The sequence below is a fragment of the Microtus pennsylvanicus genome, chromosome 7 (assembly GCF_037038515.1).
Source record: "Microtus pennsylvanicus isolate mMicPen1 chromosome 7, mMicPen1.hap1, whole genome shotgun sequence".
NCBI lineage: Eukaryota > Metazoa > Chordata > Mammalia > Rodentia > Cricetidae > Microtus > Microtus pennsylvanicus.
In genome coordinates, this window is record NC_134585.1 from 18,976,924 (window position 1) to 19,265,281 (window position 288,358).

At 36.7% G+C, this 288,358-nt stretch overlaps 1 long non-coding RNA gene across 2 annotated transcripts; it reads left to right on the forward strand.

Moving 5' to 3' along the window:
• Positions 1-20,652: 20,652 nt before the first annotated feature.
• LOC142853661 (uncharacterized) lies at positions 20,653-187,160 on the forward strand. 2 transcript variants are annotated; one of them, XR_012911233.1, is made up of 5 exons: positions 20,653-20,720; positions 72,751-72,819; positions 112,724-112,811; positions 146,862-147,037; positions 184,593-187,160. It is a non-coding gene; the product is annotated as an uncharacterized LOC142853661 (long non-coding RNA). The 2 variants fall into 2 exon arrangements; XR_012911232.1 differs by lacking the exon at positions 112,724-112,811.
• The last annotated feature ends 101,198 nt before the right edge of the window (positions 187,161-288,358 follow it).

Genomic DNA, 288,358 nt, shown 5'->3' on the forward strand with positions numbered 1-288,358 from the left:
AGAGGGCATTGTTGTATGATGAAATTTAAAGTCATGGAATGGGAGGAATTTTCTTGGAGTTGGGAGAGTTTTAATTTTGGCAGTTCTTTCATCTGTTTTTCTATTGATCTGCTTCATACACATATACACACAATTTCTACCATTTATTTCAGAATTTAAGTTACCTTTTTGCCTTGTTTTTGGACTGAATTTTGTTTGATGAAAATTGTGTTTCTCTTATAAAAAATAGTGACCTCAATCATTCAAGAAATACATGAGAAATAAAAGTGTATGATGATGAATTAATGAGAACCCCAAAATAATAAAGTTGTTATATTTAAGCATGTTTAGCAATAAAACCCAAGACTTAAGTGGGACCTCAGAAGATAAGGATGTTTAATGTCAGCATGGTCTTAGGACATCTTTGTTCGCAGTTTGCCATCCAACAGATACAAAAAGAAGAGGGAAGAAACAGATATTGACAACAGCCAATGTGTGGAGGGATTCGAATGAGTTGTGTCAGTTCAGGAAACAGTGATTGTTACGCAGAAATAATAGAAAGCAGTAGAACTATAGGATCCTTTGCGAAATTTCTAGTATGGAAGTTTAGTTTTTAAAGAATACATGGAAAATTAAAATTCTGAAAGCATCCTGCTGCGTGTTTAAGAGAAAAATGCTGACATTTTGTGATTTGTCACATTTGACAGATTTAGATTGAGAAATGTATGGTAAGATGACATCTAGTCACGATCTATAAGTTCACTGGGCTAAATATTCAATCATGACTCTGGAGTCATCTAAATTAAGGAACAGATCTAGAGACAACCCAAAGAGTTATGTAATGCCATTCACCTGAAATATGTCACAGGGGACTGAGATTCTAAAATAATTTTTAAATGTACTTGCTAATATTTTTGAAGAAATGACTTTGATATGACAAATTAAACCATGAATTTCATCCTTCACTCTCGTTTTGACGGAAAGAACCTAATATTTTTACCACCAAGTATTCACTGTACCTATTCTACCTATGTGCAATCTGTAGATTTCGTGTCTCATAACCAATGCCAGGGGGAGATTGAAAACTCCAGATATTTAAGTAAATCTTATCTGGGTAGCTTTTGCATTTTATGGACATGTTTCTACTATATTGTAACACTTCCCACCCACAAACCCTCACTGTTTTGATATTACTCACTTTTTTATTTATCTTCAAAATCTAATTCTCTTCTATACCGCCATTCATTTATACTGTTGTTATAGTAGCTACCATTCAGTAAGTTTGTTTCCTCTAACTTCTATATGTAAATACAAGAGTAAAACAAACATGGATTTCATGAAAGGTCTAGACCATGTTAATTATGCACCTTGTTATTTCATTTCTGAAGCATAATTTATAATTGATGATACTAATTTTCATTGTGAATGAAGTAGTTTCTACAATCCCTTTCTAATTTATTGGTGCACCTTAAGAAAATAGAAAAAAAGCTGTAGAGACAATCCAATTGCTAAAATCTTGTATCATAAATATGAGGCCTGGATTTAATCCCAAGAATTAATTTGAATAAATCAGTCATAGTGTTAATCTGTACTACCATATTGGTAGGAGGATTGACGGGAAACATGGTGACCCTGGGGCTCACTGAACAGCCATTCTAATCTTGACAAACTCTAGGCGACTGAGACTTCCATGATACTTTCTGGCAGACACACACACACACACACACAAGGGAAGGTACATATACACTTACATTCACAAATCCAAAATAAATTAGAAAAGCTTTAGGTGAATCAAAGGAAAAGCAAAACTTGCGATGATGAACAGATGTCAGAATAATAGGAAAAAAACAAACATTAGCGATAAAAGAATAAACACATTAAAGTGTTAAGAAAAAAAATAGACATAGTACAGTCAAAGAGTGGAATCTAGAAATAGACCCACCGCACAAACATAGTCACTTATTTGTCAAAAACAGATAAATGAATCAAGAATATTATTTTGCTCATTTGAGAAGTGTCTTTCTGCAGTAAATGGCAATTAGCACAGAGACACACAATTGATAAGGATGCAAAGAACAAGAGACTGTGGTGAACGCAACAGGTCAGTTGCACCTATGAGCTCATGGTGATTGAAAGACCATGCACCAACAGGTTAATTGTACCTGTGAACTCATATGGTTAAAATATTATGCACCAACAAGCTAAATGAACATGCGAAGTCATGGTGGTTGAAAAACTTTGCACAAGACCTGTGCAGGCTTAAGTTTGACAAATCCCAACATGCAGAGGGAAGACAGGTACAAACTCCCATCCTGAACTGAGGAGCAATTGGCGATTGTTCGTTACTGAGAAAGAGACAGTTCTTTTAAATGATCTGATCCTCAGGTTTGGTATGATACAGCCAGTGGCCACACATCTAAGAATATGTGGGCAGGACACACTGGACTTAAGAACACAAAATCGAGTAAGTAGGAAAGTGGGTAGACATGTGGGGAGTTGAAGGATGGGGGAATATGATCAAAATATGTTGTAGGAAATTTTCAAAGAATTAATAAAAGCAAGAATTATCTTATGCACTGTGTTGGAACAGATATATATTTAAAAATGACTTGACTAGGATGAAGATCACTTATCTCACAACTGTTGAATAAGAAGACTGAACTAATGGGGAAAATTAATTATATCTTATTACTTGGCCAGAGAATCAAAAATACATAAAACTCTTCCAAAACCCAATATGCAGCAAGAAGTCAAGAACTCAATTGAAACCTTCACAAAAATACCTCAACAGATGAAATATGCAGATGGTAAATAATAAACATGAAAAAATATACTGGGCCTTAACTGTCACAAAAAATTACAACTTAAGCCAGCAATAATATGCCATTATAGATGAACAGGATAATGTGTCAGTGTTCCAGCACTCCACCTGAGAACCAGTCTTAACTCCTTTTGTCCAAATCCACTTTCAGTTTAGCAAGCTATTCTTCATAACACAACATCCACGAGATGAACAGGGTATATTTCTTTCCGTAGACTCCTTTCCCTTTGTCTTATTCCCCTCATCAATATTTCATATGGAGATAGTAATGAAAGTGCAACTAATTAGTTATCATCATAGAGAATTTGTTTCTCCATGTGAGGTATATGAGCTATTTTAAATGCAAGCAGTAGCAAAATGGTATTCTATTTAAATGTTCTAATCAGAGAGTTGTTGCTGCTGACTGCTACAGAAGAAAATACTTCATAAACAGAGAGAGAAAAAAAATCTATTAATTAGAGGTGCTACATTGACCAAAGCGTGAAGACAGAACTGGATTTTTATTTTTAAAACTGGGCTATGAGAAAAAGCATCACTTTTAATTATGCCAGGAAAATGACTATTTTGCCATGTACTCCATGTCATTCCAATAAACCAGTACAGACCCCATAAAGAGAATAATCCTTGTACTAGCAAGTTCAAGCTCATCCTCAGCTACATAGTGACTTGAGGTAAGCCTGGGCCATATGAAACTGTCTCTAATAACCAAATCAAACAGAAAAAATTAAATAAACCTTACTTATAATATTAGAGTGATTATTCTGAAATTATTTTACACAATAACTTTCATAATAAAATAGAACAGGTTGAAACCAGTTTATTATTAAATTTATTCAAACTGGGGTTCTGGGTGTAGCTCAATTGGTAGAACATTTGATTGGCATGCACAAGTCCCCTGACTCAATCTCAAGGCTACAGAATAAAGAACAATAACAAAAACTGTATAAAATAAATTTAGGCAAATAATGATTAAATATTGAGACAAGGATTGTCTTCATCTCAACTATATAGAGTAAAAGCTAATATTTGATGCCAATAGTATAGTAGGTACTTTCACTGCATCATCTTGTTTAGTTCTCAAAGTACTTTTTCAAGACAATGAGTGTTGTTTTCTTGCTTAAACAAGGAAATTACTAGGGCCTAGAGGTAAAACACAGGTACATTCAAGACCAATCAAATGTTAGTTGCTAATGAAGCTACTTTCTCAGTGAGAACTCTGACAGTCTATTCTCGGCAACCCAACATTCCAACAGTTTGCCAGGCACGTGTGTACTGCTATTTCACAAACCACAGTCTCCCTGTGTATATGCAATTAGTTTTCTCTGGCTTACACAGTCTACCTCAATGATTTTTTTTTTAAATTTAGAAGGGATATGTTCTAGTTCTGTGGTGAAGCCCTATGAGAAATAGCAACTTGTGGGAGAAAGGAGTTTGTTTCAGCTCACAGTTACAGGTTACAGTTTAACACTCCAGAAGAGTGACTGTAGCAGGAACATAAGGCAATGAGTCATAGCTAGAGTCAACAGTAGAGAGGAACGAATAAATGTGTGCATGCTTATGGCTCAGCTTCCTTTCTCAATCCAGTACCCAAAACCTGGTAATGGTTCCCACCACTCTTAGATCTAGTCTTTCCCTATCAGTTAAGGCAACCAAGACAACTCCCTCAAGCCTGTCCAAGAAAACAGATCTACACAATCCCTCTTGAAGATTCTTTCCAGGTGATTTTAGATTTGGTCAAGTTAAAAGTATACCATAGTATAATATAATATATTTATCCAGAAATAGATATTGCTAATTGTTGCATGTAATGTAAAATGCATGGACTCACTGCTAACTGTAACATAAGCATAGTTTAGAGTACCGAGCCACTAAAGAAGTGGCAAGAAGCATTTCAAAATGCCTAGTAAGTTCTCAGAAGTTACTCTGCTTTAGTCTAGCATTTCCTTTATTCCTATCACTCAATAAGACATCAGCTATTTTCCATTCAGGGGATTAGAATTGCTGTTTGGGCTCCAGAAAGAATTCTTGGCTCTGGATGATGTTTAAATATAACTGCTGGGGCTATCCTGGTAAAGGCAAGGGACATCAGCAGAGCTTGTGGGTGTTGCCTAGACAATTCCCGCAGCACTAATGTGAAAAGGTCAGAAAGTCTGGATCATATGCTAATTTATCCACCTTCATGCATATCTTCCAGAAAAGATCTGAGTGTTAGAATGCTTTGAATTGAATATTTATAATGTTCTTATACTGGGAGTAGCATAGGGTCTTATTAATCTATGTCCATAAAGTGGTGAGGTTCAATTGTCATTTTCAATTTGTGCTCAATTTTTCTCATGATGTGATCCAAGAAACCTTTTCAGTTGGTGAGTCATAAAGCAGAATTTAATTCCTTTGAAAGTTTATACAGATGAATACCAACCTACTGCTTGACACAAATGACATGTTCAGAAATAAGATGCATGACTTGGAAACGTGACTGCATGGGATTCAGTCCTGTTGTCCCTGAATGGGCCAGGGGGGTGGGGAGAGTCAGATGCTTCAGGGAGAAGTCAGCTCTTACATGTAAGAGAGGGAAGGTAGAGACAGGGTTGTGGAATCAAGAGAGATGCCAGCAAGGGAAATAATTCTTCTGTGATGCTGGGTCTCACAAGCTATTTCTTCGAGCCTAGGCTTCTTGTCTGTAAATCTGGGAAAGCAAACAGCAATGACTACAGGAGACAATATGGATGGATTCTTACTATAGAACAAAATAACAGATGGGTCTGGCAAGATGGCTGATTACCTGTATTCAATTCCTGTGTCCCACAATGTCCTAATGGAAGGAAAGAATCGACTTCTGAAAGTTGTCCTCTGACATCCATGAGCACACCATAGCACCCATGCCACTCCCAAAAATCTAGGCTCAGTCATTCAGCCAGATACCCATCAGAAGGATAAGTATCCTGAAAAACAGAAATGGCATTCAATTTGTTCCTATCAGAAGAGAACCAGAGAGGCTGAGTGTGCCTTAAGTCACTTTTAGGACTGGTGACCCGAAGTATAGATTGAACAGGTGAGTACAGTCCTAGTTTAGTAGTATGGTAAATGTATAGTCTTGTGTATCATTGACCCATCATTTTCTCAACTCCTGTTTGTCTTACAAGATAATCTGAAAAGTCCTCTGCAAACTGAAACCTCCTTTTGGAGACAAGACCCTGCCTTTTCCTTCTAACAACTTGAAGTGTTTTGAAGAAATTCCAGGAGAATTTCCTTTTGGAAAACTGCTTCATAGCCTGTTAGACAAAAGTAAAGATACAGAGGTCTCTACAATGTCTTCATATCTGCCAGGGTGTGTGTATCTTTAAAATAGCTTCTCACTGCAATTTTAAGCCACCCCAATTGAAGTTTTTCCTTGATAAAAGCTTTCATGGTCATGCTATCTCTTGACAGCACTAGAAACCCTAACACAGACAACAGTGCATTTGTGATTCTTCTCTTTGCTTTGACCAAATACCTGAGAATAAAAAATTTAAAGGAAGATTGTAGTAATAAGAGCGGCGGGGCTGCGTCCCCAACACCCCAGCCACCTGGCTCGGCTAGCTTATGCCCCAAAATAATTACACAGACACTGTATTCATTTAAACACTGCTTGGCTCATTTCTACCTAGCCTCTTCTAGGCTAACTCTCGCACCTGGACTAGCCCATTTCTTATCATCTGTATAGCACCGGTCTTACCGGGAAGATTCTAGCCTAAGTCAATCCTGGGTCGGAGCTTCATAGCGTGTGTCTGCCCGGGAGCGGGGCATGACGTCTCTCTCTGAAGCGTCTGCTCCCCAGCGGAGAGCTGACCTCACTTCCTCTTCCTCCCAGCGTTTTGTTCTGTTTACTCCTCCCACCTATCTCCTAACCAATGAGAGCCAAGCAGCTTCTTTTAATTTAACCAATGACCTTCCTCCATCAGAAGATCATTTTATTTTGTCTAGTGTTTGAGGAGGAAGTCTACCATGGTAAAAAAAAAAGCCAAGGTGGAGGGAGTGACTGTCACTTTTCAAGGCAGGGGCATGAAGTCGCAGAATCACATCTCAGTATATAAGGCATTAGAGAGAGAATATATACACTCTGAATTTCTCCTTTACCTTTTTTTCAATAACAGAGATTTTGTCATTTTTCATTCAAAGTAAGTTTCTCTTTACCTATTACACTGTAAATCATTGTATTTGATAGAGAGAGGGACATTAGCATTAAATTGCACACTAATGTAAAAAGTAAGATTTATGAATGCAATAATACAATTTTATATTCCATGCTCATAATTATCACAGTCTTCACTATATATGGAGAAGAAAATGCCATTGAGTTATTATAATTATTCTTTAGACGACTGTTTCAGAAAATGGATATTTATCATTATTAGATTTCTGTTATTACTTTAAAATACAAATGCAGAATATATGTGCATATTCTACTCATATGTCTACATCAATTATTGCGTTCTGTTTATGCTACTCTGTGTCTAGGCTGCATGCAGAACAGTATATAGATAGCGTCTAGTTTGGAACTGGAATGTCTCCTTATTCGGATATACTATGGTTTTCTGTCTGCACATCAATGAGGGACCTTGAGACGCTTCCTTGTCTTTGCCTGTATTGAAAATAGTGTAATGAATAGCTTTGGCTAGCATCATTTTGCATTTTTGCTAATGTACCTTAAGGGAAATGTCAGCTTTTATGCATCTTTACTTTTCCTTTGTTGTTGTTCATTTGGAGGTTTTATTTTTTATTTTTTGCTATAAATTTAGTAATGTTCATACCTTATTAATTTTCAGGCTTGAAGTCATGTGAAATGTTTTCTTTGTTTAAAAATAATTTATTCACATTTTACCGTACTACTTTTCTTTAACTTTAGACTTCTTATTCTGTTTAAAACTTACCTGTTCTGCAACATAAAGAATGAATCTAACTATACATGTTTCCATATGGCTGCTCAGTTGTCCCTAGGACACTTGTTACAACTCCAACTTCTCCTTTCTTAATTTAGTTCTCAAGGCAACTGGGTGTTCCCAAACAATGACAGATGTTTTTCTCCATATCTATAGAGAAAGGTTGCTTACAGAAATAATTTGGATGCTCTTCCCACCATTACAACTTGCACCACCAACTGGCTCAAAGATTGCTATGTTTATACTTATGTCTTACTGAGCTTGTGTGGTACACCAGAGAAAATCTAGAGATGTAAGTGCAAAGAGAAGGAGAATTGATGCCAGTGGTGAACAGACGTCAACAGGGACTGCCTCTAAGACACTCTTTTGTTCTCTCATAAAAACTATTCTCAAACTCAACATATCATTTGGTCCCCTTAGACTCCACCATGATACTGAGCTACAGAGCCAATCTCATGCTCTAGAGAAATTTACATACTCCTACAGACTGGCTTAACCTTCTTTTCTACCTCTCCACTTTTCATTATCTTTTAAGGCTTTAAGTTGACATTCCCAAATAAATCTTAAGCTATAATATTTACATATGATTCTATTCAATTAGACTGAGAAATCATTGTCCAGTTATTAGCAATTAGCAATCATTTTAACTATAATTATAGTGCAAATTTAAAACTGTCACTGGGACTTTGGGCTTGACTCCATGGTTCTATGATCCCATGATCTTCATTAAAGGATTCAAACAAGGATTGGAGATACAGATCAGTAGATTGCTTGTCTGGCATGCATAAAGTTCTACGTTTAGGTGCCAGCAACACTTCTAGACATGATGGTCCATGGCTGTAGTCCAGGGCTCAGTGAGTAGAGACAGTAAAATCAGAAATTTAAGGTTATTCTCACCAATAAAGCAGTCAAATTCCAGCTGGGCTACAGTTGAGATGAGACACAAGGAAATCTGTGAATTGTAGCAAATAGGCCGGATTTATTACAAAGCAAGGTAGAACTAGCATTCAAGAAGTGAAACTAGAGAGCACCCAGAGACCACTGACCAGAGCCATATTTTCAGCAAGTCTTACACAGTTGTCTAAGGCACTGCTGGATTAGGGAGCTTGCCCAGAGGGACTTTGTCTTCTGCAGGTGATTGGCAGGCCTATATAGATTTTCCCTTATTGGAGAGATGAATGGTACATCTTGTTTTTCAGAAAGACTCCTGGTGTACTATATTATCTTATAAAGACTAGGGATTCTGAAGCTGAGTATGGATATTTACTCATTAAAGACTGTCTTGTCAGTTCCAAATGTTGCATCTCTTTCCAGTACTAGAATTATGACCCAAGATCTGTTATTCTTAACAGGAATTAAAGGCATATTGATTCTGTTTTCTTATTTTGTCAGCTATTGCTTGTGACAGAGGGGTCCAACCTCAATGTCCTGCAAGTGCAGTAACATCAAATTAGTTACTTATGAAATAACTTATAAAAGTAATGTTTTTCTTAAGAAAGGCTGTCCCTGAAGACCTTAATGATCTTTTTGATGAAGTCTTGGGATTTTTATTAATTTGTTTGTTATGATCTTATTAATTTCTTCTACCTTCTATTATTTTCCCAGGGAATTACATTTTTGTCCCCAGACAAAACCATTCTTAAGCCACATAAGAAGAGGAGACTGGGGTTGGAGGAGATCTCTTATACTCATCAAACTACTGGTCTCCGGCCAGTTGCTGCCTTGCTCCTCTGGAGTGAGGGGGCTTTTTCTTGATTCTTTTTCCTGATCTCTCTTTCTTTAGACCATTTGCTTTAGAAAATTTGTAATTAAAATTGTGCTTCTTCCCCTTTGAGATTTATTTTTGTAAAGCTTTTTGAAAGCTTTTGTTTTGCAAGTCAGGTTTTGCTCATGTTCCTGGGAGCCAATTCCTTGAAATGTAATGATTTTACAATGTGGAACTAGCAACTATAGAAGGAAATTCCTACCATCCCACAGAGGATAGGAATGATGTTTCACATAGTAAAATCCTATCTCCCGATAGGAAGATAGAATGAAGTTTAATTTTTCTTTGGGTAAAGGCAATCAGTGAAACCCTGGTAGATTATGGTCCCTTGCAGTTCAGCTTTTAGAACTCTAGGTCCTTTGTTTTATTGGCGCTGAGCACAGACTAAGTTCTGGCCTTGCTTCTCTACTGCAAAACTCCTATAGAATTTTCTCTTGTCCATTTAACTTTTTCTGAAGAGATTTATCTTTGGCAACAAATTAAGAGAAAGAACTCTAACGTGTGTAGTATAATATAATCTGCAAATAGTGAAAGTTTAACTTCTTCCCTTCCAGTGTAACCTTTTAATCTCCTTTTGCTTTCATTGCTCTAGCTAGAACTTTGAATACTATATTGAATAGCTATAAAAAGAGTAGATAGCCTTGTCCTGTTCTTGAGTTTAGTGGGATTGCTTTGAGTTTCTCTCCGTTTAGTTTGATGTTGACTATTGGCTTGATATATATTGCCTTAATTATGTTTAGGCATGTTCCTTGTAGTCCTGATTTCTCCAAGACCTTTATCATGAAGGGCTGTTGGATGTTGTTGGAGGCTTTTTTCAGCATGTAGTGAGATGATCATGTGGTTATTTCTTTTTCAGTTTGTTTATATTACATGATTACATTGACAGATTTTCACATGTTGAACCATCCCTGCATCTCTGGAATAAAGTCTACTTGATCGTGGTTGATAATTTTTCCGATATATTCTTGGTTTTGGTTTGCTAGTATTTTATTGAGTATTTTTGCATCAGTGTTCATGAGGGAGATTTGTCTGTAATTCTCTTTCTTAGTGGTGTCTTTGTGTGGTTTGGTTATTAGAATAACTGCAGCCTCATAAAAAGAGTTTAGTAATATTCCTTTGGTTTTTATTGTGCAGAACAATATGAGGAGTATTAGTATTAGCTATTCTTTAAAATTCTGATAGAGTTCTGTGCTGAAACCATATGGCCCTATGCTTTTTTATTATTTTATTTATTTATTTGGGGTTGAGGAGGCTTTTGATTTATTTCTATTTCCTTAGGTGTTATCAGTCTATTTAATTTGTTTGTCTGGTCTTGATTTAATTTTGGCATATAGTACTTATCTAAGAAATTATCCATTTTCTTTAAAATTTCCAATTTAGTGTTTAGTGGAGTACAGACTTTTGAAGTGTGCCCTGATTATTCTCTGGATTTCTTCAGTGTTTGTTGTCCCCCTTTTCATTTCTGATTTTGTTAATTTGGATATTTTGTTTGAATTTGTAGAGACTGTAGGACATTTACAATTATTTATTATTTTAATGTGAGATGTTTAGTGATAAATAAGAAAGGAAATGCTTAATAGTGATATATTTGTGGGTCAAACTGAAAAGTTGTCAGTTGTACTGACTGGTTTTATGTGTCCACTTGACACAAACTGGAATCATCAGAGAGGAAGGGTCCTCAGCTGGGGAAATGCCTCCATGAGATCCAGCTGTAAGGCATTTTCTCAACTAGTGATAAATTGGGAGGGCCCAGCCCATGGTGGGTGGTACCATCCCTGGGTTGGTGGTCTTAGGCTCTGTAAGAAAACAGAATGAGCAAGTCAGTAAGCAGCACCCCTCCAAGGATTTTACATTAACTCTTGCCTCCAGGGTCCTGTCCTGTTTGATTTCCTGTTCTGATTTCCTCCAGTGATGGACTGTGATCTGGAAGTGTAAACTAAAGAAACCTTTTCCTCCCCAACTTCCTTTTTGGTCATGCTCTTTGGTTACAGCAATAGAAACCCTAAGACAATGACTGTACTTAATGCTACATTTAATTATGCCATTGTATTAAGGAGGAAAATGGAAAATTCAATTGTGAATGATTAGAATCATGACTTTATATGCTTTAAGTAAAGTGGCATGCTATTAGAGAATGTATATAAATCATTTGATGAAAGCTCTGACCCCAGGTGTGCTATGAAACACCAAGAAGGGCTTATGTGCCCATGTCCTGTTTCATCTCAATGTGTCTCTCTATTCATTTTCTTTAGTAGATCCTAAGCTTCATTATTTTATCAGGGTATATGGAGTAAAATAACTAATAGAAAATACATATATTAAAGAAAGAAATTTACCAAAGTGGCTTATGTAATAGGGATATGTAAGTTCAACAATGGCCTTCTATACACCAGAGAAGATGAGAACCCAATAGCTGCTCAGTCTGTGGAACAGGTGACTCAACAGTTCTGATTTGGAACTGAAGGCCTAGAACATTTCTGTAGAGTCCTTGTTTTACAATACATGCTGAAAGCCAAAGAAACTGCATTTTAAGATCAGAAAAAGATGACAGCGAAAACAGTAACGATAGAGATGCTGTGGTGGTTAGGATGCAAATGGCCCTAATAGGCTCATGTGTTCATATTTGGCCTTCAGTTTGTGGAATCATTTGGGAGGGATTAGGAGGTGTGGCTTGCTGGGGGAACAATGTCACTAGGGCTGGGCTCTGAGGTTTCAATACTCACAACTTTCCTTGTTAGATCCTTTCCTGTATCTCATGCTTGTGGATCAGGACGTAAGCTCCTGGCTATTGTTCTTCCTTTCCTGTGTCTCATGCTTGTGGATCAGGACGTAAGCTCCTGGCTATTGTTCTTCCTTTCCTGTGTCTCATGCTTGTGGATCAGGACGTAAGCTCCTGGCTATTGTTCTAATACCATGCTCATCAGTCTGCTGTCAGGCTCCCTGCCATGATGGTCATGGACTCTAACTAATTCTCTGAAATTATAAATTCTAATAAACTCTTCTTTCTATATGTTGCTTTGGTCATGGTGTCTGCATAGTAGTTGGAAGTAACTAAGACAGCAAGAAGTGAAGACAGGCCAACAGTCAACAGTGCTTTTTCTTTTTTGATTTCATTCTTCCTGTCCACCCATCAAAAAGTGTTCTCCATATTGGGGGAAAGTTGTCTTTCTTCATTTAGTTCTTTCTGAAAATGCTCTCACAGATCCATCCACTCATACTCATGTCTTTTAGTTTATTCTAGGTCATGTCAAGTTGACAGTCAGGATTAACCAAAATGAATCTTGGAGCGTTCCTTCCATGGAAGAAGTAAGATCTATGACTCATTGAATCATAGAAATTATTATTATATTCTCTTAAACTAAAGTGAACAGGGACATATATTTTACTTTGCTCTAATATCCAAAGAGGATATTTCCATACTTCCTGGCATCTCGATACATCTGCTTACATAATTTTTCATCTAGAATAAGTCATGATGTAAAAGAAATCATGACAATCTAACTGACTCTGGTCAAAGCTACTTTTTCAGTGCCTGAGCTAAGAAATAAAATTTTGTCTAACTGCAGCAATCATGCTAAGATTCATTGTAGAGGTAAATTAGCACATTTTTCAAAAATTACTAAGGTGCAGTAAGTAAGAAAAAGAAAGAAAACACATACAGTTTACAATGCTTATTTTTACTATCCCAAATATCAAGTCATGTACACGAGACAAGTGACCATTACAAGCATGCCTAATACCCAATGGGATGCACAAGGGTTGAGAGCCCAATAGCTATTCAGAATCTTTCACAGGCCGTGGCTTTATCTGGTAATATATCTTAATAGACCTTATCAAATGGACATAGCAAAGTAAAAACTAGATTATTTCCATGATGAATCAAATCTTGACATTTGTCTTATATATTCATACCAATTATGCCACAAGGTCTGTCAATACTACTATACAAATACAATTTAACCAAGATTTAAATACACTGGACTACTTCCAATTGTTTGCCAGGGGGAATCAAAAAATATATTTATTCAGTTCCCACACAAAAAACTCATAAACTTGCGGAAGTAATAAATTTTCAGATAGCTGATGATGCTAAAAAATATAGCTTCTAACTCCAAAATTGTGCCTGAAATAACTAATGGAACAGAACAGACATAAATGAAATGCTAACACTGCAAAAAGAAAAAAAAAAGACCAAAGGCAGATATTGGCATTCTGTAGATGGTCACTAACTTTCTTTTGTTTCTTTACAGTGGAATCTCCACACCATCAGTCTTGGCATTTACCCACTATGAATCTAAGGAAATGATAGCCACAACCCTAATAGAAGGACATACAAAAGAAGTGAAGCTTACTCTAGTCACACCCTGCTCTCTCTCCCATCTCAGCTCAGGAACAGTCTTTATCATCATATTCATCTCTCCCATTAACCTGATTCATAAAACATAATAGGAAAAGATATATATGGGAATATCTCACTGAGAATATGTATATTCAGACCCATCTCCTCACTATTGTTTACTTTGTCTAGTCTCTGAATTCTGTGTAGCAGAGTTTATCAGATTTGTGGCTCTCTGAGACCTCCCTACTTCTCAACCATGGTAATAAAATGGCTTAAGTTTGGATAGTCCTTATTGTTGTCTGTTGCTGTTTCTTAATGATATGTGTGAATCTAGAAATGTCTCTGGTGGTGATGATGAGAGAAATAAGAGTTGCATGTTCTAGTAATAGCCATCACCAAAGTACAAACAAACAAACAAAACAGACAACACACATTGACTATGCAAAGCTGGATCAAAGACCTTAATGTAAGTCCAGTTATACTGAACCTGATAGAAAAGAAAGGGGAGAGTAGTCTTGAATGCATTGGCACAATGCATTCCTAAATATAACATGAGTAGCACAGATAATGAGAGCAAGAATCAATAAATGGGACCTCCTGAAATTGAAAAGCTTTTGTAAAGGCAAAGGACAAGGTAAATAAAACAAAGCAGCAGCCAAAAGAATGGGAAAAGTTCATCACCATCCCCACATCTGACAAAGGACTGATCTCCAAAATATGTAAATAACTCAAGAAACTAGACATCAAAATACAAAATCATCCAATTACAGAACTAAACAGAGAATTCTCAACAGAGGAATCTCAAATGACTGAAAGACATTTAAGGAATTGTTAAACAGCCTTAGTTACCAGGGTAATTGAAATCAAAATGACTCTTACACCATCTTACACCTGTCAGAATGGATAAAATCAGAAACACCAATGATAGCTTACTGGAGAGGATGTGGAGTAAGGAGAACACTCCTCCATTGCTTGTGGGAGTGCAAACTTGTACAGCCACTTTGGAAATCAATATGGCAGTTTTTCATAAAATTGGCAATCTACCAAGACCCAGAATTACCACTCTTGGTCATACAGCCAAAGGATGCTCAATCATACCACAAGAACATTTGCACAACAATGCATTACCCATTATAGTCAAAACCTGGTAAAAGCTGAGATGTCTCACAACCATAGAATGGATAAAGAAAATGTGATACATTTACACAATGCAGTATTAATCAGCAGTAAAAACCAATGACATCATGAAATTTGCTAGAAAATTGTTGGAACTAGAAAAAAAATATCCTGAATGAGATAACCCAGACCCAGAAGGATAAACATAGTATGAACTCACTCATAGGTGAATATTAGAAAAAAATTAAAGACTACAATCTACAGTCCCAGATAAAATAGGTAACAACAAAAACCCTAAGAGGGACACATGAATATCCCTGGGAAGGAAAAATCGAAGAGATCTCCTGGGTAAACTGCAAGCGAGGGGGCAGTAGATGGGAAGTTATGAGAACATGAGAAAACAGGATAGTTGAGTTGGGGAAGGGAAGAATGGGAGAGCAATGAAGGAGATATCTTGTTAGAGGGAACCATTATGAGTTTAGGGAGAAACCTGGTGCTGTGGAAATTTCCAGAAATGCACATGGATGACCCCAGCTGAGATGCCTAGCAACAAAGGAGAGGGTGGCTGAACTGGCCTTTTCCTGTAACCATAAATGTTATCACATAACCTTCATCCAGTAACTGATGAAAGCAGATGCAGAGATCCATAGCCAAGCACCAAGATAAGATCGGGGAGTCCAGTTGAAGAGAGAGAAAGGGATTATGTGAGCAAGACGGGTTAAGATCATGACAGGGAAATCCACAGAGACATCTGACCTGAGCTTGTGGGAGCTCATGTGCTTTAGACTGACAGTGCTTTGCTGCAGATCTCTGCATCTGCTTCCATCAGTTGTTGGTTCAAGGCTCTATGATGACAATCAATGTGATTATAGGGAAGGCCAGTTTAGGTGTCCTCTCCACTGTTGCTTAGAGTCTTAGCTGGGGTCATCCTTGTGGATTCCTGGGAATTACCCTAGTGTTATATTTCTCCCTAGTCCTTTAATGGCTTCCTCAAAAATCAAGATACCGCTCCCCCCACCACTCTGCTCCACCCTTCTTGAGGATCCCATTTCCTCATGTTCTGCTCCTCCCTCCTTTTTCCTTCCCTCTCCCCTTCCATAATCCTTTCTCCTCGCTCCTCCAAATTTTCTCAGGAGGCCTTGTCTGTTTTCCCTTCCCAGAGTGATTTATGTATGTCTCTCTTAAGGTTCTCCTTATTACCTGTCTTCTCTGGAATCATGGACTCTAGGCTGGTTTTCCTTTGTTTTATGTCTAATACCCACATATGATTAAGTACATACTGTCCTTTTCTATCTGGGTCTGGATTACCTTGTTTTCCCAGTTCTATCCATTTGCATGCAATTTCAAAATGCCATTGTTTTTTATACTCCTCTGTGTTAGTGTACCACATTTTCTTTATCCATTCTTCAGTTGAGGGGCATCTAGTTTCCAGGTTCTGGCTGTTACCAATAATGCTGCTATGAACACAGATGAGTAAATGTCCTTGCGGTATGAGTGTGCATCCTTTGGGTATATGCCCAAGAGTGACATCTCTGGGTCCTGAGGAAGATTGATTGCCAATTTTCTGAGAAACTGCCACACCGAGTTCCAAAGTGGCTGAACAAGTTTGCATTTTCCCCAGCAATGGAGAAGGGTTCACCTTACTCCGCATCCTCTCCAGCATAAGTTACCATTGGTGTTTTTGATCTTACCAATTTTGACAGGTGTAAGATAGTATCTCAGAGTTGTTTTGATTTGCATTTCCCCATGGCTAAGGTTGTTGATCAATTCCTTAAGTGTCTTTCAGTCATTTGCAATTTGTGAGGCTTGGGCAGTCTGTGGGGACATTGGCAGTGGGACCAGGATTTTATCCCTAGTGCTTGAGCTAGCACCAAGGAGCTCATTCTGTTTGGAGGGATACCTTGCTCAGCCCAGATATAGGGGTGAGAGCCTTGGTCTAGCCTTGAAGTGAGCTGTCAGACTTTGTTGACACCCCGTTGGAAGTCTTACCCTTTCTGAGGAGTGGATGGGGGTGTGGGTTGGAGGGAAGGGTGAAATGGGAGGAAGAGAGGGAGTAGGGATGGGAATACATATATAAAATGAGAAAAATGCTATTAAAAATTCTCAATTAAAAAAGAAAAAATTCCCTTAGGAGAAAAAGAAAGGGCGTTGAGCTGAGTGAGTTGGAGGAGGGATGGTACCTGGGAGGAGTCAAGGGAGGAGAAATTGTGACCAGGTATACTGTATGAAAATTGTTTTCAATAAAAAAATAACTTGCCCTCAGTACTTTCTGCACAGTGCAGAATATTTATTCAGCATTCCCCGCTAGTTACTAGTTGTGGTACTGAAGCCACTGTTCTTGAATATGAGTCACTGAAATAAGAGTCTTCGTAATCACACGGAATCAGTCTTTGTTTTGAGGCTGGTGATAATTAACCTTTACTTTCAAAGCTGCAGCTAAAGAACCTAAGATGCATGGCAGTGTCGAAAGAAAACTGAATATAGCCACACACCCATTTCCTGTGGGCCTATTTCTATGAAGATAGTCTGAAAAGATCAGACTCAAAGGTATTGAAGATGGATTCCTCACTTTTAATCAGATTCGGGCCATGCCTCTTGTGTCCCTGTTAGCACACTAGTTAAGAAGGAAGGAAGTATATTGTAACTGGCTCTCTTTTGAATTTGATATATTATGCAGAAAATGTCTGAAAAACTCATGTGTGAAAACCCACAACTGCCCTTCTCCAAACTTTGAAATGTCACACAGAAGATCACAAGGGCTCAGACAAAAAGGAGAAAGAGGAAGGAGTGGCAAAGGAAGGCGGGACTGACAGGGCCACCTTTATATTCTGTCCTATAGACACATTTATAGTCCATTTTGTAAAAATGAATTCTCACAACTGTCTTAATAATAAACACATGCGTGCACACACACACACACACACACACACACACACACACACACACACACTTAGTGATTTGTTAGTGGTTTGTTCTGAACAAACTCCATCCCATCCTTGATACTTTGGAAGGACCAGAAGGTTGATACTGTGAGATTGTCTGGACTCAGTGTCTGAGGAAGTTCTGATTCTGAATATCCAGCTAATAACGAATAAGGAAGAGGTGCAGATATCCCAAGTCTCAGAAACATGGCTGACCACCTCGTCAGAGGGTTTGGACTAATAATATAAGGAAGAGGTGCAGATATCCCAAGTCTCAGAAACATGGCTGACCACCTCGTCAGAGGGTTTGGACTAAGCTCCAGAGTGACTGACTATCTTTGTGTCCCCCAATCCCCTCCCCATGCTTATCTGCAATATATCAGTTTATGTTAAAGTCTTTTGTTTTTGGCAGGGCTGGGGTGGGGGATAAACAGCTATTATCTTAATTTGATTCTGGTGTACCTGGTACCTTATGCATCTGTGGCTATAAACGCGTAGAACTGTGTGTCTAGAACCTATCTAAATATTATATAAAACATTCATAGTTAAAGCATGCAAATTAGGTACATGAAAAATGGACAGAAAATTCTCTCTTTTATTTGGTGCACTCTGCTATGATTGTGGATGTTCAGTATATGAAATTGTTCCTGAAATTGTTTAGCTATTTCTGCTACTTATAATCACTACTATTCACATATAAAACTAGCCATTTGCCCAATCCTCCTATTTGAAATCTACTCTGCATATATTTACATCAGTAAATAAGTAATAAGTCTTTTCTGTTGTTGTAATCGTGAGATATGCCTGTATGCAAGTCTATGTATGATCATCAGCTCTACTCCTTAAATTTGTAAGAGTTTTAAGCTTTGACACTTTGGAATAGTGTAGATTTCTTTTCCCACAAGAGCTGTGTTTCAACTCAGGTAAGCAAGCTTGCACCCAGTTTCAGGAAATTCTTCTTCTTCTTCTTCTTCTTCTTCTTCTTCTTCTTCTTCTTCTTCTTCTTCTTCTTCTTCTTCTTCTTCTTCTTCTTCTTCTTCTTCTTTTTAAATATATATTTATTATATATACAGTGTTCTGCCTGCATGTATCCCTTCAGGCCTGAAGAGGGTGCCAGATCTCATTACAGATGGGTGTGAGCTACCATATGGTTGCTGGGAATTGAACTCAGACCTCTGGAAGAGTAGCCAGTGCTCTTAACCTGTGAGCCGTCTCTCCAGCCCCAGGAAACTCTTCTTTTAGCTCATGTCAGCATCATTATTTCACCTGTGGGATCACAAGGCTATTGATGAACCCTTCTGTTTAGAGCATGATATAAACCAAGTGTTTTATCCTTTCAGTTGACCCTTACATCTTTAAAAAAAAAATATTGCCTTGTCTTGTAGGATGGAATGTTTCTTAGGACTTTTATTTTTGACAGTTTTTCTTAGTTGGCTGATCTTTTATTTAGTTTTTATTCTCCTCAAATACATTACAACCTGACCCTACCATTTCCCCACCCTATACTCCTTCCAGTCTCTTTCTCTACCTTCCTTGTTCCCCAGATCAACTCCTCTGTTTCTCTTAGAGACAGGGAGAGAGAGAGAGAAACAGAGAGAGAGAGACAGAGACAGGGAGACAGACAGAGATGCAGAAAGACAGAGAGAAGAGGGCCTGTTAGGGCTATCTAGTGAACATTACTGTGGTCTAACAAGACACAATAATACTGGGCACAAACCCTCATATTATGTCTGGACATGGCAACACAGTAGGAGGAAAAGGATCCCAGGCACAGACAAAAGAATCAGAGACATCACCAAATCTCATTGGTGGGATCCCCACAGGAATAGGACCCTATGTAACTTAAGATGTAGTCAGAAGACCTGGATCATTCCAAACTGTCTGGAATATGCCTCTGACCACTAAGCTCCACTTTTATTCTTTCTTTTTTTACACTTCCCACCCCATCCTAGAATCAGATCTATTCATAACAATTCATCAATTTTTGTATACTGAATATTCCCCATGCTCATCTTCAGTGATAAATTCTACTCCAATGCAGTTTCTGGAAGAATTTTTTAAACTCACTTGAAGTCCCATTAGAACACAAGGTTTCTCCCATCAGTTGCATTTTATACTAATCTTCTCATTAGCTGAAAAAAAAAAACCACCTAAGCTCTTTCCTTTTCCTTCATCTCACATCTAGTTTCCATGCCTTTCTCTCTGCACTCACTGCTCCTGCTCCTAAATCCCCTGAGTCAAAGCTGAATATTTATGCCAACTACCACCACCACAGTGAATCTTGGATGTAAAATTATAATCACACCTTAACTTTTCCCCTTTGCATAGTTTCATTGCTTTCTCTGCCTTATCATGTAAAAATAATTATGATCATTATTTCACCATATTAAAATCTTCAATCACATATTAACTATAATTTGCATGAAAACCTCACCAGCATTTATTTATGCATTAGAGAGAGGGCCTAGTTTCTATCTGCTAAATCTAAATTGGAAACTCCTAGTCTGTACACACACACACACACACACACACACACACACACACACACACACACCACACACACACACACACACTATTAGAGAATGATTGGTTGTTGCTAGTCTCTCAAATTTTACAAACCAAATTGTCGAGGAATATTATTTTAAGGTGTGTTGCTTTTGTTTATGCTGCACGATGGGGGAGAGTCTTCTGTTTTGTGTTAATTTTATTGGTTAAATAAAGAGACTGCCTTGGCCCTTTAATGGGACAGAAGATTAGGAAGGCGGAGTAGACAGAACAGAATGCTGGGAGGAAGAAAGCTGAGTCAGGCAGTCGCCATGATTCTCCCACTCCAGACCGATGCAAGTTAAGATCTTTCCTGGTAAGCCAGCTGGTGGTGCTACACAGAATATTAAAAATGTGTTAGATCAGTATGTAAGAGCTAGCCAATAAGAGGCTGGCCAGGCAGTGTTTAAAAGAATACAGTTTCCGTGTAATTATTTCGGGTAAAGCTAGCCATGCGGAGCTGGGCAGGAACACAGTCCGCGGCTCCTATTACAACAGAGTGGTGCCCAATGTGGGGCTAAATCCACTTAAAAACCTGAGAGGGCTTTTTAAAAAAAAAAAGGGAGAGAGAGTTTAACACAGCTTTTGGCTGTTTATGAGTGGCTTGCTGCAAAGAAAATTTCCTGACTCAGAAGCAGGAAAAAACTGGCTGTTTTAAAATGCTGGCTTTCTGGGCTGGGCCGCCATTGGGATATCTGTCTGGCTCCTGCGGGAGACAGAGATTTTGAATGGACCATTTGGAGTAAAGTGCTATGGCTTGCTTGATGGCAATGTGGACTTGCTGTGTGCCTGGAATTGTGTGTGGCGCAGGGGCACCAAATGGCTCTGAGGCAGGAGCGGCTCTGCTCCACCAAGCTGAACTGTGCTGGTCTCAGGCAGGAACTACCTTAATTACTGTAATTACCACAATAACAGCGCAGTTAAGGTTTCGACTGGGCAGGACACAAGCGATACCATATTACCTGTACATGGTGCAACTTAAGTTTTTAAGAAGTGCTTAACATTTTAAGAAATGCTCCTGGATATCAATATGTAAGAGCAGCCAATAAGAGGCTGGAACTAATGGGCCAGGCAGTGTTTAAAAGAATACAGTTTCCGTGTAATTATTTTGGGTAAAGCTAGCCATGCGGAGCTGGGTGGGAACACAGCCCGCCGCTCCTATTACAACAGCTGCATTTGTTTAACTCTGTGAAGCTGGGATTCTTCGCCTGTCTAAAACACCTGATGGTCTAATGAAGATCTGAATGATCAAGCAAGGCAGGAGCAAGGATAGGCAAGGTTGGCAGGCAGAGTATAAATAAGAGAAAAAAAGAAAGACGGGAGGAACAAAAGAACAAGGAGAGGAGGACAACAGGGGCCAGTCATCCAGCTACACAGCAAGCCATGCAGAAGAAAGTAAAGAAAGGTATATAGAAATAGAGAAAGATAACAGCCCAGAGGCAAAAGGTAATGTAGGTTAATTTAAGAAAAATTGGCAAGAAACAAGCCAAGCTAAGGCTGGGAATTCATAACTAAGATTTATGTGTGATTTATTTTGGAGCTGGGAGGTAGGCCCCTCAAAAATCCAAAAGAGTAAAGGGTTAAACATCACACAATACTAAATTACACAGAAGCCCCACAAACACATAAACATATCTATCACCTATTTATCATCTGTCTATCATCTATCTATCTATCTATCTATCTATCTATCTATCTATCTATCTATCTATCTATCATCTATCCAGCTCATTAGCTAATGAGCTACCCCTACATAATATAAATATGTCCATATTTTGATCCTATTTAAATTTTATTTATGTTTATGTGTGACCATATGACATGTCTGTGCCCATGGTTCCAGAAGAGAGCATTGGCACTCTGGAGCTGAGTTACAGGGATTTGAACTTGGGTCCTCTGGAAGGACAGAATGTGCCCTATACCACTGAGTCATCTAGTCCCCTATTTTGTTTATGTTATCCTTATTTCATCCTGTTATCAACCATATAGTCATCATTAATTTTAGGGGCACATTCTGTATTACTGATAACTTCTAAAGTAGGTTTTTTAGTACAGTATTTTTAAAATTTATGCTGATATTATTTGGTTCATCTTAGGTCTCTGGGCTGTCCTGCTTCTGGTTTTGGTACTCCAGGCCATGTCTAGGGTAGATTCCCTCTCATGGCATGGTAAAGCAGTCATTTGCTGCACACCTTTACTGTAGCACGTCTTGCAGGCAGGAACAATTGTGGCTCTAAGGTTTTGTAGTGTGCACATCCATCCCTCCACAAGAAGTCTTGCTTGGTCATGGCTGATGGCTAGTTCAGGTTCTTTATTCTCCATTGCTCCATTATCCCTTATAGCTAAGACAAGAGTCACTCTTGTAGATTCTTGGGATTTTCCCTTGCACTAGGTTTCTAACTTGACCCCATGATATGCCCCAAACCTTTATAATAATAACATGAATGACATGATAAATTAAGTCCATCTAAAAGAAGAAAAAAATATCTTCCTTTAAAAAACAAACAAAGTAGGGAAGATAACTTAGTCATTAAGTTTGTTGTCAAGCATGAAGATCCTAATTCAATTGAGTTCTCAGCATCCACATTAATAAAATATAGGCACAACAGTATACATTTGTTTTTTCATTATATATATTATAATTATATCATTTTTCACTTCTCTGTCTTCCCTCCCATGCCTCCAATGTTCCTTATTCTCAATCTCTATTTAAATCTTCCTCACTTTCTCAAAAGAAGGCCAAACTATACAATTGTCATATATATGCAGGGGACCCAGGTCAGTTCTATGCAGGCTCCCTGGTTGTCAACTCAGTCTCTGTGAGCCCAGGTTAGTGGATTTTGTAAGTTATGTCCATGTGTTTGTGATGTCCTTGACCCCTCTGGCTCCTACTATACTTCCCCTCCTTTTCAGTAAGATTTCCTGAATTCAGACTAAGGTTTACCTGTGGGTCTCTGCACCTGTTTCCATCAGTTGCTGAATGAAGCCCCTCTGATAACAACTGGACTAGATAGCAATCTATAAGTATAGCAGAATATTGTTAGGCATCATTACATTGACAATTTTCTTTTCCAACCATGTTTGGTCCTATCCTAAGTTTCTGGGTCATCCAGCCTCTGGGTCCTGGAGCTCCAGGCAGTGTTGGGGATGGGTTTACTTTTGTGGCATGGGTCTCAGGCTGGCTCAGTCATTGGTTGGTCATTTTCACAATCTCTGCACTACCCTTACCCCCAATACAAGCCATAGTCAGAGCAGACTGTAGGTTGAAGGTTGTGTGGTTGCAATGGATACCTCCACTGGAAGTCTTGCATGGTCAGAGGAGAAGGCCAGTTCAAGCTAACCATCTAATGTTGCTAGGAGTCTTAGCTGGGGTCATCCTTGCAGATTCTAGGGACATTCTCTTATCCTATGGTCTTTCTTAGGAGTCTTGTAAAAGGTGTAACCACATACTCATGTTCCATAGATTTATTTACTTCATTTTTAACTGGGTGTCTGTATGCATTTGTGCACATGCCTTCTAGTGCCCGTGTAGGTCAGAGAGGGAGAGGATTGGATTCTCCTGGAGCTGCCTTCACAGGTGATTGTGGGTACTTAGAATAGAACACCTGTCCTTAGCAAGATCAAGTATGCACTCTTACCCATGCTCAACCACCCCTGCTCCTTCCCTGTTTATTTTGATTAACAGAGGGTCCACTGAGACACTGTCCCCATCACTCCGAAGGCTTCTACTTCCCTGTTTTCTCTTTATCTCAGGCAGAAACCATTGCTTTTGTGTTATATACTGCCTCAACAATACCTCTTTCTTGCTTTAGCTCTTATTTTGCATATTCATCTCAACACTTTCTGGGAATCTAGCTCTGCTAGACGAACCACAACATGTATAACTCGGAATGACACCCGTGCTTAAGAACAAAGCACTAACTCCACAAGTCACCAGTTCCTTATGTTGGTAAGGCTGCAAGGAGAAAAGTGAGTGACTGATGACTCTACCTGTGCTTTATTCTTGTGACAAAGTAAGCCCAAGGCGATCGATTACAGAATCCAAATTAGAAATTAACACAAGACACCGCTGGGTGATGGAATTGGGACCACTGGGTTTCTTAGCTCAGAGGCAGACTCAAATGAAGCAGAAAGTCAGATGACTGAAGAAACACAAAGCGATTTCACTATGTGAAGCAGAGCAATATTTATCTTTTGTTTTTATGTCTCTTATTAAATACTCATTTCTTTCACTTTTGCACAAGCTTTTGGGAAATGGCTCTTACAGTTGGTGATTTTCTTTTTCTATGGGGATTAGAAGCATGGCAAATCTCAGACTTCACAGCCTTGACAACTGTACCTGTCAAAGAATGTACTTCTGGAATTTCCGAGCTTTGATTTTGCACATATTCAAATTGGCATCCTAAGATTTTTCAGACAAAAATTCTGTTACTACTGCTCTAGACATTACTCACACTGATGGAAAGATCTATGAGGATCCTGGAGGCATGCAGTGTCTGTGTAAACTGGACCGCCTGTGGCCTGCTCTCTGCCACTTAACCAGTCATGCTAGAGATGACTCCGTGGGTGTATGCCGCACAAGTGAGTCTGAGTACAGATCCCTAAAACACATGCAAAATCCCAGGCATGCTAGCATGTATCTAGAATCCCAGCCCACCTCAGTGAGGGCTTTGGAGGCGGAAAGGGGGAGAATCCAGAATGTCTTTCAGGCAAACTGGGCTGGTTTTAAAGTGGAAATACAGATACACTGTCCCAAGCATGGCAGAAGGCAAGGACCAACAACAGTGAAGTTGTCTTCCGGCATATACCCAGTGTAACTCACATTCTCTCTCTCTCTCTCTCTCTCTCTCTCTCTCTCTCTCTCTCTCTCTCTCTCTCTCTCTCTCTCTGTGTGTGTGTGTGTGTGTGTGTGTGTGTATGTATGTGTGTGTGATCTATATGAGTGTAGGAACACACACACCATGGCTGGCTTATGGAAGCTTCTCTCTTTCTGCCTTGGTATCTGCGGATTCAATTCAGATTGTCAGGACTGAGCAACAAGCTCTTTTTCTCTCTTGACCTCATATTTCAGCCATGTGGCACTGTCCATATGGTTTTTTTTCAATTTGTCAATTAAGAAAGTTTAAAGAAGAAAAAAAATGTCATTTATAATTTTACATTTGAAGCATAACTATTCTGCACATTATATACCTCATTATGTGATTTTACATTAGTAGATGATATTTAATTATTATTATATCATAAAATCGATATTATGTGCTCTGTATTTCATAAGATATATAATGATCATTACAATTTTTACTTCAGGAAGATTCACATTAGTTATTAAATTTGCAGAGATGGCTAGCCACCATCTGTAACTCTAGTTCCAGAGGATCTGGTGACCTCTTGTGACCTCCCCAGGCATCAGCCATGGATATGATGCACATACGTATGTGCAGGCAAATCATTGATATACATAAAATAAATATAAATATATAAATTACTTTTAAATTTTGCAAGCTTAAATAGTTCAAATGTCAAAACCTTTAATTATAATTTTTGTAAATATCATTAAGAATGCCTAAAACATAATTAGTATGGTGGAAATGATGTGAGTCACTTCATTAATCACTTGCGAAAAAGTCTGTCATTTATCAAGCAATTACCACGGAACACTCTTGAGTGTGCCACCAATGTGTTCTACTTAGAACTGTATAGTTTTATCTTAGGTTGGAAATTTGAAAATTATTGTTTCACCTCATCCTGGCCAATGTTGTAATTTTTAACTAATGTAAATTCTCTCTTAATATGTTTATTTTTTGCTATTCATTATGATTTCATACTTAAAATATATTGCATTTCTTGATATATGAATTTTCTCCTCACGCTGTTGGTCTTCATTTGCTTCTCATGTTGGATAGCTATTTCAGTGTTTTTCTTCAGAATGAGGCCAGCTTTTTGTCATATTGAAGGGCATCCTATGACAACAACAAAGTTGCTTCTGAGAAATGTGTTGTAAGATAGCTAGTAATTTTGAATGGCAAGGTTGCTTCTGTCAATTAGAAATGTAATACATAGTATGGGGTGGAATTATTGGTTAGATGATCGAGCGACAGTTTTCAAGACTAAGGACTGGTTATCGAGATCACAGCTCTTGAGCCAGGTTGATAGCTCAGAAGAAAATGCATTTGCTATTGAGCTTGGTGATCTTAGCTTGATCCCTAAGGACAACTGGATAGGAGAAGAGTGCTTACTCCCATAGGTTGTCCTCATATATCTACAGGGCACTGTGACTTGAATAAATACACACATATCCAAGTATGCATGTACACACAAGCAAATGATTACACATGTAATTTAAGCATGTTAAATATGTTACCCTTTCTTTAATTACCCTGGATATAATTAATATTTTTAAACACTTTGTGTCTAATACCTATGTGTACATATATGTGTGCAAACATTTTGAGAATAAATAAAATGACAAGTCCCACATATGTTGAATAATGGAAAGCGCATGACTGAACAAAGCATTCAGTTGCCCCTGGGTTATTTTTCTTCCTTCAAGAAGTTCAGAGAAACTTCTGGGGAAATACACTGTCAGAGACAAATTAGTCTTTGCAGCTGTTAGTTTGCATAGAAAATGTTGGCATAAATGTGGGGGAATATGTAATCTTGGAAAGGAAATTATTGATACAAACAAGTAAAGGAAATAATTAAACATGCCCTGTTCTCAAGGAAATATTGAAAGGAAAATTATTATGATCACTACATTTATTCAAGTTAAACTTAATAATTTTAAATCATACTAACGGGAATTAAAAATCGAGCTTTTGTTCTTTAAGGTTTCAAGCAAAAAGGAAGGAAAATGACAATTTTCTTAATCAAATAAAAGAAGAGAAAATAATTTACCCTAGAATAAATGGTTTATAAACAAAGAACTAAACAGTTATTTAAATAAATGAATTAATACAAATAATAACTTTTATAAAGCTCATTTATCAACTATCTATATTGTGTGTGTGTGTGTGTGTGTGTGCACGTGTGTGTGTGTGCACGCACACACGCTCGTCAGAATATGGGCATGGAAATGCGAGCAGAAACCAGAAGAAGGCATTAGATCTCCTGAAGCCAGAGCTGGTGCTGGTTGAAGGCCACCATGTGGGTGCTGGCAAGTGATAACAGGTCCTCTACAAGAGCAGTAGTTTCTCCCTGCACCATTTCTCACGTGCCCCTTTAAATATATTTAAGATAAACTTAGAATTTGGCTTATGATCATCCATCGATGAAGTTCTATTCAGTAAATTCCCAAGTAAATTTATGTGGTGGAGAGCATTAGCCGTTCATAAGATGTGATAAAGAACACACACACCTTGACATAGAGCCAGTCATTTTCAGGAATTATAAGAATATTAGTGAGAGATTGTTTTATGATCACACCACGAGCTCTTTTAGGCTCTTGTGGAGTCTTATGTTCTTTATGCAGTGACTTAGTAATATGCCACTCTCTTCCACTGTACTATGAATTCCTTGAGGGCAGAATCTAACTCTTGACCTAATTCTCCTGAATTCTACCCAGATGCATTCCAGGAATATAGGTAAACAGCAGGAAGTCAGCTATGCAAGGAGACTAACTATAGATTATAAATGGAAGTAATCAGACATGTGCAAAACAGAATTCTCTATTTATATGCTGTGTTGTTTATACTTGTAAGCCACTTTCTGAGTATGGCCTTTTCTTATTCTCCCTCTGTGGTTTCATGGTACCAATGGTATTTGTAAGTTTTACTCATTAGAAATTTCCAGCAAAGGTTATCTGATTTGCTGCAGGCAACTCTTAATGGTTTTTCTTTTGCCTTTGATTCCTAACAGATATAATCCCCAGCAGTCATTTCTGAAAGTAAATCAGATTAACTCATTCCTCTTGTGCCTTTTCACCACCTCATTCTGCTCGACCCCAGATTCATGGCTATTCATTTAACAGCCTGAGCGTTCTATTTGCTTGTTGTTTCCGTCTTGAACTCCCCTCCATGTATCTAAACACAATTTTCTTCATTTGTGTTTGTGGCTTTATTCAAAGTACTTTATTCAAACCCAAATTAAAAGTTTTCTCATCGCTAGGTGATGAATGACCATTTGAATCAATTATTCTACCAAACCATTGATAGAGAGTAAAAATGAGTCAATATCTCTTTCTGTCTTTAGTTTTTTGCTGATTTGGCCATAGACACTTACTTAGCTCCGCAGATCTAATGAATTTGCATGCCAAGATTTGAGAACATATTTGTAAGTTTCTTTTCTTTTAGTGGCATTGTGATAGTATGCCTATTCTGATTTCCCTTTTTGATTACAGTAACATGAGTTATATAACTCATGATGAAATTCACTTGAATTTAATTATGCAAAAGTCCAAGTTATAATGCTTATAAAATCTACAAATTAAAAAATTTGAGTGAATTTTGAAGGTATGAAAGAGTTTAGGGATGTGGGTTTTACTCTGCAACTTGATTATACACAGTGAGTAAAATTGTAGACCAAATATCAAACATAAGCTTGAAGCCAAAAGTTAAAAGCCATAGACTCATCTGAAAGATCACATGTAATTGAATTAATTGACAGAGCATAAACAGATTATCTAGTGATAGGACGTTGCATCAACAGGTCCCTAAATGGCAAGGAAAGTCCATTTAGTCTCTAACATGAGTTTTTGAAGCTTTAAATGCGCTTTTGAGGCACAAACAAACTGGTTTTGGAGGTCTGAACTAGAAACTGAGAAGTGAAAGAAGCCGAGTTGAACTCCTTCTGGGAGAAATGATAATCACCAGTCCCATCTGTGGCAACAGACAGGTTCCTCAGTGTATCTAATCAATATACTCACAACTTCTGTGCCCACGTTTAAGGACCGCTGACTACTTGCAAAGGTTACCTTGTCAAGGTGACATTTTGGTGGCTTGGAGTTTCAGTGACAGGTCATCCGCTAAGTTTTCTGAGAGCCTTCCTTTTTTTTTTTTTTGTCTTTTTATTCTTCTCTCATTCATTACACACTGATTTCATCTTCCCCTCCCTCCACGCCTCCCAGTTTCCTCACCTGCCTCCATCCTTTCCTAGATCTCCTGCTTCTCTGTTTCCCTTCAGAAAAGGGCAAGCCTCTCAGGGATATCAAGCAAACACAATGTAACAAGATGCATTAAGACTAGGCATAAACACTCATATCAAGGCTGGACTAGGCAAATCAGCAGAAGGAAAAGGGTCCTAATATTAGGAATCTAACAGAAACCCCAAGCTGAATAATCAGTATATTTGCCGAAGACCTAGCGCTGACCCATACAGGCTCCATGACTGGAGATTCAGTGCTTTGCTGATTCTGTGGACTGATTTCATTGTCTCCTGATTTCCTTGTCTCCTGAACCCCTCTAGCTCCTACAATCTTTTCTCCCCGTCTTTTGCATGGTTCCTTGAGACCTGCCTAATGTTTGGCTGTGGGTCTCTATATCTGCTCCCATCAGCTGCCAGAGGAAGTCTCTCTGATGAAGATTGGGCTAGGCACCAATCTATGAGTATAGCAGAGTATAGCAGAATATCATTAGAAATCACCGAATACTTTTTTTTTTGTCAGTTGGTTTTGGTTCTATCAAGCCTCTGGGCTATCTTGCTTCTAATTCCTGGCTATCCAGGCATAGGCTCCATTGCCTGGGCTTCTAGTCCTTGATTGGCCAAGCCCACAAACTCTGAGCCTCAATTGCCCCAGCATATCTTGCTGGCAGTACATGTTATAGGTTGAAGGTTTTATGGCTGGGGTATATATAAACATAAATGTAAAACTTAAAACACTTAGGGCATAAAGTGAGTTATAGACCTTTTCATCCACGAGATGTTCACATGCATAATTTGCTTTCTTAAAAGGCACTGAAGGTTTAATGCCACATCATCTTCAGCATATAATCCAGAGTATAAAATGAAAAAAAAATTCCAAAGGACCATGAATCAAACATACAACTTTGAATCAGCTGCACAAATTGATAAGCTGATATAGGAATCTTGGCTATTGTCATTTCTAGAGTAGAACATGTCACCATGAGGAGCAGGTTTTCATGAAGTCTGACAGAGAAAGGAAAATCTTGGCTCACTCGCTCTTTTAGACTTTGGTGGCAGGTGGTGATGGGAACAGGTGGGATCAGGCAGAGGACTGAGGGACAGGGGAGAGTGTACTGGAGAAATGACTGGAATAACGGGGTGGCATTTGAGGAATGATGTGGAAATCCAACGCAGTGAAAACTTCCTCGAACCTGGGAGGGTGACCCTAGTGAGGACTCCTAGTGTTGCAGAATTCAGAGCCTGAATCAGCCATCTTCTTTAATCAGCCAAGGCTTCCAGTGTTGGGACATATATTAAGAATACCTGAATGTAGATAATGTCATTATGAAACAATTATTTCTAGTTCATAATTCTTGACCTACCCTCAATTAAAGATTGGTAAGTCCTGTGTATTTAATTAAAAAACAGACTTGATAGTGCAGGCTAAACATGAATTGCTGTTGATGTATCTACAAAAGCTAGTTTTAGTCTCTAGGAATAATTATAAGAATATATTCCAGACTCTAAATCTTGACCTTATTGGATTCAAGCAATTTTGTGCTCACCATAGGATTGTGCACTTCATAGATAGAAACAGAGAGAATTGATGATCTATGTAGGGGGTCTACAGCAATCCAGTAAATTTTCAACATTGGGATAAAGATACACAGCATTCCTGAGAAGCCAGACTGCAAAGAATATATAGACACACACACACACATGATTCTGTGTAGCAGTGACAGGTATTACTTTTGAAACTTCCCAAATAATATTCAAGACTCATAATTTCTGAGTTCTGATGCAACTTTTGTGTCGATACATAATTTTCCTGATTTATTTTCATTCTGTTTCAAGAAGAAAGAGGTATTATTCCTCTTGGATATTATACATAGATTATCTATATGTGTGTGTGTGTGTACATTTACATATAAATATATATAAACTTACACACATATATAAATACGTGTACATAGGACAAATACCTGAATTAACATGATTTCATATTACATTTATGTATATGTGATTTTAAATTTTTGCTTGCAAATACCTACAAGTAAATTAATGAGTTCTAAGATACACTGAATCATATACAGTTATAATTAATTCATTCTTAGAAAGAACATTGGATTTAATTTTATGAGGTCTAATTATAATAAAAAGATTTTGAAGCATCTCTTTATGATACTGTATATAAACTGGGACAATTTGCCTAAAATAATAATATTTATAATATTTTATACTCAGCATTCTAAATCCTGATAAGCTTTCTATTCTCCAAACTATTATTGTGCTTTTATGAATGTTGGTCATTTTCTATCCTTTGTGCATAAAATTTGATCTATTTCAAAATACGTATTTTCTTTAGCTTGTTTTATTATAGAGATTGATATCAACTCTCAGCTAATTAGTAACAAAAGCATTTGTGTTGTTTCTTTTCTTCAAGCACAGTTGTAAAAATCCATACTGTGACTACAGAAATCAGAGTCTCATGTGCTGATGGTGATACAAGAGGTCTATCTCAGTCTTCACAGCTTTTATCCTCCCTCTTGACATATTGGGCTTGTTTGCTCGTTCTTTCATGAAGAAAATGTTTTTGCTTAGCTTCTAATAACCTAGCAGCTTCAAAGAAAAATTTCAATTAATTGAAGCCAAGCCACAATGTTCTACTGATCCAAGGAATTGTTAGTTGTCAAAACATGGATGCTTTTATGAGCACACAGTTAAAATACTCATATTGAACACACAAACCATCTTTTAAGATGCAGACGGCAAACCTTTTCAGCATGGACTTCCATAATTGTATTGAAAGTATTTCAGCTTGATAAATACTCTTTTTTAAGTCAAAGCAAATGATTATACAATTCCATTCAACTTCTTCACAAATGAACTTTTAAAATCATATGTGCAATTTGTTCTCAGTCTTTGAAAATCTTTAAACAAAACTTTCATAAGCAGAGAAATCAAAAATTAAAAATAAAATCAAATCTTCAGCTATTGAATCTTTTGTCAAATTGAAATTATTCATTATTAAATAAAATTCTTGCAAACAGAAGAAATTTGTCTGCATCACAAAAGTGAAACTATGCTGCAGATGAAATCATGTGATTCCAAATGTTGCACACCTTACAATTTGGAATGATTTTATCTGTTTTTGAAGCATTGCTACTGGTATAAGGATTTTTAGAGGGAGCTCTGATTTTAAACACATTTTTATATTATACCAGAGTGAAAATAAAATTCAGAGGTATATACTGTCATATCATCTAAATTCTATTATTCTTAATAATGTGAAATTGATGAACACATGTATTCTGTCAAGATTTCATTCTTATAAAAATTTTGCATACTAAAATATGTTTTAAAAAGTCATACTAAACAAACTAACAAAAATATATTAGTGCTGTAACGCCATTTCAATTTCAAGCTTAAATATTTAATGATCCTGATAAAATTATAAATTGTAAAATACATTCAACAGAAGTTTTTCTAAATTTGACAGATATCTCAGCAATTGGGAATATTTTTTAGCTTTAAAGTACTATAATAATTGAAAATGCCAATAATTTCCATCTTATTAGTATAAAAGTATTAAAGATTGAAGACATTCTAATAAAGAAAAATAGAATATATATCCCCATGGGGAAAACACATACTTCTTAAAAATGTAAAGCTAATTATATTATATCTTCATACGTATACTGAGAAAACATTTTATGATTTGCATATGGAAGTCATTATTAGTTTTTAAATATTTAGAATCAGCATAAATTGTTTTACTCAAATTCCAAAGATAACTATTATGTCAAATTTTAGAAAACATAGTTCTGAAAACAAAATGAAACAAAATGTAAATAGATCTATAAATATGGTAATGTGTGAGCCAACAATTGTGAAATATTGAGTTTTAGTTAATTTTTGCTTTCCTTGTCCTCCCAGGGATTTCTCAGTTGCTAATGATATATTTATACTATTTATTGCAGAGCACATTAGAAAACAAATGCATTTCTATTTCACACAAAATCCTATCCTTTTCAATAAGACCCTTTTTAATGAAGTGGAAAATTATTATGTAACAGATTCAGTATCTCCCCACCAGCAAAGAAAGGAAAGATAAAACCTCTTCAGATCCAAAAATTTTGTTTATTTGAGGTTTGGCTTTGCTTTGGTTTTAGTTATGCTGCTTGGAATTAAAGCCAATTTCCATTCAATTTTAGAAAACAAGAATAATTCTCTTTCTACAAAAATGGACTTGCAGGACTGATAGCTTCTAAAATGAAATTTGAGAACCCTTTCATCATTTCAGCCACAACTGGGTTATCTGTCCTTACTAACAATTTTTGGCACTATAAAAGCAGGAATACATACACACATTGACATATATAATACACTTATTACACATATACTGCCTAGTTGGGTAGTTTGTAAGAATAAGCCTTGAGTTCCTAATTTTAGACAATCTATTTACCTTGCATTCTTTCTTGAAATCTGTAAGTGAATGTAGAAAGCAACTCTTATTCTGTCTCTGTCTATTTCTTCTCAAAGGTACCCACTTCTATCTTCTCTCCCAATACGCAGAAAACCTACTTTTTCAGGTTCGACACATACACATAAAGAGATGCACAGACATCTGCATTCACAAATAATTCAACAGGTATGTTAATAACACAATCTTTACACCTAACTTTCAGGAAAAGCTTGGAAGAAAAGATGGAGAAATTATAATAACCTGAAATCAGGACACTTGTAGCAAGATAGTGTTTTCTAGACATGGCAAGAATACTGTGCTCCTGACATAGCACCACACTGGTTGCCCAAACAACCTGTGTAAGGACAACACCACTTGAAATGCTAACACAGACTAGGGAAAATTTTACACAGTCCCACCATTAGTGAAGGGCTACAAACAATTAACAGCCATTGAGATAAAGGAGAATCAGTTTTCTCCACACATGAGCTCTGTGATAGATTATTGAATCCCAAATGGTCAGTCCTAAACACATGCATACAAAGGGAACACTAAATAGACCTGACTACTTTGTGTGTGTGTGTGTGTGATTTTTATAAGCATAATAATGATACACAAGAGGCTGTGTGTTGGAGAGGATGTGGGTAGTTGGGGCACTGAAGAGTTGGAGTGGGGAGGGAGTGGTAGAAATTAAAAAATATAGTACTAATGTATGAATAACATGAAATATGAGTGAAATAAACATAGCATCACATAATCTATGCTTGAATTCTATCTTGTACATGTGTCAGCTTTGATGAAATAGTATCCTATTTCTTGATTTCTATAATCGAGAAAACAATTCTAGATATACTGTGGTTAGTGAAGTCCATGAGAAATCAGAAGTGTCTTTCTATGTATTTCTATCTATCATGAATTGATTTTTTTCAATATAATATATCTTCAGTATAATCAGTTATGGCAAAATATGATTATAGTTTATTACTTGACCTTATTTTCAGCATTGTTTCATAATTAAAACAAAATATGGTAAGATTTTGAATTATGCTGATGTATCAAACAGTAAAGTGCTAGAGTTTTCACTGTGTGGCACTCTAACGCCTCAGTGGTGACTTAACCCAAATGCAAAGGATAAGAGTTTTTGTTGACAAGATACAATAAACATATGCAAACACCTTTAGCAATCTGTTCCTTAAGATTTAGGCTAGAATTCTTAGAAAAAAACCAAAGAGTAACATGCCTGCACTTCTCCATGGTTCTCAGAAAATTATTAGAACTAGGAGCTACCTTGTAAAATTTATGTGTTCCTTACATGTATTACACATTTAAAACTACAGGGTCATAGATGTCTACTCACATTGAATCTCCCAGATCTATATTACCACACTGAGTGAAAGGGGAAACCCTTCCCTCTGTATTGTTTTTAAGTAGCCTGTTTCTGACTTTCTTACTCACTTCTGTTTCTTTTCATGTTTCCTTAATAAAAGCAGTTCTACCTCTTTCAGCTTTTTTCTCAACAATGTATAGAGTTACTGTTAGTTTTCAGTCTCATTCCAAGTATTACAGTTGGTGCATCCCTTCCTGTTGAAGTGTCTGCGTTTCTGGAATTCATTGGCAATACTTTAATAACACCAATCCATAGAAATGCTAAGAAAGTCTTACAGGAGCTGAGGAACTGTGTATTATTCTCAGACAGCAGAGGGAATTGGCAGTAGATGCTGTTCTCCATGGGACAAATGAGTTCTCTGTGATTAGCCTCCTAGAATGAATTATTATTATTTTAATGACAGGTGGCAATCACTATTAACCATGAGCCTTTTGCTGCTTGCTACCCTGGGCATATATTCTGGGCCTCTAATGATGACACCTATTAACTGTAGACTTTCCTTAAAAACATAAAGCCAGGTCTGTCTTGATGATCTAATCTGAGATGACATGGAGGGTTGTATGCATTTTTTCTAAAGTCATTATTTGATAGTAGTCTCCTTTTGTACCTCCTTTTCTAAAGTCCAATTTTTTCATCATACAAGTAAGGCATATTAGATATTTCTATTTAATCAATCAAATCAGTAGATTTTAATTTCTGATTACCTTTGTCTATTTTGCTTCATATAAAGGAAAACTTATGCACTGTAATTTTATTGCTGCCATATTTCATTAAATTTCTATCATTATATATATAAAATTTAAAGATTTATTTTTAATTATGTACATGTATACGTGTGAATGTCTGTGGTCTGTGTGTTGTGACCATAGAGGCTAAAAGAAGGCAACAGATCTTTCAGAGTAGGAGCAACAGTTATGAACAGTCCCATTTAGCATCAGAAATGGAACTCATCCACAAGAACAATACTTGTTCTTAAATACTGAGTCACCTCTCTAACACCTGATTTATGATTTAAAAATAAAGTAGGCAGAGTCAGTGAGATTCCATATAGCTGCCAGAAGAGAAAGACACAAGCCTCCAGCTGGAAGCTTGCCAGTAAACCACAAGTCTCACTGTAAAATATAGAATAATAGAAATGGGTTAATTTAAGATGTAAGAGCTAGCTAGAAATATGCCTAAGCTATTGGTCAAACAGTATTGCAAATAATAAAGTTTCTGAGTAATTATTTTCAGGTCTGGGCAGCCAGGAACAAATGAACAGCCCCTGCCAACACTGGATTACCTTTCATTCTACATTATTGAGATTATTTTTTAACATCACAATTTTCAATTAGTTTGGGTTTTTTTTTTGGTTACTGATTGAAGCTTCTTTCAGGATGAAAAACATAGCAGTTCTAGTTGTTGCATGAGTAAAAATTATGTGATAGTGTTTTCTGAAACATGAATATCATATTTCTAGAGGACCCTGTGCTGCCCTTGATCTGATGTAGGCTTCAGGGGTGGAGGTTTACATATTCAGTTACTAGATGTATTTCTTCAGCATTTATGCTCAGCAGAAAGGATTAGCTCAAAAATCAATAGATTGAACATCAGGAAAGATTCCAAGATAGTTTTTTTTTTCCTAAAATGAGTTTTTTAGTCACCAGATTCTTGTTGAAAATATTCTGATAACTCCAAAAGAAAAATCATCAGTCACATATGTCTATGGTGCTTTGGATATTTTTCTTTGCTTTTTTTTTTCATTTTGTGTGTTTTGAAACAAAGTTCCACCCTTTTGCCCCATGTGGATCCGAACTCACTATGTAGCTCAGATACACTTCAAACTCATGGCTATCCTCTTACCTTAGACTCCCAAGTGCTGGGAGTAGAGGCATGAGCTGCCACCTCTAGACAACTGTTTTCTAGGGTATTTTTCAATTTTCATTAACTTATGCACAGGTAACCTAAGGTCACATGTCCTTCTTTAGAGCAGAACGCTCCTGTGGCCTTATTAGGCAACATGCCCTGTTTTCCCCTGTGTGACCCGGAGCTGGGCTTTTTCCTCTCTGCTCTGTCATAACATGGGGTATTACCGAAATGCTACGGTGCAGTTTCTCCTTTCCTCTGCCTCAAGATGCTATTTTTTTCTCCTGGCTTTTACTAATAGAGCCTTATTAAGCAACTCAGACATGACAGAGTCTAATGAGGGCAGAGATAGTGTTACTGTCCTTATTAATGTTCGGAACCTGACTCAGACTGATTCACAATCTACACATCCTAAATTAATGGCTTCAATTTAGTAAGAATTGACCAGGGTCTGAGGTCAGTCAATAAGGTAGTCAGTGATTCATTAAAATGATGCTCATTATTAGGGCAGCTGAACCTGTAGGCGGCGAAAGGGAAGACAAGGATGGTTGACGGCTTTCTGCCAGGTGGCAAGGCCCACTTCAATAATTATTTATATGTTAGAAAAGAAGTGTAAATGCAGTGCAAGCAGTTGAAATGAATTGTATGTGTAACTTCTGAAAAGATATTTCATCCTGAGTTGACAAATTATCATTTAAGAAAATGAAACTTCTATTTATATGAATTTATTTAGAGCATGATTTGGGGCTATATTACGGTGAAGGTCTTTAGGTTTTCATTCTTCATGGCAGAAAGAAAGAAAAAGAGAAGAGAAAAAGAGGTAAGAGTTAGGGAAAATCCCGAAGATAAATGAGAGGGAGTGTGTGCAAGCTAGTGATCAGCTTGTTTGTAACTTCATGCCACCCAAATAGTAATTTATGCACCCGTATTCACCAATAAATGACTCTGAATGTACTCCAGCCTCTGCCATACACAAGTCTGCAGTGACTGTCAAGATGAGGTCCCACAGGCACTGACATACACAAGCTGTCACCTCTTAGTGTTTTATTTCTGCCAGTCATTCCACCTCTGACAAGTAGATCTCATGAAAATGTCAGCATGAGGGTACCTACCTATTTGCCCATGCTCAGAAGACTCCAGTGAGTCCTACTGTAAAGTACAGGGGACAGTCATGTTGCACAGAATCAAGTCGCACACGTGTGATCATTGACATTCCAACTCCACTCATTCTAAAGGGTGTATCCAGATTCTTCCTCACTGTAAAGAAGTCTCAGCAAAGACCTTGCCTTCAACAGCATGAAGCAGTTTGTGCACATTGAATTTCTTTGATGACCATGAGATAGTAGCAGTAAAAACCAAGCAGACTATTTCATTTTTTTGTTTGTTTCAATACATACATGATTATTGTTTCTACAAATCGAGTCTGAAAGCTTTTCCAAATAATTTATCTTTTGGTTTATAAAGAGAAATTATTTTCATACACAACCCAAAATACATAAACAGGAAAATAAATAAGCTGTTCTGAATGTGGTCAGTATATTTAGGAGCTTAAATATTTAATAAGCTGAAGGCATCCAGGCAGAAAAACATGAAGAGCCAGGTAGAGATGCCAGGTATTTGTGACTCCATTTCCTTGGTCTATGACTTAGTTCTGAGATGCCAGATTTCTTGGTGTTTCGATCAGGGGATTCTCTTAATGGTTGTTAACTGGTTTAGGTCAAGTTTGAAACAAGTCCTGCTTTTGACACCACTATTTCTCACTGACAAGGATTGATTTGCAAAAGCTGAAAAGAACTCAGATAACCATCTTAAAATAAATTATGACCTCATAGATATCAACAAAATAAAACATATGCCTACAGACATGAGAGTGAGCATCACTGAGTCATTTAAAGCTCACTCAAAATATGGATTTAAAATATTAAATTATGTTAAAGTCTCCTTTCAGGTATATTTAAATATTTAACCAATCCCTGGTGACTCTTACTCTTGATGCTGACCCAGCTTAGCCCTTTCCCAGATAACTCTCAGCTTTCTCATGTAGCCTATTCCGTGTGTGTGTGTGTGTGTGTGTGTGTGTGTGTGTGTGTGTGCGCGCGCGCGCGCGTGTGAGTGACAGAGAGAGAGAGAGAGCTGCCACCCCACATAAAGACTCTATGAGTAGGGGGAGCACTCAACAGCCACACTGGCCTCCCTTCTGATCTCTGTTCAGAATTATTCTTAGTTCAGTAACATCCTGACTGCAGGAGTCCTTCCTCCCACTTTACCACCAGACCCTTGTCTCTCTTGCTTTTTCTTGATGTCCCTCAAGCCTTGGCTACTAGGTCATCTCCACTCTTTTTTATCACTTGCAGACCCACAAAAGTGTTCTTTACCAGGGACTCCACAGCTACTAACATTTCTCAACCCCTCATGGGACTTTCCCCAAATTTACCATGTACTCAGTTATAAAGTAAATCCCAACAGACACAAAAACTAAAACTTACAAACTTCCTGCATCCTGTTTGACCACTATGGATTAAAACTGAATATCAACAGAAACAGAAACAAAAGAAAACTTACAACCTAATGGAAACTGACCAGCCTTCTACTGAATGAAAAATAGGATAAAACAGAAAACTAAAAAAGAAATTAAAGTCTTTCTAGAATTGAATAAAAATGAATATATAGCATACCCAAAGTTATGGGACACAATGAAGGTGGTTCTAAGAGGCAAATCCACAGCACTAGACACCTACATTAGAGAAAGAGAGAGATGAGAGACAGAGAGACAGATCTCATACTAGTAATTTAACAAAACACTTGAAAGTTCTACAACAAAAAGTAAAAATTAAACACAAAGGTATAGACAGCACAAAATTATCAAACTCAGTGCTAAAATCATTAATTATAAACAAACAAACAATACTTCCAAGAATCAATGAAACAAAGAGTTCTTTGATAAAAATCAATAGAATTGACAAACCCTTATTAGAATTAATGTTAAGGTGGAGAGAGAATATCCAAATTAACAAAATTAGAAATGGAAAGGGGACATAAGAAAAGACAGGAAGTCAGGTGTTGTTCAACATCACTTTCTGCTTTATCACCTGGAAGAGTAAATCTCAACTAACGTGGAAGTTCACTATCAGCTGAAGTGGTTGGGGACAAAGTCAGGGAACCAGGTCTCCAGTCTTCAGTGCTGTGGTTATAGGCACATACAGAATGCCTGTCTTTCTCTATCGGTTCTGGAATTTCTGATTCAGTCCCTCCTATGGAACCATTCTATAGGGCCTGGAAATTCAAATAGTAGACTTCAATTTCATAGTTTTATGTTACTACCCAAAGAAAAGGTTGATGGCAATTTGATCAGAAGGGTCAACTCTCTTCAAAATATGTGTCCTACTTTAAAGAAAAAAATACTAAGGATATAAATGAAAAGGCCATGCATAAAATCACGTTCATCTGGGTTGGGGAAAGGGGATCACTGGTTAAGAACATTGGCTGTTCTTCTACTGGGACACAGGTTCAATTCCAATACACATGGCAACCCCCAACCATCTGTAATTCCAGTTGCAGGAGATATAATGCCTTCTTGTCTTACTAAGTATCAGACATTCATGTATACAGACATAGATACAGGCAAAAAAACATACAACTAAATAAAACCACCACCACGACCACCACCACCAATAACAACAAAAACAACCCAAACATGCTCATCAAGTAGGATTAGAGCATACCAAGGCTGGAAGCACATTGTATGAGTGGTTAGTGACATTATGTTTTTCCCTGTGGATGGTAATACCAATGGCTATGATTATCCTTATTGAGTGTTTATCGTGTGTTTGGTACCAGATAAACTTCTTTAAATCTCATGGTTCACTCTGCATCCACTCTTGATCATCAGAATAACTACATCATTATTTTACAGAGAAGAAAATTAAAACTTGCCAGGATTAATTAACCTCCTTAATGTTACATTGAAAGTGGGAGGAAGAGGTAAATTTCTGAATCCAGGCTGAGGTTATTGAGTGCCTCACTACATCCCTATTAAAACTAGTGAAGTACTTATGTAATTATTAATAATGAGCAGTAGGCACAGCACTCTATAGCCTGCAGCAAAGGCAAATTTGGGAATAATTTTGTATGTAGTTTTATAGACAGTATATTAGTTATGTATTACATTTTCTAATTGCATGAATTTGATTTTATACAAATGTGTTCTTTCTGAACCAGGTAATGTAGCATATTATTGTGCATTAATATTTTATCCATGCATAATATATGGGTAAATAATGTATGAAACAGTACCTTAGGTGTTTTGACTGATGATAAAATTAGTCAAACTCCATGTTTTCCATGTGGATTTATAAGATTTACCGAAAGCTGGAAGGGTCCGTTCTCATTTTTTCCAGTGTTCTCTGTAGTCAGTGGAGAACATACCATCAAGGTAGAAAGTGTGGTAAAGCCAGATGCCAGAGCATCAAAGAATCGGAAACTGAATTCCCAAATCCTCTGGAGCTGAAACATGTCTCCTTCAATTTCTCCCAGTTCAAGATATTCATGACCAGAATCTTGATTTAAGTGCACAGGGATATATATATTCACTTACCAGAGACAGACTCTGAATAAGAAAGATACCAATTCACAGGAATAAGCATAAACTTTAAATTTAGGATAAAAAAATCTAAGGAATAATAATGCATATGTATATGTATGTGGTAATTATGCATGTGCATACCTTCATATATGTTGATATCATATATGCATTTAACTAGGCACTACCTATATTCACTTTCTCGTTTAGTATCATGTGTGCACACACATGTGTGCTCACGTCTCTTGTTTCTACCATGGTATCCATGTGTTTGACTCACTTATACAGAAAACTTCTTAGTGAATTGCAGAGAAAGAAGCTAATTTGTTTGTGTGATGGAGGATGCTGGCACAGGTCCAGAGATTTCAGTTACCATGTGAATTTCAACATTAGCATTGGAAGAGTTGGCTCCCAGTGCTGATAAATATAAGGAAAGATAGCAAGTTAGAAGGAGTGCTGAAGCCCTACAGATATGAACTTTTCACAAATTACTGACTGCCCACAGTTTACCCATGGGAAACTGATAGGTTAGAGCACAGTCAAAGGCAACGATCAGAACCACTGTGCTCAGAGGTTGCAGAAGGTCACTTTTTCAGAGGAGGGCACAGCACAGAGCTCAATGGAGGCCTGCAAGAGTCCAAGTGCAAGAATCTCAAAGGTTTTTGAATGGATTTGTTTATTGCCCTGACATTGTCCTTAGGGCACAGTAAAAAATAAAAAAAGTCTGAGTTTCATCTGCCACTTAAAGCAGTAGTTCTTAAGCTCTGGGCCTTTGGGTTGCAACCCCTTTGTGGATGACTGACCCTTTTCCTGAGGTCACCTGAGACCATGGGAAGATCCAGTTATAAAAACCAGTGCCTTTTTACTGATTAATGTACTTACAAGGCAGCCAGGATCAGATGATGCTTCCTATAGAAGCAGATGGATGGATATAGCGACTACACTTGGTTCAGAATAGAATTATAACCAAACATTTTAACTGTGGAAAATAATAAACCCAAGATGAGGGACACTCTTAAAGGACCAAAGAGATGGCTCTATGGATAAAGTTCTTGCTGCGCAAGCATAAGGACTCAAGTTTAGATCCCGAGCACAAACATATGAGCCGGTCATGGTGGTTTATATCTGTAATCCCAGAGGAAGACAGATTCCCAGTGCTCACTGGCTTAACAGAAACGTTAAGCTCCAGGTTCACTGAGATGTCTTATTTCAAAAATTAAGGTGGAGAAGCAACTGAGGAAGACATCCTAATGTCAATTTCTGGCCACCACATACGCCTACATAAACAAGTGAATGCATACACATTCAGATACACAACACACACACACACACACACACACACACACACACATGAGAGAGAGAGAGAGAGAGAGAGAGAGAGAGAGAAAGAGAGAGAGAGAGAGAGAGATCCCATTATACGGGTTATTGGATTTAAAAGTGTAATGATGTAGTCATTGCAAACTTGGTAGAATGAGGTAGAATGATAGATGTTATTTAATTCTAATTACAGATAGATCATTACTTACCAAATGCATGGGGGTTATTTTCATTTTTAGGTTAAGTTTTTAGGTCCAATTTCATCTATGTGTCAATTGTATAAATTAATTATGATGGAAATTTTATATCAAAATTCCATTGCATAGTGGTAGTTATATAATATGATTTCAAAACCACAGTGAGAAATCTTTTCTCTGTGATGGCAGAGAGGAAAGGAATGTATTTTCTGATCTTCTTGGCAATGAGAAAAGAAAAAGATCAGGCAGGTAATGGAAGTGGATCAGATAGCAAATTACACAATTGTTTGGTCTGACATTTTATTTACTAAATGACAGATGATAAATAGATATAGATGACAGATAACAAACGAACAAAACAAACAAACATAAAACCTAAAATCAAGGTCAAAATATAAAAATTCCATAGGTTGTTAAGGCAGGAAGAATCCTGAGAGAAAGAAACTGCAAAGAAAAATTATAGACAGAGAAATATATATGAGCATTAGTTGAACCCAAAGAAGCAGGTTGAAAGTGTAAAGTCACACAAATCCTCTTTCCTTTGTTCTAAGAATCCTGCATTGCCTACAGGCATCCAGCAGTCCCTAGGAAGCTCTCTTTCCTGAAGCTACAAGTCAGTGTGCACAAAACACTAGAGGTGTCTCATATTGTATTAATAGCACACCCATTGGTATTTCTATCCTCTCTGTGAAATGCAAAGGAAGGTTAATGATTTGTACTTAAAAATAAATTATGATGAAAAGAATTTGTTCTTTAATGCACTTTCAAGTCACGCAGGGGATACACCAGCTAATCTGTGTGATTTATGAATGGCAAAGACTTCTCAATTTTAGCCCTAAGTGTCTCAAAGGCCCTGGGCCAGGGGAACAATGATAATTTGCAAACCTCCTCTAATGTGATAAAATATATATCATCATGTTTTTTAAAAAGTACTTACTTTTTATTGAGCTATAAATACCAGTGTGATGTGATTTCAGTAACAAAGAAAATAATTTTTATTTACTTTCCATGCCCTGATGGTTTCTAAAAGGTCATCTATCTTAGCTATGCATTTTCAGGGTTTTAAAGTTTTTATTTTATTTTTTTATTATCTGGTAGTAGAAGTTTAGCTGAACTTCAAATTTGTAGGAAATAGATGTCTTTTAACATCCCACTTTTCTTAACATAATAGTCATTATAAATTTCTCTAAGCACCCTCAAAAGTCAGTGTGATATTTAGTGCCCAAATACAGGATATGACAGCAGTGTAATCACACATTCATTATCCTCTATTTTGTAGGGAACATCTGATCAATGCTGTAACTAACGGGGTTTCTTTGGTCTGTCTTTGGTTCCCTTTCTGGAGTTAGATCTTTGCCCTTGACTCCTCTTCTAAAACAGTGAGTCCGCATGTAAAAAAAAAAAAAAAAGATAATGAAGAATGTAAGACAAAGGTTGGGGAAATCCACAGATGATCAAAGAAAAGGAAACTGAAATCTTATTTTTCTATATGGTGGAATTTGAGAATCAGAAGATAAGAACAGCTCAGATAGAATGGTTTTTGTGTGGTTGGTTAAGGATCAGTATCGAAAGATATAGCTGCATAAAAGAAAATTTTAGATCTTTAGAGCTATAAGGAATATGTTTAAAGCATTACAGTTCAACAATGCTGTATTTTCTCGGTCAATTATCAATGTTCTCACTGGTGGATATTATATAAAACTAAAAAGATTATTAAAGTAAAAAGCATAATTCCATGAATGTTATAGGTCATAAAATCTGGTAAGCAAATCTGTGAAGAATACATAAGCAGGCTTCCAGAAATTTGTAGAAAGTAACAATGATTTTTGTGGAAAGAAAATAGTAACTTGATTATTTTTATTTTATTCCTACTTATTTCTCTCTCTCTCTCTCTCTCTCTCTCTCTCTCTCTCTCTCTCTCTCTCTCTCTCTCTCTCTCGTGTTTGTGTGTGTCCATTCACATATATACCTTGATGGTGAGCAGATGAAATTTTGAGTTTTTTCCTTCTACCATGTGTGTACCACAATTTGAACATAGATCATCAAGTTTGATTACAAGAGATTTTATTCTTTACTCTCTGTTTAGCCTTTGAGACATCTTGATGATCAGGCTGTGATTGTTTACCACTAAAATAATTTGTCTGAAATCTAGGCACACATCATGATGGTGATGAAAATTATGTCAATTATATGTCATGATGCTCAGAATTTTATGACATGATTGTTGCAGATGTTATATTCACTGAAACACATCTAAGCTCAGAGGTCAATAAATTCAAGTAAAGTCTTTAAAACCTAAGAAGAACATAGTTATATTTATGTATATTTATATAAGGGAAACAGAGACATAATTTAGAATTAAATAATTCATTATATAGAATTAAATAATATATAAAAATATTGCAAAGATTCTTGTTGAAGAAGTGAGTTGTCTAAAAGGCAGATGAAAACTGAAATATACATATAGAAGACATAGGTGGTTGGTGATCCCCTGGGAAAAAAAAAAAGAAAATTGGAACGCTAAAATGCTTGCAGCTAATTATGTTCAAGGAAGAAGACACGCTGAACTGAATATTTTACTAGCACCAGGCAAATACATTGTTATTATAGAGATAAACTTTGCAGACATTCCTTGGCTGGTGGCATTAAACATTAAAATTAAAATTAATCCTTTTATTTTAGATGTTGGCTCACTAAGCAACCTGCCTATTAAATTTTTATCCTCCATCTATCTTGTCTAAGAGAGAGGGTGCATTCTTAGAGAACTCCAGAATCTATCTCCTTCTCTGAAATTTCATTCTCAATGTAAATTGATATATTGGTATTCCAGCACTGATGCATTAGTGTCTGTACATAAGTTACTAAGTCTGCCCTTCAGCAAAGTTAGATCTACTTGGATGGTGTGACATGAAATTTTGCAGCCTGAAAATTTTGGGGAAGAAGTTGACCTCTGCTATGACTAACAACTGCTACCCTGATATATTGAGAGAAGCATCACCAAAGTTGATCTACATCTTTTAAAATTAACCATGTCTTGGTTTTCTATGAAAATTGTAAGTTCTTGAAGCTTGGTGAAATATGCTAATTTTATGTACATACTAATGTGTAGATTGGCTCAAGCTGATGGTGTTTGTAGCCATAATGATTTCAATGGTACTGTTCACCCTATTTAGTATTGTTGGCAACATAGGATGGTTGACAAATACTGGCAATCTAGTTACCATCACAAGTCAGCTAGCCAAATATTTCTGTGAAGAAGTGCAGAAAACAGAAATCATAGCATGTGGTCAGGTAGAGCAGAAACAGCACATACTAATCAGACATATGAAAGTCATGATCATGGCACAAGTTTGTTGATTATATTATTGTTAATATTTTGATCCTGTATGGAAATTAATTTCATCATTGTTTATATTTTTGAGACTATCTGGAAATTATTTTTAAAAAATAATTTAACAAATTTTACAAAATATAAATTTGCAAATTTAATATACTACAAAATAATTTTCTTCCCAAAAATAAATTTAGAAATACTTAAAGATCTTGGGGAGGAGAGAGCCCTGCTGAATAAAAAAGGTTAAAAGACATATTATATAGAAGCATAAATAAGTCAGGGATGTTGGACTGAGAAAAGTTTTTATCAAGAGAATAAGCTCATTGGAGGCCAAAGAGAGTAACAATATAGAAAGTATGCATTGAACTTTTAGAAGGTTATATGTCACTGCTTGTGTTAGTGATGATGATGTTGCCATAGATATATTTTCCAGAAACTAGACAGAACTAACAAGCCTTGAAAAGGGAGTGAGCTTTATTCCCAAGGACTCATTCATCAAATATAAGCAGTCACTGTGTAGAACAATTGGTTGAGGAGGTATGTTGTTCCCAAATGAATAGAGCCTTGAGAATACAGAGAATCTTATGTCCATTTTATTTATAGACAATTGGATATGACAAACATGTTGAAAATAATACAATATATTTGGAAAACTTTGCTTTACATAGATAAAAAAAATTTCTCCCCCTGTGGGATGATAAACATATCTGGCCAAGATTCCTTATTTTGATGGGAATAAGGGTAGAGCAGCCAAGAATTTACCAATCATCTATAATGTTGAAATCTAGAGAAATGCTTCATGGTTTATTTGGAGATATCTTTTAACTTATGATTATAAGGTGAGTTATTTGGAGATGTTTCCAAAGCATCATGAAACTTAGAAATTGTTTCACGAATGAGAGCAGCCTACTTATTTGGGCGATGGATTTCAGAATATACAATACAGTTTGATCATATTTATTCCCTTAGTGTCACCTCTAAGTCTTCTTGGATCCCTCTAACAGGCCTTACCTAATTTCTTGTGTTCTTTGGTTATTCTTTTATTTTTTAATTTTTTTCTGTGTTTCTTCTGGAAATTAATATAATGAATTACTTTCCCTCCCTTTTCCTTCCTCTAAACCCTCCCATATATCCTTCATTGCTCTCTTTCAAATTTTTTCATTAAACTGTTATTATATACATGCATATATGTTCACATTTATAGTTAAATATAATCTGCTCATTGTGTATAATGTTGCTTGTATGCATGTTTTTAGGCTGAACATTTACTATTGAATATATAAATAGTGTGTGCTTTACTTTCTTTCCTAGGAAAGACTACTTTTCCTGCTTTCAACATTCCTTAGTTGTCTGTAGTTCTTTGTGGAGAGGGTGAGGTCTTGTGGACTACTACCATCTTTTTTGTTCAGTTCAAGCTTAGGCAGTGATGTAAGTGAGATTTTATGGGTTTGACTTCTGAAGTTATTAGGAGGCATGGTCTCACATAAAACACCCTGATTTTCTTAGTGCTACCCCTATGTGTAGTCAACATCTAGAGTATAGTCAGCCTACCAGAAGTCACATTTTCAAAGAAAATTAATTACCCTCTAACAGCCGTCAACTGCCTGCAGCTCCTCAGCTAAGGGTGGGGACATATGTGCCTCTTTGCCCATCCAGAGTGGAATGTTGACTGGCTTGATCTTGGACAGGAAACCATAGATGGTGTGAGTTCAAGGATACAATAGTCTTGTCCTCAAGTTGTTGACCATGGTGTCCCAGAAATTCAACTCAAACAATGCAGGCTTGGTTAGCCGTCAGAACTTGATGGTAAGACTGCATTGCTGAAGGCACCACACACTTTGTTCATACAACTTGAGGAAATCAAGCTGGTATTAACTTATAAGGTGCATTCATGCCAGTTGCTTTCATAGTGCTGAAATGTGCAATGCCAGTTGCTAGAAGAGAAATGTTACTGGCCGTCTTAGCTATCTATGATGTCTGTAGACTACAATAATGACCATCTTTGCAAAACATGGCCATTAATACAATAGTAGCATCAATGTTATACAGTGGACCTGAAATTTCTTGATTGAATTCATGGAAATTACCACAGGTGAAAGCTTGGCGAGTTCTGTATATCTTACCAGGAAGCCTTGACTAAGGAGCTCATAAGCTGTAGGGGAGAACCAACTATTATTATTTTGTTCAATAGGCATAATAATGAAACTCTGATCTATACATATTTTCATACAGATAATTTAGTGAAGTTCTTAGAGCAGTATCTTTGTATAGCAGATGGCAATTAGTATAGTGAATTACAAAGGATAAGTGTCAATGGAGTGTTTATAAATAAATGGTACATCTCTATCATATACCCTACACCCAAGGCTCAGGAGATATTAGAAAAGATACCAGAGAAAGATTGAAAAGGCCAGAAGCTAGGAAAAACTGAGGTGGAATGTTGTAAGGAGGCTGCTTATTCATTTCCTGGCTCCCAGATTCCCGAAATAACCACACAGAAACTATATTAATTAAATCACTGCTTGGGCAATTACTTAAACATATTGCTACCTAGCTCTTACATCTAGATTAACCCATCTCCATTATTTTATATTTTACCATAAGGCTTGTGGCCTACTGAAAAGGTTTCAGCATGTCTGTCTCTGGTGGCAACTCCATGACTTCTCCCTTGACTCTACCTTCCTTCTCCCAGCATTCAGTTTAGTTTTTCCCACCTAGCTCTGTTTAACCCTATCAGGCCAAACCAGCTTCTTCATTAAACAATGGTATTCACAGCATACAGAAGAGAATTCCACATCAGTAGAACACATTTGAACACATTCAAAATCACATTTTAAAGACAAAAAACAAACAAAAAATGTCTTTGTGTATGATTCTTTCACAACTACTTTAAAGTTCATATATGGGGGAAAAGTTTAGTGGTACTTATAGCCTAGAATTTAGTAACTGTCTAAGCACATTTTGTATTTCTTACTATATTTACATAATTTTATTTTTGTTTCATTACTTATTCTGAAGCCTAACTTAATTAGCAGCATCTGATAATGAATCAAGCAAATTACAGTTTTTATATCTCTGTGTGGTTCTCTGAATATTACACAGATTTGACTAAACATATCCAGCTTATCTTTACTTTTCTCCTGATTTAATATGCATATTTTTATGTTAATTTTTAGAATATGAGATATTAGAGGTTGCCTGGATACTGTAGACTACACATGACCCAGTTGCCTAACTTGAAAATTATACATGAATGTGTTACTTAACTCTACTTACTTCGATCTGACAGGTTTAACATGAATATTACCACTAATATTATTAGGTAATTAGTGAAAAACTAGGGGACTTGAAGGTCAGTGGGAATGAATTTTTCCATTATAATCAGCCTTAGACCCTACCTAGTGTGTCTATAGTGATGTACTAATTTCAAAGAAAGGAAGGAGGGAAACTTCATAAAAGCCTCTACTTGGTATTTGAATGAAAAAAAAAGAGAAAGGTTGAGTAGTCAATAAGGCTCCTTGAGGGATACTGTTAAGACATTTCCCTCCTGGTAAAGCATTTATACTTTTTATAGACTTCTGTTTCCTTTTATAATTTTTTTTTCATTTACTTTGCTCAAAGAATTTTAGTCAAAACATATTTGAGTTGTAATTCCAGTCTTAGTTGGACACTTGACATTCCAAACAGTCCAGAAAACCATATTATTACTATTGGTATCCAGAAGGGGCTGTCTAATTAAGAATAAAGACACACATTATCATCACCTCACTTGAGTTAATTCAGAGGGGCCTGTCAATCATCTGGTCAGGAAATAGTGTTTAAGATACTATGTTTTTTTTAAACAATTAGTGTCTTAGATTCCTATTGCTATTAAGAGATAACATCACTACAGCAACACAAATAAATATTTAATTAGGGTGATTCACTTACAGTCTCTGTGAGAATATTTTTCTTAGTTTCATTAGTAGGTTTTTCTAATTGTTATACCTTATTAGTCAATTTTTCTTTGGAGCCAACATCAAACCACTTTTTAAAGGATATAGCATGAATTACCAGACTGATGATAGTTATATTTGACATTATGTCAATCTCAGCTAAGGTGTTTATCCCTTCATTTAATTTTTCCATTTTCAAACTATTCATTGTTGAATCATATAGAGACCAAACTCCGTGCATTGTAATATTATTCCTCATTATTTTTTGTTTTGTTTTTCAAGACAAGGTTTCTCTGTAGCTTTAGAGCCTGTCCTGAAACTAGCTCTTGTAGATCAGGCTGGGCTCGAACCCACACAGGTCCGCCTGCCTCTGTCTCCCGAGTGCTAGGGTTAAAGACGTGTATCACCACCACCTGGCTTGTTCCCCATTCTTAACATGGGGGAAAACTTAAAAAAAAACGAATTCCCTCCTTAAGAGTTCCCTGGTGTCTCACCAGATCTGCTGATGGCAGCAAAGGCAAAGTTGTACGAGGGTTGCCAGCTGCAGTGACAGAGCTTGGCTGGGGTGAGAGGATGGCATTGTTCCCAGCCAGACTAGAACGGTGGGTGTTGTGGTCACAGCTGGCTTCCATTGTACCGCACAGGCCTGACTGAAGGCATCCACAGCTTCTGGAGTGTAACATAGGACCGAGGGTGTGTGGCTGCAGTAAAAGACCAAGCCGGTACAAGCCAGTGTCAAAGCAGTCAGGCTGGCAGTGAGGTGACCTCGGGAGAGAGTCAAGAGAAAGCCTGCAACACGTGGTGGCAGAGACAAGTTCCTTAACACATGGGGGGGGGCATAAAGGTGGGAAGGAAGGGCACAGGGTCCACCGGGATGACAGAGCTGGCCAGAAGCAGTGACTACTGTGGCGGCAAAGCCGGCAGCCAGTAGCTACTTCGTGATCTTATGCCCTGTGTTGGGTTCCAGATGAAGTGGTTACTTATATCGTTGTATTATTAGATAAAACTTCAGAGTCAGATAAAGGTAAAATCCTGATTGATCAGAGAAGCAGCCAAGAAGTGACAAGTGACCTCCTCTCCCTCTCCCTTTCTTTGTTCCTAAAGGGCTCATGAAATCTTTCTAAGCCTGCTCCACTACTTCCTGTCTCTATATGTGCTGGCTACTCCAAAACATTGATGGCAAATTCTGGTTGCTAGCATGTAGCTCTGCTCTCTGATTCAAGGCAAACTTGATTACCAACCAGTCTTGGTAGTATCAGAGTGTGATCAAAATATCCCTTAACAACCAGCTATGGAGTCATATAAGGACGAGATTTATATCAAGTGGATAAAATTCTTCTGTCAATGTTGATGGCTTAGCATTTCTAAGTGTAAAGCAACATTTTCTTGCTTTAGTGAAAAGTTAAGTAGGTAAGTAGAAAGCTATATTCTTGAAGAATTTACAATATACTGTAATAATTAAGGAAGCAATGCAGAAATAAACATGACAAAAGAACATTGGAATATGAGATATTCCATTAAGATGTGTTTTCTTTTTTAACAATATGAATGTGTATGTATCTGTGTTAGAGGTAAACATGAGGGCAGGTACCCACTGAGGCCAGAAAAGGGTATTGAATCCTTTGCAGAGAGATGTACAGGTGGTTTTGAATTGTTCCACATAGAACATAGGAACTAAATTTAAGTCTTTTAAAAGATCAATAAGTGTGTGTGTGTGTGTGTGTGTGTGTGTTGGGGGGGGGGTGTTCAATATAGAGTTTCTCTGTGTAACAACTCCTAGAACTCTTTCTTTAGATCAGGCTTCCCCTTATAACTCACTGAGATTCACCTGCCTTTGCCTCCCAAATGCTGTGATTAAAGGCGTGCACCATCACCACCTGGCTCAGGAAGTGTTTTTAATGGCCAGGTCATCTCCTCAGTCTCAATAAGCAGTATTTTTTTTAATGTCAGTGTGGTTAGACAGAAGTGGAGTCACACATGGTTTTGCACAGTTACTGAGTCAGACAAAGTTCCATGAAAAGTGTCTTTTGAAGTCAGTGTTGACCACTGAACAGTAATTTACCAATAATGATGGCAGAAGGGCCTTCAGACTGGCAGGACAGGAAAAGCTGGGAGTGCAGTGTACACATAGTATTCAGTGGGATACAGTTTTGGTCGTTTACTTGAGGAGTCAAGTCTGAAATGGCGGAATGCACATAGGAGGAGAAACACTGACTTGGGCATTACAGAAGAAGATACTTTCTAACTCCAAAGAACAATACAGGAGGTGCAGCACATTTTGCTCAATCACTGTTTAGCAGAAGGAGGCTGTGAATCCTATTTCTGTAGTATGTAGTTACGGCCTTTACTTCTATGACCTTGCTAGAGACAGTTTTCTTGATGTTTGACAGGAGGAGACATTTTAACCCTGGTATTTCTAGTACTGTAGACTGCCTGTGATCAGAACTCAACCGCACTCTCTTCTGTTTGTACTTCAATCCTGCCGTTTACTTCTGGGGTTTAAAGCTTTTGTATAACTAAGTTTTCAAAGCCTAACTTGGCAGGTTATTCTTTATTCATCCCCAGACTTGCATCCTGGACACATACTCATTTCTCTTTGTTCATTTATGAACAACTGTCTTGCAGCTCTACACCCCATGGTACCTCTTCTCTTAGAGGTAGTTTAGTTTGATTCCAGCCCTCTTTACCACCCTACCGCTTCCTTTTGCCTCACACTCCTCTCATCAGTCCCAAGTGTAAGATTTGGAAATGTAGTTTGTAACACAATTCATGCTTTTTAAACATCCACTCCGTTGCTCACTGCAGTTATGCTAAGTGTAAACTTGGAGTGTGTTCCTTCAGATAATCCCTGACGTGATCTCGGGTTTCACTGAAATTTACACATTAAATATTCCCCACTGGAAATATTGTGGTCACACAATGAAGTAAAAGAAAATGGGGAAGGCTAGAAAGTGCATTTGAAGGAGAGGTAGTAGATACAAGGGAGGAAAGCTTAAGGCGATGGCTAAGTGTATCGTGTTTTTCAAAATGATTTTTTACTTTTGTTTTACATGTATGTATATATGTATACTGTGTGGATGCAGAACCCATGAAGGCCAGAAAAGCATGTTGTATCCCCTGGACCTGGAGTGACAGACAAATGTGAGCCACCATGTAGGCACTGGGAATGTAGCAATATCCTCTGGAAGAGTAAACCTGTATCATTACAATCATTATAGTTTTATGACAATTCATAAGAATGCACATGTGTAAAGCTCATTAGATGGTGTAGTTAGTGTTGACTTTACTGTATGTCAGCTGTACCTTAAAAGCTTGGTAATAAAATATCATTATAAGACACAACAGAAATTGAAAAGGATAAAGAGCGAGGGAGCAAATATCTATCTAAAATTACAAATTGCCATAGATAAACCTTTCAGGAACATCTCTATCAGAGGATAAAAACACTTTCATAAATATTTAAAATTGTTCCTAGGGTATCAGGGTTCTGCATTATGAGTAAATGGGAGGAGAAGAAACCTTTATCTTTAGTGTTGGGTGAACTCCATGTAAGGAAGTCAAGGCACCCCAAGCAGGCAGCAGTAAAGGCTTCTTACACTTTCTTTTTGGAAAAATCCACCCACCAAATGTAGCCACATAAGGGATCCAAAACCAAATAGCACTTGAAATGTCCATGTCATCTGAGCAATTTCAAAAGAAAGAAGGAAGAAAAGATAAAGCGTTCTTCTAAGTGGTGAAGGTTCTGTGCAATGTGTGCACAGGAATGGAGACCTGAACTCTGATAAACCAGGACCCAGTGCTGCCACACCCGAGGGACAGTCCAGGATAGAGACAGGTGAAAGGCCAGCAAGAAAGCTGAGACACTGTAAACAGAACCAGGAAGATAAAGAGAAATTGGTCACTACAAATATAAAATAAATGTAAGGATGTGCTGTGTTTGCTTTGGGAGATATCAGTCATGTGTTTATCATCAACTATTCCATAGTTTTCTCATGTAAATTGTGTATTTCATGGCATGACAAAATAGACATGAACTAAGACATCCAGTCATATTTCAGAATTTTTAAAGCAATAAACTAGTTGTGAGTCTGAGGCAAAATTATGAAAATTTTTTTTAATTCTCACTCATAAAACTGTGGTTTTTCAAGTGTCACAGTGAATAAAATAATTTATAATACTATTTCTAACTTAGTCAAAATTCATCACTTTTTTGAGTAAAACGAAACTGTTTTGGCTGTGCCTCTGATTGTTTCTGTATTATTTTTGTTTTTAAATACAGAATTTGAAAGCATCAGATAAAAGTCTCTTAGATAATGTATGTAAAATTTTATAACAAAGCAAATATTCAAGATTGTTTATTCTTTTTGGGTTGTGCAATAGTCAAAATATTTACAATTATATTTCACATTTTCTGTAGTGAAAATCCTCTTTTTTTGTCTTTTATGCAAGTGTTTACTCCTGTCGTTTTACAATGCTGTGAAGCTCTCCTGATAAAAGGGCTTGTATTCTATTCATCATTGAAATTTTATTTGATTGCCTTTTATATTTTGTGTGTTTTTCACATTTCAGCAAACATGAATCATGAATCTAATACTAGAATAAAGATGAAGACAGAATAACAAAAGGCTCACAGGCTGGATTTAAGATATAATTATTCTGTCAATCATTGTTGTAATATTTTTATCATAGCTATTTGGATACACATTCTTATCTAAATATACTCATTCTAAGACTGATGTGAAAAGCATAGTACTTAAAAACTATAATAAGTTATGAAATCACTTAATATTTTTGTGTGAAACATTTGATAGTTTCCATGATATTGACCAAAGTATTTTTCCTGATAGTGCCATTTCTCATTGGTTTGCCGGCTTCAAGGAACGCTAAGCAAATCCTTCACTGAACTGGTGAACAGAGAGACATATTTCAAATAGGTGAAAATAAAGACTAGCAAATATATCTTTAGCAATAGCAGAAAATATAACATGTCTTTTAATCAAAAGTTACTGGAGTAAATTTTCATGAAGAAATGATACAAATAATAATTGCTTAGAACACAAAATAGAGTATCCAATAAATATGAGGAATTTATATGACCCACTGACTTAATGACGGAATGATGGGTAAAATACAGAGACTTTTATGATTATGATATTTTTTTCATAAAACATTTTTTGTAATATTAGTTCTAAATTACACCTTTAAATATGCATATAAAAACCGCAACCAGTTTGAGTAATCTTTTCGGGAAGAGGCCTGGCTCACAACAAAGCTTTCTTGCAACTCAGAATTAATATCTAGTAATGAACAAAATAATTCATTCCTGTATTTAGATTCACTGTAGTAGTGTTTGCATAGCCAATGTCTGTCAACAGTTCATTGCTGTCTGCTAATTTGAATAGAGGGCTGTCAAGGGTTCATTGGTGCCCTATACATGCAGGTTTCATGGCTTACAAGGGAAAGGCTGAAGCAGGTGAACTGTGGCACGTTGGAGCCCAATGTCAATCAAACAGTGAGTTGCAGTTAGTTTGTTCGATCTAAAAGGTCGTAGGCCAGCCTAAGTGGTTTGTCAAACAATAGCAACAAACAGGCAAACAAATGGATTTAACATCATGTAGATCCAGAGAAATTGGGGAGGGCTTTTGAAAGTTAGACCAAAGAATAAATTTGTTTTTTTTTTCTTCACTTTGTGTGCTCATTGGTTATATCCAATTGCATATATTCAGGTGTAAGTAGAAAGAAAATAGGTGAGGTGAACCTCTCAAAGCAACCACCTTCTACTGCTGCTACATATTTCCCCTAGAGTTCCTTTGTAGCTTTATTCCTGTTTAGGACCAACTTCACCATAGAAGATGAGAAATGTGCTCTACGATAATCAATATACTCTAATTTTATTGTTTTTATTTTAGAAAACCATAATTTAGTGGAATATTAGATAGTTACAACATCAAATAAATTATGTCTACTTATCTATTTCTAATAGATAATTGCTCATTTTTGGGGATAAGTTGTTTTTCATATATAATTTCAAATATGTAAGATGATAACATAAATTATATTCCTTTCTTGTTTTATTTTTCTTCATAACATTTCTCTGAGTGTACCCTTCTTAAGCTAATTTTCTCTGGTCCTGTACATAGATGCTGGTCTATAATCTGGGTTTCCCATCCTTGTAAAAATCCCTGGAGAACTTTGTCTGTGGAGATCCCCTGTTTTCCTGTCCACATGATTTCACTCTTGGTCTTTTATTCTATATAGGCAGCTTATGTCCTTGTGTATATATGTTCCCTGTGTGTGTGTGGGGCGGGGGGAATATGGATACACATGCATCTGGAGAGCAGAGGTTGAATCACGTCTTCCTTACGGAGTTGTGACGACTAACTGGCCAGCAAGATAGTGCGATCATATTGATTCCGCCTCCCCAGCATTGGGAATACAAATATTTGACATCTCCTCCTTGGTGACAGTATTTGAGGTTCACCTTGCCAATGACACTAAAATGTGTAATGTTTGTTATTAGCTAAATTTGCCAGACTGTTCAGCAGAGTTGTTTCTAACCACCTGACACTAACGGTTGAATGATATCTTTATCTCTATCTTCTAGAGTTTTAATCTGGGTTGTCATCAATCAAGAACATCATTAGTGACAATAAGAATACTACATATCTTACTCATCTGTAAAAAACAGAAACCAAGCCTTATCGCATGGGTTATGCAGAGAGATTCTCCTTATTGATATATTAACTTGTAGTTTAAGAATCTAGGCAGAATTAAAACCTGGACACATTTAGCACCAGTGAAGTCTAGCAGAGCATTTTTAACTCATACCAGACAATTCTACCTGGAACTCTTCCTGCTTCGCTTACTTCACTTCTAATATTATAAAGAATAAAACTGAGGGTAAAATGTCCTCTCAATTGTTTCACAAACAGGGTTTTGATGTTGTCTTTGCTTTTTGGTAAAAGTGACATTCTGCTTCATTTCTCTATGGGATCATAATTTGCCATAATATTAAGGAGTAGTGTACAATTTTTTCCTAGGACACTGACTGCTTAAGCAGTTTGCAAATGGGTCTTTCCTTTCCCATGTTGCCTTGTTTCCCTTCCGATAGAGGAAAGACCTCAGACATATGTACTACTGTGTTCTTCCACTAAAATCCCAGGTGCTAGACCTACATGAACAGAAGAAAAGGTGTATGAGCATCAGAACAGAAAAATGTGTGAGAAAACGCAGTTCAACTTTGATGGAAAATTAGGTAGATAAATTTGATGTTGTTTCCTAAATCAGAATGAAGAAATTTACTTTATCTAAGCAGGAAAGAAAGCACCTTTGAAATCAATATTTGTTGAGTTGAATTGCATTTACAGTTACTGAAGATTCATAAACTACTTATTGAAATAAAATTCACTTCTGTGTATAGGAAATCTCATTGCCATTCTTACTTGTAGTTAGCATCTTGTAAGAAATGAACCGTGGAACCAACAGAAGCATTTGTGGTGTGTAATTGAAAGCTTATTGTTTGCAATATAATTCCATTTTCTGATCAGCTTATATAGTTGGGTTTTAATTAATTAATCTGTTGAGTATTTCAGTTGCAGGGAAAAGCAAAAACACAATTGAATCTGTTCACTGAATCATTATCAAAATGCTAAAGAAATTGTGATATTAACAAGACACACCTTAAAATAACCTAGTATAATTCCAATAACTGAAAACCAAGTATCTATTTCATGAAATGGCCATTCTTTACTGATGTTATTTCTCTTTGTATAGGTATGATTGTCAACACATTCTCTTTTCTTATAAATAAAAGTCATAAATTTTGAAGAGACATTAAGACTTTTGGGAAGCAATTTCCCACAAGATGATATGGAAATAATCTATCTGGTCCAAGAGAGGGTACGAAACTCTTGCATTTAGAGAAGTTCTCCCCACTTTATTACCTTGGTGATAAAAATAATGTAAAATCCTCCAAAGGAAGGTAAGACTCTTAGGCTCATGACTGTGTGTGTGTGTGTGTGTGTGTGTGTGTGTGTGTTGAGGCTAAATTTTGCTCTGCAACACAGGTTGCCTTGGAGCTAACTATGCAGTCCAGGCTGATGTGAACTCATGGAAATGCACCTAGCCTCCACACACTGAGAGCACAGAGATTACAATACTGACCCACCATATCCAGCGCTTGGATACGTTTGTTTCCTGAAGAATCCTAACCCAAAGGGCAATATATTGTGATCCCATCCATGTGTCAATAGAAAGTATACTTACAGGGAGAGAAAACAGATCTGTGGTTGCCAGGGTTTGGGAGAGACGGTATATATTGATATACAGGAGACATCAGGGGGACTTAAATGAGATACAACTCTTCCTCACAGTTTTAGCTGTTTTCTTAGTGTTTGTTTCCATGGAGATTGTCACAGTTGTAAGCCCTTGAAAAGTGTTAACTTCACATAGTTTTAAGGCTTAAAATCCCAATATCTAAACAGGAGCAGACCCAGTGTCTGGAAAGGACACCCTTCCATCTGCAGATAGACACTTTCCTACTATGTCCTCACTTGGTAAAGGCCAGCAAGGAAAAATAAACCCTCTTGTCCATTGTACGGATACTTCCTGTTATTGTAGTCTCTGCGGTCATTACGTTAGAGGCTTTCATACCTAAACTGGGAGGTGGGGAACACAACACTCAGTTCATGACATGTCTTACTGGTGAAAATGCAGCACAATGTTTGCGAATCCAAAACAATGAGTAAATATTCTATTAGTCTAGAAAAAATTGGATCTTAGAGCTTAGGTGATATCCTAGCCAGGAAAATGTTTGCCCTGCAGACTTCAGACCTAAGCATGGAAAGAAGAAGGACAGAGAGTATATGCTCCACTGTTGGGAAGTTGATTGGTGCTTTTTGACTAACCATACGGGCAGCTTAGCAGTTTGGTAGTCCAAAGCCAGTGCAAGACCTGTCTCAAATAAATAAATGCATAAATATATAAATACATAGATAGATAAAGGAATATGCCTAAGGAGGAACACTGGAAGCTTTTCTTTGACATTCATATGGATGTGCACAAATATTTACATGAATCAGTACACACATAGGCTAAATGCCTATGCGCACCCACACAAGACAAAAATTACATAAAGGAAAGACATGAGACTACCATTCTTTCCAAAAATGCAATTGCAGGTCAATTTTGAAAACCACATTTGTACAGAAAGAGATGGATCTATTCATTAGATTATTTGAAAATGAGCAATTAGAGAATTCTGTTCCTCATTGGCCAAAGCACAAAGCTCATATTAACTGAATGAAAAGGAAATCAGCCGGGGATTTTATTCTTTCTATACAAAATAAGTCCTGGTAATGGAGGAATAATTTCAAATATTTAATTAACCTTTACTGAACAGAATGTTTAGAGTATTTTCATTAAGCCTTTATCCTAATTTCTACCTTATGTAAAATGCAATCTGCCAATTTTCAATAGAGTGTAAGTATAAATCACAAAATGATAGGATCCTATGAAACGACCTTGACTAGACATAGCATTATAATGGCATTTGAGATTATGAGGACTTAAATTTTCCTTGCAGACTAGGAAGGATGAGCATGAAGAGACAATATTACACAGGTCAGTTTTGTTGGCTCAGTTATTTTGCCTTTAAAATGGATGGGCTGGGCCAAACTTGTAAGCCCTTTTTCAGGTATAAAATGCAGAGATTCTGTATTCTCCTGGTGATAATTACCTAAATTTTCCTGAGTGAGCACTGAAAAGTTCTAATTAAAAGGGAGATAATTAAGACCAAATTAGGTATTTCTCTCTATAAATCCTCCCGGGTCTTACTCCACATAACAATAGTAAAACTGTCTCAAGGATATTGTCTGACTACGAACATTGGCATCTTGACAGCAGAGTTTTCAACGTGTAGAACAGTCATCCTCACTTTCACTTTCTCTGAAGAAAAGGGATGTGGCCTCCTCTGGTGCTCTGATTGTGTGTGTGTGTGTGTGTGTGTGTGTGTGTGTGTGTGTGTGTGTGTGTTTGCATATATGTTTGTATTTTTTGTACTGTAGAGGTGACAGATAAAGCCAGGGAAAGACAGACTTCTGCTTGGATATAATGTCAGAGACATGATCTTGTGTCCTGTTTCTGAGACAGAATTTTATGCCCAGAACTGAAACCTCACAGAAGGGTAAATTTAGCAACAGGCAGTAGTAATCTCCCTGGGCTGATATTCCTCACCAAGATTTACACCAGGAGAGGGCAGAGAGGAGCATGGCTGCAGCCTTTCTCATGAATATGTGGAGGGGCTGCAGCAGCTGGAGACAGGTGCTGTCTTATATTTAGTGCTCTAATTGCCTTTTTCGATCATTTACGTAAGAAAATTCAGACTGTGTGTTCTCTTTAGATATAAGGTGTGTGTGTGTGTGCTTGCATATCTGTCTGTCTATACATTTATACACATACACACACTTTAAAATTCTTTGTACACATCTAGGCAACTTTTCCCATTCCCTTTCTTTCCTCCACTCCCCCCTAAGTCTCCTCCCTCCAAGCCCGTTCATACCCTCCAGCATTTCAGCTTATTTTTCTTTGATTATTATTGCTACATACATACATACATAATACATTAAACCTGCTATGTGTTTGTGTAGATAAAATTTCAAGGCTGACCAACTTATTTTGAACAACCGGAAAGGTCTCATTCCTGTGACAGGCTAATTTTCCCCTTCCCCAGTCCTTAATTGCTTGGGATTCTTTGTCTAGAGAAGGGCGCCTGAGAATTTTCTCTGTCTTCTTCAGGAGCATGTATACTGTTGGTATTGACATCGTTCACATCTTGTTTATGCACCATTTCTAGGAGAAGCCGTTTTGCAGCAGACTTTTCTGGTACTATGACTTTAACAATCTTTGCTCCTCCCTTTCTGTGAAGTTTGTTGAGCCATAGACACAGGAGCTGTGGTGTAGAAGTATCTATCCTCTAGGGTTGTGATCCCCATGATTCAGCAATCATTGCACTGTGTGATTACACACTTCCCCCACCCCCAGCTCTTACAGGGATTTCCTCTGGGAATGTCTCCCAGAGATCTAGGGGTCATCTTTTTTTATTAATTATTAAAAACAAAAAGCACCCAAAACAAACAAACAAAAACCTAGCTTGCAGTCTCTGTAAGCAAAAGGAAGCCCACTGTCCAAGAGTGCCATTCTGCAAAGAGCTGCTTATTCAGCAGGATTAACCTAACCCTGGGGGCCTCAGTGTCCTAACTTCTCTGTGTCATCACAACAAACAGCCCTGCTATTTGTTTCCTGGAAAGGCATCAAGCTCCCTAACACAAGAGTTTGAAACAAACTCTTTCTTGCTTTTTAAAGCTAAACTAGAATGATTTGTGTTTGTGATATTCTCAAAAAGAAAAGAGTGTCAGGCATCTTAGATTTGCATAGTTCATAGAAAGATATAATAGAAAGATATTTATGTTCTCCAAGATTATGGTACAGGTAGGAATACCAGTCTTCACAGTAATTTCATTAGTATGCTCTCTGTTATTGAGGATTGGGGCAGAGCAGGGCTATAGCTTCAACTTTATCAGAGAAATTTCTGTAAAAATAAAGAAAATAGTTAAAAGAGTTTGGAGGGAAAATAATAAAAACTTAAAGCAACAAATTTGAGGAAGAGTTTTATTTGTTCTTATGAAGACATCTTGAAGGAATAATGCATGTGACTGATATTGCATGTACCTTTGACCTTGACAGTTTTATGAAAGGTTTAATTAAGGCCCTTTAAACTGGTACATTAAAAAGTATACTGCTGTAAGTGTGTTTGCAAGTCCAAGTCTACTTTGAATTGTTTATCTTACATTTTGTCTTCTCCACTTCATACCAGAGCCTGAGAGTGTTGACAAGCTGACATGCATTTCAGATAGTTGCTCAAAGTTGAATTGGAATAGCAACTTTTAAAGAAACACAAGTATTTTATAAAGATTTTTCAAGCTTAAGCCTACAGTAATTGACCACAATTTAAAAAATTGCACTTAAGAAAATGATTTATATGTCAAAACATTTTGGGGCCTGGAAAGATGGGTCTGCACTTAACAATACTGTATGCTCTTCAAACAGACCTGGGTTCAATTCTCAGCACCCACATAGGGGCTCACATTGTCTGTAACTCCAGTTTTGGCGAATCCAGTGCTCTCTTTGACCTCTCTTTGTACCAGGCATTTAAGTAGTATACATACATAATGCAAGCAGTACATTCATCCTCAAAAGACTTAAATAAAAAGTTAAAATGTTAAAATATACTTCTTCTTCATCTTCTTCCTCCTCCTCTTCTTCTTTGTATTATTATTATTATCATATGTGTGTGTCTTTAGCATGTGTCCAATAGTGAGAAAATGGAATTCATAGAACAACTTTTAGGAGTTGGCTGTTTCTTTCTGCTATGTGTTCCATGTATTAAGCTCAGGATTTCAGACGTGCGTAGTAAACACTTTTATCTTCTAAGTCATCTCACCAGCCAGGCCTAGCTTAAATCTGTACAAACACTCCGCTCCCAGTTGCCACAACTGAAAAAATATTGCAGTTTCCATGTTTTTTTTTTTCTCAAGGTCATGAAAGGATTTGGGAAACATGATATTTTTATGCTACTGTAACAGAATGCCTCAGTGTAAATAACTGATCAATCTATTAATTGAGATTAATAGATGTCATGCTAGACTCTGGGAAGTCTTAGACTAAGACACTGGTATTGGTCTTGTGAGGGCTGATCTTTGCCTTTGAAATAATGCAGAGGGTCAGAGTGTCGGTGTCCTCAAACTTTAGATGATAGAAAGACAAAGGATTGAACCCTGAACCCTCAGGACATTTAATGATGGGGTCTATGCATTCATGAAGCAATCACTATTGTAACTTAGTCACTCCCTGCAAAGAACATCTCAACGCTGCTGGGCAACGAATTTTTCACATGAAGTTTGAAGAGACCATCATTCAAATCACAGCACATAGAAAAACTCTGTATCTACCCCAGAATAAATAGTCCCTTCTTAAATATTTTATATCATTTTCAACAAACCTCCTAAGGACTGGGTCATGTAGAGGTCACATTTGTTTCCAAGAAGTGACTTGTGGTCTAGCGTCTATTGTTGTTCAGGGGAGGAAGACTAGACTAATTTTTAACTACGTGGGAACTGGATACACCGTGAATTACCCATTGGCAAATCTATGAGCTCGGTTTCCAGGTTTCCTGTGAAGAATTGCACTTAGGGACTCGTAATTATCCAGTAAATCATCACAAAGATATGAAATGGCGAGGGAAGGGCTTTCTTTCCAATTAAGGCTGCCATTTATTCTGTGAGTGATATTATTTATTGTCAAATAGAAGACATTCACAGTACCATGCACCTCTGAAAACTCAGTGCAGAAACCAGAGACTCACATCTGCGAAGAACTTGGACTAGGTACTACTCATTATTGTTCAGGTACATGAAAGTTCTACTAGGGAGAGGGAGAAGGGAAGAAATGTCAAAGTTAGTGAACAGAATCCACACAGGGGGACATGGTATAGGAAACTGAACTGAGGATTGTGGAACCAGTTTAGTGCATCCTAACCTTGAGACAGGAACGTTTTCTCAGAAAGAGAGGAAGGTACATTGCATGCAAAATGCAGAGAGTGAGGGTGGATTGCAAAGGATTATGGGGGTGATGGAGTAAAGCTGGACCTGTGAGGTTAGTGAGGCTTTTAGTATACAGCTCAATATCTCAGCCTGCCACTTAGTATGGATTATCTCACTTACCAATATGGTATTTCATACCACCCTTCCTTGGGAATGATTAATTATTTTAATTCTGTATTCCCATAGTCTCTTTTCTCACTACCACCTAAAAATAAGAAATGTGTTCTGGCAAAAGCATAATGTGTGATTTATAATAAAGGTTAAATAATATATGTTAAGGGATCTGAGGATATTGTACCATTTCTCAGTTTTGAAATTTGAATACTAATATTAACTTTTTTGTGTGCAAGCTATACATATTCTGTAGCCGAAGAAGTGATCAATGAGTGGAGCAGCTGCGGCCTTTTCCAGGTTTCTCGACAGGGATAAGTGCACTTAAGGCTGCTAATAGTCTACAGCAAACTATAGATTTATGCAAATTCACCTCTAGCAGAAAGTCTAGGGAGTGCTGCACACCCTGGTTCTGAAACTCGGGCACAGCAGTTTATTTTGTTTTGCTAACGATCCACACTCTGCTTAGGACATCTCAGTTCCTTAAAGGAAGGGGATACTTTCTATCTCTCTATGTATCTAGGTATCTATTTATGTACCTATTTATAATCTATCTATCTATCTATCTATCTATCTATCTATCTATCTATCTATCATCTATCTATCCATCTACATAGTCACTGAACTTACTTAAGAGAAAGCTCTAGATTTTGAAAATTAAAAAAAAAATTATTGTGTATTGTGTGTGTGTGTGTGCTCACATGTCCACACATGCGCATGTGCATGCCATTGCCCATGAGTGGACATTAAAGGAAACTTCTAAAGTCACTTCTCTTTCATCTCATGGATACTGAGGATAGAGCTCAGAAAGATAACTGGCCTCAAACCCCTTTCCCAATGAAAAATCTTACTAGTCACATGCATAAATTGTGATCCTTCAGAATTGTTGATTCTGGCTTTCTTGTGTTCTGCCACTTAGAGGTTTTCAGCAATGATGCTTAGAAAAAACAAAACAAAAACCTGGGGCTGGTAGAAGTCTCAGGTTCATCATTATCTTTGAGTAAAATAAATTTCACCCCTTTCTTTTTAGTGAGACAAAATATACAAAATATGCGCACTTGACGCTAAGCTGTCCCTACTAAGTCTTCCCAAATCTGTGTTCTCTGATTAGATTTTGAAGATTTGCAGATCTTGTGATAGAATGAAAAGTAAGTGTATGTTTGTTCCAATGTTTGTAGAAAACCTTTGCATTTCTTGTAGAAACACCAGTGAAATCCTACTGAATCTTGTATTCTTTCCTCATGATGGAGATGGTCACATAGATGGGAAAACTAAAGCATCTAATATGATAGAAAACTCAGCTCCTTCAATGAGTTATGACAGCTAGCTTTCTGTAGTCTTTTAATAAGAACCATCCTAGGGTTTTCAAAACTGTCATCTATAACTAAATCTGTCCTTCTAGATGATTTTGATTTTACTCTGTTTGGGATGCTGTGACTAAATGTTGTAAGCTGAACAGCTTATATAAAGGAAAAATTCTAGTCTCACAGTCCTGGAGGTCAGAAGGTCCAAAATCATGATTTCAGCATGTTTAGGTTCTAGGGAAGTTCTCCTCCCTTCACACTATTAGATTCCAGTTGGATCTCTAGAATCTCTTCTAGGAAAAGTTTAATTCCATATGGAGATACTAATTACTTCCCTACAGGCCTCACTTTTGATGCTCTCACACTGGGTATCGGGTTTCAACCAAGGAAATTTGAAAGCATAGACTTTAGACAATAGTTTTTCATTTCTGGTTATGAATCTCCCAACATAGAAACATGCAATTTAGATAATTCTGATTCCAAATATCAGGATTTTTCTTTGTTATGATTAGGTTATAAAGATTAATTTTAGATTGGAATTTACTAATCTAAACAATTCAGCTTCAACACTGCCAGGTGCTTCTTTTATATTCATGGCCAGTTTTAGGGAATTGTTAACTACATCAGATTCATTGGAAATTAGTAGCGAAAAATTATTTCAATTCTCTTGACATGCTTCCCTCCATACAGCATCCTCCAAATTCATCTCTATGTGAGTTATTAAAGAGTAAAACTAACTCAGGCAAATTCAAGTAATACATATGCAAAACTGAGAAATGGACTTTTATATATGATTGATTGTCTATATTTCTTTCAAATCACCAGCTTCAAATGATTTGTTATTTCTAATTAATTGTGATCATCTATCCATCTATGTATCTGTGTATCTGCACTGACTAGTTTCATGTTAACTTGACACAAGCTAGAGTCATCTGAAAGGAGGGAATGTTAATTGAGAAAACACCACCATAAGACCAAGCTGTAGGGCATTTTCTTAATTAGTAATGAACTGGGGAGGGTTAAGCTAGTTGTGACTGGTTTCATCCCTGGGCTGGTGGTCTTAGGTTCTAGAAGAAAGCAGCGTAAGCAAACTGTGATAAGCAACACAGTAAGCAATATTCCTCCATTGCATCTGCATCAGCTCCTGCTTCCAGATTCCTGTTTTGTATAAATCCCTGTCCTGACTTGCTTCTTTGATGAACAGTGATATGGAAGTGTAAGCCAGATAAACCCTTCCTTTTCAGGTTGCTTTGGTCATCGTGTTTCATCACAGCAAATGAAACCTTTACCTAGACAGTATGTATTTATGTATATGCATCTATCATGCATAGATCTATCTTTCCATCTATATATATCTATAAATCATCCATCTACAAAGAGATTGATTATGAATAGTTCAGGGAAACTTGCCTGTTACAATATGGCAAAAACTTTTCCATCAAACTTTCATAAATGTTACTAATCTTGTATATAACTCTATTGCCATTATGACTGAAGGAATATAATTACAGATTTGTAAATGTGGAATATTTGACCCATAAGCAGAAAGAAGATATTTTGTTGAATATGCAGCATTGACTTTATTGAGGTAGTAAAAAAAATCATGGGATTATCTTGTTTAAATACTGAGAAGTAAACCAAAGAATGCAAAATCTAAAAATAAAAAGTCGAGGAAATCATAGGAGAGAAATAATGATTTATTTATCAAAATGAAGTGTTCAAGACAATGGTAAATACTCCAAGTATGAAGTTAAACAAAGGCCTAAAATTATGGACATCTTAAAATGATGATGGATGATGGGACAAACAATAAAGATGGGGAAATCAACACAAAAGCTCAAGATCTCATTCAATTAGATGATTTTTGTTGAAACTTGGTTGAGGTTTAATTCTAAGTTCACCTTCACTTCCATATATAACATCTCTAAGACAGTCCTGCAGCTGATTTCTGTCTACTAAGTGTATTACTAATGCCCTCTGCCAAGGTCAGAATTAGCACAATGTTGATAGATTCGTTATAAAACTATGTCTTTGAACTTCCTGTTTCTGAGCTATCATTCATCATAGTTTGAGATTTATCATTCGACCCTCTGAGCACATGTCCTTGAGACTAATATAAACACCTGTGATTTTTGTAGATATGAATTGTGTTCATTTTAAAAGACCTTTCCCTAGATATACATGAACCTTTTATTTATTTCTGTTTTGGTTTTTATAATCATTGGAGATGTAACGTAAGAAATGCAGAGAAGCTCGACCATGGTGATTTGATGTCGCAGAAAGGCAAGAGATCCAGTAGGAAACAGAAGAGAAAATGAAACGGAACCTGTGGCATTGGAAGGAAAAAGATCTATAGTCAGGATAAGAAGTGCAGATTCACCGTCGAGGTCATGTGTTGGATTTGAGTGTGATCTGGAATGGCATTTCAATTTCTCTGTGGTGTGACTGTAGAATCGTGGATGGAATTGCCTCTCTACTTTCACATGGCACTGAATACCATTTTCAAACACATCAATTGATTATGCTTTTGGAACCTTAAAATTTCTGAGGAGATGAGATGAAGATCCTGTATCTTGTATTTCTGATATATACACCTATATGGATCTTACACATACATATCTATTTATATATGTGTGTTTGTGTGTGATTGTGTATACCCTCTAGATGCCTAATGTTACCTGACACTGAACAGTACTCATGTTAAAGGTTAGGTCCTACATGAACTTTACCAAGATGAGTAACCTGGAGCACAAAAAAAAAATCATTAAAGGCTAAGCAAAACAAAATACAACATGTGCTATCTAATTATTCACTCATACTCTCTACCTGTTTCATTAAATTAAGTCTTTCTTTGCCCTTCGGTTACCAAGGTCCTCACAATCACTGAATGATTAGATAATGTCCATTCTTACATTTTGAATACACAAGGAATCTTTAATACTAAGAGAAAGAAAGAAGAATGGTAAATCGTTCCTGATTACTCTCCTTCAGATGTGTTTCCTTCTCCCTGGATATAATTATACTTCCTTTGTAGGCTGAAGAGCCATCACAGCTTGTGTAGAACTCTCCTGGGTCTAAAACAAAAGACCCTGCTCATGATAAAATATCTTCTTGTATCACTTTTGAAATGCAGAGTTGAACAAGGTTGGATGAAATTGCACTAAGCTGAAAGTCTCCCTTGTTGATAAGGCATTTTCCTTTCCTGGCCTAGCAGACAAAGCTCACCTCTAATGTTTCCCATTTATCCAGAAATGATTCAAACAATGCAGGAGCTCTTCCATTTATTTATTTATGTGTGTATGTATGTATTTATTTATGATTTAAAACTTATTTTATGTGCATTGTTTTGCTTCTATGTATGTCCATGCGCAATGTACATTCCTGATGCCCATGATAACCAGAAGGGGGTGTTGAATTTCCCGAATTTGGAGTTATAGATGGTTGTGAACTACCATGTGGGTGTTGAGAATCAGATCTGGGTTCTTTGGAAGAACAGTTAGGGCTTATAAGAGTCGAGCCAGCTCTCCAGCCCATCTCCCATTTATTTTTAACTATTAATGTTTTCTGCTGACTTTTTCCTTCACTATTTTCCTCCAGCATGGTGTATGAATAGCTTTGTGTTATTCATTCATAAGCTACATAAGGCTTATTCCCTATACTTACTTCGCATTTGAGTTCTCCCATTTAACTATATTGTGTTTGTGAGTTTCTCTTGCCACAAAGCTTGAGAGCATTAGTTCATTTACAGAATCCCATATGATAGAAGGAAAAAATCACATTCCCATAAGTTGTTCCCTGACCTCCATGTGTTCTTCCCCCCAGTAAACAATTTGACAAGCAAATAACAACAAAAGCCAAACCCCAAAGTAAATTGGACTAAATATTAAGCAAGAAAGCTGTGACTCATTTCATCTTCCATAGGCCCTCACTTCTATACTCCTGCATTAGACCATGTCTAATATTAAATATCCAATTTCATTAATACACTTCTTGTATGTTGTAATTATCCATATGATTTATTCACCAAATTGATATATTTTGAAATCAGCAAGAAAAGGGCACTAATCAAAGCAAACATTGCAACAAGTTTTTCTGATAATGTTTATAATATTCTGTTACCCAGAGAAAATGAACCAAAAGAATGTGTGTGCATGTTCACACATGAACGTGTGTATCTTCTCGCCACAAATTCATGCAGGTACAAGTGCACATGTATGTGCACCACAAACACATGGGGGGAGATAGAGAAAAAGAGAGAGAGATTGAGATTGTAAGAACTGTAGGGGTCTGGCATGTACAAAGTCTATAGAGCAGATGTTAAGGCTGAAGACCCAAGAGGAACCAGTGCTCAAGACCCAAGTCTGTGGCATCCTAGAGACCAAATGTCTTCTCTGGGGGAGGTCCTTAAGCCTTTTTTCATTAGACCTCCACCTAATTGAAGAAGGCTTATCTGTATTTTGAATGCAATCCAGTTTATGCAGTTTACTGATGTATGTAATAATTATCTATCAAAATACATAACTTTCTCAGTAAGCTTTCTATTAAAATTTTACTAAATATTTGGGAAGATAGCTTACCAAGGGGATACATATAATTGGTCAACACAGTCCTGCTAACACTGCTTTTAGCTTCAGTGTATTTCCTTTTCCTTGTAAGGTAATAGTTCCAGAGTCATTCTTTATAATATACCTATGTTCCCTATACAGAATTATATCTTATTCGGAGATGTTTTGGCTATCATCTTTTAAAGATTGATTATCCTACTTGTAAGATCTTGTGGCCTAGGAAGAAAATCATTAATGTATAAATATAATCCTATTTTGTATGTCATTATAAACTCTGCATTGCTGCAGTACAGGAACCTACAAACTTTTTTAGTCATAGGATATATCATGACTGGCACTTGATAGTGATAAACAAAATGCTGTGTGTCCTTACTATTACGAAGCTTTGTGCTATTTACTTGTCATCAAATAGAATTTTTTTGCTTCAGAGAACACCGAGAATACTTTGAGATCTGCATATAGGGATACATGAATTGATTGATTTCTATGACGGGAGTTTGCAGTGTTCACTGAATATCATAAAATAGCACATGAAAGAAAAGACTCGGTGTTCCCACTGACACAGTAAAAGATGGCATCCTGTTTTTTGGTGTGCTTTGCTTTATTCCCTGGTAGATAAAAACATCTTATTTATTAGGCGTCCATATGTTGGGGGAAAGATGCAAAATTGTTCTACGATTCAGTGCCTCCGTCTGAGGGTAGATATAATGACAGTGTGTAATGAAACTAGTGCGATGAGTAGGGAAAAAGAATAAATGTTTATTGTTATATAAATAATAAGAATCTTCATGACAGTTTCTGGTAGAATAAATGACATCCAATCATGTTCAAGAAAGAAAAACATTCAGAAATTAGAGATGATTTTCTGAATCGCAAAGACATTCGGGAACTTTATAGGCAACTTCTTGGTATTCATCTAACCTCCTGGTAGGAGAAGAGATGCCTCTCTGGTTATCAGAATACTGAAACAGTAGACTCCAGTGAGGAAGAATTTGCCCTGGAATTTCATGAAAGGGAGGGGAAAAGTTTGTAAATCTTTCTGCCATGCAGATTGAAACTTGTCTCTCAGAAAGTTGCCTTATCAGACCACCATGCGGGATAAATGGGTTTGAAACAAAGGTGAGCCAATGATGGGAACAATCACATGCTAACCAGGGGCTGCATAGTTGCATTCCTATGCTGTTCCTGGTTTAAACCTGAACCTCATGTTAGCACGTGGAAAATGGACTCTGGGTGGTAACTGAACCTCACTCATTAATTCCTCCTTTCCCAATTGTTTTAATAAAACAATTGCTTCTCTTTCTAACTGGGTAAAAGAGCTTAGCTTGTGAGTGCTGCCAGAACTCGGGCTCAAAGAAATCAGGCAATTACAGGGAGTTGACTTTTCCCTTTCTGGAGCTATGAGTTTTCCACTTCTCACAAGTGATCTGCCATTCACTAAACTTGACCTACACTCTCAGCTAAGAAACGTCAGCTGATTTCTATATTAATGTTTCTTTTTTAAAAAATATTATGAAAAACAAAATAAAACAAAGCAGCTTGTCGAGTCATGAATTTTTAGCAAGAGAATAAGCTCTATCAGTCAAAAGCAAGTTCTGTAGATTCTACTTGATTTCAAATTTTTCTTTCATTCCAAAGAAAGCAGAGATAATTGGTCTTTTAATTTTGGGATTTTTCAGAATGTGAAGAAAAAAATAATAAAAATGCATTTTGTTGTCTCAGTTTTAAATCACATATGATCATCAGAAATTATGTTGGAGAAATCCCTAAAATACTATCCATGCCATATTATGATAATTCATAAAGCACTAGGAAGTATTTTAGAGCTTGGATTGAGATTGAGACAGGGTCTATTATGTAGGGTGGATTTGCCAAGACTCATTTTGTAGAGCAGAGATTAGCCCTGAATTTATGGTGATCCTCTTAACTCCATCTACTTTGTGTTAGGATTATAGGTATGTTCCATCATATTATGATCAGAAATATATATATATTTATAAAAATATTATAATTTCTGATCATATAAACATAGTCTTAGCCTCTATCATTTATTAAAAACAAAGCCTCAGCTTTTTATTTTCCCTTGTTTCAAGGTTGTTTTTATTCATTAAAACAGTAACAAAAATAGCCAACCAGTTTCTTTACTGGAGGAAAAATAACAAATGATACACAGATTATTGGTTATTTTTAGAACATTTACAGCAGCTTTACAGATGGCAGTCTGGAGGAAAAATGGATGATGATATAGTTGGAAATACAATAGATGCATTTGAATTCCAAAGAGATCACATTCTGTTTCATTAAAAGCATTTAAAATTGATGGTGCAAGTGCAATAAAAACTCAATTAACTGATACCTGACTTGCCTAGAATTTTAATTTGTTATAATCCTCTCATATTTGATTTGTAGGCGATAATGATAAATGAGAAACCATCTCATACCTCCATCGACTGAATGCTTTCGTCATGCCATTTCCCCCTTTAAACACCTTTTATCAGTCCTCTTGACTTTTAGTCTCTTAGTCCCAATAACTTTATGGTGCTAATTACAAACTATCCTGCTAAACACCAATCTCCTCTATGTTCACTGTAGGTTAAACATCGAAGACGAAATTGTTTTGCAAGATGGGAGACAGGCTTCCTTGACCCCACCTCGATTCTTGTAAGTGTGCACCTTACCCTCAACAATCAACCTTATACTACATTTCTCTCTACTTTCTTCTCAAACCGCAGCGGTCATGTCATCCTGGCTTTGCATTGTTTTAAAATTACTTTTATTTTAAATTGTGGGCGTGTGTGTGTGTGTGTGTGTGTGTGTGTGTGTGTTTGGTATGTGGATGTGTAGGTAGGGGCCAGAGGGCAGTGCTGCTTCTTCTGGAGCTGTGGTTACAGGTGTTGTGAGCTGCCAGACATGGAGTGCTGGGAACCAAAACCTAGTGCTTTGCAAGAGCAGATGGCACTCTTCCTCACTGAGTCCCTTGTCATCGGCATTGTGTGTGTGTTATTTGAAAATTTCTCTTCCCCTCTTTGCTTAGTCACTGTATAGTCACTCTCCTTTCAGGGTGGGAGGAATAAATTGGGTTCACAGATACATTTTACTGATACAGTATATCTTTAGTGATCCCTTCACTGATGTATACACACTCAATATAAGCCAATACTACCCACTCTCCTAACATTTATTTCTCCTTTACAATCCTCTTGCAGTTGCAATTTAGCCAACATTTGGTAATTAACTGATTAATGCAATTCTTGTTTGTAAACTTTAAGAAGGATCCGAATGTATTTTCTTGCAACGGCGTCCTGAGTCTTTACCATGGCAGTTTGTACGCAGGAATGAATTGAATGGAAAAAAAAACATGGGTTTCTTATGTTGAGAATAAATATCTTCAAAAATAAATTAATACTCTTCTTATGAGGTACTTCAAATTTTAGAGATTTTAATGAAATTTGAGCATGTCCTACTTGTAGAGCCAGCATCCATGTGTCAATAAAAAATCATCAGACACTTGACCCACTGACAAGTTAGACACAGTGAGGTAGGCAAGAAATGCAAGGAAAAGTCTATCGTTATAAAATTTATAAGGAGAAAGAGAAATGGATTGCTTTTATGAGGATCGTTGTAGGAAATTGAAGTGAATTGAGTTGTGGGGTAAGTTAGGAAAAATGGCAGTGAGAGAGTGTATGAATGAAGAAAGGACGGGATGACCTGATCCCGAGCTTCTCTACCAGCAGGTGATGGCTCTACATCATAGTTACTCAGGGCTTCTCGAAAGTTTTAAAGGCATGTCTTTACTGCTTCCTTGTGTAGCTCAGTGAACCGCATTGAGTCCACCTTGGGGCTGACTAGGATAAGTAAGGCAAAGTTTCAGTCTACGTCAAAAAATGTTCCCCATGGTTATCAGTAATCACTGGGCAAAGTGAACATAAAGGATGAAGGAATGGTGTGGAGCAAGCTCTTACAGAGAGGAAAGGTGAGCTCTCAAACAGCAGAAATGATGTTTAATCATTAGATTGCCCTCCTGCTTCTACACATCGAAAATGAGGCTCCCATGTAGACTATACATAATAGAAGACAACTAGCTAGCTGCCTAGCTAATGATAGATGGATGGATCAAGGTAGGTATACACATATGTGTATTTCTGCAATTTTGCATATAAATATGCAAATTCGCATGTTTACACACACATATATTTACATTTTTATGCACATGTTACATATTTAAAAGCTGATGTATAAATTTCTGATTGCATATGCATACTGAGAAATAAAATAATACTATCTTGATAACACAAACTTATGTTTCAAAAGGCTTTATGATTTAACCATATATCTAATAATGCAATTTATAATAGAACCACTAGCATAGGTGGATTCAGTCTCTGTTCTTTAGCATTTTGTTTTTGTACTACAAAGGCATAAGGGCTAAGAAAAAAATGACTTTCATATTGCTTTCAATTTCCACATCTTTGTGATTTTTGTAAACTATGTGTTCTCATTCTGAACAATGATAAATATGAAGAAGGATGATCAACAGAATCTTAATTTACTTGTTTAGGAGATTAGTCAGTTCTAGTCAGATAATAAAAATGTACATTAAGAACTTTTAAGAACTATGAAACACCTTTAAAGCCATTCATTTATTAATGAATTAATTATTCATGAATTTATTAATGAATTAACAAATGTGTTCATCTACTCACTCAAGGTGTATTTATGAATTTTAAATATGAGAGCCTATTATAAATTATAATACAAATTTTGTATTTGTTGCTTATGTTTATATTGATTAAAATGCTCTAAATTGCTAGCTGGAATATACTAAATACTTTTTAGTGTTAAGTTCAAAGCAATGATTATCTGTATTCCATAGATGACAACAAAAGATTGTTGAGTAGCTGATTCACCAGCCCTTGAAAAGTGGACATGATTTTAAAAGGGACTACCAGTGAATGTTTTTGAAGTGGCAGTAGAATCTGTTCTAGTACCATTGGTCAGGGGCAGGAAACAAAAGGAAAACCATTAAGGACAAAATATATGGCTTAAATCACATATGAAAGCCACATTTCCCATATCTCATATGCTAAAGTAATGTCCAGTATTATGTGAATGTTTGTGGTGCCAATTGTGGTAAAAGTCCCAATATTTGCATAATATAGATTTCCATATACCTGAGCTACTACATGTACTTACAATCAATGGGGAGTTAACTAATTAGTCTATCTCCATGAAGTTTCTGTTCAATTCACATCGATTAGCATGACAAATCCCACCATGGACAATTTCAAACTATTATTTGAACATTTCATTAACGTTTGTCCTCTGTCCCCTTTATTTATTTTTACAAAATGTAATCGAGTAAAGATTGAGGCTAGCTGAAACTAATGATAGTACTTTCACAAGCTGTCTTGGGATAATTAAGAATAATGAAAGAAGTGATTTGATAGCTGTAATTAGACAACAATGTAAAAACTTGTTATATGTTCAATTAAAGAAACTAAAATGTCAGAAATCAATATAAAGAGGATTATCTCACAGTAAGTTCAAATGATGGAGAGATGGAAAAGTCTTTTACATTTTTTACATGGGTGTCAGAGCAAATCCAGTATTCAAATTTAAAAAGAGGCATCCAGGCATAGGAAGTGATTGCCCAAGCTAGATTTATATGAATTTCTCTGCATAAGAGAAAGCATTTTTCTATTCATTTAACTATTCTCTCAAATATAAGTAATAGGTATCAAATAATTTCTGAAAAATTTTTAAAATATTACTTTTGTCTTTAACTGAAACAATAAGAACATTTGACTCCAAACACTAACATACATTTTATTTTTCAAATAAATGACATTAGGAAAGGTGAAAAGTTTGAGCCAAACATTTATAAAAACTATGTATTTTAATAACTAACAAGGGGCAGAGACATGGTTGTTCACAACTATGCTTCAATCATGCTTACAGTTATATAGGAACTCCTTGCTCACTTTTAATAATTTAAAACGTTAAACATCTGTTGAGGAATTTTTATGTGTGAAGACAGAAAATGGCTTCTTCTTCTTCTTCTTCTTCTTCTTCTTCTTCTTCTTCTTCTTCTTCTTCTTCTTCTTCTTCTTCTTCTTCTTCTCCTTCGTCTTCTTCTATCGTGCAGTTTTCATCCCCTATAAGCTCATGACACATGATATGTCAGAGATGAAGAAGGAGAACAGTATCCCAGTGGAGTCATTGAATTTGGCTCACAGATGATAACTCCATTAAGACAAATTAAATGATTTTTGTATTCTAAGGAAAGAATTTATTTTGGATTTATAGATCCATATCTTTAGTCAGATGCACAGCTGCCCTTTACAGACTACTTACTGAAGGCTAAGAATTTGCATTGCATGGTTCCAGTATCAGTGAAACTGACCAAGCCTTACAGACTATGGTCATGATATTTAGGGTTTTTTCTTATTAACTCTAAGATACAGTAACACCTGCTGAAGAGAAACAGTTGAAAAAGGGATCCCTTCATTATTATTTTTTTGCTGTTGATAGAACCAAGAACACATGTCCATGCAATAACAATAATTTCTTACTTGGACTTGGGAATGTTTGGTGTTAGAGCCTCTGATGGTCTCCATTTATTTATATTTCAACAAAAATAAAAAAATAACTCAATATAACTTTAGAGAATTGATATTAGACCCATGTGAATTATTACTTGGAATTATTTTGAGGAATCTAAAGTGCCATATAGATACTTTAAACCTTTGAAAGTAAAACATTATAACCCTACTCAGTGTGTAAGATATCACTCCTAGACAGTTGCTTTCCTATTAAGAGGTTTGAAGATATCCAGAGAAAATTTCAAGATTGAAAAGCAAGACAAAAGTTCTTCTAATGTGGTTACAAATGAAAAAAGATGGCCGAAGGAGGGTAGAGCAGTTTATGACAATTCACTGTAGACACAGAAATAGAATTAAATATTCAGTATTTAAAGGAATCAGGACATTTATTCCAATACTTATCAAAAATTTTGATGAATAACTTTCATAGGTGATGTGTTGACTGACATATTTAGACACTATGCACCAGGGTTTCAGTAGACAGAACAGGAGAGAGAACTGAAACCCCATATGGTTTGGCTGCTTTATCCCTTGCCACTGTAATTTCAAAAGGTCTGCAATACCTCGACCTGGTGTTTTGTGTGTGTGTCTTTGTGTGTGTGTCTTTGTGTATGTGTCTTTGTGTATTTAATGCTTACAGGAAGTTATTGGCCAAATTAAATTTATGTAGACTTATTTATATAGACAAAATCTAAGTTTATTGAATACTATTATATCAGTGACTATTTTAAGCCTCATAAATATTGAATAAATATATGTATATATTCAATGTGTAATATATATTCAATACTAATGAGGCTAAGACAGGAAGATTGCTCCATGTTCAACGCCATCCTAGATTAAAGATAAAGCCCTTGTCTCAAAACAAATAAACAGAAGGTACTATGAAAGTCTTTTATTATCGTTATATTGTTGGCAGTTTAAGCTTTATTAATATGTAAGGAAATTTAGCACAGTATAGCATCTTAAAACAATTTATTGCTAGTCTTGGTAGCACATCTATATTCCCAGTCAGGAATCAGAAGTGTCAGGAATTCATGGTATCTAGTACATGTAGTAGAGTGGATATCAGACAGGGAAAAAAAAGTGCACACAATAATAATAATTTCTTCTTAAAATTTCATGGTTGGCTGGCACAGTGCCAGGATGCATTTAAGACTGTGTCACTGAAAGTGTTGTAGATAAATAAGTAAACATAACGAGATTTTTCACAAAAGACAGTGGTGATCTACATGGGACACAACTGAGGGTGTCTGTATGAAGGCAGTTTGTGCCACTTCATAACACATCGTGAATTTCAGAGTTCTGTAACACATAATTATAGTGGTATTTTGTTCACGTTTTAAGAAATAAAGGTTGCCTAAAGAGCAGAATGGTAAAGCTACTACGGCACTAGTGGTCAGACAGTGGTGGTGCACACCTTTAATCCAGGATTTGGGAGACAGAGAAAGATGGATCTCTTTGAGTTCAAGGCCACCCTGGGCTACACAAAACCTATGCAGAAACAAATCCAGGTGGCGGTGTCTCAGTACTAGGGAGTCACACATCTTTAATCCCAGCACTAGAGGGAATATAAAATGAGATGAGAGAGAAAGGCTTAGTCTGCTTAGTTTGTGGTTGCCCAGTTTTGGTAGAGGTAGGACTTCTCTACTCTATTGGCTACTTTGCTTTTCTGGTTTTTGGTTGAAACCCAATTTCTCTCTCTGGGCTTTTATTATTTGTCCTACACATGTTTTTTTAACATATTCAAGAGATCAAGAACATCAGCCAGAAGTGATTCAAAGCAAGAAGAACAATCAAAAGTATTTCAAATATGTATTTTAGAGTAGCAATTTATGGCTATGTAGGCTTCAGTCAAATATATAGTATAAGTGAAAGGTACTTAGTTTTGTTTAACAAACAACAAATACTCGTTTGATGATAAATGCGGGACTAGTTAGAGGATAACATGTCACGTCTGATATGAAAACTTTCTCCTGAAATAATTAGGATTCAATTTGGAAAGCAAATTAGCAGCAAAATATAATAAAACAATATAAAATAAATTTGTTAAAAGTACTACGAAGGCTGTTGTTGAAGAGGTCAGGAAGATGAGATCAGAATCATTCTTTACTTTGAAAGATGAGGGTACTTTTTGAAGCAGTAAGAAAGAGACAGCATTGGAAAGAACTGACATTTCTGTGTGACTATTTGGGACCAGTTATTGTGCTAAGTGTCACTTATCAATGATCTGCTTGCTAAAGAAATTCTTGTGAAGCAAATTTATCCATTTTGTAGAAAGAAGAAACTGAAGCAGAATAATTTACTGAAAATCAAGCATCACGAAACTCTTATTTCAACAGGAAAAGGATACAGGCAGCCTGTGGCATGATTTAGTAGTAGAGACATGCAAAATATTACCAATCATACCTCTAAAAAATTGGTGAAACAAAAAAAAACACATATTGGATTTGTTCTTACATTGTCAGGTGCATTGGCATTGTGGGACTTGTTATTTTTGTTAAAAAAAAGCAAAACAAAACAAACAAAAAATACGTTTTGCCTTTCATAGAAAGAAAGTGGAATTATATTTTCCAAATATTAGCCTTTTGCATAAGGAAAACATGCAGAGTTATTTGTAAAGCACACATGAGCTTAATCAATCACAAGTTCACAACTCTAACCTCAGCTAGGAACATTCAATCATAACCAATTTTCCTCTCCCTCTCTCCTTCCTCCTTCTTTCCACCCGCCTCTCTGCATGTATATTTGTGTGCATGTATATGTATGTGGAAGCAAGCGTGTCCATGGAACCATATGCGAAGAAGAGGAAGTTGATGCTGAGAATCCTTCTCAACTAGTTTCTACTTTATTCATTGTGATAAGGTTTCTCAATTGAACTTGGATCTCATTGCTATGACTAGTCTAGGTAGCCATGTTCTTCCAATGATTCTCTGCTTTCTGAGTGGGGGGACCACAGGCAGATGCTTCAGTAAATGTTTGTCTTCCTTCTGTGGTCATCTTACAAGCAATTCTTCTTTACCCATTCCCTGTTGTATACTAAGCCCCTTGAGTCTAGCCAAACTGATGGGTCACTGAATGGTCAAGTAAAGTCTTAAAACTTGCATTGAAATTGCCCTAAGCTTTCCTTTTGGATTTTAAATCTCATTGGAAAGATCTGACAAATAAAAGGAGGAGTTTAGAGAACTCTCCTCTCAAGAATCACATAGATGACAAGTAGTTAGGCTATTCCCTATTCCACAGTTCTTCACATCATGTAGGACAGTGACTTTCAGACTAGATTCGAATTTATAAAATCCCATTTGCTTTGATTTTGACTTCAAACTCTGTATCAGACTTACTCTGCAGTATTTTAATGTACATGGGCAATGCCCACCTGTCCATCACAAATCATGAGGGAATGGGATAGTTGAGGGGGAAGGGAAGGTATGGAAGAGAAATGAAAGAGATATCTTGATAGAGAGAGCCACTATGGGGAGAGGGAGAAACCTTGTGCTAGGGAAATTCCTGATGACCCTAAGACCCCTAGCAGTAGTGGAGAGGGGGCCTGAACTGGCCTTCTCCTGTAATCAGATTGGTGAATACCCCAACTAGCATCATAGAGCCTTCATCGAATAACTGATAGACTCAGATGCAGAGATCCACAACTAATCACCAGGTTGAGCTCCAGGAATCCAAGAGAAGAGAGGGGAGGGGAAATATATGAGCAAGGGAGGTCAGGATCAACATGGAGAAATCTACAGAGACAGCTGAACTAAGCTTGTGGAAAATAATGAACTCAAAACTGATAGCTGTGCAGCCTCCCTGGGACTGAACTAGGCACTCTGTATATGGAGACAGTGGTGAAGCATGAACTATCTGAGGGGCCCCTGGCAGTAGGACCAGGATCTATCCTGGGTGCCTGAGCTAGCTTTTTGGAGCCTATTCTCTATCGTAGAGTGACATGTTCAGCCTTAAGGCAGGGGGAGGGGCTTGACCCTGCCCAACTTAATGTACCAGACTCCCCATCTGGGCCCTTACCTGTTGGGAGGAGTGGATGGGAGGTTGGTTCAGGGGGAGGCAAAGGGGGGTGGCGGGAGGCGAGGAAGGGAAACTGTGGTTGGAATATAAAATGAAATTTAAAAATATAATAAACAAATGACTTTAAAAATATATCACCATCGATGAACTTATAAACTTAAATTAAGAATACATGATCATATAGGCATATCGGTTTCATGTCATTATAAGTAGCTTATCAACCGCACTCCATGTATTCATCTTTGAGGCTGTAACAGAAATAGCACCCCAAACAGAGATATACAGGCACTGTGGCCTGTCACCTGGACCTTACTCAGGAGTCTTATCCAGGAAAACTGTCACAGTAAAAGACTTGGGCCTCTTCCCCTGGGCTCCAGTTCAAGAGCAGTCCACCCCAGCCTCTGTCCATGACACACAGCCCACTTCAAACTGACACTGGAAACCACCTGTCTCTAGGATCTGATTTTGATAAGTCTGTGTATGGGGTTCATAAAGTTTCTTATCTGGTCACCCACAGACTTAGGTATTCCCTTAGAGCTCAGTTCTCTCTTCAGTGAAGCACCTTTGAACACTACAAGTATTTAACCCTTTAGCCATTCTCTAACCACTGGCATTATATACACTGAAAATTCCATACTGTTCAAGACAGAAATAAGAGAAATTGTTGTTGTGAGTTAACCGTAGCCTGTAGATGAAATCCAACAATATTAAAAGGATTTGTGTGTGTTCACCTTTAGGTATTCTAATTTTGTGGAAAGACACAAATGTGCCTGTCTTTCTGACATAGCATGGTCATAGCAATGACCTGAATGTGTTGTGTTGCCCTAATAGAAACTCTTATCCTCCTGTAAAGGCAGGGCTGAGATTACATCATCATCATCATAATAATAATAGTCAGATGCTATACCAATGGATGGTAATTTGTAATGCAACTTTATTCCTGGTATAGTGAGGACATTGGATGGGGGAGAAACAACTTTTGAAAACTGTAATACTGTACAGAGATATTCTGATGAGCTGCAGATATGAAATGAATTCCCTAAATCCTGATGAATCACCTACTGAGAGACACCAGCTTTTGCCTCAGCTAATGGGATTAAGTGAATGAACTAAGGAAATGATAGTAGCTTCCCAGAGGTGACTGTGATGTGATAAAAAAGCTTTGAGAGTCACCTCCACATTGCATGTTTTATTCTAGATTTATAACTATATGCAAGTCCTAGCACTGCTACCTAAAGCTATACATGTGGCAGAAGATGGGATAGAGATATGGCTCTATTGGCAAAGTGTTTGTCATGCAAGTGTGAGGGTGTGAGTGCAGAACTCCATGAGTTCAAATTCCCAAAACCCGCATAAAACTAGAGATGGAATTTCACCCTATGCTTTTATGGGGAGATGGAGATGGGAGACAATGACAAGAGAATTCCTGAAAGCTCCCACTGGCCAGCTAACTTGTGATACACAAAGAAGGATGACAAGAGAAGCAGTCACAAAACAGATGGCGAAGACAGAAATCTGACACTGTCTTCTCACCTCCGCATCACCATGACATGCATGCATCTGTGTGCATATGCACACACATATACATACACAAATAAAAATTATGTAAGGGTGAATTGAGAGTATTGTGAACAATATGAAGTAGATTCTAGTCACAAAGGAATTGACATGTGTTTTCCATTGTATGCATAGTCAGAGCTGGAGGACATCTGGGGAAAAACTATTGGGAACATGGGACAGTTGTAGAAGGAGAATGAAGCTGAGACAGAATGAATTCACACTTGATCCCTTAAGAAGACTATACACTAAGAGCTGCAGTCGGGGTGCCAGAATCTGCCGTTGGATTATCTGGTTAGCTGACTAAGACATATACTAACAGATGACCCAAAGTAAATGAGTTAAAAACACCAGATTTACATTGGTTTTCTGTAGAAAAGCTCATGAACTTTGGGGAAAAGGAATTGCTGAAGTAGATATGTCATAGGAGATTTTTTTCGCCCAATTTGGAGAGGCCCAAGATGCTTTCATCCAGGCTATAAGAAATAATTTTGCTCCAACATTCTTGAACAGATGTGTGATTTAATTTGTCTCCAGGTCAGAATGTACAGTTTAAATGACAGACTCTGAATTAGCAAATATAATGTAATTAGATCTCAGTTTGACAGAAGTTAATTGGCAGCACTCAACCTCCAAAAGCCAAGTGAGCCATGGCACTGAACTGTACAGGTATCAAAGTAGACATTAGGAAAGCCTGATTCAAGAGAATTTGTGGATTTGCAGGATTAATTATTATTTATCTAGTAAAGAAGTATGATGGATGGTTGATGGACTCCTGAGTGTTATTATGGTTTTTGAGGGTTTTTTTTTTATTAGTTTGGGTGCTTTTTTCTTTTTTAAGAACACAAAATTGGGAGGTGGGGAAGTAGGGATGATCTGAGAGGACTTGGGGAAGGCAAAGAATATGATCTAAATATATTGTATGAAAAAATTTTAAAAATAATAGTAAAAAAATTCTAACACACAAAAAAAGAAGTATGATGGATATTCTAGACTACATCTGGAATTAACTAAAACCCAAATGAATGGGCCCATCTGTGAGGGATTTTTTTATTAATTAAATCTGGATCTTTAACTTCAGAAGGTAAACCTTTAATTCAAATCTTTTGAGATGGGAAACCCAGCTCTAATCTGGATCACACCTTCTGGTGGCAGCCTGTAAAAAAAAAAAAAAAGGACACAAAAAAAGGAAGCCTCTATCTTTGCCTGCTTCCTTTGCCTTCTGTAGCATGTCCATTCCTTCACCATTGTTAGGGCCTAATTCTTCAGCATGTACTGGAGACCAAAGGAGACATCCAGTTTCATGGGGTAAGCAACTATGGGATTCTTGGACTTTCTGTTTATAGGCAGTCATTGTTGGATTATCTGGACCACAGCCTGTAAATCATTCTAATAAATCTAATATCTATATATCTAAATATTTATATCTGTGTCTATCTATTTATATATGAATATTCTTGATTACATCTGGAATTAACTAAATGTATATATTTAGAGACAGACAGAGAGAGGGGGTCATTCTATAATTTCTGTTTCTCTAGAGAACCCAGACAAGTAGATACGAAGAATGTCTATAAGCACAAAAGTCTTATGTAATGCTAACCCAAACCATCAAAACAAAACAAAGATAACAATAACAAGAAGAATGAGAGCTACAGCCTTCACCTGTTTTCATACCTGCACATAATGGAGCCAGTTTAGAGACATAGAACTACTTGAATGAAAAGTAAGACAGGCTCAACAGGAGGACAGTTTCAGAACCTCACAAAATATAATATTGTTTCTCTGCCTTCTGCAAAGGAACCTATGGACTTTTAAAAGAGAAAATGTACACAGGGAAAAAGGAAATAATAAAGGTATTTTTGAGAACTTCTCAACAGTGACTCTGAGCTGCTGTTATTAACTACAGGAGACTCACTGTTTCACTATGGCTGGCCAGCCTAAGTAAGGACTAAGCATAGTCAGGTGGTCAGTAGATAGTGAGGTCATTGCATCTGGTGCCACAGCAGGTCCTTAGACACATTCTATGATTACTCCTCCAAGTAATAATTGTTTAATTACAGCGGATCAACTCAAAGCTAGCAGAATTTCATCTAGTTCCATGATATGTGGGAGGAGTGGCTTCGTAGTAGGAAAAGGATGAATGGAAGCCTTAGGCAGTACCATTTCCAGGAAAACAGTAAGTCAAAAATGATTCCACATACCTTGAGTATACTCAGAGATTATTCATGTTATTATAAGAGCCACAAAAGTCCCTGATGTGGTGATTACCATTGTATCCCCATTCAGCATGCTCTATGCAGAGAACAGATTTACAGTTGATGGTATAAACCTAAACGTAAGCAGACAATGACGGTAATGGAGCTGCAATTCCATATTGGGTTGCAATATTTGAGCACATTATCATAATCCCTGTGATGAGGTTTAGGTATTGAACAGCACACACTTTTCTCACGGCGTGTCTGCAAGTCTTTGTTTTTCTACTGGCATAGGCTTAGACATACCTTCACTCACCTGCTCCGGAGATATCATTTTCTAACCTGAAGTCAAAAGTTCTTCTTTTGCATGAACATGATTACCTTTCCTTTCTGTGAGAGATTCTTTGCCTCCCTGTTGATGATATTATACTATATTATATGTCAGATGTTGTAAGCGAGGAGTATGAAAATTCTGGGCAAGTTAAAGGGTGATGAATCTTACTAGAATTCAGGACCCTCTAATGCAGAAAATTATTGGACTTGTCAAGATGTACCAGAGTGGGAGGGAGGGGGCTTAAGTTTTGCAGCAGGTCTCTTCTACAGAGGAAAACAGGAGCCATGGTATGTGTTGGGCTCATTTAGAACTGGGAAGGAAAATATTCTTCATTAGGTGTGTTACTCCAGCTTACTTCTTGAGTGACTTCAAAAGCCACTGATTTTGAATGGCATGAGGAGGATCCTCTCTGCAACAGCTCTAGACAGCTACACAAGGACTCGGCCACTCACCTACACAATCCTACTGACATGACGCGTGTCTTTAAAGGCAGGAAAGTCGGTTGGAGCCTTGGCCAGGTCTTCTGCTGGGTAGCAGTGCAGGCTCTCAGGTTTCCATGGTTTATTAGTTATTGCTGCTGTGGCTATGAGCAATATCCAACAAGGAGAATCCTATGAGAGGAAGTGCTTGCTTGGCCCCTGCTTGAGGGTACAGTTTATCATGGTGGGAAAGGTGAGCACACAGGAATTCCAGCAAGCTGGTCACATTGTACTTGAAGCCAGAAGCAGAGTGCTTTGGATGCCAGTGCTCACCATGCTTCCCTGCACCGTTCCCTCTTTTATACAGTCTGGGCAGCCAGTCCGTGTTTAGGGTCAGTATTCCTTCCTCAGTGAAATTTCTCTGGGCATGACAAAATATGAGTTTCTTTGATAACGTTAAATCTACTTAAGTTGTCAGAAATGATCAATCATCATAACAGCTGTGCCCTGCGCCCTCCGCAGGTAACTACTCTCCTTTTATGAAGCATCTTTTGACTGGATATTGAGTCTTCATAGATTGAATGCTTAGATACAGCTCATGATGTGACCATGTACTCTGACCTGTCCGTTAATAGCTCAGTATGACCCATTATGGTTCCTGTTTACATAGGAGCCATCCTGGCTTCATTTCATTTCTCCTCAGAGTATTTTCTGGAAACAAAAACGCAGCCATCTTAGGAAGTACACTTTTGCTTTCCTAGTCTAAGCATTTTCTGCTAACTCCTTCAATCAGTTCTCATGGGTAAAGGCTTACCAGTCTACCCTGCAGACTTCAGAATGGTCAAGTTCCCTTGATTGTTAGAGTTTCTTAAGCTCCTCTCTCTCGCGCTCTCTCTCTGTCTCTCTCATATTTCTCTCTGTATGTCTTTCTCAATTTACACACATTTTTGTATATATACATGAAATACAAACATATAACTCTATGCAGATATCATTTATCCAAGTCTTTGGACATACATGTGTGTGTATATACACTAATGCTGATATATAAACATATATCTTATTGGTTCTGTTTCTCTAAATGATCCTAATCCAGTAATATATGGAGTTTTATTCTAATTTAGCAACTGAACAGGAAATATACAGGGGAGTTACTGGAGGAAGTTCCAGGACAGGACTTTGACTGTACACTGGGTTGTAATTCTTGCCCAGCCTATGATAAAGTTACTCATAATATTGGAGCCCCACTCACCAATTCCAAAGAATACATCTTTCAATCTGAAGTGCAAGAAATTCTCAAAGGTGATTTTTTTTTCACAAACTGTAAATAAATATGGAAGCTTAAAAGCTGATATGACTCACTGGAATTTTATCCTGATGGATTGCTCCAGGAAGTACAGGGTGAGAGAACTTGATTGCCCATTACTGAAGAGAAGGTGTCAGTGTATTCAGGTGCTTCTTGCCAAATGTTAGCCTAATTAGGCCTAAGAAGGCCCATTTCTCTGCATGCCTAGATTCCCTCTGTATGGAAAGGTAGAGCTATTGCACCACGAGACTTTGTTATTGCGCTGGCAAGAGTCCTTTATAGGAGTAGTGGGGAGACACCTGCCTAAGAGAAAACCAAAGTTGTATGCCTTCAGCGGCACTACCACCTGAATATTAGAGAGTATAATTTGGTTTCTGGAGGAGGAATCTATGTGCTTGCCAAGAGCCTGAGCCTTTGATAAAAAAGCCAAGACCAATATCCCTATCGGAGCTTAGAGTTTTGTGCAGAACGATTCTGTACTGGATGTGGTAGAGAGAGACTGATCATTCAAAAAGGTATCAGCGGTGAGTAGATGTTTTCCATTCAAGCAAACTTTCTGGTACTAATCCCCATATACTTTAAAAATCTATCAATCCAAACAACAATGACTATTAGAAAGCAGGAGCACATGAGATGTGAATCCACCTTGGAAAATACCCTAGTCAGAAACCTCTTTCTCCTCTACTGCTGTTCTCAAATTACATTTGGACCAGTTTGAGCTGGAGACTTCTTTTCTTTTTATTTGGTTTTTCAAAACAGGATTTCTCTGTAGCTTTTGGAGACTGTCCTGGAACTCATTTTGTAGACCAGGCTGGCCTCGCACTCATGGAGATCTGCCTATCTCTGCCTCCCAAGTGCTGGGATTAAAGGCATGCACCACCATGGCCCGGCCTCAAACGGAAGACTTTTAAAGAGCATTTCCTGTCTCTTTTAGTAAAACACCGTGGTGCTTCTGAGCAACCTCCAGTTCAGAGATCATCATCAATGGGGATCCTAGAGTATGTGTTTGCTTGCAAAGCTATACCACAAGGATTATCTGTGTCAGTCTCTTCTTAGTGTTTTTAAACAATGTTAACCATTTTACAAAGTAAAATATTAAACACCTACATTTTATTATGTGTATATTCCTATCACCCGAGATGTAACCCTCTTTATATTACATATTATTGGTTATCTTATTGGAATAACATAAATAAACTTTCAAATTTCCTCAAGGCAAACCAAGGAAGAAAACTTCTCAACTCATCCTCTGTTTCATAAGTCTTTTTCTCTATAATTTGTAGCGTGTCCCTTTATATTTTTAAAGCAAAAACAGTTCTGTTAAATCATCTTTTATAGATTACATGTGTATTTGCCATTGTATACAGCCTGTAATAGAGAAAAAGAAATGGTACTTGAATTTTTCCGTAACAACTATCTTTTATCTACATTTACTATATTCACTTCAACCCTAATATGTTTCCTGTTTCATCATATCCAGGGAGCATTGATTTACTTACTTCTCAGTGCCATATAACTTTTAAAGTAATATCAGAAGATGAGGCTTTTGTTATTCCATTCATAATATAAAAACCATTTCTGCTTCAGCCACGATTTTTAAGATGTAGGAAGTTGCAGCGTGCTTTTAAACAAGCTCAGCTAGTAAAGGTGCTCACAACTACCGGTGACCAAAGTTCAGTCTCAGAACTGATGTGGTAGAAGGAAAGAACCGTTTTCTGAAAGTTGTCCTTTGGTCCACATATGCAATATGACTTGAGATTGCCAATATACATACACACGTATATAATTCAATCAATGAATGTAAAAATATAATTTTAACTCATACTTTTACACACGTTATACATATACACATGTTTACAAATATATACAAATCAATCAATAATCTAAAATATAACTAATTCATGCATATATATACATATGTATGTATATATACCATATATGATATATATTGAGTTTTATTTGCTATTGCCGTACCTGGAGTTTGAAATCAAATCACATAACAAAGGTCATCACTTTTCATAATAAATATTGCTTTACCCCCAAACCCTTCTCCATCTCTCTAGTTCCTTCTGAATTGACCTGATGGTATTTTATCTCACCCTTTTAGTATGGTTTCATGGCCATTTATCACTGTTTTCTTTGTGCTCAATGTCAGTGAAAAATCTTCAGATGTTGTGGCAAATAATGAATCATGAGCAAGAGTTCAGCATTTATTTCAAAACCATGACAGCATACTGCCTGGAGACAGTGTTATTTCCGGCTGTACTTCCAGACACTGAGCTGAATAAAATGCTACTGGCTATGAAGTATGGCCAGGAGATTCAACTGTGGGCAGAGAGTATTCTAATCAGAGTGTGAATTACTACTTCAGGATCAGAAAACCAAGGTGCCCCAGGTCTCTCTGGTGGAAGCCTGATTCTGCTATAGTCTAAGCTTGTTTCCTGCACACTGTCTTATGGTTTTCTCTGAACCTCCAAGACTTGCTTTGGCTGTTTATTTCTCATCTGCTACATAAATCTTTAGATTTTTCCCTCCTTACCTGAACTTGCTTGCTAAGAAGTTAGGTGTCAGCTTTATCCCTTCAGTCATTCTTAAAAGTAAGCACAGCCCATTTCATCTTATAATTGTGTGATATCTTATGAACTATTAACAGAAGTTAGAGTTAAATCTAAAAGTGTGAAAAGTCTTTGCAACTGAAAATACACTTGCCCAAATGTTCATATAGCTCCAATTGACTCTGTATACCCTCAGTACCCATGGCAAATCTTAATGCAGTGGTTCTCACCCTTCCCAATGCTGTGACCCTTTAATATAGTTCCTTATGTTGTGCTTACCCCTGTCCCAACCACAAAACTATTGTTGCTACTTCATGACTATAATTGTACTACTGTTATGAATGGTATTGTAACTATTTTTGGAGATAGAGGTTTGCCAGAGGGCTTATTAGCTATAGACTGAGAACCATTGTCTAAAAGTGTCTATGGATGTAGTATTCATGATGTGGGTTTAATCTCCCATCTCTGAGTCATATCATCCATAGGTCCTCTTGTAATATCCTTAGAAAGAAAGAAAAATGGTATCTGAGATATTTTCTGTATTCTAGGACACTTTACTTCATTCTAGGACCTCCTGCTTGCTATTATATCTGACTAATCTCTGTTTATTCTTTTGTTTCTAGTACTTCTTACTACCAAGAGACTGTGCCAATGTGAGGAGTTCCTCTCTCTGTTCCTGTCTCTGTCTCTGTCTCTCTCTTTCTCTCTCTCTGACATTCCATGTTTTTTGCTGACCCTGATCCATAACATGCAGCTTCCTTCTGGTATACTCTTGATAGTTCCAGAATCATAAGGCTGAAAATGGAGAAGACTTGCAGCATATTCCAATAGAGAGTTTGTCTCTTTGGAATAAGAATTATTTTAAGCCGAAAAATACTGACACAAAGCAAAAAATGTTCTAAGGCTATCTCTCTGGCATTCTACTAGTCTAAATAGAACATGCCCTCTGTATATACATTCTTATTATAAAGGGAATATTTTAGTCATGTCCTATTACTGTAACTAAATACCCAAAATAATATGAAGAGAAAAGATGTATTTTGCCTCGTGGTTCTCATGGTACACTATCTGTAATGCAGTGGCTCCAGTGTTATTGGACAGATGCAGGACAGTCCTGTGAGTTCACTGCCCACCCGAATGAATTGAAATGGTGAGCTTCAGATTCAGTGTGAGACTTTGTCTTAAAGAAATAAGATAAGGGACAACAAAGAAAGATATCCAATGTACTATGGTCTCGGCTCTTACATATGTATGCATACACATGCCACACACACAAATATTAAATAAATGAATAGATAAATACTCACTGTGGTGGCACGCACCTACAATCCAAGGACTTATGAGTCTGAGGCTGGAGGATCACCAGTAGGAGGACATCACAGTTTCTAAGTAAATCATGGCAACATAATGAGAGTTGTCTCAAAAAGCTGATATCATCATCACCACCATCATCATCTTCTTCCTTACCTTCTTTTAGGAATGCGATATCATTTTGTTACTTTTCTCCATGATGGGGAAGCTCAGCCAATCACATCTGGCTTGGGTGTGCATCTACAGCTGATATTCATTGCATTGTATATGGACAGAATTCATAGGAAAGTGCTTGGGATTTGTTACATGGATTCTCCTCCTCTGACCAAGTACTTTTGCTATTAGTACTGTATGAGAACAATTTTTTTCTATGTTTCTTTCTATAACTATGCAAACACATATGATTATAGTCCTGTCTGCTCATTTAATTTCCTTCTTTATCAGGTTGGATCTTGGTCTCAGCAAACTCACCCTAATTTTCCCAGTGTTTGTCTTTGTCTTCTAACATATAGTAGAAAATACATAAGTTAAAAGGAAAAAAATAAGTGAATTAATTTCTATTCTGATTCAGATTAACATATAAATTGGCATAGTTCTAGGCTTCTTTTTTTATAAATCAACCATTGGTTATTATCATATTTTAGTAAACCTGTACTTCTTTAAAAAGCTAAACTTTTTAGAAAAAATGTGTTGGAGAAGCTAGCAAAGAAATCTTTGGAAAGATAAATATACTCAATAAAGTGTGATAATTTTGCCAAGCAAAATATTTATTCGCCAGTGTAAGCATTTCTATTTAATGTGGTTAGAACTGGTTTAGGCATGCTTTAAGAAGTTTCTGCCCTAGGGACTGATGTGACTTCTAGATCTCATGACCTTTCCAGATCTGGTAAAGGTCAAATTAGAGTTCCCCTGCAGTGGAGTCTTGGCTCAACTCTTCCCAAAACCTCATCTCTGATTTTAGATATAGGTAGAATGCTCTGGTTGTTTCTTTTTTTTCTTTTTTCGTTTTGGCCTTTTATTCTTTTTCTCTTGTAACTCATTTATTACCTCTATTAGATGTTCTCAGAAAGCTCCCAGTATTTTTAATTAATCCCTAAGTAAATGTTACATGGGTTTGCCTGCTTCATACAAAGAGGTTTAAATTCATTTCTTGATGCAACACTCACCTTCAGATTTACTCTGAACACAATTGACTACAGGAAGAAAATGTCTTGGTTCAGGAAGTTGCTGCATCCATTCATCATTCATGTTTCCTAGTGTGTATATTGGCCGACCATTGGAAATGTTCTTAAAAACCAATAAATCTCTGTATACCATGCTTTCATGCAGAATAATATTCCAGAGAACTGGAAGGGCATATTAAGTTGTAAATGCTTATAATATGTAGTATGTCAGGACCGGCACAGCATGGGGTTGAAAAATTGCCTTGAGTAGGGAGGGAGGGAAATAGCAGAAAGCAGAGGGCAGGTGGGTTGTGCTCATTTTGACGGAGTATCCCAATCAACCCCAAGAACCTAGAATCCCCATGCATTTGTTGGGTACAACACAGAGGGAGACATTAGCTGCTTTTTGGTAGGAAGTGTCTGCATTCAAGAAGTCTCAGGCAGTAACCTAGAGGTGGAGAGCTCAAGTTGCTAGTTGTACACACTGGTCAATTGCTCATAAACTCATACTTGGACCGGAAAAAGGCTTTGCCTCTTGGAACCTGACTCAGGGGAAAGGCTTTGCCAATTTCCCATGGGCTGGATGCCTTGGTTCCTGACATGGTTGGGCCATATCAAACAATGCACTCAGGGCTTCGTTGACTCCCAACAGCATTCTAGATAAACCCAAATCATGATCTTATATTGTATTTGTCTCCTTTTGATGTTTCCAAGACACCATTTCGAAATCAGTTTTTAGCCAAAATCAATATCGTCTATATGTATGTTGGCATGAAAAAGGCATGTGCTATTTAGAACAAATTACTGTGACTTCTAGTGCCTATTTTTCTTTTGACAGAGTAAATATTTGTTAAAGAATACAATATAAAAATGTAAAATACTGACTTATGTAATATGAGCAAGTATAGATAAAGCCAGTGCAACCTCTATATACTGTAATATATAGTCACATTGCTCTGATCAAATAACAATGTGCAAAGAGTGTTACATGAAGGTTGTTTTCCATGAGTTGAGATATAGCACTACATATAATATATACTCTTGTCCTAAAAACAACACTCATTAATCATTTAATTAATTCACTCTACTATGGAGACAAAGGTATAGAATGCCGAACATCGAACAATTTCCCAAAGACACACAGTTGAACCAAAAATCTTTCTTAGTTTGGCTCAGAAAAATGGTAGGAGAGGAACAAGATGGCCAGACAGCATTATGTCTGTCCAGGCTCTATAGGTAGCTGACTTCTTACTCAATCATATCAGGTTGTATATTTAAAAATTTAGTTCACTGATTCTCCATGACTTGGGTTCCTCTTAAATAATATAGGTGCAGTGTTCAATTTTTCTTTGTCAACAATGGTAAAATTAGGAGTTAAATAAGATGTAGCTCACAGATCCTGTTCCCACTATGCTAGCTGTGATTACGATTATCACTGTTATCATTCTTATAGTTTTCCTTTAAGTTTGCCATTGGCTCATTGATACTAATTGCTCCTCAGATACCAGGTATTTTGCTAAGAAGTCTTAGTGTTGGGTACCATGTAACAGGCATGCCCCAGCTTGTCTTTACTCCGAAGATATATGAAACTACATGGGTACTTTGAAAAATAAGCCAACACAACTGAATTTTGAAGAAAAGATGAAGTATGAGAAGCACTTGCTGTAGGCTTTTTAAAAATTAATTCATTTATTTTACATTCCAGCCACCGTTCCCCCCTGCTCTCCCCCTAGTCTCCTGTGTTCCCCAGCCACACCTCCTCCCCCACATCTATTCAGAAAAGGGCAGGTCTCCATGGATTATCAACACAACTTGCATATACAGCTGCAGTAAGACCAAGAACTTCCCCCTGCATTAAGGCTGGGCAAGGTGACTCAGTTTGAGGAATAGGGTCCCAAAGCCTAGTTAATGAATCAAAGACAGCCCTTGCTCCTTCTGTTAGGAATCCCACAGGAAGACCAAGCTACACAACCATCACATATATGTGAAGTGCCTGGGTTAGTTCCTTGTAGGCTCCCTGATTGTCAGTTCAGTCTCTGTGAGCCCCTGTGAGCACAGGTTCATTGATCTGTTAAGTTTTCTTGTGGTGCCCTTAACACTGGATGCTTCTTAATGGTCAAGGTTTGGAGTCCTCAGTCCGTGATGCTATTCAGCTGTGGTAGGAACTTAAGAGCTGCCACCCCACTGGAGGATTGTACCTTTTAGGAGATTTCTGGTACTGCTCTCCCCAACTGCCCCCTACACTTTTAGATCGCCATCTTTCTCTTGTCATAACCTGCCTCAGCTCATTATAGACCCACAAGCAATGGAGTCTAAATAGATCTTTCTTCTTTATGAATTGTTGTATCTCATCTGCCTGTTACAATAACAGAGAGGCAACCGCCACAGAGCATACAGAGAGGGTAGATATTATTTTTCTTCTTTCAGCTTTTTCCAAAAACGTGTGCCTAGTTATGTATATAAGCAATAATGGTGGCATTGGGGTCCAAGACCTTTGAGAAACCTTTAACTTCTGGACAGACACCAGGCAACAGGGCCTTTTCTGGACAGAGTGGATATGTAATTAATTTCCTTAGGCAAAGAGCCTAATCCGTTACACCTGTACCTTTCTGTTCCCTTTTCATCATACTTAAATAAAAGGCAAAAAAAAAAAAGGGCACAAGTCACAGAGTTCACTCTAATAATGGCAGAACTGACTACATCTTTAAAGCAAACCTCTTCTTTGAGGCTGAGGAATCTGGAAGAAAAGTGACTGCTAGAATATAAAGAGTGGGGTCAGGGTAAAGGGTGGAGTTGAGCAGGAAAGAAGCAAGTACCCCTCATGCAAACAATCACAAGTCTTGCTGTCAAGCATTCGTGAGGAAGACTCAAAGCTTCATACCAGAGAGCTACGAGAGCTGAAGTGAGATTTTCAGGCATCTGAGAGGATGTGCGCGTCACTTTGTGTTAGCCCAAAGCAACACTGCCTGACAAGGGTTTAAATAGCTAAGTAGGATGGGAATTACTGTTCCCAAAATGGTGGGGGTAAAGCTCTGCTAACATGTTCTAATGGATCTTAGTACAGTACCTGGTGGAAGCTGAGCATTTCTCACAGGATCCTAAACAGCACAATTATCAAAGACACCAGGGGAAACTGAATAGTACTCCTTGTGGAAGGAGGAAAAATTATGATTAATTCTCTAGAAGAAAGGCATTGGTGTCACACATCTTTGATCCCAGCACTGAGAAGATGGAGGCAGGCCAGTCTCTGTAAGTTCAAGGCCAGGCTAGTCCACAGAGGAAGTGACAGTTTGGTCAGGACTGTTGTATAGAGAAATTCTGTCTTCAAAAAAAAAAAAAAAGACCAACCAAAATATAAAACAAGGAAAAGAAAGCTGATCAATGGATAAGAATTCTACATGACAGACATTTTGGGAGTTCAGACAAAGGAACCACAGATGCTTGCACTGCTGTGTTTGATGGGAACAAACCCAGAGCCAAACAAAAACTGCTTACAGCAAGTAAGCACTGGGAAGCCGGAACTGGGAAAGCTAAAGCATCATAGTAGAAAAACCTGCTGTTGGGTCTATGTACTAGAATAGAGAGAGCAGAGAAAAGAACAACAGGCTCTGGAAGGGCTTACCAACATCATTCATCCAAAAGAAAATGGAAAAGGGGAATAGAAAAAAATATAATTATGTTATTTGATATACAAAGAGGATAAGAAAGAGATTATCTTAGAATACTAGGGAAAGTGTCTGAAAATGCCACAGTATGTTGGGAGAGGGTACATTTATAGATTCAGCATCAGCAAGCCTGAGTCAGATAGTTTTTACATCCCAATCAAAGTTTTCCCTGCCTTCCTTCATCCCAGTTCCTTCCCCACTGCCACTTCCCCACTCCCTGCCCCACTCCTGGCCCCTCCTGCCCCATCTACTCCTTTTTGACAGTTCCTCTTAGATACAAACAGTCCTCCCATGGATATCGGCCAGCCATGGTATATCAAGTTGCAGAGAGACTAGGCACTTCCTCTTCTATTATGGCTGAATGAGGCCATCCGGTAGGAGAAAAGGGTCCCAAAAGCAGGCAACACAGTCAGAAATAGTCCCTGTTCTCACTGTTAGGAGACTTGCACGTTTTAATCCATCCACTCAAAACATAGTTTGCATTTTTTTAGTTTAGTCACCTTTATTAGCATTTATTAATTGAATAAATGAATGGATGGGTTTTGTTATGGCATTTATATGCATTATATTCTGATCATCTTCAGTCCTCTATTATCATATACTGTTCCCCACTCCTACTGTTCACCTTCCTCTACAGTTAACTTGAAATCTGCTAGAGAGAACAGTCATGCCTTTTGAATCTGTGAATAAATATTGCATGGTTAATGCTACAAGGACTAGAAGGCTCTGGGTCCACCATGTTATAATATGTAGACTAAAAGAGAACAAATCAACAAACAAGAACCTTCATCCAGAATTCCGTTACTGAAAAATGTCCATTGAGAATTAAGGTTGGGTAAAGGCATTGTCAAGTGATGGAAAACTAAGGGTGTGATTTATCACCGACTTTTCTTCAGGGGAAATGCTTGTTGCAGAATTTCAGACTGAAAAGAGATATTCTGGAGGGATACCCAAACCTTGAACAATAAAGGACTATCAACAAAAAAACTCAGTCCTGGTTGGGCATAAATTGATTTACTTATCTTCTTAATTAAAGTAAGTAGAGTGACCATATCAGTTGGTGAACTTTATCTGCAAATTATGTGACAATAAATATGCTTTGGATTGTGGAACAAGTGGTCTCAGCTGCACATGCTTAGTTTTGCCATCACAAGGTTTATGCAGCTCCGAAGAATGTGTAATGAAAAGAGTGTCCATGGGTTGTCCAGAGGTTGCTGATTTAGAAACACTGATGGTAGCTTGACAATCCTGGGTCTAACTATAGCATCTAAAAGACAGACATTATATTCAGTATCATTTGAATACTAAATTATATTCTGTATAAAAAGCACAATCAATAAAAAGATGGTTATTTATAAATAATAATCAACAGAGAAGGCATGACTCATTAACATCAGGGAAAGTAGACTTCAAACAAGAAATACTTTTAAAGATAAATACATCAGAATAGCAAAAATATCAAGTTATTAAATAAATATGAGATGCTTTGTGGACTTCAAAAGAAAATTTCAAATGCAAGAAGCAGCAAATACAAGAATTTGCTGAAAGAAAATAGATACATTTACAGCCATTATTGAAGACCAAAATTTTCTTCTCAGTACTAAGTAAACAGAAGATCATTTGTGCTAAAGAAAGCCAAACACATCCTCAAAAACTTGATCTGTAATTGATGTATTATCCTACGAACAATATAAGGACATACACAAATTATTTTACCAAAATGAAAACTAAAAGGAATAATTATCATATTAGATACAGAAAAAAATGAAAGGGCAGATTTATTTCTTTAAATATATCTGTAAAATCATTCAGCTAGACTAGCCATTAAAATAGCTAAAAAATAGAATTATGAATACAGCAATATAGTGAGAGGGTTTAAGACTAAAGGATGCATTTGATCTCTAATATGAGCTGAACTACAGTCTTGAATGGCCTCGAACTTAATGGCTCACTATCTGGAGAAAAGTACACGATTGGAAGGGGAGATGAGAAGGGAATGGAGGGGGATAATGTGAGGGAACAGGATTTTGAGGAAGCAGAAAGGACAGTGAGGGAGAGAAAGGAAAGAACTGTTGGGAGAAGTGAACCCCAAGATCCTGGAATTTCTTGTAAACAACTTGTTTTCCCCTGATCTAAGTGCCTACAGCTGCTCTGAGCACGAGACCCTCAGGAGTTCCTGATGGCAGGAGAGTGATTTCTAGTGGGTTTGGCTGGGGCATGGCTATCCCTATATAAGCTGCCCCCGAACACAATAAAGGTGCATTTTGGGGCCATTCCTGCATCAAGGATGACCTGTGTCTCTGTCTCTGTGTCTTCGTGTGTTTCAATCTCCAGCCTCTTGCCCGGTTCACGAACTGTATGGTGGCGCACAGAGCATAGACGAGTGTAGTGCACCACAGTGAAATACATGACATAAGGGAAATTCTCAGAAATCCACAAAGATGAACCCAGCTAAGACTCTAAGCAACAGTGGAGAGGACGCCTAAGCTGACCTTGCTCTGTAATCAGATTGATGATTAGATTGTCATCATAGAACCTTCAACAAGCAACTGATGGAAGCAGATACAGAGCTCTCTAGGAACACATTCTCTTTGGAGGGATACCTAGATAGAGCCTAGATATAGCAGGGAGGACCTTGGTCTTGCCTCAAAGTGAAGTGTAAGACGTTGTTTTATCCCCATGGAAAGCCTTAGCCTTTCTGAGAAGTGGATAGGGGGGTGTAATGGGGATAAGAGTGGTGTGAAAGGAAGGGAGAAAGGGGAAGCAGGGATAGCTATGTAGAATGAGAAAAGATTGTATTAAAAATTATTAATAAAAAAGGAAATAAAAGAAAAAGAAAAAATGAAATTGTGCCAGGCCATGGTAGTGCAGGCTTTAATCCCATCACTTGGGATGCAGAGGCAGGGAGATCTCTGTGTGTTCGAGGCCAGCCTGTTCTACAAAGCAGGTTCCAGAACAGGCAGGACTGTTACAACAGAGAAACCCTGTCTGGAAATGACTCCCCCCACCCCCCCAAAAAACGGAAGAAATTGTACTATTTTCCCATTATTGAAATAAAACAAATTATAGTAATTCAAGGTAAATGATATTAAAAACAAAAATTATTCCACATGCTGTGGAATAATCGTTTTGTACACTGTGAAGATTTGTCACCATGATTGGTTTAATAAAGAAGTTGATTTGGCCAACAGCTGAGCAGGAACTTCCCCCAATAAATAGTAATTTTTGAATGTTGAAAAAAGTGTTATTAAAAACATGTTTCTGTTGCTACTGTATTAGGAATTATCCTAGTTTTCTAATGCTATGATAAAATACCATGGTCAAGGAAACTGATAAAAGAGAATGTTCAGTTTGCCTTATGGTTTCACTGGTGAGTCTATGATAGCTTAGCTAACGTACAGCAGAGGGCTCCCATCCTTATCCACAGCTGCCAGGCAGAAATAAGAAACACTGAGAATCACAGGAGTATTTGGAAACCTCAAAGACAAGCCCCAGTGACACAACAGCTCCAATAAGGCCACACCTCCTAATTCTTTTCAATGAGTTCTATCAACTCAAGACCAAGTAATCAAATATAGGAACCTATGAGAACCATTTTCATTTACACCACTACATTCTGTTCTTTGGCCCCCATAGGCTTGTGGCCATGTTATGATGCAAAATGTATTTAGTCCAACTTCAAAAGCCCCCATAGTCTTTCAGTCTCATCATTCTTTAAAATCCCAAAGTTCATAATCTCTTCTGAGATTCAAGGCAGTATCTTAACAGTCACTTTTCCTCTCTGTTGGGTTGGTTCCATTCATTGTATTTATCCTGGGCATATATCCCATAACTCTGGCACCTACCCCATCTTGGAGTCACCAAAGCAACCCAGACTTCACTTTCATAGCTCCCTTCTTCTATGTCCTTTTATGTAAATGGATGTTAGAAGGTACAAGCAAGATTGATGATGTATCTACCTACTTCAAATGATTAAAATAAGAATAACCCCTCACAGTTCTGCCCAGCTTTTTAAATTTTAGTCAATTCTAGATATCATGAAGTTGTCATTCAATATTAGCCACTGTAGGATTTTCATAAGTATAATCTATCAAATGTTGATTCAATAAATGAAGTTGGGTCTGGAAATTATCAATCACGGTTCTTTTTAATAGAATGACTAAGTATGGATAAATGAAACCACTGTGACCTTTGTACATTTGAGAAAAGGTACCTCTGATGGACAAATGAATTTGATCATGGTGCATGGATTGGCAAGCAGGGGTTGTTGACATTTTCTTTCTGCTGTATGTTCTCTTGGTCAAGCACTTTCATGCAGGGCAAAAACTACATAACTATATCTGACAGCTCTAATCAAGATAAAAGTGGGGTGTTACCTTGTCTCTAATATTAACTGTTTTTAATTCCTTCAGCAATTTCAAAGGTGTAAAGAGTAAAACCAAGGTAGCATTTCTCTGTGACATTAATCGATAATGACCATTTCCTACTCATAGAGGGGGTATGACAAAGGTCAAGTCCTTCTGTCAATCAATTCCCTAAAGGAAGCCAAAGGCAAGTAGGGCTGGGGCATAAATCATTTGCAATAATTAGAAAAGAAATGTGGAATGTTAGTTCAGAAGAGTGTCATGGAAATAATTTAATCTTTTTTCTTGCTACCCAGAAGAAAGATATTACATTTAAATATGTTTAAAAGCTTTGCTAAAACCAATGCTAAAAAGACTTTGGAAAGATTGACATAAAATTCAGTGTATTCTGAGGAATGCACAGAAATTTATTATAGTAAAGAATTAAGTGTATTGGGGTCTTAATTTCTCTTTTGTGGCAGCTTCATTTTGCTTTGTTTGGTTTCCAACAAAGAGATAATAGCAATATCATTTTATTTTCTGATTTATTCATTCAATAAATTTTTACCAAGAGCTCACAAGTCCATGCTCTTTGCTTTAGTAGTGTGTACTTCACCCTAAGCTAGAAGTGACATCACCAAGAAACAGGACAAATTCATCATAAAGACTATGGCCAGTTTATGATACTTTGATTTACTACATTTTAGCTCGGTAGGAGTGTGAAAATAATGCATATTATATAGAAAGTGTATTCCTGAATATGAATTCTGATCTTTCCCATGGTTATGTATTTATTATATGACATGTTTCATGATGCCCAGCACTATCAGACGGCCCCTAAGCCTCAGTCAGCTACAGAGCTATGATGGTAAACCACCAATATCCTGCTACTTAATTTCTTATCCTCTATGTAAATCAGTATATTCGGTTAAGATATTTTCAAATCATGAGTTTGTTTTTGAAGAATCTGTATTATAAATATAAACAAATCAATACAATGTAAATCTTTTTCTTTAAAAATCATTGTAGTTTTAGTGTGTGTGTGTGTGTGTGTGTGTGTGTGTGTGTGTGTGTGTGTGTGTGTGTGTGTGGAGAGAGAGAGAGTGAGAGAGAGATGGAAAGGGTGAGCTTGTAAATTCAGAGCCCACAGATTCCAGAAAAGGAAATCAGATACCCTGGAGCTGGCACAGACAGCAGTGAGCTGCCCAACAAGGATACTAAGAACTGAATTCCCAGTCTCTGGAAGATCTCCAGATATTCTTAACCACTGAGCCATCACTCCAGCCCCTACAATGTGAATCTTGTACTAAACACAGTAACTTTTATGTGCATGCCTACAAGTTCACTATTGATTACAATGCAGTGTATTGACACGTGTCCTGTTTATCCACATGTCCTCACCTAATCTAATAGGATTTATTTTATAAAATATATACAGATACATCAGAATAGCAACTCACAGGCAAATAAACCAATAGCACTGTCCAAAAAACATGAGCCGCTTTGAGCTAAGTGGTTACTGTTATGTTGTGGTAAATGCAAGAGTATGCACTATATATATAATGACTATATGATAAATTATAACAAAATATTTTTATATGTTGTGAATATATGATATATGATGTTTATAAATATATGTGTATTTATTATGCAAATACAATTTAAACATTTTAAACTTTAGCCTTTATGTGTTTAGAGATACTTGTTCATCTGGGAGTGATAGAGTGTCAATCTTTGTGTGAGCATGTGCCTGTGTGCATCAAATTAAGAGATCTAGAACAGAAGCACATTGAGGCTCACATGTCAGCTTTAGAAATCCAGCTGTTGTACTCTGATTAGTTCCTTAACTTAATGCTACAAGCTATATTCACACCAATTTCCCCATATAACCACTCACTTTGATAAATTCATTGTTCAGAACACATAGCACTGTAATAGAAGATCCTGTCTCTGTTCTAGGTGATGTGGTGGGGATTATAGGACAGATGACCACTGCTATTGGCATAATGCTGAACACTTTGTGGGCATTCTGGAAATTGGTGCTTGCAGGTGTTATTTGGTTTTGCAAACTCCTGCTAGGTTTTTCAACCATTGCTCACCATGCTAAATATTACATCATCACCTCTGCATCCTTGGCTCACTCCATTCCTCTAGAGTAAAAGAATCTTCCTGAGATCCTCTTCCTTTGGTCCATTTACTCCTACTCTATATCGTCAACAACACAGAACTCTACAGAACTGACATGTGAGTCCAAAGCAGAGGCAACAGAATGGAATTCAGCACAGCACCGTCCTCTCCAGTGCATGGCAAACTGAATCGAAGGCTTTCAGGTTGTTCCAAGCACATTAAAAACATCTAAAAATGACCACTGTAGAAAATGCAAACTAATTCTATCAGTCAATAATGCTTCGCACATTCAGCTCATTAATAAAATCTTCATAAGCATTATTAGGATAATAATAATAAGGGTAAGACTCTTAGATCCTCAGTGAGCTTGCTGCTCAATACAGTGCAAAGATTACATTGCAGAGACAATAGGCACAATATTCATTCCAAATCTTGTAAGTCTCCAGCTGACACAGACAAAGTAAGCTGTTAAACTTGGATGGCAGCATTGTTTTTGAATCTGTAACCTGGAACACAATCACTTAACAGTCCATGACATCTGCAAAGGATTTTAGTATCTATTTCTCATTTAATAGTCTCATCTTACACTCTTCTGTATGTGTTATGCATGTGCTTGGGGCGTTTGTGGTATGTGACCCAAGCTTACGTGTACATGAGTGTGCAAGAGCTCACTTCTTATTAAGTGGCACATGAGGGCCATAGGTGGACATTGGGGTATCTACCAATATCTATATATCTACCATTCTCCATCTTGTCTTCTGAAATAGGGTCTCTCAGTGAACCTAAAGCTTGCTATTTCATCTAGGTTGGCTGACCAATAAGTCTATGCGCCCAGTGCTGGGATTATATGCACAATGATGCCATACCTGGCTTTTAATGTAGGCCCTGGGGATTTGAACCCAGGTCCCCATGCTTGTATAACTAGTGTCTTATCCACTGAGCAATTTCCTCAGATCTGTCACTTAGTAGTTCTTAAAGTGAGCTATAAAGACTCACTTCTTACCTAAGTTCTGTAATATTAGACTGATGAAGCTGTTTCAGAACTTGGGATTTATGATTTTCAGCCCAGTGCTACCTAATCACCATAGATCAGTTCTCTTTCTTCACCTCCATTTCACCTAGTCAATCATTCTCTATACTCAGCACAGAACAGCTACTTGAAAGCTGTCTGATGCCTGCCTGCTGCAGCAACCTGGACCCATGCTTTGCCCAGTATCCTGCTTGTGATATGTCATGGAATTCTTATACTAAGTGACCATTACCAACTGGTAAGGTTTGCACAGTTTTGTCCTTCAACAGAAAAAAAATCAGAAAAACTGAGGTTTCCCCCCACCACAAAAACTGCGTTCAGTAGCTACAAATGAGAAAGGTTTCTCTCATATTTTTAAGGGTGCAGATAGATTTAAACTTAAATTGGAGTTCAGAGACTAACATATTTATATTTGCATAATTTCTTATCTAGTACAAAACATGAAGATAAATTTAGCTATATACAAAGCAAAGATTTAATGATTAGACTCTAGAAAGAACACCTTAAACATTCCTAGCACATGTCTGTGTAATTAGTTAATAAAACAGTAAATGTCATAATAGCAATTCCTTATTCATCAAGGACAAAATTGAGCAGGATAATTTGTATGCACCTGTTTCTGATTTGCAAAATAAACTCACGAAATAATTTGAAATTATGAAAACTCTTTTATTAATTATTAATTATATTTCATGGAATTATTTGTTTAATATTTTTCCTTAAAATTCTTTGTGGCATCCTTTGAGAAATCTTTTAAACTATTAAGAAAAAAACGTATTTCCTTTCACGTAGCTTCTAATGTCAGAGAGCATGTAGGGCCCGCAAAGCATAGTTGACTAGCAGATGGTTTTCCGAATAAACACAAGAGTCTCAAATTCAGCACTGTAATGAGAGGCCTCTAGAGGTAGGCTAGACAGAGTTCACTGATGGCCTACTTGACCCACAGGTATGAAAATAAAACCAGATGGAAAGTATATAGAAAAAAATCCTAGTGAATGGATGATCATCTCCTTATGACTTTCAATAAGACAGAACAATGTCTTAGTGACAGAAATCAATTACAAAGGTATGTTTAGGATTTACATTGACTATGCATTTTCCCCTACCTTATTTCTTTACCTTATATTAAGAGAATTATATGTCATTTATGTATAGTCATATGCCACCCTTCAGTATGTAAAATCAAAGGGCTTTGTCTTCTATGTTAATTACATTCACAATCATTTACAATTTACAAATGTCACAGGATTTGGGGCTGCTGTAAAGGAGTCACAATTTTGCTGTGAAAGGGATTACTCAGTGTGCTAAATACACTGCTCTCTTGGAGTCTAGGAAGATTTGTAAACTCAGTTGCATTTGAAAAGAAGAATAACCTATGGCTCACCTGTGTATTCAAGTATTATTTGTTATAACAATAACTGTGAGATCTAGGAGGAGGATTGGGAAGACGGCAGACATATCATGGTATCTCTGATCTCAATTCAAAAGAAAATGAGTGCGAATCGAGTTTTTACATCATCATCCACTGCCTGCTCAGCTTCTGACTCTGAAGCCCACCTCTTGGCAAATGAGTGTTTGGTGTTTGGATTGTTTATCAGTGTGTGAAATCGTTTCCCTCAAAACATTCTGTACAGGAAGTAATCAAACATCTCATAGATGATGGACATGGAAACATGGCATCATATCCTGAAGGTCCAATGTGAATAACTGATGTTTTATAGGAGAAAGATAGAACCTGTAAAGGAATTACACATAAAAGTAAATGATAATATTTATAAGGTTTCCAAAATGTAATGAAAACTATTGAGGAAGTCTCAATTGATATCTATTGTAAGTGACTGATCACTTTGAGGATGAATGAAATTTTTTATTGAGCTCTCCATTTGAATGAAATTGTTTTGACCCAGTTGCTCTGTTGTGACATTTGTTTACCTACCTGAGAAGCACACTGGGGTTCATTTGTAGAAATGCATCGTGTCAGCTCCTTTCCACTAAATCTAATGAGTTTGGAGGTACATTTAAGGTTACAGAGAACAAACTTCCAGGCCCAACACCCAAACTCACTTAGAAGACCTAGCCATCCAGGAAATCACATAATTCACATTTTCTTCATGGGTGCGCACTTACCCTATGCCCATTTGCTTTCAGACTCCTTGTAGTTTCCAGAAATCCTGCAAAAGAAAGTAGATAAGTTTGATATGACCACAAAATGCCCCAAGGAAGAACATAACTAAAACCCACATACCTTCCTGTTGGTGAGCGAATCCATTGAGAAGAAAATCAGTAGGGTTCCTCACCAGGACCATATACACAAGAATGTGGGGACACATAAGAAGATGGTTGGTTTCAGTAGTATATTATATTAAAGTTGAACAATGCTGTTGATCTATCTGATGGGCATTGGGCTCTTAGAAAATGTGAATTCTTCTGAGAAGTGAAGATTTGAAAACTTGGAAAAACTGCTGAGTTGTGAATGAAATTTCTGTTTGTTAACACCACACACCCTGTGTTATTGCCTTCTGCAGATCTCCCTCCTCGAAACCCTAAAATACTAACAGCTCTACATGGAATTCTTCTTGGAAGCAAATCAATAGATTTACTTATTGTACAGATGTACTTCAGGGCACCACCCGTTTATCTACCACAAAACCTGATTTATGAGTAAGAGAAGCTATATTTCCAAATGGATGGAAGACACTGTATTTCTTCCAGGCAATCTGTGTCCTTCTTGTGATTTTTATATTTAAAATGATACAAAAGGATCATTTTTCCTTTACCCATGCATTTAAAAATTTTAGGAGGTGAAGTGAGGACTGTAAAAAAAAAAACATCCTTTTTTTTTTTTTTTAGATTTAATAAAATATTGCTGCTGGGACTAAACTGTGATAGCAGGGATTTTAACATCTTTTTCCTTGTCTCCCAGGTTTTAAGTAGTTTGCTCTAATTTAAGCATAAACATCCTCAGGTCCTCCTAGTGATGCTGAACAGAGATACTTGCCTTGTCATATTGATTCATATTTAGTATGTTATTGTCCTAACAAACTGCTAAACTACCTCCAGTCCAAAAAGGTTCTCTTCAAAATTCAGCTTAGGAGCTACAGAGGTGGCTCAACAATAAGGAACACCTGCTTCTCTTCCAAGAGAGCTGGATTTGGTTCCCAGCACCCAAGCCAGGTGTCTCACAAACTCCTGTAACTCCAGCTCTAAGGGAGTTAAAACTCTCTATTCCAAGGGCATCTGTACTCAAATGCACATACTCACACACATGCAGAGTGTGGGGTAGGGCTGGGGCAAGAAGAAGGAGGGCAAGACGGAGAGAGGAAGAGAATTAAAAAATAAAACAAATCACAATAAAATTCAGCTCAGTTATCTGAAGGCAGCACTTGCCTAATGAGTTAAGAATTCTCATTGAGGACACTTTATCAATGTCTTTGTCTTGGCTATTATTGCCAGTAGTTGCTGTTTCTTTGTCAGTCTCTAGTTTTGCTCCTGCTACTACAGTTTTCTCATTTTATTGTGCACATGGCTGGCAGAACATTCAGAGAGCATTTCCTATGGATTAGAAAAAGGATATGTGTGCGTGTGTGCATGCAGGGGGGGGGGAGAGAGAGAGACAGAGAGAGAGACAGACAGAGAGACAGACAGAGAGACAGACAGAGACAGAGAGACAGAGGACATAGCAAAAGTCACCCCTAGCAAACATTTACACATGGTTAAGCACTGCACATTGGGATAGATGATTGCACACGAAAATTGGTGCTTGCCTACCCTAGAGGCTGCATGAGAACATAATTACCGATTTGGCTCTCAAGGCTGTTTTCTCACAACCATGACATTAGTATTTGTGGATTTTCCACTTCGTGAACTTATTTAAGGGTCCTGTTCTTGCACCTGCCATGGGAAACAATTCCTATTTGTGTAAATTTTTATATAACTTTTCCCTTTAAGATTAAAATTAAAGTAGGTTATTTCAAAAGTTTGTTTTGCATAAAATTTTATTAAAAACTTACAAAGAAATTTTGTGTTTTATTCAGAATCCTTGTACTAAAACTTAAGGGTAAAGATGCTGTGGGAACTCCTTCAGCCAATGGCCTTTAAGGGACCATATGGTGTATGTTGGTAATTAATAATGCACTTTTCTTTTTCACATTAAAATTAATATTTCATGGGCTCTAGAGGAGAACCAATCATCTTTTCATATCACTCAAAATCTGAGCAGAAATGACATGATCTATCTGTATGCATAAAAAAACTATGTGGACCATTTTGTTATGATTACTATGCATATTATTTATACTTTGAAATATGACACAGTAAGAAAGGAAGGAGATATATGACGCATTACAGGTTGGTGTTGTGGAAAAATCTTTGCTACGGCACCTTCCGATTTGTTTAATAAAGAGTTGAATGGCCAATAGCTTGGCAGAAAGAGATTAGGCAGGACTTCAGGGCAGAGAGAGAGAGAGGGAGAGGAGATGAATCAAGAAGACGAAAGACACCGAAGGACAGAGAGAGGAATCAGGAGTATCATATGGAAGAGAGGTAAAAGTCAGGAGCCTATACATAGATGAACACAAATGGGTTGATTTAAGTTATAAGAGCTATTGAGATAAGTTGAAGCTATAGGCCCAACTTTGATCATTAATAATGATTCTCTGTGTCAATTTTGTGAACTTGGGCTCAAAGAAAAATCTATCTATAGGCTGGAGTTCCCAGATCACCCTTAAGCCACCACTATGCGGAATGTTTCTATGTTTGGAAATAAGTATCCAAATAGTTTTTTTGTTTTGTTTTGTTTTGTTTTCCCGTTTATTTATTTATTAAAGATTTCTGTCTCTTCCCTGCCACCGCCTCCCATTTCCCTCCCCCAATCAAGTCCTCCTCCCTCATCAGCCTGAAGAGCAATCAGGGCTCCCTGACCTGTGGGAAGTCCAAGGACCACCCACCTCCATCCAGGTCTAGTAAGGTGAGCATCCAAACTGCCTAGGCTCCCACAAAGCTAGAATGTGCAGTAGAATCAAAAACCCATTGCCATTGTTCTTGAGTTCTCAGTAGTCCTCATTGTCTGCTATGTTCAGCGAGTCCGGTTTTATCCTAGGCTTTTCAAACAGGTGATTGTGAACTGAACAACCTGTGAGTGCTGGGAACTGTATTTCGGTCCTCTGCAAGATAAGCCCTTCTCTAAACTGCTGAGCCATCCTGCTAGCCCTACGTATCTCCTTAAAATTCATATTCTGCATTTGTTTTAGAATTCAGTAACATGATAAATTTCTTACTGAGCTCATAACAGAAGAATGGGAGCTCACCTTCCACTATCCTTTTCAATTTTTTTTATTGTTGTTAAAAGAATGTCTGAGAGAGTAATGAAAGAGAAGAGGTGAGGAAAAGGAAGACAGGGCAGTAATTTTGATGTTTCTACAGAGTTAATCACCTTTCTCACAGAACAGTTGAAGCATTACCTATCTCTACATTTTGAACTCATACTTCCTTTTCACTTTGTTGTGCTTTATTCTCTTGCATTCAAGCAATGCAAATAAACCAATTCAGTTTGACTATATTTTGGATCTTATTTAAGGGAAGTTTGCCAATTACTTTAAAAATCAGTTAATAGTGAAGACAAGCTTATAATTTCCTTTTTAGTTAGAGTCATTGATACGTAACAGATATCTGGAAAGGCATGAACAGTAACAATCACAAGCACTGCATACATGACCTATGTAGCTGTCCTTTACCTATCTGTAGTCCCTCCAAGTGTTTTAAGTCCCCCCACCATACCGGGGACATTTTATGATTCTAGTTGTATATCTACAAATGAGGTAGAACTCCCCTTAACTGTAAGGTGAAGATCTTTGTTTTACTAAAGGATGTAGAAAAAGTACGAAATGTGTAGTACTCTAATGGCATAAAAGCTAACTTTGCTCTCTAGCTAGGTAAACATGAATGCACTAAGGCTCAGCAAGGAGTCACGCCAAGTAGGTGACTCTGATCTTTGTTTATGCTTAGCACCAGAATAATAATTGAGGGCAACTGAGGATAGAGAGAATATAGCTAGGAACTCTAGCTAGGACTTCTAAAGCTTTTAAGGAAAAGGACAGATTTTATTGGTTTCCAAGGTCACGGTCATAATCTATTGTCATCAGTACAGCAGGTACTCGGGTTCTAAAGTCGCATCCAGGTGCATGGCAGCAGCAGACAGAGACACATTTCTCATTTAGACACCACAGCTTCCCTTCCCTATCCACCTTTTGTCTCTAGTCAGGCTTGCTAATCACGCAGTGTCAGGATTGTAAATTCAAAATCATTTGAGAGAAATGGCAGCTATCTATCAAATCCAACGTATCAAGTAAAAATAGACACCACAGCTTTTAGATTATGAAGCAAAATTTGCTACTAAGAAGATAAATGCTTTCTGGCTTTTGGAGTTAAAATTTATGGAGGGGCCCATTTTTTTAATACAACCCATAGTTTTATAATTTAGGTATTGTCATTCTCACAGAAAGGCAAACAATGTAAATATTCAAAGTGTTCAAGGCATCCCTCTAGGAAGAGTGAGTGCTTGCCTGCAACTAGCATAATTGTGATTGTTGTACATAATGTACTTAAGTATAATTGAATACAATATAAGCATTCCCTAGAGATTCCCTAAGAATACAAAAAGTTACCATTAGGTTTAATCTGTTATTTATGTATATAGGTATACATATATTACAGCCATATAAGTATGTGTTTGAAAAGTGAAATGTTATTTGAGAACACTATTTGAGGCTATTCTATCTATAATTTTTCTTATACTTAAACATAGAATTATTTCCTTTGCTTAAGTATAGCCAAGTGTTATTTAAGATTTAACAGAACATGTAGAATCATCACAAACCAGGCAAAATTCTACTTGAAAAAATTCTCATCTTAGATATATATTATTAAATCAGTTTCAAATACATTCTTTTGGGTATGAGCTCATGTATTAAGAAAATCAGCCTAAAGCTACCCTTATGGATTTTCTTCAGAGTGGCACAGGATATGATTTGAATAATGGATGCCCAGTTGCAGTGGGGTGTGGTATGCAGAGTGAGGCCTGTATGCTGAAGTAATGGCTACCCTTTTGGAGTTTCAAAGATCGCCCTAGGTTCCACCGAGTTCAAGGATACAAATCAATCCATTGGAAGGCTATAATACTATGCTAGCTGAAAGACAGAATTTTTTCTTAAGTGGTAATATCTTTGAACTTTAGAGCAATAAAAAGAGATGAATGTTAATTGCAGGTCAGGCCTCAAAGTCATGACCCTAGAGATGAGGGGGCTAATGCATGAGCCTTGGTGGGTAATTCCAGACTCAAATTGTGGAAGCTGATTAACTATGTCATTGTGTATCTTACCACAGCATACTCCGGCACACGCATCATACAAGTTCAGCTGAGTATCACTGACTAAAAGTGAAAAGTAAGCTGGTCTCTGACATGCATGTCACTCAAGTATGTTAAAAATAGAAATTCATATAGCAGTTATGCTGGATACATAAAAGCTAACGATAGACTTTGATTTGTTTAGAGCCGACAGCATGAGTGTTTACCGAGAAAATGGCTCCAGTAAACTGAGCAACTGGACCTTTGTGGGATGAGTGTCATGGGTTGAAATTGAGCAGCAAAAAGACTTGAGGACATAACTTGGCAAAGGGTTTTTCTTTTAAGGACCTCAGATGAAAATGATAAAAATTCTCATACTTGGAAGATAGGGAACTAATACAGTGACTTAAAAATCAAATAACTGAGAGATAGGAGTATGGAAGAGTCCTTCATCATAGTGGATGAATTGGCATTCTAGCTGTGTCCCCACCACACTGGGATACGCCCACCACACTGGGATACGCCCACCACACTGGGATACACCCACTGGGCCCCATCAACTCAACCTTTATGTCTCACTATCATTTCGATCTTAAATGATACCTAGCAGACGGCATTCTATAAAGCGCATTTCCGCAGAATCAGATAATGTAGTGTAGCTACGTTATCTCTAAGGATTCGGTCGTATGAATAAATATTCAAATAAATTACAGGGATTCTTATTTCAAAAGGAAGTAGAATTTATTAGTTTTTCTCCAACTCCCACCAAGGCTAGAAAAGGTTTGATAAAGGCTATAAATAGAATGGCATAAAGTTTGGAAATATGTCTTCCCCGCAAAGCACAGTAAAGCACCCCAATACTTTCATATGCCCCTGCTAGTCCTGATGACCATTTTAAAAATATTGATATATCTTTAATGTTTATTAGATTTTTTACATATGTGAGTGTTTTCCTGTGTACCACATGTGAGCTTTTTGCCTGCGGAAGTCAGAAGAGAGTATCTGATCTCAGGGACCCATAGTTACAGGAAGTTGTGAGCTAACTCATGCGTTCTCAGAACTTAACCAAGATCCTCTACAAGAGAAACAAGTGCTCTTAACAGCTGAACCATCTCTTCAGCTCCAAGACCATTTATTCCTAGAATAGGTGGTCAGGACAACTGACACTTCTGGCCCCTTGTTCTGATTGACCAGAAGTGCCAAGATGGGCTTTGCTTCGCAGTCTTGCTCTACTTTGCCTTCCCCCCTGAAGAGAAGCTGGGAAGCATCCTCACAGCTTTCTCATTTCAAGAGTTTTCTCACACAGCCCTCCTGTTCCATCACACTCAGTAGCTGACATCCTTGTAGCTGGGGCAAAGGGAAGGATTAAATCCCGTTCAGTTAATTTCATTTCCACGTCAAGTTGCCTCAGGATGGTAAGTAGTCAAGTAATGCAGTTTGCACAGAACGCATTAAGAGCCAATCTGTGTATTGTCTTAATACCATCCAACTAGCTGGAGATTTTTTTTTCTCTCAACAGTCATTTAGGACTTTATAACATTAGGAAATTTACTCTGTAATTAAAACCATAAAAAGCATGCATTTATGGCTTTAGCAGGTCGTTAAAATATACATAAGTACCTCTCTTAGAAAATGCTGAGTCTTTGAGAGATTTTTCTGGGAGTCATGGATTTTTCTAAACCATATTTAACATTTCGTACTTGGCCTGCCAATCTGCCTCATTCTCCACTGCGCAGACAGAGGCGTTCTTTCTACTGTCAAACGTCTCCGATGAAAAGTTCCTTGATTTATTCTTTGCATGGCAGTGGCTTCTCTAAGACATTATCTTCTCTGTTTATTTCTCCCCTGCAAGGATGCAAACACCATGGGGCAGAGATGTGTCTTGTTCCCCAAATCCATTACTATTTTGAATGAAGGCCTGAATGAAAGAAGACACGTATACAGAAAAGGAGACCTGGCCGTGGCATTTCATAGTAGATTGACTGGAAACTGCTACCCGATTGTGGATTAATCTTTTAAGCAAAATTCCTCTGGTTGTTGTTTAGGTGACTGCTGACTTCACATTCACCATTCATTTCTGCTCTGTTTCCCTTTTTCTTTCAGTCCTCCGAGTCTTATCACCGTGGATAGATTTAGACCTGGATGCTGGTCTCTCTCTCTCTCTTTTTTTAATTTGGCAAGTGTCAGTTTCCCAGCAAACACACTTTAATTATAAAATCATATCTGTTAAAACATTTGGATGGGAAGTAAGTAAGTTTTTGCCCTTTTAGTGTCCCCGGTTCTTGTGTTATAAAGAATTTGACAACTTACGAGGAATTATTCTGGGGTCACTGCTTTTTGGTTTGGATAAAGAGAGATGTCTCAAAGTGAATGTAAAATTAGGCCTTTAAAAGAAGTTGTTTTGTTTTTTTAAAATAGTTTTGCTTGGAAGCCAAATCAAAATGGCAATTATTTTTTTTAAAAAAAAATTAACTTAAAAATGATCAGCTGCTTTGTGACGTGCTAGCATTTTCTTCTTTATTTTTTTTTGGTGCCTAATATCTATTTATTACACATTTAGGAATCTCAAAGCTACTTTATCCATCTATTGTAGGCTTCTTCAGGCACCGAACATTTCTCATTACCTATTGGGTAGCTTTATTATGCCTCCCGGAGAAAGGAGGGCTCACAGGCCCAGGAAGGTAAGAAAAATTATGCAAACACTGCAAGGTGCACAAGCCCTTTCCCCAAGATCAGATACAAACAGTAAGTAATCAATGAAAGAGGGATGCGTTTGGAGGCAGTTGTCTAAAATGTATACAGGTGTTCCAGCAATGCAGGACACCGTGCTGTGAGGGGCTCCCCTGCTGAAGCTGCCTTTGGGTTATCTATACTCCTGCAAGAAATCTCTGTAAGCTCATTGATTTGCCAAGTTAGACTGCACTGGAGTCATTTCCTTCATGCTTTCTATCAGGGTGAACACACCTTTGGTTGTTACATCTCAGGAAATTCATACATTCCCATAGCCTGTATTCTTATTGCCCATAAGTTTATCGGAGACCATGTTTGTGTATGCTTTTTCTAAGTCACTTAAAACATCACTTTTAGTTGTCTATTATTGATCCACACACTGTCTTTATGTCCAGAGATTCAACGTTGGGAATTTGTCCATGATTTATGTTTAAGGAGTTCACAAAGTACTCAAGAAAACACATGATATACTGGAAAATGTGCCCATATGGGGGTAAAAGAGCAGAGAGGCCACCCCCCTGCAAATATACTTAATGTCTTTAAACCCTAACAGGATGCTCAGGCCAACATCTCCATCTCGTGCTCCTTGCCTCACACTTCCATGGCTTCTTCTCCACTCTCACATACATCACTTCTCCCCTTCTTTTACCACCAGCTATAAGAGAAGTCATTTTTTCTTGCATTTCTATTTTATTCCTTTGCCTTTCTAGTTGATTTTCCATATCATTAAAGTGTCATTTCTTCTTAAGGCTCATACACTTTTTCTCATTCCTAAGGTTGATAATACATGCTTCCCTGGTTTCCCGGAGGCTAGGATTCCCCATCAGTTTGACGTTTATTCAGAATAAATATGTCAGTTTGGATGCTAGAATGCAACGTTTCTTTCAGCTCTAGTAGCTTGACGATAACATCTCTGACTTACATACGTTGGCATCTTGTTCCCATCTTCTTCTTCTACCAGTCCCAGCCTTCACTGGCTTGAGTTTATAGGTCAAGTTTATAGGTCAGCCCTAAAGCCCTATTTCTTCCTCTAGTCCAAACGATTACTGTCCCTCTCCTTTCATGGGAGACATAAGTTCCCACATGTAAACTCTAGGACTCCAAACCTCTGAGAAATCCCTTCTTAAACTTTAACCATTTTCTTGATGATTTTGGTCATATATTTAATGCTATTAATTCATCACAGATGATTAACAATTTCTGGTCCCCAGTCATCTGTAAAGCTCTGAGTACTCTGATTTCTGATATAAGCTGTCTTTAGATGATTGTCTCTCATTGTAAATCAAAATGGTGCCATGTCACCATGATTGGAGGGGCTCATCTAAAATGCTACCTTAGCAGATAACAGACAGACGAAAGAGATCATTCTGGTCCCCTTGAATTGTATGGAAATCAGGTAGTAAAGTGTGTGAGTGATTTCTGAGTGCCCTGTCTGTACCCTCCATTAATAAGCCAAGTTCTCAGTATTACAGCCACAAGGAAGGGACTTCTATTCATGACTAGAATAGACTTGACGGCAGTTCTGTCCCTAGTGAGTCTTCTAAGAACTAAGAACAAGGTCCAAGAGAACCTAACGGGAATTCCAGGAAGACCCTGTGAAGCACATAGAACACAGCTGCTCCATTTCTGACCTGTGGATGCTGGAAAATATGACAACATTTCCACTAAATAATTAACCTGCTAGTTTCTGGCAACTGCGCCAAAGGTCACAGGAAATGAGGATAGTCACAGAGGTATTTTATGTTGCAAGTGAGAAAAGTCATATTGAAAAAAATCTCAAGTACTTTACCTAGGCTGACATTATTGCTCAGTTCTCATGTTCATTCTTTATCCAAGTTTCAAATTCTTCTTCTACTCCCCTTCCCACACTGCAGAAATACAGGTTAACAAGTACTGAATGATGAGAGGGTGCCAGGCAAGTCTCACTCGGCATAGGCATTGCCTTATTTAACTTCATCATTACAAAAACCCTTTGAGGAAATTCTTTTTGTCTCCTTATTGTAAATGGGAATTTTTAATATTGTGTCCCATGTAGAGATGAAAAGTTAAATGTCATCCCCCAAACCTAGAGTGCATTAATACTGTTTGAGCTCCCCCCCCCAAAAAAAACATGTTTCTAAGTATCTGTGCGGATCTAGTTTATGTTCTCGTGTCCCTTTTGCCTTATAATATTGTCAGTGCAAGAAGTCAGGCTAAAGTTTATTGTCTTTGCTTATTGTCTTATTCTTTCTACTATAATTTCAGCAGCATAGGGAACTCCCCTATAACCCTATGCTATGTATGTGTCAATTCTCTGTCTCACCACAGAGGCAGAATGACTGATACAAACTAACAGAGGATATACTTAGGTCGGCTTACAGTATTGGAGTTTTCAGTCCATTGTGAGGGGACAGTGTGATGTAGCAGAGCTGCTCAGCTGATGATAACCCGGGAATGCAGAAGAGCTGTAACAGAAAGGGACAGGACAAGATGTGACACCTAAAATAAGTTCATTTTACAGTTATTATTAATTTAAATTAATATGTGGCTAATTTGAAATAAGAAATCTATAAAGTGAAAACTATTCTTACACATGTTGGATCATTGGGCTTCTGAAAAGCCTTTAAAATAAATGAAGCAAAAACAAAACACTTTTAAGACAAATTGTTATTATTTTTAATAAGGTGTATGTATGTCCAGGTGTAGGAATCTGAATGTGAGTGAGTATGTCTTCAGAGGACATAGTCTTTGGCTCCTCCTGAGGCCAGAGTTACAGACAACAGTGAGCTGCCTTCTGTGGATGCTGAAAATTAACATTCCTTAATTGAACTACAAAATGTTAACCACGGGCCCATCTCTCCAGCCTCACTATTATACTTTTGATCTTGAGAAGTTTCATCTCCATGGTGTAAGGGACCCACCCCACAATTGCATTTCAGCACAGGGATGTGTGCTGTTCTGGTTGTAGAGAAAAGGAGCGGGAAACAACTGGAAGGTGATGCTAAGCAGGCAATAGGGTTTCCATAGCCACGGCATTGGCATGAAAGCAACTGAGGAGACTAACGAGGCCTTAAATCAGCTTTTTTTGCAACTATATCAGCCTCAGGTATCTACATGGGCAGCACCTAAGTGTAGATTATATTCGGACCAGAAGAACTAACCACAGCAACACACCTCCTAGAAGATGGAGCTCAGAACACCGCATAGGAAAATATCCCTTCTCTGTTTGTCTTGCTTCTTATTTCTTTGTTATCGCAGAGAGAAATGCATTCAACTTAATGGATGGGAAGATGTGGATGTGAATCCATTCAAGGCTAAGTTGTTCTAGCACAGGAAGGGTTTGAGCTGAAACTGGATTCACTCTACCACTGCCTAGAGCATGGTATCCACACACTGTAATTCCTGCCCCCGATCCCAACAAGATACACAGTGAATATTGTCAGCGGAGAGCTAGTGGTGCTTTCAGGAAGGAAATGGCATTGCAGCAACAAGACATCAGTGAGATAATTGCTTTCACTTAGAAAAAAATATGGCATTACATATCCTCACACAATATAAAACACGCTAACCAAACCTCATTTATCAAGAACAAGATGACCCAGTGCTTAAGAACATGAATAAAATATATTTTAACAACTCTTTAAAACCTCTTATATGATCACATTTCAGGAATTAGTGCATGAATATATATTTAAGTAAATAATTGAGAATTCAGAGTACTCATAATTTTATGAAGCAATCTCCAAATCTGAACATATTTTAGGCTGTGAGAATTCAAATGCCGTCACACAAGGATATTATTGCTAGCACAGATTTCATTTTAAGAAGTGAGAAAGGATGAATACGTTTTTATTATTATTCTACAGGCATGTCTAATTAGCTGGCTTAGTTCATAGTCTAGAAAACTCACATTAGAATGTAAAAGTTTAGGGACAACGTAAATGTTAACACCAGAATATGTCTGATATTGCACCCGAGACAGGATCTCACTATGTAACCTACAATGGTATTACGGTCTCAATGGAGCACCGAGTTCTGATCCCGACTCTGAATCTAGGGCAATCAGGCATCCACTGTTGCAGCAGCTGAACTGCAGTGGAGATTCAACCTAGCACTTCCTTTGTGAGCGTTTTCTGTCAGCAAAGTAATTACATATTCACGACAGAAAAACAAAATTAGGCCAGAGGGATGACTCAGTAGTAAGAGTGCTGCCAAGCCAGATGACCTGAAGTTGACCCCAGAAGTAACATAGTGAAGGAAGGAAAAAGAGATGTTTCAAGTTGTTTCTGACCTGAATGTAAGTGCCAGGGCAAGCATATGCCCACACACATTCCCACACACAATAAATAAATCAATGCAAAGAGAATAACATTGAAATAGAAATATGGTCTTATTATGTTAACACATGATATAATTTCATTACTAATATAGAACAAAAATCTCATAGTCTGTGTGTTTACATATGAAAAGTACATAAATACATATATTTAATGTAGACTGCATAAACAAACAATAAACTAATGCTCTTCGATATAAAAAATTAGAATTGTTTAAATTGAACATTAATATCTGTTTATATAAATTTGGAGTTATTAATTTATACTTATGTATTAAGCTTATTTCATTAAACTGGTTGCAAATATATGATCACATAATGATAAAGTCAAGCAGCATCTTAAGATTGGCTTTTAAAAACTGTCAATTAAATAGGTTTAATAATTGGCTATGTCGGTAGTTCTCAAACTTCCTAATGCTGTGACCCTTTAATATTGTCCCTCATGTTGTGGTGACCCCCCCCCCAACCATAAGGTTATTTTGTTGTTACCTTACAACAGTAATTTTGCACTTTATAAATCATAATGTAAATATAAGAATGCAGGATATCTGATATGCGACCCCTGTGTGGACACGATCCACAGGCTAGATGACAGCCACATTTTCAATGCTGGTTTATTGTGTATAAAAAAGCGGGTTGAATTTAATTCCTTCATTTTAAGTCAATTTTTAAAGAAAAGTCATTTTTAACTATTTAGAAATGAATCATTAGCCATTAATATCTCTTAGACTTTATCATTCTCATAATGATTTTGCATGGAACCACATGTATACAAGTTTCATTCTGAAGCCTGAAATAATTCACACGTCAAGGCTGAGACAGTAATTTTTCACCCTAAGCATTCTTTCAAGAACCTGTGTGTATGAGTGATTTAAGTTAAAAAGCCAGCTCAGCTGTTGGCCACCTTTGTGAAATCTTCCAACAGAGCATTTGCATCTGTGAAAATAGACACTTAACAGTTTGTAATTCATAAAGCTAAGTAAAACTTAATTTCCTACTAGTAATTAATTCTAAACCATTGAATTTATTTTCTTTGTTTTCAAGCATTGACAGACAATACATACATAAACAGTATTTAAGTACTCATATAGTCTTGGGAGATGTGCTCCCCAAATCTGGGACTTGATTTACCTCTAGCAAAGATGTCAGAATGTACAGGAAATGCACACGTGTGAGGGGAAATGTGAAGACTACACTTTGTGAAGTATTAAATACATTTCTAACATTCAGTTTGAAAAGAGTCATAAACATAGTCATTTTTCCTTCCTGCTATGTCAGCATTTGGAAAACATTATTAGCTTACGAACCTATCAACACTATCTACTGTAGGACGACCCTACATGCCTTAATTATTGGTGGAAGAAAGATGGCCCATTTCAGTGCCCATTTACAAGTGTGTATGGGGATGCAGCAATGGGCGCTGACGTTAATGCCACTCTGCATCATTCAGAGGTGGTGATTGCTGGAAAGACGACTGTTGCTGCAGACACAATATAATGGACTTTAATGTCCGCATTAATTTTGAAATATACCCCAGGCCAAGATAAAATGGCAAAATAGACACTTAAATGAAGTTACCCACATTATTGATTTTATTGCTACTCCCATAAATATGAGAGGTTTCTGTAACTTTAGGTCCAGATACAACAGGACATTTCCATTCCGTCTGATTTAAAGGGCCTGTGAATGTTCTCTGTGGGTGTTTAAAGTCTAAAAACATTTTGAAAATGAAATTCCTTGCTGAATTTCATCCAGTGAAGCTTTTGAAAACAGAAATGATTGTTTTCCAAATACATGCTTTTAAAGACAAGTGTGCTTGCTCACTTTCTCATACACACAGAATAACTGTGTGTATGTAGAGGCAGATCTCTGTATTGGTGTATATGCTAGCAGATATATCTGTAGTCCCCAGGGAAATGAATACATACACTAAAAATTTTCTCCAGATCATTTCTTTGATCTTTGTTTAATTTTTCTCTATTATTAGGTATTAGTGATGCTGTTAATAATGGTAAATATTGCAGGATCAGTTTTAAAAGATGACTCATTAAATAAACCTAAAGAAAAGGGAAAAGGGTAGATATAGAGGAAGGAACAAACAAACAAATGAAGGGAGTGAAGAAGAAAGAAAATTCCTGAGTCAGAAGGCTCTAGGGTCCACTGCAATCTGTGTTCCTTTTGTAAGTAATATGACTCAAAAAATCTTCAGTTTGTTTTTTAATCAAGGATGATTTGTGGTGAAAGAAACATTTTACCAGTGAAAATATGAAGGATAGAATGCATTTTCATGTGCTATGGATGTCAATACGGCAGTTTAAAGATAACCCTTATCAGTTGTGGCATGCGTCTGTTTTCTAGCAAAGTGATTGCATGACTGTGAAAACGTGTTCTGTAGGCAGGGTTTGAAAGTTGAATTAGGTACCTCAACTTAGTATCACACACACACACACACACACACACACACAAGACCCATAAAAATGAGATATGAGCTAGGGACTATGAAGAATGGCTTGCACACTTGCCTCGATGACAGTACTGTGTGGGGTTAAACAATAAAGTGTAATGCAGATGTCCAAAGATAATAATAGGTGAGCATTGAAAACAGATGTTTTCAGACACAATGAGAGGAAAAACACATGAATCATGGCCATTAGCTTCCAGTATGTAAAATAGGAAAGACAGTATTAACTGCAATATCAGATGTGGTGGGTTTGTAGGTATATAAGGCAAAACAAAAAATATACTTGTATATAGCTCAATCAGTCAAGCGCTTAATTAGGACATGAGTTTGGATTCCCAGGGCCCTTGTAAAATCCAGTCACAGTGGCATGCCTGTAACTTCAGCATTGGGTGTAACAGAGACAGGCAATGCCTGATGCTCAGAGGTTAGACAGCCTAGTCAATCCATAAGGTAACAGTGTCAGCGAGACTCTTCCTTAAAAAATATTCTAGAAAGTGATCAAGGAAGATATCCAAACTTGACCTTTGATTTCCACACACACAGCAAACACCTTTGTTGTGTGCTATTGCTATTAACTCTTTCTCTCTCACTAAAGAATATGGGATTTTATTGAAGTTTGATTCATTGATCATTGTTAAGAGTATCTGCCTCCTAGGATTTGGGGAGATTTAAAGTGATCAAAAGATATTCATATATGTAATTAAAACTTTCTAAACTTCAAAGCACTACACACATCTAAGAAGATATTAGCATTTGATACGTTATTCTGTGCAAGGTTCATTTTAGTTCTGCTAAACAAAAGACTACAAAGAGTTCTCTAATATCAAAGAGCTTTCTGATACATAGACATAGATATGTGTAGGGGAAGAGGAGATATAGAAGAGGAGACAGGGAAATAAGAGAGTTCAGTCTGGAAAGTGCTTGTCAGACAAGCAGGATAGTCTGAGTTCCAATCAGTTCTTGTCATTTATGTAAGAAGCTGGATTTGGTAAACACAGATGTGTTTTCTGGAGCTTGCTGGCCAGTAAGTTTAGCCAGTTGATGAGCTCAAGGTTTAGAGAGAGTCTGCCCCAGTAAAGAAATTGTGGAAAGCAATTGAGAAAGACACCTGACATCAACTTCAAACCCCCACTTTCATGTGCATACCCACATATGATCACCTCTTGCTTGCACACACATGAAGAGATCAATATAATTAAAAGAGAGAAGAGAAAGTGAATAGCATTCTTATAACATAAAATATAAAATAAATATATAATGTATTATATTATAAAATATAAAAATAATTCAATAACATGTGGAAAGTCTTCTCTGACAACATAGATAATCAAGATTCTCTTCTCATGGTCTCTAAATTACTTACACTGTATTTGCATGTGTGTATGTGTGAGTATTTCCCTATCACTTATGTATAAATCAGTATATTGTCTTTCTATATATTATGATATTATGTGTCTACCATCTATGCATCTGTGTATGTATGTGCCTATCTATCTATCTATCTATCTATCTATCTATCTATCTATCTATCTATCTATCTATCTATCTATCTATCTATCTATCTATCTATCTATGTGGATATTATGAAGGGTGTTGTTTCCCTGATTTCTTTTTCAGTCCTTTTACCATTTGTATATAAGGGACTAATGAGTTTTTTTTTTAGTTAATCTTGTATCCAGCCACTTTGCTGAAGGCGTTTATCACCTGTAGGAGATCCCTAGTAAAATTTTGGGATTCACATATGCATGCTATCATGTCATTTGCAAATAGTAAAAGTTTGACTTCTTCCTTTCTGATTTGTATCCCCTTGATTTTCTTTTGTTGTCTTATTGCTCTAGTTAGAACTTCAAGTACTACATTGAATAGATATGGAAAAATTGATCAGTCTTATCTTCCTGATTTTAGTGGAATAGCTTTGAATTTTCTCTTTATTTTGATGTTGGCTGTTAGTTTGCTGTATCTTGCTTTTATATGTTTAGGTATGTTCCTTGTACCCCTAATTTCTCCAAGACTTTTATCATGAAGTGGTGTTGGACCTTGTGAAAGGCTTTTTCAGCATCTAATGAGATAACCATGTGGTTTTATTTCTTTCAGTTTATTTATATGATGGATTACATTGGTAGATTTCTTTATGTTAAACCATCCCTGCATTCTCTTGGATGAAGCCCACCTGATCATAAAGGAAGATCTTTTTGATGTGCTCCTCAATTCTGTTTGCCAGTATTTTGTTGCTTATTTTTACATCAGTGTTCATGAGGGAATTTGGTATGCTATTCTCATTCTTTGTTGAGCTGTTGTGTGGTTTGGATATCAGGTTAACTGTAACCTCATAAAAAGAATTCACCAATGTTCCTTCTGTTTCTACTTTGTGGAACGCTGGTATTAGCTTTTCCTTGAAAGTCTGGTAGAATTTTGTGCTGAATCCATCTGACCCTGGGCTTTCTCGGTTGGGAAACTGTTAATAAGTGCTTCTATGTTCTTATAGGTCATAGGTATATACAAATTTTTTGGGTGATCTCGATTTAATATTGGTACATCATATCTATCAAGAAATTTGTACATTTCATTTAGATTTTCCAATTTAAAAAAATAGATGTATTTATTTATTTATTTTACATCCTGGCTACAGTTTCTCCTCCCTTCTGTCCTCCCACTCCCTCCCCCATTCCACTCTGTTCCAAACCCCCAGTCTTCTCCTCTTCATTTCTGTTTAGGAAAGAGCAGGTCTTCCATGAGTATCAACAAAGCATTACATATTGAGTTGCTGTAAGACTAAGTACTTCCTCATCTATTAAGGTTTGGCAAGGTGACCCAGTATGTGAAACAAGGTCCAAAAAGCCAGTAAAAGTGTCAGAGGCAGAACCTGTTCCTACTTTTAGAAATCCTTCAAGAGGATTAAGCTGCACAACTATAACATACCTGAAGAATGCCTAGGTTAGTCCCCTGCATGCTCACTGGTTGTCAGTTTAGTCTCCGGAAACTTCTATGAGCCCAGGCTAGCTGGTTCTATTGGTTTTATTGTGGTGTCCTTGACTCCAGTGGCTTCTACAATCCTTTTCCCCCCCTCTTCTGCATGATTCCCTGTTTGATTTTTTTAAAGCTTCATTCAGAGGAAGGACAATGCAAGATTTGAAGAGGTACATTTGATGGGTTTATACAGTCAGGATTATAGCTTAAAATGCCACAGTAGAAATGTCAATAAACATGGAAAATTGATTCCGTTACAGAGAAAATAACATTTTATGGTCATGTTCGAAAGAGCTGTGGAACAATAGAAATTAAGCTCTGTTGGAAAGGGAAGTTCTATGGAGGAAATGAGGTGGGACTGAGACCTGCAACTAGGATCTTCTTATGCAAGGCCTGATGCTGACGTGATGAAGTAATTCTTAAAGTCATAGCATCAACCTTTAAGCTTTATCTTTTGCAATTCCTATTGTCCCTCAACTGCCTTCCTAATTCCCTAAGGGCTGGGCTATTTGATGGAAATAGATTTCAGACTTTGTGACCACTTCTGTATTCCTTGAATCACTTACTCTTCCTTGTCTGATATGCTTCTTGAGTGTATAGACACGAAGCAGTCAGAATGTAGTTGCTCTGAGTTCAGGTGCTCACAGTGTGAAATAAAGGAGTAATTATAAATGCTTAATGAACAGAGTAACATTAATAACAATTACATGAATAATTGATAAATTAACTTCATTTTGATTTATTAAATTATATAATTGAATTAATTGAACTTATTTTTAATGTTTCTATAAGAATTTTAAAGATATGTATAAAGGACTGAAGTGATGGCTAGGTCAATAATGTTCATAACAGGCAAGCATGAGGACTTGAGTTTGTTTTCTCAGATACATGTAAATGTTGTGCACAGTGGCATGATTCTATAATATTAGCACCATTGACTTTGACACATGGGAATCCCTGGAGCTTGATTCCAGTAAGCATAGCTTAGTCCATGAGTTCCAGGGTCAGTGAGAGACCCTGTACCCATAAGTGAGGTCGAAGACATCAGACATTGAATCTCTGGACACCACATGCATTGGTGCCTATGTACACATATACCCTCATGAATCTATGGGTTTGTATAAACACATACATCAAAAACCAACACATAGAACTAAATATGTATAACAATTATATTATTTTAAATGCAGGGACTATATTAAATAATTGCTATTAGATAGCTCACTGTCCTTATAAACTAAAATCTGCCTGAGAGCTAAAATGTTACAGGTTAAAGTATTAAGATGATGGGGGGAGAGGAAACATTATAGCAGAAACTGTAGAATACCAATGCTTGACTGATGTAAATTCTGAATTATGGATGGTTCTTTTACAGAAAGCATAAATTGAACTCCACTTATCAGAAGTATCAGTGGTAATTCATGGATTCCTTTATGTCTTTGATTTTCAGGGTGGGGTAGTTAACTGGACTAAAGGAAAGAAAAGTTGATAATAAAGATAAGAGAGAAAAAGAGGCTGTATTAGAGTGTGGGGTGGAAAGAAACACAGTAGAAGAAGTAGACAGTAAAGGTCAACGATGACTTGGGTTACTCTGTAAGTGTGGGCATTGCCTCCATTCAGTTAGCTGATGGAAATCCGTAATTCTACGGAGAAAAAGTGTCTCACTGTAAAATTGCAGATGCAATTCTCCTTTCTTAAAAGTGTGACTTGAAGCAATATTCCCAGGAGAGTTTTTGTCTTACAGTATCTGCCCCAGTAAATGTATATTATATCATGGTATGAAATCCAAAAGCATTTGAGCCGCATAATATCACCATCAATATTTTGTCAGGAAGAGGAGTGATTTTTTTTCAACTTTTCCATTATACGAGAAAGTAATCTATGCAATGCATCATAGCTGTGCTTATGTAGAGCAGATAGTTTGCAAATGTCAACAATTTTCCTCTCCATCTCTAGGCAATCAGAAAATAAATCAGAGCACAAACAGAAATCACTTTTACGGTGTATACAAAAACTACATGATCAAAAGTATTGTCATGAAGCTGTGTTCAGCCAGACCTACTCAAACCTCCTTTTTGAAAGTTGACTGCAGTGTGTCTCCCTGAAGTAGAAGGGAGAACAAACATAAGGTCTCACTGAAGAAATACAGGCAACTAAAGAATGCTGAAATTGGAAAAAATGTGTTTGCTCCCCCAGAGAAGGGTACACCAATTCTTTATCCAATACCAAGTGGTCACCACTGAAAACATACAAGTAATACTATACAATATGTGTATATGTGTGTGCTTGTATATATGTACACATCAACAATTAATAAATAAAGGGTTAAAGGATTTGAAAGAGAGCCAGGAAGTTTGTATGGGAGGCTTTGGAGAGAGGAAAGAAAATGAAGCAATGTTATATTATAATCTCAAAAATAAAAGAATAATGAAAAAACAAAAGATAAAAATAAGCAAACCTTTTACAAAAGAGGTTGTGTCCAAAACTTCATATTTTTTGTTTCTTATACACTTACAATTTTGCTTTTTAAGTTCTAAAATTTAAAGCCAGATGCTAAAACAATCGCTGTATGATCTAGTTGGTTCTTGTTGTTATGATCAAATACTTCACAGGAACAGCTTAGAAAATGGAAGCTCAATTTGGGTTCATGTTTTCCTTGGGTGCAGTCCTTAGTTGCTTGATTCCACATGCTCACACATAACATTGTGTTCGTGTAGGCCAGTGGTGAGGAGGGGTGTCAGGGTGGGAAGACAGGTTCGGGAGTCACGTATTATCTTTAAAGGCTGTTTTCTGTGACCCGCTTTCTCCAGTGAGGCTCCTTTCTCAAAATTTCCACTACATCCCAAATTAGTACTGCCTGGTAGACATAAAGAATTCACTATATGAACTGGAAGAGGAAGTTTACATATATAAGACTATAATAATATTATTCTCTAAAATAATGATTCATACTGAATATATGTTTTTATTTTGTTTTCTCTTTGGTAATACCAGGGACTGTATCTAGATTCTCAAGCTTTAAGGTGGGCATTACAGTACCAGCATTAGAAAAATAGATACTAAACGCTACATTGATTTCCGTCTCCCAAAATGTATTTCCTCTTTTAGTGCCCAAAGAGCAAAATAACATATACAGAATGCATGCATATATACCCACACGCATGTAATCAAAAGTAAAATAAATAGCAACAGGATTTCATAATAATATGAAGATTTTATGCATGGGGAAGAGACAACTGTGCACTGAAGCAAGTCCTGCATGGGGAGGCCTCTGGGATATATTAGGTTAAAGTCACATGTCCACATGTATATGACGAGTGAACTGGTACTGTAGATGTCATGAAATCTGCATGCATTCCTACTCTCAGAGCTTTCGGGAACTCCATCTGTTCTCCATATGGCACACTATCTCAGACTCCCCCTACTGGCTTACAGGCTTCTGCTTCTCCTCCTTCCCAATCCTTTTTATTTTCTGTGTTTCGATAACAGTCACTCTAACCAGGACAGGTGAAATCTCAATGTGGGCTGAATTTGCCTTCCCGGATGACGACAGATGTCAAACATGTCTTCAGGAACCTGTACGCAGGGTCTTTGCAAACCTTGATCTTCTCTTTTTAAAAAGGAAACAAGCGTGCAAAGATCTGAGTGCGTTTTGTAGTTTTGGTTAGGAAGTCGAAAGTGCTCTATAGGGTAAAAGGTAATGAGGTAAATTGGTCTTTCATGTGTGAGTGGGAGAGATATTATTTCTTGATATCTATATGTGTTCTGCTGTATTGGTGTTTCCCTAGATATTTTGTAGTCGAGATATAAGCGTACAGTAATTTCCAGATAGTAATATCCCATTTTACTATCCAATTACATTATCCTGTTACAATATCTCATTTTAATATTACATTATAATACCTCATTATAATATGGTGGATGAAGGGGAAAAATCTACTATCCAAGCCCTTGATCAAATGCTTTCAGTAAACTGACTTTATTCGGTGATCTCATGGGCCCACACTCTAATACACACCTTATAGGAGACAAGAAGACAGGAGGGTCTTTGAGTTTGAAATTTTTCTTCTCCCAGGTTGGTCAAATATTTCTGTGGAGCAAGGGTTTTACTAACAGAATTTTCTGTATATATTTGAAGATAGTGACTGGTATGTTGACATGAAATGTTTGGGAATCAGGAAAAGAAGTAAATGTTTAGAGAGTAACCTGAAAATCTCACACATATGTACATGAGATGTCATCTCCCACAAAACATATTTATTATGTATTCACATTTTGTTAAACAACTGTTTGGTAATTGAAATTGACATTTTTATTCTCTGATCTATTATTTTTATTTAAGCAAGCATATCACTATTAGTACATAATGATACACTATCTAATTAATATAAATAAAAATAAGCCAATTGCAAGGTTGCTGGCATTAAACTCTTTTCAGAGTATATATTGTATAGAATTGGTGAAGAGTAATAACCAAAATGTGATTCTTTTAACCATCTAAAACTATAGTAAGTGGGAATTATTTATTCAAGTTTATGTATGCTATGAATGTTATAAAACCTATTACTAACAATTATAATTATACAGTTTCTATATTAACAATTATATAATTGTGATTAATGAAAAAAGATACTTTAACAAGATCCATATTTTAAAATGTTGTATTTTAGACATTTTTTTCTGATGCTAGAAATTGAACCCAGGGTCTAATGCATATTAAGCTTATACGCTTCTCCTGAGTAATACAACTCCTCAAATTTCTTTTTCTTGCTTTATATTTCTATTCTGAGATCAGTAAATTATACTGTCTAGAAATAGTAACAAATTGCATGTTCTTGCTACGTAGGAAACAAATAAGAACGAGAAAATAATATCATTCACTTTTCTATCATACAGACTCATAAAATATTATCTTGAAAGTTATAATCTTATGAAATATCAGCTTGTAATATTTTAAATCCATTTAAACACTAACAAATGAAAAAAATCAAATCACAATTATTTACGAGGAAAAGGATGTAGCATTTGACTATTGGTTCTTCTTGTGATGACCCTTGCCTGCAACAATGAACTACTGTGATTGCACTGTCTACAATAGAATATGAAATGGACAGTTAATTTGCAATTTATATTAAAGTGATTGATAGTTTCAAAGCACAATATAAGGAATTCATTTCTATATAGTTTCTGTGTGATCATCATAAAATCTCTAAATAGAAAAAGGAAAACTCAAAGTTATCTTAATAGAAAAGAGACGGTATCTTGCTCTGGTTCTGAAATGGGCTTGGTACAATGTGGATCACCTCAGGCTACTGTAATTACTGTGTACATAGGAAGAAGATGGGCCAGACCACGAAAATGCCTGTGGGGAACATGATGAAAGAGTCTCTTTTGTGGTTTTCACTGTAGAGTGAGCAGTAGTGGCTCATCTCAAGAACTATTCTCAGGGATGTCCCTGGATCTTTAAATACATTATAGGAAGACAAGTCATGTCTGGAATACCTGCTCAGTTGGGTTCTCTATAAGACAAGTTCTTCTTTGATGTTATAGCTATGCAGGGTGCTATGAGAGGGAATCTCTCAGTGCCTTAAGCCACACGTGGAAAATACTTTGCCATCTTTTGTTCCTTCTTTTCATAAAGTAGTCGTGGACATTCTAAGCAAAAACTATACTCCTAAGATATGTCTCAACTAGAATTCTTTTATTACTTACCTTTGTGAGTAATCTGCGGATGAGTTCTGTGTTTTTATTCATACTAAACAAAAACTTGTGACCTATTCTTGGAAGTTCCTGTATCTGTAAGAGTTCTCATAACCCTCACATGTCAAGTGGAGCCACATATAGTATTTCCAAGAATTGTCCAGGTTTGGGGAAAATGCTTACTGTGTGACTCCCATGGTGGTTACCAACCAAGTTCCCATCATAAGCCCGCTCAAAATTATCTGATTTCTAAGATTTTCTATGAATCTATTGAACGGAGAAAACCTGATGTCCCAAACTTAAACAGAATAAAGTTTTCAAATGTCACTGGCAGCTGATCACTTTACAAATTCTCCTAATTTTATCAAGGAGTGAGGGCTTCAAAATTAAAATATGTTTCATTTTTATTCAAATGTATAAAAAAGATTTGTGTAATATACTTTCCAAAATAATGAAGTACCATCCATTTGTACATGAAGACAAAACAATTAACTCTAAAGCATAGAGCAACGAATGCTTCTCTATCTTGATTATTGATTAAATGGATTGTGTGTACTTTTATTTTCTGTCAACATTTTTTTTAGCATTATGCTTGAAAAAAAGTATAGCAAAATATCTAACTTTATAATTTAGTTTCTAGGTTGAATTTTTTGCTTCAGTTAGATAAATCTGCTTTTGCAAAATTCTGAGTGTGTAGCATACTGTGTTATTCCTCACTTAAATAATTGATGTTTTAATTACCACAAAGTATATTTCCAAGGAGAATTTTTATTGGACTTTATATATCTTGTTTATAAAATGCCTATGTATCTAATAAGTAAAGCTATATAAGCAAAAAATGGAAAAGTAGATTTTCATTAACTACATGCCCAAGGGGATATTTATTTCCTGAACTACTGTGAATTTTATTTCTAAAAAGTTTGGATATCGAAAATGTAAAAATAGATATCATTCAAGTATTAATGACCTTTTTGCAGAAGTTAGGAATGTGTACATTTTAAATTATTACCGGAAATATTAAATTTAGGGGAAAATGCCATGGTTCTGTCTGAACATGTTCGCTCATACCTGTGGTCTCAGCACTCAGAAAACAAAGCAAGGAAGATCAGGAGTTAGACACCAGCCTTTATTTATTTAAATTTTTGTTTAGTTTAATAAATTATTTATTTACATTTATTCTATAAATTTAAGAAATATAGAATGAGTTGTCCTATATGTTTTCCTAGCTTGGTGCTAATAATTTTCAAGAAAAATGTATTTCGATAGTAGACACAAGCACAAATTATGACTTCTACACACATGAAAGGAAGAACACACAAAGGTGTAGCTTGGAATATTCCACTCTTAGATACCATAGTCGAGTAATCTCCATGAAGCTACCTGACCTGCCTGTGCCCAGGAAGACTATGTCTTCTATCAAATGGGCTCATATACATTGAAGCTGAGATTAAAGATTGACTCTAGATGGCCATGATGAATGAACTTTTCATGGTCTATAACATAGGGATCAGGTAATTTTTTACGTTGTGAGCTTCTCTAAATCAGAGAACAAATTTAGTCTGGGAACAATTTGATTGTCCTGGGACTAGAACATAGATTTTATGTTATGAGTGACCACTCCCATCTCAAGACTTCAGTCAAATTCCCTGTACTTTGCTTGACAAGACTTTCTTCTGTTTGTGAATAACTGAATGCACAAAATAATAGTTTATCAAAATTTATATTTTAATTTCAAAATGCAATAAACAATAGAAATAATTACATAAGTAGATTTTAGACTAAAATAAGTATTCATACATGTGATTTTCTTCTGGTCTGAAATTCAAAACATTTTACCTATCCTAATATACACAGCTTTAGGAGATATGAAGCAAAATTACATTCATGTGTACATTTCATAAAGACTGACCTAGGTGCTTAACGTCTAAAAACCGACATTTTTTGTCTTTTTCATGGCATTTATTTTTTGCTTTGTTTTTTGAAATGGAGATTTCTTATGTAGCCCAGGATGACTTGGAATTTATAATCCCCCTGTTTCATTCTCCTAAATCCTGGATTACTGGTGTATATCACCCTGACTTAAAAATCTTATAATTTCTTGATAAAATTAAAAAAATATTATTCTTTGTTGAAACAATGAATTATTTAAAAACTGATTGCCCTGGCTTGCCATGGAGCAGCAAAACTCATTCCTGTCTTTAATTGTGTGTGTGTGTAAAATTTATTTATTTATCCATCTTATTTATTTATTACATATCAATCCCAGTTCCCCATCCCTCTTTTCCTCCCATACCCTCATTCTCCCTACCCCAGCTCCCATCCACTCCTCAGAAAGGATAAAGCCTCCCCTGGAAAGACAACTAACTCTGTCCTATCATCCCCTTGAGGCAGCCAAGGCCCTACCTCCCCTACCGTGCTTAGGATGAGCAATGTATCTCTCCATAGAGAATGGACTCTATGGAGCCAGTTCATGCATTAGGGTTAGATCCTGGTTCCACTGCAGTGGCCCCATACACTGTACAAGCCACATCACTGTTACCTGCTTTAAGGGGGCCGAGTTTGTCCTATGCAGGTTCCCAGTTGTCAGTCCAGAGTCAATGATCTCCCACCAGCTCGGGTCAATTGATTCTCTGGGATTAACCATCACGGTCTTGACCTTTTTGTTCATATCATTGCTCCCCCCCACCCCTTCAATTGGACTTGGGAAGTTGCACCCACCTGTTAGTTGTAGATCTCTGCATCTGCTTCCTTCTGTTTCTGAAAAAGAGTTCTAGATTCTCTGAGGTTGTAGACTGTAGGCTGTTTATCTTTTGTTTTATGTCTGGTATCCACTTAGGAATGAGTCTTTCTGAGTCTGGGTTACCTCACAGGACAGGTTTTTCTAGTTCTGTTCATTTGCCTGCACATTTAAAGATGTCTTTTTTTAACCACTGAGTAGTACTCCATTGTGTAAATGTACCACGTTTTCTTTATCCATTCTTCAGTTGAGGGACATCTAGGTTGTTTCCAGGTTTGGGCCATTATGAATAATGTTGTTTTGAACATAATTGAGCAAATATTCTTGTGGTGTGAAAGTGACGCATATGGTCAAAAGTGGTTTAGATGGGTCTTGAGGTAGATTGATTCCTAATTTTCTGAGAAATCAACATACTGATTTCCACAGCGGCTGTATAGGTTTGCAGTCCCACCTTCTTACTTGTTCTTATTACTCCACCTCTTCTCCAAGCTCTTATCTGTGTTTTTGATCTTAGCCTTTCTGATTGGTGGGAGATAGCATCTCAGACTTGCTTTGCATTTCCCTGATGATTAAGGATGTCCAGCAATTCATTAAGTGTCTTTCAGCCATTTGAGATTTTTCTGTTGAGAATCCTCTGTTTAGATCGATACCCCATTTTTATTTGGATTATTTGGTAGTTTGATGACTAGTTTCTTCAGGTTTTTTTTTTTTGTATGTTTTGGAGATCAGCCCTCTGTCAGATGTAGGATTGGTGATCTTTTCCCATTCATTCTATAGGCTGTCGGTTTGTCTTGTAAACAGTGTCCTTTACTTTACAGAAGCTTCTCAGTTTCAGGAGGTTCCATTCATTAATTGTTGTTTTCAGTGTCTGTACATTGATTCCTGTCGTACTATAACAGTGGATTTACAAAACATTTCCTTCCTCCTTGCTTCCTTACTCCCATTATCTCATAACTACCATTTCATACTTCTATGACATCAGCTCTTAATTTTCTCATATGAACAGATCTTCTGGTGCTTGGAGAAATTGTAAGTCATACAGAGGACATACAAATCATGTGACTGTTATGGAAATAATACAGAAATACCTTTAAGAACCCTTAATGTAGAACTGTTCTATGGTTGAGCATTGTTACTATTGAGAATATTCCTGTAAGAACATCGATCAGCATGTCCAAAAGAAACACCTGCATTCCTTTGTTTGATGTGAGACATTTCACAAGAGCCAGGATATTAATTCAAGCAAACAATTTATCAGTGGATGAATGGATAGTGAAAATGAGGTGTGTGCATGTGTCATATATGCACACATATATGTAATAACTACTATTCGATTATTAAAAAATTACATTCTGTCATTTGTTACAGGATTGATAGATTGTTAGAAGGATTGATGGACCTTCAGGACAGATTGTAGTAAGAAATAAATCAAGTACAAAGGATCTTAGAGTTTGTTAAAATTATTCTCTGAGATTCACCACCTTCTAAGTCTGGTTAACAACAAATGCTTCTATTTTATAGTAACCATTTCTCTGGCTAAATTTCTTACCTATTCATTAATCATAATCACATTTCCATAGTCCCTTGAACATATTTAGAATACCTGCTTTAAAGCTCTTACCAGCTCATTTAAACGTATGGGTAAACATGCACTGACTTACTTTTATTTCACTTTTATTAGTATTAGTTCAATATACTTCCTTTTTTGTGTACCTCATAAAAATAAAAGCAACATATATTACTACTTGATTCAGCAAGGACTCAGGAAATTGGTGTTTGGCTCATAATAAAACAATATTAAAAACCCTTCCATATTTAGTACTTTGACATATTGGCCCATTAAAAATATAATAAAAGCATAGAGATAAGGCACGGCAAGTAAGAGCTTTTGATGCTCCTACAAAGAATCCAGGTCCTTTTTCCATCACTCACATGGTGGTTCACAATATAACTCCAATTTCAGGGAATCTGATGTCCTCTACTGGTCTTCCCATGCACTGCACACACGTGATATACACACATGTAGGCAAGTAATCATTCAAAAACTGAAACATACATAAATCCAATTTTTAAAAATGACTAAAATCATGGTGGAAGAAAGGCTTAGTGGTTAAATAATACTAGCTGCTCTTTCAGAGGTCCCTGAGTTCAATTCCCAGCAGTCACATGCTCACAACCGTCTATAATTGTAGCTTCATTGGATCAGATAGCCTTTTTTGTGTGTAGATAGATGTAAATGCAGACAAAACATCCATATATGTGTGTGTGTGTATACATATATATAATTAAAAAATCTTTCAAAAATGACTAAAAGTATCTCAGTAAATATTCAGATATCACAGCTGTGAATCCGTCTAGTAAACTGAATATTAATTCAGAGAAAAGTTGACATTAAATGTAAGTCATTCCTTAGTATATTGAAAACATATGTATGTATTTTTAGAAATATATTTACATATTCACAAAATATATATGTTTCTGAAACATAATATTTTGGTTCTTTGGGAAATCGAGTTGAAGAAGCTTTACAAACTCAGTTGTATCAAAAAATGCAAATACATTATTTTAGAAAAGCATGCCTGCTTTCTAGGGTAACAGAAGCTGGAAGACGTGGTTAATTCAATCATGCATCATTAGATAACTTAGCACTGTGGAATGCACTTGCTTTACTTCAACTGATAAATCAGTCAATGTTAAAATTAATAAAGAATATCTCAAGAAGCATTCCTAAGGGTATTGCTTAGGTGGAAGAAGTTCAATTAGATTTAATGGCACATTAAGGAATAGATCTAAATATTGCCTAAGTAAAGGAAAGCTAAAACCAGGATACAAAAGCAAATTTATTGAATTGGTGTTATTCATTTTTAATATAAAAAGAGTAGCGAATCAATATTCTGGATAAATATTTAGAAGTAAATGATATGAAGCTCGAATATTGTCTTTAAGGCTAAGCAGAAATTATGAAGCTAAAGAAAGCAATCAAAAATTTAACTCAGCTGAAAAGTGAGACATAGTGACTAAATTTTAATCAAAACTAAAATATGTGCAGATTGCTGTAAACTTCATTCTGTATAATTACAATTAAACAATCACAGAAGAGATGTATGTATGTGTATGCATGTCTTTGTGTGTACATATGTTTGCGTGTGTATATGTTCATGTGTGGGTGCACATTTGTGTGTTTATGCACATGTTTGTGTGTGTTTGTGTGTAACCCATGTGTGTGTGTTTGTGTGTTTGTGTGTGCCTGTACTGATTGATATAGACTCATATATCTTGCTATCATCCATCATTCATTGCAGTAAAGCAACTGTTTACATGATATTTGTATTGTGTTAGGTATTAAGTAAATAGTTGATTTATCACATATAGAACGCATAGTGGCCTCTGTGAATGAATATGATAGAAATACCTCAGTTTCATAAATGAGATATAAGGATCTTTGTGTTCAGGTACCCTTGAGAATGTTCTGGAACCAGTCTCCAAAAAGGTGCCTCCCTAAGGGTAGGTACAAAGATTTTAGAGGTAGGTTTTTAGTAATTCTGAGTAATGTCAAGAAAATTTACAGTTCATTTTACTTTTCCTGGGCTGTCTGTAGTCTTTCATGCAGAAAATGCTGATGTAAAAGGGCAATATTGCAAGGTGGGAAGTGGAAGCGTGTACACATTTATGTCTGTCATCTGTCCGCTGCAGTGCTGAATGGCTATAATTATGAATTGTCCTCACAACACTGCCGACCTCTAGGTAAACTTAACATGATGAAGAATCGCCTTAAAGATCCAAAGGACCAGGGCGCTGCTCCCCAAATAAAGCAGGTCTCGGGTGGAACAGTCCAGAAAGAAAACAATCCCCTTGCGTGGATTCCAACAGCTTTGGCATTAAATTCTCTCGTACACAATTTTAACATGCGCTCTTCTAGAGAAGCCGTCCTGACAAATGTATGGCTGCTATAGGACATCTTGCTGCCAGGCTGAGTCGCCAGCAAAAGTTGGCTCTATGGACACACGCAGGATTAGGGATTTACAAAAGCAGACTTGTAACTGGCAAGAAGCAGATCATTTCGAATAAAAACAGGGCCTAAGCAGCCAGATTATATAATATAATAAATATGACACTCCGAATTTGAAGAAATCAAGGAGGGAAACATGGGAGATTTTGGAGGGAGAAAGGGAAAGGGAGAAATTTTGTATTTATACTCTATTGGGAACAAGCAAAAAGCGCCTTGTACTATCAAGCTGCAATTTTGGCTTCCGACTCCATTTTATCTGTACGCTGAAACCAAATTCATGTTTCCAAGCCTTAGGGGAGCTGGGAACCTTTTAATACCTGACCAACTCCCTCCTTGAAACATAGAAAGAGTCGTTATGAGTCTTTAGTTCTCTAGAAACATTATGGCTGTTTCTACCAATAGAAATATCAGACGATTCTGATTCATTAGACTGAAAAGCTTTGCCTTGTATGTCGGTTGGCAATGATGGAACCCTCAAGGAAAGCCCGGAATATTTGATTTCTGATAGGTGAAAAAAATGTAACTATAATTTGGCAACAAATGCTTATGGTTTTTGTGCTTAAATATTTGCTTCAATTGACATTCCGGGTCTTGGTTCAGCTCCTGAGTCTTTTCGGTGGCCCAGATTGATCAACCCCTCCACCATTTCTTTTGAACTGCCTGTATTAAATCTTTCTTTGTTGTTAACCTTTTGCATCTGTTTGGGCTGATTCAGAGTCTTGGGCCACAACAATTATAATCTCAAAAAATAAATACTTAATAGGGAGAAGATTATCCTGAAAAAATCTTAGATTTTAATTGCTAGTTTTATTTTTCATAAAACACATTATAGATTTGTACTTATTAAGTGAGCAAGAGTGAATGGGTGAATGAATTCATGCAATTCGGCACTCTGATTTATAGAGCAATTTGATTCTGATATATTTAGTGTGTGGTTCACTAATTGACTGCGATGTCCCACAATCTGTTCATGAATATTACTTTAATAAGCTGCATAACATTTCACTCAGATGTTTGCCTTAATTACAATATAAATCTTATATCATTTTTCTAATTTCAGAATGCAGTCTTATGGACCCATGAATGAGGGACACATGTATAGCTAAGGCACAAATACAGAAGGGTAGGAAGAAGCAAGTTTTAAATAGAAATAGAGAAATAGATTTCCCAGTAGATTTTTCTGTAAATAAAAATAAATCATGGACCTTAAGTCCAAATGAAACAGCCCTCACTCACCACCTGAGGAACAGACACTACACAGGATGTTAATTAAGTTCATTGCCATGCCATAGTATTGGCCAGTCTGAATTTAGCTAAATTCGGATGTGGATAACATAAATATTCATAAAAATACTTAAAAATGGATAAGAAAACTGCCTTGCTTGTTATGATTTTTACCCTGTCTTAACTGGTTTTAGCTAGGAGATTTGCACTGATAATTTGAAATAAAGCACCAAGTAAGAGAGAAAGAAGAAATTTAGATTACATCCATTTTGTTACTAATAAAGTAGTCTCCTTTCCATGAGGGAGAGATTGAGTGACTTTTTTTTTATTTGTTCTTTGTTTTGTTTTGTTCTTTTGTAGACCAAGCTGGCCTCAAACTCACAAAGTTCAGCTCCACCTTCCAAGTTCTGGGATTAGAGAATGTGTGTGATGTCCAAACTAGGTGAGAAAAATAAATTCTGATAAGAATTATTTTTAAAAAACTGACTGTCAAAGAATATAATTTACTAAATACATTTTTAAAATTATTTGTTCTTATTTTCAAATAATTTTATGTACATATTATTCCCAAAAGAATCTCCTTCAAAAAAGTTAAGTCTAATTAAATATCCCACATACTTTAAACACTAATGAATAGCTATGCAATTTCCTATATAGTATGAATATTAATAAATGCTTAATAATTTCAAATATTGAATATAGCTGAAACTCACAGATAATTAAAAATGGCTTTTTATCTAATGTTGAAAAAAAAAGGCCTTTTTCTTTTTTTGACAAGATTGTCCTGATGGAGCTTTAAAAGAACCCCACAGACAGATGGCTTTCAAAATCTGATACAAGGACATTTGTATCAGCATCATGTTTGAACTCAAAAATAACAGCATCCTTGGCCTAACCCTCGATATACAGATCTTCCTGAGAGAAAAGCTAGCAGATTCAGACTCAGAGTAAGGCCTGAAACCACCAGTGTAGCAGAACCTGTGAGCTGCTGTCCACGTGTGCGTTAGTTTTCTCGATTAGAAGGAGCTGGCTGCTGCCCAGGAAGCAGACAGCATCTCGATTCCTTTAAGGCAGAGGAAGAATAGGTACCAAGATGATCCAGTTCATCATTGGTTCAGGGAAAAATGGTTTTGTATCATAGAGGGGCTTCATGAACAAAACATAAAAACAAACAAGTCTAAATAAAATTATCTATAAAGCTAACCAAAAAAAAAGTGTAAAGAAGTCTAAGTCTGGTGTGGTGGTGCTTGCTTAGCTCAATTACACATTGAGGAGGCTAAGGCGGGCGAAGTGGTTCTTTGAGTTGAAGTACAACTTAGGATTCAGAGTGGGACCTAGTCTCGAGAGCCAAAGCAAACAAACTAACAAGAAAGAAACTGAAGCCTAGAATCAGGTGCAATCAATGAGGTCGAAAAGCCAGATATCACACCCACTCTCGAAAGTTCACCATATTCTACATGACAAAACAGCACTGTTAAAAAAATAACCATCTCAAAGTTGTTTTGATTTGCATTTCCCTGATCGCTAAGGAGGTTGAGCATGACCTTAAGTGTCTTTTGGCCATTTGAACTTCTTCTGTTGAGAATTCTCTGTTCAGATCAGTGCCCCATTTTTTAATTGGGTTAATTAGCATTTTAAAGTCTAGTTTCTTGAGTTCTTTATATATTTTGGAGATCAGACCTTTGTCTGTTGCGGGGTTGGTGAAGATCTTCTCCCAGTCAGTGGGTTGCCTTTTTGTCTTAGTGACAGTGTCCTTTGCTTTACAGAAGCTTCCCAGTTTCAGTAGGTCCCATTTATTCAATGTTGCCCTTAATGTCTGTGCTGCTAGGGTTATACCTAGGAAGCGATCTCCTGTGCCCATCTGTTGTAGGGTATTTCCCACTTTCTCTTCTATCAGGTTCAGTGTGTTTGGACTGATAGTGAGGTCTTTGATCCATTTGGACTTGAGTTTTGTGCATGGTGAAAGATATGGGTCTATTTTCATTCTTCTACAGGTTGACATCCAGTTGTGCCAGCACCATTTGTTGAAGATGCTTTCTTTCTTCCATTGTATACTTTTAGCTCCTTTATCGGAAAAAAAAATAACCATAAAAATAACCATAAAACTAAAAAGCCACAAATAGCAGAAAATACCTATTATGCACTCAGAGTCTGGCAAGCATTTTAATGCAAGATTCTAGTTAATCTTCTTACAGATCTGGTGGGATAGCCATAAGTATCATTTTGAGTTTACACAGCAGAAAACTACAATTTGAAGAGAGGGGGTAAGTGGTCTTATTGGAGATGTAGGTATAGAGGTGAGGGTAGGAACAGAGAGACTTAACTGGAGCCTGGGATCAGCAAAGTGCTTAACGCATTGCCTAAATGAAGGCAAATCATTTTAAAATGTGGAGAATTAGAAATTGTTGAAGCTGTCTGGTGGGGGAGATTAACCACACAATAGTAACCATACACCTTCATACCCACTGTGGGGCATCAAAGACTCATGTATACTTGGAGAGGCAAGAGTGAAATGAAGAATTAGCCACCTGGCTGCTATTTTATCATCTTGAATATCATCATTTTGAAATGCCATTATTTAGGAGATTATGCACAATTTAAATTGAAAGCACCAGTGAAATGACATTGAAGTCACATTTGTGTCAGTATCTCTTTAGTTTTTGTCTAATAAATAAATAAACATAGTCTTTAGTTTTTGTCTAATCAAATTAAGACATGTAGACTAAGGAAAAAAAGAGAAAATGTAACCGAATTGAAGGTAAGCAGACAGATGGCTGTTTTCTCACTTCCATCCTCCTTTCCACTGCCTCCCAAGTGCTGGGATTAAAGGTGTGCACCACAGCCTGGTGAATTTTTTTTAAAAATACATGATAAAATTATAAAACCTGCTTTCTAAGCTCTCAGAAAATGGTTTAATTTAGGAAGTTCTTCCCACATAAACATAAGGGCATGTGTTCTGATCCCTATTTCTTTCGTTAAAAAACAGACACAGCTGTGTGTTTCTGTAACTAACTGCGGGGATAGACATGTATATCCCTGGAACTCATGTACTAGGTAGTCTAGATAATTGTTGAGGTCTGTGTTCTTCAGTCAGAGACCCTGACTCAAACAATAAAATGCAGAAAGCGCTTTGCATCAACTGCTGGCCTCTGCACTCATGCAAACACATAAGTTTATAAATCTATTTTCTTACTTTTTCGACTGTTTTAATTAAATATTGTCCCTACTAAAATTAATTCTATGCCCTCTGTATATGTATGTACTATGTATGTTGGCTTGGTGTTTATGTGGGACACCTGATGGTTGGGATGGAGTATCTTAGAATCTTTTGTCTGGTCTTGGGACCCCATTCCTTCTGTTGGGTTTCCTTGCCCACCCTTGATGTGAGAGTCTGTGCTTAGTATTACTGTTTCTTGTTGTTCTGTGTTTGGTTAATGTCCCTGGGAAGACTAGGGAGAGACAGGAGGGTAGAATTTGGGAAGAGGAGAGGTAAAGGAATTTGGAGGAGTAAAGGGAGGGAAAGCTGTGGTTAGGACATATTGCATAAAGGAAGAATAAACTTGAAAATAAGACAATGAATCAGATTAATTAAAATCTAAAGAATCAAAAAAGTAAGAGCATTTTGACTGTGGTGAATAATTGAGAAAAATGTAGGAACAAAGAAATATCTTGTCAATAACATATATTTGGGTCAAAAGTTGAACATAGAAGATGTGAATAGCTTCAAGGCACATGATTTATTTATATCAACGGTGAAATCTTGGGTTTTTATTATTCTACAATAAAACTTTATTCCTCAATTACTAAAATGAAATACCTGAAGCAGTACCCTGTTTTTTGAAAGCCCATTTAGCTCACATTTTTTTAAGAGTCAAAGCATGACCCAAACTGACTATGTTCTGATAAGGGCTACATGGAAAATACCACTAAAGTGGCCAAATTTCAATCACCCTTGCTCAATCTAGAATCCAAGAAATATGTTTCAAGGAACAAGGTTTGCACCCTTTAAAACAGCCTGTTGCTGAGAATTTACTTCATGCCTTCAGTTTCTTAAAGGCAACCTACCATGCTACCTCTTTTTTTTTTTTAATTAAGAATTTTTTAATACAATGTTTTCTCATTTTACACAGCTATCCCTGTTCCCACTCCCTCATTTCCTCCTGCTTCTCCCACCTTACTCTACCCTACCCCCTTCCATTTCTGAGAAAGGGTAAAGCTTCTCATGGGGAGTCAGCAAAGTCTGATACTTCACTTGGAGACAAGACCAAGGACCTCCCTCCCATATCTAGGCTGAGAAAGGTATCTCTCCAAAAGGAACATGCTCCTAGATGCCAGTTCAAGCACAAGGGATAAATCCTGGTCCCATTGCCAGCAGTCCCACAGACTGACCAAACCTCACAACTGTTGCCCACATTCAGTGGGCCTAATTTGGTCCTATGCAGGTGTGCCTGCTAATAGTCCAGAGAGTCAGTGAGCTCTCGCTAGCTCAGGTCAGCTGTTTCTGTGGGTATCACCAACATGGTCTTGACCCCTTTGCTCATATTATCACTCCTCTGCCTCTTGGATAGTCTCAGGTAGTTTGGTCCAGTGCTTCACTGTAGATTTCTGTATCTGTATTCATCAGTTACTGGTTGAAGGTTCTATGATGACAATTAAGGTAGCTATCAGTCAGTTTATGTGGGAAGGTCAATTTAGGCATCCTCTCCACTGTTGCTTAGAGTCTTAGCTAGGGTTATCCTTGATGATTCCTGGGAATTTCTCTAGTACTGTGTTTCTTGATAACCCTTTTTTTTTTAATTTATTTATTTATTAAAGATTTCTGTCTTGATAACCCTTTAATGACTCCCTCAATCATCATAGCTCTTTCTTTTCTCTCTCTCCCTTCCCTTCCCCCTTCTTGAATATCCCATTCTCTCACATTCTCCTCCTTTCTCCACTTCTCCTCTCCCCCTTCCTCTTCCATCCTCCCTCTCCTCCTATGCTAATTTTCTCAGAAAGCCTTGTCTGTTTACTCTTCCCAAGGGAATCCATGTATGTCTTTCTTAAGAGTTCTCCCTGTTACCTAGGTTCTCTGGAATCCTGGACTATTGGTTGGTTATCCTTTGCTTTACAGCTAATATCCAGTTATGAGTGAGTACATACCATGTTTGTCTATCTGGGTCTGGTTACCTCACTCAGGATGGTTTTTTTCTAGTTCCATCCATTTGCATGCAAATTTCAAGATGTCATTTTTTTTTTCTGCTGAGTGGTACTCCATTGTGTAAATGTACCACATTTTCTTTACCCATTTTTTAGTTGAGGAGCATCTAGGTTGTTTCCAGGTTCTGGCTACTATGAATAATGATGCTATGAACACAGTTGGGCAGATGTCCTTGTGGTATGAGTATGCATCCTTTGGGTATATGCCCAAGAGTGGTATTTCTGGGTCCTGAGGTAGACTGATTCCCAATTTTCTGAGAAACTGCGTCTCCTCTGAGGCATAAGCCTTTAACCCAGCATCCCTTGGTCCCTTTTAGGACACCCAAACCACATCCCATATTTTCATGGCTGTATGAGAGTTCAAATTTGGCATATTTGGGAGACGTGGAAAGAGCAAGGACTGGAAGAAAAGAAGGATATTATGAGTACTGACTGGTACTTCAATGCTTACCTCACATTTCTCATGGATTCTGGCCTGCTTTTGAGTGACTGCTACAATTATTGTTGGGTGCTTAGAAGAAAGGTGTTTCACTATGTGGAAGGTACTCTTCTGACTGAATCTACTGTGGAGATCTGTATTCTCACTTGATCTGCCTAGAGCTTGTTTCCTGTGAGATTCCAAGACATGGCATTTTCTCTCAATATTCAAGATAAGAAGCTGAAAGAAACTCTTGGATCCTAGTGTTTACTGTAGCAATTATCCAACATTCTCTTCAGGAAGCATAATGATAGCATAGGTCTTCTCCAAATACCTGGTTGCTTTTGTTTGTGTGTTTACATTCCCAAAACCATTAAAAACTTTGGGAAAAGCTCATCACTTTTTTTCAATGATTCCCATCTTAATATATGCACATAATATTATAACAAAATTATCCTGACTTTGAACACAGCTTAAAATGCTTGTTGATAATTTACATTTACTGTGGTTTGCTTAATTAAAATTTTGCCTGTATTTTTGTGTTCTCTTTTAACTTCTCCTGATCACCCAGACTAGCTTTTAACATATTCTTGGCACTAAAATTTGTCTCGTTTTTACTTAGTAAGTATATTTTTATACATTGATTAAAAGCTGTTACAGCCTTACTTTCATTAATAAGACATTCATATTGCCAGATGAAAACACACACACATATATAAGCACCTTGCTTTCACAAGAGAAAACAACATCTTTCTTCATTTCCTCTAATCCTTTCTAATTGTATTTAATACTTGGTAACTCATACGAAATTTGTGCTAATATGAGTTGGCATTTTATTTTTGTTTAAATTATTGTTGAATTTTCATTGAGTCTATTTGTTTCTTTACTAGATAATACTTTCTCAATTGACAAAATTCTCTATTTTTTTAATTGTCCTTTATTAATACTCCAGTTTTATATTCACCTTTATTTCCAAGTGAGCAAACTGTCATAATTTGTATACTTCTTACTATATTATTATTTCTTAAAATGATGAACCCTTTAAAGAAATTTTCATGATTAATGAATCATTCTAAAATATTCCACTCAATTTCATACATATATGCAATTACTATATCTAACCTATTCCCTCCATTGCATTCTCTTATCACGTCTCCTTCCCTGGGAGCCCTTCCCAACAAGTCTTCCTTCCACTTTCAAATAAGGAAGTGATCTTATATTCTCACATCAAGTATAATGGACCTAGAATAACAGGGACAGTATCCTGATTTCCTGCTGCATCATTTTGTTTATGGGACCTAGAAATATTTAGAACATTGCGAATACTGCAAATATGTGTTTAATGCACGCATGGATTTTCAAAACCATAAAAGAGTGACTCACTTTTTCAAAGCCAAAAGTGACTATCTTTAAGTAGTCACAGACACATAAATACAGCTGGAGGCATTTGTATTTAGAGTTGCATCTATGTGCACAATTACAAACTTGTTACATTGACATCTTCTAGAGTCACTGATAAAATCAAATGAATTTCTCTGATCTTTTCTTTTTGGTTTCATGGTTAGTGGTTTCTTTTTTCTTTAAGAAAATTCCCCTTAGGGACTTAAGAATTAGTGACATGTTTGTTTTTTCACTGTGAATAACCTCTATAGTAGCATTTGTTTTATCGAATACGTTTGTCTAAAACTTCTCTTAGAATGATTTACTTGTATTTTGATTGCTTGCTTGTTTGTTTTGTTTCCTTCTTCATAATGGCTATGGATGGTATCCTTGAACAGTGCTGAGGACATTGCCTTCCAGTGTTGAATAAAAGAGTTAATAGATCACTCTCTAACGGTTACACCCTTCAGGTCTACTTATTTTTTTTTTTCTTCTTTCGAGACAGGGTTTCTCTGTGGTTTTGGAGCCTGTCCTGGAACTAGCTCTTGTAGACCAGGCTGGTCTCGAACTCACAGAGATCCGCCTGCCTCTGCCTCCCAAGTGCTGGGATTAAAGGCGTGCGCCACCACCGCCCGGCTCAGGTCTACTTATTATAAGTAAGTTTGGTCTTAGATTGCATTTGTTTGTTTTAATAAATGCTGAAAATTCTCCTGAGGTATTTTTGATAAGAGGTAGCTTAGTGGGAAGAGCTGTGTGACTTCTTATTTCCATTGCTGTGGTACTAAGCTGGTAAAAATGTATTCCTGGTAACAGTTAATGACCTCCCCTACACAAGTGTCTTAGTCATACACACTTGTCATCTCATCACAGAGGAACAAATCTTTAGTGGCTAGTTGAGAGAATGTGTAGCAGATGGAGGAATTATCATGTTCTGCTGTGTACAATTTTCATTTTTTTTTAAAATGTATTTAAGTGTTTGTGTGTGTATGTGTGTGTGGTGTGGTGTGGTACATATGTGCACTATATGCCTGCAAGTGCCCGTGGGTGATCTTCTGGAGTTGGTGTAAAAGGAGGGTCTAAACATCCTTACTTGGTTTATGGAGCTGAACTTGAATCTTCTACAAGAAGAGCATGTTCTTTTCACTAATGAGCTATTTCTCCAGATCCATGATACTCATTTTGAAAAAAAAAAATTCTGACTTAGTTTAAGAAAATTTGATGCGCTCAGTATATCATGTTATGTATCCTCTGAGATGTTTTAGATGAAATGGATTGAATTTTTAGTATCTGTTTCTTTTGGTTGTTATTGTTTGTGTGTCTGTGTGTGTATGTGTGTATGTGCACACTTGTGTCTACATGTGTATATGTGTGTGTGCTTGTTCTATGTGTCTGTATATGTATGTGTGCTTGTGTCTACATGGATGCACACATCACAGCACACACATAGACAACCTCAAATGTCAGTCTTTGCCTTCTTTTGTTGACTACTGCATATGTCAGGTGAACTTGCTTCTTTAAGGCATTCTCTTAGCAACACCTCCTATCTGAGATTAGCATCACTGGCATCACATACCCTCCCTACAATGCCCAGCCTTCTGTGGCGTCTGAAGATACACACTTGTGCAGCAAATGTTTTATTGCCTGAGTCCTTGCTCTGCATGACATTTAAAAAGTTTAGGTTAGCCCAGTTAATACTGTTTTTCCTGGGTATTCATGTTAAAACTCAAAGCCACTTTTCAGGAAGTATCCCTTCAATTATTAAAAAAGGAAGTCTTTATTCATGAAGAAAGAACAAGTAATTAGTGAGAATATGTAGATAAGTTATACATAAAAAACTTGAAGCTAGACACCTCGCTGCGCGTAACAGAAAAACTTTATTCTTTGTTATGCCCCCATTTTATAGCAGAATTAAGTCTAAAGATGTTCCCTTTCATATTATTTTTAGGAGAACAAAAGAACCCGACACTTTTATTTAGAGAAGTGATTTTGAGTTAAAAGTAAAAGTTAAGTTCATTGTCTTGTGCAATGAGGAGTCTCATATAATTTGGTGGGGTTATTGTTTGCCTCCAGCAATTTAATTAAAAGCTCAAACAAATAGAGCCCTTGGGGGGTTTCCACCAGCAGCTAACTTATTACTAAATGCTGTGCTCAGTAGTACAGCACAGAAAGGAGAGTGTCTGCTGTAAGTGGGCTAATTTACGAAGGGCGCTAATACAGTTAGAGTTCATCAGAATGGTTCCTTCTTGCAGTATAGGAGGGAAGAAGTTTTGGCTTTTAACCTAATTAACTGTTTGTTTTGTATGGTTTTATTATAGATACTACTACAAAATCCAACCAAGTATGAACTCCTAGATTTTCTCTGGGACTCTTCTCTGTCTCATTCCATGCATATGTTCTTCTTTGTCTATCCATGTGCATGTGTATATGCACCACTAAATATATGAATAATTCCATCAACTGTTGAGGACCATTTATCTGATTCTCAATCATGTTTATATATGTTTATCATCTATCTATTCATCATCTATATATCTCCCATTTATCTATGTATTATCTAACTATAATCTGTCATATGTCTATCACCCCTCTCTTTCTTTGTATTAACTATAATCTGTCTTCTTTTAGCTACTATCTATCTATCATCTATCTATCTATCTATCTATCTATCATTTATCTATATCTATTATCTACCTATATGTATGCATATGTATATGCACATATATATCCATTTATCTATATTCTAATGTATATCATTTATAATTTCTATTCTATCATCTGTCTATCATCAACTTTCTCTTCACCATCTATCACTTTCTCTCTGCCTTAGATTTGGCCTATTATATTTTACAGACATATTGTTAGCAATTCTTCTATGCATAAGCTTTGTATAACTTCTAGCTACTAGAATGTCTTAATTCTTCATATAATTAAGATGATTTTAAAATATATGTTAAAATATTACTAATAGCCATTTGTGTCAATACAAAAATTCTTCTCTCCTTTTTATATTTGTGACAAGATCATTACTTGTAGAATTTCTAATGAAATCAGTGTTTAGTAACTATTTTTTAAGCTGGGGACTAAAAGCACCTGAAATCCCCAGCAAAGGATTTCTACTGCAGGTGCTACTGACATCTGAAAAACAACTAGGGACAGACACCATAACAATGGACTTGCCACAGTTCCAACAGGTTTACGATAGAATGGCTAATATGAAGAAGTAAGCACATGTGGGTTCACAGAGGCCAAATAAGTGCTTCATCCCTCAGAATTCACTCCTGGACTTTGCACATGGGCTACATCCATTTATGTAGGGCCCTGGTCTCCCTTATTCCTGGGGTGCATCGCAGGGACAGTTTATGATCAGCTAACCTAGCTTCCAGTGTGTTTCTGTGCTCTCCCTGCCCCGACTGGTGGTTAGCTACAGGGCATTTACTCCTTTGTTAATATGGTAATTTCCCACCTGCCTGGGCGGAGATCCTTGTGCAGCAGTTAGATACATAAGGATTTCTCCAAGTCTGAATAAACTGGCATTGGGCTGGTCTCCTTTCGAATGACCCTGGTCTCTCTGTGTGTTCTTTCAATCTCCAGGCTCTTGCCCGACTGGCATTCGGTACAGTGGTGCGCGAACAGTACCGAGGGTGTAACACCAAATTGGGTGTTACAATTGGAGGCTCCGCTGGGATGATCATTGGCAACTAGACCCATCTGTGAGATCGGGAAGTAGGGATCCCTGAGAGGTCGCCCTCGGGAAGGCTGGCCAGCAGGTAAGAAATTGAGCTGCGAGGGTGAATTGGTTATGGGTGCAAGTTATTCTGTTCCAGTGTTTAAGGGCCAGTTAACAGGTCAGTTGTTAGCTCTTTTGGAAAATAAAGGCACCAGTATTAAAGTTGAGACAGCACAAGAGACCATTAAGACAGTTTTAGAGTTTAGTCCCTTGTTCCTACATGCAGGGGGTTTTAACATTACTGATTGGGAGCAGGTAAAGGCTGATCTTCAAAATGCACTGAAAGAGCGAGGGCCACAAGAATTCCCCATGGCGATATTTTCACTATGGCGCTTAGTCAGAGATGCAGTGAAATGCGATCTGGGGGCTCAAACCACTGCCACCATTATGCTTTTGCTTTTTTTTCTTCCATGACTGAGTGTGCCCTCAAACTGTGAGCCTAAAAACCCTTCCTCCTTTCAGTTTATATATATGATGGATTGCATTGATAGATTTGTGTATGTTGAACCAGCCCTGCATTTCTGGGATGAAGCCTACTTGATCATAATGGATAATTTTTCTAGTGTGTTCTTGGATTCAGTTTGCCAGTATTTTATTAAGAATTTTTGCATTGATGTTCATGAGTGAGATTGGCCTGTAATTCTCTTTCTTGGTTGAGTCTTTGTGTGGTTTTGGTATCAGGGTAACTGTGGCTTCATAAAAGGAATTTGGCAATGACTCTTCTGTTTCTATATTGTGAAATACCTTAAGGAGTATAAGTATTAGCTCTTCTTGGAAGTTCTGGTAGAATTCTGCTTTGAAATCATCTGGTCCTGGGCTTTTATTGGTAGGGAGGTTTTTGATAACAGCTTCTACTTCTTTGCGACTAACAGGTCTATTTAGATTGTTCACCTGGTCATGGTTTAACTTTGGTATATGGTACTTATCTAAAAAAGTTCATTTCTTTTACATTTTTCAATTTAGGTGCCTTCTTCAGCTCTCCCTTTCTTCACACTGACCTCACCAGGCCTGTACATGCCTCCCCTAATAATTCTCACTTGTGTCAAAAATTTCAATCTACTCCCATTAGTTTGACTTAACTTTAGCACATTGGTTTACTTTTCTAGTTTATGATAAAGATTGCATTGCTTATCAAGGTACTAATGCATTCATGTATTACAAGAACTTAGCAATTACCCTTTATTTTTTAACTGGACTGTTCGTGTCTGATTACTTTAAGTTAGAAATTTCTCTTACTCTTGGTTTGGAGGTAAATCGTTTGTGAAAAAATTAAACCTATCCTAATCTGTCAGTGATTAACTCATAGATGAGCAAACAGATGGAGAGGTCAATAGAAAAGAAGTTGGATTTCAAAAAAGTATTATATTCTAGGAATAGGAAAAGGCCTACATATCCAGACACTGCTGTATCTGAGGATTACCATAGTTTTTTTTTTCCAAAATAAATTTAATCTATAGCATTGCAAAAAATATTAAGAGAATAATTTTAATTTATTATACTAAAAATGTTTGAATCACTAGGTAATAATAAGAATGGCAAAATGTCCATATGAATATCTTTCAAAAATACTTGCAATTCTTAATTGCCTAATAAGTTTAAAGTGTTTTCATAGTCATTGTCTCGTTCAATACTGATAATAGTTCTAGACTGACTCTTCCATTTAGATAATGGTACAAGGTCCCATTACTTTATGTCTCCGGATGATGATATATACTAAGGAGATAAAAATAAAAGTCTGTCTACATAAACTTGCTTATTTCATGAAACATACAGCTCTACCTCTGTCCTGAGAGAGAGGGCAGATGGGGAGTGGGATTCCTTTTATCATATGTGAATCTTCATGAACAGCAAGAAGAAGCAGAGGGTCCTGCACAATGAGACGGACAGCAACACCTGACTGACTCTTGGTTTCTCCTCAGTGAACATACCAGGGTCTAAGTTTGCCAAGTCTCAGGATTTAGTTCTGACCAGCTACATTTATGATTTTGAAGTATACTGTCTTCGACTGACTCCATCACACTTGCTTGAATATTTGGTTGGGTATCTTTGGGGGAAATAAACCCCCAGATATAAAGTCAATGCTATAATTGCCTAATGAAATCTATATTATGTTGATTACATTATTGACTTAACTGATTTTGTTAGGTATTGGTGAATTTTAATTTTTTTTATTACCCTTATTTTACCACAAGAGTGTTAATTTTTTTTTTCGGTGATAGAGATTGAGCCCAAACCCCATATGTGATAGGTGAGTACTCTAACACTGAGTCACACCCCAAGTTTTGAGGCCCTCAGTTTAGTTTAGACGTTTCATTTTAGTAATATCTCCTCGTGTCTCCATAGAATAACAATAAATATCAAGTGTCTCTTGAATTCTTATCTTGTAAAAGAAGGTCAGGGCCTCTTAGGATTAAAAGCATGTTTTAAATTGGGAGATGGCTTTTACTTCTGAGATTCTGAGTAGATGAAGACTCGGGAATGCGATAAATTTAGTGCATCATGAATTGGGAGACGGAGTGCAACATACTACCGAGTTCAGGCTACCATACATCACCTACTTGGTTCTAAATTTAGCAAGTATTGTTAGCCACCTCCTAACACAGAACAGCTTGAGAAAAGATGCAATATAAACTCTGCATGGTAAAACTATTTAGCATTTAACACGTGAAATTCCTGTAGGTAGAAAAGATATGAAGAAAAGAACAATGTGTCTTCAAGATGAGAATAAACCTAGACAGGCTCGGATGAACTTTGATCTGTGGCAGAAGTTCCCTGCAGCTATTGACTTCACGGAGACAGAGAAGTAATGAGATTCCTGTGGAGGCACACAGCAAACTGACGCACATTCATTGAGGCCAATTCGCTCGCTGTGCATTAATTTTCAGATAATGGGGCATAACTAAAATAGGTGTGAGCTGGGAGCTGCAAACCAGACTTCAAGCTTAGAGGGAATCAGTGGGACATGACGAAGAATGGGCAATGCTCACTGCCAGCAAGATTTCATGCAGATATTAAAGTTGGTTGTGTAGCAGTCCCACACTCATCAACTGTGTTTGAGGATGTTGCTATATAACCAATTTAGAGATAAATATCAATGGCAAGTATAAATGCTATTTGATGGAGACTCTTAGATTTTTCTCTATTGAGAGTTGTGTGAGTCATCTGGTCCTTTATTCAAAGATTGTGAGAACATTCAATATTTGCTATACATCTACTGCCAGGTATGAGGAAATGACCAAACCATGTTCTCCCCTCTGGGGCCATAAGGTACTAGACTAAATCGCATGGGCTGGGTCATAGACAGGATGTGAAGATTGCAACAATAAAATATGCATAGACACTTGAAATATAGAAGACATGAACTTGGGCTCGGGCTGAGAATAAGGTTTCTAAAATATTTCTTCCTATAATGAACACTAGTTTCCATATTTTCCAGGACAACCTAGACACTAAAATGTATTGCGTTGGGTCAAGGAACAGTTAAAGCATACTCAGGGAAAGATCAATGAAATTAAAGCTAAGAGAATAGTAAATACCAACAATGGTTTATCAGTTTTAACAAAACTGAGCTTCTACAATGATGTGATGGGCGAATGATGAAGAAACAGAAAAAGTCTATGTGGAAATTCAACTAGTGCTTTATCTTTCTTTTGTGTGTGTGTGTGTGTGTGTGTGTGTGTGTGTGTGTGTGTGTGTGTGTGTTTGTATATATATATATATATATATATATATATATATATATATATATATATATCCTAATTAAAAGACATAATGCCTTAGGTAAGATACTTAATTCAATAGTTATGGTGCTTAATATGTCAGGTTCAGTGTTTCATTTAGAATCCATCCAGGAGATGAAGAGAATATTTTGCAATTTATCCACAATGTGCTGCTGAGACTTTGTAGTTGAGTGAAAGGGAGCCTGTGATAATAAGTGACAGGAATTATTAATTCTCACAACGGAATCTTTAAAATGCAGCTCACCAAAGTGAAATGTGTCTTTGACATGTACTATTTTTCCATTCCTCTTCCTATAATTAGCTACAATTATCAGTGTCATTGAAATACAGGAAAGACAGTGTACAAATTTCACTTAAATATAGTAGAGAAACTTTTCAAATACCCTCTACATACTGTCAACCTAGCCAAATTAAAACAAGGAAATATATTACCCTACCCTAGACTTGATGCTACTAGAAAAAATACAAACCTGTATGTGATGTGAGTATGTGTGTGTGTATGAGACATTTCTTATCACCGTGATAGAATATCTGATAAAATACTTAAAGGAAGGATTGTTTATTGTTATCTTATGGAGCCAGAGGATTTGCTCCATCATGGTGAAATATAAATGGAAGAGCAGAGACATACAGATATAGTAGCCAGGGAGCAGTGACTGGGAGACAGAAAGGAACTACAAGAGATATAGGTCCTAGTGACATCCAGTGGCTTCCAGGGTATCTGCCTCAAGTTTCTCACCTCTCCACAATGTAAGTATAATGTATTAATACCTCAATATATTAATTTATTAATCAGGTTAGAGCCCTCATCATCTATTTATCACTAGAACTAATATGACGTGTACTATGAGAGATAAACATTTATTAGCTCTTAGGTCCCATTTAATTCAACAGAGATGACACAATAGGCTTTCAGAATAGAATGTTAAAGATAATAAATCCTTGAATGTTTAGACATTTCGTGCTACTTTACATACTTAAGTTCTTATGTATATATGTGTGCTAGACATAATCAATTTTAAATGCATACAATCACAGAAGTAGAATATTTTCCCTCAGATTTGTTTGTTGCAAATCCTTCAGACCATTAACTCCAGGCAAGGAACTTCCAAGTCTCCTAGCCAGATTCTTGAAGCATGTAATGCATTCTTTGTAACTGATACTGCGATATCGTGCCCTTTCCTGCATCTCGTTGTCAGTAGTTACAGCTCAGAACTCAGCATCACACTTTTTTCCCTTGAGCCCTACCACTTGGAAGCAGTGTACTCTATACAAAGATTCTAAGACAGAAGTCATAGAAGTTAAATCAATTAAAATTCCAAGCCAAAAGGTTAAAAAAAAGAGAAACAAACCAACAAAATCATGGTTGTTGGTTACATGAATTTTAACTGGTCTTAATAATAAAAACTCCTAGTCATATATGAGAGGTGAAAGCTGAAGGATGAGAAAAGCAGAGCAGCCAGCCACTAACCTCTACAAAATCCTCAGATCAACTGGGGTACTTCTCCACAAGTCCTCAGACTGAATACCTAAGCTCCTGTCTTTTTGTCTTTTATTTCTCTCTCCTCCAGCCATATCACTTCCCATATTCACCTCCTTAGTGCTGGGTATAAACCACCACTGCTTGGCTCTGTTTCTATTTTAGACTAATTCAATCTCCTGTAGCCCAGGGTGGCCTTGAACTCACAAAGAACAGTCTACCCCTGTCTCTTGAGTTCTGAGATTAAAGGTGTGTACCACCATTGCCTGGACTCTATGGGTAGCTAGTGTGGCTAACTCTACACTGTGATATTCAGGCAATCTTTATTTATTAAAGCACAAACAAAATATCACTACATTTCCCCCTTTTTGTCTAAAATAAAAAAGAAGTTATAACTAATAGAAGAAAAACTATATACAATAATAAAATAAAATATACAATATATACTGGCAATAAGTACATCAACAATGTCCAGTCCGTTTACATTTGACAAATTCAAATTTGAAAATATTTCATTATCCATCCTATCTTGGTGAGTCCAAAGTTTTGTACCTAATTCACTTTGCATCCTAACTTGCATTACAAAAATTTTAGTGTGTTTCAACCCTATACACTTGACACCTCTTTTCTTTTCTGAAGCTGGTTACAAAGAAAACTATAACTCTAATTATAAAGTCTTCAACTCCATCAGGAACCCAAGAAGGAAATAATATTAACTGAATAAGCAGGAAGTACAAGCAACTTCCAAAAAATGTGAGAAATAAAGAAAAACAGATGACCACCTAGACAGTCACTGAAGGTTCTTCTGTGGTGTCTGGGCATTCGTCTTCAGCCTACTAGCCTAGCATATCTGAAATATTTTTCCATGAAGCAGGATATTCTGAAGGACTATCTTACTTTGTCTTGAAAAAGTACAGCAGTCACTTTCTTTTGTGCCCTGTTTGTCTAATTTGAACACCACACTGTCAGCAGTCAAGGCAAGAGCACTTTCTTGTCCACTGGCTTACTTTTTTGACAAAACAAGTAAGCTTTATGCAGAATTTCTTCAATGCCCATCATCTCCAAAGTAGATTGCTGCTGCCCGGATCAGACATGTCTCACTGTCATTAAAAAAATCTATGTTATTAAAACATTTTAAATGCCATATACTGTAGATCTGTGAAGTATTTTAAGTCTAGTTATATCTCTGTTTGACCTTGAAAACATACTTAATATGACTACAAGTTTTAATGGAATGACTAACCACTAACTTGCATTTCTTTATATCCTAATTAGTTGATAGCAATAAGTTTCAATAACTTAAAATTTACATTACATTGTTAAATAAACTATATAGGTACAATACCTTGAACATGATTATAAATGTATGTACAGTATGTTCCAACAAAAAGTAATCTCAAATTTGTATCAATATACAAAGATCCATATGATTGTAAATATTTAAATCAAGTAGTTTCTTTTTAAAAGTAGATTCAATAATCCTTTTATCCTATCAAATCTATATCCTCTTTTTTTCTTTTCAAAACAAGAACCCTGAATCTAATCTTCTTTTAGCTTTTTATGCTGACCATTATCAATAACAACTTGTAACCAACCATCCTAAACAATGACAAACATCCATAATCTTCTGAACAACTAAAAACCAGCCACACCATCTCTTAGGAATGTGGATGCTGTGTTCCTAAAATCACTTCCTGCTGTCTGGGAATAAGATAGCATATTCGGGGGATGCTGAAAAGTAAAGTTTGAGTTATTTGTCAAGTCCTGGGAGAGGTAGCTGTATCATTTGTTATTCAGACTCTGTGTAATGCAGGGCTTGTCTCAAGTTCTGGCTAGAGTGTTTGTGATGCTGGATCATCTCAGCTAGCCACCTCAAAATTGTCCTCAGCAGTTTGTAATCCAAAGCCCATCTTTAAATTGTGTTTTTCAGCTTAGTAGTATTATCATAGTCCTGGTGGAATCATCATTGTGGGGTCCAATCATCTTTTTGGAGACTTCAGAGATCACATTAGGTCAGGTTGTTCCTTTTCTTGATAATTCTTTCCTGGTACTTCTCTCTTCTTCTTTGGATGCTTCTTTGTCCAAAAGTCTTCATGTTCTTCATAATGATTGTTTTTATTTTACATGAAAAGACAAATGCAAAAGCCTTCCCAACCCTAACTTTGGGGAGTTTTCCTTTTGATGAGTTTTGTCTGGTCACCTAAAAAACATCAGTTAGTTTTATAAGTCAATTTAGATTGAGTAGTCTTGCTGTTTGATAAACTATCTTCTCTTCTAATCAAGAGGTCTCTTTTATTCAAATCTATTTTTTATCAGTTTTAATTTAGGTTTCCCCTGAAATTTTTGTTTTATTCCCTAAAGCTGTGCTATCATCCAGAGTGGTGGGGTTTTTTTTTTCAATAGGCACTAGGTTTTTTAATTGCTATCAGGAGTTTCCTCCATGTTGACAGGAAACAACTGAACCAAATTGACATTGGGGGGCTGCAATAGACCTGTCAAGGAGTTTCCTCAATGGCAAAGGGTTACCTTAACTCCTTAACTGTCCCTTGTTGATCTACATTCATTAGTCCAATACCTCCCTTTACCACACTTTCTGAATAATCCAGAAGGGAGGCGAATTCTGTTTGGATTATTCTAGAAAAAAACATTGTTTCTAGGAATGCCCTGTTTACAATCCCTTTTCAGGTGACAGTGTTTACTGAAATTGAAACATTTGACATTTTGATTTTTTTTCAAACCTCTGGAAATAACCTCCACTATCCAAGACTCATCATGGCCATGAGATTCAATATTGATTGTATCTCAGATCCATTCCTGCAAGGGTGCTGATCTTTCCTTTAAAGGCCTAATTATCCTTTTTTTTTTTCATTAAGATTAACAGTTTCAAAAGCCAGAGATTCAATTACTTGTCTAGCTTCTGAATTTGGTATCATTCTATTTACCATAGAAGTCAATCTTTGTAAAAAAAATCAATGAAACTTTCTTTTCAGCCCTATATGACTTTAGTAAATGACTCAATTTTCTTTCCTATTTCTTCAGTTCTGTATCAAGGATTCAAAGCTGCTTCGTGGCATAAAATATGTAATCATCATATAGGGCTTGCCTTTCTATAGTAGCATAATCTCCTTCTCCAAGAAGTTGGTTTTGGGAGATTTCGATACTTCTAGCTTTACTTTGTTCAACTGTTTCAGTCTCATTTTTCCACCAGGCCCTTCATTATAATTGTGGACCAGGCTCCAAGACTGCTATAACCAAGTCTCTTTAATCTTGAGGGATAATTCTATTACACGTTAACCAGGAGTTTAATATCTGCTTCACAAAAGGCGAATGGTTGCTATATGAGACTATTGCTTCCTTGAATCTCCTTAAATATAACATTTCATTTGATTCCAGTGAGCACTTAAAGCCTTGAGGATAAGTGCCATTTGGCAGTTCCTCTAGGGTAACTAGATAAATTAAGGTTGGTTGTTTGAAAACCTTATGCTGTTCCTCTCTAACCTTATAATGCAATGCTGAAATTGACTCCCTTATAAATTCCTCTGGCTAGATTTGAATTTGTCCGTGACCTGTTTTAATAAGTTTTTCTAAGGCCTCCATCTTGGTACTCATATCAACCAACGTTTTAAAGGATAAACCTAGAATTATCAAACCAACAATAAAGATTATCAAAATGCTAATTAACATTATGTCAATCTCAGTTAAATTTATTAACCCTTCATTTAATTGTTCGAATTTTAGAACATTTACTGTGTAGTCATAGAGAGATGTCACTCCTTCAATCGTAATAGTGTTTTCCCATTTTTTAACATGGGAAAAAAAAATCTCTCTTTTTTTCAATCAATCCCCTGTCTTAAGAATTCCCAATTGTCTAATCAAATCTCCTGAGGATGTTAGTGTAATGTAAAGCATAGCACGTTAAGCAGAGAACACAGGTGGTGAACAACTTGGCTGCGGAGAGCTGTAACTGCTAGCATATATCCCTGAGCTGAGAGTAGCAGTTCAAGAAGATGGGCTCTAGGGGAAGCCTGCAACTCACCAGGGAGAGGGTGTTGGCTGTCTGAAAAATGCACAGGCGATTGTGCTGGAGATGCCTATGTGGCAGGAGTTGCCTGAAGGCAGAGATAGCCAATCTATGGCAAGTTAAGTCCTGTGGTGTTTGGGGCCCAGGTGCTTCTGGAATTTCAGTGGCAGCTGAAGATTGCTGTAGAGAGGTTATGATAGGAAAATCCCAAGCTCTCTCAGAGGCTTGAGGGAAAAAAAAAAGAAAGTAAAATATAACTGGTGGGGTGGTGACTTTAGCAGGAGTCCCTTCATGCAGGTACAGTATGTGCCAGTGGCTGCAAAGTCACAGGCAAGTGGGTGTTTCATGAACTCGTGCCTTAAAGTTGAGCACCATTTGTTGCACGAGTGCTAATTCATCTTAATAATAAAAACCCAGAGTCAGATATTAGAAGATGAAGGCTGAAACATGTAGTTCTTATCCCTACGAGATCCTCAGTGGGAAATAGGGCATCCTGTCTCCACAAGTCCTCAGCCTGAATGCCTGAGCTGTCTCCTCCTGCCTTCCTTGTTTTCTGTTTACAGCTGTGAAACACAAGTATAGAGTAATAGTGACTTCATTTCTCTATCTCTACGGACCTACTGAGATCAAATTATGTCCACTCCAAGAATTTTCTTCCCATCCAATCAAGAAAATACACTGGTTTTTGAATAGAACTTTTAGTCAGTGATGCTGAGTTTAGGATCTGGACAACAGCTCTTCAGTTTACTTTTGGTATCATTTGTTGTAACATTATTTTGACTTTCAACTCATTTTATTTAATAGGGAGGAAGGAGAAATTGATCAAACATTTTATTTTTCATCTTTTGCTAAAGAAAATTAAACAGTAGAAACATATAGTATAAATTAGAGTTTGTAAACTTTGAATAAATAATTCATTTTCTTTATGTAGGCTTTCTCACATGATAGCAAGACTCAGTCTCTAAGTTAACTGAGTCAAAAGCACAGGCCTTTAGCAGACATTCTGTGTTACAGCCAGCAATCAATGACCTACTACTCTGTTTCTGGCATGGTACCATGCTTGACAACGAAAGACTAATAAGCAAATGCTGATCATCACGAAGCTTGCTATTCAACTAGGGGGAACAAAACTAGGAAAAAAAACCCCAAGTCAATAAATATATGAAGGTCAAATTTTAGTAACTATAGATGCTTTGAACAAAGAAACATAAATTCCCTGTCAGTCTCTCTCTCAGTGTGTTGCAATCAAACATCAAAGATTTTATTCATCCATGCTACTTCTGAAGTGACTCTGGAAGAGAAAGTCAAAGATGTGATTTTTGTATTCCAATTACAAACTAATTTATTTGAGTGTTTCTGCCATCTGTGGACCCTAGAAGTATTAAAGGCACTGAAGACATTGTTCAGCTGATCCTCACATTTCACACCAGGTTGTAAAAGTATGAGCTACAAAGCCGAGCTAGCGCACTCTTTGTTCTGCTTCTTTCTTCCTGGCTCACTTCTGAGAGGTTGATTGGAAATTGGCCATTAGGAATAGAAAATTTTCTTACCATATATTGGAAGTAGCGGTGCAGCAAAACCATAGGTCTGGGGTCAGAAAAGGAGATTGGGGTTTCCTGGCAGGAAAGTTGGGAAGCGACAAGACCACCGGGAGACACCGAGGCTATTCTGTTTTTCTCGGAAGTTTCCTGATCTCTTAAGTTTCCTTTATGGCCTTTAGTCTAGGGTTTGCTAGCTACACCTAAAGCACATCTCCTTCAGCAGCTTGTTTACCGTTATTTCTACTGGGTACACCTTTCCTTTCCTTCAGGCCTACTCAGAAACTCCTCATGTTTTCTGACCTCTAATAGCGCTTGTATTTCTGTTCCTATGTTCCATTAATGCCTTCATCCTTAAGCTGTCATTGCATTGGCAAGAGATATAAACTCTGTATAAGATCAGAGATCATAGTCGCACATATTCAAGGCACTCAGCACATTTGCTTTATGTAACATTGAAGATTGGAAAGACTTTTGAAAGTAACCTGCCATAATAAATGCCTACACAAAATTTATTAACTTTATGGCAAAAGACCAAACTCCTACAGCTGCAATCAGGGTGTTGTCTGCCTTGAGGGTCATTAGGCATCCTCTAATGTGCAGCACTGGGACTTCAAGTTGGCCTGAATTATTTTGCCATGTCAAATATGACTTTCTGAAAGTCAAATAAAAATTTCAATATTTTAAATATTTTAAAAAATTAATTTAAAATAATTGAATCAGTGGGATTAGAATAAAATAATAACAGAATAAATGTTACACAAGAAAAAAGGACTTGAGAAAAGAGCCTAGAGCTCAGGCTGTCTCACATGGCATCCCAAATACATGGTGAGTACCAGCCTGAACTCTGGTCTTCTCAATACTTAAAAGTATATAGAGATCCTTCACAGCCTCCCAGAACTGTCTGCTTTTTTACCCTTTAATTTTGAGTTATTTTTCAGTGTCCATCTCTTTCATACTTTTTATATGTCTCCAAGTTGTCGATGGCATGTATGGGGAATGCATTAGTGTCTTTGAATGAATGGATGGTGGGTTTTCACTCTGGGTATTGGAACCTGAGAATGTGTTTGGCAGCACAGAGGTCCATAGAGAATAGCAATCAATAAGACTCATTTATTTCCTATGGTCCTGCTTTAAAAATGCTGACAAAAGTCTTTCGATGCCATTTCAGTTTCCGTGGCCCACACCCAAGGCATCTCTCCTGAGCACACTGAAAAAGAATAGCCATCATTCTTCCTCTGCCCCTGCTAGCTTCGGAGATTTATTAGCCTAGTTACAGCTGGAGGAATATTTTGGTTATTGACTCTGGATTAGCAATTCTCTCAGTTTTTCTTGTTGAAAAAAAAAAACTAGCAAAGAATTCACACTCTACAGTCATTCCTTCCGAAACTGAAATGAGCCCGCTAACAGAAACATTTATGTAAATGATACGAATTAGCAGCTGACCTTGAAGAGGTACAACTGTGCCCATATACAAGCAAGTCCCCACTTGGCACTTCCCTCCTGAAAATGGTCCAGAACAGGTGTTCATTCTCAATTTGCAAGTTCATTATGGATCTGTAAAAGTTTAGAAGTTTAGTGAGCCTCTCAAGCGATTCCAAATTCTGCCATTTTCATCTACATAGTGGGTTTCTATTCCATTACTTCTAAGGAGCATATGCTGTTCCATGCTAATAGGGTCCATCGCATCATCACTATTATGTAAACATTCCTCTGCATGAAGCATTTTTCTATGAACGTGACATATCCTCAGTTTGTCTCCTCATTTTCAAAATTCATTCAAATAGCAAATTGTGGGTGTCTTTAAAATATTTCAACTTTTCTGTCCATGAGATTTTATCAGTTGGTATATAGTTTTTGTGGAATGGTCTGGAGAGAATTTATTTCTAAACATATGGGCAAACATGTCACTACAGATCTGAAACACTTACTCAGAAATCAGAAAACAAAATAGAATTGGTACTGAAATCTTCCGCAGAAGTGTCATGTGCAGACACATATGTGTTGTCCTGTTTGATACAAAGGGACATAGGCAATGCTGTTCTTTGAATACAATGGTCAGAATGGTTGCAAGTAGATAGGCTGACATCCAAGATGATCAGTGTGTAATAGAATGACTTTCTGGATCTTTGGAACATGAGACATCAGTAATTTTACTAGAATTAGTGAAGAAATCATTTGACCCTATTCTGAACACGTCAGTATAGAAACAGCATTAGAATATAACATAGTACTGTCATTGTATTGAACGGAAATAATAATAGGTAAAATTTATGAAAGAGCCAAGCATGTCAGTATATATACCCAGAATACTATGCATATATTTAAAAGCATTAGCAAGATCATCAGTACAATGAAGACTTGAATAATTTTAACATGGTTACTTTAATATGTATTAAAATATTTGGTTGTTTGAAGTTGTCTTATATATTCATTGAAAGTTCAATTTAAAATTTTACATTAAATTTAGTTTTAAAACTGACACAAAATAATAAAATATGTATACCTATGAGTAATATGATATTTTAATATAGATATACACTGTGAAAATTTTTATAGTTTTTTTTTTCAGACAGAGTTTCTCTGTGTAACAGTTCTGGCTTGCCTAAAACTCACATTTGTAGACCAGGATGGCATAGAATTCACTGAGCTCCATCTGCCTCTACCTCCCAAGTGCTGGGATTAAAGGCGAACACCACCACTGCCCAGCTACACTGTCAAAACTTTTTACTTGTAGTGTTTTTGTTTGTTGTTGCTTTTGAAGTCAGGATTTCACTATAGAACCTTGTTTGGTTGGGCTCACTATGAAGATGAGAAAGGCTTCAATTTTACAGACATCCAAATTCTTCTGTCTCCTAAGTGCTGTGATGGAAAACATATATCACCATTCATGGATATGCTATTTTTTCAGTTATATGTCTGTGTTTGTAGTGTATACAGGAGTTTAGGTGTGGGCAGAGCAGAGTTCACAACAGAACATCAGATCACATGGAACTGGGCTTACAGGTAGTTGTGAGCCACCCGATATAGTATTGGAAACAAAACCCAGGTTCTCTGCAAGAGCAAGAAGGACTCTTAACCAGTGAGCCATTCCTCCAGTACTGAATAGTATAGAAATCTTAAAACAAGTACCCAGGTTAAATATTGTGTGTGTTATTTTCAAACATTCATCAATTTCCTATAAGATTTTTCAAATCAAATTGAAAAAAAAAAGAATTTTCAAATTAAGTTCTGCTTTCTGAAATGCAGGATTTACATTTATTAACTATATTCCCACTAATATCCTATATAACTACTTCCCTTCTCATTTCTCCCTGTATCTTAGGACCTCACTAATGTCTATACCCTTTCTTGTTTCTTCCCAGCCTCTTATAAACACCATTATACTGGCAGTTACGATAAGATTGACTTTGTTTTTGCCTCTCACATGCGATTGAAACCACACAGTCGTTATCTTTCGATGCCTCACTTATTTCACTTAATGATCTCCAGTTCTCACGTGATTGTCACATGAGACAAGATTTCTCTCTGAATAATATGAAGTGTAGTTTCTCCATTTACCAGTTAATGGACAAAGGGTTTCTTCCTTTCCTTTCCTTTCCTTTCCTTTCCTTTCCTTTCCTTTTTTTCTTGAATAATGCCCCAACAAATATAGAGACTCAGGTGTGTTCTTAGCATATGAATTTGACTTTGTTGTGCTTGTTTAGATTTTGAATTTATTTTTAATAAATAAATATGACCATGAGTGCAGATAACCATGGATGCCAGAGTTCCTGGATGAACATGGACTTAATGGCAGTAGTTAGCCGCCTACCTTGGGTCCTTGGTAGTTGAGCTCTAACCCGCTACATAAGCAGTGCACACTCTTAACTCTTGAGACATTGCTGTGGCCCCTTGATTTGATTTTGATATGCTGTAGCCCCTTGATTTAGTTTTGGTATTATATCAAGTAGTGAGATTGCTGGACTAATTTTTAAGTTTCTGAAGATTCTCCACACAGCTGTAATTATGATTTCTTCAGTATTTAAGAGTTTACTTTTCTCCACCTCCCTGATAGCTCTTTAGTCTTTACTAATAACAGTGTTTCTTACTGGGATAAGGTCAAATATTTCTAAGTCAAATAAGAACTTGTCATTTAATTATAGATACCTGAGAAATAATCATAAGACTGTCAGAGAAAAGGAATTAGAAGTAGTTAAACCTCATTAAATGACTATGTTCACTTCCTTGAGAATTTTTTATGTAATTTGTCTTGCTTAAAAATGACAAGTAACTAAGAGGTTACATGTTGTCCTATTGCAGACAAAACTATTGAATTGCAAAATTATTTTTGGAGATGCATTCTTTTATTTTTGTGTTGTTTACACAAGCACTCTTGTGTATAGATGTCAGAGGACAGCTTGTAAGAGTCAGTAATCTCTTTCCTTCATGTAGACCCAGGTATTGTGTAATAAGATTTTTTTTTTCTTTTTGGAAGATCAAAATCACACATCAACTCATCTAAGATTGGGAGCCTATTAATGGAAAGAGCATAGATACCCCAAATTCTAACTTGGGGTCAGTTACAGAAGTAAGGGTGAAGTATTATTGCTTACAGGAGCAGAAATAACTTAAAGGCAGCTTAATCATGAAAACTAAGGACCTGGAGCACACTGCAAAGCTTTCAGGCATCTCAACAGGTTGGATAGTGTCCCTTACAAGTAACTCAGCTGGTACAAACTTCTTCTAGGCAGCTTGTCTGATTTCTTCTTCTTCTTCTTCTGGGCATCTTGTCTGGTCTCAGTCTTTTCAGCTTGGCTTGTCTGGAGATTGAATCTCAGAAGTCTTCAAACAGTTTACTCTTGGAAAGAAGGAGCCACGTGACTCCAATCAACTTCAGGAACTTCCTGGTTACTTTAAGTTATTTACCTTCTTTCTTAAAGATCTTCCCTGTCAGACAAAATGCTTTGTGTCAAAGAAAATGTCTACACAACAGTTGGGGATTTGAACTCAGGTCCTCACACCTGCCAACCAAGCCCATTTACCTGCTGAGGTATATGATGAGATTCTTTTAAAAATTTGCCATTTTTTTAAGAAAATAATTGGGTGCATATTAGTGTTAGGTGACTAACAGAGCCAGGCAAGAGACTCTTTTCTGTCTTGCACCATTTTCTGTTTTTCTAGAAGCAGTTATAGACATATAGTTCTGTGGCAATGTATGTATTTGCTTTGAGAAAACATTTGAATTTTCACTAAAGAGCAATCTGAAATCATTTCAGCTGGAGTAGCTATGGAGTAGGGGTGTTGGGTTTTTAATGGTTATTAACTGCAGTGGGACAAAGTACTGTTATGTTATAGGAGATTTAGTTTAGAAAGAGCTGCTCCTGGCATCAAAATCAAGAATAGTGTAGTGAAGGGTCTTCAGAGACATGAGTCCTTTTTACCAGGCACATGTGACTCTCAGAGCACTCAAGGAAAATGATGCAGTGTGATGACCAGAGAAAGCTTCGTGCCTAAGGAGAAGCAAGGAGAAAATAAAAATACATGTCTTATATCTTCTCACAGAAAAAAAATCTGGAAAGAGTCCATTCTGTAAATGTCTGCATACTTGTTTTAATTGCAGATTACAAATTTAAAAATCTCCAGAATTCTAAGACTCTAAGAAACCAAAAATACCTTGAAGATTTGCCAATGAGAAATCTGAAGTTGTTTAAAATATGAGAACCTCAAAGCTATTTCAGTAAGAAGGCTATGGTACTGCATTAGTCATATGTGTCAAGAGAAACTGAAGAAAAAGAGTAGCTGCTATAGATAGATAATGATGATAGATAGATAGATAGATAGATGATAGATCTGTAGTTATTCAAAAAATGTTTATTTGATAGACAGTAATAGATTGTATATACATAGAAAAAGTATATCAGATGATTAGTAAATAGAATAATATTGAGGATAGGTGGATGGATAGATAGGCAATAATAATGGGATTTTAGCTAAAGAACTTTTACTCTGAGAATTCATATACATGACTATGTAAACTGAGTAGTCTACAAACACACCATTTGAATGCAAGGTATTCATGAACTCCCACAGGAGAAACAAGGGCCTGGAATAATTGAAGAAGCTGAAACCCTGGTCCTTTGATATGCTAATATCCATGGAAAGATTATGGTGATCCATAGTCAAAGGGAGACAGATTTGTACTTTCTCTGAACTTTTCACGTTCTGTATCTCTAGTAGTGAATAGTCCCATTTCCTATCATTCAACATTTTCCCATCTAGTTACACACACACACACACACACACACACACACACACACACACACACACACACAAGAAACATGCATAAGCATGAGGGAAATTATCTAATTATTTATAATTGTGAAGACCAGGGAGATGTCTTTAAGATTTGTGAGTAAGTAGGTTTGTAGCCAATGGTGTAGAATAACTTCTACAAGATGAAATAATCTAGAAATCAGAATGACTAAAGAAGTCAGTGATACTGCATTTTTATATTATTCTTAGCAAAGTTAAACTGTAGTGTAGACTCTGGGTTTGGTTAATTTTTGTGTGTGTTTTTTTATTTTCAAGGTTATAAAATTGGACATGTAATATTATATATGTAGTAAATATGCATTATATTTAGTATATTTGCACAGATATGTATTTATATAGATATAGGGAGAAGTAAAGAGAGAAGAGGAGGGGAAAAAGAAAGAAAAAAGAGATCAGAATAAATCATATATAAAGGTATGGTAGTATGTAATTTTACTTCTACATATATCTGTAATCTCTGTCTCTGTCTCTCATGTGTGTGTGTGTGTGTGTGTGTATGTTTGGTCTCTTTGAGAGCAAAACTGTGATTCATAAGTTAATTTTGAGAACTACTAGCAATCATCATCACTAAATATATTGAAGAAAAAATAAGAATACAGTGAGATACAAAGACAAAGATTGAAACCACAATGTGAACTGATTGGCAGTCTCAATTGGGCCCCTGAGGAGTCCTGTGTCTAAAATGGTCCATCAGAGATGTCTCACATTGAGCCAAAATATTGGGCCTTTTATCTCAGTCTGAGGCAGTCATTGGATATCGGTTCCTCCCAAAAGACCTGCCTTGCAGAGTGCAAATAAATTGATGCTGAGACAATCTCTGGAGTGGCAGAAAACTGCAGACTGAGCTGCCAGCACTTCATGCAGGAGCTGCTTCAATAACTCTTCCTTCAAAGGGAACCTAGCAGGTGCAATTCAATAACAAAAGTCAGAGACAAATGAATAATAAAAGCAGGAATAAATATTTGCAAAGAATATGGTTCACGAAGGACTAATTTCCTTAGTACATAAGAATCTCTTAGAGTTCCAGAGAAAATAATGAATCAAACAACCTAATAGAAAAACCACAGAGGACATGGACACAGTGCATATTCTTAGTACACAGACAGACACACAAATACACACACACAAACACACACACATGACAACAGTCAAACAACTGTTAAAAAGAGAAAGAAACTATGTCACAATTGAAATGATGAATTAACATATTTAACAATCATAAATATGTGCTACATTAGCATTGATGTGTGGAATATCAGTGAGACAAGGCTGGGAGGCAGAGGTGCCGGCTTAGCACCAAGTCTGATGTCCTAAGTTTGATTCCTAGAACACACATGATGAAGTGAGAGAACTAATTTTGGTAAATTGTTCTCTGTTCCTTACAGGTATTCCTTCAGCAACTAAGTAAATAAACGAAGTTTGAAAATATTTTAACACACACACACATATATGTATTATATTCACTTTATCAAATTTCACACTGAATAAATAAAAGCTATAGTAAATTAAATAAAAAAATCAATCACAGTAAAAGTCTGTAATTTTGGAAAACTATTAGGTAATTTATTCTCGACCTATTCAGTAGATGGATACAATCATTTCAGATGTGACCTGTGTTTCATTTTTAACATAGGGTAAATTATAAAGAATGGTATTTTTTCTGATTAAAGAATAATAGAGAGCACACACTATTATTCCACGACTTTTGTAGGGGCTTTATTTCTTTATAAAAGTACACAAATCACACACACACACACACACACACACACACACACACACACACACACACACACTTCTTATATTTATGCAGAGACCTATACTGGAGGAATACATAAATTCAGGTAGTACTTGGCTGTAAGTGTGCGAACTAAGAAACTCAAGGTCAGGGGCTGAAATCTCACCTTTCAGCATATGACAGTCAGTTACTTTTTCTGGGAAAGCTTTTCTCTTTACATCACTTAGGTTTTAGAATAGTTAACAAATAGAAAAAAAAATCAGTGAAAGAGACATACTCCATCCCACCCCACCCCACCCCATGATTTTCTTACATGGAGAGACTTAAATTGCTTGCTGTATATCCTTCTAAGTTACAAGAACATGAGCAAATACACTGATGGCAATAATTGCATATGTTCAGCATTTGAAAACACAATCCAGGATACATTTTGGAGGCTGGGGTAAAGAATGCCAAGTTCCGCTCAGCTTTTATGATTTGTTGAGTATTTCCTCAGTGTTTTTGTTCTCTATTGGATTAGATGCTTATGAGTTTTCTTAGTGAAGAGTGATAGAAAAATTATAAGATAAGCTATCAAAACAAACACAAACCTTTCATAAAATCCACCAGTATTAAAAAGAACTAGCACCTGGTATGTGGACACTCTTTTGGAATGTATGTATGCATGCAGTTTGATACATAGATGATATTTGTGCAATCTGTTGACATATAACACAATATTGATCGTTTAAATTTTCCAAAAGAAGGTAGCTTAGCCACTTAATGACAGCTTCCTAGAAAAAAAAGCCCCAAGGTCGTGAGACATTTGTGTTATCACTTTTTATTTCATTTTATTTTTATTGAACAATTTTGGCCAAATATTAGTAACCACACATGCACACACAGGCGCATCCTCACATAAAGAAGCATACATATAAACATACTTGCATAGACAAAGGCTTGCATACTGGAGCTCACATTTATTTTATTATATTTTATTTTTATTGAGCATTTTTGGATAGGTAGTATTAATATCACACACAAACACACACACACACACACTCGGAGGCACATGCTCCCATACAGAAGCATACATATACCCTTACAGGCATAGCAGGCATAGGCACAGACTCATATACTGAAGCTCCCACTTACTTTCTCTCTCTCTCTCTCTCTCTCTCTCTCTCTCTCTCTCTCTCTCTCTCTCTCACACACACACACACACACACACACACACACACAAACAGAGAGAAAGACAAGGGCTTACATACAGAAACTCTGAGACATATGCAAATAAACACACACACAGGCACAAGAACTATAAGGTAAGAAACCCTGTAACATCTACAAATACACCACCAGAAGCGGTCCAGAACATTCTGAATTCACATTCCATATGATTGTATATCAGAGAATGAGCTCTGCATACAGAGGAGCTCATGGACTTGGTTTACATAACATGGGAGGTGCAGATCGTCTGCCATGTGAAGCTTTAGGGCATGTATTCCTAAACATTAAATTATGGAAACTGGGATGGGAAAATGTCTGTAGCCTTTCCAGCATGTTTGGGTTAGTTGCACACGAACATCTGCTTCCTCTTCAGAAGCGGAGACTGGAGAATACCATCAATCTGCAGCATTAACAACTTCTGCTCAAAGAACAGCAGACAGCTCTCGGTTGGAACGCCACACCACAGAGTCTGTTCAGGGAGCTGCTTCTAATCACTCACACTGACAAAGAGCCAGCAACATGCTCACTGCAGAGGAAAGGGTGTTCAACCATGTTATCTAGCTATTTCTTTCTTTCCTTTCCTAAGTCTGCCCATCCTTGAGTAAAAGAGAGAATTCACACTTTGATTGTTTAAAATCTACAGCTGGCCAGGCATTAGATCTATGTGCTTATAAAATATATAGCAATGAACAAAAAATCCTCTATCCCAGTCATCTCGCCTTCTAAAGCAAACCATGACTATTGGATCCTGTCACTATATACATTGCAGCTGGCTCTTTCCATTCATATACATTGATACACATGTAATAAATGGTTTTGCTATTGTGAACACTATTCTAAAATGTTCGAAATAGCATTTTATTAATTCTTTGAGGATTTACTAAAAATGTGTATTGATTTTTATTCAGGACTTCTCCCTGACTCCTCCCACACTCACCTTCTCCATCGTCACTCTCTACCTATCTGAGTGTCCTTTCCCCGTGGATTCCACCTATCATCATTGGGTATGGCACACCTACCATGGTATTACATCATTGAAGACAACTGACTTGTCTTCCCCAGCTGTGATCAATGCTAGTACCTCCCTCAGCTAATGGTAGATGTTCATGGCCTCCTTTCCCCTTCCCATGCTGGGATTTTAGCTGATTTGAGCTTTTGAATGCTGTCACAGTTGCTGTGAATTCACATGTGTATCTTCTTTTGTACAAAGATTTCAGAGAATAGAATAAAGGGTGTGTGGGATTCTCTGTTGGGAAATCACAATAGCACATTGATGGCATCAAAGGGAAGGGGAAAATCAAGAACAAGTTTTGTCAAAACTCCAATCATTCCGTTCCCCAGATTGGACTTTGGCACTAATACCTCCCTGCTGGCCCTTACCCAGAGGGTTACTAGTCTTTTGTATCTGCCTCTCTGGGAACATTTTGAACTGTATCTCTTTTTCAATCAGATCCTGTGACCTTACACGTTTCAAAGAGTTATTCTTCTCATTTAACCTTTTACCTGATTTACAGATGCTCTCCCTGAAAAATCACTTTCTGTCCAATTTGGGATTTGGAATAAAAGACACAGTAGTAATACACAGTTTTGATTTTTACTGTTTTCCTAAGTCATTTTTCCATGAGAATCATTCCTCAGTGAGTATCTCATGATTATAGTATATGGGTTAACTATGTCTTAGGCAACAGGGTAGGGTTTGTGAATATTCAAGTAAATAGTCTTCTACTCCTTTTGTTATAAAAAAAAAAAAAAAGACCCATTCTGACCAGGAAGTTTCTGTGTCTATTTACCATATTAACTGTTAACCATTTTGAAAAAATTTCTTGTTTCAGTTCTGATTAAGCAATATAGTGAATTTATTTTCTTATATCTTTCTACTTTCCAGTGAGTATGTATAGTGTATGTGTGTCTACATATTTGTTGTTGTGGTGTGTGTGTGTGTGTGTGTGTGTGTGTGTGTGTGTGTGTGTGTGATGTCTTGAAAATCCCTGTGGTGCCACTAGGAACCCACAGAGTCTCCAGCTATTTTAAGGTGAAATTATGATGCATATTCTGACTTTAATACACATTACTAATGAATCTAGCTGCTATTGTATTTAAAATGCCCTAACTCATACATACACAGTGGCAATGGAAGCTTTGTCTGTAGAGGGACAACATCCTAGAGGAGCAGACATACTTTAAATATAATTTTGTTAACAAACTAACACTTGGATATATAAAACATGAGTTCAGGATCTAATACCAAAGAAGGAGCACCGCATAAGTGAAGGCGGTGTTCTGACAAGACACTAAGTTTTGAAACAACAACAGTAAAGTGTGTATAAAGGAAGGGCTGATGATTGATGGAGTAGGGAAACTCGACTAAGCCGCCTCATAACTAAATAACATCATTGATGCTTTCTTGATAATTCATGATCATTTCCCAAACAATTGTTCCTCTTCCTATTTGATTGACAAGCATCTTCTCTTTCCCTAGAATAATGCAAAGACACATTTTAAATCCTCTTAATTGGATAACTGAGAGAGAGAGAGAGATTTTTAGTAGCAATTTAACTTTCGTTTTGAATTTTGTTAAAATTACAGCAATATTGGGATTACAGTCATAGTTGAGCCTCTCTTATCTCACAGAGGCATGAAAAGATCCCCAGTGGTTTTCTTGGTGATAACAACTTTGCAGATAATATGTGACCCTCTCTTGTCTTTGATTTACTGTTTCTTCAAATGCATCAACATGATTATCAAGTGTTATATATTATTAATAGGATAAAATAGGAAATTCTTCAGCCTTATAATACATACATTATTCATGCTGTGCCATGTCATTTACTGTTAGTCAAGGATGTGACCTTAATTTTTAAACAGCTAACTTGTTTCCCTAACAAATAGTGCAAACATAGATCAAAGTTCACTCTCATTCCTGAGGCTTATCTTTAATAGTCGCTAAATATTTTATTTTCAAAAAGTTCTAAATATTTTTTCAAGCCCTGAATACTTAATTATCACATCTTTTATTAGAAGAGTAAATATATTTTATACCAATAAGGCAACATGATAAGACCCAGAATTCTTGAGATGTATTACTGACTCTAAATTTGTACGGCATATTTAAACATTTGTGTAGATAAATCACATAAAATATCTTTATAGTTTCCAAACGTATTAATTGGTGTTGTTTAGAATTCAATGTAATTCACTGATTTTCCTCCCTCAGTTCAGCTGTCAGCTTGACACAGTTCAGCGTTATTTGAGAGAGTCTCAGTTGTGGGGAGGGTGAGCTTTGAACAGACTGGCCTGTGGCTATGTCTGAGAAGCAGTTTTTGATTATTGATTCCACGATAAGTGGTGCCCTACCCCCAGGCCCCAGCAGGTGGGGCTGTCTATATAAGAAATATGGCTGAGCAGGAATCAGATGCAAGTTACAATGCAGCACTCCTCCATGTTCTCTGCCTCAGGTCCTGCCTCCAGATTCCTCCTCTGAGTTCCTGTCTGCCCTTCTCTCAGTGATGAATTGTGAGTCAGAAGTGATAACATGAAATAAACCTTTTCCTCCCCAAAGATTCTTTTTATAATGGTGTTTATCACGATAACTGAATGCAAATTAGAACAGTAGAAAAAAAAGCAATGCATTTACTGTTTTGGGTATCACTATCCATGTGTAACATTAAGTACTTCAGAGACACTTTAGTGGTTACAAACATCAGCCTCTGAGAACCTGCCATACTGATTTCCGAAGTGGCTGTATAAATTTGTACTCTCATCTGCAATGGAGGAGTGTTTACCTTGTTCCATACCCTCACCGGCATGTGCTGTCGTTTGTGTTTTTGATCTTAGTCATTATTACCGGTATAAAATGTAATCCCAGAGTTGTTTTGATTTGCATTTCCTTGATGACTAAGGATGTTAAATATTTCTTTAAGTACTTCTCAGGCATTTGAGATCCACTGTTGAGAGTTCTCTGTTTAGATCTGTAACCCATTTTAATTGGATTATTTAGGTTGTTGATGTATAGTTTCTTGAGTTCTGGGCATACACCCAGAGGACGCTCACCACACCACAGTGGCACTTGCTCAGCTATGTTTGTAGCAGCTTTATTCATAATAACCAGAAACTGGAAAAAAAATAAAACCTAGATATCCTTCAACCAAAGAATCGATAAAGAAAATGTGGTACATTTACACAATGGAGTATTATCCAGCTATTAAAAATAATCACCTCGGGAAATTTGCTGTAAATGGATAGAACTAGAAAATATCATCCTGAGTGAGTCAACCCAGACTCAGAAAGACAAGCATGGTATGTACTCATTCATAAGTGGGTATATTACTCATAAAGTGAAGGATTACAATGCTGTAATTCACAAACTAGAGAAACTAAGTAAAATGAAGGGCTCAAGGAGGGGTCGTACATGACCCCTGTGAAGGGGAAATAAAATGGACATCGTGGGTGGACAGGGGAGGGGTCTGTTTGGGGGTAGGGATGAGGTTACCTAACTGTGGAACATAGTCCAGTAAACCTTCCAAGGATAGGTGATAAAAAGAATTCTCAGAAAGCTAAAGACAGTAAACTTTACTGCATGGCCCCAGTAAGGAGATATGTAGAGAGCTTTGAACAATTGTAAGAAGCAAAAAGAGTTTAGGCTTCTGTTCTACAGTTCCTTAAATTCAAATCTGATCATCTCGATGATAAATATAAGGTCACAGGGCAGATATCAGCACAGGCGTGGTGTACCACATGAGTGGAAGTCTGTTGGAAGTGTGAGCTAGGAGGAAAGTAGTAGTGAAGGCAAACGAGAACTTAGTAAACAAGATGCCCCATAGAATTAATGATCTAAGTTATTTTACTCATCTACTGTTTTATACCTCATACTCTACATTGCTTCCATATCAAAAAGTGAGTGGAATCTAATATTAAATCACAAGTGTCTAGCCATGATTCTTGCTTATAGTGCTTACATTTTGTGAACTTAGCCAAGTGTCTTTCTTTACCCATGTTTAAAATTCTGCTGGAAGAAAATGCATGCAATACTGTCTCACAGAATTGTAATAAGTACATCAAGGTGTTCAGGTGTTCAGCACCAATGTTCAAATAAGATAGTAAATAATAATGCTTTGACAACTGAAAAGAGTAACATTGGTAGTTAAAGAGTTTAACATAATAATGATCAAAAAGGAATTATGATAATGATGATAAAATGATGATGATGATGAGATAAATCCTCTGGAGAGGAAAAGGCCAGAGGAACAAAATTTCAAGGAATTCTCTACTACATGAGGAACCAAATATCAACATGCAATACGTGAGACCTTATCTTTTAAGTAGTAATACATAATAATAATGATAATAATAATAATAACAACATGTCAGTTGGTGTGGGAGGTCCTTCTGTTTTTGTATTGCTTTTTTTTTTTTTGGTTAATGAAGAAAGAAACTGCCTTGGCCTGTTAATAGGGCAGAACTTAGGTTGGTTGGGAGACAGAACTGAATGCTGGGAGAAAGAAGGGCAAGAGTCAGCGAGACACCATGGATCCATCGCAAGAGACAGAAATGCTAGAACTTTGCTGGTAGGTCACAACCTTGTGGTAATACACAGATTAATAGAAATGGGTTAAATTGGACAGGAACCAAAAACTATGGAGAAACCCTGTCTCGAAAAATAAAAAAAAGAAAAGAAAAGAAAAAAGAAATGGGTTAAATTAAGATGCAAGAGTTAGTCAATAAGAAGTTAGAGCTAATGGGACTAGCAGTGATTTAATTAATTCCGTTTCTGTGTGGTTATTTTGGTTCTGGGTGGCTAGGACGAACCAGCGGCTCTCTTCTCACAGCCAGTCTTTTGTCTGCAAGAAGCAGGTTATCTGGACTTGGTTTGCCACCTCTTCATTTCTGGCAAGAGCATCAGGGTAGAATTTGCTTCTGCCTACTCATCACGACCAATCTTTCCTTCAGCTGAGCCAGTGAGGACCCTGTGATCCACTGTGCAGAACTGATCAGTGAAGCTGTGCTTTGAAGAATAAAAGCAGGCTGCTGAAGCACAATTTGAGATTCTGGAACATAAACCAAAGATAGCCTGCCACCACTTTCTAGCAGACCAAGTGAGACATCAGGGAACGTAGTACTTACTCGGGGACAATCTGTGGGGCTACACAACCAGACCTCCTGACCACGCCCTGAACCATTGGCTTCCAAAGGCATACCACAGTTGACGCTGGTTCATGGGATGTGCTCTTCCATTAGATGTGTGTGCAAAAATAAATAAATAAAGTCAATGTAGTTCTTTAAGGAAAAAACACTGAGCAGCCTTTTATTAACATACTTGGCTTGCTTTTAATAAAGACAAAATCCCTCTTTTAACACTGTTGATGAAGCTCTCATGGCAAAGTTCATCAAAATGCCAGCTTAGCAGAGGGCACAGACACAGCATCAATAGCAACCAGACTCAGAACTGTGCCATTTAAGATGCCCAAACAACTGTACTCAAACCAAACTTAGTGTGGATATAGTCCTTTCATTCTGCCTGGGGCCGACTCTTTCCAAAGTCCTCAGACAATGGTGAAATAGTATAGGGATTCAATTTTTAAAACTGTTCTATTCAAAAGTGTAACTTTTATTTTCTTTTAAATTTGAAGCACTATGGCTTACACTTGTGCTGTGTATCTGGAAACAAATACTTGAGTGCAAGAACTCCAGGCTAGCCAAGATCCTCAATCCTCTAAAAGAAGTCCATTTATTTATCTTATAACTTTTTTAAAAATTTTGGAATGCAAAGTAACAGTTTTCTAATGTCAAATGGCGCTTCCACACATTTTGACTTCTTAGTGGTCTCTGCCCCACTTCAGATTCTACCTTCCATTTCCTGTCGCGTGTCTTTTCTACCATCCTTCACCCTGCAGTCCTCCTTTCTCTGTTTCATTTGGGTAAATAGTCACCAACAGGAAAAGAGTTTTCATTTGCCTATGCCTACATGGCCTCTTGTCTTGGCGATGTCTGGATAGATATGGAATACTCTGATTTGCTTGGCTTTGGATGGTGCCTCAAGTGTTTGCAGGCTGCAGCCGGACTGATTGGCATTCACAGCTGAAACTGGTACCATGCTATTTCCTAGCCTGAATTCTTATGTCTGCTCAGTGAGTCAGAGCTCAGAACTGCTCACTGACTGACTAGCGCCCACCTGCAGCCCTACACAAAAACCATCGCATCACCTAATGAGGAATCCAACAGGGCATGGAAAAAATACTGCCTAATTCATGCTCTTTCTGTTTTCAGTTCTTTACTAACTAACACAGTAATTGTGATTTAAAAAAAAAAAGTCATGTTTTTAGACTCACAGTATTAGCCTGTGGAGGTGAAGCTGTTTCTGAATTGTACAACAAATTCAGTTTGTTCATAAGCCTCAAAGGGGACTGCACGAGAGGAACTTAACTACAGAGCTCATAGTCTCATTGGTTTCTTGACTATTTTGTAGTTGCTTCTCTTTATGAAACAGAGTTAATCTCTCTGGTCTGCATTTTTCCTCGTTGGCATAAAGGGTATAATAGTAAGTCTTTTCCAATGGGATTACAGTGAGGATTAAGCACACCGGGATATACACAGCACTTAAACTGTCCCTGCCATCTCTCCCATGCAAATATTGTGGGCACCACAGTCATCCTATTTTAGGACTGGCATTGCCATTACTTTGAGTATTGTTTTTGCGTCATCTGTCAGTTATAAAACAAAGACCCCAACCTTGCCTCCTGATGGTGACTCACCACGTATAAAGAGAAATCATTTATGTCCGACAGAGATCTTTTCATAGGCTGCACATAATGTTATCAATCAAGGATAGTTAGGTAACTATTTTAAGTTCTTCACTTCAAAGCAAAATCCCTTGCTCCTATTTGGATTAGAGTATTAATAACCAATTAGTGTTTGAAGAGAGAAAGTTTGAAGTCACAAATACAAGACTTGGGTTAGAAGTTACAGCCATTGACTTATTCTTGCTTCCTCTTTGTCAAGCAATTTCTGCAATTTCCATGAACTAATTTCTAGAAAAATTTTCAATTTCTTTTATCATGACTGCCTTGTTTGCTAAATAATTGTGATGGGTTCAAATGAGGTAAAATATGATTGATTATTTTTTACACATTTTTCTATATAAATGTATTTACTTAAAGATTTTTCTACAAACTTCATTAAAGAATTTATGCATACACTTTTTAAAGTCCTTGAACATAGTCATAATTGATATTTTGAAGTTCTTGTCCAGAGCCTACTATAATAGGGTTGCTGGTTTCTGGTAGAGGCATGTTGTCTTGGCTGTTCATGTGTGTGGGGTTTTTGTTTTGTTTTGTGTTGGCATCTAGGCATCTGAATTTATGATGTTTGAGTTGTTTCTTGGTGCAGATAACTGGGTTTGTCTTTGTTGGGTGGGTGTTCAGTTCTTTGGTGGTTAGGATACTAGATCAGTGTGGTGGCTATGTAGTCCCTAGTAGCATCTATAGTTGGGTATATGGCAGAAAGGAATGGAGGTGACCTAGGAGGAAAGGCTGAGGTGAGCTTTGGGAATGAGCGAAGGGGAGTCATGTCCCAAAGTGCTTACTTTAATAAACCTGTTTTTTAATTATTTTCCTTCTTAATTCCATTATAAATGTCCAGTTTTGAATATTCTCTTTTGAAAGAGAGCTAGCAAAAAAAAAAGTCAAAGACAAAGACAAAATACACCCTCACCTTACCTTGAACCATAGTCCCAAATCTAGAATAGACAATAGATATATTTTTTCAGGGATTTCTTTGTCTTAAAATGTTAAAAAAATTCATCCTAGTCTGTTCCTAGAAATCAGGATGTAATTGCTATTAGTTAATTGTTTACAAAAATACCTTGAGAACCTGCTACAGTAGCTACGCCCCTAAGACAATTTTATTTCCTTCTTTTTTGATGTGTCTGATCTCACTGAGGCCTTGGCTTACTTTTAAAGAGTATGCTTTTCTTTCAAAGCCTAGGTGACGTTTTCATTGTACTGTGAATATAGCATGTTCAGTGTGTGCTGCATGTGCGTGTCTTTGTCAGTGTCTTGTCGGTCTGCAGTCCTTGGTTGTTTGTACACAGTGATTGCACAGCATTGGAAAGCAGAGAACTCATTGATTGGCAGCTTGGATGTTCTCAGATTACATGTTTGGCATACACAATCTTTCCATATGGTAATATCCCATCAGATTCTATACACTACTAAAGTATTGGAATAAGAACCATGATAACATTATCAGTTGCTACCCGCTAACTGTGGTTTGTATGTGTCTGCTCCAAACTTGACACAAAAGTTTAATCTGTAGTGCAGTGAAACAAAGAGGTGAGGCTTTGGGAAAGAGATCAAGTCATGTGGGCTCTACCTTTGAGTCAACCAGTACTTCTGCGCATGTCATGGAGTCCTCGGAGCCTCTATCGATCCTAACACTAATGATGTCATCAGATAACATCTGAGACCTATGGCAGGCTGTTTTCCAAGCATAATGGAAAAGTGTGTTGATGTATGACTTTCTTTGTTGTGTTGCTATAGAAACTTCATCAATACATTGGAACATGTAATTTAGTATTAATCTTAATTTGTGTTCCTGGGACATTATCATTTATATTTAGTGACACTTATTTCTTAAACCCTTTGAGTGAGAGCTGTGTTTTTTAAAAATATAAGTTGACAGGTTTATGGAACACACACACACTACACATTTGGATATGGATACTAGACAAGTTATCAATAACTGACTTGGTCAGTAAGTTTAATCTCTATACATTTACATACAAATTTAAGATGGACATAGAGATTTTAACCTTGCAGGATATGTATGAAAACTAATTCATATAATCAATACAAATAATACCACAGAACATACAGTACAAGCTGCTAAGATTTAGATTATTATACTATTAGCATTATTAAAATTTGAGTACTAATTCCATGTATCCTTCTGCGGGACCAACATAAGTCTAGAGATTTAAGCCAACATGTATTGAAACCTTTAGCCCAGAAGAAATTTCCTCAACTATGGTATTTCTATCTTGGGAATGATTCCAAGAAGTACAGACTAGTGTATTTATTTCTATATCACTGCAAAGCAGATATTCAGTAATCAGCTTATGTACAATGAGATGACAACGTCTGAAGCTGACAGAACTGGATTGTGAAGAAAACAAAGAAATTTAGGAATGCAAAACTAAAATTTTATTGGTCTAAATTTGAATATTGTCTGTAATTTGATACCATCCCAGCTCTGGAGGTAGAGAGTTAGGATAAAATCAACCCTTAACTCCATAAAGAGAAGCCCACAAAGATCAACAATTAATGTGGAACATGGAAACATGTTAATGGAAGTACATATAAAGTACTATGAAACCAAAAGAATCAGTTACAATTAGAAATTATTACAAAATACCTATTGTCAAACTATTAGGAGATGAGAGCTCACTCTTCATTATTGCAAACAGCAGGCTATAGTGATGGCTCACTAGTTAAGGGCACTTGTTGCTGTTGTAAAGGGCCCAAGTTCAATTGTCAACACCCATACTACAGTTTACAGTCTTCTGTAATTCCAGTTCCAGGGTATCTGAGTCTCTCCTCTGGCCTTCATAGACAGAAGGCATACGTCTGTGCTGAGTGTGTGTGTGTGTGTGTGTGTGTGTAGGGACCACTCGCAAACATAAATGAATCTTTTTCAAAAATTGCTAACAGGCATGCATACTATTTGTAAGAATATGCAGATATGTAAAATGTCAAATGTTTTATGTTTCTGTTGTAAAAACCTAGACCTTGCTATCACATGGAGGGTACAGGGGAGAATTTAATTTCCTTTGGCAGCAGAAAGTTCCCTATGGGAAGTTGCTGCTATAGCCATACAACATTCTGAACCCTACTCTATATTATATTATATTTTTGTTCGTCAAGAAGGGTTTTGTTTAAGAGGAAACAGCATCCCAAGAAACACCAGGAGGTACTGAATTAGTAATTTTCTATCCAAGCTTACTCATTCAATGTGAAATCCCATGAGCCTTTGTGGCTGTTCCATGTAATTTCCTTCATCATTGACCTCAAAAGTTACATATTTTCTGTGCTTCATACCTTGGGACATGTATATGGTCATGTCAAAACCTTTAAATAGGACAATTTGGATTTCTATGTCCACATAACCTGGTTGTAGCGGGGGTTATGGAAAGGTGGATACTTAAAACATGGAATCTAGGCCAAGAGATTTAGTTTCTTGTGGTTTGTTTCTAAGACTTTCTGGTCCTCAAAAGACCTGACCATGGGATGAAAGTTTCTGAAAGGTCCACTCTTTTATGAGGAGAGGGAAGAGTAAGGGAAAGGCACAAAGATGAAATAGATTACTTGTGTTGAGCAGCTAACCTGACCTCCCAGAAAACTGCCCTTGTTTACACCAGGTGTGGGCACTGCTGCAGCCTCTTGGGGGAACTTAGAGTCAAGCAATTAGGCTTAGCACATATTACCTTCCTAACCTCGTTCCCACCTCTGCATGCCTAGCCCTGCATGCTGGGGTCCAAAGATGGCCAGAGGTTTCTATTCTGGACTCTTTGCCAGAACAACATTCTCAGGAATTGATTCTAGGATCTTCTCATCTCCTTTGTTACTTCTTACTTCTGACTCTTACCTATTCTACTGCATGGATAAAAATCCTATTACAAGCCAGGTAGAAGGCTAGAAAAAGCACTCTCTCCTCAACTCAATCCATTTCTCCAGTATTGTTAGGGTAGAAGGCAGTTCTTTGTGACAGCATGTCACTAAGGGGCCTTTTTGTGCTTCAAGAAGGGTTCTGCTTAAGAGGAAGCAGCAACCTAGCAACACCAGGAGCTACTGAATCAGTAATTCAGCAATGTCCCTTTGCCCACTGGCTTTGTTGAACAGGACTTTACTGAAAATTATTACAAATACCATCTCACTGGTGTTCAAAGGAAGTCAGTGTCCAAAGGCAAGTTTCACAGAAGTGCTCATATAAAAGCAAGCATTATTAGAGGGAACTATACAAATTAAGCGATCACAATCTTACAAAATGAAGCTATTCCGGAGGAGAAAAGATGAAAAATTTAATTTTAAGATAATCCTCTATTGTCTGTGGCTGAGTCTCTTCCTGCTGTTTCTCTGAGTATCAGCTATAATGAAAGGAAAGGATGAATTTAAATATGTAATTTCTCTTCTCCCGGAATAATTTTATACTCATTAAAAGTCCCTGCTAATAAATGCCCCAGTTTCATTTCTGTTGCTAAGATAAAATATCCAAACGAAAAGCAACTTATCAGGGAAATTTAGCTCAGAATTCCAGGTTACATCCAACACTGTATGGAAGTCAAGGTAGATGGAATTCAAATAGGAAATCATCACATCCTCAATCAAGAGCAAAAAGAAATGAATGCATGACAGCCAACTTGCTTGATTGCTCTCTCCAATAGTGAAAGACCCCAGTTAGTCGGAATGATGCTGGCTGGCTACAGAGGGTTGGGTCTTCCCACTTCAATACAAGGTCATGTCCTATAGTCATGCCCACAGCCCAACTTAATCTAGACAATCCTTCAGTCAGTCAATACTGTCTTCCAGGTGATTCTTGGTTTTGCCAAATTAACAATTCTAAAATCAAAATAAGTAAATGACAAATTTTCCAATTCCTCCTTAGGCTTTATTTCTCCAATTGCCCAACCAGCTCTGACTTCTCCAGTGTCATAATTTGATAAGATTTCTCTCAATGTTTCTATTGGTGAACAGTTTCATAGTTTTATATAATGGATTTTAGTCACAGCCATGATGCGTTGTGTTTACCTTAAGACTGAAAGCACAAAGTCATATATGGCAAGTGTGCAGGCTGAAAAAGAGTGGGAGGGACATACTGGGTTTACTAGGATGACATAGACATGACCACTTTCATCACTGAACTTCTAGTTCTAAGGGTACAAACAAGAGTTGAAAAAAGAGGGGGGGAGATATAGCCTCTCTATCTTTATTCAAGCCCAGAGCAGAAACCATGAAAAGAAGCATATTAGGAGAGAAATTGAAGGAACTATGATATGGGAGAGGAAGGGAGGAAGGGTTGAGAAGAGGAAAAGAGGCAGCTTAGGATCTTACAGGTTAGTGACTAAGCTTGGTTTTTACTGCTGTTGTTTGGCTGGTCTGTAGTTTCTGAGTAACAAAATATACTGACTCTCAGTCACAGAAACTAAGGGAACACATGATATCTTGTTCACTTTCCATAACTGGCAAAAATTAGTAAAATGAAGTGTCCTCAGTTATCCTGCGCTAAAGCATCTTCTACTCAGAATAGGTGCAGGCATTCACAGCCCTGTGAAAATAAAGTCCACTACCACCATCTAAAGGTGCACAAAGAACTCGAGACCTAAATATTTACATGAAGTATACCATTCAAAAATTTATAGGTAGAATTGGAGAGATGGATTAGCTGTTAAGAACACTTGCTGTGATTACTACCTGTACATTACTCATTTTGTCCTAAGGACCAGAAAACAGTGTTTGGTTACTGCACCAGCAAGCTTGGCTGCTCTCCCTTGTTTCCTCTTGAATATGAGCTACCCCAAGAGAAAGAACCTGCTTTATATTGATGGCTTCAGACCTCTTTGTCTTCAATCACTACATAGTTTGCATGAGGTTTTCGGTGTGTTTGAGCAGGCACGTTTGCTCAGCTTCTCAGTGTCGCATTCTGCAAATCATACACAGACTTCCATATGTCAATCACCCACTCCATTTCTGTAATGAAATCATGTGGGGATGAGACATGAGTCCCCAGCTCTTTAAAGAGCCGTACATGGCAGTGTGTCAATGCTATTTCAATGTCAAGCACTACATTGTTTGAATTTCAATTAACATATCCCAATGTTTTTTTTAAAGTAACTATTTGGTTGAATACTTTAAAACCATAAACTCCTAACCACCCAGCAAGTGGATAACTTGAAGTTATCAAGAAATTGTTATCATGTCTTAAAAAGACAGTAAGTTGGATTTCTGGCTGTCCATCTGATGTGTCATGAGCATGGAAATCATTGCTCTAGCCTATTGTAAAGCAAGAAAACAAATAGTCTGAAAAGAAACAGATTGTCTTAGGTGCAACAGAGAATTGATGTCACAGAGAAACTGCTATCCTAAAAAATGAGAGACAGGCAATTGCTGAGAATGAGAGCATTGGAAGACCTTGGGAGCACAGCCTGCCACCGAGGGCAGTGACTATTGGAACACCAGCTATAATTGAAGAATTGCTGGAGGCTTAATGTGTATGTGCTTTAACCAAACACCCCTGACCCTCCCCAGGTTTTGCTAACATTCCTTACAGGAGAAGGCTCTCAAAGTGAGTACTGAAAGGAAAATCCCAGGTGTTTCCTCTATAGAAGACAGGAAAGCCACCATTTTGAAATACACTTGAAAGGACGAAGTTCCCCTCAACAAAACCAATCCTTATGGTAAAAGTTCAAAGCAAAACTTAGCTGAAGCGTGTCTCCCATTGGTTTTTTTTCTATTTCTTCAGAGGAAAGACTGATAAAAATTGGACAGGTTACTTAGAAAATAATACTATAATATTTGAATTTCTAATGCAAAAAATGTTGAATGAACAAGAAGAAAAGGAGGCAGGGAAGGGGAGGGCAGATCACTCTAAGAAGTCAGGAGCTTGGTGAATATGATCCAAAAACACTGCATAAAATTATGGAAATAATGGGAAATATTCACTAACATATGCCATTACGGAATCACATCCCTAATAGCCCGTCTGGATTAATGACTAACAACTGTTCAATTACTAAATTAATTATTAGATTACTGATGTCTTTTTTCCTTTTCTTTTTCTTTTTTGAAAAAGAAACCTAAGTAGCCCAGGTTTGTTTTGAATGAGTTTCTACTTATCTATTTATTTATTGATTGATTTATGTTAGGAGAAATCATAGCTTCTTGTGACTTGGTTTGGTTATTCTAGAACAATGGGAAACCTTAGGCCACAGAACACTTGGAACCTCTGTCCAGAGCTCAAATCCATAGACGCTTGTTAATGCCATCATCCTGTGCTAATCAACAAATTAGTACTGGCCCTAAATCCAGACTAAAGGAAAGTCAGACTATGTGCCCTTATCCAAAAATAGAAATAAAGGAAAGAATGAATGATAACACCATAAAGACCTAAACTCTGGCAAATGAACGTATGAAAGAATAAAAAATAGTCCACTTGATTGTAAATTACAACCTAAATTTTGTTTTATATAAATAATAACTGGAAATAAATTAATTCTAAATTTCATATTTGTAAAATATTTTAAGCATTGAAATTACTATTTAGAATGCTATGCCACTGGCAGAGTGAGCAGAATATATTTATACAACCCAATCATTGTAGAGGCATTCTGTATAAAGATGAAGACCTTCAGTTTGGAAAAGTTATGCTATGTTAACGTATCCCCTTTCATTGTTTCATGTTTAATGATATTGGTCATTATAGTTGAAGACATAATGATATTATTAAATAAAAATGAATCTACACAATTATTTATAGTAACATTACCTTTAAAATCTAATTTCCATGATAGAAATTCTTTTCTTTTTTCAATTTATATGTGGAGATCTGCCTCTTCTAGATTCTCTCTCTCTCTCTCTCTCTCTCTCTCTGCTTGCCTGTCTGTCTGTCTGTCTGTGCATAGGTCATATGTGTATCAGTGGCAACAGAGGTCAGAAGAGGGTATTTCCCTAGAGCTTAAGGTAGCTGTGTTTATGAGTCACCTGACATGGATCCTCTGGAAGATCACTGTGTGCTCCTAAATGTTGAACATTATCCATCTGCCTCTTTTCATTTTCTATGCATGGATGTGTATGTGTACACATGCACAACCTCATAATTTTGTGTGCTCAGAATTAGGAATCCTGAACTTAGGGGTCCCCATTAACCCACGAGTTTCTTCACACAATCTCAAGCATGTGTTTTTGTGTGTGTGAATTATGATGCATCGTCTTTATGCTTTTCTTGTGTGTGTGCATATCATGCAAGCATAGACACAAGCCCATGGCTGTTCTGTGTGTTTGTGTGCAGGGTGAGATTAAGAGCAGGGACACTGAAAATGCAAAGCAGAATCTATATTAATATGAACATTTTGAATGAATAATTTATTATAATTTAAATACTTGCAGGAAGGTAAATGTACACTTTTGATTTGCTTTAATATCAAATGGTTACAACAAAACATAAAAATAGATAGAAATACATGTGATACGGTGCTAAATGACTAAACTATTTTTGAAGGTTATTTGATGGAATGTGCTATCATATATTAAATCGAAACCGTTATGCTTCTATTACAGGGTAAGATAGATAGATGATAGATAGATAGATAGATAGATAGATAGATAGATAGATAGATAGATAGATAACATGAAAACTAGTTTAATTAGCATATGCCCTCCATAGCATAAAATCCATGCCACATGTGTGCTGGCCCAGAAAGGCACAAAATAAAGTGTAGAATCACTTGCATTTTCCAAGTAAATAGTTGAAAAACAAACTAAAAACAGGTACCTGTGAATTTCAAGTGACCAGAACCATTGATGGACCTCATATGTATATTTAGAGAGTTTTGTAAATGTCCACTAAAGGCATGGTAAGTCCTTATGACCATTCACTCATATGTTATGGATATGGTGGAACCTTTGGGAGATGGGGTCTACTGGATTAGACATCGGTTATTAAGGATGTTCCCCATTGTGGTTAATGAGGCATGGGTTCCTTCCTCTTTTTGCTTTCTGATTGCATTGGAAAGAGCAGGATGCTGGGTCTCTCGCACTGGCCATGACACACGGCTGCTCTACAGATACAAATGAACCGGGATCATTGAGCGTGGACTGAAAACTAAAACTATCTGTGGTATTTGTCTTATGAAGGTAATTCATCTCTAGTATTTGTTACAGCAACATAAAACTGAAGGACACCATGGTTTTGTTGTTGTTGTTGTTAACTGAAGATTATTTTCACAGGAGCAAAACATAGGATTATGTTCTTATTAGTAAAGCATATATTTAAACTGGCAGTCAAGAAACTGTGCAGAATATTTGCAGAAAGAACCAAGCAATGAAAACAACAAAACAACTTGGGACGTGCTGAAGTTTACTAGTTTCATGAAGAGATAAATATGTATAGGTAGTGTCATGAATATAATTGAAAAGTATTCTATGCAGAGCCTACAGTGAGAGGGAACAAATTTAATACGTAAGCTCTAAGACAGTTTGGACAAGATTGCCTGTTGAGTCCTATGGAAGAAAAGTGAGGCTGACATTTTCCCCTTAATGTTTTTCTAAGTAACAATGAAACAGTAATGTGAACTTCATCCCTAATGCATGCTGTATTAAACTTGGAGGAGTAGTATACTCTACTGTATACTGAGAAAACAGATTTCCTTTGAATTTAAATATTTTTTCTCTCTTTGTATTTATTGCGCCTATTCTTTGCTATTTTCATGCATGTATGATATGCATTCTGATTATTAGAACCGCTCCACTGTAACCTGTTCCTCACCACTAACCATCTCTTCTCCTCCCAACAGGGCCCCTTCCCACAGTAAAACAAGCATCAAAAGAGCCCACAAGATCACCTGTCCTCTGCATTTTGAGATTCTGCAGTGTTCTGTAATTTATCTGTAGAACAATCAAAACAAGAGGCCATGAACTTGAGAACGATCATGGAGCATCTCATGAAGAAGAGATTCAAGGGGAGAGAGAAAGGGGACAAGAATGCAATTATGTTGTAATTTCAAAAATAAAGTCTTATAAAAAACCCACTACCCCAAAAGGAAAGGATATTTTGATTCTTATGCATAAAGCAGTGATTTTTCTTTGTTCTTAGTTAGTGTTCTTTTCTAATTAAAACATGCATGGTTGCAGATAAGTTAAGTTCTCTATGAAAAGCCTCATGCTAACTAGTGAATAAGAAAATAGAAGGCTATGGGAGATTTTGAGAGATATTCTGTCTCCGATTCCACTGCAAAACCCAATTAAACTTTTGTCTGTGCCTTTATTTCTTTGGGTATTTGCATCTTTTTTTGCTGCTTTATCTTAAGACAGTCCCAGGTCCCTTTGCTTCACCATTCTTTAGAATGCTCATTTGTACTTGACCCTCACAAATCTTTGCACTTTGAAGAATTCAGAGCGGCTTTCATAATTAATTGCTCAGCTGCACGTAAGGGGGTTTGACTATGTTCACGTTCTTTCTACACTACAGAAAATTATTTCCAACAGAATAAACGTATTAATATCCAAACTCTCTTTGAACATCCGTCTGTGCCCAAATGAATCCATCTTGGCTTGCTTTAACTCAGGAACTAAGTTCAAATATGAATGTACTGCTGCAAAACTAGGTTAGCCTCGGTTAGGCAGTTTATATGTAACGAATTAAAGAGATGATAATCTAGTTTAACATGTGTCTTCTTTGCTGTAATATGTGTGCATACGAATTCTTGTGTGTACTAAACATAACACTGACAAAACAGCAATCATGCTAAAAAATGATTGACTATGGTCAAATGTTGATGTTGAAATAAGGAGAACCAGGTAGAAATCATAGAAACTACAGTTTGGAAGGACCTTTGGAGCAACATGTAATTTAACTACCTTGTCCAAACATTGATGCCTTTTCAATAACATAAGAATAGTGTCGGGTTTTTGATTAAAAGCCACCAGAGAAAGAAAATTTTTATAAGAAGAATATAACCATGACTGAATTTTATCTCTTCTATTGACTCAATGAATGCTTTTGTAGACCAAACAAGCTTAAAGATTATTATTTAAATACTTTTAAAAAATAAAAAGCATTTAAAAGTCAAGTCTTGTATTACAAGCTGGACTGCTGAAGTCTTGAAAAAAAAATATAGCCACCAAGGCAAGACCAGAACAATGACACTATTTAGCGCTGTCAATGTGCATAGAAAGATATTACAAGGACCCAGAGCTAGAAATGAGTTGCAAACAATTAATGACTATTGAGGACAGAGGAATAAATCTTGCTTAGGTTACAAAAAACTGAATGGATTCAGTAAGCTCTAAATAGATTCTAAGTATATTCCAAATCATATGCACATATGGATAAGTGCATGTGTATGTATGTATCAACAATAATTAAAGAAGAGATTATGAGTTTGAGAAAAAGTGTGCTATAGGAGAAGTTAGAGGGGAGGGGGTTAGAAATGATGTAAGTAGAGTATTCCTGTATAAAACTCACAAAAGGTTAAAAATTATAATTGGGCTATATTATGGGAGAAAAGATCTATTACCAATAAAAGGAAAATTTAGCTTTACAATACATAATGAGAAGCTGTAGTTTCACATCTGGAAATAGAAGTGCTCCACCTTGAGTGAATAGTAGAGCTGTTAAACAAATTATGGTATGTCTATTAAATTCAATATCACCTTGAAACTAAAAGGAGAAATTAGCTTCTATTACATACAACCGAGTGATGAATTTTCGAATATTACCAGTAAAAGAAACTACTTTCTCTAATGAGCCTCGACCTAATTTTCAAAAAGAACATTTCTTTTAATCTCTACAATGCTCTCAATATAAAGAATCATATCTATATGCTAGGAGTTACATGGAGAGTTGAATTGGAATTCCTAGAATCCATGTAACAAAGCTGGGTCCAGTGACACATACCTGTGACCCCCAACAGTGGGGAACAAAGACAAGAGGATCCTGAGTAATCCTTTGACATTGGCCAGTCAATGTAGTCAAAATGTTGAACTTTAGGCTCAATGAGAGATACTTTCTCAATAAATAAGATGGAGAAATAATTACAAAAAGATGTACTAATGTCAGTATATGGTCTTCAAATGCTCTTCCATGGGCTATTATTCCTGCATAGATGGACAGACAGACAGATGGACACACATGCACATATGAATTATCTGACAGTTTCTGATATGTTGAACAAAAATACCTGTTATGAACTGGAAGTGGTTTGTGTGAATAAAGACAAATTAAATTCTATCACTAAGTGGCCATGTATACTACTGGTTACTATCAGACAGCATTATTTGAATTTGTTATCTACTGATGTCAAAGTCATCAATCTTAAATTCTAGTTGTTTATCAAGTTGAGATGTTTTTAAAAGCAAAGAAGTGGCACGGTTTAGTTGTAAAACTAGAAAAGCAAAACTCCAAATATGTAATAACTTTGTTTTTAGGTTATGCTTAGAAATGTAAGGAGAATAAAGCTTTATCTCTCTATCCTTGGATATCAAGTAAATCCCAACAGATTAAAAGATTAAAGAAGTGCCTGGAGACTCAACTCTGTCTCTGTCTGTCCCAGCTTCACCTACATGTTTAATTTATAAGCTGCTTCCAATACTACACTGTCTATTTTGACCACTGAATGGCATTTGTGATTAATTACATTGCCTTAATTAAATAGCAGATGGCTTACTGTGGTCACCTAAGGTGGCCAGCTTCCAATCACATGAGTTCCACGAACTCATCTCTATTCGCTCCATTTTCTCTACACTGCCCGCCCCAGAGAATCTCAATATGCCTGGTTTCAAGATTTGTAATGTGTTGGGATTATCCCTTACTCACAAGTTAAAAGTGGAGGCTACATAGTCCATAGATGCTGGCTGAAGATCTAATGCTCACATCACACAGGCAAGAGCCTCACTATTCACAACAAAGTAGGAACATAAGCTTCTTGTTCATGTGGGTTGTTTCTGCTTCCCTGGTTCTTTGGTGATGCTATTGCTGATCCAGCAGACACTGAACGCAGGCTGAGTCTGAATCTCAGCTGTGGGTACCATTTAGAAAACCCAATCTTTTGTGGTGCTTGAAAAAAGCCTACTGAAAAGGTTCATTGTGTGGAAACATTCATCTTTCTCTCCCAAAGCTCTTTATTAGACAACATTTTTTCTAGAACACTTCTACTTGTGACCTGAAATAAAGTATGAAGCAGTTAATAAGACTATCGCTTGGATAGGTTTGGGGGACATGAATGGTGAAGGGTTTTGTATACTAATATACCCTTCTCTTATTTGAGAATATTCTGCCTGGTACACTGCCTTCCTTCTGATATTATGCAATTTTGATATGATCTAAGCTAAGAGCCACCATACCAGACCCAATAAATCTCCTGGGCAATTAACAGCTACTGAGACTGTCTGACAAATATCTGCAGTCACATCTAGTACCCCGGATTTAGTATGCTGATTAGATGAGTGAGTCCCAGGGAGCAGCTTTTTGGGAGTCTGAGTGTGTTTTCCTCAGGACTCTGCCCTGAGTGCTTCAGTCCTTTGCTTTCATGGTTTTCTTTGTCCTCACACTAGTATATCCCATCTCTCTGAGTATTACTACCATCAGAGAATGATCAGGGGATGATCTTTGCCATCCCAACACAGTGAGAAATGTAGAAACATCAGAAATCCACAGATTTTTCTGTTTCGATGCCTTGAGCTAAATTTTCTTGATGATCTTGATATTAACTCGTACCTTGACATCCTGGACATCTCACCTTGGTGGCATAAAGAAGACAAATGGGTATTTTATTAACTGTTCTTCCACTAACCTTTTATGTAGGAGCCACAGGACTGGTAAAATATCACCAAAACGTGATTTGGGAGAAGTTTAATCTATATGGTTTTCCTGATGGTCTCCAGGTCTTCTAGAAGTCTTTAAAAGAAAAAAAGAAACTTCCCCTGTGTCATCGTCATCAGTTCATGTATTGAACTTCCAAGTCCACAATGACTTAGACCCTACATTTGTTGTGATTAAAGTGTATTTTCCTCAGAGATGCAAATGCACCTCTATTGCCCAATGAGTTAGCTGCATCTTTGACAAAGTGCAATAAACACAGTTATGTATTCTAGGAACATCAATTTTAACTCCTGATTTTGATTCAGCAATCATATACTTCATATCATTTATGAGTTAAACATTGTTGTAGGTGATATATTTTCTAAGTGTAAGAAAGTAATACTGTACATAAAGACAACAACTTAGTTTGGTAAAATGACACTTGATAGGACATTTATGAGATATGCTCTTGATTCTAATAGTAAAAGTAATATTTGTGAAAATTGTTTTAATTCCCCCAGTTTCAAAAGGAACGTCTATAAAACTAAGGAATTGAGAACATTTTCTAAAGTACTTGTTAGACACGTGTTCCATATTCATGTTTCTTGGTTAGATTCCAATTCTATCATGAACACCATGGCCGAAAGCAACTTGGAAAGGAAAAGGTTTATTCCATTTTATAGTTTTTCACTGAGTGAAGTCAGGATAGCAACTCATGACAGGAACACGGAATCAGGAGCTAAAACAGTGCTGCTTACTGGCTTTCTCTCCATGACTTTCTCAGCTTGTTGTCTTATACCATCCAAGACTGCCTGCTCAGGGGTAGCATTGTCCACAGTAAGGCTGGTATTCCCTCATCAATAAATCATCAAGAAATATGAGCCAGAGGGGTCAAGGCACCAAAATAACACAACCCACAGAATGAACTAACAAGGGCTCGTGGGGTCTCATAGAGAATGATGTGATAATCAGTGGCCTGTAGGGATCTGACCTAGGTCCTCTGCTTATGTGTTATGTTTGTGTAGCTTTGTGTTCTTGTGCTCCTATCAATGAAAGCAGGAACTGTCTCCAATGTTTTAGCCTGCTTCTGGAACCCTTTTCCTCCTACTGGATAGCCTCACCCAACCCTGATTTTAGAGTATTGCCTAGTCTTTTTGTTTTTGTTTTTTTCAAGACATGGTTTCTCTGTAGCTTTGGAGCCCGTCCTGGAACTAGCTCTTGTAGACCAGGCTGGTCTCTAACTCACAGAGATCCGCCTGCCTCTGCCTTCCGAATGCTGTGATTAAAGGCGTGTGCCACCACTGCCCGGCTTATTGCCTACTCTTTTTGTAACTTGTTATGCCGTGTTTGGTTGAGATCCCTGGGAGCCTGCTCTTTTCTGAAGGGAAATGGATGAGGAATGTGTCTGAGGGATAGGGAAGGTGGAGTAGAAAAATTGGGAGGAGGGGAAAGAGTGGAAGCTGCAATCCAGATGTAATATATGAGGGAGGAATTAATTATTTAATTAATTAGGAAAATGCCCTATAGACTTGACTGCAGGCCAATAATATGGAGATTCTTTTTTTCTCAATTAAGATTCTCTTTCCCCTGATACGGAAAGGTTTGTATCAAAAAGTTGACAAGAACCCCCAGGCATATTGTCTTTCTTCACTCAGCACCTTGTCTAATAATCATACTAATAATAATTATAGACACTAGCTCTTCGGTATCTGTTACATGTCGGGTTCTTGAAAAAAAGCAACATTAATTATAGCAACAATAGCAAAAACTCGTCAACACTTTCTAATATTTCATTGATTTCTCATATTAAGCCTATAAAATAATTTAGTTACTTAACATTAGAGTTTGAGATCCTGAGTTCCAAGAGCCAAAGTCAGATATGTACTAAAGAGATATGACACAAAATCATATCTTTTCTCCCTAGTATTTTCTATGAAAAGGTATAGGAGTAATCCTATCAGCAGGAATTTTGCCTTGCTTCCTGCCTCAGGCCAAAACAGTGTGATTATCAGGTATACTGTCAGTAGAACACGACAGGGAACACTGTTTCTTCTGACTCCAGGGCTTTGGAGACTTTTGAAACTTATTTTATAGTGACTCATATTCATTTACTTTTCCATTAATTCTTGCACTTTGACTTTGTTCTTATGATTTTAGTTCACTAGGTGAGCGGCACCGGAAGAGTGTTTTCAGTATTTTATTAGGTCTCTGTGGGGTACAAATGAGTTACCAGGCAATAACTCAGACTCACCGGCTGCCTTGATTGGAACTCCATGGAAAGCCAGTGACTGCGGAGTTGAAAGATGGAAATTTGTTTTGTTTCACTTTGGGAAAATAGAAGTCTACAAGAAAGGGCCTGTCTGTAGATATTTCTTATTACATCCTTCATCCTGTGATTGGAGAAGGTGGCTTTTAAAAAATAGGTTAAATGGAGTGCTTTTGGTGGGACCTAACATAAGGCTCCTGTATTGATGTGTCTATCTCTGCCCATCCACTAATTGTTGGGCTTACAGAAAAAACTTTCACACATGAAATTTTGCACACTGATGCTATGACTTAAAAATCAGACCCTCATGATTGTACACCAAAAACTTTCCCCATTGATCCATCTTTTCAGTCCTTCAGCATAAGAATATTGGAGGGATAAAGTTCATCTTATAACAATGGTTTAAAACCCAGTCTCAGTAACTAATCTTCTATTCCACAAATCCCAGGCTTATCACAAAGGGGCATGGATGGACCTTTGCAAGCTCATTAACTTTCAATGCCTCTTATCAATAAGATTAAAGTTTAGATAGTGTTAAATGTTTTCTTTTTCTAAAATAAAAGCCTTACAGGAGTTACTGTTTACTGAAAACTCAGGGCATGATCCTTATAATTATATTCTAGTTTTCTATGGTGTGGAGCCCCTCTTTAGCATCCGGTGGGTTTTCCTTTTGCTCTGTAGTATCCATCACTGAAGAACAGTCTCTTTATACTTTACTTATGTATTTCCCAACCTAAACAATGATTTCAGCTTCTTATTCTCATTGAGATTAATGAATATCAACCTAATACTGGAGAAACTTTAGCCACAGTTATATGCTGTTGAATTCAGTGGGATTTTCCATAGCACCAGTAATGTTGCCATCATTAAGTGATTGATGAAGGGCCTCAGCTGTTTCTAGCTCCCCCACCCCCACCTGAAAGTCATTGTCAACTTATTTCCCAAGGACCACTGTCACTATCTGCTTTGTATCTATCATTGTAAGCACTTCTTGAAGAGAAAGGTAGAGAATATCATCAGATACAGCACTAGAACATAGAAGTATCCTCTGAAACCAGGTATGGTAAAATTTCTGGAAAAGTCACCAGAGATCAAAAGACACACTTTCTTTTCCTCATCTATCCTTTGACAGCAGAACGGAGGTTGAGGTGGGCAGCATTCCCTGCTGCAGGATTGTATTTTCCTCCTATAGCCATCTCATTCCGTGAAGGGCACTACTTCCTATTTCTCCAGCTCTGTCTTTGCATTGGTCACAGATACAGCACCCGTGGAGTTAGTTTACTGTCCTATGCCCCACGCAGCACTGAACTCAGCTCTATGCTTCCATTCCTCCCTTGATAATTTGAGTGTTGGCGTTACCCCAGCTTTCGGTGTAAACCCCATCCCTAGGAGAGCAGCCCAGTCACAATGCCATCTCAATCAATGGACTCATCTTACGGATGTGGTACTGTTGAGTCCACTCAGGAGAGAGACTCGAGGCCAGGATTCTCTCTCCTCCTCACGTGCTTTATGTATCCTCCTAGCTGCCGTCAAGAATGACCTGGCACAGGGTAGGAACGGAGTGGTGACTCACTTCAACCAAAACCTCATGGTTTGAATACCTGAGGCTCTTCCCAAACGTCCTAGCCTGGTTCCCAGCACGTGTGAACTTCTGCTCACTACCAACTGTAGCTTGAGCTCCAGGAAAGGCAATCTCCTCTTCTGGCCCCCACAGGCACCTGTGCACCATACACCTCATACTTTCATACAAGCAAGAATTAATAAATCTTTTTGAAAAGCTTATGTTTTGATAAATATGTAAATTTATCTAATAAAAGAAAGTAAAAATGATACACTACTTGCTCTTGGGTAACGTGTTAATGAAACGTGAAAAGGGGTAATTTTCAGTGTCCTTAGTTTTCTCTCATTTAGTACTTGTCCACATGATGAAACATAAGTTCCATGGGAACATTATCCAATAGATATGTTTTCTTCCAGAGAATTTGTTTAGCATGCACGGTTGTTAAAAAGTCCCATGGAGATATGAGACACTTGGGGTGATACAAATGAAGTAGAGAGTACAAAACTAATAGTAAAAGATGAAAATGTAATACACAGAAAAAAATGAAGTATTTAAGACTTTAAAAGTTTGGGATTTATTTCAGTGCTTCTTCAAGATAATAGATTTATATATTTCATTACTTGGAACCAAATAGTTCCTTTATGTGTTCACACTTTTAAATATTTACAATTATAATGTAAAGAAAATGGAGTGTATCTCTTTCACAGGTATTAAAAGCGAAGGCATCAACAAAACATTAAACAAATCTATCAAAGGCATAAACTATGTCAATAAAAACAAAGGATCTTAAAACTTAAAAAGAAAGTGCTTTGGACCTCTAGAAGGGCAGAACTTAGCTAGGCAGGGAAAACTAAACTTAATACTGGAAGAACGAATATCTGAGTCCAGAGAAGCCATGTAGCCCCTCCAGAGATAGATGCTGGAACATTACCCTGTAAGCCACAACCACATGGCAATACACAAATTACTAGAAATGGGCTAAATTAAGATATAAGTGTTAGTCAATAAGAAGCTAGTACTTCTCTGTGAGTTTGAGGCCAGCCTGGTCTAAAAGAGCTAGTTCCAGGACAGGAACCAAAAAGCTACAGAGAAACCCTGTCTCGAAAAAAAAAAAAAAAAAAGAAGCTAGTGCTAATGGGCCAAGCAGTATTTTTATAGTTTCTGTGTTATAATTTTGGGTCTGAGCTGCCGAGCAGCCAGGAACCAACAACTGGCCTTCCTCCAACACAGACAGTAGATCCTACATTAAGCACACAACTTGGGTCACTGTTGGCACCAATATGTAGCCACTTTTCCCAAATAACTAACAGGCAGCTACACAGAGCTGGATGACCTTTGAACTGACTCAGTTCCTCCAATATGTTCCTAGAGCAGTGGTTCTCCACCTGGATCCATGTAGGGGTCGCCTAAGACCATCTTGCATATCAGATATTTACATTATGCTTAATAACAGTAGCAAAATTACAGTAATGAAGTAGCAAAGAAAATAATTTCATGGTTGGGGCTCACCAAAATATGAGGAATATTAAAGGGTTTAGGCCTTAGGAAGGTTGAGAACCACTGCCCAGAGGTAGCAGCACGTGAAAAGGTAGCCAAAACCGCTCCTCATCTGGATATCAGTTGCTGGTCCCAAACCTTAGTTGGACTTTTTGTTTACTTTATTTTTATAAGTACTAAATGCTTAATGTGTACATTCCATTAAAAGTATAAATATGTAGATACATACTTTAAAGGGGAAATGTTGTCCCCTTTTTTTTTAAATAGCTAAGAAGAAACGTTATTTTTAAAAGATTTTTGGTAATAGAGTTAAATTTACTGTCACAAGTATTAAATGGAGAAACTGTCTTTGACTAGCTATGATGTATATAAGTTACACATTTTCTGACCTGTATTTGTAAATGTTTAATTTCTATGTTGGTTGAGGATAGCTAGGATCAAAGTGTTGCTGAATCTAAGAAGCAGAAGTGGGATAGTAGGTGACCTTTATTTACCAGACAGTAATCAAGACAAGATACATCTCAACCAAAGGATACATAGAAATTATGCCTCGTGTTTTTCCAGTTCTGGTTTTGTATTATGATTTATTTGGGGGTATTGTTTTGATTTTGGCCAGAATGACCTTTGGCAAAACATACTGTTCCCTGAAAGCGACAGTTAATTATTCTATTCTGTGGTCTACTAAACATCTTGAAATATGCTGAAATCTTATTCCTAGATATATTTATCTTATAATTGAACATCTTTATATGGCACTACAATTTCAAATCAAGTACATGTTTATTTTTCTTTATCTTTAAAAATTGTTGCCATACATTTGATATTGAATTACATGCAACCAACCATTTAAAATACACACAGTAATTTGGAGTTAATATCAGATTATTTAAAACATCAAACAGCCATATTTATTTATATCATTACACTCTCTACAGAATATTTTTATATTATTAAACATTAATACAGTGTAATGGAAAAGCTAGTTTGAATCTGAGTCTTTGCTCTGATCATTCATGTCTTTGAACACACTCTGTTTATTTTGTGTCCTTAGTAATGCAGAATAGTATGTACCATACTGGAATTTCAGAGCCATATCTCTGAGAAAGATCTGCCATTTTTCCTCTTATCCTAAGTTGAGCTTTTACAGAACTGTTAATTGTCTAATTTCAAATTTTGATGAATTTCTCTCCATGCTTTAGTAAATCCTTTTCTGTGGTTACTTTGAAGATCATTTCCATTGTGTTTGGATATTTGCATAAGAATATTTTTAAATTAAGAAGTGGCAGAGAGACTCGTACTACAAACAGATTGATAACTATGATTTGAAAAGTTGTCATTGTTTTAATAAATAGCATAGCGTTTATTATTAAGATAGCATTTTTAATTACGCTGGCAATACTAGAACAGTCCCAATAGCAATTATGTGATACTGTTAGACAGTGTGTTTTCCCCATTTTATTGATAAAATAATTGTATTAAATCAAAAGACTATTGTGCTATCTAAATAGTTCCACACTGTAAAATTTCTTAATTCAATTATTTTAGAATCTATATTAAATACTCAAATCTCTCCCAATGCTCTATTGTATAATCTTTAAAGCATTTACAGTTTAAATATTAATGAGTGCATACTAATAATCATTAAATAAAAGTTTTAAACATACTTTGTAAGTGAGTTGAGGGCATAAGCTAATTATAGGTCTATGGAATGGCATTTAAATCTTGAGATGTGCATTTTAATTCAAACAAAAATATTAAGCCTATTCTGGAAATGTGATTATATAACCACTAAATATTTTACTTTAAAAAATAGTCGCCTTATGTAGCACTTTTGTCTCTTTGGCTTTAAACTCTTTGTTTCCTTTTATATATTCTATTATCTAATTAAGAAAACTAATTACTAAGTCTATAAAGTGTTAATACTTTTACTCAATATATACTACATTCAGACATGCTCAAGATGCAAAAGTAAATACAAGTATTTGTATTCTCAAGAAAATTATATTTATTACTTATATCTACAGATTATACTTAAATTTGCAAGCCTCTGTATCGTTGACTTCAGGTCAATAGCAGATGTTCACATATCTAGCTGTGATGATGCAGAAATGGAGGAATTAAGTAGACTTTGAACAAAAATTATTGATTCAAATAAGACTGAACCAAAGTACTATCTGAATAGAGTCGATGATTTTTTTTATTTATTTGTATTTCGTGTGTGTGTGTGTGTGTGTGTGTGTTTTCTTAGTGTGGGAAGACAAAGGCTCTAATACAGGAGCATTAAGATCCTGACTACTGAAGTGAATCAAAAAGAAATAATCAAAAATGACTAAACATGGTTTCTAATCATATGGCTATTCCAAGTGAGAATATTGCCATCACATTAGTTAGTAACTAACACTATTTAAAATTAATCAAACCCATAAGCTCCAGATGAATGGAAAGCAGATGCTGTGCCTGAGAAAAGGAATCTAGATGAATATTTGGCAGTATTTCATTCATTCCAATATACACAGAAGAACCATATTATTCATTGCCCAAATGTCAATAATTTTGGGAGAGGGCTGCTCTCATCCTGCATGATGTTGGGCAATTATACACCTGGATGCAAGGCCAAGTTGTTAGGTAGCAGTTCTCTTATGCTTCTAAGTGTCTGGCTAAGAGGTAAAATATCTTTTATGACCTTGTGAGAGAGCTTGCCCATGTAGATTCCTTGCTCAAGAACTCGATGAGAAAGGAAGTAGATTAACTTACTCAACCTGGAGCGTTTGGAAAACAGAAAACTCAGTGGTGTTAGTTTCTTCTGGTGTCTTTTCTTCCTTACTTTTACTGAGACACAAGAATGCTTTTCTTTGTTGTAGTCCTATAAAATGGGGGCAATGTCTATTTTCAAAACTGAAAAAGCAAAGCAAAGAAGACCCCTCAAATCTCTATGCAGACATTTAGGAGAGTTGGAGTTTTCCAAAAGAATCCAATGAGAAGTCTCTAGTTCTGAGAAATTCAAGCACTATTTCCCACATTGATTTAGCTGAAGAAGGGAAGGATTTTCTCCTCCTCAGACCTAGTGTCAACACTGCAGTTGATTCAGAATAGGCTACCAACACAAAGGGATCTCTTTAATTGATTCAAGGAATTTTGTGGTCCAAAACCAAGATTTTTTTTCTAGTGAAAATTTTGATGATAATTATAATACTTAGTGTGTTAAGAAATTTAAAATATATTATGTAACAATAAATTGTTCTGAAGTAATCAACCACATCATAGTAATGAAGCAAATGTTGAAACAACTTTTTATCGAATATAAATAAAATAAACAAATAATCCAATTAATGCTTTGGAAAAGAATAAAAGCAGACATTGTCAAAGGATGATATACATTTTGTGATGCATATGGTTATAAACAAATGAAAAGATACTGAATATTTTTACTCAATGGGGAAATACAGAGAATTCTGACAAGTTGCTTTCATTTGTTTTACTTTGAAATGCTGGCTGGCTTTCTTCTGTTTTATGGTTGTTTTGTTGTTTCCCTGGGTAGAGTTTTCTGTCTTTTATTTGTATTCAGTTTTGTATTCTGCTGTTTCCTTGTTCTCTGCACCAATGTGATCATTCCCTAATAATTCTTCTGTTTTGGGAAGGGTGGAGGAGAAGGTTTTAAATTCGTATGCCATAATTCCCTCTGAATACACAGAAACATGAAAACGAAATGTTTGCTTGGCAGCTTGGTCGAGGAGTTTGACTCTTGAATGTTTAGTGCCCTTTGTGTCTTTTAATTCACAACTTTCTCCCCTTTCCTAATCAGTTAGTCAGAGTTTCCTCTAATCTGTCTGTGTCATTTTTCCATCTACAGAAGCCAGAAAGTGTCCTCCCCATCCCACGTGATGTTAGGTTTTCATATGTAATCTATTATCTGATCTTGCGAGATGGTGTTTTCTTCGCATTTTAGAAGCAGTGTAGACTGTTTATTTTTGTGGCAATTTTAGATTAAACAAACTTAGAATCTGTCGTTGGCCCTATCCGTCTGCATTGCATGAATTCTCCTCTCTCTTCACTTAAATTAGGACATTGGTAACTACATGCCCACGTCGTAACTTTTCTTATTGTATTATTTTTTAACATTTCATTCTCACTTTAAACATTGGGAATCTAATGTCTTGAAACTATGCTCAAGTTCTATACAGTTTTTGTTTCCCCTCCTTGCTGTCCTAGGAGGGTATTTTTAGAAAAATTTAGTGGAGGGGAGAATCTTTGCCAACTCATTGATAGCAAAATCTGCAATACCAGCTCACATTTGAATGCCTGAAAATGAAAACTTATGAAGGTAAAAGATATATTCAATTTAAGGAAATTAATTGAAAAGTGGATGAAATGGGAGTCATGGATAAAAGAGGCAGAAATGTTCTTAGGGCCTCTATACAACCGTGGTTCTCAATCTGTGGATAATGACCCCGAATGGACTATCAAAAAACACTTTCACCTAAGACAATCTGCATATCAGATATTTAGATTACGATTCATAACAATAGCAAATTACAGGTAAGAAGTAGCAAGGTAACTAATTTTATGGTAGGGGAACATTACAACATGAGAAACTGTATTAAAGGGTTACAGTACTAGGGAGGTTGAGGACCACCATTATACAACGTCAATCCTACATCACTTTCCAACACCGCATGTAAACAGAAAAACCTTTGATATCCCCATGCCACTTATGTACGTTTATGGATATTTAAGATAGGATATGAAGTTTAAAAGTTCAATATTGCTATGAAAAGACCACTACGAACAGTCTGTTAGAATGCCCTCAAATGGATGAGATTTTCTTACAGCTAAGCACCACAGCAATAAATTAACAACAAATTGAAACTGTAAGCATTGAAAGAGTCAGACTGTTAGCCACATTCTGGAAGCAACGGTGTCTACAGAGAAATGTCATTTCCGTTTGCATGCTTGGAGATTTATTTTATCCTTTAAGGTGCCTGTTCAAGTATTCGCATAGTGAAAATTCAATTCCATCTAAGACTGTAGCTCCTTATGTATTTGAAAAGTAAATACCAGGGAAGGAGGAAAGTGAAAGAATGGTAATGAGACATGCCCAGGGAAATGGAGAGTGATGGTTCACTTACTCTGGAAACTGTTCGCTTGCCTATTATGTGAAGAACTGGGTTTTGCACAGCCTGGTGATAAGTTTGTAAACATGAAAGATTTCCCATCACACACCATTACCAAGAATTGAATCATCTGGATCAATTAATAATCGCTGAGGACCTTAACTGTTCTAGATGTCTAAAAGCAAAATGTAAAGATTACAAGTGTTCACCACCCATCTTCCTTCAGAAAGAACGTTAAGTTGAGTAGACAAAGGTCTTTCTTTTAAAGACCTTGTGAACAGGCTGGTATAAAAACTTAAAACTGCAATGTTCAGTGATGGAGATAAACGCTATGGAAATGGAGAGGAAGTGTGAGACAGTGGGCTTGCCTTTCCAGAGGAACGGGATGCTTCACAATGACTGCGATTTTGCATCAAGTAGAAAGATGGGCAAAGAATCTAACCACACATTTTCCCTAAGAACGTATCCTGACAGCTATGATGCCTATTAAAAGACACTCCAACAAGACCTAAGTTTCTACTTCAAATCCCAAAATTTTAGGGAAAGGAACTTTTCAAGATTTATGACTCCACAACATGTATTACAATATGGCTATAAGGTAGATGTGGTTATGGAGGTTGAACCCAGCACTCATAACACTGAACAGGAGGATAGATATAGTCCACCGCCACCTAGGCTACATAGGAGTTCAGTCTAGCCTGAGTGCTATAGTGAGACTGTCTCAAAAATCAAATCAGTCAATTAAATGCATGACTACATTTCATTATACTAACTGCTATAGACTCAAAAAAACACATTATAAACTCTTTGCAAAATATTCTTTGGAGCAAGATTTTAGAGAACGGGAAACAAAGTTTATATGGGTGGCATTTATAGACATAGATGAGTAGAGGGCTGAGATGAGAGACATGAGCCAAGAAGTCCAGAAAGAAAACAGAAATAGATAGTGTCCTTCAATAGGAATCATGGCTCTGAATGAGACAATGAAGGATGGAAGGACAGGAAGGCAGTTGCCTGAAATGGAGGTATCCAGAATGCTCTCTGTCTGTCACTTCGTAGCAGTTATTCCTAGGCCAGTTAGGGAGGCCTACACCTCTTACACCTGTCAGCTATTGCAGCTCTAATTCTATCCTTGTGGGTTTATTGCCTTCATGAAAATTGCTCATTAGAAACATTTGCGATTAAGGCCTTAAACATCAGATACAATGAGGAATTCAACTTAACATGACTTTGAGTAAACTGTTGGCTTTAAACTTTAAAAATAGGATTGTTTTGGCTATCCTGGGTTTTTTGTTTTTCCATATAAAGTTGATTATTGTCCTCTCAAGATCTGTGAAGAATTTTGATGGGACCTTGATGGGGATTGCATTGAATCTATAAATTGCCTTTGGTAGAATTGCCATTTTTACTATGTTGATCCTCCCAATCCAAGAGCAAGGGAGGTCCTTCCATTTTCTGGTATACTCCTCAGTTTCTTTCTTCAATGCCTTAAAGTTCTTGTCAAATAGAATCTTTCACTTCCTTGGTTAAGTTACCCCAAGATATTTTATGCTGTTTGTGGCTATCGTGAAAGGTGAAGCTTCTCTGATTTCTCTGCTTCCATATCCTTTGTGTATAAGAGTGCGACTGATTTTTTGGAGTTGATCTTGTATCCTGCCACATTACTAAAGCTGTTTATCAGCTGTAAAAGTTCTTTGGTGGAGTTTTGGGGGTCGCTTATGTAAGAAGGTGAACCAAAGGAAAAACATATAGTTATCCTCTTGGCTATGGGAAGTAGACAAAGTTGCCAGGGAGAAAATTGAGATCTTGGGGGTGGGGTGGGATGGGGGTAAAGGGAGATGGGGAGAGAAAAGGGAGAAGGGGAGAAAGGGGGGAACTTGGAGAAAAAGGAGGATTGGGATAAAGGAAGGTTGGATAGGGGAGCACGGAAGCACAATTCTTAGTTAAGGGAGCCACCTTAGGGTTGGCAAGAGATTTGAACCTAGAATGGCTCCCAGGTGCCCAAGCCGAGGTCCCCAGTTAATTCCTTGGGCAGCTGGGGATAGGGAACCTGAAATGACCCTATCCTATAGCAACACTGACGAATATCTTGCATATCATCATAGAACCTTCATCTGGTGATGGATGGAGATAGAGACAGAGACCCACACTGGAGCACTGGACTGAGCTCCCAAGGTCCCAATGAGGAGCAGAAGGAGGGAGAACAAGAGCAAAGAAGTCGGGACCACGAGGGGTGCACCCACCCACTGAGACAGTGGAGCTGATGTATTGGGAGCTCACCAAGGCCAGCTGGACTGTGACTGAAAAAGCATGGGATAAAACTGGGACTCTCTGAACATGGCGAACAATGAGAGCTGATGAGACGCCAAGGACAATGGCAAGGGGTTTTGATCCTACGTAATGTGCTGGCTTTGTGGGAGCCTAGCCAGTTTGGATGTTCACCTTCCTAGATATGGACGGAGGGGGGAGGACCTAGGACTTACCACAGGGCAGGGAACCCTGACTGCTCTTTGGACTGGAGAGGGAGGGGGAAAGGAGTGGGGGGAGGGGGAAAAGGGTAGGAGGAGGGGAAGGGAAATGGGAGGCTGGGAGGAGGTGGAAACTTGTTTTTTTTCTCATTTTCTCAATAAAAAAATTAAAAAAAACTTTAAAAATAATACAAAATAATAATTGTGGGAAAACAACATGACTCAGCAGGTAGAGGAGCCCACTCCCAAGCCTGATGACCAGAGTTTCAGTCTTAGGACTCAGGACTCAACATGGTAGAAGGAAAGAACTGATTCCTTTATCTTCTGTTGTTCACATGCATGCCATGGTAATGCAGTGACTTTCCCTCCCAGCCAACCCACTGGGGGAGGGGGTGAGAAGGTGCTGAGTTAACAACATAGACCCAAGGAGTCAGATGAGAAGCTAAAGCAGACGCATTTATTGTGGATGTGGGGTTTACCTTTATATCCTCCTCCCAGGGCCCAAAAGGGGTTGTCATTGGGAAGGCTGTGTTGTCTGTTCCCCCTTGGTTCATGCTATCTGGTCTCTTGATATTGCCAGTCATCACGCCCAGCAGCAGACTTTAGGTTGGTTCAAGGGAAAGTTAACAGTGTGCATGCTCTTATTAGGTAGTGGGAGAGGATTTCCACTTGGACTGAGTAAACTGGGCAACTGGCTTCTTCATACACCATGGTATGAGTGTGTGTACACATGCACCTGTGCATGTGCGAGCACACACACACACACACACATAGTTTAAAAATATGAACAGTACATTAAGAGAGGTCTGACAAAATTTTAAGTTTTATATTTTAATCACAATATGTTCAGTATCATCATTTTGCTCAATATTCATTTCTAGCATAAAATTTTCAGGACTTGTTGCATAATTCCAACAAAAATACATAAAATTCATTTTTATCAAAAACTGTATTTTTATATAATAAAAATATTTTTAAGGATTGTTCTGTTGGTGAGCATGTTTGAAGCCTGAATAATTTTATGACCGTGAAAAGTTTATTTCAAGAGCACAAGTCCAGAGAACTATAATCAAAATAGGTGGCTGTCATGTGGCTCCAGTAGATTGGGAAGTACAGTTTCTTTCTAGTTTCCTGCTTTTGTTTTCACATCCGTTCTAAATTCCCGGGGAAATAGTAGAAAACCTCTCCTGGCTTCCATGCTCAGCTACTATCATACTCTTTCCTTTTGCTTCTTGCACTGCACATCTTCCCACACATTATGGTATTTATGTGTGGATGCCTTCATGCAGGATGGCACTGGTGTCTGTTGGTTCACAAGTACATATGTACCCTTGTGGGTGGCAGTTGAAAAATAATCTACAGTATTATTCTTTAGAAACTCTTAACCCAATTGTTTCCTAGAATCTTGGTGGCCTGGAAACTCATCAGGTAGGTTAGAGTAGCTGGCACAAAAGTTTCCCGAGACTGTCTCTGGTCCACCTTTCCCACCCATACCCACCATTGCAAGGATCATGAGTACACACCGCTGATTGTTTTGTTTATTATAATGGGTTCTGGGGATTGAACTCTGGTGCTCATGAAGCAAGCTCTCTACTAGCTGAACTGTGTCATCAGCCCTCTTCCTTCCTTCCTTTCTGTTTCCTTTTACCCAATACTCACTCCCTCTCAGTTTTCCTCATTAAAAGTGGCTCAGTTTGCACTAAGGAAATGTCATGACCTATGAACACATGAGCTGCAGCAGTAACAGTGGCACAGGAAAAGGGGAGAGGAGAACACAATGCTGATAACAAGAACCGATTATGGATTTATAAAAGTTTTCCTGCCTACTAAAAATCTGTTGCCTGGTGTGTAAACTTATGCTAACTAACATCTTTGGTCTTCTTTTACAAAACTCACCAAACAATTTGACCTATCTGTAAATTTACTGTGAAAATATATAATGTATATGAGATATTTAGCACCATGTCTAACATGCAGCAAAGTTTTAAAGAGAAGAGAAAAATATAGCACAGCCTAAATATAGGGAATTATGTACTATTTGCCCAAAGTGTGAGACGCACTGTTTAAATTTCAGCTGAATCATCTTGACAGCTCTCTACCAAAGGCAAAATGGTTCCACCCCTTAAAGTGTGACTTTTACCCCGTGTTGCTACCCGTTTGCTGAGAGCCTGAAAATTGATGTAAACAGAATCAGCCAGCAAGCATAAGCATTGTCATTTGCAAGTGTTGGGAAAGATTTATATTACTTCTGATTATTTATTGTGAACTTTCACCTCTATTGCTAATGAAGAAAACAGAGGAGAAAAATATTTACACTGAATTTCTGATACCGAGGAAATCCTTTATATTAACACCAATATAACATGATTATCACCATTCCAGCTGTAGCTTTGAGAGATATATGACAAAAAATCAAAAATTAGCAGGATTATCTTTCTTCTCAATTATCCTTTTAAAATAGTATCTTTATCTCTTCCAGTATGCATATATTGTATTCTCATCACATCACATCACTACCCCTTCCTCTGACTCTGAATCTCTTCCAAGCAAATTCCCCTCCTGTTTTTATGTCTTGTGTTTCTTTATGGCTCACTGCATTTCATCAGCAATCTCTGCCTGAGCATGGGTGGAGGTTACTTATTTGAGCAAGGGCAACTTACCAGTTGCTTCAACATTAAGGAAGACAATTACCTCTCTCCCAGAACCTCCATATTGATTCAGACAGTGGATTTCTAGTTTACTTCCCAGTTGAGTATGAAGTTTTTATTTTGTCCACATGCTGGACAACATTTATTGATATTTTCTTAATAAATGCTATTTTACTGGGGTGAGAGGGTCTCTCATTGCAGCTTTAATTTGCATTTCTCTGATGGATACTGGAACTGAACATTTTTTTAATTCAGCCATTTGGGTGGTGTGTTTGGAGAACCAGCTCTTATTTTCATTGGCTTGTGAATTGTGCATTGGCTGGATTGTTTGGTTTCTTATTGTTTTGAGACTCTGCTTATATTCTAGCTAAAAACACAGGAAATCTCTAATAATTATATTAATCTTATTTTTATAGCAACAATAATGCACTAGACAGCCAGAATTCACAGCATTTACTAACCTTTCCTACTGATTGGTGAACAACATTGGTACAAACAGTTTACATGTGGGTGGCTAAGGCAGTGTATTGTGTTCATGAGGTTTTTATTTCTTAATATCACAACTAATGTGAAGACTGTTGCCCAGTCATAGACGTGCATGGCTGCGAAGTGGCACTAATGATTATCACATTCCTTTCCAGTCAAAGTTCGCCATGCTGCATCTGTTGTTTGGGCAAAGCAGACAATGTACACTCATTAATACATTGCCGCGAAACATTTCAAGATAGTTTATAGACTCCGTTTATGACTATATATTTACACACACATACACACACACTGTTGTGTCTTATAATTACAGAAGATAGGAAGAAATATCTAACATTATCCCCGCTTAATAATAGTCAAGAGCAGATTACATTGCATTCCTAGGTTTATTTTCTCACATTTTCCAATCTTCTGTCTTTACACTCTCAATTCTCAAGAACTGCAACATATAGTTGCTTTTGGAGCTATAGGTTACAGCATCTATGTCAAGTATTTAGGAGGTAGAATTGTATAGATGCTTGTTTGATCTCTCTCTCTCTCTCTCTGGCTGGCTTTTTCTCCTCTCTTTCTCCCTCTTTCCCTCATCCTTGCTTCTGCTTCTATTGCTACTTGAACACTTGGAAGCCAAGTCTTAACACAGATACCAAGGGCTAGACCACCCATAGTCATATACAAGAGAAATAAATTCCTATGCTGACTGCCTTGATTCATCCATTTCTGGTTGCTAAAGCCTGGAGCAATATGCTATCCTGAGGTTGAAGCTTAATGTTTTTGGGTCTGCTGATCTTACCCTCAGAATTTGGGAAATCATAGACCTGGATCCAGGAGAAAACTTCTGTTTACAGAATTGTGAATTCTGCACGCATAGAGATGAGTGACCCCAGGTAAGTGGTAAGTAACAGAAGAACCTCAAATCAATACAAGTAAAAACAGTGTATGGCTATCAAGAGCTTGAGAATATGTGTGTTGTGTGGTTGGGTGTGAGCTTCATTTCAAGTTCTGAAATGGACAATGGTATTGCTTATAAATTTCAGAAAGTACAAAAACCTTTGTAATTTAATTGGCTATTAAATATTCAATTATACTTTAATTGGCTATTAATAATATCATATAAATACTTATTCAGGTCATGATATTATATGTATAACATTAAATAAGAGGAACATAGCCTTACCTAAAGAGCAAGAAAAAGAACTTCTGAGTTATGAGACCCCAGATGATATTAACAACTTCTCAAAGGCTGATGTATGCTTTTAAAAATATAGAGTCATACAACGAGGCACCTCCAAGTTTTCTCACAATTTATGAATTGTTTTATGGAAGGCAATCTTACTCTAGCTATTTTTCTCAAAAACAATAAACCCATTAATCTCTGAATAAGCATATCTACTCTTTACCATAGACATTAACAATCCATGTTTATATCTTTGGTATCACTACAAATAATTTTTCCTTTCCATGAGTTTGGGAAACTAAAGCAAACTTTTAATATAGTTACTCACTTCAAACTGTAGTTGGTGTTAGGATTTTTAAAGGGAAAATATCAAAATGAAAATGTGCCGCACTCTGTAAAACAGTTTAGTCAAATTGTGTCTCACTGGTATTAACAAATTTAGTGTCTATATTTATACTTCCCCCTGGGAAATTGATTTTCAGTGAGTTATGAAATCTGAAAATATAACAATAAGGAATAATGCAGCATTTGTAATTACATCTTGGGAAAATGCACGTTCTTTCACCTCTACTGTGTGGCCTGTGATTACTGTATCACTGGGTACTAATCAGATCCATTTGTTCAGAACTGTCAGCTGGGGTGAGCACATGTCAACCATCAGATAGATATCATTGTACCCCATTCAGGTAGTGGGAAGTTAGTGCATAGCTGTCATTCATAAACCATATAGACAAAGACAGAAGCTCTTAGAGGGATAAAAAGTCATAGAGTTCACTTCTAAATTATATATTTAAGATTTAAGACTGTCCTTTGCATTTGTAGTTATCAGAGATTATTTACATCACCTCAGAGTCAGATAAAAATATACTAGTAGACTCCAGGAACACTGAATAAAGATTTAGAAAATGGAGACAGTATCTTGCAAGATGCCATTTTGATGGGTTTACTTTTCTAAGAGACGTCTTCCCTCAAGACAATGCCATAGGAATCTGTGTGTCAGACAACGTTTATAATCAGAAGATTATTTAAGGTTTTCTTCACATGACTCCTAAAGTCTATGTGTCTGACTGGATGCTTTGAGTTTTCCTGTTGCATGAAATAAGACTGATTCATCTGTGATCTTCTAGTTATACAGCAGTCACGTACCAACTGACTTAGAAATATCTTTAAGGAGTGGCTGGGGAAATGAGTAAGTGAGCAGAGCATTTGAAGTACTAGTATGTGAACTTGAGGTGAGAACCTGTATAATTGTGTGTGTGTGTGTGTGTATGTGTATACATGTGTGTATGACCTTGTGTTGTATTATGACAACAAAGAATCTCTGTCTGTTTTTGATTATAAATAGCAATGTTTATAGAACACTAATATTGTCCATCAGATTCGATTGGTGGGCCACAAATTAGATCATTTGAAATCAAGTTTCTGGCATGGATCAGAGGCTGAATGTATAGTGATTGATTGTAAAAATCCAAGGCAAATGATGAAAACTTCGCAGCAACCAATGCTTGTACTTGAAGAGTGATTGTGTTGCATGCACTTATTAACTACTGGCCAAGAGGAGTCACCTTGGGCCAAACCCAAGATCAATGACGGGGAGAAGGATGCTGCTCCGGAGTCACCACACATGACTTGGCCATGAGCATTATTCTCTCAAATGAATGTGCAAAGATCTGAACACATTGTTATCTAACACTGGGCACATTTTTTGAAAATCGGTATTTTAAAAATTTGAATTTATGCACATGTGTATGCCATGTGTGTAGATGACCTCAGAGACCATAAGGGAGTATCCCACCTTCTGTAGCAGGAGTTACAGGAGGTTGTCGGTTATCCATCTGTATGCTAGAAACAGAACTCATGTCTTACCTCCGATCCACCTCTCCCTCCAAGCTTATCAACATTCTTAAAGAAGTACAGCTTAGGTGATTTTTCCCTATGATCTTTATTAAATATTTGATTAATTTAAAGTGGTGTACTTTTAACATCTCATTCAGCCCTAACTAACTTGATGAAAAAAAGTACAGTTTTATAATTAGAATATTTATATTGCAGTATTTATGACAAATATTTGTGTGACTAAAGCATTGAAGAAATGTATTTGCCAAAAATCTGCAGGTCCTTTGAATTTTGGGCAGGCTAATTCATATTTTTAAGGAGTTATTTCTATTCATGTTTTTGCGTCTGTTTGTATGTGTGTGCACACTTGCAGGTGTCTGTGAAGACCAGAAGAGGACATGGCATTCTTTGAGTTGGATTTACAGACAATTGTGAGCTTCCAGATATGGGTATTGGGATCTAAACGTGGCTCTTCATTAAGTCAGTGAGTGTTCCTAACCACTGGACCATCTTTCCAACCTCAAAGTGGTCTTGTTTACAGAAAGAAGGAATGAGAAGACACTGATTTCTCATGTGTCTCTTTTAGTAGTGAAGCGGACAATCTGTGTGAAAGGAACTATGTTTTATAATAAGTGCTATGAATAAAAATAATAATACTTCATTTTGTAGAAATTATTTTAAAATAATAAAAGACTTAGTGCACTCAGATTCTATGTGCTCTCTTTTCCTCGGGACAGGTTCACAGCTTACATTTGGAGTTGTAAGTATAATCTTTAAAGCATAAATCTCTGAGTTCAGCATGGCAAAGTAGATGAATAGATTCCATTACTGTCGTTGGAGGCAGTGGTGTTAAATTCTTTTTTCATTTGCCTCAAAAGTGAAGCCCTAAGCAAGTTTTGCAAATGACAAGAGTAATAACAGTTCAGCCATGAACCCAGGACTCCTAGTGTGAATGTTCTAATTCATTATAGCAACTCTTTCTCTAACTGAAGTCATTTTCTAAATGGTTTCTAGGCCAAGCTGCTTAGCATTAAAAAAAATAGATTTTGGTTCTTGTTGTTGCTTTCTCTTTATTATTCATTTGTCATGAAATTAAAAGAATTTTCTATATAATTTTTCAAAGTTTATGAGAATCTTCCTGTTTGATTAGTCACATTTGATGATAAAATGTAGGCTTTCCACATCTGAGAAAATTCACAGCTTAGTGTTTTGTAACTGAAAGAAAAGAGGGTTAAGTTTGATAGCTCTAGAACAAAGATCAATGAACATTGCCTTAAAAATATGTCTCATTCACTTGCCTACTATCAGCATTGTGTGCAATGGTGATGTAATAAAGAAGCTGAAAGAGTGAACAATGGCCTTGTGAGATGCCTATGTTGGTAGAGATGCTTGTCACAAAGCCTGGTGACCTGAATTAGATCCTAGGACATAAGTGGTAGAAAGAGAAAACTGACTCCAACAAGTTGTGCTCCAAATTCCACGCGGAAACTGCAGCATATGAACATGACTTTAGCAATAAATGAATGTAAAAATTGTAACCAGAGACTGCTCATTTGTTTCCCAGCTGCCCATACCCTAATAATCACACAGAAACTATATTAATTACAACACTGCTTGGCCAATTACTTAGGTGTATTCCTAGTGACCTTTTAACATCTTAAATTAACCCATTTTTATTCATCTCTGTATCTCCTTTCATCTTCTTGTTCAAATTAAATACCTATTTTTCTTATTGGCTTTTCATTTTTAATTTCCTGTATTATAATTTTCCTTTTAATTTATTTTTAGGTTTAAAAATTTTATACATGAGTATTGCATTTTTATGTTGCCACTGGCATTCATCTACAACTGTTCACGAAACTAGCTACAGGAAATCTTCAGACACTCAGACTCTTATCTCAAATATTTGAACCTCAATAGGCCTTTCAAAGTCAACTGAATATTTAGTAACAAGAGTCTCTGGTTAAACATGCTTTCTATTCTATTTTCTTTAAGTCTTATTATTTTTGCTAAAATTCTTATTTGTGTGTGTGTGTGTGTGTGTGTGTGTGTGTGTGTGTGTGTGTGTGTACAGGCTGTGTAGATAGGTGCCAGCAAAAATAGAAGACAGTTTCATATCCTCACACAGTAGAAACACATATGAGCTATTTGCCTGGGACTCTGGGTATTGGACTAGAATCCTCTGAAAGTGCTGTGTTCTTACGGCTGACCCATTTCTCCAGTTCCTCTCATAATACATTAACAAGTTCAACAGAAGAATAATTGGAGATCAGGACATCTAAAAAAAAAGTTGTCTAAAAGCTCAATAACTACAAGTAGGTCAATCGTGCTTCTTGTCTTAATTCTGAAGACCCTTACCCTACCTTGCCCATTCAGCGATTATTGTTCAGCAATAAGTTCAGGTTTTCTTTGAGAAATCTCACCGGATTTTTGTTGTTGCTGTTTCCTTTGTTACAGGTATTTCTCCTTCATGCTCAATAGCTATTTCAATTAAATTGTCAGGATACATTTAACAGTCCCCATAACCTGGCGTGTAGAAAGCAAGCAAAGACAACCTTTTATTAGAAGTTCGGAGGGCTTACAATGAACACACAAATGCTTTTTTTTCATATGTGATTTTGATCTGTAAATATACAGCACTAGGAAACTCTTTGGTGGCTCCCAAGAAAATCAAAGATTAGGCTAATTTGATGCAGCTTTGAAACTGAGCTTCAATAGGTGCTGAAATTAAGGGACATGAAATTTTGCTTTGCAAGCTCTTCAAGCAATGAGTTATTAGCAGCCTCTTGAAATGGCCCCCAGTCATTGCTTCCTGAGCTTTTTAACGGTTGTGCGAGATCTAAATCATAGCTTGAGCAAGGATACTTGCTAGCTGTATTAAGACCTGAGTCAGCACTGTCCACAGCTGAGCAAGATCAGTTTATTCGGTGGCTCCCACCCAACTGGAAAAGGGTGGCAACTCTCTCTCACGCTAACGGTGATAAACAGTTTCTCCTTTGACCTGGTAGAAAAGCTTCATTGAACATCTCCATTGTCCTGCTGTTGTTTCTAGTTTAAATTAATTCCCAAGGAGTGTGACTCATTTTACAAATTAAAATCTTACTGTGATAATTTAAAATGATTATATGAATTTCAGATTGAAAGTAATTGATAGATAATACAATTTTTAAACTGAAATTCCTTGAAATAGTCCCATTTGTGTTTAAAGTTTAAGTGTCTGATTGACGAGTTAGAATTTTGGGCTTGGAGAGGGTAGGCCTAAGGCAGATTCAAATCAACATTGCCTTGGATATTTTGGCTATTATTGAGAGTAAAAATTTATATTTATATGACCTACCATCATTTTGACTACCAGATGAACTTAGCAAACCACTGCCTTCCAACAATAAAGACCCTAGCATTGCTATCAAATGACTTGGCAGATATTGTCCCGCTTTGCCTACCTGTCTGTTGTGTTTGACAAATGCATTGATTACAGTTTTTCTCAGCATTCATATGAAGCACTCTGTAATGAAACATGCCATTGAAGGTGAAAGGTGCTGCATCTGAGGCTCAGGGTTGTCCTTTTCATAAAAGAATGATCAGAAGAGAGATTAACACCATAGACAGACAGGGAGAAAGCAGCATGCAGGGCTCGGAGGAGAGACAGGCCTAAATAGCAGAGTGGATGTTACTTTCTCTAGATTTCAGAGGAAAGAGGTGGGAGTGAGATTGAAAGTTTCTCTTTTTTTAACCTATGGCTGGCTATTAGGGTCAACCAGTGAGTGCTCCGTTAAACGATGTTAGGTAATCAATTAACATGTCCTATCGTGGCCATTACTGCAGGTCCCTAGGGCAGTGAAATCACCTATTTAAAGAAACAGATTTCTTTACTTCTAGAATCCAAATTACTGTAGTTAATGGATTGCCATTGTTCATCCATAAGGGAAGAGTTTCACAAGGTGATATGGTGATGGCAAATAAGAAATCTGTGACCTTTTGCTAGAGTCAGTCATACTTAGCTCAGAATATGCTACCTCTTCCTCTGTGAATGAGAGATTTGGACCTCATTTCTTTAAGTATTTGGCATTGATAATCTCAAACACTAAAGTTAATAATAACTGCATGTTTTATAAGGTGACTTCTCTAGGCAGCATAGTGTTAAGGTAACAAAACTACCAAGGAAGCCAGGGATTCAGAATACAAGGCAGTTGGAGGCATGGGAGAGTTACAAAGGAGAAACTTTTGATAAAGAATGTGGTTGAAAGACAGCATGTTTCAAATAAAAGAATTAAAAATTATTTTAATGAATAAGAGATCATGAATATTATTCTACAGTACTTGGGCATTAGAGGACAATACTTGAAAGTAAATAAATAATGTGAGGTTTGAACTATCTTTCAATAAATTATGACATCATTTCATATGAAAAAAACTTTTTTAAATATCACAGACTGGCATAGACAGGATCTACTAAATTGAGTCTATCACTTGCTGTGCTAAATGTATATCTCCTGCACAGAAATTGGCATAAAATTTCAAGGAAAGTACAATGGGAAATCCAGATATTCCTTCTTATATTGCCATTCCCAAAGCTTTCTTTATCTGACATGAATGTTTATTAATGGACATTACTTAAAATTTTCAAACAAAATATATTTTATTATCTTTCATCTAAAATTGAAATTCTTATCTCCATAAAATTAAAAACACTAGGAATTTCACACGTTTTTTTCTAAAATGACACATTTGGTTTCAGATGTGGCATTTTTCTCAATTACTTAAATGAACAAAAACATTCTTTACGACTTGTTTGAATTATATGACACGTTCTTCCAAAATGACATTTATGAGCAGTACTTTCTAAATCTATAAAATCTGTTGAAACTAAAACTCACTGTAACTTTGGGAAGAGGTAATTTAATATTTATTTCAGCTGCTTAAGTTTATTGTAATCATACCAAGAATATAAGTGTATAATAAGATTATTCTGTGCTCTTAAATGAACATTTAATTATGAAACAAGAGAAAATTATCTTATGCAATATAACAATTTAAAATTTATGACTCATGTGAATAGTAAATAAATAATGTGCTGATATTTAGAATAATAGAATACTAAAGGGAAGATTATTGATGAACACAAACACAGAGATACATAGACACACACATGCGCACACACACACACATACCCACACACATGAACTTCTTTACTGTCATATCGTTGAAGGAATGCATAGCTCTATTATAAAGGAAAGATATGGACTATATTGTATTGTGATTTTCCTGAGGAGATGGGGAAAAATGCCTGCATATTTATTCCAGATAGAATTTTGATAACAAGTCAAAGAAAGGGTTTTCCCCAAGTCAACGTTGACAAATCAATGAGAATATTGGGCTTACTCAGAGTGCATGAGGAGAGGTTATTTATAGGAGCATAGTTGACTATAGGCTTTGTACCACAAAAGCCCATTCCAGAATGGGTGAGGACCCCAAACAACTACAATCTTGTAGATTCCTGAAAAACTTGCCTGCAGTTCTCCCAAGTTCCCCTTTCCCCAAGTGCTGTTTACTGCTTATAAAGCACATAGAGGGCTCTTGGGGATCTTGTAAATTCCATGAGCTTCCTTATGCTTAAAAGGAGTTTAGCTGTCTTCTCTAATCTTACCATTGTCACTTTCCCCAGTGAAGGAGTGTTTCCATTTTGAGTAGCCAACTAGCCAACTACTCTCTCCTCAACAAACAGCAAAGTGGAAATAACGTGCACCCTACTACAACTGCCAAGTTGTTGGTGATGATGTCTTAAAATGGTAACTCCAATTTACAACGGGGTCCCTAAGTGGATTACCTTCAAAGTGCCTCTTTATCTTTTGCTGATACCATAGGGCAATGGTTCTTAATCTTCCTAATGCTGAAACTCTTTAATACAGTTCTTCATATTATGGTGACTCCCAACCAGAAAGTTGTCCACTGCTACTTCATAACTATAATTTTGCTACTGCTATGAATCATAAAAATAGATAACTATGTTTTCTGATGGTCTTAGTTGACCCTGTGAGAGGATCATTTAACCCCACATTGATTAACATCTCCCTGAGCTCTAGCTCTGTAGTGATGGACAACTGTCACCAAGAATATTGTCACTGTTCCTTGCTCTTCTTCTCTCTCTCCCCTCTAACACTTCTGCTTGGGTGCAGAGGTTATGGTAGATTGTGGGTTTAGGGCAGGGTCTTAAAGACACTTAGAAATGACAGGGCACTTCCTCATTACAGAGTCTCACAGAAGGCTGGTTTATACCTTGCAGTATGTGCTACTGGGTGCTCCAGGAAGTCAGGATGTATTATGAATCTATGTTGGTCAGAGTTACCTTAAATCTCAAAATTTCATTGCATAGGGTCACACATGTGAAATCAAATGAAATAGGGGTCGTTGGTTCAAAGGAGAGTTGAAGGGATGTTCACCATTCTGACTGTTGGTTTTGCTTCCTTCCCTGAGATCCCTTCCCTGGGTGACCCTGCATTGATTGTATTTTCTTTTTTGAGATAGCATCGCACATAGCCAAGGCTGACTTCAGACTCACTGTGTAAACAAGGATAAACTTCAACTCTTGATGCTGTAACTTTTATCTCTCAAGTGCTGAGATAATGGTGTGTGCTACTGTCCGTGACTCAAAGTGTTTTAATAGACAAATTAGTTCAGATATGATGGGTTTTTTCTTTCTAGTTGTAATCTAGAAACTGAAGGATCCAATATAAAAGGATACACGCATGGAGATGGGTGCAGATTTCCACATTTTTGTAGACTAATTGAAAGCCATCTTCCCAAGTTTGCAACATAGATAATGAAGTAGATTTGAGCTAAATCACATCTCCAATGAGAACCATTGTTCAATGGCTCCACGTGCTGTTTAATAGGAAGAGAACTAAATCCCTTTCTTTACCGAGGGTCTGAGCAATCGTCGCTCCTCTGAAAATAAATGACAAAGCCTTTTTTCGTATAGAAAGAGTATCATGTAAGCGCTTTTCATCCCCCAAAGAGGCTGCTATGGAAACGATGCACGACAAAGGAGGAAAGACAGACTCACTGTGCTCTAAACACAGAGGCCATTCCTACAAGATTGCCAGTTGTACCTGGAGCCAACAAAGTAGTGACAGCAAATTATACTACACAGTCAAACTAAGGAAGACATCATGAGAATTCTGTTTTGCTAATTACATTTTCTCCAGGCCCATAATTAAAAGTCAGCTCCAGGGCAGTCACTAAGAGAGCAGATTAGCTCTCAGCCCAAGGTGCTTGTAATTGGCGGTTCCTGTAAGCCGCTTTGGCTCCTTGAAGTCAAAGGGAAGAATTAATGTCATTTTAGGATTGAATAAATATCCCGTCCTCAAGCTTGCATGGAGGGATTCATGAGTATAAACTGCAACCTTACATACAAATGGAGAAACTGGCTTTGGGGAAGCAGAGCTTGTGGAAAGCCACAGCCCCAATGGATCACAGGACTGTGCTTTGTCTTAGCGTAAAACAACTCCAGTTTTGCGCAAGGTGCCCCAGATTTCCTCAGTGCCATCTTCATTTGTGTGAATGTCTACTTTCCATAGCAAGTTCACAAACTCCTTTGCAGTTCTTGCCACTGATCTGGGTGCCTCCGATTAGGACAATCTGTACCTGTAGGTCAACTCTGCTTTCAACCACAAGTTCCCTTCATATTCCTGACAGTGAAGAGTGAAATAAAAATGCTTTAAAAAGTGTGATATAGAGAGACTCACCAAGTCCCGTGTAAATGCAAGAATGTTGCTAGGCTGCCTCTCTTGGTGGAACATTTTAATACAAATTAACAGTAGAGCCTATGGGAACCACTTGTGCAACACTTCTGATTTGCCTCACTCAAATCAGCACTTTTAAGAAGTGTTTAAAAGGGACATCTAAAACTCTGTGTTGAAACTTACAGACATTGTCTCTCAGCACAATCCATGCTCACGACCACCCTGGAAGTCAGAGCTTGGGGCATTGTGGCATGGGATCAGAGATGGGAGACTGTTTACCCTTAAGGTTCTCTTTCTTATTATTCCCCCTGAAAGGTCTGCTCTAAGAGATTACCGCTGCTGATGACTGAGCTAGAAATCCAATATTTCCTCCTGCTGATCTGTCCTGAGCAGTTTCTTGTTATTCCTCCCAGCATCCTTGGGTTACCTCCCCCAGCCCCTCACCTGGAGAATATACAGCCCAACATCCTGCAAATGAGACTGTGTCAGGGAGCTGTCTTCTCCTTTTTACATTCCTCTCTAGGGCTGGGATTAAAGGCGTGTGCCAATACCATCCGGTTTCTATGGCAAACTAGCATGGCTACTGAAATTAAATGTGTGTGTCACCACTACTTGATCTATAAGGCTGACCAGGTCTGTTTTATTCTCTGAAATTCAGGCAAGCTTTATTTAGTAAAATACAAATGAACTATCACTACAATATATAGAATGTAAAATAAGAAAAAAATAGAGTAGGGTCAGAAAGCTTTAAAAGTCTCTAAAACAAGCAAATTAGGAAAAAAAAATATATAAAACAGCAAATGATCCGTTTGAGACTGTGTGGCACATTTCCAAATTGCTGTAGTATTTTGTGGAACACTACGGTGGTTTCTTTTATTGATGTGTATTTACTGTCAATGTCTAAATGCAAAGCCCATTATTGACCTGTGGTTACTTTAACTTAAAATGAACATGACTTGTGAAAGCTCAAAGCACATAAAAGATGGGTTTAGAATTGCAATAACATCTGTGCAGAGGTATCTATCTTTATTACTCTGCACATTTACAAGTATTAAATTTGTGAGAAACAGCACAGGCTATATAGTCACATGTAAAAGGGAAAACTTTATTTTTTAAATCTATCTAAGATTAAATATCTTTAAGCTATATTTCTGACAGAATTGCATTTATAATAAGCTTACTGGACGTTTTTGAGACAGAAAAAAAGGAACATTGCCTTTTGAATTGGAATATATAGATTGGAAACTTTATTCTTTCCTGACGTCCATAAAATGGTATTTTATGACCTCAAACTAATTTTAACAAATTTTGTTCCTTTTCCTTAATGTGGGTGGCATAAGACTGAAGTTTCAGAAGACCTATTCCATCTGTTCCTTATCTTTCCATAATTCACAAATATTATTACTGGCCCATTGTGTGAGTTCAAGGTAAAAAGTTATTTATTAATATATACAAAGGCTATCACTGGCATTAAATCTCCATATGTACTCGAGTGAAGTTTTATATTCATGAATACAGTAAAGGAAAATGTGAGTTATATTTTTGCCTTGAATATTTACACGATACATTTAACTACATTAAGTTTATGCATTCCCTTGAGTCAAGTCTCAGTTTCTCTTTGAAAAACTTCTAAAATCATAATCATAAATCTTTTTCTGCTAAAGTCTGGCATCTGTTTCCCAAGAGGACATCTTCAAAAGATCTTCTAGTGACTTAATCAGTGCATGCTAGGCTCTTAGTGCCAGTCATTTCCAGCAAACATAGATTAGCAAAGTCAAGATAGGAGATGCTCAAGTAAGGGTTTCACACACTCAATAAACACCTCACACTGTCTACATGAATAGCATTAGTAGAAACATGTAAAACTTGACTGCATTCTAAAACACAGCTAACTAATGTCAAAAAAATGGATCGAAAGCTGGGTGGTGATGGTACATGCCTTTAATTCCAACACTCGGAGGGCAGAGGAAGGTGATTCCCTGTGAGTTGGAGGCCAGCCTATTGTACAACACTAGTATCACAACAGGCTCCAAAGCTACACAGAGAAACCCTGTCTCAAAAACAAATGCATGGAAAATATAATCCACATGCTGTGTATTTCTTTTCAGAAGGAAGTAGTAGAAAGAAAAAAATAATGACAAACTGTCTCAGCTTTTCTCTGTGGATTTCATTTTATTAGTCTGTTTATGGGGATTTTTGTTTTAAGGTTTTTATTAGTGTGTGTATGTGTGTTTGTGTGTGTATGTGTGTTTGTGTGTGTATGTGTGCTTGTGTGTGTATGTGTGTTAGGTGTATAAGTGCCTATTTCAGCAAGAGGAGGACTTTGGATCTCACCATGGTTCTGAGCTGCCACAAGTGGGTGGTGGTAGCTCAACTGTGAACTCTCTGGAAGGGCTCTCAACCATAGGCAGAACCATGTCTCAAGGATTCTTTTAGGAGGCTATGGGTAGAACTTCAAGTACTATTTCTCCAACATCCATGTATGTTTGCCTTCTGCATTCCCATCAACTTCTTCCAACACAAAATGGTCTTTGAATCTCATGAGCCACAGGAGGAGGATTCTCATGTCCTCAGGTATCAGATAATTGGATCTTCCTGTGTGCTCTCCCCGATGGAAGGAGATAAGCTTCTTCTACCACCTCATTTTACATTTATTTTTTCTTGAGACAGGGTCTCACTGTGGAGTGATGACTGGTCTGAAACTCACTACATAGATAAAGCTGGTCTCCAATGCATAGAGGTCCCCCTGACTTTCTCCCCCAAGTACCAGGATTAAAGGTGTGTGGATCCATTATGCAATTTGACCACACTTTTCAGGAGTCCATAGTCTTAAAGTGACTTGCGATCTCTAGATATTCTGACCTGTGAAATTCCACACATATTCCCTTCTTCCCTAAGGAGGGTTTGAGCATAAAGATTCTATTCTCTATATTCATTTCACACTGCTGATTTTATTGTTTACATAGATTTTAAGGCTATATATTTTTCCAGATACATTTGTCTGTATAGATTAACTGTAAATGTATACAATGTATACATTGTAAAGTTACAGCATAAGAAAGTCAAGTTGGACAAAGAAGTGTGTGGCTGTTCAAAAGAAAGGCAAACACGTTCACAAACTCTTGAATCACCTAAAAAGAGTTATTTTTCAACTTGAAATTAACACCATAGCCAGTTTGGAAAATTTTTAGAAATTAGAAAAAGCAAAAAAATTGCATTCCTACAACTGTGAAGTTCTAAAAATCTTGTGTATATTACTTTTTTCAGAGTTCCTATTTTATATGAATACAGTTACACTGGTTGTTTATTTCATTCCTTTCTTGTTTGTAGGAATTTTTTTTTCCAGATGACCACAGTTCTGAAACACTCTATTCCCAATGCTGATTTTGAGCTCCCTGAAAAACAGTCCAGACTGCAATCTGGCCACAGAATAATGACATATGGGATCCCACTTCACTGAGCCATTGTTTCATATCAGATAACAGCGAAAACATTTTAGGCAGCTCCCAGTCAATAGTAAAATGAAGTGTTGGCTTTTTTCTGCTGAACATTTTTCTTACGGGCAGCCTCATACCTGGATTTTTTTTCAGGAAATTAACCCTAAGTTGGAACTGCTGAACACAGGGAGACAGCCTGACACAAGCTTATGCGGTGAAGAAGAAAACATAAGAAAGTGTGTTCTATCCATTCTATGCTCAAGTTCAGTATTGCCCCATTGGATCCAACCACATACCAGACAACTCAGTTTACCTCAGAATATGATTCCCATTGTGAAATAGTTTAAAGTTTTAACCAAATCACCCCTTTTCAACGGTTCTAGAATAAATCTCTAAATTAATTTCTGAAATACTTTGCTTAATATTATATTATAGGCAGAAAATAAACTGAACATTAAACTTTTGGTTTTTTTCTAAAACATTTCTGTGCTGCTGTTGCTGTTGAGACTTTTTTATTTTGTCAGGAAGACTTTCTTCCTCCAGATACAGAGAAATGACAGAGATTCCACCTTTTAACCAGACTAAAAAACTCCATTCCTGTCTCTGGATCTTCCTTTACCTTTCTGTGAGAGTGTGTCAACTATTCACTAATTAGAAGCACATGTTGAGTTCCTCAGTGAAGAGATAAGAAAATAAGTCTTCCAAAAATAAAAGAACTGTAAAGTTTTGAAAACTTTAAAGTGATAAACTAAGTAAAATACAATTCAGCCCACATTTTCCAAGTTGCAAAGCAAAGATTAATTCAGAAAAAGATTAAAAACTTGAAATGCAACACTTGCCAGATATGCACAGGGTCTTAGGTTCAAATCGCAATAGCCAAAGTCAAGTTAAAAACTTTGGGATCAGTAATCAATGTTCAAAATACTGGGAGTCATTATGACCTATGGTGTCTGTTCATAGCTCCTCACCTGGCCATCTTCTGAAATAGAATGGGAATGGGAACAAAACCTGCAGCATTCAGTTTTCTGAACTTCTTCTATTTAATGTTTTGTTTGACATGATGGCCTTTTAAATCCAGTCATCTATTTAGGGACACCAAAGCTGATTCTGTACTTTCACCATTTTTAAACTACATCCTAGTAAACACGAACAGTCAGGTGCCCCCATGGTGTGTTGTTTTGAATTCCGTCAGGTGTGTACCTAAGATGTGTGCTGCCTGGGTAGAATGCTATGTCTGTTTTTGGTTATTTTAGATTTGAGCACTCTTTTCTAATCTCCATGTGTGTAAATGTTCACCTTTTTTGTGTATTTTTTATTATCATTTATAAATGTTTGTTTTCTTATTAATAGTCACTCTGTGTGGGATAAACAAAGTATGAGTGAAGTTTTTATTTATAATTCCCTAATATCAAAATATAATCACATATCTTAAAGTATATTTACTGGCCTCATTAGTCTATTTATGTTTTGATTATTATAGTTCTTTGACAGAAAAAAAGTAACTTGAGTTGTATTTTTTAAACTTATTTAAACATTATTTGTATTGAAATATATTTTTGTGCAATATATTGTGATTATGGTTATATCCTCCTCAATTCCTCCCAGTCCTCTCCACCTCCCCACATTATATCATTTTTGAATGCCTTTATGGTTTTTAATGAAAGAGCAAAAGAAAGAATTTTTAAACAGTATAGTCAGACTATATACACAAAATTACTTCTATAGCTGGAACTACTCATAATAATAATAAGAAGAAATTGATTCATTATAATTTTAATCTATTTGTACAAATTGGAGCAACAGTTTTAAATATAAGCTATATTCCGGAAATACTGACAAATCAATTTTCATTTAAGCTATTCTAACTCAAAGAAATTAATCAGATGTTTAAATAATTGAACAGATTTCTTTACTTCCAAATAGGCTTATGATCTATCTAGATAATGTTTTAAAGACTCAGTTTATTTACATGTAAATTAATCGGTACCATATCTGTAGTTAACAATAGATATATTGACATATAATTATGTTTAAGACTACATAATATGTATATATTGTATCATGCTATATACAATATATCACTATCAATATTAATTATTAATAAATTATTATTAATCGGAGATATTGATGTGAATATTTTTATAGCCCCTATAATTTTTAGACTGATTCTCTTTAGTTTTAATTATGTTTTTTTTTTACATTTTGAGATTCTAGTATATAATTTCCCCATCCTTTCTTCCCTCCTAAACCTCCCACGTACCTGTCCTGCTGCCTTCAAAATTCATGCCCTCTATTTTTATTCGTTGTTGTTGCTTATGCATACACACATGCACACACACATACACCCACACATTTATAGTCCTAAATCTATAATTATAACCTACTCAGTCTGTATAGCGTCTCTTGTATATGTGCTTTCAGGGCTGACCAGTAGAATAAGCAATTGCTGTGCTAGGCCCTGTAGCTGTAATTTTTGGAGGAAGCCATGATATACCTACAAGCTAAGGCAACATCATCAGTGCTGATGTCTCAAAGTGTTGGTAGTCAGCATTTAGAAAGCAATTAAATTAGATGATCCCTGGAAATCTTTCTTCATTCTAAAAAGTGTGGTGTAACGCCCACAAGGAAACCAAGCACCAAGCGTGAAATACGCAGCTTCTTCACAGCGTCTTTGCTGTGGCATTAATAAAAGGCATTAATAAACACTCTGTGAAGGCATTAAGATGGTTCCCATAAGAATATGTATCATTTCCCATAAGAGTGAGTTATTATGTGAAAGGAAGACTTTGCTCTTTTCATGCCCATGGCCTCCTGCCTTTTTCATGTGAGTTTTCCTTTCAGATGCCCAGGCATGATGCCCCCTGCTCTGATGTGGTATATACAGGGGATGACTCTCCTGACTTTGTTCAATGTTATTTGCACTTCCAGCCTCCAGAGCTAAGATGTGCTATGCCTCTTTTCCTCATAACATACGCAACCTCAGATATTTTGTTATAGCAATGAAAAATGGTCCTACTGTATTTTGGATCCTGAAGATAAGCTAGGGGCACTTTGAAACTAGGGTACCTTTGACATCTCTCTAATCATACCAAAATCATTACTTAATAAAATGGCAATATGAACTACCGTACTCATATGAATAATAAAGGTTTGTGCTTTGGGCACTTCTTAGAGTTAAAAACATACTACTTAGAATGCTCTGTTCTAGAATTCAATTCTTTCCACTCATTTCTTTGCTCGAACATTCTATGTTTTTTAGATTTGGGGTTAATTCATTGTCTTTTGTTTCCTCTTCAGTGTGATCTGCATATTCATACTAGCATGTATTTCATAGTAACGGTGAATATTAAAATAATTGATATACATCATCCTTCCCGTTGTAAGACTGCATAAATTGTTGCTAATATTCATAAAATTTTCAAATTTAAATTAATACATAGTTTGCTTTACAAATCTCAATACTTCCTTGTGTGCTTTGAGTTCTATGATTTATTCACTTTTGAGTACTAGGTTGAAAACCTTTGGATGTGCAAGTTACAATCAAACTGTTAATTATCGAGACATTGGAAGACATTTGGGATGTGTGAAGGACTCCATTACAAGCTCTGTTCTGACTTTCAATATCAGCTGCAATCACTCTCTAAAAAGTTGAAGTCAGCTTTTATTTTAAAAGTGCCTTAAACATTTCAGTGAGATAATTTAATGTATTGGTTTAATGGAACTCTCATGATACAGTAGAATAAATGGGCTGTTAAGAATATTGAAAGAATTAGGGAGCAGGGAATTTCAAGCACTATATTCAACGTTTCTCCGACATTATAAATGTACCCATTAACACACAGTTACTTGCTAAAATACAGCATACTTGAAAGATCTCTTTTTTCTTCTTTTATGATTTAAGAATGGTGGCAACAATATGTTCAATGAGCGAGTCTTGGTTTTGTACGTACAAGAGCACTTCCAAAGCATAACTGGCATGATTTTCCTATGGAGCTAAATTACCTATTTAATATGAAATTTAAGTAAATTGTCACACAGAACTATCCAGAATTATCACTAATACTGGGGTGGAATTTTCAAAGTCTTTCCAGTCTATAATTAATGAGAATAAGTTAGTGGTTTAGAAGACTAAAGCACATAAGAAAGTTCAACTCATAGTGATAACCTCCATTTATTAATTATATACTGCACAGACGACTGCATATATAACAATCCTTGATTTAATTTCATTTCATTTCTGAATCATAGTTGCTACAGCTGAGGTCAACACTAATCCCTATAAATTTTACTCTTCTTCAAAAATAAGCAGATGAGGTTCATAGATTTCACTTTCTCTTAGGATTCTGATGTACAGTTTGAAATGAGAGATTCTGGCATTTTAAAAAGCAAGAGAGAGACCTTGTATTCCAGACACCCCAACCACTGAACAAATGTGGGCCAGAGCACAGCACACAGTGCTTCTGTGAGTGGCATGAAAAACTTGTATCATTATGAAGCTGAGAAGATCGTTGGATCCTCCCAGTGATCCATTTCCAATGCTCCCCATTGACACATTACAACTGAATATATTTATATAGCTAATTTCACTTGTTATCGTCATCTTAAAATTGTTGTTATAATAGCTTGTTATACCTCATTAACTTGTATCATTTTAACACTGAGTAGTATTCTGGTTTCTGGATGCTATATCATTTATCTATTCATCTGCTGGTCTGGCTAGAATTTACTTCAACATGACACGTGATACTTTTTTGACTCTGATTTTTCTCTCCCAGAATTCAGTTCTGTTTTCTCTGCCTACCTAAGTTCTGCTCTATCAACAGGCCAAGGCAGTTTCTTTATTCATTAATGAAATCAACATGTAGACAGAAGTACCTCCTACATCATTCCTCCCTTCTTCCATTCCTCCTTCCTTCCCTTCCTTCCTCTCCTATTTTCTGTTCCTTTTGATTTTTCTTTTTTTTCTCTCCTCTCCTATTACTTCTATTATCACTATCTCTTTATTTCCTTCTTTGGTCACATAGATGTCTAGTTGAAATACTTTCAAAATTTTTCACTTCTATATTACAAAAATGAAATATTTTAGAAAATTATTTCTATATCACATAAAGAACATTTCAATTTACATATGAGTTACTTCTATATGTACTAAAAAAGCTTTAACATTTTCTATTGTTTATTTTATGTGGAAAAGTCTTCTTATATTATTTATCACTTCACAGTGGTTCTAAAACAATGTAGTGTCCTGTGCGTTTGTAATAACTTTTTCCTCTTTTTTTTCTATTTTACTATGAGTCTTTCATTATTTTTGTTCAATGAATTGTATTAATCTTCTTTTAAAAGTTAACATTTTACTTGATAATATTTGCTATGTTTATTTTTCAAAATATCAAATTACATTCTGAAATTGTTCTTTGTATATATTTTATTATAAGTTCCAAGCTGTTTTTATTTTTATTACTATAACTCTGTAGTACAATTTAAGATTGCAGATGGTGATACCTCCAGGTGTCTTTTATTATTCAAGATTGATTTAGCTATCCAGTGTGTTTGTGTTTCCATATGAAGCTGAAATTTTCCCTTTCATATTCTGTGTAAAATTGTGTTGTAATTTTGGTGGGGTTTGCATTTAAGCTGTAGATCGTTTTTCATTGAATGGTCATATCCTCTACATCACTACTGTTCCCTGAGCAGGGGGTACCTTTCTCCATTTTGATACCCTCTTCAATTTTTTTTGTCAATGTCTTAAAGTTTTTATATACACCTTTAACTTTCTTGACTACAATTACCTCAAGATATTTCATTGTATTATATTATATTATATAAAGAAAGGTACTGTTTTCCTACTTCCTTTCTCAGTCCATTTGTCATTTGGAAGGTTAGTGGGTTTTGTGCCTTAATTTTGTTTCTTGCTACTTGGCTGAATAGGTTTTTCAGGTGTATAAGTTTTGTGAGTTTTTAGGATACTTTATGTATAAAATCTTATCATCTACAAATAAAGATACTTTGACTTCTTCCTTCTTATTTGAATTTCCATGATCTCCTTTAGCTGTATTTTCACTCTAGCTGAGAGTTCAAGTATTATATTGAATACATATTGAGAGAGTGGACAGCTTTATCTTGTTCCTGAATTTAGTGGCAATGCTTAAATTTCTGTTGATGTTGGCTATGGACTTGCTATAAATATTCTTAATTATGTTGTGCCGTGTCCCTTGTGTTCCTAGTCTTTCCAGGACTTCTATCATGAAAGGGTGTTAGATTTTGCCAAATATTTTTTCTGAATCCAATACAATGGCCACATGTTGACTTTTCACTTTCAGTCTCTTTATATGGTGGATTCCATTCATCTCTTTTGCATCCCTGTGAAGCCTACTTGATCATATGAAATAATCTGTTTGATGTGCTCTTGGGTTCAGTTTGTAATTACATTATTTTCTGAACTATATTTTTTTCTTAGTTTGTTAAAATACAACATTTATCTCCTTATGATGTTTTATGGAGCTAATGAAATATATATCTTTATATATCCATAATAATGGCTAGATTAATCAAATTATATGGACTTTTTTAAATCTAAGGAAAAATTCTTTTAGAGCTACCAGAATTCACACGCTAAAAAATCCCACACAGTAAACGTTCTCTTAATGTAAAAATAAATATGTATAATTTTCTTGAGGAAAAGTAATTTAAAATTAAGAAACTTGCAGAGATTTTTTTCAGAATTTTTTAGACTTCGTAGGACAGAGTTATCTTTAGTTTCTCCCACACCTTACATACTATATGCCTAGTTGGTTTCCAACCTCAGCTTACTGACATTTTCTAAGATATGATATGAGCTAGTGGGAGGAATACTGAGATTCTATGACATGGTTTTTAGCAATCACGACTCTGTTTGCTTCAATGATTTTAAATAATATAAGAATATATAAATCAGAATATATAGTATATATGAATCAAGCATTTGGGTTTTTTTGTTTTGTTTTGCTTTGCTTTTTGAGGAAACCTGTAGAAGCCTCCTTACAGAATTTAAGGATTTGTAGAAAATGGGTAAATAATTACATCTTAAAAACTGAAAATAATGAAGCAGCTTGAATTATTTTTGTTACTGATGCATTCATTGGACCAGTTCACTGAAACTAGTAGGAAATAGAAAGAAAGAGAGTGGGGAGAGAGAGAGAGAGAGAGAGAGAGAGAGAGAGAGAGAGAGAGAGAGAGAGAGAGAGAGAAAGAGAGAGAGAGAGAGAGAGAGAGAGAGAGAGAGAGAGAGAGAGAGAGAGAGAGAGAGAGAGAGAGAGAGAGAGGACAGAAAGAAAGAAGAACCAGGTGATTTATTTAAAAACCATTATAGCAAATGAGTCATACTTGTTGACTAAGAAATAGAAAATAAAATCTGAAAGTAACAAAATCACTATAAATGATGATTCAGGTTGATGAGATGGTTCAGCAGATAAGGGCATCTAGTATCAATCTTGATGTCTTGAGTTAGATTTTTCTGAACCACCATGGTGGAAGAAGATAATTTACTTCAATTAGCTGTCTTCTAACCTCTACATGTCCTCCATTGCACAGGCAAAGTCCTCACACACAAATGCACACAAAATGAACCAATAAAATATAAAAATCTCAGTTTAAATAGTATTCATATTTTGATATATTTCTCTTCAGTGTGAGTCACATTAATGTAATTTAACATATACATCTGTAGATAGCTATAAATTTAGTCATGTCTAAAACTTTCATGCCATGTTTTCATTAACTTTATCATTAAAATATCTTAAACTGTTATAACATTTTCTTGGCTTTATCTACTGTTGTAAGAAGGCCGCTTGTTGGTTCCCGGCTGATGAGCCCCAAAATAATGACACAGAAACTGTATTTTTTAAAACTCTGCTTGGCCCACTAGCCCTAGCTTCTTATTGGCTAACACATATCTTAATTTAACCATTTCTAGTAATCTGTGTATGGCCACATGTGTCCATATGTGTATGGACACAGTGTCTGTCTTTGGAGGCAGCTCCATGGCTTCTCCCTGACTCTGCCTCATGGTCGCCAAGCATTCAGTTTAGTATTCCCCACCTATCTCTGTTCCTCTACAGCACTGCTATAGGCCCAAAGCAGTTCCTTTACCAATCAATAATGTTCACAGCATACAGAGGTGAATCCCACATCAATCTATAGTATGTTTTATTAAAATGTGATGCTTGTTTGAGTGTGTATATACACTCAAAACTTTGCTGGTATTTCCAAATGTTTCTTTAGGGTCCTCACTTCCTTTCTTCTTCAACCTATAAAGAAAAGTTTCATCTATTTTCTAAAGTTTTCAATGTCTGAATTTATGCTGAAGAGATGAGTCTTATTAATATTCTTAAAGACAATGTTTCAATCATTTTCACTTCCAGGAAGATTGTATTAAATTTCCCTCCCAGCAGCAATATTTAAAAGTGATATCTCAATATCCATTTCCTAGAATAGAATTTGATTATTATTTTACCCTATTGCCTACAATTTTATCTTATTTTCTTGTATATAAAATATATAACTATTTTCTATCCTTCATCACTGTCTGTCAAACATTAGGAACACAACGAGTAAAAAGTTGATAAGCTTTTGAAAATTTCAGTGAGCAGAGACAAGAATGAGACAATCAAAAATAACTGTAAAATTGCACCCAAGGTAATGTACAAAGACAGTGTTGGTGGCAGGAAAAACTATAATAAGCATAATAAACTGACATGGAATAAGCTCATTGAACCTAACTAACAAAATTTGATCCATCATTAGGAAAAAAGCAGTAAAATCTGTTCTGGGAAGACAAGAGTCTTGGGAAATACTGCTCTTTGGTAAAATAAGCTGGACAATTTAAATAAAATAGGTAAATATACAAAATAAAAATTAAGTATAGTTGCTCTTGGGTGAGCATGAGAAACTGCTAAAATATTGGAATTAAAATATCTGTATTTCATATAACACTTTCTTTTTTTTAATAATTTTGTTATTTGATAGCTTCATATATATATATCTATATATATATATATCTATAATGCATTCTGTTTATTCTATTATATCCTCCAGTCTTTATCATCTTTAACACTCCCTAGGAGCCTTGATCCTTGATTCATGACTTAGTTCTGTTTTGTGACCAGACCCATGTGTCTCATCATTTGAGTACTACTAGATATTGGAACTGAATAAAATTATGTGTCCCTTATCTTGAACCACTCAGTTGCTACTAGTCTAGCACTGAGAGGAAAGATAACTGTCTAAGCTCTCTTGCAGCCGTGCAGGAAACAACCACTGAAGGTATTCATAGCTACTCTGAGTTCATGACCCTAACAACTGCCAGAAGGCGACTTTTCACAGTTCTCTCTCTGTCTTCAGGTTCTTACATGTTTCCCTTTGTCATCAGGATTTTACAGTCTTTCTACCTCTTTTTCCCTCTATCATGTTCCTCAAATCTTAGGAAATAATATAAATAACTGGCTTAGTGATGGCACTCATCTGTCACCAATTTTCAGCACAACTTTCCTCATTATAATTTAAAATGTATTTTATTTTGTCTGTAAATGTGTGCCCGAGTGTATGTCTTGTGTGTCATGTGTGTACATTGCTCACAGAGAGCAGGAGAGGTACCAGATCTCCTGGAACTGGAGCTGTAGGTTGTTCTAAGTTGCCACATGGATACTGGGAACCAAACCCATCTCTTTTATGTGAGCAGTAAGTGCTCTTAAAAACTAAGCTCTCTATCCAGACCAACTGTACTCATTTTTTGTACTCTTATCAACATTATCAAAGCTATTTTTTATTATTTATAACTATTTCAAATGTTACATGGTTTGATATATTCATTTTAAACAGAAAATAATAAATACTAAATAAATAGTTAATAAAACAACATAATAAGCTTACCACAAGATTTTAGCTCACTCTGAAGGTATTCTTTATTTTATTTTAGAATCAAGTTTTGTTTCAAACTTAATTACAAATTATCAAAAAGAGAGGTTTTTTTCTTCTTAATATTTCTAGCTGTGCAACCCTCAAACTTTAAGAGGAAAAAAGAAATTCCCGGAGTATCATAGTCTTCCTGTTCTAATCCCTAATCCTGTAAATGACTTTGTGATGTCACATATAAGAGAAAGAGTTAAAAAATAAATACTTTCCTTTTAAATTGGGTCCTGATGAGTGAGATTCGATCGATGAGTGTTGGCCAAGAATGCCTTCTGTTGAGCTGTGGCACAATTGCTGTGACCAGCAGAAGGACAAGGACAGCTGTGCTTTAGAATCCTCTATGACTCAGTTCAAATGGGAAAATACATAGTTGCTGACAAAAGTATGTAATTCAAGGGAACTGAGCCAACATTTAACAGGAAATCATCTAATATATTTGTGAGGATGTCCTGGCTTCAGCAATACTCAAATAAACAATCAAACATTCTTCTATCTGGCCATTAAATCACATGTGGATTATATCTAAACTTGTCAGCATCTATCCCAATTCTCTTGGGTTGGATTCTGTGGAATGGTCTTGAGTATCTAAGGTCTTCTTTAAACTCTGGAGCGGATGATTTTATGGCATTATTTGCATTTTAAATGAGTAATAGAATCTAGATAAGAAGACCTATGTCCTAATATTTCGTGAATCTAAATGAATGGGACCAGTGATATTTTTTAGAAATATTTAGAAAAATAATTATGAAGATAGACAGTGAAGGAAAAGATGGGGCTGAGAGCAAGCGAACACTGAGAGTCTACTTTTGCTCTGACTCCCATTCCTACCAATAATTTCAGATGGAGTATTTAAGAAACATAGCAGATTCGTATGTGAGGACTTCTGTAATTTATGTTCTCTTTTCCTTCCTTTTTCCATCACCTCCTTAGTGACTCACATTGTCTTAGAGGAGCCAGTTTCACTGAGAGTTAAATGGAAAGGGAAGCTAGACTCTCAAAGTTGGTCAGTGTATTTTATCTCTCACAGGCCACGGGAGTGAACAGAACACATTAGGAAAAATCAGAATAAATATTTAAAATTTTGTTGGAAGTTGTAGAGAAAGAGTCATACTCTCTTCGATGGGTATTAGATGTGCATACTAGAGAGTCTCCATTCATTTTCACCACTCATTTCTAAAGGACTCATAACAGACAAACAAACAAAACAAAATACTGCGTAACAGGGCAGAGTGAAATAATTTCATAAAATCACTTCTACTCACACAGTGACCTACATAGAAGGCTTCTCATACTTTATATCATATTGGTTTGTACAAAACAGTGTGTCCTATTCTCCGGACTGCCTTCCAATTCACTGTACAGAAGAGGATAGTCTAGAAGTCTTGATTTCTCTCTAATACCCAAGAACTGGTATTACAGGCTTGTATTACTACATCTGGATACTGTTTATATTTTTAAGCCATGATAGTGGAAATGTAGAATCCCAAGACACTTTTCTTGTTTATTTAACTATTTTTTTTACCACATTTTACCTGAATAGTTTACTAAGATATGTAGAGTTCAGGATGGGCATGTATTTGAATGATAACCTTAATCTAGCTGTGTGATTCTTTTATCAGTTGTGAGTTAATTACAAGAAAGTGATAACAATCAAATGAAATAGGATTTAGAATAATTTTTGTACCATAAAATCTGATTAGAATAGCCTGTTCCAAATTAATCTGAAACTGTGTCAGCTCTACTAAGAAATAAGTGACTTGAAACAGCTGTGTGAATACAAACTGGAAATCGTAGCATTTGGGAGACAGAGGCAGTAGGAACATGATCTCAGTGCTGTCTGCACTCACAAAGTGAGGTTAAAGTCTGCCTGGGCTACATGAAACTCGGACTCAAACAAACAAAAATAGCAACAAAAGAATGTGACTTGACAGCTCAACGAGAATCACTTATACAGCGACTGTTGACAGTACCAGTGGTGTCTTCAGAGTTTCAGGAATTGGGATACTTGCACATTTTATTTTTATGTCTTCACACTGCGTTTTTAAGAGCACATATAGCCACTGTCCACAGAAGACTGCCTGCCAGTAATAAGGAGCAACATTTCCAAATTAAGAAAGTGCTCACCTGGGGTCATTGTTTGAGGGTACAGGCCTTCTTGGTGGAAAAGCCATAGAAGTAGCACTGTGAGGCAGTTAGTTACTTTCTGACCACACCAGGATCGAGATTCTGATGTTCCACCTACTCCCTCCTTTGTATTCAAGCCAAGACTAGAGTCTAAGGGTCAGTGCTACCCACATCCATGGTGAGTCATTCCTCTGTAGTTAAACCTTTCTCAAATACCCCCAGAAGTGTGTTTCCATGGTGATCTAAATCTAGTCCAGTTGGCAATGACGATTAACCATCAGGGCCCACGCCATATTTTCTTTTACACCATCCTCTTACCTCACTTTCCCTTCTCCAGAGGGCTATCACCCAATACATCACAAGTAAACTTTGCTTCCTGCCCTCCACCACCATTGTAGGAGCTGCTCTTTGCCTCAGAGAAATGACAATTTCTCAGTTGCTCAAAGACGGGAGTCTCCACCTGCATTTCACATTTTCTCTTTGGAAGACCGAGGCTCACATTCTGCTCCCACAGCCATGCTTTTCCCAGATGATCTGAATGCCTTTGCTTCTTAGTATTAAGACTTTAAACTGATATTTGCTTTGCATCTTGTGTTTGAAAGACAGCACATTGGAGTAAGAGAGAGTTAATTTTGGAGAATAAATTTTTCTAGCATTTCAAATGTCAGTTTATTGTCTTAGGAGATTTCTATGTCTATGATATAAAAATGCTTGTAGATACAGCAATAAACCATGGTTTATGTTTATGCATTTTTCTTAAAAACCCGAATGCAGATCTACAGTCTGACATTATGTTATCTAGCAGAAACTCCTCATGCCCTTTCTCCACCCCTTCTCTTCTTCCCCTACACCTATTTTTCTTTAATTTAATCTAGGACATAAGAAACTTTTAGGAAACAAATTAGGGAGTAATAGAAGAATAGCTAGCTGGTAGAATTTTTAAAAGTTGAAGTGAGCCTTATGAGGAAGTAGACAGAAAATAAGTCGGCATTTGAATGGAATACCCTGAAAAATTTTAAGCTATTGGAGGCAGACAGGAATAGGTGACCCATTGCCCTGTCCCAGTCTGATATCCCATTACACCCTAACATAATAGACGCAGAATCGTGAGAAGGAAAGTGGAGAGCATTGCTCCTTTCATTTTTAAGTTAAATGCAATCTCAACATTTCCATCTTTTATGTTCCTGACAAATAGGAGAGACAGTGACATTTAAGTTTGACCTAAAATTCCTTAACTCTTTTTTTAATGTTTCTCTTATTGTGCTAAATTTAAAAACTTATATCAACTCCAGGAGGAAACTAGAATACTTTGGAAACTTAATTTAAGATGTGATGTCTCAAATAGTAAGTTAGCATCCTGAAGGCTTTAGTAGAGCTATTTACTAAAGATAATGAAAGGAAACTTGAGACCAAAGTTCACATTTCATCAGACTTCCTCGAGACGATATTTTGGGTTCTGACCGTGTAGCACTTGATTATCTGCAAAGTATTTTAAAAGCTATATGCTCATATTCCTTTCTGCTTTGCGAGTAGAGGTTTATACCATAGTCATTTGAAAAGAGAATTATTTTTCCTTCTAAATTTAAAAGAGATATAGATCAAATTACTTTCTAAAAACATAATAAAATCAGAATACATTTAAAATAGTCAATTATGATTTACTTTTAAGTTGCTTTCTAATATTAAAAGATGTAAAAGGGAAGACAGGCCAACAGTCTCAAAGAACATGAGCCAGATTCAAAGAGAAGGAAAAACAAAGTGAACACTGAAAAGAGAGAGTAAATGCCGACCGCAGTGAAGTCTGTGAACTGCATATATACATGCTCTGGGAGTTGCATGGCAATCTTGTGATTTTCAAGATTCTGCATTTTACTATTAGCATTAGGATAAATTGGTTGTTGTATAAGACATAATTTAGATTAGAAATTTGTGAAGAAAATATTTTTTTAAAAATGTAGTATCTAGGATGGTTGTGGTAGTACATGCCTTTAAACCCAGTACTCAGGAGGCAGAGGCAAGCAGACCTCTGAGTCTGAGTTTGAGACCAGCTGGGTCCGCAGAGCAAGTCCAGGACAGCCAGGGCTATCTATGAAGAGAAACTCTGTCTCAAGAATAATGTAGCTTCTACAATTTCTAGTTGGACAATAAGAATTTAACCTGTATTTAAAATTAACTATTTGATTAATCATCATCAAAGAAGTTTCTTTTTGCAGCAGATAAATTCTATCAGCAAAGCCTACAATGGGTCAAAATGCAGAGACTAACAGAATATAGAATGCCCAACTTCAATTTCTACATCTATAACGCAATTACAATGCAACATCTAGTCATCAGGGATTTTCATGAAGGAGGAGGTAGGAAGGGGATAATATACAAAAGACTAGAATGTCTGTTTCAAGATAGTATCTTCTATATATAAAGCTGCAATATGAAATTTCAACAATTTGATAGCCTAATGAAGACTAGTATAAAGACAGCAAACCAACAAGCCAACATGAATCAAAATCTTACAAGGCCCCACCCTTAGAGTCAATGGACACACATGCGCATGCATACACACATGCGCGCGCGCACACACACACACACACACATTCATGTAATAGGAATAATTAAAAAGAGGTCATGAATTTGAGAGGGAATAGAGAGAGATGAGAAGGCAGTAGTAGAGAGATGAAAGTTCTGGCTGTCCAGGAACTTGCTTTGTAGAATAGGCTGGCCTCAAATTCACTGAGATCCACCTGCACGCCTGCCTCTGCCTCCCAGAAGCTGGGATTAAAGGCGAGCACCACCACCACCCAGCCCAGGTGTGAATTAAAAAGAGAAATTAAAGAGAATATAGTTTGTAGCTTTTGAGGGACAATTATATTGATGTTTTAAATCCTGGTGTTTCATGTTATATATAATTATATATATATATATGTAATTATTACTCTAATATCAACTTCAGCATACTAATATGGAAAACTCATGATTTATATCAGTAGTAAATTTGGAAGGCGACTTTATGATTTAAAAATAATCACAGAAAAAATATTTATATACAAATAAAATGATTATTGATAAGTAAATGAAATTATAAATCAAGCAATATAAATTATCATCTTTACAAAACTTGTGGAAAAAATAATAGATAAAATAACAGTCAATTAACAATGACAAATTTATGTAAGGGCCTGTATGTGTATAATTTTTGACACTTCTTTCTGAGGAAGTACATAGAATGTCAGTATTATCTGTTCCATTTGCAAACATATCTGAGGGCCAGAGCTGCTGATCAGAGTTTAAGTTTCTGAAATCTATGTATTGATATCATATACATATGAATATGGAGACATAAATGAGAGTCCAGAGGCTATATATATATATATACACACACACACACACACATATATGCCACCATCCATATGTATGGACTTAAACACATATATAAATGTCGATAAGTATGTGTATAATTATGGGTTTAGAGCTGATACTATCTAGTGAAACATCACGATGCATAATAAAGTTCACTAATGACTAACAATAAATAGTATATATACATGTGCAATTTGCTTAGAATCACCAGTATCACTGTCATTATCATTATGTTAAACTTCCTAATGAAAATTAAGTAATTGACTATATGCCTGCATTTATTCAATCAAGAGGTAATCATAGTTTTCTGTACCTGAAAGATGTTTTAGATTACAGATATTATTAATTTTTTACATTATGATTTATTCATATGTTCATTTGTTAAAACAAATTCTGGAAGAAAACACACAACTCTGAATTTATTAAGTTGCTGACCTAAAAAAAAGTTCAAAGTATTTTCTTTTTTCTTGTTGTTATTTTGTTTTTTGAGATAGAGTTTCTCGTGTGATAGTCCTGGCTGTCCTGGAACTCACTCTGTAGACCAGGCTGGCCTCAACCTCACGGAGATCCACCTGCCTCTGCTTCCCAAGTGTTGATATTAAAGGTGTGTACCTCCACCGTCAAGCTGAAAAATCTAAAATATTTTCTAAAAAGAGCCTTGTTATTCCATACCAAGAAAACTTACAGCTCCCCCACCAAAAGTGGATCAAAGGAAATTGCCTGCTATTGTGGAGATTCTGACATCATTTTCTGTTGTTTTATTCTAAGGGTGTTGGAGATATTTAATATCAGTCTTAATACAAGTCTGAATCCTTTAATATACAAATACAATTTTGAGCAAATTGATTTGAAAGTATTTATTTAAGCGTTCATCAATTGATTCATTCCTTAGACAATTTTAGCCAAGACAGACAAAATGCCTTCTAGTTTCTTTACGATTCTGTAGAGTCACTAACAATGCAAGTCCTTCTATTCTACCCTAATCATATCTATGACAACTGCACATTTCATTGTCACTGATTAAGTCCAAAGCCAAGAATAATCCTTAGTAATTGCTTTCTTATTCAACTTGCTTTCTGACACAATGTTCTAGTAATCTTCTTATTGAAAGGTCAGCAACTTGTCTCCCATTCATTTCATTTGCTACAAAGAAAACACAGCTTTATATTACTTAGTAAGGACACGGTTCATAATCACAACGGAAAGGTGTTAATATCTATTATTGTTTAACATGACCTGCAGTGTTTTCTCATTTCATCTTTTATCAGAATTTCAGCTGGCATTTTAATGAGAGTAGACTACCAAACCCTTGCGTGATAATGAAGATGATAGCTGGTGAAAATGCCCATTGTTAATGAGCCCTTGAAGTCATGAGAAAAGGGGGAGGAAAGCCTTAAAATAGGTTCTTCGATAATAATTTCACACTTTCAAAAGTCTTTGTAAATTATCTTTTCATAGACGCAGCAGAGCAAGAAGTCATTCCATGCTCTAATTACTGGAAACTGCTCTCATTTGAATGAGGAATGAAAAGGGCTTTGTTTCTGGGTCTGTTACTGAGGTTTCAGTGAGAACTACCTCTATAGGTTCCTATGTTGAGCACTGAGTAGCCCACTGGTGTCACTGTTTGGCAAGGTTGTGGAACCTGTAAGTGGCAAAGCCTTCCTAGAGGAAATAAGTTGCTGAGGGCAGCTTTCAAGTTTTCTAATTTAGCTTCATTTGCTGTTCTATCTTGACTTCTTGACTGCTGATGTAAGGTGATCATCAGACACAGACTTCCTATCTCCTTGCTCTCCTTCATTGTCTTTCTCCCCTAATGGAGTGTACTTCCTGCAACTCCGAGACAGAATTAACTCTACCTCCAACTGCTTGGGGTCAACCATTTGTCACATTGAGAAGGAAGTGATTAATATATCCACTTATTTCTTTTTGGAGAGATTTTCATTTCTTCATTTTCCCTTTTTATCTGTCACCTGCTCCTGATAGCCCAGGTTCATCAGTATTTAATGTATATGACTTTGTGTATGACTTTTGTTTCCTTAACCACTTCTTGGCTATATGGTTAGCATGAGTGAATTTACTTTCCTTCATTGTATATCATCAGCTTTCTTACATACAATGGGATAATTAAATGCACTGTAGTAATTGTATAATGAGATTATAGTGAGGAATAAGCAATAGATGAAAAAATTTTTAAAAAATCCTGTCTTCATTGCTGATTTGCTTAGTCAGGGCTAAGAAACAGAAGTTAGAACATTACTGAGTGTGTCCTGCTTTAACATCTTTACTCTGAATGTTTCCTCATCGTCACCGTACTCATAATCATTCCTTTATGCTGTCTATACAGCATTTTTTGAGGGGGTCTTCCTCATGCCTTTGCCTGTGCACCCCTCCAATCAATGCTATCTTTGGGTATCTGCCACCATTCATTTTCATAACACGGTCAAAGTATCTAAAGTGCCGTTATTATATCCTATAGTTTAGTTCCTTCTGTAGATGGAGACGTTTCCTAATGTCATTGTTGTGCATCCTATCTCTTCGTGTGATGCCTAGAATCCTCCCGAGACAAGTCATCTCCAACACATTCGGTTGCTGTTCTGAGGAGCATTTCATTGTCTAGGTTCAGAGTCCAGGGTATAATAGCCTCAGGAGCTGAGGTGCTTCCCACTTTAAGAGAGGTATGGGAACATGAAGTGATTCCCATGGAATGGAAGCACTCAGTCATAATTCCCATACACAAGAAGAAACACAAGCTGGACTGCTCAAATTACAACGGCATTAGTTCGTTGTGCCATTGCAGCAAGATCTTCTCCTCCATTATCCTGCAAAGGATCAAGGGTAGAAGAGAGGAAATTCTAGCAAAGGCTCAGTGTAGATTCATAGCTAACAGGAGCACAATTGATCAGATCTTCACTTTGAGGTAACTGGCAGAAAAATACGAATTATTTGGAGAAAAGATAACATGTCTGCTTCATTGACTTTAGGAAGGCATCCAATGACAATTTGAGAAAAGAACTTTGGGAGAAAATGAGGTTCTACAGGTACCCAGAGAAAATCATAAGAATACTAGAAAATTCTTATAAAGATAACTTTGCATATGTCAATGTCTATGGAAAACTAAGTGATCATTTTAAGACAATTGTAGGTGTGTGGCAGGGATGAATTCTTCTCACCACTACCCCTTAATATATTCCTGTAATTAATAATTGCAACAGCCCTAGAGGATGAGAAGATAGGTATGCAGCTAGGTCAGATGCGCTAATGTGGAAAGATGAACTCTTTCCCCATCCAGGCAGTTAAGAAGATTTGGGAAGCCTGAGGTTGGCTTAGAGATTAGGCTTCTTGAATGTGAATTCAGAAACTTCAGTTTTATTCTTTGCTTTCTTCCTTTTAACCCTTCAAAAAAGAAACTCACTTTCTCTGACTCATAGTTGTCTATAAAGCAACTTCAAGATGCTCAGATGAGCAATGTCCCACACATATAAATGCAATTCTCTTCTGGTTTTCTAAAAGTCCTACATTTCTTTATTTAGAAGGTGTCCTATATCTTTTACTACCTATTATCATTAAAAAAATCTTTAAAATGTGGCAGTTATAAAACACTTTTCCAAATAACATATACAGTGAATAACATAAGTCTGTAAGTCAGAAATCAGAAGTTTAAATATCAAAGTCATACAATTATTCCTCAAAAATCTTACCACCAAAATCTTAGTGAAGATAAGTTACAATGTATAATTTGAGAAAAGTTCTAATCCTGGTACTGTATTTAATTTATGATAAGAGCAATAGGTAATAATATATATGCATGTATATATGTGTGTGTGTTTATTGAATATGTATAGACATGTGCGTGTCTATATGTCTGTGTGCATATTCAAATTATCTATCAAAAAGCCTGTAAAGTATACAATATTGTATACTTGAAGAATCTGGGATATCAAAGACTTTACTTATACAGATGAACTTGTCTTTATAAGTTCTTATAAACATGTTTCTTACATAAAACTATAAATTTCCTCCAGAAATCCTTGTGGATTTTATTTTTTAAATATTTTCATCAAAATGAGGATCTCTGGTTGCTTACAATGACCAATTTCTCAAGCACTTGTGAGTTGAAAGATTGTGGCTCTGTATAAAATATTTGCTCAAAGAAGGCTTTAACATAACTGAATAAAATTAACTTTTTTATTTTTTGATATTATGATTACATCATTTCCTCTTTCCAACCCCCCATTCATCCCTTCTTCATTATTCACTTTTTCAAATTTATGGCATCTGTTCATTTTGATTGTTGTTGCATATTTTTTGTGTATTTATGTGGTCAGATATGAAAAGATATATATGCAAGTAACACTGCATGAACTGAGCAGGCTGTATTTATATACTTAGGAATACATACAAACACATGCACTTAGGAATTCACATACACACACATGAACACGCACAAACACACACACACATTAAAAAACAAATAAATGAGGGCATAAACTTGAAAGAGAGCAAGGTACATGGAAGGGTTTAGAGGCAAGAAAAGGTAGGAAGGGGAAATGATGTAATTATATTAAAAATATAAAAAGTATTCAAAAGATTTATACATATTTACGGATACTCTGTTATGTAGTGCACATTGCTTTAGCTAGGAAAAGAGGTGTTACAATTATTTTTTCCGCATTTGTTTAGTTATGTAAAGATGTGTTGCACTTGGGTTTTTTGTTGTTGCCATTATTTTATTTGTTTGTGTGCTTCGAGACAGGGTTTCTCTATGTAACAGTCTTAACTGTCCTGGAACTAGCTCTTGTAGACCAGGCTGGCCTCAAACTCCCAAGCGCTGGAATTAGAGGCCTGCAACCACCACTGCCCAATTGTGTTGCTTACCCAAGTCAACTGATTAGCCTAATAAAAAGATGAACCTCCAATAGCTAGGCAGGAGATAGGCAGCGATAGGCAGGGATAGCAGGCAGAGAGAATTACAGAGAAGGAGAAATCTAGGCTTGTGAGAGAAAGAAAAAATGAGGGAGAGGGAGATACTTAGGGCCAACCAGCCAGGCAGTCTCCAGACAGCCAGACACCGATGAAGCAGAAAAAGTAGGACATACAAAAACAAAAGGTAAAAAAGCCCCGAGGCAAAACATAGATGAAGAGAAACAGGTTAAGCTATCAGACCTAGCAAGACAAAAGCTAAGCTAAGGCTGAGCATTCAAACCTAACAATAAGTCTTCCTGTCACGAATTCAGAGCTGGTTGGTGGCCCCAAAGAAAAAAACCTGGTACAGTGGGATCGTTGTTTACATGAATATACCAGATAATCCCGAAGTCAGCTAGCGCCTCAGATCTTTTTATTATCACCGTTAGACTATTCAAACCGTTCTTTTCTGTGAACTATACAGTTCAAATTCATTCTCTGGGGTCATTTTGCTCCACAGTGGCCTTGTAGCGCTCCCGCTGTTCTAAGGTTTAGTACTGATTCTCGCCCTCCGCGTTCTGTACTCTGCTCTATTTGCTTCTAACAGCCAGGGACCCTTAGCTTCTACGAGAGGGTGGTTTTACATTCCACATGAGTGAGATCATGAACTACTGCTCTCTGAGACTAGTGTACTTCCCCCTAACAAAGTAATTTCCATTTCCATCTTTGCCACCACAAGTGACAGGTTTTGTTTGTTTGTTTCATAGTGTTCCGTCTTGTATATGTGTGTCATTTAAGTTTGTCAGTACATGAATTTGTTACTGTCTAACGCCCTTCCAACGATACCATGGACAATAATGGGTTTTATTCTCACAGATAATGGAGGGAATTCCTTAGGTTCTTAATATTTCTTGCCTATGGTGAGTTGAAGTACAGCGGACATTGGAGTGGGAATATCTCTTTAACACCCTAATTTCATAGCTCTTGGATGCATTAGCAGTATTGAGATTGTTTTACCATATCTTAATTCTGTTTTCAACCTTTGAGGGATCTTCACACTGTGTCCACAATGGCTGCACTAATTGACATTTCCCCTAATTAATGCACAGAGATTTCCTTCATTCAGCATCCTCACCAGCACTTGCTCAGTTCTTCTGACAATGCTATTTCTTATTGGAGCAATATCGCTTTTGGTGTCTGTGGGCATTTCCCTGATGAGACATCAGCTTGAATATCTTCTTGCATACACCTTAGACATTTATATGTATTCTTTAAAGAGATATATTAATCAGCTTACTGCCCATTAAAAAAAGACAACAAAGTTGATTTTTGCTACAGTGTTTTAAGTTACTGATACATTCTAGAGAATAACCTCAGGTCACATTGTTTGCATGAAACTTTTTTAAAAAATACTATAAATACTGTATAAATTGATTACATTCTGAATTATGATGAAACATTTGGTTTGGCTTTCAATTTGGAAATCATAGAGAAGTAAAGGAGACAAAAGTTTCTTCTTCCTATATTGTATATTTGGCTATTTAGTTGAGATTATACTCAACTTTTTAAAAATATACTACGATAAAAAATTAAACTATATGCCCATTTTGCTACCAATGGCTACAATTTGGGCTTACAGTAGTACTTGAGTAGTTTGGACCAGTTTAAAAGACTAAACATCATGATTTTTAAACAACTCAAATAGCAGTTGGAGATAGGCATTGGTCTTCCTGGGGTAATAAGCCACATGGTAAATGGATAGTTAGTTTTCACCTCAATTATAGATTATTCCATAAAACAGACTCCAGTGGAAATGGAAGACTTTGTTTCTGAAAATAATTCATGCATGATACCACATCAGTGCCTGGAGGGATTATACTGTATGGTATAAAAGCAGAAATCGAACAGGAAGCAAATCCTATCCCCTTTCCTTTGCTCATTTCACTCGTAGAGAGACACGGTGTCGTGTAATAAATTGGCTACAAATGGACTGTCATAATGGGGCTGGAGTAATAGATGTGGGGGTGTCATTTAAATGGATTGGAAAAGCCATTTAGAAGGCAGCCTGGAAGATGGGTTTTATTTTACAAAGAAAGAATGGAGCGAAACCTATGTTGCGGGACAAAATAAAATAGTCGAGGGATTTACGATCTCTAAAGAGGTTGCCATAGTTGAAGCAAATATTTCTTTCCGCCTTTAGAACAAGGACATGTCAGAGTTTTCTCTGCTACATCTGGGAGAACTGACACACTTTTCACTTCTGTTACACATTACACTTCACGCCAGTGGGGCACATAGATGTACCACTTGGGCTGCGGGTGGTTCTTCTGTCAATGTGAACGCCACAAAAATACTAATAAAGATGCTCAAGCCCAACTCCTAGAGTTCCTTGCTATTTCTACCATTGCACTTTGATGAAAGCTGGGTTCTAAGATTGGGTATCACTAACTCCTCTGAGATAATGGACTATTATTTCAATCTGTTCTTGGAATAGACATGTAGAATAGTGTTCTATGATCAAATCTTTACTGCAAAGGAATAAACTACCAATTAAAGCAGTGAGCAAGGGTCTTGTTTTGGAAAGGGTCAGTGGGTAGGGCTGTTGATGAACCTTATGCTGTATGAGCTGCTTGTGTGTTAATTTGTAAGAATGTTTTTTCAATCCAGTAAGAACACCTCCTTTGCCCTACTACAAATGTGAAGTGTGAGGCTGAACGTGGAATGGGTGTGAGTGACATGCTGATTCCAAAGTGCTACAGAGATGCACAGTAATTTTCAGGATATGTATTTATCTGAATGTGACAATCTTAATATTTGACTGCATTTTAAATTATTTATACTTGTATGACTTCTTTTGTCAGTAGTTGTTTTTACTTACATGAAAGAAAATTTAAAAGCACCATGGTTTAAGATTTTTAATATCGATGCACCATGTGACTACTGCAATTTCACCCCATCAGGAATCAACGAATGCTCTGAAATCATTTTGACACTAACTTCACATATAAAAAAACCCTTTGCTAAGAACCAAGATTATTTTGTCTGTAAAGTGGTTAAATATTAAGTAAATATGTTTTGAAGCTAACAATTTGTCTAAAATTTCTGTTTACCAGTAGCTTAGCCATAGACCCAAACAACACAAGCAATGCTGTGCACTCTCTTAAAGTGTGCCTGTCAGAGAATTAAATACTTCACTATCTGAAATCCATTAGCACTATGAGTGCAAAGTAACCTGCTGTGCCAAACTCACTCTGTGGCATCCTGAAAACTGAGAAAAAATCATCTCTGTACTTCTTTGGATGCTTTGGGTAAATGTGAACCTGGTCACACTGGTGTCATTTCTTCAAACTACCTAGTAAAACAACAAGCATTTCTTACTCTGCTCATTGGAGGTTCTAACTTTAGACCCACCGATCCTGAGGCACAGGACTTGAGCGGCACTATTCATTTGGCTGGATCTCAATCCTTGTTTCCATTTAGCTGTGAGAGAATGCATTCAAGCAGAAAGCCAATTTGTATCCTGCAGGTGTCTTGTCCTTGGGACCTGTAGACTTATATACAGGGGGGAATGTATTTTAGTGTTTAAAAAATCATAATATAAAAAAATGAAGTTGGGTGTGATTGGTTATCTGTACTCTAGAGATGGAACTGGATATTGAGTTTGAAGCAGAGAGGTGGGATAGGGGGAGGGAAGGACAGAAGGAATGCAATGAATAAAAGATGTGCTGTGCTTTCCCTACTGGCTACACTGCAATTTCATACCCACGTAAGAACAAACTCTCAAGGAAATCACTGTTTAATGAGTAGTTTTCTCTACCTCTCATGCTGTATTTGACTAGCTAGGACTCTGAACTGCTCTGATAGTTTCAGTCAACCTCTCAACAGAAATAATGACTCTAACAGTATCAGATTGTCTTATCTATTATATTTATTTGCCTACAAAAATAAAAATATATTATGTTTTATGAATGAACTAATTACAATATTAAGGCCAGATACCCTTTTTATAGAACTTCAAGTTTTTTTCTACAATTGGATTAATATTAACTTTTAGTACCATGGCATAGAGATCAAAAAGACATTCTTAGTTTCAAAAATAGATGTCCTTCAAATCTTAATATGTTCACTATATAGGTAGACAGCCAATTTTATATCTATACAATCAAACAATGAGCTATTGATGTTAATTTATCTTTATCAAGAAAACAATTATAGTTACTTGTCAAATGAAATTGATGCTATCCACCTCAAGAATAGTGACACAAAATTCAATTACTCATTGATTGTTCCTATGAGTGAGAGTAACTACTCATACCATTCATTTTTCATTGTTGAATTATTTGCTTTGTGTATCTGAGGCATTTTCTCCCCCTAAAGATGAATATTATATCATCAGTTTAGGTTGATGAGCATTTCACATGATTCTGATTAACATAGGAAAATTTCATTTTATTTTATGATTGCTTTATTTGAATAGGTACTCTCAAATCTCATATATATTATTTTCAATACTGTTTTCAATCTACACTGTTTTCATTGTTATGCATTACCATATTAAAAACATAGTGTAGATTTCTTTTGGAATTATGATTTATTTCATGGGTCATGACACTCAAGATAGGATAAAGTTGAAAATACATCACTCAAATTTAATTTCCAAAGTTTAAAATGAAAACTTGATTTCTCTGTGGAAATGATGGGCAAGTATAATGCATAAAATGTGGATATGTCTCTGACTGTATGAGTGTTCTTTTTCCATGTTGTACATATTATAACAAATTTTGCAGATGGAAATCAGAATAGAAAGCTGATAGATTTGGGAATTGTAAAGTTTAGTTTGTGATTTCTCATATCCACAGATATTCTGTAGATTGACAGATTTCTATTACTGTAATAAGCACTTAGATAATCAACATATAAAGAGAAAGTGTTTATTTCTGATAATGCTTTGGTATGTTTCAAAATATAGGGGTTTGGACCTAGTGTTTTGGGTCTGTGGTGATGCAGTAAACCATGGGGAAAAATGAGTGGTGGATTGAAAACTTTCTTTTCATGGCAAGGAACAGAGAAGATGTAGAAGGGGAAGAAGGGGACTCTGGGATTGTATTGGGACTGCTGTCCAACAGCGTATCCCCAACAGACTTCCTGGTACTCTAGCTCCTAAAAATCGTTCTGTCCCCTCTTATGCAATGCTTGCTGATTCAGATGCAGATGCTTTTGTTAAGGCTAGCTCCCCCTGATCTGTTGATCACTGTGTTGCATCCTGTTGAGATTTTCTGTGATGGTCTCCATTAGATCTACAGAAAATCTTTTTTGATGAGCTACAAAACACAACACATATCTGTGATCATAAGGTACAATTGAGAATGCAGTAGGTTTTTCCCCCCACTAGTAGAGAAGCTTTTTATTGAATAGCACCATGGAGGCTTTTATACCCAATAGGGTCAGGTGGGCCAACAGGTGAAAACCTTATCCTCTGATCCTCAAGGCCAAGGCAACACGTGCTCGTGGAGCAGAGCTGGTAAACAACTTTGACACAGCTTTTAGTAACTCAAATCAGAAGGAAAGGAAAGATCTCTAGCAGGGAAGAGCAGCTGGAGGCCAGAACTCCCAATGGGCATAACACAGCGCTTTTCCTTTTTTGTTATTGCTAATTTTATCTTATTTTTATTTTATTTATAACGTCTTCTTCTTCTCTCTTGTGCTCTATAGGTCCTCAGTGTGCATATTATGGCTTCCATATTTTTTAAGCCAACATTGCTTATTTTATTTTTTCTCTAAGCAGTAGTTTTTTATTAAGAAAAATAATGTTAACTGAGCAAGAACTTTTTAGCTAATACTAATTTTCTAATGCTAATATGGATTGTAATCTTCAAGGCTTATATAGTTATTGTGATACAACTATTTATTGGATATTGGGACCTAGTATTTTTCCTTCATATTATATACTTAAGAAAATGGTTTGATAACAGAGCCAAGAATGAGGCACTTTTAGAAATGACAGTCTTTACGGACTAATAATGAACAGCTAGCTGACATGATTAATGCCATCAAAAATCAAAAGTTACCTGAAAAAATTAATACTAGTGAAAAAGGTTAAACCACCACATAAACTGAGGCCACAATGCAAGTTTTGAATATTTGTTTTTTATTTCATATGAGTTATATATAAGTTATTTATCCTCTTAGCATATTTAAATATCTCTGATTCTCTGTCACTGTATATTTAAGAAGACTGCTAATTTAATTTAAGTAAAATCAATTCCTAAGATGTCTATTTAGACAAAAGAACTCAAAATTGTATAACACAAAACAGTGACAGTGGCTACTCTGGAGTTGGTAACATCTTACTGTGCCATTTTTATATGAATGACTTGCAAACACATTACTTTAGCAGATAATGTTTTTTAAATATTGTGAAATATTTGAAATAAAGATTGAGTAATATACTTAATAAATCTATATTGCAACCAATCGTTTCAAAGAAAGATGCTAGAAAGTGTTTCAAGTCACAAATGCAAAATAATAAAGAGGAAGAAGAATAACAGGTTGGAAGGAGAGAGTGGCTGGTAGAAACTGGGAAGAGGTGGAAGCCTGATGATTTACAATATCTGATAGAGCAAAACCATGAAAAGTCAACAGGGAAAGATAAGAGACAGCAGATTGAGCAACAGATCCCTTGGCAGATTCAGAAATGCTAGCATCTTCTACAAGAAGTGTGTGTGCACACATGATGTGTGTATATGTGTGTGTGTGTGTGGTGGAAAACTGGCTTTAGAAGTTCAACTTCCTTGTTACACAGTTAGTCTGAATCCCACCTGATTCTCAATTTTTCTGCCCCAGGTATTAATTCCCTTATGATAACACCAGTCATGTCTGGCGTGAAGGGGTGGATATGAATAATTCAGAGTGGCAACATCGTTCTGAAAAGGCAGTTGTTGAATATTTTCATCATAATAAAGGTTCAGATAATAAATCTGTTCTATAGATTTTTCTCTACAGTTTCTTATATTTCTTGTAACCCAAAACTAGAGTCTAGTAAAGAAACTCTATTTTCCTGTACAAACTTGACAAAGACAAAAGTGATACAGATTTATTAATGGAGGAGCACACTAAAATGTGCATGCTGTTCATTAAGCCTCTGTGTAAGCAGTTATCTTCTCAAGAACTTGATACTGGTCTTGACATCTTCTGATTATTAAGCCCAGACAAGGTATTAGAACTTTGACTGTCAAAACTCTTAGATGTGTATTCTCCTAGTCCTCTAAGGAAAGCTATTACACAGAAGCATTAATGGTTGTGGGAAGGGTCCTCATGCATTTGACTCCAGCATCCTTTCATAACGCCTGTCTCAAATGTGCACAGTCCAAACCAGGTGGAACAAGGCTGAAGCATCCATTAAGCATAAGTCAAGAACAAGTTACAAAACTTCCATAAAATAAGTGATTGAAGGCAACAGGAAACAGAAAGAAATTGCCAAGGTGTTGAGTAAGTGATGTCAAGATAGTAAAACATTAAAACTGGGACACAGAAGAAGGTCCCAAGTGAGAGTCTCTCAGTTAAATTGATTTAGCAGAATAAATATGGGATTTTTACATATCGGGGTTAGATAGAGACAGTTGGTAGTCACTGATGAACAAGTGAAAACCAGAGAGTAACATTTTCAACCTTCCTCTAGTGTATGGCAATAACTATTCCCAGAGAAAATCATCAAATCAGAACCTTTAAAAATAATAAAAGCAAAACAGACAGCTCAGTTTTGTGCAATATTTTATAGCAACAACTGATTTATATCATTAAATAATTTTTGGGGGGTAGAAGTTTAGGTGGCTACATGTGTCCTATGGTTGAAGGATTTATTGCAGTTACAGAGTCCTATAATTCCATTTTATTTACTAAGAAAATAATTAACCACAATATCTAGTACTAAAAAGAATAGTGAAAGAATAACTCGGTATTTTATTGTAAATATGAAGATAAAGTATTGTAAATATGAAAGTAGAATAAACAATAAGCATTTGAAAGTCAGAGTTGCTTCAGAATAGGAGGAAATTAGATAATTGTGGATTGCTGGTTTACCCAAGAAACCGTTTTATCATTATTTGACTCACAATTTATGCTTTGTGTATCTTCTAATAGAAAGAAAAAAATATTTTAAAGAACATGAAAATGTTACTTCAAGCTAATATTATATAAAATGACTCAAATAGCATAGGGTTACTTAAGATATAACATGTAAAACCACAGTGGTTAAATTTACTGAATCCTGAACTGCTTACAGTCTATGTTTGTTAGGTCATACATTATGATGCATTAATTGCAGGAGTCCACATTTTAGTTTATACTGTGTGTGTAATTAAATATGTATATATGTATGCCTGTGACAGAAGTAACATACATCTTTTGCCTAACTTCTCTTAATACTAATTTCTTAGCATCAATACAATGGTCAAAACTTCAAAGTTAAATGTGTACTAAATTTCAGTACAGAAATCAAGGGCCTCTCTGTGGACGGAACTTTGAAAATGTGTGAGTGTCAAATACATACCACTTAAACACTGACACTTTGTTTCAGCATGTCTATCTGTCTATTTCTCAGCTGTTTCCCACATGCCCAACTATTTATATATGCATTACAATCTCCAAGTTATTGCAGTTCATCATTTCACATCCAGACATTTGACTTTATGAGATTCATTTAAACCTTCCTTTCTCCTTAGTTGTGATGTTTATAATCAACACTGATATGCAATGCTTATATGACATATCTTTAGAATCGTGTTAACATTTTCACGCATGTCCTAGTAAGCAATGGACTTTCTAAGTTTCTTACCCTGCCTCACCGTGTCTTCCCCCCTGCTATTACTCATTTACTTAATGAATATTGGTGCCATATAGACTGTATTATAAATTTAGAATGTTTTTTTTTTTGCTTTTTAAAATTTCTGTAATAACCTGTAGGTCCTAGATGCAGGTTTGACACTAGATTTTGGATAAACTCAGTTCCTGGTAAGTGGGTAGAGTGAAGATGTCACTGTCTCATCTGATATGTAGATGTTATCTCCCTTTCTATAAAATGCTAATTTTCAAGATGACAATCCAGTACCAAGAAAGATTCCACCTTTATGTGATTAAAACACACACACACACACACACACAAAAATCAAAGTGCCGGCATGTTTCTTGAGATTGCCAAATCCTCAATAAATTTTTAAGACAACTGATGAGTTAAATTTACTTTTCAGTATTTGCTCTTGCAGCGATTGTTTTCTGTACATATTGAACTATGTAAACAAACTTTCCAAAGTCGACTTTGATATAAAAATAGCCCTTGATCATATTGTTAAAATATGTTTGACTTCAGAAAAGTTGAAAGTTAACATCTTTCAACAGAAACCAATAAATATTAATTCTTTAAAACTTTCATATTTCCTAATATAGGAGAAATCCATTGAGTAATTTGATGTGAATGACATTCTAAAAATGGTAAAATTATTGGGGCAGAAAAGAAACATTAGGATTCGCAGGACTTACACTAACTTCAATTGGGCAAAAAGAAATTTTGTATTGGAATAAAATCTCCTATACCTTGATGTTGATGACAGGTACATGAAGGAATATATATGTCACAGCCATCAAGCTCTGTATTATGAAAAAGGAGAAGTTGTTCTCTTGCAAATATTTTAACATCATGTGTGAAATGCGAAGGATAATGATAAGGTATAATGTATGGGGGAAAGTCTTATTGAAATTGTTGTTAGTATAGATAACTCGATGGTATAGAATGTCTGAACAAAACTCTATTTTGAGCTTAGGTACTGTAAAAGAGAACTTTTGTATTCATGTGAGATGATGTCACTGCTAGCAGCAGGATTTCTTTAAAATGAGACTGCACACATGGAGATAAAGAATTTGAGATATTTTCCAAATGTAGGCAGGGGAAATGGGGATGTTTCTCTGTAAATTCAGGGTGAAATGAGCCATTGAAGTAACCCTGCAATAAGAGATAAAAGGTGATTTGGGGACTCATCATGTCTAACTTAAAGAGGAGTACTGTCAAAAACTCATTTAGTATTCCAATTACCTTGCTTACCTGGGATTTATTGAGAAGATAAGAGTGCAGTGATTGTCTTCTTCAAGTTCTTTCAAAATTAAAATGTAAGTTCTGGTTACTGTTAATGATCTGAAAGTCCAAATGGGAAGAGACTTGCCCTTGTAAGGCCTGCACTATGATCTTACTATGCTAGAAGACATGTGTGACATTAATTTATTGTTTAGAGATATCAGGGCAAGATTATTGGAGTGTTTTAGCCCGAACTCTAGAAAAATGTATGAGTGTTGGATAATTGGGGTACTCTTGTGTCCTTACTTTATCAGGGACAAAGCATCAGCATTCTAGTGAACCACTTGGCTAATAATGGTGGCAAAGATAATTGCTGCTTCGGTTCTCAGTTAATCACAAGGGGCTTCCCAGGCAGCCAAGGGGTCTCAAGTTCTCTAACACATGATGTCTGATGGGGACTGAGAACACAGGAAGCCATTGCTTCTTGCAGGAGGATTATGCCAGGAGCAGCAGATGTGCCCGTTCTGTATTCAGAAGGCCTGAGTAGCTATGTTAAGTTTGTGCAGTACAGATGTCATAAACTACATAATGGCAGCTTGGGAGAGGGCAATGGGTTTAGAATTTGTAAGAATCACTAGTGTGTGGGAAGCCCAGCATGTGACAAGAAAGAGCCTTCTTACCAGTCTGTAGTCTAGAATTGGTAATACCAGCTCTTTGCTTCAGAATCTATTGAATATTTATAGCCAATATGGATGATATGGAGATTCCAAGAAGTAAGATAATTGGTAAAAGAATAAAGTCTCTAGAGCAGTGGCTCTCAATCTATGGGCTGCAACTTTTTTGGGGACCCTTTTACAGGGGTCACCTAAGATCATCGGAAAACACAGATCTTTATACTAAAATTTACAACAATAAAAAATTACAGTTAGGAAGTAGCAACAAAAATAATTATATGATTGGGAATCACCACAACATGAGGAACTATATTAAAGCGTCATAGCATTAGGAAGGGTCAGAACCATTGCTCTATGGTGAAGGACCCTCTGAGAGTAGAGACAGATTTTAATATAGGCAGGTTTTAGAGTGTTCTGTTGTGAATTCCAAGCAGACTGGAGAGGAATTTTGCATTGTTTTAGCAACTATGTAACCTTAGAACTTATGTGGCATTGTGCAAGATATCCTTTGGTTTATAATTTGGGCTACTGGTCTCCAAAAATGCAAGTCAAAGACTCCAGAGGTCCTACAGAACATGATTATTGACAACATCTGGGAAGGAGACACTAGCCCCAAAGACTCCTCTGGTGGCCTGCCCCTTCAGCCTTATTAGACCTGGTCCATTTCTCCATACCGGGAGATCCCAAACTATACCCTCCCCCAAGGGGCCACCATGTGGACCAAAATGGTGTTCTTCTGAACAATAGTTCCAGTGCTGACGGAGTGATGAGGCACTGACGTGTATCTCTGCCAAAAGCAGCTTTTGAAAAACACAGATGACTATTGATTCAGAAGTACAGCCAAAGTAGTTGTTCCTTCCTATTACCCATTCTGGGACTCCTTAATGAGCATCAGGCAAACTAGGGAATTTAATAAATTAAATTAACAGTGTTCGTTACAAATATCCCAAAGAAAAGAGACTGAAGTAAGCAGAGACAATGAATCTACCTACAGACAGAACAGATTTTATAGCATTAAAACCTTCTCTATTTATTCGTGTGTGTGTGTGTGTGTGTTAAATGTATTCAAGTTTTGCATGTGTTGGCTTGCCAAATGTGTGTCAGTTCATGTGGAGACCAAGAGTTGGTGTTAGGAATCATCTTACATATTATTCCACTGTATTAAGGCAGGTTCTCGCAGTCCCACCTGGAATCCATCAATATGGCTAATTTGCCAGTTAACTGACTCTGGGGATCTCCTGACTTTACCTTTAGAGGCTGGAATTTCAAGTAGGGGCCATTCCCCTACTTGAGTGTTTGTGTGGGTTTCTGAGGGTTCAAACCTCAAGCATTTCAACTACTGCTCCATAAAATTCCTTAGATGCATAAAACACTGGGAATGAACAGATGAAATACAAAACACTGTCTCTTACCTATCCAAATAAGAGGGGATACCAGGCAGGACCACATAAAGGCCTAGACCAAGAGACAGGTGTGAGTTTAGGTATGACAGGTGGGTAGAGCTAGCTAACTGTCTTGAACTCCCTGTAAATTATTTTATATGAGCATTTGTCTTGCCCCCGAGACATAGATCTCTCTCTACTGGTCTGATACTTGATCCCGGGTTGATTAATGGTCACACAATGTGGTCCTAACTGTGACAGCCCCTTAATGGAAAAAATTGAGCTATGTGCTTAATTAGATGCTAAGAGGTAGCATTGACAGGCTTTTATCTACATTCTCAAAACTGAGTCCAGATCCCATGGCAACAATAAATGAAAACCGACTTTACAGCAGCCATTCCAGTCTTCATGAGTTCAGATTTTTGCCTTTGACATTACCTTTGGAAAATAACAATGCTTATGTCAGCTCTATGACCACTGATTTACCCTAACAAATAGTGACAGTAGGAAAATAAGAAAGCTCTCATATTTATGATTAGCCTCACAGGATAGAACTATTGATTACAAGGTCAAGAAGATGTGTGTGGTTGAAATCAAATAAAGTCAACTGGATGTGCTGTTTGGTGACGTTCTCTGCGGAAGACCTGCCCATTTTGTACCTCTGAAGCCTAGGCATAGAAACATAATTCTCCTGGCCAATAAAATATGAAAGATGCATGGTATTTACTATGTCCTTGGAGAAAATTTAAGAAATGGTGAATCTTTCAACATTTCCCTCTCCTTGTTCACAGAATCATAGAAGTATAAGTCAAAACAAAATCTCTAGAAGCCTGTGTACCTCGGGGTGATACAAGTAAAATGTACGACTTGGCTACATAGCATAAACAAGAGAAGCATTTATTTTTAATAACCCATTTGCTTGTTTGTTCATTTTAAATTTGAAGGTGATTTTTAATATTATAACTTAAGGGGACAATGAGAGAGAGCTGAAGAAAATACAGTTTTCACCGGGAAAACAAGATCAAGTACATGCTCCAATTCCTTTACGTTGAGACATGCTGTGAGTCTCTCTTCTTTAGCAAATGTGTCCTGAGGCCCCGTATGTCTAAAGTGGAGCCCCTTAGATCATGAAATATTTCTGGTAGATGTCAAGGTGCTAGGCTCCAGGTGTATAGTCTCCTGTTTGATCAGACTACACCATTTTATTGTCACTTTTATTTTTAGAGACAAGATCTTACTGTGTAGCCCGGGTTGGCCTAGAACTTCTATATAGACCATGGTAGCCTTGAATTCACATTGATTCATCTTCTTCTACTTCTCAGGTGCTGAGACTTAATATATTTCAAAATATTTTTAAACCAACAGGACATTACTGATAAGTTTTTTTCTCATATGTGCAATGTTTCAGGAAAATGATAACCCTGACATAAGCAGCTTAGAACTTAGGCCTACACAGAATCTGCAATAAAGGAATAAAGCTTTGGAGAAAAGACAAAACAGATTTGGATCTCTAAAATATGCAAATTGTGGGATAATAAACTGTAACCCAAATTTTCATTGGTCTTAATAATAAAAACATAGAGTCAGAGATAGCGGTTAATGCCGAAGATCAGAGAAGCAAAGCTGGAAGCCATTAGAGAATTCTTTCACCAATAATGAGACCAAAGGGGCGATCCTGTACTGAGACCGCATCTCCAGAATCCATCTTTCTCCACCAAACTTCCTGCTGCAATGAGTTCCTGTCTCCTCCTGCCTCGTATTCCTCTCTTTCTGCCCAACCATATCACTCCTGTCTCCACCTCCCCAGCATGGGCCACCACTGCCCAGCTCCCAACTTCTGGGATTAAAAGTGTGTGCCACCACTCCGTGACCTCTAGTAGCTCACCTCTGCATTCCACACTCTAGTGGTTTAGTTCTGGCCCTCCAGGCAAACTTTATTTGTTAACACACACAAAATATCACTACAGTAAACATATGGGCGCCTGATGGTAGACGAACGAACGCTTTTTGTTTTTAGTCCTTTTCTGCCACAGTAGTATTCACACCACTAGCTACTGAAAACAATCAAACAAGCACGGAGATAATCATCTTATTGACAATTACTGGGAATGGGAAAGTTCTGCTGTGTGAGCTCATCACACATGAATTTAGGGGTCATAGCTACCTATTCTGCTTGCTGATTTAGAGATTTCTTTCATCTTCTTTTACTTTAAAAAATCGATCAGGTTGGATGACATATTGTATGTCAGTCAACATAAATTTGGATGTAAATACCACACTGTATAAATGATGGCAGAGATAACAAACCGTTTAAACAATTATATCAAATGCCAAATCACATTACAAATTTGTGTTTCCTTTTTTCATGTAATCAGTCATTGACAAACTTTGAAGTTTGATCACATTTAGGGAAATAATTAGAATTTAACTTGATTTTCTAAATTCAGTTAGAATTCTTCCAATTTAAATGCTGTAAGATAGAGTTTATGAAATCTTAGAATCCGTTGCAATCAATGCTGACCATCTTTTCTGTTATTGTTGCTAAGTGAGGGTGGGACTCTCTCTTAGCATCTCACTGTGTGTCAGATGCCCAGGATCTTATGTTGATGGAAGAGGGATGAAAGTCCTGTGTAAGCTTCCTACTACTGTAACAAGTTGTCCCATCATCAGTCCCTTAGAGTAACACTTGTCGGCTACCTTCCAGTTCTGGTGATCAGCTGTGTCATGGACAGTCTGGAGTTATCGAGACTTCGAGATAAAGAAAGGGCTCTCAAGGGTTAGTGTTCCTGAATATGTCTAATGAGTGGAGTCACTAAAATGGATCCCAACCCAGAGTTTATTTAGTACCTTTATTGTATTGGGTTCTGTATGCCAAAATTAGCAACTTCGTGCTTTATGAGCATAGTGTGTTTATGGAGAACAGACAATGATAACAGCCTGAAAGCCAGCGATTGGCATTTCCTTAGAGAGTTGTGCCTCAATCTTACTCCTGATCATTTTCAGGCTTAGCTTTCTAATGCATAAATAAGAATATGTGGGCACATTATGAAGTTCCAGTATTTAATATAATCACAAATTTTACAAAATACTAGCTACTTGTGAGCCATGGGGATTAGGGAGTGAATCCAATCTTCTTCCTGATAGAACATTATCTCTATATTTTATTAATGGAAATAGACAACTTTCAAACATCTTCAAACTAGAAATAGGAGACAATATGGAAAGCCTAAGGCTTGGACCTTGAGTTTTTATCTGATAGAAAGTTTAATCATGAAATCAATATTTTGTGAAGGAAAATTCTACCGAACCCCATGTGCCTGGGGAGAATATTTCACGGCTCAGTGGCGCTACTAAGTGAGTGAAAATCATTGAGGCGGAACCCAAGAAGGGAAATTCGTAAAATGAGCATTCAGCTGATTTTACAAGTTATTGGGCAATGCAGATTCTGTTTTTGCCTCACCTTTGTGATTTTTAAAAACTCTGCTGTCTATATAATGGTTCAGCAGCACAACTTGCATGAAGTTATCTTTTTAATTTTCTTGAGTTTATCTCAACCTAATATTACATTTTCTTTTGTCATTTTACATTAGCACTTAATGAGATTAAATGACAAGGACATTCAGTCAGTGATGGGGAGGGGATCACAGGTCCCTCCACCACACTACGCAGCTAATGGCAGGACAGGGATTTTGGAGGACAGGAAGACATTGTCTTCAGTGATGCAGCCGCTGTAGAGTTACCAAAGTTGCAAGAAACAGCATCACACCTATGCTCAGGTAGACGATAAGACAACAGAGGGTGAGAGTGACCAGAATTTATTTACAGGTATGAAACTTTGTTTGAATGAATTAATTTATAAAAGAGAAAAACCAGTAAATTATACACAAAGAGTATTTGTAGGAATACCAATAAGCTTTTAAAAGCAAGCAAGAGTCAGTATGATGTGAAAACTCATTGTCACTAATTGAGGAAAATAATTAAATTTGATATCTCCTTCTAAATCAAACTGGCTCTGTTGACCTGATTTGAGGGAGGAGCATGGTCATATCTCTTCTCTGTTCCATTGAAACTTCTTGCTTTTCTCATGTTATCTTACCAATTATTTCTTTTCTTCATTTATTTTATAAAAGTTATCTTGCATTTTAATGGGGGAGATAGAACTCCAACTGGACATTTCTTATCACCAATGAGACCTCTAGTTCTGAGAATGGGTTACATTTAATCTAGTTGTTTACCAAAGGGGCAACATTGAAACCTCCAAGAAACCCAGGTCTATTTTAAGCCTATTGACTATAAGACCCTATTGCTGAAGACAACAGCCACACAACTCACTGAACACCAAGAAGGCAAGCTGGAGCCTACCTAAGCCTCGTACCTCATGACAAGTATTTCATGGTACTGGAAGATAGTTGGCATGCTACCAAAAGAGAAATGTAAACACCAAACCAGTCATAAACCCTTCAATCTACAATGGTGACCTACTTGCAAGATGTGATAGGTGCATCAAGCTTGTGAGACTAACAAACTAATACCAGATTATATTTAAGACTCAACTGCATGAGACAGAACTCACCCCTGATACTACTAAGGTGGTCAAGAACTTGAAACTAGATAGGACAGGAACCTAAGGGAAATATTACTCTTCTACTAAAGGAACATAGCAATAAAATGTCTCTCATGTATATTCTGCTATATGTACAAAGAGTGTCTTGCTCAACCATCATCAGAGAATGTTTCTGTTGAAGTAGATGGAAACAAATATGGTGACCCATAGATGAACATCGTGCTGAGAGTGAGAAACCATGTAAAAAAGTAGCTTATTTTTAAGCGTGTGTGTGTGCGCGCACACACACATGTGCAGGTGGTTTTGAAGGTCATGATGGTCCCTCAGAACTCCTAGATCTTAAGTCATAGGCAGTTGTAAACTCCCTGACTTGGGTACTGGAAGCTGAACTATGGTCCTTTCCAAGAGTAACATCCATGTTTACAGGCTGAGCCATTTTTCCCTTCAGCTCCTATTCTCTCTAGTCTTTCTCCCAAATCCAGAGATTTATAATTTCTTAGTTAGAACAAAAAGTCACAAATGGTTATAGTGTCTATGCTTACCCAAAGGTGAATCTGTTTCCATTCCCTTAGCAAAATGCACCTGTGTGTTAGAAACTCACTAAGTCTATCACAGCTCACATCGTAAAGTAAGCAGCTATCCTAAGTTTGCAGGCAATATTAGGTACCACCCAAGTTTCTCCATTGGGATGTCTGGCCTTCCATAGTGATGTCCTCAGAAGTCTCAGAGACTCTGGCCCTTATGACCAGCCTCAGCTACCACCCAGAACCTTGCTAAACATCATGATTATTGCTGGGCAGCACACACTCAGAATATATGGTGACTGAAATGTGAAGACATAGTCTGTGCAGCTCAGAACTTGAAAACTCAACCAGCAAATACTTGCTTCAACATTGCTTCTAAGTTGGCTCTGTGAGTTTCTGGATCCATGTTAGCATTCATCTTACTCTGTTGAGTGCTGCCCCCCCACTTTCCCTTTCACCTACATCGATCTCTAATACATTATTGTAAGAAAACTCCATTTTAGTGTGTGATACAACCGACTCCTACAGAAGTGTCAGGAGGAAGTGGTTTGCTTTGCTTTGTTTCTAGATGGATTGCAGTTTAAGAGACACCTGAAAATGTAACATCTTTATCCATAATTGATGAGTCTAAAATGTTAGCATCATTACTGTTTTGTATGCCAGACATCTACACAAAAGGCAAGAAACTCGACTTAGGATCATTCTAATCAGCCCCATTAGGAATCTCATTATTCTTTTCCTACCTTCTATAAACTGAAAAAAAGGTAGATATCTTTATGAAAATCAAATTCTTCCCATTTTGAGGATATTTAATTATTTCAAAGATGACAATGTATCAGGCATTGTATTTAACTGTGAATTCATTATTATAAACTTAGTACTGTAGCAACCCCTGTCAAATTATGGATAAGAAAATAAAGTAATAGAGAACAAATGTTAATGAATAAAAATGAACACAAATAACAATAAATGAATTTGGATGCAAAGCAAAGGCATAGATTAAAATAGTCTGACAGCTGAGCCTATGATCTTAGCTTTCTAATGACAAAACTTAGAATTTGGAGGAATACACTCAAGAGACAGAAAATTAATGGTTGGTATGAGGTTATTTGAGAGTAATAATTTAAATAATAACCCAAAAGCAATGTCAGATACCATAGAAACCTGCATGAAATAACACATAAAATATTATAATCATATATTTTAAGTTGCATTACCTATTTATAAGGTAAGAGTTTTAAGAATGTGCTAAAGATCATCATATTCCTTTCAGAAACTGTTATTAGCTTATTAAAATGCAAATGAAATCTTATAATCTCACATATTTGTTCATTCTGCACAGCAGGGAATAACGTGTGAAGCCGAGAGACATCACCTATCCTGAAGCTGTACTTTACTCAGTCAAGTTTCCCAAGGGTATAAGGATACCTTCATATCACATCAGAATGGTCACCTTGACAACCAACACTGAAACAGTCACTCACAGGTACACTAGTATGTCAGTAGACTTTGGGATAACCAATCACCACTTGACAAAGAACTAGAATGCAGAGAAGAGAAGAAGATGAAATCTCTGGAAGCATATGTTATGGAAGAAGGTACCCTAGGGCGCTTACAGCTGAAGTCATTGGTTCTCAAACCACTGCAATGGTTTCTATGAGACTTTTCTTACACATTAGATATTATGCAAGAATTTCTCATGACACTTACGATGCTGTTGACTTGTCGTGATCTTTACCTTTACTCCAGATGGTCATTGATTGGTTGTGAATTAGTTCACAGATGGTATTCTACATAGAGCTTTGACGGCTTGTTTCCCCCATCTCTGGAATGAACCTGCAGAGAAGATCAACATTGGGGGCTGAAATTAGACTCACCAGCATCCCCTTGGGAGCCATTAACAATGACACCTCATGGCAGAAATAATTCTGCCCAGTTTTTGTTGGTGAAATGAATATATTGGCATTACTTCCATGGGCATGGATGAGGAGTTGTTTATAGGAACACAGATGATAAACACAGTTGAATCACCGAAGAGCCCACAGCAGTGTGAATGGCAGCTCTCCACAGGAGTTTTAGGAAGTTCTAGTTAGTCAGAGTCTCTTCCCTCACAATTACTTTTAGATTTTATAACACTGGGGGAAAGCCTTGTAAAAAAAATCTTACAATTTTCTGAGATCTGGAGCCTCTAAAATTCCTTTGCCTTTCTGAGTCATATGACTTAGCCTTCCTCTCTCCTCCATAAGGGAAAATATATCAATTCAAAGCAAATATCCCCAATATACTCAAAACTTTGCCCTGTGTACTCTGCCCATGAAAACACTGAGTGCTGCTCGAGATCATGGCGTTTTCCACGTAGACTCCGTTGGCCTGACTTTAAGAATGGATGGAGCACTTTTTCTGTTAGGTGAAAGAGCCTAACAACAACTAACATTTCATTATTTCTAATATTCTATAGCTTCATGTATTGTCCTTTATTAAAAGGTCTAAATAGGTATCTCTAGTATAAACTATGTTTATTAAATAAATAAAATAACAGATAGCGTGCAACGATTATACTTTTGATTCGTAGTGTTTAAATTTCTGCTGAATTCTAATCCCCCCCCCCCTTCCTGGTGTAGTTTCGCCACGTGGAAACTTGGACTGTATCTACGAGGAAGTAAATTAAGCACAAGGGGCATCTATTATCCTACCACTCCTTTCTATGATTTTACTAGGTTTGCTAGTGTGTGGTTATACTTTGTTGTTTGCAGAATTATTTTTACTTTTTATGACTCTTTCTTTTGAAGAATAGAAAGATATATACTTGAGATCTAAGATCTTAAGTGTTAGGTTAACACATTGGCCTGGTAGACACACTCTGTGTCTTGTCCTAATGGCTCAGTTCAACGACATTTATTTGCTCATCACCACGGATGCCTAATTTTAGCCCATGGCTACGTTCTCTTCCCGGGAAGAGTGACTTAAAGTCAGAAATCAATACGATGAACTGACTTTTTCACATTCTGCTCTTTGTCCTATTGTTTACAAGTGTCAGAAGATGGACAAATTGCTTATGTTAACTTCAAGTCAAACCTAACCTTTCTGCAAACAAAATGTACAGACACACTACTCCATTTTGGGCCTTTTCTCTCTTTTAGAAAGAAATACTAAGTTGGAAGTTATCATTAGATCCTTATTGTGAATGCTTCATTGTTCTCAAGACAAATATTTTTTTCTTTTTCTTTTTCTTTTTTTTTATGAGCCCAGTCAAACACTCTGGAGTGTGTGGACCAGCTCTTCAAAAAATCTGCCCCAAAACCCAAGTTTACTTCCTCTTTCAACTGCCAAAGGCTCTTGAAAGAGCCTCCCATATCAGAGAGATAATACCAAATTTGTCAATTCCACTGGGGTAGCAGGAACTACTTAATCACATTGTTATTACATAGAAGGTGTTGATTTAAAAAAAAATCTGTGTAGAAGGCTAACAATAGATGTGGTTCCTAATAATAAACATAGGCTCTTGTCTATAATTTGACAAGCTAATGTCAAAATATTATTTCAATAAAAATGTTGAAAATACTTTAAAAAATGTTTGTTTCTTTTAAATGTGGCATGTAATTTTGTCCCTATTTTGTTGATGTGATATATTTATATAAAGGGCATCCTCCATGCAGAGAACATCACAATTTATTTCAGTCCATTATTTTTACAGGAACCTAATATTTACATTAACTGTATTGTTTCTTTCCCAAACCAATGCAGTTTCTGTTCTACGAATACATCTTCTATTTTTATTAGCTCAGAAGCTAAATCTTAATATGCCTCTTGATAGATAGACATAATAAACATTTATTTAAACTGATATCATAAAGACAAAAAATGTCATATATTTTTAAATTATAAGATGACCTTTTGAAACAAGCCTAATGGTCTAATCCTAAAATATATAAGAGATATGGAAGACATTACTTTTCATTTGTCAGGTACTACAAGCAAGAACATGGCATTTGTATTTAAAAGGTCAGCATGAAGGGCATAAATGTATACTAAGGTGAACACCCACTAGAATTTAGATATTTTTAAAGTATTAAATTAGATATTTTACAAGTATGTTGTTGGATTTAATAATGGCCTGATGACAATAGATACCACATATGAAATTTCCATATCTTAATGTTTATATTTCATATGCAAGGGACTCTACTATCAAATGAAAGACATTTCCATCTCAGAACTTTTCTTCTGAGACATATTTGCACATGTATTAAAATGCCTTTAGATCCCAGTCTACATATGATACACGGTGCCATGCCTGATTTACAAAGACACCTTACGTTTGAAACACTACCACAGCAAGTACATTTTCTGGTCAGTTGTTTTTTCTTTTAATGATAAAAAAATAGATCTTAGTTGTGCAAACTTTTTTCTGCTGATGCTGATGATCCGTTAGTTCATATTTTAGACTTTGTGAGTTTCTCATCTCTTCAGGCACAGCATGGAAACAGTCAGGGAAAATATACAAACAAATGTGTGTGTGGCTGTATTCCAATAGCAATGTGTTTAGCAAGCAGATGGCAAGTGGATGGATGCAGTCTGAATCCTGATAGAAAACCAGCACCGTGCAGCTTTGATAGATAAAAAATTCCTCTTCAACTTTAATGTGCAAATTATCATATAATCTATTTTGAACACTATTGCTCATGGGCCTCCACTGAAGGAGAGGCAGTTCCATATATTGGGACCAGCTGCCTGTTTACTCAAGCCTCTGGAGACAACAGTATTCATATGCAATATTCTTAGGTTGTCTGTAGTTAAAATGATTTGTGGGTGATGTTAGGATAAAAACATGCATAACAATTTTCTCTATAGTAGAAAATATCTGACTTTACATACAACAAAATGTACCATGACTCTTCAAAGGAAGAAAGCAGAATATTTCTAAACTTAGTTTGTATATAAATAAACCACTTCATTTGCTTATTCATAGAAAAAAAATTATGTGTTTTCTCCCTTACAGGGACACTGTTTGTAAAACTGCTACCTTTAGTTTAACTTTTTGGGAGATTGATTGTGATTTAATTAATGAAAATACTAGCAGAATATTTTCCTTCTTTCTATATAGAATTAGCGATAATATTATTTTCCAAGAAAGCTGTAAGTTATTCTAAAATGTCACAAGTCTTTACCTTTACAGAAGGCTTAGATTTAAGGTAAAACAAAACAGTTATACAAGAATCTTTTCTAAAATAAATCTTTACAAATACATATAAGAGACAAAATGGAGTTATCTTATAACAAGGCAACTATGCCCCCTGCTTGACACAAAACGTTAAAAAATGGCCGGGCAGTGGTGGCACACACCTTTAATCCCAGTACTCGGGAGGCAGAGGCAGGCGGATCTCTGTGAGTTCGAGGCCAGCCTGGTCTACAAGAGCTAGTTCCAGGACAGGAACCAAAAGCTACGGAGAAACCCTGTCTCGAAAAATCAAAAAAAAAAAAAAAAAGGTAAAAAATAAAAATCCCAGTGCCAATAATGGGTTACTTCATTGTTAGCCAGTATGCCTCATAGACCCCCCCCCCAAAAAAAATTTACAATATATGTAATGTTCTTGATTATCTTCAGGACTTGGTTGTAAGGCTCTTTTGCTGAAAGCACCCCATACTTGAGTCATAGAACAGAAAAAAATTAAACTTGATTTTTCTATCTTAATATTTTCCCTATCTTATAATTAAAATAAATTAGTGTTAACCAAGAAACTTCATGCCTTTGGCTAGCTTTTTTAGGTTGGGAAGATGTGAGCATGCTACTCAAGCAGAAAAATAAACAACAGTCATGCCCAATTATGAACCTTGTTGGATACAGTAATTACCATACAGCAAGGCATTCCCATTGGTGCAATAGTGGCATGAACAGAATATGAGTTACCAACCACTTTCTAATTGGTTTTAAGGCCTACTCTACAAGTTAAAATACATATATTTCACCATTCCTAGAAAAAGAGCCTCTGGTTAGAAAGGTCATATGTCATAGGAGAGAGCATACTACATTTGAAATGAAATCAGTAAGATACATTCCGAAGGTCATGAGTTACATCAATTAAGGCGGGGACATGCTTTTTAAGAGAAAGTTGGCTTAGGTAAGAGATAGTTGGATAAATAAGAGGAAATTGTTTTATAGAAAACTATAAAGGCAAATTGAAAGAGATGAATGGCCATTAGAAGTATAAGAAGTATATCAGATTGGTTTTCTAAAGAAAACTGCGTGATATGAGCTTATGAGCAATGTGATCCAGTAATTAACAGTATGAGAGCTAGAGTAAAGTCAAAGTGCCCTGCCAATAACTATATGGTTCCCTGCAATATGACACAGAGAACACAATAAAAAGGAAGACGAGACAAAAGGGTGTGTTTTCGTTCAATAACTAAAAATGCAAAGATTAATATGATACACTATTTATATGTTAGGGAAGTCAAATAATTTACACTACGTAAACACTGAGGCTATTTAATAAGAACATACATCTCAATTTCGAGAATAATTTAGTCATGATCCCAGAACAGTGACAGCAGGACAAATCCTTGCTTGGATGCTGGTCATGTTAACTTTCTTTTTATTCCTCTTTTGAACTGCAGAAGGTTAAGAAGGGGCTTATATTTCCAACTCAGAGAAAATTTAAGGAATCATAAAATTATACAAAAGAATTATCACATCATTTAATTTAATCACACTCCTCACTTTATAGATGCCTTGATGATGTATTGAAGGATACAAGACAAGCGCCTCAGCATCTAGCTTTGTAATCTTTTCAAAGGATGATATAAAACCATCTTCTTTGTTTGAAGAAAACATCACAGCTTGTGGCCTAAGCTGCAGAAAATCATTGCCAGCTTACAGGAATTTTACCTCCCCTCCCTCTGATGTCCGATGTGAGAACTTGGCATTCTACTCAGAGACTGTGTTTATACACTTACTCAAAGATGTAGGCTAAAGAATCGACCAGCCATTAGAGTGCAAAACCATAGGGGAGCATATGCTATCACCTTACTGGAATAAACTTAAAATTATATTTGCAAAATTTATTCTTGAGATAACTAAAAATATTTCCTTTAAACCTGGAAAAATACCTTTTCTGATCTGATTTCCAAACAGCTTCATCATTTTTTAAAGAAATACTTTAAAACATTCTAAATATTCAGTAATATTGACACTTATGAACATATATTAATGAAAATAAGCATGTTTAACTGTGTCAAATATTTTCATCCAGTCCTGATGTTAACCAATATTAAAATTTCATGTCCTATGCTAAGGATACAGCTCAAGTAGTTAGAGTGTTTAGAGTATGAGGACCTGGGTTTGGATCCCCAGCATTCACAAAAACCCTGGTGTATAATCTTAACTATATAGCTGAAGAGATAGACAGGTAGACCCAGGGAGAGAGGAGTCACTGGCTAGCCAGTTTTGCTGACATAGCAAGTCCATCTCAAAAAATAAAGTGAAAGTAGTCAAATTTGACCTTTCATATCCAAAAGTTTACAAGCAAGCTAGCATACCGGCACATCTACACACACACACACACACCAAACACACACAAATACAATTCACACTGATGTGGGGATTCCCCACTGTATGCTGTGAATATGATTTGTTACCATTGGTTAATAAAGAATCTGCTTCGCCATATGTCAGGGCAAAATATAGCTAGGTAGGAAATCCAAACAGAAATATATATAGAGAGAGTAGGTGGAGTCAGAGAGAAGCCATGAAGCTGCTGAAAGAGTAACCTGCTGGTACTGGTAAGCTACAGCCTAGAGACAATACACAGATAAATAGAAATTGGTTAATTTAAGATGTAAAACCTAGCTGGGAATATGCTAGACTCATTGGCCAAGCAGTGATGCAATTAATATAGTTTCTGTGTGATTATTCAGGTCTGGGCAGCTGGGAAACAAAGAGCAGTCTCCACCTACATGCCTTCAAAAATATAGAAATCTTATTGTTTACTTAGCTAATATATTTTGAGAGAAATAGTTAGTTATTCATCTTGATTATTACTTTTTCTTTATTCAAACTTTTTCTCAGTGTTTTTCAGTGGAGGAATCTGGTAGTATATTTCTAGATCATGGTTTAGTCAAAGATGATTTAGTTCATGGAACACAATGAAGACACCTTTTCTCACCAAAACACAATACCTGAAGCAGACAGACAGGTCAAGTGTCTTATCTAGATTGCAACTTTAACTATCACTGAATAACAACATCCTACCCCTCAATAAAATTACCACCTCAAGGAAAGCATGGAAGGTTAGCAAGATAGTGGTCTATGGTACAGTAAGTAAAGCCACTCATATTTCCTCAGATCTATTTAAATCATAACAAATAATTAACAAAAATAATCCCTACATTTGATCACATGTCATATAGAATGCCCAAATAACCAGAATTCCATAAATCTTATTATAAAAACAAAGATTAAAACTGATGTAAATTAGAACACAAACAGAATTAACTGACAAAGGTAGAATCTACTTTCAGGAAATACAGATATATGTAAAATATTAGATTATAGCCTAATGCAGGTTCTTCTAAAAGCAATAATTAATAAAGTAAAAATAATTATTTCTGTTGTTATCGGATGCCACTGAGTAACAAACAACTTTATAACCTGATGGCTTAAGCAATAACCATTTTATTATCGATATAATCTGCTAGGAGAAGAGGGAGGAACCTGTTGGGAAACACATCCTCGTCTAGTCTCACACAGGGGAATTCATCTCCTGACTGGCCTGGTCTCAAAGATTGATAATAATTTCACTCACATAAATGTGACAATACTGGTTTATTGTCACACGGAGAGCTGGAAGACCGTGAATCACCCGTGTGCAATTTATTCTCTGAGCTTCTGTACGCATCTCCCTCAGAGACTGATTACCTTGACTTCACTGTGGTTGAGAGATTCCATTTCTCTTAAAGATGGTGCTTGTGAGCGGAGCAAGCGCTACTCCTGCCCTCTTCTTACTTCAAAGCAGTCACATAGTATCCTGGGTCGAAAGGAGAGTAACATAAATCCCCACTCAATTAAGGGATGGCAAATGATTTGTGGACATGTTTCAATTTCCTGTGTAGACAGACAACACACTTTAAATACTAAAAACAACAATTTAACAAGAGATTAAAAATTACTATGATAAAGTTAAAACTGAATAGAGATGCTATTCTCTTTGCCCCTCTTAGACCAGTACTCCACACAGAGACAAACAGAAGATGGACTTGAAAAGAGACTAAAAGATGATTATCTATTTGAAAATTTTACCATTAGAAGGGAGAGGAACAGAGAAAATATATAGTTTAATGAAAACAGTAAAAAATTGCAGCACACAGTGCCCCTATGCGCTCTATGAGCTACCATACAGTTCGCGAGCTTCGGGCAAGGGGCTGGAGATTGAAACACACAAAAAGACTCACAGACAGAGAGACAGCAACACGGACACGGACACGGACACGGACACGGACACGGACACGGACACCGACACCGACCTCCAGTCACTGGTAAGAAGTCCTTTAGTCATTCAGTAGCACCATGGAGGCTTATATACCCAACACAGTCAGGTGGGCGGGCCAACAGGTGAAAACCTTATCCTCTGATCCTCAAGGCACGGCAACACGTGCTCGTGAAGCAGAGCTGGTAAACAAATTTGACACAGCTTTCAGTAATTCAAATCAGAAGGAAAGTAAAGATCTCTAGCAGGAAAGAGCAGCTGGAGGCCAGGACTCCAAATGGTCCCAACATCAAATTACATTTTACTATGTTCATAGATAAATGCCCTGCTCAGCCATCATCTGAGAAGTAGTCTTCTGCAGTAGATGGGAATAAATACATAGAACCACAGCGCTGAGAGTGAGTGACCTTGGAACACTCAGTCCTAAATGGGACGTCTCCATCAATTCCTCCCCTTCAGGCTCAGGGAACCATGTAGAAGAGAAGACAGAAACATCTTAAGAGCCCAATGAAATGAAGAACACCAAGGAAACCAAGTCTTCTAAACACAGCCGGAACCATGCACATAAGAACTCAGAGACTGAGGCAGCGCACTCAAGGACCAAGTCGGGGTCACAGCACTGGGAGGTTAAATGGGAACAAGCTTCCATTCCTAACCCAGAAGCTATGTCCAATTGATTAACACTCACAAATGAAAAATTATTCTTCTCCAACTGAGTCTCATTGAGTAGTGACATCACTCTTAAGACCAAGCCTCATGCCCAGCAATAGATTTATAAACTCAATTTTTGTTTTGTTTAATTTTGTTCTGTTTTGTTTTTCTGAAAATGTTTTTCTGGGAATCTTATTTCTGTACTTCTTTTTGCTTACTCTACAGAGCTTTTGCTTACACATATGGTTTCTGATTTTTTATTTTTTAGAGGGTTTCTGCGTGTGTCAATGTGCGTGTCTCTGTGTCTTTATATGCTTCTTGTGCTTTCTCTTTTGCACTTTGTTTTTCTCTTTGTTTGTTTGTTTTCATCTTCTTTTTTCGGTGCCTGTTTTCTATTGAGAGAGAGAAGAAAAGGATGTGGATTTGAGTGGGTGAGGAGAAGAAGAAGATCACAGAATAGTTGGGGGAGAGGCGACTATAACCAGAATGTTATAATTTCTTCTAATTAAGAAAGAATATTTAAATAGGTGATGTCAGCAAAATAATGAATTAGTAGTTCATAAAGCATGCAAATATCAATAGCATATATCAAAACAAAGCAAAAAAATCTATGCTCAACAACAAAAGACTTTAAAAATAAAATAAGATTATGAAGAGCTCCTGAGGTAAACATAAGACAATATGCTTTGTTAAATGAAAAACTCAAATTTAATGGTTAAAAAACAATCAATATCAAAAAGATAAAGAACTTTCATTACATTCATCAATGTTCTACTTATATGACATATATAAATATCATAAGTAATATATATCACATATATAAAATATATCTGAAGGGGGTTACACTCAAAAACAACAGTTACAACAGGTAAGAAAATTGTGTGGGATGGTTATGTGTGTGATCGGTATGAAAACATTAGGAACATTTCATGAGTCACAATAATGTTGAGTTATTAAGGAGAAAAAGACAAGCTTCAACTTTTAGAAGAAAATAGGTAAAATCTATGTGAAGAAACTCCTCCAACACTCATGATTAAAAATGAACCATAGACACAGAGAAACTGGAAAGAAAATGTTCAAATTACATTTCTGTTGCTGTGATAAAATAGCCAGAAAGAAGCATTAGAGAGGAAGGGGTTTATTGGGCCCACAATTTCAAGTCACAGTTCATTATTGCAGGGAAGTCAGACAGGAACTTAAAGCTGTCAATCTAAGTAAGAAATGGAGAGAGAATAAGCCCACGGGTGCTTGCTCTCAGACATCTTCCTCTTTGATTACAGGTTCAGATCCCCTTGCCTAGGGAATAGTGCTGCCCACAAACCTGGATTTTGTTATATTAGTTAATAACCTAGACAACCCCCGTTAGACATTTCCACAGGCCAATAAGATCTAGATAATCCCCAGTACTACTCTTTTCAGATGATTGCAGGTTATGTCAAGTTGACTGTTAAGACTAATCAGAAAAGAAAAATGGTGTGATATGTGGAAGTTAACTTTATCCAGAAATACAAAACTAGTTAAGTGTATATGCAAAACTGGATATTTATTAAAGGAATTAAATCACATTAATATAGAGCCCTGCATACTCCAAGCCTACAATTAGGATGCCAGAGACATATCTGTTAACAGAAATTTGGCCATTATCTGTAAAAATTATAAACAAATATCCTTTCAACACAGTAATTTGACTCAGAACAATGCATCCCTTAATTATCTTTCCCAGGATACCACAATATTTGCAAAATCAACTCTCTACTAATAGGACAATGTCTAATAAGTATTGTATAGATGTGATTAACATGAATATTGTGTATTTAGTTTTGATAATTATCTTAAAGAAAACAAAATAAAAATCACATCCCAGATAATATACTCATGACTGATTTAATCTTCAAAGGAAAATGAGTGCTTATAAAATTACTTGTTGCTATGTACAATAATACTAAGAAAAAGTACAGAGAAACAATACCACGTACAGCCCCTAATGATGGACAAGTGACTCAATTACAAACATGGGACTATTTTATCATTACATCATTTAAATAAACAAATCTGAAATGCTTAAACCAAGGAGTGGATAAAACTTCTCACCCACTCTTTATCTTGTATTTCAAAGGCCCTTGATAATATAAAATTATTCCTCATCCTCTGCAGTTTCGACTTTGAAGTCTTCCTTTGTTTCGTGTATTTTGCATATTTCTAAGTAAAGCTTCCTGATGCATGTTATAATAGCCTTCCTCAGCTCAATTTAAAAATTGTTAGTTTTATGTTCTGTCTTTAAAATCACTATTGTGTAATGTCACTATTATAATTATTGAGTCATCATGATGTACTTCATAACACCCTTAGGCACAACTTATTAAAAAGTTTGAGCAGTTTTCTAAAAGGTGGCAGCAATGTCTGTTGTACATTTGTTTTTGTTTTTGCTTTTAATAAAATTTGAAATTGAAAATCAGAGGGAGGCAGCACCTAGGGAGAACTTCATCTAAGAATCCTATCACCTGTTTCTGCCTGAAGCAGAGGTGATATTGCCCATAAAGTAGCTATTACATCATCATGAGGTAGCAATATAGAGAGTATGAACCACACTCCAAAAAATAATGAGCAGAAATGTTGACAGTAACCAGCCACACTTTCAAATCATCAATTAACCTGAAACCCAAAATCTCTCAATTCTTAATAGATGAGAAAAGTAAAAAAGCAATTAAGATATGCTCATTAGTTCAATTTTCTACTATATTTAGCAAGATTTATTCCTAAGGGAATATAAATAAAGTGTTGTCTTTTTTTACATTGCAGGAACAACGGTCACTTGTTCCTCCCCACACCGTCTTCATGCATTGAGCTCCTCTGCTGCAGCAGGAAAAGACTTCCCAGACCTCAGTTTCTAGTATATTCCAGGAAAACTCAAAACTGCATTCTTTTATTATATCTTATAGGTGTGTTCTGCAAAAGTGTCTCACTCTGTACCCCAAGCTGTCCTTGAAATTCCTCAGGAGAACACACTGTTCTCAAAGTCACTATATTTCAGCTTCAAACTTTCAGCAACCCACTTGCCCTAATCTCCCACGTGCTGAGGTTGGGTGAGCTAAGCCTATAATCAGATCACAAGTCTCTCTTTTAGATTCATAAAAGAGATAAGCATTATTTTTATAGTTTGTACTAAGAATAGGACTCTGCCTCTTTCTTAGAAAGGGATAATAAGAGAGTTTTCCTCCTTTGTTCCTCAAAACTCATCCCTGGATATAGTTCAGCTAAACTAACAAACTGTACTTACTTTTAATTTATGTTATTTTTCTACAATAAGCATATGTCCAAAATGAGTATTTTTCACAAAAATTCTTTGACTACATACATGGTACTTTAAGTTCCTGCCTTCACTTCCTCACAATAATGGAGTGTGCTAGAACAGCAGGCTAAAATAAACTATTCCCATTTTTTTCTTATGTAACATTTTGGTTTTGTTTTGTTTTGTTTTGTTTGTTTGTTTTTGGGTCAGGATGTTTCATTCTGGCAACAACAACAATAAACAAACCAGAATACACCTTTCCACTGTACCTCAAAATAAATCAGAATTAAGTATTTGTTTTCCTTTGAACACACATGTTTTGCTCTTTCCTGTTAATTATCAGTGTTCTAATCCAGTTAATCATGGCAAGTTCTCTGTATTCTCTACACCTAAAATTCACTCGGTGAATACTTTAGGTTCTAATGTACCAGTAAGAAAGAGTGCTGTCCTTTTGTTTGCTTTTGTTTTTTGTTTTTGAAACATTCAAAGCACGGTATGCGCATGGGTGGTTGACTTCAATGTCTACTTGCTGCTATAAAACACCACGACCCAAAACAGCTTTGTGGAGGGAAGTGTCTATGTCACCTTGCATTTCCAGGTCCCAGTCCTTTATTAGGAAGGTGAAGACAGTAAGTCAAATAGGAGCTGAGGTAGGACATCCCCCTGCTCCGCCTCTCACTCTGTTTGCTTTCTTATGTAGGCCCAGTCCAGCTGCTTAGCGATGGTCCTGTCAACAGAGGTTGGGGTCTTCCTATAGCACTTAGCAATTGTGACAAATGACCCCAGAGATATGTCCATAGATCAATCTTATCTAGGCAACTCCTCAACTGAAATTTATCTTCCAAGGTGACCCTACTTTGTGTGAAATGACAATATAAATTTACCAATGCACCTGGGCCATAGTAAGATTGAATTGCTCTTTTTTTTCTGTATGGCTCACTGCAATAATTCATGAGCCTGTGTACACCAATCACCTCATTAAATCAAGGCTGGAGGATAAGGGCATTTCTGTATTTGTCATGAAGCAGGGAAGGAAACAATGAAGGCAGGTGAATGGGCATGAGCAGAAGAGAGCCCGATGGGATTTGTGAACCAATGGATTATCTGTCATCAATAACTGTATGGGTAAATTAGTCAATAGACTTATGCTTAAACAAGGTAGCCAGGGTGACCAAAATATTTACCACTTGACAGACTAACTTTTCTTCCATTTGAGGATAAAACATATATATGTCGCCCACAGTGGGTGTAGGGACATACGTGTGGAGTACACGATGTATCAGTCCCTCAAAATGTGAGATATGTCTTCTACATAGACACATGGATCCTGCCAAAGTACAGCTAGAACATTCCACTTCCTGGACAAAGATATGTTAAAATGAAATGTCCAACACTGTAGAAAGATATTATCCATGAACAAATTCACACACGTACGCATATACATACACACACACACACAAGAATTTGAGCCTGCCATCTTTTATATTAATTCTTTTATTGATTACTACATTATTTGTCGCTAAATTAGTTATTAACTTATCTTTCAAATTTTTGCCCTAGCACTTTGCTTTTTTCTGTGCAGATCAGACAAATATCCATTCTTATAACTGTTCTTTCATAAACTTTCTAGATTACTGGACATTTGTGCCATATGAACTTAATTAGATTGCCCCATTCTGGGGCTTCTGCAGCGATAATGACCAGGTCTTCTGTGTCAGTGGTATCATCCATCCTTCCACCTCCACCTCTGAGAAGAAACCCTTAACTAAGTTGCCCATATCTATTCTCCCTCTCAATACTGTGCTAGATTCTAAACTTTTATCAAACTTTGATATTTAAAATATTCATGTTTTAGAGATTTTGACCAGATCTTAACACCCTAATTTTTGTCAGGAGTGGTGGTGGGCTGGGCTATGTGTTTGCTAGCAGGTATGGCCTCCTACGTGGTGCCTGTAGGGGGTGAGTGCTCTTCTTGGTCATTCTTTATTTTGTTTCCTAGTGACAGTCTCTCACTCAGCCTGAAGCTCAGCTTCAGCATTTAGGATCAACTTCGTGGCCAGAAAATCCTGGGGTTTAGCCCACCTCTGCCCCCTAAACTAGGATTACAACCATGGACAGCCAGCCATACTTCATCATTTTATGGAGGTTTTGGGGATTCACACGTAGAGCCTCACATTTGTGTAACTTTGCCTTTTTTCCAAGCCATATGTCCAGCCCCATAGTACATTATAGCCAGAATCTATTCCACAAAATTTATTGATTTTTTCTTTAAAAATGAGGTTGACATCAAATGCAAAAATATCTGGTAGTTGTTTCCCAGTTTCTAAATTAGCTACATGCAAAAGAAGCTCTGTGTTCCCAGACAGGTTTTGAAAAAAAAAAACTGTTGGAGCTTTCTCATAAAACAGAAATGAATTATCATATGACCTAGCTACACCGCACCTGTAAATATACCTAATGGACTGCTACGAAATACTTTATATGCATGTTTATCACTGCCCTATTCACAAGAACAAGAAAAATTGAAATAGACTAAATGTGCTTCAACATGAGATCTCTCTCTCTCTCTCTTTGTCTCTCTCTCTCTCATACACACACACACACAAACTATTTCATTCAGACAGAGAGTAAGTGAAATTTACAGCAAAATAAATGGAAATGGAGAACACATTAAGCAAGGTAACCCAGGCTCCAAAAGGCAAAGAACACATGGTTCCCAGTCACGGCTAAACTAGTCAGGAAACTAGAAAGCAATCCCAACCTTGGAAAACAAGAGTCTTTAAAGAAAGCGAGTTGGGAAAGGAAATGAAGTGTAAAACTAGAAGATAATGTGTGAAGGGTAAGAGGGGACAGGGAAATAAAGGGGGAGCCAAGGATGGGAGCCAGAGACTCAATCAAGATAAAATAGGTATGCTAATATCACATGGAAGATGATTACATTGTAAGCTAAATTGGGAGGCAGAGTAAGATGCTTTTAACTTTAATTTGAACACAAAGGGAAAACTTATGCATCTATATGATTGGCACTAAGATTGTTTGTTTGCTTTCTTGCTTTTCTTTTTCTTTAATTGCCTAAAAGACTACCCTCAAGTGAATGCAGGTGTACTGACTACAAGGGCCTGATACCGTCAGGAGATGTACATGACACAAGGATCCTTGAGGAAGTAGCATTATCTTTCCCTAACTCATGTTTGATTTTGAAGAAACAAAACTGACAATCAACTCTACTTTCTTTTTAGCTGACTGAACTTGTCATGTAAGCCTTCATTCCACCACAAGAAACTTCCTCTGAGATAACAGGTCTTTTTGACTGTCCCCAAGAACCACTCACAGGAAGGAGTCTCTTCTAGGGACCACATTTATTCCTCAGGAAGAACGGCTTACAGAGAGAATGTCCACTGATCATTATCCATGCTGGCTCAGGCAGGATATCAAACGCCGTCAGCCATCAGTTCACATGGCTCTCACAGCTCACAGTTCTTCTCTTTGCCCTCAACTACACGGCCAGGTTCGATTGTGCGCTTCCTCAATTAATTTGATGCTCCGGTCAGGGACATGGGAAGTGTTTTCTTGCCAACTATCACCTCTCTGGGGCTGTGAGGAGAATCTTAAAACTGTCATTTCCTAGTGCTATTTATACACTGTGTCATTCTTTTGGATCTTTACAGAGAGATAAGAGTGCATGGGGGTTTTCTTTAGAAATCCATGCAGGATTCCGAGAAGAAACTTCTTACGACTTAATCTTCACAACTATCTGGGGATTGAATTCATTAACTCATCTATTTCTACCCTAGGATTTAGAATGAGAGAATAAGCCAATGCTTCTTTCACATGAAAACACGAAATGATAATCTTTAAACTTCTTTACTATAAGATTCTTCTTTTCTATCTATTTCTATGTGGATAAGCACACCGATGATGACTAAAAATGCATGCCTGTGCTATTAGTCAGCCTGCATGATATATTTATGTCTATAGAAATTCTGAACCATAGTTTTTATTACACAAAATACTTTTTCTTGAGAAATAATCCTTCTTTCATGGTTTCCAAATTCCTACTGTGAAATGTGAAAGCCAGTTCTTAATATGTTTTGTTCTGCGCATTTTAATATGGTGCCTTCCATAGCAAGAACCGATTAATCATTCTTACTGAATAAAAAAGGCCAATAGACAAGAAAAATGATTGTGGATGTAAATGAAATGTGTCAGGATATAAAAAGATCTGCAGCTTAAAATGAAATTGCTGATGAAAATAAACCAAACGACAAAAGGCTTCGCCTTCCAGGTGACAGCATATTTGTAGGTAACTTGGGCCCTTGAGAGACTCAGAGCCAAAAGCAGAAAGAGATTTATTATGGGCAATTGGCTGGCCCGATTATGGAGGCTACAAAGTTCTGGATCTGCCATATAAAAACCAGAGACTCAAGAGAATGGTTTCTGTGGTTCCAACCATGTTTAAGTTCAGCATAGCATAAAACTGTGAAAACAGCAAATTTTATTTTCTAATGGGTCACTAAGGACAACAGTGAGAAATGTCCCTCTCATTTATACCCCTTAATTCCCGGTCTTGTGAACCCTGTGGGAAACCATGTACATAGTATATGAAATATTGGTTCAGCACAGATCGTCTCAGAAGGGACATAAACCAAATCTGCAAAGGACTGCCACCCAGATGGTGCTGTAAGTCAGTTTTCAAGTCCATTGCATTCTGGCGATCTATTGGAAGTTGCAGAGAACGTGACCAGATAAAGGGAATATGATATAATGATGGGAACCTGGTGATATTCAAGGTACACGAGAGACAGAAGGATACCATATACCTGACATGACACATGCAGGCCCATTTTCACATGACCTTGACTGTTAAGTGTGTCCAGATTGAATGCCCCGTAGAATAACACAATGGAGCAAATGATTTTCATAAAGGCAGTTCGTACCAAAGTTATTGTATGCTCTGTCAACCCAATATGTAAAACAAATGTTCACACCAGTACGAAGAAAGCATATCCCATTCCCAGGTGAGATTGCTTCAGCATCATCATCTTACCAACCCATAGCTGGCACGTTACTCTAGGGAATAATGCCAAATTAGGGATGCAGGGTAAGTCTTTATTGATGCCAAATTGAACCTGTAGCAGTGATTATTCTAGGTCCGGCACAGTGAGTCAGAGGCCATGTCACTAAGCACACACTTAACTCCATTCTGGTCACAACTGACCACTTTGTTCATGAATCTATCCCTTAATAGCAGGGAATCCTAGAGAAAGAAATGGGCTTATGTCCCAAAGGCATCATCCTAGTCTCCCGACTGTGGACATCTTTCTCTGTCAATGTGAGCATCCATGTGTTAAACAAATATCTTCCCTTATTTCGCTCCTTTCTGCTTCTTCAGAGAAGTCAAATAGACTTTTCAAATTTCTTTAGCACAAATTTCCCAATATCTTCCTTCCAAACCACCAGGCAGAGCTCATGAACTCATACATACATATAGGTCAAGTCAGCGCTCCTCTGCAGCCAGGCGAATGTGTAGGTGCCCTGACTAGGTTCCGGACTGTGGAATGTTTGTCATTTACCTTACCCCTTCGAATATGTCCTATTGATATCTGTGTTTCATGAAGAACAATCTAAGCAGAACTGATTTTTCTCTTCCTATTTCCATCAGTCATAAGGAATTATCCTGGAAGCTGTATGTTTAGGCTCAGAGGAAGCAGGACAGCAGGGGTATATACAAAGGCATTGAAGCTGCTTCAATATGTATCTTACTTACGTTCTCAGAGACTGCTTGAGTCAAATCAGAGATCTACCACCCAGATTTGATGAAAGACGGCTGCTATAAAGTCCTATTTTATGACTTGATGGGGCATATGACAGCTCAGGGTGGACCACTGAGGTTTCATTTCAACATAGTGACCCACAATTCAGTACTTGTTACCTAGTTACGTACAATGAGGCAATTGAACCCAGAGTCATATGCTAACAGAAAAGAACTAAAAAGTGGACCATGGGAGGCTGAATATAAGGCCAATGTGTGAGCGGCACATGAGCAACCTGTGACCATTGCTTGTGTTACCAGAGGGGCACACACAGAGCTTGCGGGCCTCTCGTTGGCTCCACCTACCACAAACCCAGGGAACTAAGCAACCTCAAGAACATGATTTTAGGTTTTGAAGAAGCCCGACTGTAATTCTTATGAACGCCTTCCATTAAAGTATAGCACATCAACCTCTCTGATATTTGATTTTCTGTTCTTTTGAATTCTGTTGCTTTGCTCCCCATCCTGTATGGCTCCTCCTTGAGAGAAACCTAATTCCAGAGTCATTGCCCCACATTGATGTTTGGCGACTTCTTTTTCAGTATCTTAGTCCGTCAATCAAGCTCATCTGGGCTAAGAAAGGCCTTGACATTCAAAGACCTGCACCAATGTGATGTTTAATAATGTTATGTTTATTAATTGATCTATACTGGTTTGTTTGAACATGAATAATCACAGTGTTAACAGCCTTTTCATTGTATTCTCTTTTTGGATACTTAACTATCCTATTTATCAAAATAGGAAATGGATACATTTGAAAGTAGAACTGTGAGTCACAATTGTTCAAAATTCCACTCTTTGTAACCATCCTTGAAATATCCAATCACTATGAAATAAATGTCTGATATATGCATTTACCACCTCTCACTTAAAAATACCCTGCCTTTGAGTATGTGTGTATTAAAAGACACTAGTATGCTTTGTGTGTCTTGAGTGTAATAAAAATATTGCACACATAGTTAAAATAAATTTTGAGGTTAATCATATATCATATATATAAAGTTTTCTTTTTGTAAAAAATTTAATAGCTATAGTGGATATATATTTGACAATATTTAAATTTATATTTTTATATGATTTGCATGTAGTGATACTATTGAGGTCTTTCTGACATGCTTCTTTCTTAATGAAAAAATAAAGTTTCATAAACCAAAAAATAGCATTTTCAATTTTCAGTGAAAATTTCTTCTCATATATACCTTAAATTAAATAATGGTGAATCTTTTGTAATCTTAGTAATCTTGTTTTTGATCTGTTGTATATCTTATGACCATCATAAATAAGGTGATTTTTAAATTTAATTAAGGTTCTCTTTTTATTTGTATCATTATTATTTTCTGTGTCTAATACTTAATCTGTCACTTGTCTGTATCAATGGGAATTTTTTTTACATGTTCTTCATGGACAACCTGTCTACACAAATGCCTTACCATTACTGCTATACTTCGTATATTCCTCATCCTGCATAGATTTTACCTTTGATCTGATTTTCCTCTGCATACATCATTCTAACCATTAAAATTCCTTCAGTTTGTGTGTACATTTGTCCTGGTTAGATTTGTAACAACTTGACACAAGTTAGAGCCATCAGAAATGTGGAAGCCCCAGTTGAGAAAATGCCTCCTTAAGATCCAGCTGTAGAGCATTTTTTCAGTAATTGCTGGGGGAGGCCCAGCTTATTGTGGGTGGTGACATCCCTGGGCTGGTTCTCTTTGGCTCTATAAGAAAGCAAACAGAACAAATCATGATGACTAAACCAGTAAGCAGTGATCATTCATGACCTCTACGTAAGTTCCTGTCTTGAGGTTCCTATTCTGTTTGAGTTCCTATCCTGACTTTCTTCAGTGATGAACTGCAATGTGGAAGTGTAAGCCAAATAGACATTTTCTTGCCCAACTCATCTTTGGTCATGGTGTTTTGTCATAGAAATAGAAACCCAAAGACAACTTTCCTCAATAATCCTGTGATAAGCATTTAATTTATTGGTTTTACATCAATGGTTATTCATAAAAAAACCACATTTGTTTAAATTGAATTTCTTATCATACTTTTACAAAATTCTTTAGCATATCATTCTAGTTATAACTAAACATACCTTCAATGGTTATTAAGTGTTACTATTTAACCACCTTTTATTCATTTCCTAATTACATAAATGTAATATTATCAACAATGGTAATTATATTAATAGCCCAATGGGCAGTAACATACTTGGACAAAGGGATCAATATTTATTTTTAATTTTTAAATTTTGTATATTTCCTTATTTATTATTGCTCTTCTCCCCCACCCCAAACACAGTGTGCATACAATCACATGTATGCCATAGAACATGTAAAGAAATAGAGGACAGTTTGGGAATCAGTATTGGATAACAACTAAGCGTTATGACAATGAAATCCAGGTCTTCATGATTACATGACAAGGGCTTATTGAGTTACATAGACAGATGATAATCAGTAATTACAATATGAAAGATTATGTGCTTTTCTGTCTTACCACTGATTTTAAACAAACTTTACATACTTTTTTTTTTCTGAATAGCTGCTCCCATGAGGATATATGAGTCCTAAGGATATAAACATTCCAGATTATTTGGAAATAGTTTTTCTTCATTGTAAGCAGTAAATCGGTCCAGTGGTTTATGTTTCTACGATTTAGAGATCTTATGGTGTATGGCAAGTGTAAATTGACTCATAGCCATCTCATACATTTTCTATAATGGCAAACTGAAGGGTCATACCATAACATATGAGGAATTCTGTAGTCTTAGAGGGCCTTTTTTCTGTCCTTTGCTACAGTACAAGACTGACTTGATCATTGCTTCTTTACGAATTCTAACAGTAACCATAAAAGCATCATGAATGAAAACCCAATTAGATGTTCTCAAGGAATATATAATAAATAATGTGATTGAAAAACTAGGTACTACATGATTTAATACATGATTTTAAGGACTATGTCGTACCTATTTTTATTATTAATATATAATATACTATAATTAATATTTATAATATAAAATAAGAACATAAAATGGTACTGAGGAGCAGCAATAATCCACATGGCAGAGCATAGATTAATAAGAAAAGGTTAATTTAAGTTTTAAGAGCTAGTTAGGAAGAAGCCTAAGCTAAAGCCAAGATTTCCTACTTAATAAGAAGTCTCCATGCCATTTTTTGGGAGATGACAGTCCAAAGAAAGATAGATTACAATTAAGCATTTTTTATTCATTTTAATTTTGTGTACATGACAGCTTCCTCACATGTATGCATGTTCAGTTGTGTGCCTGGTGCCTATGGAGGTTGAATACAGTGTTGGATTCCCTATAACTGGGGTCACAGAAGGCTGTGAGCTGCTGCATGGATGCTCAGAACCAATCTCTATCCTCTGGAAGAGCAGGCAGTACTATTAACGACTGAACTGTCTGTCCTTCCCCTCATCATGCAGTCTTTGCTGTCACATATATTAGTAAATAATGATTCTATCACTTTGAATGAGTGCTAGTCTTAAACATTTCTCTACTTTCCTTGTTTTTGTATTATATTTATTTTCTTCTTTATTGCCCTTGTTATCTTTATTAATTTATTCTTTCTTAAATTGGTTTTCCTCCTGACAATTCCAAAAAAGCAAATATTTAATGTGAATTATGTAAGAAAAGCCGTGCATTATCATTGGTTCTTTAAAAAACTCAAGTGGAATGTGCAATTCATCAAATCAAGTATAGCAGAAATCTCTTGAAACCTGTGAAATAATTAGTGTCACTCAAAGATAATTTGTAGGAGCCAAGATATTTCTAATTAATAATTGACATTTCAGTAGAAGTAGATACATCAATTACATGAATTGTGGAATATGACTGAACCCAGAAGAAGAATATTTTGACTTTCAAAGTCTAAATTCTGACAAGATTTATTATCTTTGAGTGAATAAACTAATGAATTTTATTACAGATTTAAGATAAATGATTATTCAAATATGATGTAAGTTCTTGAAGGATCCACTTCTGAGACAGTTTGCTTTACACTAATTGTCTTATGTTTATCTAAAAGCCTTGTTCAAAGGCCTTCACAATGGTTCTGTTTATTCTGATATGCACATACACAATCAGCTCATTTAAGCATATAAATGCTGGAATGGAATGAATTCTGTCATTGCTATAGGCAACATTGTGTGATCAAAAGAAATCACGAAGGAGAATTTTTCAGATCACATAAGTGCTTTTTTGCCTGTCTACTTCATTCTCCATTTTTCTGGAGGCAAATATCAGAAATGTAGTTTTACAGGTGGTTTTGCTCTCCTGAGAATGATTTTCCTAAACATTCTGAAATCTGAGGTTACAGAACTCCACATCTGTTATTTCTGTTGCCTTTGGTAATTTTCCTATATTTAAACGATCATCCTTTGTGAAATATTGAATTTAACATGTGGTTGTTGTTTACCATGTTTGGTAAAATTTTAGTGCTTGGCCAAATTATACTTTGCTAATTAAATACTAATCATATTTATCAAATACTGGTTTGTCAATAAAAGAGATGATATTTTTTTTTATTTTGTCCCAAATTTTCACTTTGGTCATTTGTTTTATTCATGCTGTGTAGTAAATATTTCATGAATATTTACTTTACAAAGATTAATTCTGTTTAACAAGTCAATATGGACAATGTCATATTAGGATTGATAGTACAATGCAGGTGTCAGATTCACATCCTTATAAGAATAGAACTTTAAAATACAAAAGGTCATATTTTCATCACTGGAAATTTTCAATGAAACCCATAAAAATATCAGAGGGACCTTTTTTATGGTTTCTAGATACAGGGTTTCTCTGTAGCTTTGGAGTCTGTCAGGGCAGTAGCTAGAAAAAGAAAAGATGTGTGATTCTGGAATTTCTATTTGAGGATAAGTTTCCCTTGCCTTTGCACAGATGTCATGTAGACTACTGATAGAGGAAAGGGCATATGAAAATAGGAGAAGGACAATATCATAATCAGAGAAAATGCCTGAGGAAAATAACTGGGAGAGGGGGCACAAAGAGCGCTGCATGCACATACAGTTTTTGTCTGAGACCAAAAGCAAATGCAAGGTTATCCCAGACTTAAAACATTTTAATGAATATTTTTAATATAGTTAATGAATATATATATATATATGTGTGTGTGTATGTATGTATTGCACAACAGTAGAATATATTGCTTGATATTTAAATATTTTATGATGTAAACATAAAGAAATCTAGAAATTTGATTGCATAAATGTTGACTGTAATTTGACCAAATATCACAAATATTAAAATGTTAAAATAACAAAACCCTGGTAGTGATGTGAAACCCAATGCAGAGTCAATAAAATATGTTACAAATAAAAGGCAAATAGTGTCTTGGAATAAAAATCATAAGCTGAAAGTATCAGGAAAGTCAAAGACTACATGTGATACAGGAAGCAACATGAGACATTTGTTCCCATTTAATGAAGAAACAAAGGGCAAACTGCATAGACACCTATTGACTAACCCACTAGAGGTGTTGAAGGCGTTCACAGCTTTCATTTTGCTTTGAGTCTCCACAGGGATAGTAAGTGGTAACATAGAGAAAGCCTGTGTATCTGTGTGATAAAGTCTAATTCATTCAGTAGGCCTCTTTATGTGGCCTTTGACCTCCACAGGAGTTTCTTACCTTCAATCTCACTTCGTGTGAGAGAGGAGAACGAGAGCATGGGACCTGCTAGCACCTATTGCCACTATGAACTTAACTCTAAGTTGACTTGCTTTTACCAACTCTCAAATATTTTATTTATTATTATTATTATTATTATTATTATTATTATTATTATTTGCTTGTTTGAGACAGGGTTTCTCTGTGGTTTTGGAGCCTGTCCTGGAACTAGCTCTTGTAGACCAGGCTGGTCTCGAACTCACAGAGATCTATCTGCCTCTGCCTCCCAAGTGCTGGGATTAAAGGTGTGCACCACCACCGCCCAGCTCTCAAATATTTTATTTTCATGTAATTGACTCTTCAATTTAGTCAGGAGACTCTTGTTTTCATTGGAAGGATGAAGAATAGGTGGGCGTGGAATCCAATAAATACAGGTGGAGAGAGTTTTAGGAAAGAAGAGTAAGCATTTCTAGGCAAAATACAAACAAGAATGTTATGCAAGCATGATCAGTGATACGCATATAGACAGAGAATCTGATCTGGTCATTAAAGAGAGCATGCAGCTGGAACATTGGCAGTGTTCTCACTGCTGTTAAATCAAGAGGAAAAAATACACTTGGATTTTGTAAACTCTGTTTAGATTTGAATAACTTAGTCTTCTCCACATTGAATGTGCATCTCTCTGATATTCATCAATTTATCTTTCATTTCTTTAAAAAAGGAGGAAAAGAGAAAAAGTAGAAAAACAATGTCTCAGAAAAAAAGATTAGATAATAGACAAATGACTCCATCATAACTCAAAATAAATCACAGAAATTGTTTCCATTTTCATGGAAAGCTACAAAAAGCTTGTGAAGGATAATATCTCTGCATCTAAAATGATTCTGTTCCCCAATTCTCCAATCAGAAATTCAACAGACAATAGGCAATGGAAAGGCAGGAAAGAGTTGACCTGCATTTTTACATTAATTTTCTTCAAAGGCTAAAATCTAAAAATATTGTTACAGTTTTTATAGTTTGTGCTCATTTTTAAACCTTGGCAGGCCCCTGAGAATATAATCTTATGTACGCGTTTCGATATCACAAAGTGAAAAGCTAGCAGTAAATGTGATTTCAGACAACATCATGATTTAGCATAAGTCTTAATTTGTACAGCCCTTTTTTTTTAACCTTTTCATGTTCAAGGAACGACTGGATTCAGACTCATATAATAAAATCTCTTGATGTCAAGATATACAGAGAAATGACATTCTGCTTCTGTTCTCAAAAGGGATACTCAGTGAAGGTAAAGATGGTGGATAATTGACACTTATTGGTACTCCTGATTGCAGTGGAGGATCTTCTTCATGAAAACTATCCTGCAGTGGTTTCTTCTTCGCAAAGTTTTAAAAACACCATTCTTCCATGTAGATGACTTCAACCCTACCCAATAAAATCATTTTTTGGCTGAAAAAAAAAGAAAACTATCTTGATACTCTCCTGTATTAGATGCGTGCCTCTGTGCAATCAGCCTTTTGGTATCTACAACTAAATAATAAACATGTTTGTGCCAACTGGATGTGGTATTCTGAAGATGACATTATAGCTCTAGCTTTAGAGATGCATTCATAAGTAACGAAGAAAAGCTGTGGACCACAAACAATGAAATACAGCCATAAATGCTGTCGATGATGTGTGAGAAGCCTGCAAGTTTTCCCATGTAAAGTGATACGTAAATAATTGAAATCTTATTAGATATGATTTTAATCCTTTTTCCTCTTAATATCTTTAAATAATAGGCTTTTCCCCAGTGTACTCCCAAAACACTGCCTAATCGCAATAAACATTTTTAATGGTTGCATACAATTATATTAAGTGGGTTCCTCACCATGTACTTGGCCTTCCCCCCACCTGCTTGGAAATGTAGGTTACTTAGATTTTGCTATTATAAAAACATCAATGCCTACTATCTCTATGCATTCTAATCTTCTCAATTTTTAATTTATTGTAGCATAAACAGTTGTAAAATTCCAGAAACCCTTAACAGTGGAATCATATGCCATAACTGAAGTACAACCCATCCTCTACTCACCTTCCTTAAAGCTAAGCATTATGAAGTCATTCCAACCTAGATCAGAAGTCTTTCTCTCGTTCCCTCTACCTATATCTCACTGATGGCGATGTGCAGAGACCTTGTTAATAAGTTCTTCTGCTGGTTCTATGAGTAAATGAATTAATTGTTGGCAGTTTTTGCACCTTTAAAAATGATGACACTATGTTTACAGTTATTGTTTTCAAGACTGCCATTTCAATTCCATATGAATCAAACGTACATCATAAAAACAATAAATCTTTCTCTGACTATGTATAGTTGTGTGCAAATGTTCATGTGTGCTCTGGTTCATATGTATGTGGATGTTCATGAAGGTCAGATACCAACACTGACTCTCATTCCTTGAGTATGACCTAACTGTTCTTCTGAGACCCGGTATTTCATTGACCTAAGCCCACTGAGCCAGCCAAGCTGACTGGCCAGTGAAACTGGGAGTTGATCTGTCTACGACTCTTTAGAACTGGGATTACAAACATGGAGCAGGTTATTCTCCTGGGTTCTGGAGACAGTGATAGGGTTCTCATGTTTTATAGCAAACATATTAGTCTATCTCCAAAATTAATGTCTAGTCTCCCATTTTTTTCTAATCTGTGGATTTTTATTTCCATTTTGCATATACAAATTTTAAATATTTTAGGAAAAAAATCTACCAAAATAATACATTATTATTTATTTAGGAAATTTTTAAAAAGATGCTAAGTGCATCAGCTCCCAGAGTAGTTAATAGATTGTCTCAAAATTATAGAAGATGAATGTCCTCTTTCTTGACCTATACTTTCTTTTTTATCACATAAGATATTTAATAAGTTCTATTTCTTGGCAGTCAGCTTTTTTTATCACACTGATACTCCAATTTGACATCAGTTTCACACTATTTAAATTAGGTCTGGGTAGGCTAGAGCTCTCTCAATGCTCTTTCTTCTACATTAGAATTCTTTTATAGTTTGCACTGTGCAGTTTTCTTGTTACGATTTGGAATAATTCAATGGAAGTTTCAAAATAAATTCTGTTTGCTTTCCCAGGAGAATTGAATTGGTTCATTAATGAATAGGGCCTAAGATCCATCAAAGACTAGTTCCCACTAAAAAGGGGGTTAATACGAACTTGCCATTTGATATTCTGAAGATGACTTGTCAAAGTTACCTTGGTCAGAGTAAGAGAAGCTGCTTTTTGTGCAGTGGGCAGTAGTTAAAAGAGAGATTCAACAGTTCATGGGGTAGAGAATAAATGCCTGGAAAACTCAGCCATAAACAGGACATCTGCACCAGTCCTCCAAGGAACATCTTAGGATAGGGAGCAAAAGGATTGTAGGACTCAGTGTTCGGGAGGACTGCTGCAAAACTGCCTTCTAGACCTGGCATGTCCACTCTACTCATGTAGTAGTCATGGAAGCTGCAGTCACAGCTTACACAAAATTTATTCATCATCACATCATCATATATGACAAATGTTCTTCAGGTCCCATGCATCATGGAGGAATTGTTGGAAGTTTATGGGTGCTGGAAGATTGATTTTTTTCAGTGGAGTCCTGGCAAGTTGCTTATGTTCCACTTCAAAGCTCCATTCATGTTCATGTAGTCAATCATAATTAAATACAATTGTCTGCCAGGCGGTGGTGTTGCACACCTTTAATCCCAGCACTTGGGAGGCAGAGGCAGGTGGATGTCTGTGAGCTCGAGGCCAGCCTGGTCTACAAGAGCTAGTTTCAGGACAGGCTCCAAAGCCACAGAGAAGCCCTGTCTCAAAAAAACAAAATAATAGTAGTACTGCTAGTAGTAGTAGTAATAAAATACAATTGTCAAAAGAAATAACATCAATTTTTAATTTTCTCACTATCAAGGTTTGAAGAAAGTAGGTAGAGAAAGCCTAAAACCAGAATGATGGGGCAAATATGATCTCAAACTGTCTTCTGTACATGGCTAGCTATTGCACTCACGGACTCACAGAAGCTGTAGCTACCCGTGTAAGACCAGCACAAGACCAAGGCAACCAAAATACCAATATAAATGATCTTCAGGCCCGACCCCATGCTGAGGAGATATTGGATAGTTGCTGGGGTAGGAAATATAATTCTTCATTGAGAATATGGCCAATGGTAGGCTTTCCATCCTCTATTAAATGACTCCACACCCATGTACATGTGGCAGCCTCTAACTGGACTCCCTTAATTATCAAAAATCAATCAACCAACCAACTAAAAAGCAACCATGAATGGAAGGGTATGTTAATGTAGATATGGAGGAAGAGGATAGCGGAAATGAGAAAATAAACTAGGTTCCTCTTTCATTGTATACATCTATGAAAGTTTTAGAAAGGAAAAGTATTAAATTATAGTAGAGTAGAAAAGGAGTTGGTGAGAAGAACAAGGTTTTAATGGAGGAAAAAGAGTAATTAATAGATGACAGGAAAGTGTTTTGGAGGACCAAATCCAACATACACTGGTATACAATTGTCAAATTACAAATAAGTAACTTAATGCTTTCTTGGCCATAAGTAATGACAAGATACAATATTGGTTGTTGACATATACCCAGAATTCTGCACGGAGCAAGGAGGGAAGTGTGTGAAAGGGTCACAGCCTAACAGCTGTCTATCCAGACACCAGAGCTTCATGCTTCCCATATGCACCAATCACAGAAGACTGGACTGAAAGTTTGCATAGAAAAGGCCTTCTTCTCTTTCATCATCATAAGCAGTAACCAACCTACCAGTGAGAGGTAGGTGGGGAAAGTGGCTTTCCTCGTAGCATTACGTCTCAATACTCTACTACATAAATAATATTGGAACGCTTTACAATACTCCATATATATTTAAAGTAGTGCTATTTCCAGAATATTATTTCATAATATTAATTTTCCAAGGGGGTTGAGTCGTTAACACATTCATCTCTCATCTAGAAAAAAACAACCCAACACAGCTTGGGTAGGGTAAAACTTAAATGCTACTGATGAGCAAAAAGAAAAAGTAATAAAATAAGACCTAATGATATTCTACTATACTCAAAGATCAATACCTTATTTCACCATCACCAGAGAAGCTTCCTCCTGAAGTGTATCGGAACAAATACAGAGACACACATTGTTCAGAGAGAGAGAGACCTAGAAACACACAACTCTAAATGAACGTCTCCATAAAATCCCCATCCTGAGACGTCATGGGACACCCAGAGAAGGATGTGGGAAAAGTAGGGAATGATTTAAAATTTAAATATATGAGTCAAAAATCATTCAGAATCAAGCTAAACTGCTAACTTAACTCACTTAAGTGAAATAGACACCCATTCAGCTACCTGACCCTCTCTGTCAATTACTTCTTCATGCACTAAATTCTCAGAGGGGTTTCAAAAATAATAGACAATATGTTTTAAGTCTTTGCTAAAATAAAGAAGTTTCAGATAAGAATCTGGTCACGGAGGCCAAACAGATGATGCGAGAATGGGCTGCATGATTAAATTAATGGAATAAGGGGGATAAATGTTTGGTTGCTGTAATCAATTTTTAAGAGTGTCTTCAATATTGGCCAATATGATTGCAGGTTTTTTGCTACCATTTGTGGGGGCTGATCAACTAGGCAACTAATGTAGCTAGCCTCCTGATTATTTGGTCTGACTCAATGAGAAGATAAGGAAATGCAGACACATTCATTGAAGGAATGTAGGCCCCTTGCCCTTGTGTTTGGAAGGCAGGCAGAGCAGGAGAACAAACAATTAGAGAGCAGTCAGGGTTACTCATCAAGGCCTTATGTTCAAATAAATAAATAACAGTAATAATAGTTATATGTAGATCTAACATGTAGTTATAATCTAATGTGTAATTATATAGTTTTCAATAAGGTTCTTTAGTAGCCTAATAAATATCTTAAATCTTTCCAATTGACCTCTAATTGACTTGAACATTGAACATTTTCATAGCATGCTCATTGATCTATGCTACTAATTAGATGTAATCTACATATTTAAAATTTGTGTGGCTTGTGTGTACTATCTCTTATGAAAGTATATGTGTTAATTCAAGCTACCATTTTAGTGTCTAGTTTTTAAACTGAATATGAGAGCCAGGGACTTAGTTTCTTTCAGGTGAATGTGCTGATCTACTTATGACAACTATTTTGATCTAGTGTGTTGGATTTCTGCTTTTCCTACTCTACTAACTACTTATTTTGTTTCTGGTATTTGATTTGTTTTTTTTTTTTTCGAGACAGGGTTTCTCTGTGGTTTTGGAGCCTGTCCTGGAACTAGCTCTTGTAGACCAGGCTGGTCTCGAACTCACAGAGATCCGCCTGCCTCTGCCTCCCAAGTGCTGGGATTAAAGGCGTGTGCCACCACTGCCCGGCTTGTTTCTGGTATTTGAGAGGCTCTATTTTAAACAGGTATTTTTTTTATCTCTATAATGATGTGTTTATCTAAGATATCCTATTACCAATAAAAACTCAGTTGTCAAATATTGGGGTAAAAACCTGATAAATCAAGAACATGGCAGAGGACCAAGCAGCTGACCATCCCTCCACACTTCCCATATCAAAAAGACCATCAAAACTCCAAGTTCTTCCATTCTCTTTCCTGTGCATCTCTCTATCTTCACTTCTGATTTCTCTATGGCTAATTTTGGCCAGTTAATCACTAACTCCACCCCCTGATTCAAGGTTGACTTTATTGACAGGCTCAGATTATCAGTGTGATCAAATATCCTACAACACTATAATAAAACACAAGAATGTATTTTGCTTTTCTTTTTTTATTGTTTGAATATGTGACCTCAATTTGCTCTGGGCTACCTCCAACCTCATCTACAATCACACACAGCACCATCCGACTATTTCAATATTGGCTTATCAGTTTCTGAGACAGAAGGACATTCAAAGACATCATCATCTAATGGATCCACAGTGATTACTCACTCTCTGCCCCGTCACAGCAATTCCTACTCTGGTCTACTATATTGATTAATAATTGATCTGTAATAATTTTTCATACCTACCTCATTTGCCTAGTAATTGTGAAATATGAGCATTGGATTTTATCAAAGTTT